General features: G+C 38.9%; 6 protein-coding genes across 14 annotated transcripts in view; 3 read left to right on the plus strand and 3 right to left on the minus strand.

The window, feature by feature from the left end:
• The window catches only part of LOC139767438 (uncharacterized), a 16482-nt gene extending 15886 nt beyond the window's left edge, over positions 1-596 (minus strand). Inside the window, exon 1 of the mRNA XM_071696819.1 lies at positions 371-596. Within this exon, the coding sequence (XP_071552920.1) occupies positions 371-381 (11 nt within the window). The 5' untranslated portion in view covers positions 382-596. The remainder of the gene's footprint in view (positions 1-370) is intronic.
• Positions 597-31865: 31269 nt separating this feature from the next.
• On the minus strand, positions 31866-58397 carry LOC139767477 (transcription factor E2F5-like). The gene is made up of 9 exons (XM_071696896.1): positions 58269-58397; positions 55058-55279; positions 52511-52669; positions 52108-52215; positions 42566-42730; positions 41349-41511; positions 39013-39129; positions 36891-36947; positions 31866-33557 (listed from the first exon to the last, which is right to left on the minus strand). The coding sequence occupies exons 1-9, from the start codon at positions 58374-58376 to the stop codon at positions 33424-33426; spliced, it is 1233 nt and encodes a 410-aa protein (XP_071552997.1). The 5' UTR covers positions 58377-58397; the 3' UTR covers positions 31866-33423.
• A 3598-nt stretch (positions 58398-61995) lies between these two features.
• On the plus strand, positions 61996-75062 carry LOC139767514 (mpv17-like protein). 4 transcript variants are annotated; one of them, XM_071696949.1, is made up of 4 exons: positions 62158-62277; positions 65397-65739; positions 69440-69571; positions 70065-75062. In XM_071696949.1, the coding sequence occupies exons 2-4, from the start codon at positions 65476-65478 to the stop codon at positions 70323-70325; spliced, it is 657 nt and encodes a 218-aa protein (XP_071553050.1). In that variant the 5' UTR covers positions 62158-62277; positions 65397-65475; the 3' UTR covers positions 70326-75062. The 4 variants fall into 4 exon arrangements, with proteins under 4 accessions (XP_071553052.1, XP_071553050.1, XP_071553049.1 ...); XM_071696948.1 differs by having other exon boundaries at positions 62174-62227; XM_071696950.1 differs by having other exon boundaries at positions 62189-62215.
• Positions 75063-78875: 3813 nt separating this feature from the next.
• On the plus strand, positions 78876-95180 carry LOC139767481 (ubiquitin-conjugating enzyme E2 J2). Of its 2 annotated transcripts, none has more exons than XM_071696902.1 (5): positions 78876-79011; positions 82549-82683; positions 83177-83411; positions 84114-84242; positions 86158-95180. In XM_071696902.1, exons 2-5 carry the CDS (start codon positions 82568-82570, stop codon positions 86386-86388), a joined length of 711 nt encoding a protein of 236 aa, XP_071553003.1. In that variant the 5' UTR covers positions 78876-79011; positions 82549-82567; the 3' UTR covers positions 86389-95180. The 2 variants fall into 2 exon arrangements, with proteins under 2 accessions (XP_071553003.1, XP_071553004.1); XM_071696903.1 differs by having other exon boundaries at positions 78931-79055; positions 86158-91340.
• Positions 95181-99786: 4606 nt separating this feature from the next.
• On the plus strand, positions 99787-152608 carry LOC139767484 (uncharacterized). The gene is given in 13 exon segments (XM_071696907.1): positions 99787-102492; positions 104375-104760; positions 109218-109400; positions 111357-111471; positions 112215-112486; positions 112949-113050; positions 117168-117323; positions 119547-119779; positions 124121-124306; positions 125488-126841; positions 126843-128272; positions 132789-132915; positions 133970-152608. Coding segments are annotated over 13 exon segments (4851 nt in total). The 5' UTR covers positions 99787-102446; the 3' UTR covers positions 134231-152608.
• A 15879-nt stretch (positions 152609-168487) lies between these two features.
• tna (Zinc finger MIZ domain-containing protein tonalli) overlaps positions 168488-217500 on the minus strand; it is a 337240-nt gene continuing 288227 nt past the window's right edge. For 2 of the 5 annotated variants that reach the window (XM_071696809.1, XM_071696806.1), the window contains 15 exons: positions 213664-213879; positions 210996-211070; positions 208897-209098; positions 197356-197571; positions 196886-197053; positions 188791-189422; positions 188277-188452; positions 187951-188086; positions 187586-187796; positions 187090-187424; positions 186615-186913; positions 184101-184480; positions 182463-182574; positions 178808-179043; positions 168488-170526 (listed from right to left, as the gene is read on the minus strand). In XM_071696809.1, the coding sequence (XP_071552910.1) occupies positions 170341-170526; positions 178808-179043; positions 182463-182574; positions 184101-184480; positions 186615-186913; positions 187090-187424; positions 187586-187796; positions 187951-188086; positions 188277-188452; positions 188791-189422; positions 196886-197053; positions 197356-197571; positions 208897-209098; positions 210996-211070; positions 213664-213737 (3438 nt within the window). In that variant the 5' untranslated portion in view covers positions 213738-213879 and the 3' untranslated portion in view covers positions 168488-170340. Of the gene's footprint in view, positions 170527-178807; positions 179044-182462; positions 182575-184100; positions 184481-186614; positions 186914-187089; positions 187425-187585; positions 187797-187950; positions 188087-188276; positions 188453-188790; positions 189423-196885; positions 197054-197355; positions 197572-199115; positions 199200-208896; positions 209099-210995; positions 211071-213663; positions 213880-217500 lie in introns of those variants that run through there. The other 3 variants (XM_071696807.1, XM_071696808.1, XM_071696810.1) reach the window with 3 other exon arrangements.

Below are 217500 nucleotides of genomic sequence, written 5' to 3' on the forward strand. Positions count from 1 at the left end.
TTTAAATTGCAGTGCGATATATATATATATATATATATATATATATATATATATATATATATATATATATATATATATATATATATATATTGGGAGAGGGGGCTGGAAATCCTCCCCTCTCATTTTAATTTTCCAAAAGGAACAGAGAAGGTGGCCAAGTGAGGATATTCCCTCTTAAGGCCCAGTCCTCTGTTCTTATCGCTACCTCGCTAACGCGGGAAAATGGCAAATAGTATGAGAAAAAAAAAAAAAAAAAAAAAAAATATATATATATATATATATATATATATATATATATATATATATATATATATATATATATATATATATATGGACGTATATACACTTAAAAGAAATGTTTTATACTCACAAGTACATCATTAATGTTTTAACTTAATCTTGGGGATCACGATGGATCTAGCACATAGTTCACTCTCAACACAAGGTATGTATATATATAAATCTTGGAGTCTGCGTGCGTTCAAGCACTCCCAAGAGGTGCGTGTGTGGTGATGGCGAGAACCGCCGCACGAAACAGACCGTGTTACCCGGGCCAAGTCTGGCCGGCGTCTGACTCCCGTGAGCGATGGACGCTCGCATGTGTTGCTCCGCCGAAGAAAGCCACTCCCCCTATTTCTCCCCCCGCTCCCCATTACCGGTCCGGTCCTCTTTCACAACCACCTCGCTGGCTGGGGGGGGGGAGGGGGAAGCTACGCCACCGCCGGGAGAAAGTGGTTTAAATTCAAACCCGTCCCGAAGGGACTATGTGAGCGGTGAAAGTCCCGGGCACTCGTTGGCCGCGCGGAGGGCCGCCATGAACCCATACGGCCGGGCATGTGAAAGTCGTCTGCACCAATGCCCCGAAATTATTATCGCCCGCATAGCACGGGACGGGAGGAGGCTATATCTGTTGGGTTGCGGGAGGAGATGAGAGCGAAGCTTTTGGGGCGGGGATCGAGGATGGTCGAGAGAAAGAGGCGGGCCACCGAGCATAGCGGAGAGGGAAAGTTTTTAAAGGTAAGAGATCGGAGGAGGTGGGGTCTGCTCCGGCCGGCCCAGCCAGCTTTACATAATGACGCGGGAATTCGCTCGGAACACGCCACGCCCAAGGCTTCCTCAAGGTTGTCCGTGACGCACGGAAATTGTCGCCAAGCCTTTCGCGTGAGGGGAAAGACACTCACTCACACGGGAAGGTCAGCGTGGGAAGTGCCATGTAATATTTCCACCCCCGGGGTGGCGCTCTGTGCCTCGGCTAGCCACAAAGTGGGTGGAGCTGACCCATCTTGGTCGCTGGCAAGAGTAACCGCTGGCAAAGCGTCTGCCGTTGGGCTCAACCGCAATAATTATTTTCCTTTAAGATATGGACCATAAGGGCTGGCAGCCATATATATATTTTTTTCTTTCGAAATTGAGCAGCACGATTTGCTATGATAAGGTTAGGTTTTTTAGCACTCTCTCTCTCTCTCTCTCTCTCTCTCTCTCTCTCTCTCTCTCTCTCTCTCTCTCTCTCGACCTAGGGCGGTCTGGACGGCTAGCGAAGTTCCTCTTTCACTTTCGCCGGAAATATTAATGTCAAAAAAGAATTATGTGTTTGTAAATGTCTTGTGAGTCATGAACCGTTGCCATCGATCGATTATCTATTTTCATCTTTTCCCGTACATATATTTGCATCCTTCATATATATATATATATATATATATATATATATATATATATATATATATATATATATATTCCGATGTGTCCACGGGGAAAATGAAACACGATAAGTTCCCAAGTGCACTTTCGTGTGATAATCACATCAGGGGAGACACAAGAAATATAACAGTCAGTTGATATACAACGAAGAGACGTAGGTAGGACGCCATTTGGTAAACATGTGATTGTCCAATGTTTTGGACAATCACATGTTTACCAAATGGCGTCCTAGCTTCGTCTCTTCGATGTATATCAACTGACTGTTATATTTCTCTCTTGTGTCTCCCCTGATGATGTGATTATTGCACGAAAGTGTACTTGGGAACTTTTCGTGTTTCATTTTCCCCGTGGACTCATAGGAATATCTTGATCACGCGCAAAATTGTGATCCTTTCCAATATATATATATATATATATATATATATATATATATATATATATATATATATATATATATATATATCACATAATGCCCTCCAATAGCAAGGATTCGAACCCCGGACCTTTTGCGTGGTAACTGGGGACGCTAACCGCTCAAAGGCTCAGTCATCCGTTTCTTACGCTATCTCGCTCACGCGGGAAATAGCGAATATATATATGAAAATAGAACATACATTCGCCATTTCCATGTGCTTCACGTCGCCCCCTGTATAGAACTCGCTCCAATTCGCGTAACGGTACAGGGGAACATAAGTGGTGTCGCAAACTATCGTTCTCACCTAACTCAAACTAACTCCTTAATTACATCAATTAAACTGGCTCATTTCAGGACGCATCAGTGTTGCCAATGTAACAAAATCCGCAAGTATAAAGCAGCAACTGATCCACCGTGACTCCCGTTTTCTCTCGTGTTTACACGATACACTTGGGTCTGATACACTGTCCGTCTTCAGTGTTTACACTCACCTGTTTACACTCACCACACACTTGGCCTGACCAACACACCTGTTTGGGCAAGCCAGAGCCATGGGACTAATATGGGTTACTTCCTAATTTTATCTAGTTTAAGTTAAGTTCGTCTCGGTAATCGTGTGGGTGGGTGAGACACAGAATATATAAGTGCTAGGTTGCGATAGGCTACGCTCGGCTAGGTTAGGTGGCTAATTTAAGGCGTTTGAAGCTAGGTTAGGTGGTTGATTTAAGGCTTTTCAAGCTAGGTTAGTTTCCTTCAAGGAGAGAGAGAGAGAGAGAGAGAGAGAGAGAGAGAGAGAGAGAGAGAGAGAGAGAGACTCAAAACATACGACGAATTTTGACCGTGACAATATATATATATATATATTCCTATGAGTCCATGGGGAAAATGAAACAGGATAAGTTCCCAAGTGCACTTTCGTGTATTAATCACATCATCAGGGAAGACACAAGAGAGAAAATGTCTGTTGATATACATCGAAGGGACGAAGCTAGGACGCCATTCGGTGAACATGCGATTTTCCAAGCATATATATATATATATATATATATATATATAAGTGCGGGAACCACCTAGCGGAGGGGCACACGTACTGTCAAAGGTCGTCTTGATGGACAGAACTAGTTTCTCAAAATATTACACAACTCTAGGCCTCTCTGTTGTCACAACCCGATCGCCCCAGGTGGTTCTAACCCAGCCTCCGGTGGAAAGTTATGATCAAAAGTCCCTGGTTGATATTCTGGATTAAGTTGTTGACCCCAGGGGAGAGTAAAACCAGTGCGGAACGAGTGTAAACATTAAATATTATCATTAGAAATGCCGATGTGGGTTGGTTAGTTACCTGGTAAACAAAGGAATTATAATTACGGCTTTTCCAAAGAAAATGGTGATTTTTCGTATGCGTACTTCTCTGTTCGTCGTCAAGAACTACGTAAATAAGGGTGTAGAGTGTGCGAAAAGTCCAGGAATTATGGAGAAAGAAAAAGAAATGTAGAAACACTAGGAATTTAGAAAACTTCAATCATATCCACATCACGTTTTCTCAGGCTTTCCACTCCTCGTTTTCTTCTCCCTGCCTCACCCTCGGAACAGGTGTACGTGTATGTGTATGTATGTCTGTATGTATGGTATAGGAGTCACTGGCCATTTGGTCGGAATCCACACAAAAAGCATTACTGTCTCCGACCTTACGGCTGCTCACGTAATATTTCCTCCTTTGTTTACTGTGCCCGTGATCTCACGCCGTGACGTCACCGTTATGGACGCCGCGACGTCACATCCGGGTAAGAAAATCGACGTTCCGCTAGTTAACTGGCGTCGTTTCCGCCTTCCACGGCAAAGTGGGGGCAGATACGGGGCCGAATGGGTAAAGGTCATGGCACTGGGTAGGTCAGGTCAAGACACTGGGTGAGGTCAGTAAGCGACCAGAAGCTCTGGGGTAGAGTCGACCCCAGGAGACGCCATATCAGGGATGCAAGCAGTACACAGTTCATGACATGCCTACCAGATTGGTAGACTTTCACAGTTACACTTGGTATGACATTGATCCACAACTCTCTCTCTCTCTCTCTCTCTCTCTCTCTCTCTCTCTCTCTCTCTCTCTCTCTCTCTCTCCTAATCCTTTTCTATAAATTCCTATCCGTTTTCTCGCGCTTTCTATTAATCGCTAGAGCGTTCAAAGACAACAATTGAATAAACAATACTTTCTAGCTAGTTTAGAAATGTTCGACATGATAAATATTTCATTAATAAAAGCAGTAAGTCCGTAAACCTAGTGGCTAATGGTAGCAGTAATAATAATAATGATAATAATAATAATAATAATAATAATAATAATAATAATAATAATAATAATAATAATAATGATGATAATAATAACAATAATAATAATAATAATAATAATAATGATAATAATATAAATTATAATAATAATAATAATTATAATAATAATATAAATTATAATAATAATAATGATAATAATTTCAAACTATTCGCCATTTCTCGCGTTAGCGAGGTAGCGTTAAGAACAGAGAACTGGGCCTTTGAGGGAATATCCTCACCTGGCCCCCTTCTCTGTTCCTTCTTTTGGAAAAATAAAAAAAAAATAATGAGAGGGGAGGATTTCCAGGCCCCCGCTCCCTCCCCTTTTAGTCGCCTTCTACGACACGCAGGGAATACGTGGGAAGTATTCTTTCTTCCCTATCCCCAGGGATAAATGATAATAATAATAATAATAATAATGATAATAATAACAATAACAACAGCAATGATAATAATGATAATAATAATAATAGTAACAATAATGATAATTATATTAATAATAATAATAATAATAATAATAATAATAATAATAATAATAATAATAATAATAATAATTATAATAATAATAATAATTAAAAATTTTTAGTGAAAACAAAATGCCCCCGCAACACAGGCAAAAAAAAAAAAAATTTGTGCCCGTTGCCCACTGGGTCTGTCTGATGTGATGTTGGCAAACCAGAAAATATATTTTGTGACGACCAGGAAACGATTCTGGATTCGAACCTGCAAATCACTGGATCGAGAGTCTGGTTTTGCGTGGAGCAAGTTGTTCCATAACACCAGATAAGTTCCTCTTGAAAATAATATAAAGTAGAAGTTAGGGACATGTCCGCTACGCTAGGTTAGATTAGGACACGTAAAATACAAGGTGACGATGTCTTCTTGCCGGCTAGGCTACGTCATCCCTGCGTCACACGAGGCTATGTTACGTCGTCTTCCCGTCACATCAAACAATCCATGACAAGCTTTGTAGATTACAAGATGATAATCCAATAATTCGTTAATCTCAGACATAAATCGCCTAAACAGTAATTATCAATTACAATTAATATACGTTGATTTATACCAAGCACATTCACCAATATAGGTTAATCTATTCAGTCAAATGTTAGATTAAACTTGTCACATATGATACAAAACCAGTTCCATCTGGGTTTTTTCTTCATGATATTTAAAAGTCGTGACCCACAAGAGCCATTTTACCAGGTTGCATAGGTCAGCGGCCGAGTTCTGAACAGGAACTGACACACAGACACACAGACAGACACACATACACACACACACATACACATATACACACACACACACACACACACACACACACACACACACACACACACACACACACACACACTTTGCGAATAGGAATTCATCTGAGTTGTAGAGTAAGAAAAATAATACATCGACCAATTTCTGCCTTTTCGTAGATTCTCTACGCCTGGCTGGCGTGCGTTCGTATATGCACGTATATCATAATCTAGTCGTAAATAAGTAAGTATATATCGTAATGAAATAGTGCACGTATATCATAATCTAGTCGTAACTAAGTAAGTATATATCGTAATGAAATAGTGCACGTATATCATAATCTAGTCGTAAATAAGTAAGTATATATCGTAATGAAATAGTGCACGTATATCATAATCTAGTCGTAAATAAGTAAGTATATATCCAAATGAAATAAGTGGTTTAGTTAGATGTTCCTAGTGCAAATGGCCATCACGGCGCAAGAAGCAAGGCAGACATGGCGGCCTCGCCTCTCGATACTTTTACTTTTCCTCCTCCCCCACGACTGACCGCTCTCATTTCTGGCTCACGGCTCCGCCACCAACCAAACCTTATATGTCCATCATTCCCTCCGCTCTAACAATCGTTCGATATTTCCTCTTCCTGTTACCGATGGAAAAGGATTAATCATGCCCACTGCATGACTCTTACTGAACCCTGGCCTACGGGCAGTGGGAGGGAAGGAGAGAAATTACATATGGCGGAAAATCAAATGAATGTTGGAAGTAAGCGAACTTAAGAAAAAAAGAAGAAAAAAAAGATGTTTGGCAATTTGGAGCTTGTATGCGCGTGGAGACAGTTTTACCTTGTCACAGTTACATCATAACTGCCCCCTCCCCCCGGGCGAACTTTAATTGCGTGGTTCCTGGGGATCTTAACAGCGCACGGGTCCTCTGTTGACTTGGCAAACAATGGCGGACGCTCGACTTGTTGACTTTTATAAGATGCTGTACACACACACACACACACACACACACACACACACGGTCGTTAACACTATATTGTACTTAACGAGTCTAGTGTCGTAAGATCGAATTATCATGATTAAAATGCTTGACTGAGTTTTAAAGAGGTTGTTAGCATTCTAGAACAGTCGTGTGGACCGTACTAAAATTGTTTACATTGTCCGTCAGTTATGTGTAAACAAAATCTAGGTTATCACGCTAGTTAGGCATGGGAGTTAAGTGGTAGTTTATCACAGATGTTATTATATCAGTCTTCTCAAGTGATGAAACGTAGTTTTATTTTGATTATAAATAGTTCACTAAAAACTTCAAACTGTTACTTGACCTAAGTCCAATTTAAGCTGTAAGTAAACAGCGACTTAACATGTCTTAAACAGGTGGTTGGGCAGTGAAATTGCCCAAGAGCAATTCAACTCCCAGTAAACTCTGCGGGAGAAAGTAAATTAACATTTAAAACAACATTCAGCACAACAGGGAGAAAAAACTACATATATTTGGACCAGAACACAAAAATGGCGAAGCTGGGATTGATCTATTGTTTACCCGAGAAGGTTGTATATATTAATTACAGTTTGACCTTTTCCCTGGCGTGTGAGTCAACAGGTGTGACCTGTAATCACAGCTGACTGGAATGTAAACACACACGGCTAGAATTATAGAAAAGAAATTGATCGTACTTTTTAAAAGCGAGAAATTCAGCCACATTGTTGTATGAAACATGATATGATTATCCTACAAACCATGGGAATATTATTATTATTATTATTATTATTATTATTATTATTATTATTATCATTATTATTATTATTATGATTATCATTATCATTATCATTATTAGTGGTATTCTTTTTCTTTCTTTCATACTATTCGCCATTTCCCGCATTTTTTTTTTTTTTTTCCCAAAAGAAGGAACAGAGAAGGGGGCCAGGTGAGGATATTCCCTCTAAGGCCCAGTCCTCTGTTCTTAACGCTACCATTGGTGGTATTATTATTATTATTATTAATATCATTATTACTGGTATTATTATTATTATCATTATTATCATTATTATTATTACTGGTATTATCATTATTATTGTTATTATCATTATCATTATCATTATTACTAGTATTATTATTGTCATTATTATTATTATTATTATTATTATTATTATTATTATTATTATTATCATTATTATTATTATCATTATTATTATTATTACTGGTATTATTATTATTATTATTATTATTATTATTATTATTATTATTATTATTATTATTATTACTATTCTTATCATTATTATTTTTCTTCTTCTTATTTCCAGTGTTACAGAAACTTCCCCTTTCTCCTGCCTGGTGGTGTGTGAGAGGGAGCGCAAACACTTGTCTTGATCCCATAATAAAAAAAGGGAGACACACTCACAATCCACGGGCACCCGGCGGTACTCAGCGAAAGGGAGAGATCAAGGGAGATCATACCTGGTCCTAGGGAGATTATCTCTACCGAGGCGATGCATAAGGTAAGTGAGATTATTAGTAATGATTCTGAGGGAGATCATGGTTTCTGAGGGAGATTATGATTATTGAGGGAGACTATGATCAATGAGGGAGATTATGATTATTGAGGGAGATTATGGTTTCTGAGGGAGATTAGGATTATTGAGGGAGACTATGATTATTGAGGGAGATTATGATTTCTGAGGGAGATAAGGATTATTGAGGGAGACTATGATTTCTGAGGGAGATTATCATTATTGAGGGAGATTATGATTATTGAGGGAGACTATGATTATTGAGGGAGATTATGATTTCTGAGGGAGATTATGATTATTGAGGGAGACTATGATTATTGAGGGAGATTATGATTTCTGAGGAAGATTATGATTATTGAGGGAGACTATGATTTCTGAGGGAGATTATGATTATTGAGGAAGACTATGATTTCTGAGGGAGATTATCATTATTGAGGGAGATTATGATTATTGAGGGAGACTATGATTATTGAGGGAGATTATGATTTCTGAGGGAGATTATCATTATTGAGGGAGATTGTAGTTAGTGAGGAAATGTTTAGTGAGGGAGATTATGTTTACCAAGACGATGCATAAGGTAAGTGAGATCATTCGTAATGATTTATGAGGGAGATTATGATTATTGAGGGAGATTATATCTACCGAGACGATGCATAAGGTAAGTGAGATTATTCGTAATGATTTATGAGGGAGATTAGGATTATTGAGGGAGATTATAGTTCGTGAGGCAATGTTTTGTGAGGGAGATTATGTGTAATGCTCTCTGAGGGAGATTATGACTAATGTTTACTGAGGGAGATAAATGTTCATTGAGATTATATTAATGGAGGCAATCCCCAGCTGTAATATGTATTAATGTGTATATATTATTCACGAATGTAGACAAGTTTTACATTTAATGTTTAGTACAAGACAATTAGGATGTAAATGTGTATCAAGACAATGTTTACTGAGGGAGACAATAGCAAATATGTTCAGTAAAATACAGTTTAGCCTTTTGTGTTTACGTAAAATAATGTTTACTGTATACGGGAAATTTCAGTGTTAAGATAATGCAACACAAAAATTGGACATTTCAGTGTTAAGATAATGCAACACAAAAAAAATGAAAATTTCAGTGTTAAGATAATGCAACACAGAAGTTGGAAATTTCAGTGTTAAGATAATGCAACACAAAAATTGGACATTTCAGTGTTAAGATAATGCAACACAAAAAAAATGAAAATTTCAGTGTTAAGATAATGCAACACAGAAGTTGGAAATTTCAGTGTTAAGATAATGCAACACAAAAATTGGAAATTTCAGTGTGAAGATAATGCAACACAAAAATTGGAAATTTCAGTGTTAAGATAATGCAACACAAAAATTGGAAATTTCAGTGTTAAGATAATGCGATACAAAAATTGGAAATTTCAGTGTTAAGATAATGCAACACAAAAATTGGAAATTTCAGTGTTAAGATAATGCGATACAAAAATTGGAAATTTCAGTGTTAAGATAATGCAACACAAAAATTGGAAATTTCAGTGTTAAGATAATGCAACACAAAAATTGGAAATTTCAGTGTTAAGATAATGCAACACAAAAATTCAACGCTATAATGCAAAATCTGGACAGTACACTACACAAATACCTACAACTCAAATCAGTTGTAATACAAAACTGTGTTTATAACATATCAATACGCAATTACGCAATTCAATATGTTCAACATACTATTAAGACAATAGTATATATTCCAACTATGAAATAGTATTGTGTGAAATACCTCAAAGGCAACACAAAACTGCACACCCTAGCATGCAACACCATTTGATTAAACACTAATAACATTGCACAAAGCATCATTGTGTATCCTATAAATGTACATAACACAACGCACATTTATACATCAGTGCACAATACAATGCTGTAATCGTTTGTATAAAAATATACAGTGTATTGTTACATAATACATTGTGCAACACACCCATCTTGCACGGGAAGATTGCGCAATACTACCCCCGGGGGGGGGGGGGGGTGGAATATTACACCAGCCCGCCAAACCTTAGCAACACTGGGATAAAAACTCACGCCAGCCCTTTAAACCTTGGCAACGCTGATACAGAAAGATCACGCCAGCCCCACAAACTTTGGCAACACTGAGATCGAGAGATCACTCCAAACCTTGGCAACACTGAGATAGGAAGATCACGCCAAACCTTGGCAACATTGAGATAGGAAGATCACGCCAAACCTTGGCAACACTGAGATCGGAAGATCACGCCAAACCTTGGCAACACTGAGATCGGAAGATCACGCCAAACCTTGGCAACAATGAGATAGGAAGATCACGCCAAACCTTGGCAACACTGAGATCGAGAGATCACGTCAAACCTTGGCAACACTGAGATCGAAAGATCACGCCAAACCTTGGCAACACTGAGATAGGAAGATCACACCAGCGCGCCAAACCTTGGCAACAATTAGATAGGAAGATCACGCCAAACCTTGGCAACACTGAAATCGAGAGATCACGCTAAACCTTGGCAACACTGAGATCGAGAGATCACGTCAAACCTTGGCAACACTGAGATAGGAAGATCACACCAGCGCGCCAAACCTTGGCAACGCTGAGATCGAAAGATCACGCCAAACCTTGGCAACACTGAGATCGGAAGATCACGCCAATCCTTGGCAACACTGAGATAGGAAGATCACACCAGCGCGCCAAACCTTGGCAACGCTGAGATGGAAAGATCACACCATCCCGCCAAAACGAAAAATATTATTGGAACATCGAGGACCCGGGGCCCGCGCGTGTTAGTCGCAATTTCCCCCCTGAATGACACAGTATTTTCAGCATGGCTTCCGGCAAATGGTATATAATGTAAGACATTTCTCTTTTTTTTTTCGTACATGGTGGAACCATTGTTATGTACGTGTTAGACTGTTCATTCATGGAATGTGATATGTCGCGGAGATAAGCATTTTTTTTTTTTCAAAGAATGCGTCGAATTCTCTCCAAATTTACGGTACTTCCCCCATTTCATCAGTCCTTCTCTCTCTCTCTCTCTCACGATGCTATTGTGTATCTTTTTTATATTGTGAGAGGCCGTTCTATATTTGATGGAGGGGAGGAGAGGAGGGGTTAAAATATTACATCCTTCTTCCCCCAGAGATCTTCTCCGGGGTGTGTGATCACGTCTGCTTTACTGGGGGGAGGGGGGGGGGGGGGTGGAACGGGACTTTCCCTCACGCCATGACCCCCGACACGCCCACCTTGATCCTCTTCACACTCATCCGTTTTCTCTTAACGTCAATATATATACACATATATATATATATATATATATATATATATATATATATATATATATATATACCAGATGGCGTCATAGCTTCGTCTCTTTGTTGTATATCAAGTGACTTATATTTCTCTCTTGTGTCTCCCCTGATGATGTGATTATTACACGAAAGTGCACTTGGCAACTTATCCTGTTTCATTTTCCCCCTTGTGGACTCATAGGAATATCTTGATCACGCGCAAAATTGTGATCCTTTCCAACACACACACACACACACACATATATATATATATATATATATATATATATATATATATATATATATATATATATATATATATATATATATATAATTGCACTTATCATCTTCTTAGTAATTCTTTTTTTGGTATTCTAACCAAGGTCGATCCTTCTAGTACACAAAAATATATAAGCCACAAAAGATGACAATCACAATTGTATCAAGGAATTACGTGCCTAAAGATCACCACTTCTCCTCTCTTTTAATATTATCAACTGACCAATGTTGGTGTAACTTATATTTTCTTGATATTTCCCAAAGTTTTTTTTTACTCCACGTCGCCATATTGGATGTTTCGGGTCCATTTATAGTACAGAAAAATCTGAAGAAAATATATTTACGTGAAGATGATTTAGACACGTAGGCATCACGATCGTAGAACTAAACCTTCAACAATTTACCATTTGTTATTTTATGCTCATAAAACGATACATTGTTGCATGTAACTGTAATAATTAAAAATCACACGTTAAATCCTGATTTCCTAAACTAATTATGATAAATTTAACCCACCGAACACCCTGACTTCAATTAATTCATGAAATTCAACTTGGAAAAGAAATCTATTGATGTGTTTTGAAGGAGGTGAAAAGAATGCTAGAACACGACAGCGGATCAGGCCTGAGGTAAAGAAGTAAACACAGACTACGAGACAAGGAAGACAAAAAAAAACAAAAAAAAATATGTCGCTGGAGCTCAACTTTCTCCCGCCAGCCTCAGTATAGCAGCACTAGGCACTGAACTAACCCTATCAAGCAAAACCTAAACATTTCTTTCTTCACTTTATATTTCTCCAAACTCAAAAGCTTTCATGCACTCTTTTGCAATACCCTTTGATTACGATCCTGCTGTTCTCTGCTATGGACTGTTTAAGATATAAATATTCACGAATTACGATTCCATCAATTTTTAGGATAAATTCATCTTGCCTTTCTATCGTCTTCATCAAAAGCCTTCAAAATCCCGGGTTATTGGGTATAATTTATTTACATAATATGGTGTGGAAACCTATTACATTAAAACGTAATGAATGACGTAGTGCGATGCGCCTGAGTTAGCGGGAACAGTTGACTGCGTCAAATCACGTTAATATAATGAAAGTGAAATCATTTGATTAACCGTAATAAGGGTCCCGGTAATAGAGCGACCGATGGAATGTAAGTGAAACTCAGGACCGTAAACAATGAGGAAGACAAGCTTGGGAGAAGCTCATCTGTAGGATGGCTTCCGAAATCCATCAAATAATCGTGAAATCCTAGCTGTCTCTAGCCATTTTCTTCCATCGGGTTGAGGTAGACAGGGAGGGGAAGGACTAGTGAAAGTAAGAGTAATTTCAGCGGAAGACAATTAGTGAAATCAAGAGTAATTTCGTGGGGGGAGGAGGAAGTTGGCTGTCAGAACCTAGCTCACACGGGAGCAGCAAGTAGCCAGGCCTCCCGTGCCTTATGCAGGCAAACACATCCTGGCGCACGGGCACACTCGCATCGCGAACATTACCAGCGAACGAAACGTTCCCGAGGAAAACATACGAGTGTATCAATCGCTTGCAACACTGTGTCCTCCAAAAGTACCCCTGGTGTCCACGGTACTCGCGGTCCAAAATCACCAGCGAACAAACTGTCAGGCGCAGTACCCTGCAGCGCATAGAGACAACTTTTTACTCCTCTCGTAACTATAAATGTCTGGCGGGTCCATTTGGTACACGGATGTGGTCAGGTGGGGAAGGGAACTACATATTTCAGTATTACTCACCGGAAAAGATGATTAAATATCAAGGTTCAGCAGGAGAGAGAGAGAGAGAATTACGGCTACAAATCCGTTATTTGATACAAAGAAAGCCAGATGTACGATGACCCTCATTTAAAAGGCTTCACTTTCGCTGTGTATTTTTCTTACTTTTTTTTTATTCAAAATTATTTGCCCATTTGCGTACTTTCCTGAAGCCACCACGTCTCTGTCTGTCTGTCCAGCCTTGCCCACACAACACCTGAGCATCATTAACTCTCTAAAACATGACAAAAACAAGAATATCATTAACCAGGATGTGCGATGCCCAACCACCTGCTTTCTCCCCGACCCCACCCCCCCCCCCAGCCAAGGCTATGACGCGGTACCCCTCCCTTTCCCTAGCAGTGGGCTGGGAGGAAGACAGAAAACGCTAGGGGAAAAAATATATAAGCAAAAGTCACAAAGGCAAAATTTCCCCTCCTTCATCACCCCAAACGCCACTTGAATGACAAGGGTTCAGGTGGGGTCTGCATGGGTTCGTATCCTGGGCCCCGGTAGTCAGCCCACACCCAAGCCAGGTGCTCACCCTTCCCTTGGGAGCGGGTCTTTAAACAGACACCTAACTTATGCTAGGATCTGTGTATGTATACCGCACAGTACAAGAGATGGGGCCCCCACCAGTGTACAACTCCCTCTCCGTACAGTACAAGAGATGGGGCCCACCAGTGTACAACTCCCTCTCCGTACAGTACAAGAGATGGGGCCCCACCAGTGTACAACTCCCTCCCCGTACAGTACAAGAGATGGGGCCCCCACCAGTGTACAACTCCCTCCCCGTACAGTACAAGAGATGGAGCCCCCACCAGTGTACAACTCCCTCCCTGTACAGTACAAGAGATGGGGCCCCCACCAGTGTACAACTCCCTCCCCGTACAGTACAAGAGATGGGGCCCCCACCAGTGTACAACTCCCTCCCCGTACAGTACAAGAGATGGAGCCCCCACCAGTGTACAACTCCCTCCACGTACAGTACAAGAGATGGGGCCCCCACCAGTGTACAACTCCCTCCACGTACAGTACAAGAGATGGAGCCCCCACCAGTGTACAACTCCCTCCCTGTACAGTACAAGAGATGGGGCCCCCACCAGTGTACAACTCCCTCCCTGTACAGTACAAGAGATGGGGCCCCCACCAGTGTACAACTCCCTCCCCGTACAGTACAAGAGATGGGGCCCCCACCAGTGTACAACTCCCTCCCCGTACAGTACAAGAGATGGGGCCCCCACCAGTGTACAACTCCCTCCCCGTACAGTACAAGAGATGGGGCCCCCACCAGTGTACAACTCCCTCCCCGTAATGTACAAATTGGTGATTCACAGAGATGGTACCCCCCACTCCCTCCCCAGACAGCACCAAAAGGCAATTACAAACATAATTACACACACAAAAAAAGAATGAGTAATGGCAATTAAATCATTACTCTCACAAAAAGAATGAGTAATGACAAACCAACAATTACGCTAACAAAAACAATTAAAAGTATATTTCTTCCACAAAACTTACGCACTCTTGGGAATCATAATTAAACCAAAAGTTAAACATAAAAAGAAATAAATGTACCATTAAATCACATTGAAAATAGCTAGGGTCATCATGAGGATAGATTTAGAAAAAAAAATTTCCCTCCCCCCATTCACCCCCCCCCCTTTCGTAGTAGTCATGGGGTAACGACCGCTGACCACTTTCTCCGCAACCCCCCCAACCCAACCCCACCCACTTCCCCCACTTCAACCTAACATACCGACCCCCCCCCCCCCCGAATCAATATACGTCAAATACCAATGTATGTCCTCCCCTCCCCCCATTCCTCGTCTACCTCAATACATATACATAACACTCACAGGTACATACATATACAGGGTGGCCCAAAAATGTACTACCTCGCTAACGCTGGAGACAGCGACAAAGTATAATATATATATATATATATATATATATATATATATATATATATATATATATCAGTACATTATTTGGGACACTCTATATACATGTAAAAACATACATACGTAACGCACATAAGAGCGATCACGTTAATTATATATATATATATATATATATATATATATATATATATATATATATATATATATATATATATATATATATATATATATATATATATATATGGGAGTGGATCTGGCAGCGGATGGAACCATGGAAGCGGAAGTGGATCATAGGGTGGGGGAGGGGGCGAAAATCCTGGGAGCCTTGAAGAATGTGTGGAAGTCGAGAACATTATCTCGGAAAGCAAAAATGGGTATGTTCGAAGGAATAGTGGTTCCAACAATGTTGTATGGTTGCGAGGCGTGGGCTATGGATAGAGTTGTGCGCAGGAGGATGGATGTGCTGGAAATGAGATGTTTGAGGACAATGTGTGGTGTGAGGTGGTTTGATCGAGTGAGTAACGTAAGGGTAAGAGAGATGTGTGGAAATAAAAAGAGCGTGGTTGAGAGAGCAGAAGAGGGTGATTTGAAGTGGTTTGGGCACATGGAGAGGATGAGTGAGGAAAGATTGACCAAGAGGATATATGTGTCGGAGGTGGAGGGAACAAGGAGAAGAGGGAGACCAAATTGGAGGTGGAAAGATGGAGTGAAAAAGATTTTGTGTGATCGGGGCCTGAACATGCAGGAGGGTGAAAGGAGGGCAAGGAATAGAGTGAATTGGAGCGATGTGGTATACAGGGGTTGACGTGCTGTCAGTGGATTGAATCAAGACATGTGAAGCGTCTGGGGTAAACCATGGAAAGCTGTGTAGGTATGTATATTTGCGTGTGTGGACGTATGTATATACATGTGTATGGGGGGGGGGGGTTGGGCCATCTCTTTCGTCTGTTTCCTTGCGCTACCTCGCAAACGGGGGAGACAGCGACAAAGTATAATTAAAAAATAAATAAAATATATATATATATATATATATATATATATATATATATATATATATATGTGTGTGTGTGTGTGTGTGTGTGTGTGTGTGTATTTTAAAAGTTACGAATCAACATATGTACAAAATCTCATCACATTCACGTCTATGTACTAAACACATACGCAAAACCATCACTACATATGAAGATATACATACTGCACATGTACATGTATACATAAGCCAGTCCAGCATTCTTGGGTTAGGGTTAGTAATGAGTCGCGAGAAAATCAACCTTAACCTCAGCGGCTTGCAGATCATTTTCTTTTTTTATTACAGAAAATGGGACTTGGACAAAAGAAATAATTGTATAAACAAAAAACAAAAACGCTCTTATTTCTATAAAAATGATTTTAATCAATCACATCTATTATTTTTTTTCATCTATGTTGAGGTTTGAAAGTTGTTTATATAGAAACTGATGAGAATCAAATCCCACGTCTAATTACGTCGGTGTCTTTTTCCTTTTCGAAAGTATAGCTTTGAAAGCAATTGAGAACAGAACGAGTAATCATCTTCACAAATTATCAATCCCGGGGGTAATAGCGACTTTAAAAAATTATCACGCGGGCATAAGAAACTTTGTAATAAACAACTTGTTTTGTCTATCTAATGATAAGCAAATTGGGTATGGTCAATGGGGCATAATTACGCGTGTTAAACTGTTACTTAATTACGGTAGTGTACCCAAATCCACGGGTGGCTTTCATCAAAATTTATTAAAAAAAATCTAAATTGTTTGACGTGTATCTTTTGCTTTGATCTGGTGAACATTAAGTGGTTAATTGGACTGTTCAGTTTCACTTCGTACAAACTCTTTAAAACTAGTGTAATTCAACAGTATTCTACGAACTACCTGGGTCATTCGGGCTGGCCCGTTAAAGCAATTTGGTAATCCCGAGTTAAACATTTTCATGACCACCTTCTTCTAATGTTTAATATACATATACTTGCCACTCACTACATATATACATTATGGTAATCAGAAACATAGGACAGTGTGAACCCCATACGTACTACAGTAATCGAAGAAACAAAGCAAATATTGAGATAGAAAGTGAAAGCTACACTTCACCAACCATGTAAAGCTGCCAGTTACGAGCTGTTAACTATACTGGCTAATGATACTCGTACAATCCCATTTTGGAGTTTGATGTCTTACCTCAACACTCAAGACCCACAAATGTAAACAAACCACATCTAAAACTCTCGTTGCATAATTCTATTCCTCAATAATTATTTCTCTCAATATCCAAATCTTATGTATACGATAGATATATAATTTCTCCTCGTTAATGCAACTAGCTGCTGCTTGTTCCCAAGAAGAGAGTACACATGTTCGTTCGCTACTGGCAAGATTCCCTCACTGAACTAGTACTTTGGGGGTCTACCCTTTCTCCCACACATAGATGGTATACTGGAAACGTCTCCGGTACATCCAGGTGACAATAATGACAAAATTGGTAAAAATGATAAAAAAAAAAACAATTCCTTACACATACTCTACTTTCCAATCGGGAACAAACGAACAATGGCCTCGTTTGCATATATCCACTCTATGTCATGAATAATACACTGAAACCAGACCTTACCTTCCACCTCCAAGTCCCCGAGTATTCCAAAGATTACCTTGGTTCAACTTACTAACAGAAACGTCGCCCACCATATACCACAGCGATCTAATTAATTCTATCCCGTGTACATTCCCAAAGGGTCCTGTGGGACAAAAATAAGGGTGCTGTTACTGTCTTTGAATATCTTAAATGAATATGATTATCTCTGTCTATCACTCTTCCTCCACTTATACAATGATCCTCGTTGTAAATCATTCTTTTCATTCTTTGCTTGTGAAGTATATATTTATATTTTCATTTATTATACTTTGTCGCTGTCTCCCACGTTAGCGAGGTAGCGCAAGGAAACAGAGGAAAGAATGGCCCAACCCACCCACATACACATGTATATACATATATGCAAGAATCTGTGTCAAATTGGAGTGAGCAAAGGGAAGGAGCAAAACTGAGGACAGAGAGGGATGGGGTGAAAGATGCTTTGAGGTATCGACATGTAGCTTGGCGTGAACATACAGGAATGTGAGTGAGAAGCGTGCCTGGATCAATGTTGTTTATGGGGGGTTACGTGCTGTCAGTGGAATGAGTTAGGGAATATGAAGTGGTACTATGAAACACAGACTTGACCCTGGTTATAGTGCATTATTAATTGACAACTTGACAGTGAATGTGACAAACTGGGTCAATTATTCATCTGTTTCTGGCACTACTTCATTATGGAAGGGAATTGTAAAAAAATGATAAAATATTATCAAGAACAATAACATAGTTACCAGTTGTAGCAACAGCTGCTGGTAGAAGATTGATCGGCAGTTCTAGGGGTTGCGGACTGTACAGAAGCTGTAATCTTCCAATGAACAGAGTACATTAGAATTTAACATACTGTAAAGGAATAAACACTTTATTTAAAATATACACTAGCCTATGCCCATCATCTAAACTGAAAAACATATTGAAGTGCTAATCACCAAGTCCCACATCAAACTTTATACTGTGAGGCCCATATGGTAGCTGGCATAGTTTGAGATAACTGGCCATGGTCTGCTGAAATGGTTTGGAAATTGTGAAGAAACCAAGCGAAGAAAGACTTCAAAGATCTCCAAGTCAGATGTGGAGAGACGAAAGGTAATAGAAGACCAAGAAAAAATGAAAAGTTGATGATGGCTTTTGGGGTGTCGAGATCTGAACATTCACATGAGTGAGAAGCATGCATAGGATAAAATGAACTGGACTCGTGTGGTATATACAGTGTGATGTGCTGTCAATCGGCAGAACCAGAGGATATGAAGTAGTTGAGGTAAAATGTGGAATAGTCTGTGGGGCTCGGCTGTGGATGGTACATTCTGGTTTCAGTACAATATACATGGCAGCTAGAGAGTGGATGTGTGCAAATGAAGCCACTGTTTCTCTTTTTCTGACGCTACCTTGACAAGGTAGAAGCATGTGCATAACTGAAATTTGATGACAACTCATCAGCCTCTTCCATTTTCAGTCCTTCATTGATTACAGTTTCTGAAAAAATAAATGGTTTACATAACGTTATTGATACAATACATTGTACCACAGGATATTAACATTATATATTATCCTACCTGTGTAGGTATATACCGTATATAACCGTGTCCTGTTACTGGACATCAGTACACACAAAATGCTGGTGACTATAGATCACATACTCATCCCAATTTAAAAGTCATTATTTCACAAGTCTATTTGCATTATAAATCCTGTAAGAAAATAACATATGAACTTCAATTATGTCAAATTCTGAAACTTCGAGATTCAAAGTAATGCTTTACTAGTAAGTTGACCACTTATATATTATGAGAGTTATCATATATGGCTACAAAAAATATTCAAGCACTTTACACTTTTATTTTTGTACAAAAGAAATTAAATGACAGGAACACATTATTTACAGTTAAGACAAGATACAGACTGGCTTCGAGTTAAGAGGTGGACTAGTTCTGTGCATGGGCTGGTAGTTTCCAATGCAAAGGACCTGAGGAAAAGTCTTATAACCACTGGGAACTACACTCATCATCCACAGCAACCAAATCAACCAACAACCATAAAAGTATCCACACAGTCACACCCGATCTTACTCCTTCTTGACTCTCATCACTGTAGACAAATTGGGGGAAAAAAGACTCGAGTGGCATGTAAATTTACAAAGATATTTACATCAGCAAAATTATGCATAAGTTGCCAATAACTGAGTGGACTTCAATACGTGAGTACATTTTATCATACATGTACATAATGGTTTATCAGGAGACTCCAGTTCTGCAAGATGTTACTGATTTAAAATCGTGCTACTTTCAGTCTTACTTACTCACTACAGTGAAGACTAGACTTTCCTGAATTTGAGAGTTTTAGCTACATTAAACAAGCTTTCAGTCCATTTTGAAATACAATGTACATCCTACCATTTCATTTTGAATACAATGTACATGGCAATTGATTATTAATGTACAGTAAGTTTATTCCATATGTTGAAAATACACCAAGTGGAACTGAACTCTAACTGAACTCAGAAAGTCTGATCATGTAACTGGGCCTCATCATAATGCCAATCAGTACAGTACAGTACACTCAGAAAGTGCAATCTCATGCAAAGACCCCTTAGATGGAATCAATATTCATTATATTTGCTGTCTGGGGGATAATTAGTGCTCAAGTATGATTGCTATTTAATCAGTGAATTTCTAACGACGCTATATAATGATATGACAGAGCTGCATCACCGGAGGAACAACACGCAATGGGAAATTGGGTGAAAAAAAAATAGCATATATATCTCGTTAACAAATCATAAGATCACTCATAAACAATAGCCAACTTCCACTTTTACCTATTTGCACAATATAGAAAGTTCTACACTTGTGTGTATAGTACAGGGAGAGAGTTATATACTCATGGGATCCCATCTCATAAACTTTCTGTACCATCAAGTGGCCTTTTGAATAGCTATAAGCTGCCAGTTTTCACTGCTTCCTTACTCAGTCTACTCTCATCATCCAACACTATTGCACAAAAACAGTATTTCTTTATGTCCTCAGTGACAGCTTTGCTGCCTTCAGCCACTCATTGTTTCTCAGATCTCTTACCTCAAGCATCATCTTGACTGCTCTTCTCAATCTGATCTTTGTGCTTCTTTCGATTCATTGACCAAACTTGAAAAGCATAACCAAATAGCTAAGCAAAGGTTTTCTGAACACATATATTTGAATTCTATTCTGTTTGCAGCTGACAGTATTAGTCTTTCAAAATTCTTACGATGTGCAGCTCTAGTGACAGATGAGGCATAATATCAACCTCTTCCTCTCTTTTGCAAATTCCTTTAGTTTATTTCCAACTTGGTAACAATCACCCCAAGACTATCTTACCTCAGATTCTTGTAGTTTATTTCCAACTTGGTAACAATCACCCCAAGACTATCTTACCTCAGATCCTTGTGGTTTATTTCCAACTTGGTAACAATCACCCCAAGACCATCTTACCTCAGATTCTTGTAGTTTATTTCCAACTTGGTAACAATCACCCCAAGACTATCTTACCTCAGATTCTTGTAGTTTATTTCCAACTTGGTAACAATCACCCCAAGACTATCTTACCTCAGATTCTTGTAGTTTATTTCCAACTTGGTAACAATCACCCCAAGACCATCTTACCTCAGATTCTTGTAGTTTATTTCCAACTTGGTAACAATCACCCCATGACTAACTTACATAGTATCCCATTCCTATCCTTATTACCTCGAGTGTACGTGTGTTTTTATACAACTGCATCTCCCGTCTCAGAGAGGTAGCATCAGATATACATGAACTATGACCTCATTCACTCTCTAGCTGTTATGTAGAATACACTGAAATCATCGTCAAATATTCACAGGCAAGCCCCACGGACTGTTCCATCGTCTATATTAACCACTTTATATGCCATGCTTCAGCTTAATAAGACAGTTTGTGCTCCTTAATACCTCACCCACCCAAATCATTCGATTTCATGAATGCCTCTCACTCTCCTACACCACAACTGCCCTGTACTTCCCATGCCCATATATACACACATTACTACAACCACCAAACCTTAAAACCTGTGGTCCCAGCTGGTGGATATAGATATAGCTGACTTCCTGAGCAGTGCAGGGGTCCCATAAAAGGGTTTTGGGATCGCAAATACTTAAAGTATAATACTGAGACATTCAAGAAATTCAATTCATCAGCAGTTTTCACTCTCTTCCATATTTGTTATGGATATCATCCATCAGTACAACACTACAAACACCATTTCACTACATCACAAGAGCCTTCATGCCCAAGGTCCAACTGTTTAACAAAAGACACAAAGCACTTGCTATCCAATTACCCTGTGCATGGACTCACACATGACATCAAAACATTTTTTGACCAAAGGTCCCAACCAGTGGATGTAGTTAGCTTTCTGAGAGCTACAGCAGCTTCATGATGACAGAAGGGACTCCTAGACAGGAAGTAAATTAGAATACAAATAAATAAATATAACTAAGCCTTGGCAGGGGTGTGTGATGTCTCCATGGTTGTTTAATTTGTTTATGGATGGGGTTGTTAGGGAGGTAAATGCAAGAGTCTTGGAAAGAGGGGCAAGTATGAAGTCTGTTGGGGATGAGAGAGCTTGGGAAGTGAGTCAGTTGTTGTTCGCTGATGATACAGCGCTGGTGGCGGATTCATGTGAGAAACTGCAGAAGCTGGTGACGGAGTTTGGTAAAGTGTGTGGAAGAAGAAAGTTAAGAGTAAATGTGAATAAGAGCAAGGTTATTAGGTACAGTAGGGTTGAGGGTCAAGTCAATTGGGAGGTGAGTTTGAATGGTGAAAAACTGGAGGAAGTGAAGTGTTTTAGATATCTGGGAGTGGATCTGTCAGCGGATGGAACCATGGAAGCGGAAGTGGATCATAGGGTGGGGGAGGGGGCGAAAATTTTGGGAGCCTTGAAAAATGTGTGGAAGTCGAGAACATTATCCCGGAAAGCAAAAATGGGTATGTTTGAAGGAATAGTAGTTTCAACAATGTTGTATGGTTGCGAGGCGTGGGCTATGGATAGAGTTGTGCGCAGGAGGATGGATGTGCTGGAAATGAGATGTTTGAGGACAATGTGTGGTGTGAGGTGGTTTGATCGAGTAAGTAACGTAAGGGTAAGAGAGATGTGTGGAAATAAAAAGAGCGTGGTTGAGAGAGCAGAAGAGGGTGTTTTAAAATGGTTTGGGCACATGGAGAGAATGAGTGAGGAAAGATTGACCAAGAGGATATATGTGTCGGAGGTGGAGGGAACGAGGAGAAGAGGGAGACCAAATTGGAGGTGGAAAGATGGAGTGAAAAAGATTTTGTGTGATCGGGGCCTGAACATGCAGGAGGGTGAAAGGAGGGCAAGGAATAGAGTGAATTGGAGCGATGTGGTATACAGGGGTTGACGTGCTGTCAGTGGATTGAATCAAGGCATGTGAAGCGTCCGGGGTAAACCATGGAAAGCTGTGTAGGTATGTATATTTGTGTGTGTGGACGTGTGTATGTACATGTGTATGGGGGGGGTTGGGCCATTTCTTTCGTCTGTTTCCTTGCGCTACCTCGCAAACGCGGGAGACAGCGACAAAGTATATAAAAAAAAAAAAAAAAAAAAACCTAAGCCTTGGATTCCCTTCAAAAGTGCAAAAACGTTTCACTCTTACTGCACTTTACAATTATCCTAGGGGTCTCTAAGATTGGACTTTCACCTTTTCATAAGCCTCAGAAATTCAACATTTGAGAGCTAAATATAAAAGGAGTCGGGATGTAATCATTTGGATTATCTCTTGGCTGGTGGCTGCTTATTTTACACCTGAAGCAGAAATAGTATGGAACAGCATGTGGGATAGGGATACACATAATGAGAATTCAACTCACTGTTAATACTGTATGATCCAGATCAACTCACTAAGTGTGGCTTCTGCAAAGCATTACATTTCAATAAATAACAGTACCAAGATTCTAAAATACACACAAAATGGAAATGTGACATAACGTTTCAAATTGTGAATATAAATATCATACTAAGGGGCTCACTAATCAAAACACTGCAGAAACTGGATTATTAACACCATTTAAAATATAAAAAGAAAAGTGGAACTAATATCTTTTGCAAAATCGATCCCCTGATATGAACCAAAACATTAGTTCCATTCTCTTTTTTTATAAGGAGGTCTGTTTACATAAACGTAGCAATGAGAATTAGCAGGACTTACTGTACATTACTATTAAATATAACACAGTGAGAACAACATAATAATACTTTGTACCTTCACTTTATAATAAAACCATGTTGCAGTATAATTGAAAACCTGAATTGCCGCAACATGCAACTTAAGATTTTTCTCCTGTGCAATACGAAAGTGTACTATATCATAACCGGCAGACAAATGCCTCAACATGGAACTTCACAACCATATTCAAGACAACAACTTTACTGTGAATAACTTAGCCTTTTCTATGAACCAATCTACTTAAAACAATCTAACATACATTCAGCAATATTTCCTTACAAATTAAATATACTCTTGGCAAAATTTCCTCAGACATACATACAATATTTCAAAATACATTTTGAAGTATATCAACAGGTGACACCTTTAACAAATTTAATTGTAATTGGAATAAATATACTTATTCTACACTCAGTTCACTTTCAAAACTAAAATTTCAATGGATACATCTATCTATATCATGTAAACCTTTCCCTGCATTCACTGGTGGCAATTGCAGGATTTTTCCTAAAATTTCTGGTGATTAACTCTCCAATACTTTGGGTTAAGTACAGAGTCCCCTACTTACAAACAGGCAGTGTTACAATATATCATTTGTAAGGCGTCTGTTCAGAACATGACCTCAAATTCTCATAAACACCATGTAATAAATAGTCATTAGGTTCCCTAGCCAGCCCACGAAAGTCTAATTATCCCATACTGAAGCTCATATACCAATACTGTGCATTTTAGTGAATCCTTTGCCATGGCTCTGAATACCTTCAAAGCATGTGAGAAGGTGGGGCACGAGTATCTGCATTCCATCCTTCATTCCTTTGGATTTCCTGACTTTCTTTGTTTCGTGGTGCTCAGCTTCCTCTCTAGCCTATCCACTGCAGGCAGAGTCATTAATGGAGCAACTTTCTCCTTTTACTTCATCAATTATGGTGGCCTTCAAAATTCTCTTCTCACCATATATGATTCTTCATCATCTAACTCTATTTACTCTTGTGCTCAAAATACTACTTTACACTCATTTATCCTCCTCTTCTCACTCTTAACAATCATTCTCTTTCTAGTACTGAAAGCGTCTCATCTCTTAAAGCGAACCAACATCTCATCCAGGCTACAAAAAGCCCCACTATCCAGCAATCTGCTTCAATGGTGTTCATAAAAATATACAATAATGAAGGCAAAAAAATCTTTCAAAATCTGCTTAAAGCAAAATTAGGTTATCGTTCTGATAAGCAGTCCTTGCCAATTATTCACTGGCAAGTTGCAGTACCACTGACATATACAGTAATCTGTAAGTTGTACATAAAGAAATAAATAATGTATATAAAACACCAAAAAGAATGTAAAAAAGTTTGAAAAATAGTATAGTTCATGGAAACAGCAAGTGATCATTCTAAGGAGTGACTTCACTAACAAGCAGTAGTGTCTCTATGGCAGCCAGTCTGACTCAAGTCACAGCGGACATACAAACCACATTCTTATCTTGCATAAACAGTCCAATGCAAACTATGAACAAAAAGTGCCAAACTGTGTTGTTTGCCTCTGAGAAGAGGAAGAGAAAGAGCACCAGATTGGACATATTTCTTAACATTCTCAGATGTTGCCACACTGGTCGACATGGTGATGCTATCAGCAGAGCTCTTGGTTTGCCCATTACATTGGTGAAAATAGTTATGAGCTCACAAAAAAGGTGAGGCAGTATGCCCACATGACACCTTTAAGTGCAAAGGTCATGGAACTGAAGGTGAAGTTAACGAGAACACGCAGTAATTGAAGAGCATATGAATCAAAGTTCAAAATCAACATAACATCCCTGTAAGTATAGTCATTTTTGAGCAGAAAGACAGGAATTTGTATGGTGCCTTATAGAACAGGCATGGTAAAAACTCTCGAACTGAAATTTAGGAGCAAGTGAAGGTTAGTCTCACCACTTCATAAGAGCTGCTGTGGCCTTCAATAACATTAAAGTGACTGGTGCAGACACAAAGGAATCTATAGTTTATCCTGCCTCAATAAAGCCACCTGAGGTCACCTGACTCTGCTTGGTAGATATGCTATAGCCCTTAAGAAAATAACCCTTGCTACTGTATCACCATGAGACACCCAAGAATGTGAGGAATTATTTAAAGCCATTTCTCTTTGTTGTGTGGTATTAGAACCTGAAGACAGGTAATCATGGGAATTTTCCTGGTAGGATTCCTACTTGTCTTGCTGTGAAGGATTATTGTGCTAAAAATAACCTGTCACACTTGAAACTGACCCTGATCACCAATTCATTAGCAACACGGATGAAGATAAGCCCACCATAAGGAAATTTTAAATGCCATCAACAACACTAGTGAGTCCTGGCATGAAGGGGCATCAATGATGATTAATGGTGTGAACAAAAAAAAACCTGGTATGCACATGTTAATTAGTAAAACGCACAGGACCAGACAATACACTAGAGCAAGCCACACAGGAATTACCCGAGTCCCAAGGAGAGGACTTAACAAATGACCTTATGAATCTGGAACAGTTACAAACAGAGGACAGGGCTAAGTGAAGATATACACAACAGCATTCAGTGAACAACAGTTGTCAGTCTTTTTTATCGATATCTGGACACCATTGAAAATGTATCATAAATACAGAGAATGAAGTTTTATCTCCAACAGGATGCTGACCCATGCATCAACCCTTGCAGGGGGTTGTACCATCAAATGAAGAGGTAGTGTTCAGCTAACTCTAGACAAGTTCCTTAAATGTCACCCATCCGATGAAAGGCCTAGCAAACCTGGTTCTTCCCCCCCAAACAGCCTCAATGTACCAGATCCGGTGCAACTTCATGTAAGTGCCCACTTACGGGAAAAAATATAATTCATCAAACCAAAAAATCTCATGAGTGATCATCAAAATCACAAGTTGTGGTGGCTAGATTGGTGAGGATTTTACAGTAATAAAAATCAATACTGCACATTTAATACCAAAGGTAGGTTCATTCAAATGTCCAGATGTTTGTAAGTCAAGATATTTGTAAGTAGGGGACTCTCTGTACAGCAAAGGGGAAAAGAATTATTACATGAGTGTGCATGCATGTGTAAAGGTAATAGGAAAGGACTCTTTTAAGCTCCAACTCCTTAGAGTGAGTCCATCGGGTATGTAAGGATGACTTCTAAGTGCTGTTAAGAGCTTTGAAATGGAAGCAGTACTTGTACTGGACTACATGGTAGCACAAGGGAATAGACATAGTAAATGGAGTCGTGCATCACAGTGTGTATTGTCACCATGGTTGTTTTAATGGAAGGGGCATTATGTATGATGAAAGTGAAAAGGGGTGACTGCAGTGCACAACTAAACCATGGTGAAACAGAAAGGGAAGTACCACATTTATTGTATGCAAAATATGCTATTCTATTAGTTGAATCTGAGGTGAGTAGATTGGCACTTCATTTTGATGTGTGGAAGAGGATGACATTAAAAATATATTTCACCAAGAGCAAGGTTCTTGTTTTAAAATGAGGCAAATGCTGTGTAAAAACAGCAAAAAGATTAAAAGTTGTTTCTAAAGTTTAGAATCTGGAGGTAATGATCAATAAGAATGGCAATGGGAAGCTAAATGTGAGAAATGAGTCATTAAAAGGTGTGGAACTGCAGGTCTAATGAGAGCTCATGTCAATGCAAGCCTAAAATGTGCAAAAAAAAAACTTCCATGATGGAGTGTTTGTTGTAGCTCTGATGTTTAGAAGCAAATGATTTTCTTTTCAGGAGAGATAGGTGAAAATTTACAACAATATGGGTAAACAATTTACATGGTATGGCTAAACTTGAGAATAGAGGTAAAGAAGGTGGGTTTGAGAAAGAAACAAGATTTGTAGATATCATTGTAAAGATCTGAGATCAAAATAAAAATCTTTTAACATGGTACAATCATGTAGTATATATGGCAAATGATAAATGGTGAAGATCATGTGTGGTAGTATGGTTGCAAGTATAAGGCAAGGTATACTACAAATGCTGAGAATGAACTCTTTAGAGTTATAGGTGTCCTGGTGATGATGCTTGGAGAATAATTTCAACATGCAATGGAGATACTTTGTGCATAAGGGTGTAGGTGTAAATGGAAATATTTGTCTTGCTTAGAGAATTAATGCGAAGTGAAAAATGAATGGGCATATACTGCCATGTATGTCTTTGTTCCTCTTAACACACTGGACAGGATATGATGATGCGTGAGTGAACAGAGAGGCTGCGTGCACTTGACCCTTTTCCCTTATACTGGAGTCAAAGATGTGAGTACATACGTAATGCATAAAAATGTGTTCAAAATATGGCATACAAAATATAGACAGATCCATGCTTAGAATGAGTCAACATGTCATGGCTGGCAAAATCAGCTTTTCAGTGTGTGGGATTCTGCAACACCTTATGAGTCTCAAAGGGGAACTCTCTCCAAGGTTGACCGAAGTCTTTAATAAAAAAAGATCAATATTTATCTTAAGTAATTTTCCCTTAAGTGTACTTTGACAATTACATGTAAATGAACATAACACATAACTAATTATCTTCCCGTATAACAATAAAATGTACCCACTTAAGATGGCATGCAAACAAGTGTTCGAAACCTCTTAAGACGGTACATAAACAATAAATTATGGACCCTTACAATGGTATACAAACAATTGCGTATGGACCCTTCTTAAGATTACACACAAACAATAGAGTATGGAACCTCCCCCCCCACCCCTTGTAACATGGCACACAAACAGATTATGGACCCTTTCAAGATGGCAATCAAACAACTGATTACAGGCCTCCTTAAAGAATGATGGACTCTTCAGCTGACTTATAAGTCCTGGAATGTATCATCTGTCTAAAGGAGAACTAATAGTCAAATTCCTTTTTCAAGTAGTGTGCTTCATACACACAGATTACAGTATAAACTAGCCTGAGATCCTAATATACCCCATCAACTCCAAATACGGTTCTACAGTGTGAACTAATAAACTTTACACAACATCAACTAAGGTGAACATTTATGAAAAAGAAACTTGAACAATGAAAAGAAGGAACCTAACGAAACTACACAAGGAATGATTTCTTCAACTCGAAGAGTCCTTATGGGAAACCACATTACCAACGGTCTGTTATGTTCCAAGCACAAAGGAATTAAGACTGGGAGAGATAAATATGAGGTGCATGTAGCGCATGCTAGTCAGTAACAACCAAGCAAGTCAATCTATGTTTACAGTTGTGCAGCTCCAGATTAATGATAGGCCCAGCTCTACTTAGCACACAACTTTAAAAGTTTCTGTATCAAATTGCTTCATAAACACTTTAAATAACTAAGCAAAGTTTTGGAAATATTCTATCAAATTAACTCTTTTTTCATCAAATACATTATCAGTCTTATTAGGAGCATTAGTAGGGCTGAGCTTTTACAATAACTCTGTAGCCAGGCTTTGTACTTGGGCCGACAACCTCATAACTGGTAACTTATATGAGGTGGCAAGTGTCCCGTTTAACCCCTTGAGCACAGCAGTCCAGTAGACCCTCGAGCAAACTAGTACAATGAGCGCATTACTACTCACAGGTATCATGGCCTGGCTTGTGACATGACTCAAGGGTCAGGTCAAAATTCATGCCATACCCTCCTGCTCTAGGATTGTACTGTCATGCTCAAAGGATCAATAAACTATGTTCTTATAAATAAGCCCATCCTAATGTTACCTAAACAGAGGTCTTTGGTCTGCAACGTTCTGAAAGGCTCCCAATCCAGGTTCAGTTAGTGAGCTCATTCTGGCATATACTCAAAACATCAGTATCATACACTGTGCAGTCTGATATATCAGTATCATACACTGTGCAATCTGATATGACAGGATACCTTCTAATACGGAACAATATGCTTTGGTAAATGCATTGCAAACAAGACACTGACACTATTAATGCCTATTAATTCTCTCAGTAACCCATAATTTTTCATCTGCCAGCCTTATAAAAACAGTTCTTAAATAAATATGGACAAGTTATTAAGCAAGCTGAAAAACTTGCATTCACTGCAATGTTTGTTCTATCAAAGACCACAGGATATAAATGTTACTAATCACAGTTACTGAGGCATAACAGTCAACACCGCAGTCTTTTTCCAAATCTGTAACAGCGGGTTTAACATTCACTTTTCAGAACTTCTCATTTGTAAGTTTTCCCCACAAGGGTACAAATCTGTGAAAACTTTTTATCCACACATACACCCACACATAGATACCAGTGTAAATATGTAATACACACACACATACACACACACTTATGTTTTAAAATTATCCTAGGATCCCTTTTTGAGAGGACCTTGGTGTTATTCCCAGAACCCTGTTTCCAGGGGAACCTGCAGCTATAAGTAACAGGGACAGGATGGACTCCTTTGAAGTGAGACTTCTCTGATGATACTGTCCTCTATTTCCTTAACTGACAATTAGATATCCACACCAAAGTGGACTCTTCTCTTGTGGTGTTACCTCAAGCAGGTCAAGTCCAGTAAAACCTATACAAAAAGATCGGACAAATTTTTGTGAACTGAAGTGTTACCCAGGACCTTTCTATAAGCTCATACAGCCCAAGGCTGCACTACCAGTAGCAGGGAAATATAGACTTCTTTTGGAGTCAAATCTTTGACAAGACTGTGCTCTCAATGCTACAGCCAAGCCAAAGGTGGCTTTTCACTTGCAGAGTAACCTTGAGCAGGCCAAGTCTGGTGACGCCTGCAAACACACAACACACACACTTTTTTTTCATACAAATTTGCTATTTCCTGCGTTAGCAAGGTAGCACTAAGAACAGAGGACTGAGCCTTGGAGGGAATATCCTCACTTGCCCCCCTTCTCTGTTCCTTTTTTTTTTTGGAAAATTAAAAACAATTCCTTTCAGTCACATCCGCAAGACCCCTTTAACATGGCTCCTGCAGCTTCAAGGGTGCACCAAAAAGAGTAACAGGGAAAAGATGGACTCATTTTGAGTGATAAATTCTTTGATGAAACTGTATTCACTTTCAAGTGATAATAACAGAGCCTTGAAAGAATGAATTTTCATTTGCAATATAACTAAAAGCAAGCAGTTACAACACTCTTTCAGGCATCTACATACAAACAATCCACCCAGCCTTCCCTTCTGTCTATGACAAAACTCACAATTGTAGAAATCTATAAGGTTTGTTACACACAACCTCCTTTCCCTAACACTGCTCTCTCTCACTTACAACTTACTCTTCTGTGGATATTCATCCACGTGCTTTCTAACCATTTATTTTCCAAACCCTTACACAATCAATTCATCAATGAGATCAGTATCCCAGTAGTTTAATGCTTGTTCCTGGTCTCCTTTATTACAAACAGGTATGGTGTTTACCCTTTTACGCTCCCTTAGCACTTTGCCTCTCCGACGACATCTTGTACAGCTTTTCAAGATCTCTCTGCTGTATATGCACAAATCTTCAGCACAGTGAAATTTCATCAGGACCATGACCCTTGTATTTTTTTTTCTATGCCTTTTCTACATATCTAGTATTTTCTTAAACCTCTTTCAACTCCATCTAACTAATGACAGTTATAGTGTCCCACAATGAAAACACTTTTAACTTAGTTATTCTAGTCCTTACATCAACCTTTACATTCTTCCCTCTGATCCCCTTAACCTGATTAGCTGCTCTTTTATCTGACTCATTAGCGGATATGGGAAATGGCAAATAGTCACAAAAGGCAAAAATTTATGGAATTGTTTTGGATTTTCTCCTGCCTTGTCCATTACAGTCTAAGAGTTTCTCTGTTTTTCCTTTCTTATCCTGTGTACATAGAGACATTACTGGTCTGCCAGCTTGTGCTTATGCCACAAGTGAAAATTCATCTTCAGCAAGGTTGTATCATTAAAGTGTAATATCAATAAAGGGTTTCTCACTCCAAAAGAGTCCAATCTTTTCCTGCTACTGACTGCAAGGCAGCTTAAAGATGCACAAGCTCCTGGAGATGGGATCCAGGTGTTATGCAGTGATAATAATAAAACATATATACATGATTTCAATACTTGTGGCGTTGACATTTCATGAAGATTTTATCAACTTCTATACTAACTTACACGCCAGTTCAATGAATAAGTTAAATTATGTAATGCAATTTATACAGTTGTGGATTTCCTTCAGAACATAATGGTACATTTACTATTATATTAATAATAATAAACAAAAAGAGAAAACAGCATCAAACAATCCTTGGTAATGACTAGGTGAGGGCATAAGACTTATGCAATATGTCAATAATCTTTCTATCTTTCAGTTATGAAAAGAATCCAACCATCACACTGTGCACTGGAGATAAATGACTTTACTAAACCACAATGATGTATAACAAATATCACAAGATATGGGCTATCACATATTCTGGCAGTCAAACCCAAATGCAGCAATGTTTCCATTAAAAGGAACTTACAAATACCTTCAAAAAATAGGAACATATGCATCAGATGTCTCCCTTTCATGAAGACCAACCAAATTCCAATCTGTTACTCAATGTTGAAATCAAGCCTTATTATGCATTGGGCTTATACCTTCTCTACTGGTTGGACCTTTACCCACTTTATGGATAGTACAAACCTAAAAACTTACGTTACATGGAATGCTCGAGTTTCATGGTCAACTCAAAGATAAACCTGTCTTGTGGGACAATCACAAGCTAATATTGCTTATAAACATATTTCAATGAATTCTGAATCTAAATTCAAACTACTTAAATTATTACTTTAAAGCATCTCAAGCTGAATTACCTTTTTTTTTCCTGTGCACACTTGCAAACTTCAGTAATATTCAAGCATAATCCGCGTCAATGTTTTGGTAAATACTTTTATACTCCATAGTCAATGACTATTCAGGAGCCCAGACTAGCTAATACGTCCTCACACAAGAGGGCTGCCATAGTGTCAAGGTTAGTCAACATATTTTCAATCCTCTAAATCAACCCAGTGACCATTACTTTCAATACTGTTCCTTTCTCCTACTTGAAAGACATTTTTGCCCTCATTGTGAATTCATTTAATTATCTGAAGTACCTAACTTTAAACTTCATAAAATTCACTGTAAGTCAGCACTAAGTGAACTTAGCATGGGAACATCAAAGAAGTCACAAACACCCTCTGTTTCATCCAAGTTGAACATGTAATCTCGCTCCGATGGTGGTGGACTTAGCCGTAGCAAAGGTGCAAACACTGGAAAAAATGTCCTGCATTAATCACAGTTAACTGCTGTACTATCTTCTTACGACAAAAATAAGCTGCATTGGTTTCTGGTTGTACCCATTCCCTTTCCTACACATTCCTGCCAAATACATACATTTGGCAACCAAAGCATAGCCATAAGAATTAAAAACATGATAGGAAGGGACAGACAGATGGCCAATATTATACAAGAATCACAATTATCCATGGGAAGAAAAGATGCTGTCACCTTTGATACACTTTTTCTTTCCCATCAACTGGATCATTAATCTAGCCTTTCAAAGGAATGATGAAGTTCAAACGAAACTTTTCTGGCAGACTCAGTTATGAAAAGAAGAGAGTCAAGCTGTCAATCCCAAAGCTGCCAGCACATCTGTGGGAATTGGCTACCTACTAGCTGTTGTGTGACTCATGTTGAAATGGGGGCACACAAGCAGCCAACTCTTAAAAGCTGATGCCAGACCGTAGAAGTTGGGAAAAACAAAAATACAGATTTCCACAGCTTATCAAAGGGAAATAAGTAGATGGTAAATCAATCAGTGCATAATTGGAAGAGAATAAATCGGCCAGATATAGTGCATGAGACAGTGATGTGGAAAACATTATTCACTTCGATACACTGAACATTAGTTGAGGATGTGTGAATAAATTTAGAGGCTGGATCCCATATACATATAGCATAGACATTAAATATAACTGAACAGAAAGAATATCAACTAAACAAAAATCTACCCTGAAGTGATGACTGTCTATGATCAGTTTGAAAAGTAGCTAAGTACAGAGAAGAACTTTCATTATACCAGTTGTGCATGTACTTACCTATCAAAGTAAGCAATGGCAAAAGTCAACTGTCTGAGATTTATATGGAAAGCTACTGAGCACAGAGAAGAATTTTCATTATGCCAGTAGTGCTTGTATCTACTGATGAAAGTAAGCACTAGTAAGAGTTAACTGTGTCATTTTTATGGAAAACTGCTAAGTACAGATAAGAACTTTCTTTATGCAGGTAGTGTAAGTATCTACTGATGAAAGTAAAAAAACGATAAATGGTAATTGTCTATGATCTGTATGGAAAGCTGTTAAGTACAGGGAAGAACTTTTATAATGGCAGTAGTGCATGTACCTACCTACGAGAGCATAGAAAAAATGGTAAAAGTCAGTAATGTTATAAATATGTATGGTGTCAGGTTTGTGTAATGCTACCATGAATGTTTAATGCTGAGAAAATAGCTGAAATAAATGTGATATGGCAACTATGGAATATATCAATAACAAAGAACAGCGGAGACTATTATCGTAACTGACATTAACAGATTATGTTATTCAGTCAGGTGAATCAGAGGTTTGTTAGTAATGGGTGTGGAATATCCTGAAAGGAAATGCAAATAAACACAAATTTCTTCTGCTTAAAACAGGTCAATCTCATTGTAATATTAGTCTGAACATGGATAAACTAGGAAATGTAAAAGACTAACTTTGTAGGAGTAATGATGATTCATGATGGTAACAGAAAAGCATAAAAAAAAAAGTGGTCACAGTAACAAAAGATGCTATCATACCTCTGGCAAAATGGGGAAAGTGCCTTCATAACCATTCCCATTACTGTGTACAGATAAGACACTTTATGAGGCAGAATTCTAAGTACACATACCTCAAATGAGAGCACAACAGAGGGATAACTATTACAGCAGTCAAAATTATGTTGTCTGTTCCCTATGCCCCTCTTAGTAAGGAAGGAAATGGCTATTAGGTATCAAAGGCTAATTAAGAGTATGGACATAAATAAAAGGTCTACAGTATGCAGTATGAAGGTTATCAAAAAGTGCAAGGAAAAGTCTATTAAAATGGTATAACCTCTGAAGAGTGAATACATGTGGGGCTGATGGTCGAACAAATGATGGAAAAAGGAATCCACATAAAGAAATAACAGAGAGCTAACTACCAAAGGCTAGAAGTTCTGAAGATTCAAAGTGAATAACTGATGGCAATGCACAGCAGGTGCATTTTGTGAACTGAGATGCACTATGAAACAGGTCTTATCTCATGGATCAATAGGCACCTAAAATATGAAAATCATGAAGCCTGGCATGCAGAAGACAGCTAACTCTGTCTCAATGGGTAGCGATATCTATTTTCATTTATTTATTTTGCTTTGTTGCTGTCTCCCGCATTAGCGAGGTAGTGCAAGGAAACAGATGAGAGAATGGCCCAACCAACCCTCATACACATGTATATACATACACGTCCACACACGCAAATATACATACCTATACATCTCAATATATACATATATATACACATACAGACATATACATATATACGCATGTACATAATTCATACCACCTGCCTTTATTTATTCCCATCACCACCTCGCCACACATGGAATAACAACCCCCTCCCCCCCTCATGTGTGCGAGGTAGCACTACGAAAAGACAACAAAGGCCACATTCATTCACATCCGTCTCTAGCTGTCATGTAATAATGCACCGGAACCATAGCTCCCTTTCCACATCCAGGCCCCACAGAACTTTCCATGGTTTACCCCAGACGCTTCACATGCCCTGGTTCAATCCACTGACAGCACGTCGACCCCGGTATACCACATCGTTCCAATTCACTCAATTCCTTGCAAGCATTTCACCCTCCTGCATGTTCAGGCCCCGATCACTCAAAATCTTTTTCACTCCATCTTTCTATGTGTATGTATATATATATATGTATATGTTGATATGTACATGTATGTATATGTGCGTGTATGGGTGTTTATGTATATATATATGTGTGGATGGGCCATTCTTTGTCTGTTTCCTGGTGCTACCTCACTAACACGGGAAACAGTGATCAAGTATAATAATAATAATGTGTATGTATATGTGTATATACTGATATGTATATCTATGTATATGTGCATGTATGGGAATGGATGAAGGCAGCAAGTATGAATATATACATGTGTATATATGTATGTGTCTGTGTATGTATATGTGCATGTATGGGCATTTATGTATATATATATATATATATATATATGCGTGTATATGAGTATTTGGGCCATTCTTCGTCTGTTTCCTTGCACTACCTCGCTGATGTGGGAAACCGTGGTTAAGTATAATAAAATATAATAAATAAATATATATGAGTGGATGGTGCCATTCTTTGTCTGTTTTCTGGTACTAGCTTGCTGATATGGGAAACAGTGATCAAGTATAATAAAAGAAAAAAAATAATGTATACATAACATGTGAGGGTGTACTCATCTGTCCTATCCCACCTCATTCACTATAGACGTGAAGCTGATAAATAAATGAGGAAAACATACTCACTTTCAGTTGATATTAGCTCTTCAACTAACCCTTCTCCTATTGTTGACAACATAGTATCTGAAAAGAAAAATATGCATCATTACTTTTCATAAGAAGTATGCAAAGTTTTTACTACATACTTAACATAATCTGGTATACATGGATGACAACATAGTATCTGAAAAAAAATTACGCATCATTACTTTTCAAATCTAACATGTGAAGTTTTTATTACCTACATACTAGGAGCGATGAAGAATGTATGGAAAGAATGTTATCTGGGAGAGCAAAAATGGGTATGTTTGAAGGATTAGTAGTTCCAACAATATCATATGGTTGCAAAGCATGGGATATACATAGGGTTGTACAGAGGAGGGTGGATGTCCTTGAAATAATATGTTTGAGGACAATATGTGGTGTGAGGTGATTTGATCGAGTAAGTAATGAAAGGGTGAGAGATGTGTGGTTATAAAAAGTGTGAGGTTGAGAGAGCAGAAGAGTGTGTGTTGAAATGGTGTGGACATATGGAGAGAATGAGGAAAGTTTGACAAAGAGGATATATGTGTCAGAGGTGGAAGGAACAAGGAGAAGTGAGAGACCAGATTAGAGGTGGAAAGATGGAGTGAAAAAGATTTTGAGCAATTGGGGCCTGAACATGCAAGAAAGTGAGAGGCATGTAAAGAATAGAGTGAATTGGAACAATGTGGTATACCGAGGTCGACGTGCTGTCATTGGATTGAACCAAGGCATGTGAAGCGTCAGGGGTAAACCATGGAAAGGTCTGTGTATGTGTATGTATATGTGTATATGTTGATATTAATATGTATATGTACATATATGTGGGGCCTGGATGTGGAAAGGGAGCTGTGGTTTCGATGCATTATACATGACAGCTAGAGACTGAGTGTGAACGAATGTGGCCTTTGTTGTCTTTTCCTAGTGCTACCTCGTGCACATGTGGGGGGGAGGGGGTTGTCATTTCATGTGTGGCGGGGTGGCGACAGGAATGAATAAGGGCAGACAGTATGAATTATGTACATGTGTATATATGTATATATCTGTGTATGTATATATATGTATACGTTGAGATGTATATGTGTGTGTGGACATGTATGTATAAGCATGTACATGTGGGTGGGTTGGGCCATTCTTTTGTCTATTTCCTTGCGCTACCTCGCTAACGCGGGAGACAGCGACAAAGTATAAACATATGTACATGTACATGCAAGTATGTATATATGTATGTGTGTGAGTGGCTGGGTCTTAGTCTGTTCCCTGATGTTACCTCGCTGATGCAGGAAACAGCAATCATATCTTTTTCTTTTAAACTATTCACCATTTCCCGCGTTAGCGAGGTAGCGTTAAGAACAGAGGACTGGGCCTTTTTTAAAATATCCTCACCTGGCCCCCTCAGTTCCTTCTTTTGGGAAAAAAAAAAATAATAATGAATATAATGAATAAAATATAAATACTAAAATATAAATACTGAACCCAATCTAGTATATATGGTTTTTACTACTACAGAAGCAACCCTTAACTGCTCCCATCATCAGCTGATAATCCTTATATGCCTTCTCCTATCATCACATAATTATCCTTAAAGGCCTGCTTCCATCACCACATGACAATCCTTATTGCCATAAAATTAAACTTTCCTGTCACAATTCAAATACCCAGCTGAACTATCATAAAGAAAGGTGCAGGGGAAAAATTCTATTCTCCTCAACACCCATACAATCACCTTTAAAAATGCATGGCCTATAGGTCATTAGCACATGGTAACCCCACAGAGAATACATAGAATGTTGGATGACCTTAGTAATTAAGAGGAATATTCATGAGATGAGTAGCGGACAAAGAAAGACTATCAATCTAACAGTTGATAGGATAAAAATCATAAAAAAATCAAGGTTCTAAGCATCTGGTGCTGAAAAAGATTTTAAATGACTAAGTTGCATCAAATCACCATCTATCAGTCAAACTAAGTGCAGTTCTGGGGATGAGCATGACCTTGTCATCAGGCATTATTCCTAATGAGTGAATCCATGTATGGAAAACTTCAAAACAAAAGTAAAAGTCTATATTTATTCCTATTTGTTAGTTCTTTGTTAATAAAAGATGCCAAATAACAGTAAAAACATACCTGAGTTACGTGAAAATGCTGGGGATGAGGCTGAACTTTCTTCCAGCTTTTCCTGCTTGATGTTACCGACAGGAGTTGGAAGTACTTCTTCGACATTTTCCTGTTTAACCACTACATCTATTTAAAAGAAAAAAGATAACTAAATCTATTATACGGAAACTCACATTCATACTGATTATTCCAACTTTCAATTGAATTAGAAGCCTCTCCCTAAGACTTAAAAAATACCTTTTACATCCAGGCTATTTCCTGTTATTTGCAATCCATCTGTGGCTCCTTCACATGCCAATAAACATACATGAATGCTCTACTTTCACATCATTTTCCCATTCATACTTACTCCTTCCACATTTACCTCCAATCTTGCTCTGCACCTAGTTTTACTCTTCCTTTTGGTTTCTGAGCCTCTTATGTGCCACCTTACCACCAAACTTTCATCTGGCAAATTATGCAGTCAAGTCAAAGCTAAAGGGTGCAATGAATAGGAAAATACTGCAGCTTTATACACCAGGGCCCTGAGTTGTGGCTCTTCAACTTGTGATGTTTTGGACTTATATACTTATATCTATGTCTATGGCTGCCACATGCACAGGCAACATTCTTGCAGCTGCCAAATGGATATTCAAGTAAGTCCTTCCGCCATGGTGCTTGTAGGGTAACTGACAGCAGTGAAATTTCTTAGGGTGGACTATTACTGCTAATATATAGTATTTATATATGGCTCATGGTTCCTCCAAAAGATTCAAAATTGGGTCAGAAACATTTACATGTATCTCATATGTGTGCAGGACTCTGGTCCCAAGCGTACCAGGGAAGCATTAGCAAGTACCTCAAACGTGTGTAGGATTCTGGTCCCAGTCATACCAGATACATGTGTAAGACTGATATGAGTTAAAAGTTACAAAAATAGAATGAAATGGTATTTAGGGTGTACTGGTCACATGGGAGAGAATGAGAGAGGAAAGATTGACATAGGGTGTACCGGTCACATGGGAGAGAATGAGAGAGGAAAGATTGACAAAGAGGATGTAAGTGTCAGAGATGGAGGTAACAAGAAGTGGGAGACTAAAATGGAGGTGGAAGGATGGAGTGAAACAAATTTTGAGCGATCAGGGCCTGAACATACAGGAGGGTGAAAGGCGTGCAAGGAATACAGTAAATTGAAACGATATGGTATACCGGGATCGATGTGCTGTCAATGGATTGAATCAGGGCATGTTAAGCGTCTGGGGTAAACCATGGAAATTTTGTGGGCCTGGATGTGGAAAAGGAGCTGTGGTTTCGGTGCATTAAACATGACAGCTAGAAACTGAGTGTGAACAAATGTGGCCTTTGTTGTCTTTTCCTAGCGCTACCTCGCATGCATGCGGGGGAAGGGGTGCCATGTCATGTGTGGCAGGGTGGCAGTGGGAATGGATGAAGGCAGCATGTATGAATATGTACACATATCTGTGTATGTTCATGTATGTATGCATAGAAATGTATAGGTATGTATATGTGCGTGTGTGGGCATTTATGTATGTACATGTGTATGTGGGTGGGTTGGGCCATTCTTTCGTCTGTTTCCTTGCGCTACCTTGCTAATGCAGGAGACAGCGACAAAGTTTAATAAATAACTGAGGATGACAATGCAGAGATGACGAAATCATCTTTTTTATGCTAAAATCTCCAATTCCAGATAAATGCTTCCACTGGGGCCAGGCCTTAAATGAAATATATGGGGTAAAGAGATAGACAATGACCATTCATACCTATTTAGGAAGCCACAAGTAATATCTTTAACTGATGCTAAATGTTTAAGTGGATGCACATGTACAATAATTATTCCAATCAACTCCTTACATGAAGCCCAAGTCCTTAGTCATCATAACTGCAATCTGATATTCTTACTTACTATGGCAACCCAGATCATCTCTGAACTGTTGCCGAGAGAACATCTATACTTTTATTAATTTTCAGCTTACTTTCAAGGGCACTGTTGTATATGATTCTATTTTGCTGTACCGTTAATTAAACATTTAACAACATTCACAGTTGTCTCCTGATTCAGAGCATCATTATATATACTACTGAATAAAGTTGGTTCACCTGGGTGGACAACTCTTGGTCAGGTCATCCATATGCTTGCGTTTGGTTATTATAAGTGAGCACTGGGTGAGTGTATGTGTATTCTTGTTTCAGTGCACTTTTGTCTTACAAGGAAAATCTTTCACCAATATAGTGTGAAGAAGCCTGTCACAGGACAACAAAATGAAAAATACGACTGGCACACAATGAACGAGTACATTATCTCTCTTATACCTTTGGTTACTCAACTTTCCAAATGCAATAACTACCTGATAGAGTCATCTGTGCAGCCGCTGCAGCAGCTGCTGCAGCTGCCTCCTGTCTCTTGCGTGCTCTTCTGGGGGCCAAGGCTTCAGTGACACTGCTAACTCCTGCTGAAGCCTTTCGGGGCACTCTGCGAGAAACTGTAGCTGCTTCTGCTACATCACCACCCTACAAAACACATTATTGTGAGTGTGACAAAACAGGAAATGCATCACTCCCATTACAGTCAATTAGAAAAGAAATGACACAGTTTGAATAAAACCATTTCTCAGTCTCTACTCATTCAACAGTTCTGTTATTTTCTTTGGTTACATACATAAAACAAAATCCAATAGATATAAAATTCAGCATAAGCTCAAACTTTATCTTACAAATATTTTAATCTCCAATTACTTCTACTTTTCCTAGTATGCCTCCCTGGAGTAATCTCACTCTTTCAATATTTCTTTCCTCGTTTATGGCCACTGTGCCACATGATGGTCTTCAACTAAAATTACCTCTATCTTACCTTCTTCCTATACTTTCATACATGTTCACTATTTCTAGCATAACCAAGGGTAGTGTCTATCTAACTATTCTACTTGCATCTCTAATGCCTGTTCCCCTAACTGAAATTCCCTCAAGTGGGTAGCGACAGCAATAGAATCTCCTTAACTAGTGAACTCCAGTGCCACTTCTTTAGCCTTCAGTGCCTCACTCTTAAGAGGTCACAGGCAGAGGACAACTCTAGCACATTCTGTTTAGAAGCTCCTATCTAATGTTTCCACCGACTACTATTACCCAATACCCTTATTTTTACTTCAAATCTACTTTTAGCATCCTCCTCCTACATACATATTCATAGCAGCCAAGCACTCTGTCTATCTCCTCATCTGATACAACTGATGATGATATGAATGTAGTATAAGCAAGATCAATCCCATCAAATTGCAGTAGAATTAAAGGTAATTCTTACAAATGCAAAATTAAATAGTCGTGCAGAATACACCCGTGTGTTTGGTATTTTTTCAAAACCAGTTAAAAAAAGAATTTTGACCTTTTTTCACCTATCATAATCACTTCTCTTTCCCAAGGCTCATTCACCTGTTTGTGACACTACCTCACTAAGTGGGAGACAATGAACATGTATGAACGAAAGAAAATTTTTCCTACTGATAACCTAGGACATAATATTCTAATACCATACAAACAATGGAGTCTATAAGAGGACAGCAGTACTTACTTCTGGGTGTGATGGGCTCCGTGCCACTGGTGTGTGAGCAGTGATGCCTTTCTGTGGTGTTGTACGAGGGCGTGACGTAGGTGGCTGGACAGGAGGGGAAGAAGCTACCCTCTTTACACCCCGTCCCTCCATTTCTTGTTTCATTACAGTAGGTGGTGGTGGAACCTACAATGGATAGAGATGCCATCTTTTCTTTAAGAGCATTTGGTTAACATAAAGCTTTATATGGCAACACCACAGTATGCATGCATCTCCAAAGGTTCAAAATGGAGTGATGGCTGCAGTATCTCCTTCAAATATATTGGTTCCAATTCTTCCCGTTAATTCTTATCAAACAAACTCTCACTAACCAGCAAAGTAGTTCCACAAGAATCTTTATACAACCTTAAACTCACTTAATCCTACATACACTTGCTCTGTGCTTCCATCTCCTTGTTGGTTTCCCTTTTCCACTTTCCCTTCACCTCATATATAAATATAAATATACACATAGAATTGAATACTACAGCATATTTAGAGTAAGTGAGCTTGGGAAGGAGACTTGTGTGAGGAAGTACCAGGAGAGACTGAGTACAGAATGGAAAAAGGTGAGAACAATGGAAGTAAGGGGAGTGGGGGAGGAATGGGATGTATTTAGGGAATCAGTGATGGATTGCGCAAAAGATGCTTGTGGCATGAGAAGAGTGGGAGGTGGGTTGATTAGAAAGGGTAGTGAGTGGTGGGATGAAGAAGTAAGATTATTAGTGAAAGAGAAGAGAGAGGCATTTGGACGATTTTTGCAGGGGAAAAAATGCAATTGAGTGGGAGATGTATAAAAGAAAGAGACAAGAGGTCAAGAGAAAGGTGCAAGAGGTGAAAATGAGGACAAATGAGAGTTGGGGTGAGAGAGTATCATTAAATTTTAGGGAGAATAAAAAGATGTTCTGGAAGGAGGTAAATAAAGTGCGTAAGACAAGGGAGCAAATGGGAACTTCAGTGAAGGGCGCAAATGGGGAGGTGATAACAAGTAGTGGTGATGTGAGAAGGAGATGGAGTGAGTATTTTGAAGGTTTGTTGAATGTGTTTGATGACAGAGTGGCAGATATAGGGTGTTTTGGTCGAGGTGGTGTGCAAAGTGAGAGGGTTAGGGAAAATGATTTGGTAAACAGAGAAGAGGTAGTAAAAGCTTTGCGGAAGATGAAAGCCGGCAAGGCAGCAGGTTTGGATGGTATTGCAGTGGAATTTATTAAAAAAGGGGGTGACTGTATTATTGACTGGTTGGTAAGGTTATTTAATGTATGTATGACTCATGGTGAGGTGCCTGAGGATTGGCGGAATGCATGCATAGTGTCATTGTACAAAGGCAAAGGGGATAAGAGTGAGTGCTCAAATTACAAAGGTATAAGTTTGTCGAGTATTCCTGGTAAATAATATGGGAGGGTATTGATTGAGAGGGTGAAGGCATGTACAGAGCATCAGATTGGGGAAGAGCAGTGTGGTTTCAGAAGTGGTAGAGGATGTGTGGATCAGGTGTTTGCTTTGAAGAATGTATGTGAGAAATACTTAGAAAAGCAAATGGATTTGTATGTAGCATTTATGGATCTGGAGAAGGCATATGATAGAGTTGATAGAGATGCTCTGTGGAAGGTATTAAGAATATATGGTGTGGGAGGAAAGTTGTTAGAAGCAGTAAAAAGTTTTTATCGAGGATGTAAGGCATGTGTACGTGTAGGAAGAGAGGAAAGTGATTGGTTCTTAGTGAATGTAGGTTTGCGGCAGGGGTGTGTGATGTCTCCATGGTTGTTTAATTTGTTTATGGATGGGGTTGTTAGGGAGGTGAATGCAAGAGTTTTGGAAAGAGGGGCAAGTATGAAGTCTGTTGGGGATGAGAGAGCTTGGGAAGTGAGTCAGTTGTTGTTCGCTGATGATACAGCGCTGGTGGCTGATTCATGTGAGAAACTGCAGAAACTGGTGACTGAGTTTGGTAAAGTGTGTGAAAGAAGAAAGTTAAGAGTAAATGTGAATAAGAGCAAGGTTATTAGGTACAGTAGGGTTGAGGGTCAAGTCAATTGGGAGGTAAGTTTGAATGGAGAAAAACTGGAGGAAGTAAAGTGTTTTAGATATCTGGGAGTGGATCTGGCAGCGGATGGAAACATGGAAGCGGAAGTGGATCATAGGGTGGGGGAGGGGGCGAAAATCCTGGGAGCCTTGAAGAATGTGTGGAAGTCTAGAACATTATCTTGGAAAGCAAAAATGGGTATGTTTGAAGGAATAGTGGTTCCAACAATGTTGTATGGTTGCGAGGCGTGGGCTATGGATAGAGTTGTGCGCAGGAGGATGGATGTGCTGGAAATGAGATGTTTGAGGACAATGTGTGGTGTGAGGTGGTTTGATCGAGTAAGTAACGTAAGGGTAAGAGAGATGTGTGGAAATAAAAAGAGCGTGGTTGAGAGAGCAGAAGAGGGTGTTTTGAAATGGTTTGGACACATGGAGAGAATGAGTGAGGAAAGATTGACCAAGAGGATATATGTGTCGGAGGTGGAGGGAATGAGGAGAAGTGGGAGACCAAATTGGAGGTGGAAAGATGGAGTGAGAAAGATTTTGTGTGATCGGGGCCTGAACATGCAGGAGGGTGAAAGGAGGGCAAGGAATAGAGTGAATTGGATCGATGTGGTATACCGGGGTTGACGTGCTGTCAGTGGATTGAATCAGGGCATGTGAAGCGTCTGGGGTAAACCATGGAAAGCTGTGTGGGTATGTATATTTGCATGTGTGGACGTATGTATATACATGTGTATGGGGGTGGGTTGGGCCATTTCTTTCGTCTGTTTCCTTGCGCTACCTCGCAAATGCAGGAGACAGCGGCAAAAAAAAAAAAATAGAGTTATTAATCTTCTTTCTTATATTCTCTGATTTTCTCTGTATTATTCTACCATTAGGTGGGTGCTCAAACACCAAATGTCTAAAGTTATCCATTTATTTCAACCAAGCTTTCACCTTCAAGGGAAAACACTAAAATCAAAACAATTAAGAAAAAATCTAAATACAAAATATGGAAACAGAAACAGAAAACTTACAGTTGAGGAAACACAGAAGAACAATATTAAACGAGGTAGGAATATAGAAAGTCCATCACTTAATATGTTAAGTTGGGCCAAGTGAGACAGCTACTGTCCGGATGTGGAGTTGAGGTCAGGTTGGGCTCATCTAATTCTCTCTGACCTTCATAACGCAGGACCAGGTTGATCAGCATCGCATTCCTGCTGTCCAGAAATGGTGGACTTGGTAGCTTGTGGCAGGTGAAAGACATCCCACCCGTCCCAAAGTGGCATTAGATATATATCTTACTGGCGGGCCATCAAAGAGCAGTATGGTGGTGGTCATGTTTGTCTGGATGTTGATGAGAGGTGCTTTCTCTCTAATGTGAATGGCTTCTAATATCTGTAGTCTCCTCCAATCACTGCAACTAGCAATTACTGGTGTAATTCACTAAAATCTCCCTCGTTAGTCTTGTTTCATGCTTTTGTTCATGATGTTGTTTGATTCCACCTTCTTGTAAGTGGAATGAAAGGTGGCGGCTCAGGGGGCAGGTTGTATATCCAATGTAGTTTATGTGGTGGGGCTGACAGTCCCCAACAAAGCATCAGTACACATACCACATCGTTATGATTCAAACTTCCAGAAATGACGTACCATATTGTTGTTCTTTACAAGTGAACATGTTTGAACACCCACATAATGGTAGAATAATACTGAGAAAATTAAAGAACATAAGAAAGAAGATTAATAACTTTAAATATGCCATCATATTCAATTCTATGTGCATTAGAGAAAACCTGCTCCCAGGTTGTTTGTGGATGGGTAGCTGTCATTTCATTGCATTACACATGACAGCTAGAGACTAAATGCGAGCAAATGTGACCTTTATTTGTCCGTTTTCTAGGGACTACCTCACTGACACAGGGGTGGCAATAATTGATTGTCATTTCCCATGTTAACAAGGTAGCGCCATTTTTCACCAACATCTTTCACTATCAATCCTTTCTGTCACATACTAAAAGTACATACACATGTTTTCCTATTACTCTTTTCCATCTCTGCCAAACACCCATACCATGTTGGAGACACCACTTTACACACAATCAGAAAAGTAAAGCAATGCTGAGTCTGATTAGTACTTGGATGGGTGACTGCTGGGAACACCAGATGGTGCTGGAATATGCAATGAGCTCAAAGAGCTATCCTTGCCTAATGATAAAAATCTCATCATAAGTATTCTATTCTCTCCAGCAGTTTCACTACATATTCACACTGTAGAAAACTATCAGTTCAAGTTGGACAAGACCAAAATGACCTCATCTAGCAAGTGACCTGAAATTTACAAGTTTCCAACTACCGTAGGACTGGATAACTAAAAAGTCTTGGTATAAACATTTTGAAAAGAGATAATTACTGGCGATCATCCAATTATGGAAGTTTTGTCAGTCATTCCTATATATATATATATCTTAGTTCAAGCAGCCCTGGCAGGTGCATGACAGCCATGGTTATTACTGTTTTTTTGTTGGCCAGTTTCTGTCCCACATGGGCCCTTGTATTCTGAAAGCCCATTCTCAAGACATGGCACCTTTGGTGTGCTAATGATAAAGATCATTTCTGAAGAACACTCAACTGCACCGATGAGTGGCAGATTTAAAAGTATCCTTAAACTTTCCATTTATGGAACATTCAATTTCTCTTGCAATCCACAAGACAAATTCCTTCCTTCCTTTCCTCTCTGACCTACAGCACCATACATAACTGACCATCATGCTCATCAATACTACCACATTCCTTCAAAACTCTCTACACATCCAGTTCTCAAAATTTCCTTATACTGTAACTTCATTAACTGAGCCCTAGTTATTTTTAACTCTGGCTAAGAACTGACATTAGCTCAATGAATGGGAAGATCTCCAACTCCAAGAAAAGACACGTTCCAATCCCACACCTGACCCAGTGCTTGAAAAAAATTTCTGGTTAACAATCTGTGAGTTTTCATGAAAGCTGTTACATTCAACTTAAATGGATTTCACCAGTAATGGAGACTTTTACTGTGGCCACCCCTGAAGGAGTTCCCAGAGGGAACAGGTATCAGAGATATAGACAGACAGACAGAAAAATAGATAGACAGACAGATAGAGAGGTAGGTAGAACTAGAAAATTCTAGCATCAAATGCACATAGGCTCATTCTATTTGTCCTTAGATCCCACCAATAATTTTCCATTGCACCTAACATCAATTTATGCTCGGATATAGAACACTGATCTGGGCTTCAGAGCAAAAACCCAAAACTTGCCCAAATAATGTCAACTTTACATTCTGCATACATATAATTTGGTCAGTGCAACTACTAAGGGCCCTCGCTTAGTGACAGGATTATCTTCCAAGGGACTGTTCCTCTTGCAATGTCATTATGTGAGTCACTGAATCTTATGTTACTGGGGGAGGTTACGTTCCTGACCAAAAATTTGCCCTTTATAAAACATTACCTAACTATTGTAAGGAGGGCTATACTGAGCTAGGAAGATGCTAAGTTACAAAAAAAGGAAAATATCAACAAAATCTTTGAAAGCCTTCCCAAAATTAATAGTGGGGAGGGAGGGCTATACTGTTCTGAAATACTGTCAGTGTACTGTACGGTGTAGGGTACATATATCAAAAATCAACTGACCCAAAAAGAACTTATCGAACTGAGAGTGGGGAGGACTTTGCCAATCTTGGAAGACTGTATGAAAACCTGACTTAACTTCCCTAGGAAACTTAAATTTACTGTGGACATGTATGTATATACATGTGTATGTGGGTGGGTTGGGCCATTCTTTCGTCTGTTTCCTTGCGCTACCTCACTAACGCAGGAGACAGCGACAAAGCAAAATAAATATAATATAGAAAGAAAGAAAAAAATAGGGGTACCCATTTCTGTAGCGCCCCTAAATCGGAACTTTCCCAAACCTAAAGATAGTGACATTTTTATTACTACTGTAAAAAAAAAAAAAGATGCCAAGAAATTAACCAACCCTGAGTGACTATCAGTGTTAAAATGATGGTGGAATCAGATGGAACTGCATTCATAAGCATATTTAGGTACTAATACACCAGTAAATACTAATATCACATGATGAATCAAATAAATTTGCCCTCTTAACCATAAATTTATGCAAGGCAACCTAAATGCAGTGGAAGATGAGAAAATTCCTTTGTTTACAAGCCATGGCACTTTCTCACCACTGGGATACAAATGAAATTGGTTTCCTCTACCTTCATTATGGAACACATGAGTAAGAAAAAATACTTACCCTCTTTAATTTTACCATCAAAAGAAAAGAATACTGGACGTTTCATACGGCATATCAAAACTATCAACCTGGTTCTTTCACTGGCTTTCAACACATTGTGCAGCAGCAGTATCTTAATAGTAAAATACCAGTAAATAAAGATGGTACATCAGATTTTTTTATCATGTATTCTATCACTGTACAGCTTAGTAATTTAAGATTTGTTTCACATAGCCACTGCCAAAATAAATCTAATTCTGTGTCCCGACAAAAGCACATTTAGCATTTCCAGTGTGAGTACAAGCAGTTGCAGGTCACTTGTAAGATAGAATGCGTTCATTTCAGTATGCAATGCTGTATTTTGTTGATACAGTATGCTCCGTCATAGTATACTATGTGTGTTAATGTTTCTAAGTAGTTTTCATTTATATGGAACAATAAAAATTGTTGGCTGTAAAGTTGGTGTTCCATATAAGGTGACTATCAGCTGAAGGAATGTGATTCCACATGATTTTTCCAGAGCTTCTAGGATGTAACATCATCATAAAATGCACTGTGATTAAAAAACCTTACAGTATCTTCAAAAGTTTCATTACGAATGGAAAAGAACATTCAAAATGTTAAATTTGGAAGGTGTTTTTTCTCAAATCTATTACTTTTGCAAAGCCTTACTGCCACAACAAGAATATGTACTTTAATTCTTGAACGTTGGCATTGCAAACTGTCGCTCTATGAGCTGTTGTTATGTATGAGTTGCCATTTCACAACATTTTTATTCTGCTTGTCAAAATGCAAAGTAAGCTGTTTGTTCCTTTTAATGGGAGTATAAGATACACATATGTATCACATTTTAAAGCGATGATTAAAACATCTCAAAGATTTACTTGACTTTAAAAAAATAAGTTCCATTCATATGAAATGAAACTGTCATAAACCTCAGAGGCTCAAACATTTTAGAAAGAGGCAATTGCAACTGAGTAACTATAAAAGCAGAAGGTTATTACATTTCTAATTTATACTTGAAGGGAAGGCTTTCAGTCCCATAACTTTAAACCCCCTAATGAATTCATAAGAGTAATGATAAGATAAGTATTGGAAGATGATCAGTATCAGTCCCATATTCAAACAATCCCTGATCAGCCTAAAGAAATAATGTTCTGGTAAATATATGTGGAGACTGAGGGCTATCGGTTGCAGTCCCATACCTTTACAGAGGAAGTCAGCGTGATGACACAGACAACCCGCCATAGTGATCTGGGGGAAAACAAAGCGGATACAATCACTACGTATGACACGACTTTTCAAAAGAAAAATATTTACATTCGTATTAAGATGGCTGATAGGCGATGCAATACAGATGTAACTTAGAAGTGAAGGCTGTTGGGTTAAAAAAAGCATTTGTATTTCCAGCTTATATATAATGGAAAATAACCCAGATGTGTGTGGGCCTGTATCATCAGGATAGGAAGATACAGTTAGAGTGCCTTCAATATTTGATAGTTTCAAGTTAATTTTCAACACTGGTCTTTGATACTCGAGTAATTTTAGGCAGCATATTTACCCTTCATTGCTATCCCTGTATATATACATTTTGTTGGGAAAGTGCAGTGAACGAATATGGCAAATACATTTTCAAATTTCTTGTCCCCCTCTGAAAAAGCTGATGCTTTCTAGTGGCATATATTGATACCATGTCTCAACTACAACTCTAATTGGCCAGCTGATAGATCCTGAAGCTTCTCAGTTCCCTACATATTATCATGGTAAGAAGAGGTCATATGCACACTCTAGGAAAATGCTGAGCACAAATGCATATGTTTTCAAATTTCCTCCACATTTGAATGAGCCCATGCTTTCTAGAGGCACATATGGAAACCACCTATCACCTGCAACTCTAAACAGCCTGTGGAACGATCATGAAGCCTCTCAGTTTGCTGTAGATAACCTCAACAGGAAAAATCACACACTCCCCAAGCCCCACCCTACAAATCTAGAGTAAACACATGAGATCTGTGGGGCTAGTATGGCAATAGGAGCCAAAAACATGGTCTGGACATACAAGACCATTTTGAACTTGACACTAAATGAAGACTCTGTCTTCAGGCAGACTGGAGTAAAACAAGAGCGCAGGATGACACTATGGTGGTGCAGCAAGATTAAATGACTAGCATTGCGCCAAGGTTCAAACGTTTATGACGTGCTGAGTTGATGTGGCCATAATCAGCTTACTTTTTTCCTCAGTATTTCAAATCTGCAAATTTCATTCATCCTAAAGACAATCGTTACCCTGATCAGCACTTAATGGGTTAATACACTTAAAAAATTGTCTTAATTCATTAAGAAAAGAAAAACATTAAGGTCAATTCCTAATAGGTCACATATCTTTCAAAAAACAAAACATTCACAGTCATATTCTTTATTTTCTAATGTAAACAGACACTGATGATAATGTCCAAGACTATCTATCAATCAATAACTGAATTAAACTTTGTGAATGCATAACAGCACCTTAATTTCTTAGTCACTTCCATTCTTTTGCTTAAGAGTCTTTTAGACATCTAAGCTGATGTGGTACATATCAACATATGTTTCAAAATCTAAAGGCAACTGTCAACACTGTTAAGTATATCACCCAATGTTACTATCAAAAGCAAATATGTTTTTCTATGAATATCATTAAAAGAAAACCAAAGTTATCTTTGGCATTTCTTTCAGAAAATTACCTAAACAGCTAATCTAACAGTGCTGTATCCATTTCATTAATGATGGTGATGGTGTTAAAGTGTTGTGTCAATGACAGCCAATGTAATTGTGATTTAACACACATGGCCATCATCTGCCGTAGTATGTTTGTATTATCACTTACTTGACTTACAGCAAATAATCAGTTATCATCCCTGGCTGTTTCTTTAGGAATCCAAATGAACACTTTCAATGGTATTCCTGGCTTTAATACCAACAATGCTATGTACACAGCAAATTTTAACAATCCATATTTACAGAAATTGCCTTTCTTACACTTTGCCATGTGCTTCCCCCATTCTAATAGGTCCACATGCCCAAAGTTATACAGTGAAGACTGAAGGTTGATAGTCTCAGTCCCATAACTTTAATTCATGCAACATGGTCAGAGCAGCAATGGTAGCACAAAGTAAAATGGTCAAAGGAGCAATGGTAGCATGAAGCAGCATTCAAATGTTTTGCAAATCTTATGCAATGCTGTTGACAGAATCCATCCTACTGACCTGCACCACAAGAGGTGGAGAGTGTTCTTGCTCTTGGTTGACTAGTAATACATATATTGGTCCACTCTCTGACTTGAGATGAATTTGGTATTTTTTATCACCATTTACCTGTGGACAATGGCATCAAAAATAAATTATCAAACTAATCTCATTATTCAAAAACTGCTCAGTAACAAAATTAGTAAGATTCAGACTTGGGTGTTCAAAGCTGAATTCTCATATTTGTTCATTTTTAAAAGAAGATACAAAGCAAAACAAATCCAACAAAAACAAAGCATCTAAGACGAAAATGTTTCCATACCATCCGAGGAATAGGAACTGAATTCTCATATTTGTTCATCTTTAAGAGGTACAAAACAAATCAAACAAAAACAGTACACTAAAGATAAAACTCTTAACATACCATCTGGGGAATAGGAACTTCCAATTGGGTTCCGGAAGGTGCCTGTATGGCTAGCAGTGTGTCTCCTTGGAAGCAGTTGCAGATATCCTCATGGTTCACATATGCCATCTTGTAGTTGCTCAGGTCTTCTGTGATGTTCTTAATACTTTGTTGTACATACTGTCAGGTAAAAAAAAAAATTATATCAGCATGAAAAATCAGTAAAAATTACTCAAAACTTATCAATAAATACCAAAGACATACAGGTTCTCTTTGTTATCAAATTCTGTAAACCATAAGTAATAAAAGATATTTACAAATTACCTGAAAGAAAATTGTGCTCAAAAATGAAGAAGAAACATATCTATGGTTGTTTTTCCTTCACTTCCTTCAAAACAAATGGGAAAATAGTATATATTACAAGAAATCTTGTGTTCTTTAGACAGTACAGACCAGCAACATTAGAAGCCATTTTTTTAAGTATCCATAACCATATTAAGAACCATACAAAGATGAAACAGATAAAAATGAGGTGGCGGTGCTGCTGTTAAAATCTTGGGTGGGATGATCAATTGTTGGCAAAACTTTTTTCTGGCCTTATAATTCATACACCATTACAAAAGTAAGGACAGCTCCTCAAGTCATTTTCTTTTTTTATGTCAGTTCACTGTTCTCCACCTTAGCAAGGTAACGGAAGTATCATGTGAACAATGGCCTCATTTACTCATATCCACGTTCTGGCTGTCATAAATAATATACCAAAACTGCATATGCCCTCTCCAAAAAAGCAGGGGTGCATAAGAAAAACCTTTTTCACCAAATTCTGATACAAAATATCCACTTTTTCAACAACTGAAAACCTGTAAAAATACTCAAAATATATGCTGTACACTTGTCTTGACCTGGAAAAATGAAAGCTGGTTTAACAAGTACCAATATAACAAATAAAAAACCATAACTACAAAATGTATCTTTCTCTGAACTCAATGAAGCACTCTCATAGTTGTAAATTATGCAACCAGCAAGCGTACCCGTAACAGCTCAGGTAAGAAATCCGAGCTCCATGTTGCCTTGCTAGTGGAAGCTCATGTGTGCCAAATATCCTGGAAGCCTTATCAGTGAACACTTCTTCTGAAGTGCTTTGGTGTTTCAGTGGACAGGGTGTTTGACATGCATTTGTAATAATTGATGCCAGATCTAGAAGTTGCAGGTTAGACTCCCACATCAAAGGTTATAAAAATATTATGGACTTCTCTTAGTCTATAGTTCTATGAATAAGGAAAGACAGCATAAATACATATCCTGTAGTTATATGGAACTAGCTTAATTTATAACTGTCTTTACTTAAGAAAACAACTCATAAAATATCAAGTATATCAATTGGCAAAAACCTTTCTGAATAGTTCAATACAATTAATGATACCCAATAATCATCCTGACCAAATCTCACCCAGATTCAGGGATGATCACAGAAATCATGCTATGTACACGTCAACCATGTATTTTTGGTACAGGTAAACAGCACTCTGCACAAAGTAAGATTTTTTTGTTACACTGAAATACACACTTTTCAAACGACTGCCTCATGTTCAACCAAGAACGTGCACCCAATCTATGATAAATAAATGATTAGCCAACTCCACAGCCTGGCTGCCAGGCTGAACCTCCCAAATACTGAAGCTCTACATATCCATTGGAGTTCCCGAGAAGCAGTCCCTTCTCCAGTCCTTTCCTACAAGACATCCCTTTGTAAAACAATTTCATTTACTGATGCTTCATTGTAGAGCTTCTCCAAGCTGGTAGTGTCCAATTTTGTAGAAGCTCCAATTGGCATAAATTACAATGTGAAAAAATAAAACACAAACTTGGTAACAGTTTCTACTCATTTATATTTCTGGTCACCTGCTGAGTTCTAAATTTTGAAGACCACTCTACAGAAATGATCACTGTGCTTCTGATTTGTTTCTTCATTTTCCATTTTGTACCACACCTTAAGGAAACTTCTCCATTTTGGTAAAGTCATTACTCATACCCTTGGGGAACTCCATCTACCCAACTGAAGTCCTAGGGACAGCAACTTTGACGGCATCTGGCTGTCCTATTTGCTATCACAACTATTTTGCTGGCAGCTGACATGCTAGATGGAAAAATATTCTGATAATGTCAATGCTTACCTATGGCAAAGTTATGTCACTACTTTAAACTTCTGAACTGATACCTAACCCCAGTAAATCTCAATGCCCCCTCCAGCAGATGCAACACTAACACAAGACAAATCTCTTCATTTACTAGACAAAAAGTATATTCACAGATTTTATGTGTGCTTGAATTTGGATTTGTTCTGTGTACTCTTAATAAATAATAAATGCATTCAAATACTTTCCAGAATAACAGAAGACCTCCCTTCTAATATTAATGCTATCTGAGGACCTACAATTTGCTATAGCTAAATAGATTTAATGCTTTATTCATACATTCTGAAACCATAAATACAATTTATGCACAGTACAACTGCACAAATACAGTAGTACAATTTAATCATCAAAGTTTAACAACCATTAAACCAACCTGTCTGTGTTGATCAAGCATCTTCTCGTGTTGGTCAAGCTCCGAGATCTCTTCCTTAAGCATAGTGGCACGGTCAGTGAACTCTTGGGTATTAGAGCCTGGCCCCCCTCCTTTCCATACAATGGAGTTTTTACTCTTCTTCTCAATCAGCCCAATCCCCTCAAGCACATTTGTAATGTCGTATATTCTTCTCTTCTGCCGCACAGCCAGCTGATCTGCAGCCTGTAAAGACCACAGTCATTCATATTTCATCTGGTAACAGATGCATATCAATTGTGAAAAGTAACTGATGAAGTCATAAAAATACTTTATTACTTCTTTTAACCCTGCCACTTTATTTACAAATTAAGATACAAACAATACCATAGAGAAATGTACCTAATGCTTTCAGCCAAAAATCTTAAATCAGTCAGACAAAAGTGGAGAGAACTCTCACACTCAGGGAAACTGTGGGGTCAAATATAACAAAAAAGAAATTGTGGCAGAAACCTAACCAAAGAAACCAAACCTAACTTTACCTTGAGTGACAACAAAGACACATGGCTACAGCACATGGATGGAAGCAAAAATATCATAACTAACATTTCAAAAAACATCTAATACATTAACTGACTCTGCCACCTTTGTGAGGCAGTTAACACTGCAACTAGCAAATAACATCCACATTTGCATGCATCATCTCTGGCTGTCACATATGGCACACCAAAACCAGAGACTATTACCAACACAAGAGAGCTCACATAAATCTGATTCAAATGGATGTTCGGCTGTGGAAACTTGTGCCCAGTAATCCAACATTCAGCTTACACATGCTCGTAATTTTTCATCCTATGATACCAAGTCACTCAACAGTGGGAAGGGCTATAAAGATCATGAAAAATAAGAGGCTGAATAATGTAAAAATAAGTCATACAGATAATGCCTTAAGATAAAAAGTACAAATGAAAACTTCACTCAACTTCCCATGTCACAACAAATGGCAAAGACATACTTAAAACACTGAACATATCTATAACTGCTCCAGTCTTCTTACAATAAAATCACTGAAAGTGCAACAATTCTCATAATTTTCATACTACTTTAACTTTCCCTATGCCAGGAACAGATGAACAAATGTATAATGCACCAAAACCAGTTTCATGCATGTCATGATGACATACCTAATGAAATACCACGGAAACCCAGAGTACGTGCTAGGTTTATGATTCTAATATAGATTACGGATACTGCAAATGCAAATCAAAGCTAAATAGTATATTTTCACCATTCACTAAGAGTGTACTTGCGTCAAACCCTTATTTCTTTTTTTTTTGGTAATACCCACTGCTGGCACACATACATAAATACGGAGGAATTCAAACACCCAACAGACCTTTGGGACCTTTAGAGGTAGTTTGTGATAGTGGATGATATCAGAAACTCACAGATTAATGTGATAAATGTTAGAAGGTATGCAGGTAATTCAAACCGAATAACGTGAAAATTGTCACTGTGACTATGGAGGGGCAATATGACGATAACAAGCCAGCATTTGCCAAAGCTCTACTAATATATACACACCTGTTCTCAGGTGAGACAGGTTATGGGTGGATTTTTTATAATACATATGTCCAGTTGAGCTGTACATCACCACAAGCTTAAGATATTAAGGAATTCTAATGTGACAGTGGTGTGGGGTGTGAAGATCAATGAAAGTCTAGATTTACTTAGTATAAGAACTATTCAAACACTTGTAAAACCAACAGAACCTATGAAAACCTCACCTTGTTCCCCCTAGTGGCAGGGATTCAACTGAACAGAGGGAGCTCTCAATACACAACAGCTTACGTAACAACATTTTCCATTTATGACGACTGAAAATTAGGTCATCTTGAATAACAACAGGTAATCCCTTATGGTTATGGAAGACTTGAAAAGGAAAAAATACCTCACATTCTTAAAATCAGGTCATCATCATCACTAACACCAGGTAACTCCTTATGGTTACGGAAGACTTGAAAAGGAAAAAAATACCTCATATTCTTAAAGGATATTCTTTTACATTATACACATATTTCATGTTATTCTTGTACTCACCAAGCATTTCATAATGTCAGGATATACCTCCATTCAATTCATAACCTTACCATGAGTTATTCTTTATAAATATTTGTTAATATCCCACCTGCAGACGATCAACTTACAAGCACAAACACGTCAGCCAACGCAAGATATCACACAAGTTAGACCATTTTGTGCATTATTTCCTACCTCTAAACTACTTACAATAATTTCATAGTCTCCAAAGGATGTTAAAAGTAATCATGGCCCAGGGGAGTACGTACATTTTGTTTACTTGAGCAGGTAAATTACTAGAAAGCAGCACGTATTTTAGTTGACAGCCATTAACAATAGTGGTACCAATACTATACAGCCATATAGAGTTCAATGACATGCGTTTAAACCAAACACATAAGTTATCTGTATGATGCACCGAAACAGGAACTCAACCTTGTGCTCTACATTTCCTTTAGCCGCTGAGCACAGCAACTTTCGGTTTACTGACTAAGTGTGAGTTGCATATAACTTACATAATCAACTACAGAGGTATATAAATATATTTCATTACGTGAAACAAGTTTTTTAATAACTTGTTTATAATTGTTAACTGATGCCGCCTGGGGTATAAAAAAAAATTATACTACATCAAGATACATATTTAAAAAGTTCCCAGTATTAATAGTACATATGTAACAGCATTTACATATAATACTACATAATAAATACTATTAAGCACGGTCATTGCGCAACCATAGCCCAAAACCCTCCTGCCACAGGTTAAGAATTTAAGGCATCACATATCTGGCAATGCCATAGCAGCAATTACATCATGACGTCCATTAATATCAAAAACCTTTCACTAGGAACCACGCCATGAGGGAACTACCCTCACTATCTCCCGAGTGCCGTGGGAATAGCCACCAACCACCTAATTGTACACAACGACACCTCCGGACTGGTTTCTATCCCTACGAGTCTCCCTCAGACGAGAACACGTGGGTCTAAGGCCAGAGTAAGGGTATTAATCCTAAGGGTCAGCAGCTGTGGCGTGCTACAAGGCTGGAAATATGTACCTTGTGGTCATCTGAGGCTGAGCGGCGGCCCATGTCACCCACCCCTCACCCCAGGCTCTTACACCTCACGATCCTCATCTACCTCTACCTCTACTCACAGATTTGATATCCAGGACTCCATCCTCGGCTTCCTGAAGAAGAGATACGAATTTGGACGTTAATAAACCTAGAGACTTTTCTTGTCTGCTCGGTGGGATGTCTGCCATGTCTGTATTTGTTTTTGTTCCAATAACGGTTCCGCTGGTGTACCCGAGGACGAATTTAATATATCATCAATATCCTTTAATTTCTACTATAAATGAAAATACAAAGAATAATTTATTATCTATATGATATATGTAAATTACCCCGCGTGCCGTTTTTATAGGAAAATTCTTAAAAAATTGGTATTTCTCAAGATGTTACTTCATCTTAAATACAGTAGGTTACAACCCGCGTGGATTCGAAATTTAAATCTTTAAATTATATACATATAATATAAGAAAATCCCATAGAATTTGATAATTGATACATTAATCTTTCACTTGATAAAAAAAGGAATAACTCATTAGTCGTACATTCTTAATAAACATCAATAAATCCATGGCGGTATAGGTGCTCTTTAAATGTCCCTAGAGCCAATGATAAATGTAGATGCAGATTGAGTCTTGCCAAATCCTCTCATATTGTCACCATAGATAATAAATACAATAATGAATAAGTCAAAGTTGATAGTAATATCAATATAGCAGCGATGTTGGTGAAAATTATACAACAACAAACTATGATGATAATGATAATAACAATAATAATCATAATTATAGTGATAATGGTATTGATAATAACAGCAACAACAATAAGAAGATAGTGAAATAGTTACTTGTGTAACTTCCACACATAGAAATACTTAGATATGTATATAAAAAAAAGTGTAATGATTTTCACAGGTCGTCCCGGGTCGAGCAAATAGGTTCGAATCCTGGTTGTGGCAGGCGGTCCACAGTCAACCCAGCTGTTCATCCACCCCCTAGGGGTTAGTTTATAAAATGAGTAACTGGTTCAGACTAGGATATCTATATGTGTGTGTGTGTGTGTGTGTGTGTGTGTGTGTGTGTGTGGACGTACCCAGTCTCGAAGTAGCAGGAACTCTGGAAATTTTCCTGGGATTAAATAAATACATAGAAAATTATTTAATTTACCATGAAAGTCTCTCCCTTGTCTATCTATGTACAAACAAACAAAATGATTTTGATGATTGTATACTCTAATAATACAAAGCTTTATCTGTATTTCCTAACTATTGTCCTCTGTGTAATATCTTTTCCCAATGCATGTTGATATGGAAGATTCAAATATGGAGAAAAGGGACAAGATGAAGATTACACGAGTCAAAGAGAACCGAAACCATTTAATACAAATGTTTACCATCTAGACGAAGGTTTTCATTATATAAACAAGAATTAGAAAGTATTTGATATAATGTATCAGTAATCATTAAGCTCTGCAGTTATCTTCTTGTGGAATATCTTAAAATTGTAAAAAGCATTTAATCCAAATCAATATATGATATTCCTTACCTCTATGAAAATTTTCTCTGTGTATCGATAAAACCTTTCATTTTACCCTGTTGATTATTGATACATAGAATATACAAATATATTGTGAAGATATTCGTTGTTTGTAGCCTAAGAGGAAATATGTGTGTAAAGATGGCATCCTACAAGGTTAGGTTACTATTCCCCATGCGTTTATGTTTACTGAAGATTTCATTATTCTAATTATGGGAATATTGCATATTGCATTCTAGGCCTAAACAGAGAGTAGGGTATGGATATTCTTCCAAAATTAGGTTATATAAGTCCTCAAAGTATATGTGTAAACTTCTATATGATGAAACGTTTAGTTAAACATAGACTTTTGCGTCTGTGAAACGTGTTGTCAATCTTCGCCATTAAGTCTTTATATGTGAATATTGGTTCTTATGTCCGTATACTTTTAGTCATGTAAAACAAAGCTTTATGAACGAGGCATATCTAACATCTGAAACGGGTGCGGTGTATCCGTAGACTTTTAAATGAAACACAATTCCATGAATTGTAGGTTAAATGTAACTTTGTAAAGACCTATTCATGAATTATGGGCATCTAGAGGTTTTGTTGTGATATATATATATATATATATATATATATATATATTTTTTTTTTTTTTTTTTTTTTTTATACTTTGTCGCTGTCTCCCGCGTTTGCGAGGTAGCGCAAGGAAACAGACGAAAGAAATGGCCCAACCCCCCCCCCATACACATGTACATACACACGTCCACACACGCAAATATACATACCTACACAGCTTTCCATGGTTTACCCCAGACGCTTCACATGCCTTGCTTCAATCCACTGACAGCACGTCAACCCCTGTATACCACATGACTCCAATTCACTCTATTTCTTGCCCTCCTTTCACCCTCCTGCATGTTCAGGCCCCGATCACACAAAATCTTTTTCACTCCATCTTTCCACCTCCAATTTGGTCTCCCTCTTCTCCTCGTTCCCTCCACCTCCGACACATATATCCTCTTGGTCAATCTCTCCTCACTCATTCTCTCCATGTGCCCAAACCATTTCAAAACACCCTCTTCTGCTCTCTCAACCACGCTCTTTTTATTTCCACACATCTCTCTTACCCTTACGTTACTTACTCGATCAAACCACCTCACACCACACATTGTCCTCAAACATCTCATTTCCAGCACATCCATCCTCCTGCGCACATCTCTATCCATAGCCCACGCCTCGCAACCATACAACATTGTTGGAACCACTATTCCCTCAAACATACCCATTTTTGCTTTCCGAGATAATGTTCTCGACTTCCACACATTTTTCAAGGCTCCCAAAATTTTCGCCCCCTCCCCCACCCTATGATCCACTTCCGCTTCCATGGTTCCATCCGCTGACAGATCCACTCCCAGATATCTAAAACACTTCACTTCCTCCAGTTTTTCTCCATTCAAACTCACCTCCCAATTGACTTGACCCTCACCCCTACTGTACCTAATAACCTTGCTCTTATTCACATTTACTCTCAACTTTCTTCTTCCACACACTTTACCAAACTCAGTCACCAGCTTCTGCAGTTTCTCACATGAATCAGCCACCAGCGCTGTATCATCAGCGAACAACAACTGACTCACTTCCCAAGCTCTCTCATCCCCAACAGACTTCATACTTGCCCCTCTTTCCAGGACTCTTGCATTTACCTCCCTTACAACCCCATCCATAAACAAATTAAACAACCATGGAGACATCACACACCCCTGCCGCAAACCTACATTCACTGAGAACCAATCACTTTCCTCTCTTCCTACACGTACACATGCCTTACATCCTCGATAAAAACTTTTCACTGCTTCTAACAACTTGCCTCCCACACCATATATTCTTAATACCTTCCACAGAGCATCTCTCTCTCTCTCTCTCTCTATATATATATATATATATATATATATATATATATATATATATATATGCAACCCTAGGAATCCTATTATGGAGTGCTGCAGCTTCGAGGTTGTACTCCAAACAACAGCAGAGTAAGTTGTGCTCCTTTGGGATGGATAGGACCTCATCGAGGCTGGATTCCCTTCACCCGCTGATTATAATACGATCCGAGGGAGTAAATGGAGTATTTCTGATGTTTTGTTGGGTTAAGCCAGCCTGGAGAAGTCGTGGAATGATTCAATATGCTGCTTCAAACATGTTTCACCCGAATGTTTCATTGTTTCTGTCAACGTTTCGCTCTTTCGCTCCTTGAACTATGAACCATATGAAATCAGCTGATCAATGGTTGGAGAACTCCGTTAACACGTACGTTTTACCACAAGTATATAGCACACCATGACAGATATTAATATCTCTAAGAAATATGGCGCAGGATGAGGCTACAGGGGTGAAAATACGGGCCATTTCTCTGGTTTCTCCAAAGGTATGAACATTTCATTCACTGCGCTTGCGTCATTGTGTCATTCGTGAGGTTCGGGCGTCGAGTTAATGGCGAAAATCCTTACCCCGTGCTGTTTTAGGTGGTTGTTCAGTGTTACGATGTCACAGACATGAACTGGTACCCCATCAGGTAGTGAGACATGTCATCGCGGACCTCTACTGTAACTGTGAATGATGTCACCATCGTAAGACATGTCTATGTCTCATTAGGAAGTGAAAGTGTCATCTGTCACGAACATCTACTGTACTATAGCAGTGAAAGATGTCACTGTCATGGACATATCTGTTGTACCACTAGGTAGAGAGAGATGTCATCGTGGACATGTACCACTGAAAGATGTCACTCTTATAGACATATGTTGTACCACTTAGTAGAGAGAGGTGTCATCATGAACATGTACCACTGAGAGATGTCACTGTTATGGACATATCTGTTGTACCACTAGGGAGAGAAAGATGTCATCATGGACATGTACCACAGAGAGATGTCACTGTCATGGACATGTCTGTTGTACCACTAGGGAGAGAGAGAGAGAGAGATAGAGAGAGAGAGAGAGATCATCATGGACATGTACCATTGAAAGATGTCACTGTCATGGACATATCTGTTTTACCACTAGGTAGTGAGAGGTGTCATAATGGACATGTACCACTGAGAGATGTCACTGTTATGGACATATCTGTTGTGCCACTAGGTAGTGAGAGATGTCTTCACGGAGATTTACCACTGAAAGATATAACTGTCATGGACATATCTGTTTCACCATCACGAACATAACTGTTGTATCACCAGGTAGTGAGAGATGTCACCATCACGTACATATCAGTTATACCACTAGGCAGGCATAGATATCACCATCGCAGATGTGTTTCATACTGTTTCACTAATAAGAGAAAAATCATAGTCTTGGGCATATTTATTGTACCACATGGTAGCACAGGATGTTATACACAGACACAAACATATTTTTTGTACCATTAAAGATGCAAGATGCCATAGGCGTGGATATACTCATTGTGCCCTAGTTAGTGAGATATGTTACACTCACAGATATTTTTGTTGTACCACTAGGCAGTGAGAGATCTCACAGTTATGTACATATTTGTTGTACGACTTGATAGTGAGAGAATTACTTTTTACCGTAGTGATATACTTGCACTGATTGCTAACCACAAAGTTAATGTCAGTAATATGTTTTGGGAATTTATATAATTTAAGCTTTTTACCTGAAGGATTCATTTGATCCGAGTTGAATGTTCTTAATCGAAGTTTTGAGTTAGGCCATAGATCATTGCAAAATTTTAGATTTCATAAGTTTCATATAATTTAAGTAAGAGCTTTCCCCTAGCTTCTTTTTAACAAAATTCATTTGATTATTCAAGAGCTCTTTTATGAGGCTCCTACAGCTTTAAGGTTGTGCTCCCGTTAGAAGCTAGGAAGTTATGGCTTACTTTGAAGTGAGAATCCCTGTTATGAAACTGTATACCCTGATATTTAATGATGATTATACAACTTCAGCCAGGGCAGCTTTTGCTTATGGTGTAACCACATGCAGGTGGTGTCCGCTGAGACCTCAGAAGTTTGATCACAAACTATGCTGTAGCGATCAAAAAGAAAATGAACTAAAACTACCATAAGATATGTATAAGGTGTAGTTGTTTTTATATATGAATGTAACAAACACTCTAAGCCAGGGGTTCATGAGCTAACTATCATGGCCCATGGATTGCTTAGCTTTAAAACAATGAGGGTGAATATTAGTTTTTACATTAGCATTGTATATAGAACAGAATCTTTCATCGTCAGCTCTAGGATGTATTTTGTTTGATAAAGGAAATGAGTTAATGTTTTTGTTAGTAAGGAGGATATGGAAAGTTAAATGTTTACCATAAACTTTTCTTTGTCAAATGCTTATTCAGAAGAGTTCCAAAGTAAAATCCATTATATCCCTTGCTTATTTACTTATCTGTATGCTTGAAAAATGTGTAAATTTTATGATTTTTCATTGATTTCTATGCAGTCATAAGGATGGTTTCTAATTTATATTTTTGCTGTGGTTTTCTTAGTGATCCAAAACTTTTTATGGGCCTTTGTAACTTCAGTTTTCACACAGTGACCATAAATAGGCTGTCAGATAAGTGACGAGATATCATGTACTGGAGTATTAACATAGTGGTACTATTTAGTTCTGAACCTATGAATTGAAAATTCACTCTTATGGTGGAGTTGGTGTGACAAGGAGTATATTTGTAGATATGCACAGGGCTTATCCCTGCTTGACCAGAAACTATAAAGCATATCATACTTGCCAAGGAGCTTCCTTTCCTGAGTAGACAGTTCATCAGGACATCAAAAATAATTTCCCCAAAGTTAGGATAACATATCACCCTCATGTCATTTGCTCATAAGACTTACTTGAATACTGTTGCACCTGGGGAGCATTCCAACCTTAAAGATATCCCTGTATCCATTGATATATGATATCATTGTACCTCTAATATTATACGTCTCATTTGTTGATATTTGTTCCAAATATATTATGGCTGCTCCTTAACATGACACAAATTACTGCATTTTGATGTATTAATCCATGATATCAATACCTCATGTAAAGGAAGGAAAGGATTATTATGACTACTGTAACAGTTGCGATAACCAGTCCTAAGCTACATGCTTTACGGATTATCTTGTATGGCTTTTAATGTCCCACCTCTTCCTAACTGTCAATCAGGATTGCCTTGCATCTTGTACAGCCTCAATGATCCTCTTGTAGTTGAAATGCTCTGGAACTACTACTAAGGGTTATACTGACTGACACACTGGATTTAATCCAAGTATTTCTTACTGATATGCATATTTATAGCTAGATAAGAAATAAGAGAGTCCAGTATAAATTTTGTAGAAAGGAATACATCCTTCTTTATCATCCACATTTAACTTCCATTGTTGCAAAGTTTCTCTTTTGATTTTCCCCCCTTAGATTTGAGCCTCTATGATTATCTTATATTTTGCAGTTTACTTTTGTATTTTCTAGGTTAAAGAAACTTTTGGAGATAGGTGGTACACCTTAATATTTTCAAGCTTAAAGAAGCTTAAGGACTTGTGTGGTACTAAACCTCGATATTTCCAGGTGAAAGAAGCATGTGCACCATGTACATGAATATCTAAAAGGGGAAAATGAACCTTAGAACTTATGCAAACTGAGCATGTTATTTTTGTTATCTGTTACTCATTGCTCTTCTTTTCAGTTACTTTAACATTGTAGTTTACTAACTGCTTCATGGAATTCAAAGCAAGTTATCTGAAAGAAACTCTTATAGATATCTAATGATGGCGATGCTATTAAAAGTAATCAGAAGAGTGGGAGAGCAGTACCCTATTGTGCGTGGAATGGCAACCTACTCTCTGCTGTGGCCCACATCTAACTTGGTGCAACAGTCCCTTGATAAAACTCGAGATAACTATGATCTGACAGAATCTGTACGATACTTCATTCTAGGGACTTTTGCAACAGCCCCAACAGTGTATGTCTGGGTAAAAATAGCCAGTAGAATTATTAAAGGGAATTCTCTGAAGCATGCAATTATGAAGGTAAGTTGTTTGATTGCAAATTATGTTTTAATACGGTATTTTCATTGGTGATTATATATCCAGTAAATTGAAGGAAAATTGATATTTCACTTAACAGGAACAGTGATTAATTTGGCCCAAAGTGATGTAGTCTTTTCTGAATTGTCTGTGAAACAGGTCTGTATAATAGGGTAGCTAGTAGAGTACAAATGAGATTTAATGAAGTGATTTGTGTTTTTGAAATCCTGAACCAAGAAAAGAATGTAGCCGTTCAGGATATAATAGACTGGTATTGGAATAGTTTAGATTACAAGACATAGATCCTGTATTATGCAGAATCACAATGGGCATGCAGAGGAAATGGATGAAGAAAGATGAACCAGATGAATGTATGTAAGGGAAATGAACATTATTTACACTGGGAGACTGGAGATGAGTTGGAGGGACTGAGTGAGCTAGTGTACTGTGAGAGAGAAGCAACTATAGAGAAGCATAAGACAGAGAACAGAGCAAAAAATTGTGTGCAACATGAAAACTAGTACAAGGAAGTATGAATTGGAAGACAGAATGAAAAAGTATGTGTGTGTGTGAGTGGGGAACAAGAACGCTATATGAGTGTGAAAATATGTAGGACATAGCATGGAAGTTTCTGCACAAAAGGGAGCAAATAATTATTAGTTTGAAGGTAGGAGGAATAGGTTGATGACTTATTTGGAAAGCATTATGCTCTAAATAGTGTGAAAGTAGAGAGGATGGAGATATTTTTATGAGGTATATTGTTAGTATTATTATTTATATTTTATTATATTTTATACTTTGTCGCTGTCTCCCGCGTTAGCAATGTAGCACAAGGCACCAGACGAAAGAATGTCCCAACCCACCCACATACACATGTATATACATACACGTCCACACATGCACATGTACATACCTATACACGTCCACACATGCACATGTACATACCTATACATCTCAACGTATACATATATATACACACACAGACATATACATATATACACATATGTACATAATTCATACTTATCTGCCCTTATTCATTCCCATTGCCACCCCGCCACACATGAAATGACAACCCCCTCCCCCTGCATGTGTGCAAGGTAGCGCTAGGAAAAGACAACAAAGGCCACATTCATTCACACTCAGTCTTTAGCTGTCATGTATAATGCACCGAAACCATAGCTCCTTTTCCACATCCAGGCCCCACAAAACTTTCCATTGTTTACCCCAGACACTTCACATGCCCTGGTTCAATCCATTGACAGCACGTCGACCTCAGTATACCACATCGTTCCAATTCACTCTATTCCTTGCACGCCTTTCACCCTCCTGAATGTTCAGGCCCCAATCACTCAGAATCTTTTTCACTCCATCTTTCCACCTCCAATTTGGTCTCCCACTTCTTGTTCCCTCCACCTCTGACACATATATCCTCTTTGTCAATCTTTCCTCACTCATTCTCTCCATCTGACCAAACCATTTCAAAACACTGTCTTCTGCTCTCTCAACCACACTCTTTTTATTACCACACATCTCTCTTACCCATTCATTACTTACTCGATCAAACCACCTTACACCCCATATTGTCCTCAAACATCTCATTTCCAGCGCAACTCTATCAGTAGCCCACACCTCACAACCATATAACATTGTTGGAACCACTATTCCTTCAAACATACCCATTTTTGCTTTGCAAGATAATGTTCTCGACTTCCACACATTTTTCAATGCTCCCAGTACTTTCGCCCCCTCCCCCACCCTGTGATTCACTTCTGCTTTCATGGTTCCATCCGCTGCCAAATCCACTCCCAGATATCTAAAACATTTCACTTCCTCCAGTTTTTCTCCATTCAAACTTACCTCCCAACTGACTTGTCCCTCAACCCTACTGTACCAAATAACCTTGCTCTTATTCACATTTACTCTCAACTTTCTTCTTTCACACACTTTACCAAACTCAGTCACCAGCTTTTGCAGTTTCTCACATGAATCAGCCACCAGCGCTGTATCATCAGCGAACAACAACTGACTCACTTCCCAAGCTCTCTCATCCACAACAGACTGCATACTTGCCCCTCTTTCTAAAACTCTCGCATTCACCTCCCTAACAACCCCATCCATAAACAAATTAAACAACCATGGAGACATTACGCACCCCTGCCGCAAACCAACATTCACTGAGAACCAATCACTTTCCTCTCTTCCAACTTGTACACATGCCTTACATCCTCGATAAAAACTTTTCACTGCTTCTAACAACTTGCCTTCCACACCATATATTCTGAATACTTTCCACAGAACATCTCTATCAACTCTATCATATGCCTTCTCCAGATCCATAAATGCTACATACAAATCCATTTGTTTTTCTAAGTATTTCTCACATACATTCTTCAAAGCAAACACCTGATCCACGCATCCTCTACCACTTCTGAAACCACACTGCTCTTCCCCAATCTGATGCTCTGTACATGCCTTCACCCTCTCAATCAATACCCTCTCATATAACTTCCCAGGAATACTCAACAAACTTATACCTCTGTAATTTGAGCTCTCACTTTTATCCCCTTTGCCTTTGTACAGTGGCACTATGCAAGCATTCCACCAATCCTCAGGCACCTCATCATGAATCATACATACATTAGATAACCTTACCAACCAGTCATCAGTACAGTCACTCCCTTTTCTAATAGATTCCACTGCAATACCATCCAAACCCACTGCCTTGCTGGCTTTCATCTTCTGCAAAGCTTTTACTACCTCTTCTCTGTTTACCAAATCATTCTCCCAACCCTCTCACTTTGCACACCACCCCTACCAAAACATCCTATATCTGCCACCCTATCATCAAACACATTCAACAAACCTTCAAAATACTCACTCCATCTACCTTCTCACATCACCACTACTTGTTATCACCTCCCCATTACCCCCCTTCACTGATGTTCCCATTTTCCCTTGTCTTACGCACTTTATTTACTTCCTTCCAAAACATCTTTTTATTCTCCCTAAAATTTTGATACTCTCTCACTCCAACTCTCATTTACCCTCTTTTTCACCTCTTGCACCCTTCTCTTGACCTCCTGCCTCTTTCTTTTATACATCTCCCAGTCATTTGCATTATTTCCCTGCAAAATTGAAACCCCAATCTGATCCTTCGAGGAGGATGAGCACTCCCGCATGACTCCTTCTTCTGTTTCCCTGTTTAGAAAGTTGAAATACAAGGAGGGGAGGGTTTCTAGCTCCCTGCTTCCATCCCCTTTAGTCGCCTTCTACGACATGTGAGGAATGCATGGGAAGTATTCTTTCTCCCCATCCCCAAGGATATTATTATTATTATTATTATTATTATTATTATTATTATTATTATTATTATTATTATCATCATCATCATTATTATGATGACATAATCTAGGACCCTTTTCCTAGTGATTCAGGAAATTCTGTAGCTTCAGGGCGGAGCTACACTCAACAGCAGGGACATGATGGACTCCTTAATAACATAAGAGATTTTAACTTTGCATGAATATTCAGTGATATTGTAACTTTCCAACTATATGAAATCAGAATAAATCATAAAGCTAGGCTGTGACTGTGTGATTTCATCTTGACATGTGAAATGTTCTAGGTAGGCATACTTTTTGATTATCAGATTTAAAGGCTTGGAATGAAGAGATGAATGACATCAAATATTTCTCTGTTTCAGGCTGGTCTTGAACAGATTTTGTTTGCCCCAGTCGGTCAGACTCAGTTCTACTTAGGCATCACTTTACTAGAAGGGCGACCATGGGCCGAGTGTGTTCAGGAATGGAAGCAAAAATTTATACCAACTTGGAAGGTGTGGTCCCATTCTATCACTTTTATCATGATTGAAGAGATTGTACACTCTGTGTTGATGTAAAGTTTAGCCTATACCAGTAGAAAATTTTTACCTTGTAATTCATCACGTTCCATCCACAGACAGATAAGGTTTTGGTCATTGTGTTTTCTAAAAGAATAGGGTATTTTGTTATGTTAAGACTGAGAGTCAAATACTGTTTTCTTTTGCCTTAGAAATGTCAGGTCATGAAAATAGAATATGTGTAAAGACTCCTCTATAAATAATTTTTCAAGTAAATTCCATGTTATTATATTTTACTCTCATTAGATAATGATTTTTAAAATTTTTGCTTGCTTTGGCAACTGTGACATTAAAAACTTTTGATGTTTGAGCTTTGGGTAGTTTTTCTGATAATTCATACAACTCAGCAGTGTTCATGCCTTATACAGCATTTTGGTTATATGTTTGTGTGTTTGTGGATATATATTTTTTTCTCTTTTTTGCTATTAAGGTTGGTGTCTGCTTCTGGCCGGTGGTACAAACTATCAACTTTGCTTATATACCAGAGAAGAATCGTGTGGTTGTTGTCTCCATAGCATCATTCCTATGGACCATCTTCCTCTCGTATATGCACCATATGGACAAAAATGCAATGCCAGCATTTTTGCAGAAGTATTCAGATGCTGATTATGTGAAAAAAATTCCTGTAGATGATTCCTTGCCTGTTGATTCTCATACAAAATGGGAGAGTAATTGCGAAGAAATTTTATGACAGTGGAAGTAATTCTTCCTGACTGTTGAAGATTTCATATACGTAAAATGAATTATTATTTTGCAGTAATGTTACCCATGCTTCATTTTTTCTAGGTATGTGACTGAAATATCCCCATCTTGTTTTTCTCTCATACTGTTTTTCTGATTATAGATAGTTTGGCTCATGCAGTAGTCATAAGAATTCTTTGTAAGTGAGTAATACACAGTAGTACCAGAGTATATAAGTGTGCAGGGAGGAAAGTAGCAGTATTAGGTTTTTTGCATTTCAAAGCATACATGAAGTTGATAACTGTTAGAAATTCATTTTACACTGTTTACAGCAGTTCCTCAAAAGAATTTTGTACAAAATATTCATTAATCATACTGTAGGTATACAGTTATCATCATGGTTACAGGCTTCTTTTTGATGTAAAAAGTTAGTTATTAAGTTTGATTGGATGATTGTCTGTTTTGTGTTTCCCACTTCAGCAATGAAACATTAAGGAACAGAAAACAGTGTTTGAAGAAGAATTCTCTTGCTCCTTTCTCATTTTCTACATGTGGAAAGAATTTGTCCAGGAGAGTCAGATTTCCAGTCCCTCCTCCCACCCCTCTTACTTGCCTTCTCCACCACACGGAATATATGGGGTAGCATTCTTTCTTCTTATTCCTTTCTCCCTTATCACTGCTATTTCTGCTTAGCTCTGTTATGTAGAGCTGGGTCTTGATATTACTGTTCCTGTTCTACCTTGCTAATGCAGGAAACGGCAATCAAGTTTAAAAGAAAAGAAAGAAAAAAAGATACTTATGTTGTTATTATTATTATTATCATTAGAATTTAATTATATATATATATGTTTATATACCAATTTCAATATTTAGAGATACTTTATGTATGTATATTGTTTATTTATCTGCTTATTACTTTATTATATCTTCATTTTCTTTATATATCAGAAAGTGATTTTACCCACATTCATAAAAAAAGTAAGGTGAAAGAAAAGTATGCAGGAAAATGTTAAGATAGCATCCTTCAACCTTGAGGGAACAAGTCTAAGACCTGTAAGAGATTATGCATTTTATTTTAGCTAAAGGAAAGAACTATAAGTAAAAGAAAACATTCCATATCTTATCTTCCAATGGAGTGTCACCATTGCTGACTGTAGTCAACCAGTCTGCTGCACTTTTTTATTCTTAAAAGCAAAATTGTTAGAATCAGGTTTTAAATAGGGTTGACAGCTCGTGTTATAACCCAGAAAGCCAATACACTTTAGCATCTATATTATGTCAGATTTTGCTGTAGGAACTAAGTGGTAATTGGGAGTGGAATTGATATTATTATACAAAGGGTAATTGTAGTCAGAGAAAAGGAAATCCACTTGCTCTAGTGTAAGAAGGTGGTCTTGAAGAGCAGTGCACTCACACTTGCACTTTTAATGCCAAATCATGATCTGTCTCATGATTCAGGCTAATTATTCTTGACATTGTCCAATAATTTTGAATAAGCTACTAAACTTTTGAGTGATATTAGGGTAAGCTACTTGGTTTTCAATAGTACCATGGCATATTTTCAAAGACATTGGAATTACTTTTGATATCTTAAGATCATCTTAGATATGGACTTCCCCTTTCATAATTACTTTTTTTTCCAAATACTTTAGTTGTATGTACAGTTTTTACTGCAGCAATAATGATTCCACAACCTGAAGGAAGTTAGTCATTTCTTTTAGATCTATCTTCACCATAAGTGTTTTACAGTGTAGTTCTCTAGGTACAAGCCTCATAAAAAGTAGTATTTTTGCCCACTTTACATTCCTCATGTATTTATCTAATTGTACAGTATGGGAAGAGAATTGAACATTTATAGTGCCACATCTCTTGAACTTTCTCTGCTTCAGGTAGCTTTATGAATATTTGTATCTTGCCATTCACCACCCTTACACTAAAGCATCACTTCCTTACATCCTCTCTAACAAGCAGTTTGCCTAGCTTCTTGTTTGCTAATTGATGCATGTATAGCAAGCTTGTGACAACTTTTTTCATTAAGAACTTAATTAGCCAAGTATGCATCTTACATCATGTGGTACTTTTGTTATGTACTCTTCAGATGTGATGAACGAAGAATGTTGTATCCTTAATACTTTTAATTGTTCATTGTTGCTGTTTGTAACTAGGGTAGGCCTGTTGATACTTGGAAAAAAAGATCTCATATTTTAGAAGTGCAATATAGCAATAAGAATTTTTATGTGTGGGTAATGTTTAGTGCAATTTTACTTCATTGCTCTGTGTAGTTTGATGTGTTCAGTTTAGATCAGAGTCCATGATGCTCAAGTGAAAAGGAGAATGCGTTAGGAATCTGGTTAAAAGGCTCATGTCCATCTTGATTTAAATGGATGGTAAGCATATGTTTTAAATGCCAGAAGCTGGTAGCTGGAGGTAAGGATTTACAGACTGGGGATTGTATGGTAGTTTGTTTCAGGCAGCATATTGCAAGGACCATTTTTAATGAGTATGCCAAAGATGCACGAGAATCTGAGAAAAAATATTTTTTAGGGAAATAGGGTTTTAAAGCACATATGATTGATTGAATGCAAATGTAGCACTAGTAACGCATGTTATGAATTAAGCCACTTTTCTCCTAATGTAATCTTGACAAAAAATTGATACTAACATTACTGACTATCTTGTTAGTCTTACCAATGGGAGAATATGGAGAATTATATTTTATTTAGAGCATTAGATATAAAGTATTTTTTTAGAAAGTCAGATCAAAGTTTTTAAAATTTCTGTGTATAGAATGAGACCAAGTGACAATCATTTACGTGGTGTGTGGGTCCACCATACTAAACAACTGTCATGTCTTTTAATGAAAAATTTTATTATCGTAAGCTTAATTCTGTATAGGGATCCAGAAACCAGTCATTGCTACTGCATGATTCTGATTCTAGCATGGCTCTAACATTGAGCGAAGTATTCTTTACCATGTTTGTAGGTTTTGCAGGATATTACTGGGTACGGTATGGTGAGGGTTATATTTGTGCATCATATGAAAAGCTTCTCAGTACAGTGTAATGAAGGATTGTATCCTCACTATGGCACACAGTATGTATATTCTGAAATTAAAAGTTTACATATTGCTTCATGATTATTTCTTTGTAATATCTTGATGAGGTACATTATCTATCTATATCTAATACCCATTCCCTTCAAGAACTCCCATAAGGGGTTGACCATGGCAAAAGAGTATCCATGATTAGTCATTAGCTGTAATTAACCAGATTGCACAGCATTTTCAAAATTGCAAAAGTCACCCTTGTTCTCTACTTTGACCATGTTATACATTATGGTATAAGTAGACAAGACAAGGTTGAGCTGAGAATCATTTGCCTGCCTCATAGATAATATGTTGGTGATGTGGCAGCTACTGTTGCATGACTTTTTAGCTGAATGAAAGTGTTTAGAAGACTCCTCGTGGCAGATGTATACTTATGCCACCTTTATGATGCTAGGTATCTTCAAGCTAAAATGGGAATAGTGGATTTGCTGTCACCCTTGTAGTGAAATCATTGATGTTACATACTTCAGTTTTGATAGATGTAATGCCTCTGAGAGAACTTTTGGACTAAATGGTCAGTGACTCAGAGCTTTTGTAAATATGACTGCATTAAAATTTTGTGAAGAATACACATTTTTAGCTAAAATGTTATGAAGAGTATGATACTTTTCCATTATGAAATGTGTTTGGTAGGATGTAACAGCAGCAAAAGTATTCTAATTGTGTAGAAATAGAATAGGATGAAATTTATTATAATATTTCTAGTGTTTGATGTTGTTTGTATTCTAGTCAGGGTTTTTAGTTCTGACTTGTATGACATCTTTGCATGTATAAGATTTGCAGTTTTATCAAGGGATATTTCCCCCCCCCAGTGATTGGAAGTAAGGCCCTTGGATATGCAAAAATAGAAAGTAGAATAAGTATTTTATGAATAGTCAAATAGAAATTACATGTGTCAACTTGATAAAAAAATGTATTTTACTAATCTCAAAGATTGTATATTAGACTTACGGTGTTTGCTAATTATGTTTTACTGATCCTGAATAATATATGTATAGTGTGTTTACCAATTTTATTTCCTTATTTTCTTTGTACATACTTAAAGAAATGAGGTTTACCTCATTCTGTTCGCCAGTCAGATTGCATCACCAGGAAGGTAGCTGTCAGTTATTCTAAGGTGCTGGCTGCAAGCATAGTTATTGCCTTTGTTTCAACCAACAGTGTGACAAATGCATTTAAAATCCATATATACCCCATGTACAAGGCCTTACCTTTTAACTGATAATTGTTTAGGATTTTACTTTTGAATGACAAGAGTGTTTCAATAACTGCTACTCGTTCAAATCCTATCAGCTAAAGCTGAGCATGTATATCTTTGACAATCACTGTCAGTCATTGATACCGCATGAGTTACTGTATCCAAAAATTACTAACAGTTTTTGATAGAACAGGAATTGCTGTATTTGATGATCATTAGCAGTCTTTAATACATTATTTTTGTTTTTTATGATCTGACAGTCTGTGATATGGAAGGAATTACTGTATTCAATCACAGCTCAGATGTTGCGAATAAATCTCAATTATTGTTTTATATGCAATTCAGTATTGACATATTGTAAATTGTGAATTTAACAGTACTTCAATATTTTGATTTTTTATAATCTTAACTGTAAACTTCCAAAATAAACATGATACAAAAAGGTAAGGTATATGAATTCTGACTACAAGCACAGGACACTCCAAAAGATGCCAGATTATGAAATATGGTGAAAGTTTATCACTGTTAGTGATTTTGATAGTTGTTTTCATGAATACATGTATCGATTAGATGCATTACTCCATAAGCAACATAATCCAGTACTTTCTTAACATAAAACCTGATTATTTGTGACTCGTTGACTATAATAAAAGAAACTTTGATGTATATGCTGCAAAAGACAGGGCTATCGCATAGCACACACAGGAAAATCTTGAGTTACAAAGACTGAGCTGTGTGAGCTAAGTATTGTCAAGTGTTATGTATGACAAGGAGAGATTGTGTTCGTGGACAGAATGCCAGCATGCTGGCTTGAGAATTCTTTAGTTCTAGAAATTGTTTTTCAAACATTAAATCTTGCCTAACTGCACATACACATGTAAAAACATTTAAGCACATGTCTCACACCCAATTAGTCGAGTATGATTATTATTGAGCAGGGAATAAGCTCAAGGATTCTGCTTGTGAGAAGGGCTTGAGAGTCACCATTATCCTTTACCTGTTGCCGGAGTTCCAGATTAGGATAAGAGTTAGGGAGACGAACTATATGCTGACAAATACCAGAATGGCTTTTAAGTACATGGATAAGGAAATATTGGGGTGAAGAGGGTGGTGAGAGTAAGTGAGCTTGGGAAGGAGACTTGTGTGAGGAAGTACCAGGAGAGACTGAGTACAGAATGGAAAAAGGTGAGAACAATGGAAGTAAGGGGAGTGGGGGAGGAATGGGATGTATTTAGGGAATCAGTGATGGATTGCGCAAAAGATGCTTGTGGCATGAGAAGAGTGGGAGGTGGGTTGATTAGAAAGGGTAGTAAGTGGTGGGATGAAGAAGTAAGATTATTAGTGAAAGAGAAGAGAGAGGCATTTGGACGATTTTTGCAGGGGAAAAAATGCAATTGAGTGGGAGATGTATAAAAGAAAGAGACAAGAGGTCAAGAGAAAGGTGCAAGAGGTGAAAATGAGGACAAATGAGAGTTGGGGTGAGAGAGTATCATTAAATTTTAGGGAGAATAAAAAGATGTTCTGGAAGGAGGTAAATAAAGTGCGTAAGACAAGGGAGCAAATGGGAACTTCAGTGAAGGGCGCAAATGGGGAGGTGATAACAAGTAGTGGTGATGTGAGAAGGAGATGGAGTGAGTATTTTGAAGGTTTGTTGAATGTGTTTGATGATAGAGTGGCAGATATAGGGTGTTTTGGTTGAGGTGGTGTGCAAAGTGAGAGGGTTAGGGAAAATGATTTGGTAAACAGAGAAGAGGTAGTAAAAGCTTTGCGGAAGATGAAAGCCGGCAAGGCAGCAGGTTTGGATGGTATTGCAGTGGAATTTATTAAAAAAGGGGGTGACTGTATTGTTGACTGGTTGGTAAGGTTATTTAATGTATGTATGACTCATGGTGAGGTGCCTGAGGATTGGTGGAATGCTTGCATAGTGCCATTGTACAAAGGCAAAGGAGATAAGAGTGAGTGCTCAAATTACAGAGGTATAAGTTTGTTGAGTATTCCTGGTAAATTATATGGGAGGGTATTGATTGAGAGGGTGAAGGCATGTACAGAGCATCAGATTGGGGAAGAACAGTGTGGTTTCAGAAGTGGTAGAGGATGTGTGGATCAGGTGTTTGCTTTGAAGAATGTATGTGAGAAATACTTAGAAAAGCATATGGATTTGTATGTAGCATTTATGGATCTGGAGAAGGCATATGATAGAGTTGATAGAGATGCTCTGTGGAAGGTATTAAGAATATATGGTGTGGGAGGCAAGTTGTTAGAAGCAGTGAAAAGTTTTTATCGAGGATGTAAGGCATGTGTACGTGTAGGAAGAGAGGAAAGTGATTGGTTCTCAGTGAATGTAGGTTTGCGGCAGGGGTGTGTGATGTCTCCATGGTTGTTTAATTTGTTTATGGATGGGGTTGTTAGGGAGGTGAATGCAAGAGTTTTGGAAAGAGGGGCAAGTATGAAGTCTGTTGGGGATGAGAGAGCTTGGGAAGTGAGTCAGTTGTTGTTCGCTGATGATACAGCGCTGGTGGCTGATTCATGTGAGAAACTGCAGAAGCTGGTGACTGAGTTTGGTAAAGTGTGTGAAAGAAGAAAGTTAATAGTAAATGTGAATAAGAGCAAGGTTATTAGGTACAGTAGGGTTGAGGGTCAAGTCAATTGGGAGGTGAGTTTGAATGGAGAAAAACTGGAGGAAGTAAAGTGTTTTAGATATCTGGGAGTGGATCTGGCAGCGGATGGAACCATGGAAGCGGAAGTGGATCATAGGGTGGGGGAGGGGGCGAAAATTCTGGGAGCCTTGAAGAATGTGTGGAAGTCGAGAACATTATCTCGGAAAGCAAAAATGGGTATGTTTGAAGGAATAGTGGTTCCAACAATGTTGTATGGTTGCGAGGCGTGGGCTATGGATAGAGTTGTGCGCAGGAGGATGGATGTGCTGGAAATGAGATGTTTGAGGACAATGTGTGGTGTGAGGTGGTTTGATCGAGTAAGTAACGTAAGGGTAAGAGAGATGTGTGGAAATAAAAAGAGCGTGGTTGAGAGAGCAGAAGAGGGTGTTTTGAAATGGTTTGGGCACATGGAGAGAATGAGTGAGGAAAGGTTGACCAAGAGGATATATGTGTCGGAGGTGGAGGGAACGAGGAGAAGAGGGAGACCAAATTGGAGGTGGAAAGATGGAGTGAAAAAGATTTTGTGTGATCGGGGCCTGAACATGCAGGAGGGTGAAAGGAGGGCAAGGAATAGAGTGAATTGGAGCGATGTGGTATACCGGGGTTGATGTGCTGTCAGTGGATTGAATCAGGGCATGTGAAGCGTCTGGGGTAAACCACGGAAAGCTGTGTAGGTATGTATATTTGCGTGTGTGGACGTATGTATATACATGTGTATGGGGGTGGGTTGGGCCATTTCTTTCATCTGTTTGCTTGCGCTACCTCGCAAACGCGGGAGACAGCGAAAAAAAAAAAATCAATATCATACATATGGCCAAAACTAGAATGTGCTTTTCATCTTTGGTCACCAAACCTAAAGAAACACAGCTGAGTTCCTAGAGAAGGAAAAAAAGATGGCACCAGAGTTATGATAACTAAGTTATCGTGAAAGGCTAGAAACCTTATGATTACCCATCTTAGAAGTGAGGGATGACCTGATATTTTTTTTAAAGAGTCTGACGATGTGCCTAGTGACCAGTTCCTCAAGAGATATAGTGTAAAGCAACCAGTACTTTTATGGTATAGAGTGGTGGATGAATGGAATAGGACATGGTTAATGCAAACAGCATACAAAAAGTTAAGTAGTTGTGGCAATACAGAATGTTCAAGATAAAGGAGTCCTATGAGTGTAAAACCCCTCCCCATAGGGTACAAATAGGTGATCAGAAGGGTTAAACTAAATGGTCTGTAATTTACTAGATATGTGGGGAAAAAAGTTGATTAGGTGTTAGAAATTAAACAAATCATCTTTCTCTAATGTGCTTGTATGCAAGCCATTAGTGATACGGTTTATATGGACGTGATGGTAGTGTAAGAATTTTGAATTTGGCGGGCATGAGGGGGGGTGGGGTGATTCTCCACCCCCCCCCCCCCCCGTGACACTGACTTACACCATAAACAATGGACACCTGAGGCTTGAGCTGCGCAATTCATTAAAAAAAAACCTCTTGAAACTTTATTTAACCTACCTTTTGGCCCAGATGAGATAAAACCTCTAATCGGTATTGATATAACGCTGAATAGTATATGAACAGACTGAACAATGGGGTTTAAAGAATGGGTTAAATATTGGGAGTAAAGAGCGAGTGGCGAGGCAGCAGCAGCAGCAGCTGACGTGAGACTCAGCTGATGTCCTAAATATTACACCACGTTCCTTAATTTCCTCATCAAGATGATACTTTAAGGGTAGTTTAAGGTACGTATCGGCACGGTACACTGCTCCAAAAGTGCTCTGAAGAGGTAAGGGGGCGAGAGAGTGAAGACACTTGAAGGGAATTTCCTCCTAATATGTGCTTGAAATACTTAATAATGGGCGGTGGTTTTTACCCCATAAGAAGGGAATTTGTACCTATTATCCTTACTGACTAACTATTATACCAGTTCATTCGTCCTGTTAAGTGGTGCAAGCACAGACGGGCTGGAGGTAAGTAGTAGTGTGCACGAGTTTGCATTGAGGCATTACTGTAGAAACTTATGAATGAAGTTGGAGAAAACGTCTATATTATTTATTTGTTTTGCTGAGGATGGGAGCTGCCTTGTGGGAAATTGGTCATTTGTGTTTGAATCTGCCTTATAACGTTCATTATCTGTACTAAAGTGTCTGAGGAAGAGCCTTCTATCTTATCTATTGAAGGATGAGTCATAGGGAAAACATGGGATTAATTACCGAAAAAGCTAATATAATTTTACAAATAAATGGAGCCTTCAAAAGCCTCATTTAGCTTCTGTAGCAGTTCAGATTTATCGTCACATTTGACATTTTCGTCACAATTTACCGGTCAAACTTGAGATTGAGGACCGTGAAAATGGCAAATAGGTCGTCAAATGTTAAACAACAGTGAGAGGATGTATGATCCTCAGAGACAGAGAGATTTGATGTTTGTATACTTCTGGTACTGTTTTGGTTGTTGCGTAAAGTATATATAGGTTCTCTTGATTTTTCGGAGATGTTGCATACCTTTACATTAATTAATCGTGTTACATAGCTTTACGTTAATTAACCCCATTCTTCCCCTGATATTCTTAACTCTAACCCCCATCATCTTTTATTTTGTTTCTTGAAATGTGTTCGAGAAATTCCTTCTCCAAGACTCAATTTATTCTCTGAATGCTCCGCAAGTATTTTAGAACAAAGATCATTAATATCCAGTGCTGATAATGATGCAAAGATAAACAAGACTTTTACCTAAAATGGGTTACTAATCAAATCATGTTCCAGTTGAATGACACAACAGAAATGATATGTTGTCGGAACAAATTCATACCAGTGGACCCTTTATGCTATGTATATGTGATTGAGGTTGGGAGTAAGAATCAGAGTATTCTATTTCATTCTGCAGTAATAAATGTGGTGGAGGGGAGAGATATGATGATCAAGGAAAATTTTGGGTAAAGGTTATGTTAAGTGAAAAACTCACAGAAGTCATCAGAACATAGAGTTACATTAATTTTGATGTTATTTGGAAATATGTGAATGTTTTGGTGTTGTTTACATTCAGTTTCTAAAAGGTTTGTGTGCTTATTCTCATTTGTATTCTTTACTATTCTTTCCTGCACGCATCCAATATGGTGGAAGGAAGATGACACTTATTTGTATATTTTTATGACAAGATTGAAAACCGAGATAAATCTTAGTTCCAAGGTTGTTTCCCTAGGTTCTCATGATTTCTTAATGTATTTCATTCACCCTACATTTTCTATGATCACCAAAGCCTTGCCCTTTGTCGCTGATATTCATAGGATGAAAAATAAAACTCCATATCACACTTTACATATCTAAATCTCTCCTAAGTATATAAGGAATCCATTGATAGGTATTTTCCCAAATGCATAAGCTATTTCTTTTGCGCCTCAAAACTAGGAAATTAGGAGTCATTTTTTGCTGTCACTAAAAATCTAGGAGTGTGATATGGGGCATTATATTGTACACTGCAGTGTTCATTGATAAAGCAATGGCGTTGAGGAAAAATATGGGAAACGAAACCATGAAAATTTCATCTAACCTCCTGGGGCAGGTGCAGTTTTCTTTATTTTTGGTATTATTTGAAAAATGTGTCAATATTATGGTTACTGACTTTATCTGCTCATTAGATGTTTTGTGCTTTGTCTCACAAAAATTTCATGAAACACCTGTTGATTACTTTTATACACATTGTATAAATTTACAAGACCATATGCTATGTGGCTGTAGATGAAAATTATATTAACTTGAATTAAGGTAGATTTTGGCTGCTAGGGAAGCTCAGGTGAGGTTTAATAGGTTTTGTTGATTTCCACAAGCGTTTCTCTTAGTTTTATGTGAATTAACCCCACTTTTCCTAGATCTTCCTAACCCTCATCTTTATTGCTTTTTTTACCATCATACCATAACAAAAAAGGATAAAGTATCAATTTGACCTTACATAAAAACTGATTTCTTAGAAATAATTAATGATTTAGGTTCATAGTATAGTCCATTTTGTGTACAGAAGACTCTGCAGAAGACTCATCTCTCTTATCTCTTTTTCATATTTTGTTACTTATCAGTGAGCAAGGTTTTGAAGTAGAGGATGTTGTGAGGTAAGATAAATGAAAAGGGTTTATGTTGAAGGTATATGAATATAGATAAATTCTAAAGAATACATGTAAAGTATGATTTTTTGTGTAGGTTATGGTTCAGTATGCAGTTCCATAGAATCAATTGATAAACAATTTTACTCAAGTATGTTATGGTTCTTTATCTCTGTGACTATAATGAGTGGATATTAAAACTGTACCATAGCTCCTAAATTGTTATATATTTTTTTCATACTTGTTTGAAGCTTTCTACATTAGTGAGGTAGCACTAGGAACAGATGACAGAAAGACTGCATTTGCTAACACCCATTCTCTAGCTGTTGCACTTGTTTTACAAAAACCATAGCTTCCTATCCACACCCAGGCCCACAGACCTTTCCATGATCTCCCCATGCTGCTTCACATACCCTAGTTCAGTCCACTGATTATATGTTGCCCCTGTATATTGAATCGTTCTAGTATACTACATTCCTTGCTCACCTTTCATCCTCCTGCATGTTCAGGCCCCAATCATTTATGATCAAGGCAAATGAATCTTGCCTTCATTTACATATGAAGATACAATATTTAGATCTCTTCCAGTAGTTTGCAAGTGCTTTTTATAATGTATTTTGTCTTTTATGTTTTCAGTTAATTGATATTACTATACTTTCTGGGATCTAGCTCCAAATCTGATATGAGGGTATTGTGGCTCATGTAGGTATGAATCATTAAATAGAACTGAAATGCATTTTGCAGTATTGAGTATTAATTTGTTTTGATGAGGAACATGGGCTGTTGATCTTGTACCTGTCAGAATTTAGTCTGCTTTTCCAGTTTGAACATGGCTCTCATTGGTGCTGTTTATGTGTGGAATTTTGATATCAGTAAATGTTGTGTAGACAGAAAAACTTTTCAACTTCCCATAGGATTACAGTTTGATACTGCTCATCAGTGTGTGTGTTCAAAGTGAAACTGATTTTGAATTAATGATAATTTACAGAACTTTGATTTTTAAATGTGAGACTATACAAAAAGATAAAGTAGACACATGAATAAGGAAGCACATTGTTATTTATAATGAAGTGGAAGGAAGCCATGCTTTTAAAAGGATTATATGTTTACAAAAGATTCTTGCACTTCTTGACTCCCCAGAAATATTATTATTAAATTGAAAGTTTTATTTCTTTTCTTGTAGAATTTGGAAACTGGAAGTTATGTCGAAGCATTCAGGCACAGCATCAGCACGCCTACGGGCTGACTATATGCGCCTTAAGCGTGACCCAGTGCCTTATGTGACGGCTGAACCGCTACCTTCCAATATTCTTGAATGGTAAGTAGACAGACTTATGGTATCAGAATACTACAGTATATACATCAAGAAAAATTTGATTTTTCTCCTGAAAATAGTATGGCAGTATGCCAGAATTTATTCCCTGGGATCAGGAAGAATGAGTACAAATGATTCCTCATCTGTGACCTGGGTACCAAACTGGGTCCTAGTGCATCTTGTTTATGTTTTGACATGTATATTTGAATTCTTTATTCATTTTCAACGTTAAATGCTGCGCACATAAAGGAAACTAACTCATTTAGTAATTGATTATTTATTTTTATTACAGCTGATGATAACTGTTCATTTCATATATCTTGTGTTCTGACAAGCTCTTACATGGTTGCTGACTACCTTCATATTCATTGTTTATGAACTCAGTCACACTTGTCTTTATTGCCTGATATGAATTATCATGATTCAGTTAGCTCTTACAATATTACATCCTAGTCAGCTTAACTAGTGGTTGATTTTATTAATTGAAATCTTTCAGGCATTACGTAGTTGAGGGACCAGAGCAGAGTCCTTATGAAGGTGGATATTATCATGGAAAGCTGGTTTTCCCCATGGAATATCCGTTCCGCCCTCCAAGCATATACATGATCACACCCTCTGGCCGCTTCAAGACCAACTCTCGTCTTTGCCTTTCCATCTCAGATTTTCATCCCGATACGTGGAACCCAGCTTGGTCGGTGGCAACTATACTTACGGGACTATTATCTTTCATGGTAAGAGCTTGCAAATTTCTCAAATACTTTTTCAGCCAGTTAATGGTTATGATACTTTTTCTTCTTTTTCTTAGGGGTAGACTTAATTGATGGGAATAAGCCAAAGTCTTTTGGTGATTGATTTGCTTACACAGACATTTCTTGTGATCTTTTGATAAAATACATTTAGTTACCAGATACTTGAATTATGGATGTTTTAGAGGAATGTCTTGACATTTTTCTTTTATGAATAGATAATAGGACTGCTTCATTTTAGGTTTAGTCTTCAGTTAATTAAAACTATCCTTGATGTTTTGAATCACCTAGAAAGCTAAAGTTCCATGTTAGTCGTTGAAATGTATTTTGTGCCTTTGCTTAAATCAAGGTGAAGAATTCATCCAGGGACTATCATGTTATTGTAGGTCAATTTTCATTGTGTTGTATGCCACCTAAAGTAATTCCTCTGTTTTCGGGCAATTCTAGCTTGATGTTATGATCATAAATGAAAAGCAGTCAGTTATGGTGATGGGGGTCTATTGTAATGTACTTGTTTAAGTATTTTGTTATATTATTAATCAGATTATGGAAAAAATCAAATGTTTATTCATTCTTAAGTTGTTCAGAATAGTCTAGGAATGAACCAGAGAAATAATATATTTTGGCTTGTTGTTGTTTAGGCTTCTCTTGGAATATCAGATGAAAACTAACATGTCACTTCCACAGTTAGAGAAATCTCCAACATTTGGCAGCATTGAAACAAGTGATTATGAAAAAAGACAGTTAGCTCAACAAAGTTTGAGCTTTAACCTCAGAGACAAGGTCTTCGCAGAATTATTTCCTGACACTGCAGAGGTAAGTTGGTCTTTCCCATCTGTTTAGTGCATTATTGTAGTTATATCTCACCCTAAAGGTATTATAATATCTCATATTTACTGTTTATTGCATTGAAATCCATATTTCTTGTTTATTATTTACTGCATTGTGATCAAGGTGATCCAAAGGTATCTTCTCCAACCGTTGTATGTATTAGTAGTGTCTTATTGAATATTCATTAGTGCATATAAATTAGTTTTTTTTTTTTTTTTTTTGCTTTGTCGCTGTCTCCCGCGTTTGTGAGGTAGCGCAAGGAAACAGACGAAAGAAATGGCCCAACCCACCCCCATACACATGTATATACATACGTCCACACACGCAAATATACATACCTACACAGCTTTCCATGGTTTACCCCAGACGCTTCACATGCCCAGATTCAATCCACTGACAGCACGTCAACTCCAGTATACCACATCGATCCAATTCACTCTATTCCTTGCCCTCCTTTCACCCTCCTGCATGTTCAGGCCCCAATCACACAAAATCTTTTTCACTCCATCTTTCCACCTCCAATTTGGTCTCCCACTTCTCCTCATTCCCTCCACCTCCGACACATATATCCTCTTGGTCAATCTTTCCTCACTCATTCTCTCCATGTGCCCAAACCATTTCAAAACACCCTCTTCTGCTCTCTCAACCACGCTCTTTTTATTTCCACACATCTCTCTTACCCTTACGTTACTTACTCGACCAAATGGAAATGGTGAAGAGCTTGTAGATTTATGTGCTGAAAAAGGACTGGTGATTGGGAATACCTGGTTTAAAAAGCGAGATATACATAAGTATACGTATGTAAGTAGGAGAGATGGCCAGAGAGCGTTATTGGATTACGTGTTAATTGACAGGCGTGCGAAAGAGAGACTTTTGGATGTTAATGTGCTGAGAGGTGCAACTGGAGGGATGTCTGATCATTATCTTGTGGAGGCTAAGGTGAAGATTTGTATAGGTTTTCAGAAAAGAAGAGTGAATGTTGGGGTGAAGAGGGTGGTGAGAGTAAGTGAGCTTGGGAAGGAGACTTGTGTGAGGAAGTACCAGGAGAGACTGAGTACAGAATGGAAAAAGGTGAGAACAATGGAAGTAAGGGGAGTGGGGGAGGAATGGGATGTATTTAGGGAATCAGTGATGGATTGCGCAAAAGATGATATAAATTAGTATGTAGATTAATAAATAGACTATTGATATGTAGAAGCTGTACAGTCATTAATGCAACTGTATCATATTGTTTAGATTTAAGTCAGCTGATATATTATTCAAGAATTCAATCTTACGTTGTTTGGGAATCCATATATTTTTACTCATAGCTCTACTGAGTGTAACTTTGAACAATTTAGGATTATAGTTTATTGTCCTTACATACTACTAGAAATTTAAGGTTGCAATTTATTGTCTGACAAAATAATTTAGGCATGTCCGGAAAACAGTATTTGGCATAAGAGATATTGTCCACCCCTTGTATGAAAGTGTTCACGTGTCGTTTGATTTTTATCAGCTACAGAAGTTTAGCTGTGATAAAAAGACTAATTTTGTAAACTCTAATGGAAGGATTGAAGGAGACATAAGCCTACTATCTCCCCACCATGAGAAGTCATGAAGTTCATGTGGCTTTATTTGTTTCCTGGATTTCTGTTGACAGCTGTCAGGCTTTAGGGAGTGAATTCAGTTGCTCTGGAAAGGTAATAACAAAATTAAATGTTGTTTATTCTTCAGGGCGAGAATTAACTGGCTAATGTAGGATATGTTATTTAGAGAGCTGGATGCTCTGTTGTAATTGTTGTTACCATACTTAGATTCAAAAGATGACTGTACAAAACAACTTTTCTTACTATTGGTTTCTTACATTAGCATATATTGACATGTTATCTCTTTCTTGTATGATTCATATTCCCTACAGGAGATCCAGAATAAACTGACTCAGCGTGAACAGGAGCTTGCAGAAAGAGCGAAAGCTACGGAGACAGGAAGTCAAAGTGACAGAGGTCCAACAAGCAATGGTAGTGCAAACCAGAACCTCGATGCTAGCCAGATGTCTGCTCTGACAAACCTCCTGGTTGTTGTTGGCTTTGCCTTATTTGCATGGACAGTGACGTATGTTGTGTCAACATTAAGCGAAGAAGAAGGATAGTGAGACTTATTTTCTGCAGTGTTTAACATTAGTGTTATAATGCAATTATTTTGGAAAATATAAAAGGAATCCTTGAGCAGACTGATATTCAATATCTTTTCGTGCTTGGATTGATTTAGGGGATTAGATATGCCTCTCACAATAAAAACCCATCTACATGCAAGAATTGTTTGAAACCCGTGTTGTGAGTTCAAGGAATTTGCCTTTACTTTAGTTACTTTTCTATCTTTAGTCTTTTTGTATCTTTACTGGGTTTAGATTAAAGCTATCATTTGTACTTGAATCCAGTTTATAATGATAGTGAGAAATAAGGTCACAGTGATTTACCTGTTCACATTATCAAAAACCACACAGGACATGAAGTAAAGTATGATTGAGCTATGAGACTATGTATTTGGCACACCCCATGGACATGGGAACAAGAGACAGAGAGGAGAAAAAGCCAAATTTATTTGACCTAATGATGATTGTGTTATCAGTAGAAAGCGACTGTTATCATATTTGATTTTTCTAACCTAGGACAATGGGCTAAGGACTCTGGGTTGATGGTATTTCCTTAAGGACCTGTTGGATTAGACTAAATGAATAATCTATTGTTAAGTCTTTCAAGGTTTTCATATTCAGTCCGTGTATGAATTTTTGTTTTATTCACTTCAAGGTTTTCTTACAAAGATTGTGTTATTCGATTTCAGGTGAAAAAAAGTTTGATTTAGATGCATATCACTCTTGTTTATAGTCCTGTGCTGTACCAAAACAAATAAGCTCATACATCTGGTAGTGAATTACATATCCCAGACAACTTCCCTGCTAATCACATCCTCCCATCTGTTTGTTCATTACATTCTTGTCCACACTTGGTTTTTTCTTCTTTGTTACATGTTTGCTATTCCACATGTGTGAGGTAATGTCCATAACAGATGAATGAGCCTTTGAGGAAAAAAATCCTCATTTGTGTCTTTCCTCTATTCCTTCTTTTGGAAATGAATACAGGAGATGAGGATTTCCAATCCCCTCCCCCTTCTTGCCCATCTTAGGCGTCTGTGACATTCGAGAGATAGATGAGTAGTACTCTTTCCCCCTTAAACTATATTTCATGATTATTTATTTATATGTAGTTTTTTCTACATTATTAATCTTATATTTTTTGTATAAACAATGAATTAATAGAATTTTGCTACATATGTCATTTTATGTATGATTATTATGTGTTTTTTGCAACTCATGATTTCATGTAGAATTGTTTATTTGCTATAAATTTACATGAGGAATATAATCAAGCTAAACTATTGAGGATTATTCTGGTAAAAAGCTGTAAACCTAGCTCTTTCACATTGTCTCAAAAAGTATACACATTTCTTATGCTAGCCATTTGTGGATAAGTGAGTGCTCTGAGAGGCTGGATCTTTATGGGTGGGCAGCATGAGTGATTTGGGACCACGAGAATTAAAATCTTTTACTAAAGCATTATATCATTCATTTTGATATTCATCTGGTATTCATAGATGGACAACCACAGAGGAAGAACTTCATTGTTTGGCGGTGAGATTGGTGATTTCTTAATGATGACAGCTGAATACTGTTATTAGAGGTAGTGTGATCAATATTGGTATTTTTTGTCTTATTCATCCCTGTTTAGTTTCCTGTTTCAGTAAGGTAGTTCTGGCATTGGCTGACTTGAGGCCTAGAGGAAAATTCTTCATTTGTCTTCTTCCTCTGTTTTTTCTTTTGAAAGGTGATAATACAAGAGGGGAGGATCCCAACCTCTTGCTCCTGCCTTTCGTATTTGCTTTTGTGGCACATAGGAAGTGCATAAGTAGCATTCTTTCTCCTCTGTCCTCATGGGTAATTATCAGTATTATGTGATTATTAAAACCAATGATATTTGATAGCATGAAGATTTTACTGTAGTAGAGTTCAGTCTGGATAATCCACTTTGACTGGGGGTTAGGTAATGCTAGATAACTGAAAACAATGGATTATCGCAGTTTTGCATGGAAATAATATAAAATTATAAAGAGATACACTTACTGTGCTGTAAAAGTTGCACCAGTCTCTTTTTCATTCCCCTTTCTCCAGCACTGTGGGCATATGATATTTCACCATTTTGTATTCTGATGTGAGTTTTACACACACGGCTTTACATTTGTATAATCAGCTTGATAATGAATATATTTTTCATTTTTTTCATACATATTTACCATTTCTTGCCTTAATGAGGTAGAGTTAAGAACAGAGGACTGAACCTTAGTGGGAATATTCTTACTTGGCCCCCCCTCTCTGTTCCTTCTTTTGTAAAATTGAAAATGAGAGGGGAGGATTTCCAGCTCCCCACTTCCTCCCCTTTTAGTTGCCTTCTATGACATGCAGGGAATATGTGAGAAGTATTCCTTCTCCCCTATCCCCAGCGATGATCAGTTTTGATATAAGGGTCGGGTTGGACCTGGAAGAAGTGGAATACATTAGGTACACAGAAGTGGATGTGACAGCAGATGGAACTATTTGGGTTGAAGTCAGTGGTAGAATGGAAGAGGGGGCAAAGGTCAGTATATATAAGACAAAGATTGACTGTTACCATTAAACAGCAAAGTTGTGGAATTCTCTTCTTTCTCGCTGTTTTTTCAGTGTTGCACGTACAGAAAGGGCTCATAATATCATTAAGTGCTCCATATTGCAGCATTATAGTGTGGCACACCTGTGAAGGACTTTTATAACATTTTTTTATCAGTGTTGTGCTTGAAAATTACAGTACAATGTTTCAAATAAGTATTTTCTGTATGGTATTGTGGAGTATTGTACAAAGTTTGAAGTTTGATTGCTAAATTAAAAAAATTGTTTTACATCTGGTAGGCTACCATGTTGGGTGCGTTTGCCACAGATATGTGGAACATTGATCATGCTGTACAAATTGAACTTACGTTTGCAAATTTCTCACTGTAATTGTGCAAAATATTTAATTATACACAGTTGCTAAAGCCTTGGAGTATAAGCAGTCTGGCTTTTGCACATTCTTACAAACCCCATTGGCTGAAAAGTTAGGTGAATACACTCATTTAAAGAACAAATATAGATGGGTGATTAGTAAAAATTTATAGTATCTTCTGAATCCAGATTCCACTTTGTTTTAGCTGGCACATCATATTGATATGGCAAAGCCAACTGTGTAATTTTGAGACTGATGAATTATGATACGGTAGTAACACTCGTCAGATTCTCCGTTTTCATTTGCATGGATAATCAAGATGATGCTGCATATTGTCTAATCTGGTTAAAGGGATCAAGATAAATACCATTAGCCCATTGTCCTTGCTTTGCCATTTGGTTCAGAAGAGTCTCTCATATTCAGTCTTTTGTTAGCCATCAATACTGTAACCTGTCTACTACTCCTTGTTAAAAAAGTATGAACTCTGATAACCAAAAAAATTTTGAATTTTTTTTCTGATTTCTGTATAGAAAGATGAGGTTAAGTCTCTGCAGATATAGGTGCAACTAGGAATGCCAACATTTATAAGTGAATTCATTATATCTCCCTCTACACTAACACACCATCTTGTTCACTACAGAGGGAGACACCACCAAAGGCATCTTCACCCTCAGTAAACACATTCTCACTTCACCTGCGACAAACACATCTTCACTACACCCTTGATAAACCCAATTTCACTTGAAAATGCATCTTCATGTCACCTTCAACAAATGCATCTTCACTTCAACCATGTCAAATGCATCTTTACCACACCCTCTACACCACTGGTCTTTGACCTGATTGCTATGTGTTGAAAAGAAAGGAAAAGATGTATTTGTTCTTTCTCCTTCAGAGGGATACAGATATAGAGACCTTAATACTCCTTCATAGCTTAGAAATTCTGTTACAATTTGATATTTTCTTGTGAATATTTAAATCAGAAAAACGTGAGGGTAGTATAATCTTTGCATCAGATGTTAAGATACTAACCTTTACTCTTCTCAAGACTTATTACTTTGAAAGTTGTATTTACCTTAGTAAAACAGTAATTAGATTTTTTTTATTGCATTTTCATTGTGATGTTTATGGTCTTTTGTTTGAAACAGTTCTGGAGAGAAGCTGATGAAATCAAGAAATTGGAATTTGGGTAATATATGGGAAGTATACTGCAAGGGACTGTGTTATTTGCAAAATCCCATTTCCCATAGCAGCCGCACTACCAGGGTTGTGTGGATATTTTTTGTTGTTGTTGTTGTTGTTGTTGCATGAGGTGGATATTTTATTACTTGAATGACTAAACTAACATCCTTTGTTCTGTTTCCTTCTTCGAGTGGGGTGGTAGCCCTCTGGTCAAGAAAGGCATTCTTTCACCACAAAGATTAGGGTTATTCAGAAAGGATTACTTTTACCGAGGGTCTTCAGCATGACAGCATAACTAGCCATACATGCACACATCAGCTAAATAACACCTGCAAAATCTGCCCAGTTGTAGGAATGAACTAACCTCTTTAGGATGGAGTATGCAGAGTGCTACCACCACCACTATGTGTTTCTTCTTTCTATCATGTGTGTATGGAATTTCCTGCATGAGTGAGGTAATGTTAAGAACAAGAGCAGATAACTGAGCTTTTGAGGTAAAAAAATCCTCGCTTGGCTCCTTCCTTTCTTCTTTCATTTTTAAAGTGATATTGCAGGACGGAAGGAATTCCAGCCCCTTGCACCCAACCTTTGGTTGACTTTTATGAGATATGTGGGCAGTGCTTTTTGTCCCCAGTTCCCAAAGCTAACCTGATTTCTTACAGACATCAAACTTTCAATTAGTCATTTTTACAGCACAATTATTTTCTCCAGAGTTCAGATTTTACAGAAATTAATGTATATAATCCAGAGACAGCAGCAGCTTCAAAAAAGTGGGGAGGCTCACTGGAGCTAAAACCAGTTGTCTGAAGGCATTGATGCAGCATACTGCCGTTCTATACAAGTAAGTTTACAATGGCCGGACCCCCTACTTTTCAAAATGGGGGATTTCAGCCCCCCCACTGCTGCCACTGTAATCTTATGATACTCAGTATCTTGGGTCAGGAGAATACTTGTGAATATCATCTGTGAAGCAGAGTCATATGGATTTAATAGGTATATGAAATGTTGAATTCTTTTTGTTGATAATTACTATTGGTTGAACTTTAGGGTTTACTATGATTTTTAAGAGTGATCTGTATCTCATCTGGTTGGGAAACAGATTTTATCATGATTTTCAAAAGGGAAATATTTGTAATCCATTTGGAAAACAAGTTTTACCATGATTTTCAAAAGGGAAATATATTTAATCTGGTTGAAAATAGGATTTACCATGAGATTTGAAATAATACTGATGTGATATAGATGGTAAACAGGATTTCACATGATTTTTGAAAGGGAATTATATATGATCTAGTTGAAAAGCATAATATATCATGACTTTTTAGTGGGAGCTAAATGTTCTCTGGTTGGAAAATGGACTACAGCTGAGAATTGATTGTATTTTTGTATTACATTCAGTGCATGTTATACTGGCCTATGTAAAGAAATTTAATTGTGCAAAACTAGACCCACATGAAGAATTTTATTTTTCTGGTGTTCTTGAGGATGTAGAATTTTACAGTAGAGTCTTTATTAGAACAAGTTGCCTGCTGCTCTAAAATTATGAATACCAGAGCTGTTTGTGTAAGTTTGCCTGGGACATGTAGAGGGCAAATAAATCACAGCCCATGTGTAATCACTTGCTAACTGATATCCAAATATACACTATTGATGAGTTTTTAAGGTACTGCATTAATTTCAGTCAATAAATGAGTTGAAGCAGATGCCATTTGCATTGCATATATCTTGAAAATAAGGAAAAAGATTATTATCAAAATGTGTATTGGTGAAAGCACAATATGTATATTCATGGTAAAATGTTTATTGGATGATTACGTTAGTATGCTATTGCGCCAAACCCCTGACTGTGTCATTTAAGTATTAGAACCTTTGGAAAAGTTATGTAAACTAGGTAGGGAACCCTTCCCCTGTTTTTTCTTTTGGAAAGTAATTCAAGAAGGGAGGACTTCCAGCCCCCTTTGGAATATATGTACAATGGCTTCACCTCTAAATCACCTAAGCTCTACAGTGAAGTTCCCCAAGGAGCAATTCATTATCCATCCCCCTTCATTCTCTTCCACATGACCTACCAGTACCTCCAGCATACTACAGCATGAAGGGTCATATGCAGATGACCTCACAACCATAGCACAAGACCCTGGCACCACAGTGTTGACTACAGACATGTAGCATTACAAATTGAACTGAAACAATCGCTAACCCTGAAAATGAGATCTGCATCTCCACAGAGATCATCAATCAGATTGATTCGAATCAGCTTACACCCTCCAATCACCTTGAATGGACAATCACTCCCACTGAACAAAACACCAAGCGTCCAAGGCTTCATGTATGACACACGTGACATTCACTCCCAACATCAAAATCATCAGTACAAAAGCTACACACAAACTAATTGCCCCCAGAACACTAACTAGTGCCAAAAATGGACAAGAAAAAAAACTTTAGCATTCTCTACAAACAACTCATCTGCTCCCTTCTAAACTATGCCTCACCTGCTTAGAGGTTTCAGCATGGATCTAAGTAAGTTTCCATATGTTTGGCATTTTGTTTTGAATCCAGGAATGGTTTGAAGATATTTGTGAGCAATTAAGATTGTAGTATGGCTGAAATGTTTTATGTGGAAGTTTGATGTGTTGTGAGGGCCAGTTTGAATATCACTGGGAGTAAAGGATGGAAGAGCAGTGTTTCAGAGTGGATTTTATGTAGGTTTTTCATGTATTGGTTATTGTATGGCTTTAGATTTGAATGATTAAAATCTGTTACAAAGTGTCTTTTTCTATTATGCTGCTGGATTACTGAACAAACCCTACTCAAGATGCCACTCAGTTCAGTGGGAATATCTCCATACTGACACATGTCTCACCTACATAAAACCTACCTTTTTGACTTCTAAACACTTCACTCAAACATATAGTCTTGATGAAGTACTGTATAACTTTGTTGTATTAACAGTTTGTATAATCTAGTCTCCCACAAAGTTTGTCATTCTTTGTCCATTTTTCCAACTCCCTTGTCATCCAAATCCTTTGTCAGATTTAAGAGTATCACACCAACTGCCTTTATTCTGTTTGCTTTTCTACGTTCGAGATCCCCTTTGTACTACAGAATAGTTATGGTTGCTACTCTTATATTAGACTGTTCAGTGCCTTGTGGCTTACAGTATTTTCCTGTCACTGCTCATTTCAGAGTTGTGATGAAACTTCTTGCCTGTCATTGTTCTTTTATCACGTCATTCCATTGTTTTTTGTATGTGGTACTCAAGTATTTGATTTTGACCATCATGCCCTCTTTTGATCTGTGTGTGTCACATTCCAAAACCTTATTATCAAGCACATCTATGGGCTTTGTTTATTCATGTTTATTTTCCATTTCGTATGGATCCCTACTAATTCTTTTACTGATTCTGTAACAAATATCAAGATTTGACAGTTGTTGCAGTGTCATCATTAGGAGTATCAGTTTTTTCTTTGAGCATTCTTTTATTGCACACATCTTCACAAAATGCTAGCCATTAAGATGCATGGAATTGTGTCATGAGAAATTTATATGCTGTGTTAAAGGTAATTGATTGATTACTAGAAATGCAATTATACATTTTTGGAAGATAATGGATTTTGTTCACCACTGAATATACTCTTGTCATCAAAACCTTGTGTAAGATGTGTTCTTGAAATATATTAGGGATAACTACAAACAGAAATAGGGAACACAGTTATGAGAATTTACATCCATGATAGATGCATTCTAAATTTCATATAAAACAGAGTATATGAATAGATTATATGCTTGTATTGCATACCATACTTTATGGTATATTTTACATATGATTTTGAAAGAATTTCCTGATGTTCCAAGAAAAGTGTGTTTTCTTACTTGAATGGTGTAAAATTTAATGCAAAGTAAAACAGAGTAATTGGGTATCTCAACATATTACTTAATTGGTAGATGAATCATTTTCTCTCTTTTGGTAGGTATAAGTCACAATAGGTAAAAGCAGGTGAAGACTATAAGTGAGAGGTATTAATCTTGCATCAGAGTACCAACCAGGTCTTACCCATAAGTAGGTGACATCTGGGAAACTCATGATCTGCCATTTTCACTTGTTTGAGCATAGCTGAATGGATGAGTACATTTCATAAAGAGATTAAAGAAGTTGTTTTTGAAATTAGGATTTATATCTGAAGATATTGTTTGAAGTTAATGTTTGTTAATAAATTACTAAGGTAGAGAGGATTTGTAGTGATTGAAGCATATACCTTTTCCCTTTTTATGTATGGTACTAAGTGTATCTGCACAACCATGTTTACGAAAGTTATATTTTTCTCCATAAAATACTTGTGAGACAAGTGCTGCACAGTGAATGATGTATATTTTTGTAAAAATTTATATATTAGTTTCTCCTCTTCTATGTAGGACCTACAGTCCATTAAATGGGTGAATACTGTATTATGTATTGATGTAAAGTGATGTGTACAAAGAAATGTAGTGTATAGGGACAGATATATGAAGACTAATAGCATTACATGCATAAATTTTTGAGCTTTAAATGCAGTTGCCAGGTTTTCAAATAGTTTAGTTTAAACTACTGAGACTCTATTGTAACTTTCTCTTCACAGAATGTTGATCATGAATGAAAGATATGTGCAAAGAGATGTAAGAACTTTTATAAATATATGATTAGAATCTGTGTTGCATTTTAGTTGAGCCATGTTACAGTTACAGGATGGGATGTGGACGAATTAGATATGGTATCCTGTCTTTCCTTAGTGTACTTCTTAATGAATATAATTAGGCCAGTTCTACTACATTCACCATTGCTACACCAAACTTGTCACCAATCCCTTTCGTACATGAGACTCTTGTGATCTGAGTTATATAATTTCGTAGATAGGTAAGAGTCTTCACTTAGACAGTAAGGGTTCTAGTTTAGATAGAGTCCTTGAAGACCTAGGAATGGAGGATTCTAGGTTTAGTAGAGTCCTCACTTGGGCATCAAGAACCTTCAGGTAGGTTAACTCCTCCCCAGGTCACCATAGATCAACAATTTGGTAGAGTCCATACTTGGTCACACAGCATCCTAGAACAAGTTGAGTTTTCATTTGGGTTCTGAGGATTAAAGACACTAAGCATAGGAAATCTGCCAATGCTTCTTCATGATCAAAAACAGTGATCCTTAATTCAGATGAATAGTAGGAATGTCTAGGTCATATACAGTACAACACCCTTCCTATCATGAAACTAAACAAATACAATGGATAAATAAAAAACTTTTCTAGACAAAAGCCCTCTAGTATGAAGATTTTAAAGTATGTATGTCATCAGTGTAAAATCAAAATTCAAGCAAAAAAGCACTTCATTTCTGGTAAATGAAGAGCCTCTCAATTACCATAACTAGAGAAAAAGTTTTCAAGAAATATACAGAAAATTGTCCTTGCTTCCTGTTTCATTAAAAACCTTCCCCCTTATCAACTAAATACAAAACCACCAAAATTATATAAGCAAAAGCCCTTTACAAACTGTAATTGAAACTTTCCATATACAAAATATGTATAGAAGCCTCTCTACCACGAGCTATTGGATACCTCCCATATACAAAATATGTACAGAAACCTCTTCAGTTCATAGTTTAATACAAAAACTTTATCTGACATTAAATGTGACCAAAAAGCTTACTAGGTGATATATAAACAATTACGTGATATATGAACAATTACTACCCTGTTACAAAATAGAAGTTTGTATACAAAAGTGAGATCCTTTCATAATTGCGAGTTAAAGTAGCCATTTTATAATAAAAAAAAGGCCTCCCAATTGCAAAATATGATCGAAAACCCATCTTAAGAAATGAGATGCAGAATTTGTTTTAACATTTAACTCGACATAGAGTGGCTTTAGGACTTGAAATAATAGATCCTGTTTTATTGGTTTTCATTTTTTCTTTTTTTTTTCTTTGTAAGCTTCACCCTGCAATCTAACCAAGACGAAATGTTCTCAGGGTTTGTAGATCATGCGTAGAATTATAGAAATGATGTCGTAGGCGATAGAAAATGGATAAAGACAGCTGCAGTTGGCGGGGTCGACCCCCACGTTGGGGAAAGAGCCAAAAGTCTGTGTGCGTGGGTGTCTTTGGGGTAGGGTCGGCCGCCCCCCTTTTCAACAAAGGCTTTTTATCAGGGGGGTTTGTTTTCCACCCCTCCTTATACCACCCCTTAGAGAATCTTGGAGTGGAGGTTTAAGGTGGGGGGGTTGGGGAATGATCCCCTCCACAGAAAATGAAGGATATGAGTAAATCTAATCGTATGTTTTCCATGGCGGATATTTTACAGACGCCTTTGTTCGTCGTCTGGTGTAACGCATTTAACTATGTAGAGTTGTTTCCCATCAGATTCTGACCTATAACTATACTTTGGAATTTCCCTGAGTAATTCCCCCTTAATTGAAAAGCATAATCTAGCCAATAAATTTAGAGATAATTCTTCCTCCGTCCGTGGAACCTAATATGGATGCTTTTGACATCTTCCAAACAATAATTACAGCCTTAATCATTTCACTATCAAGAACTATGCTGTACTGTAGGAGAAGCAAGGACTCTATGGAGCAACCATAATTTTTTTTTGACGAGGTGAAAAATGTGTTGAAAAGTATACCATCTGAGGCACCATTCCTTCGTAAATTTCATACACTAAATCCAGTCTTTTAACCATCATTTTCCCCCATAAGAAACAGTATTTGCAACTGTAATGTCTAAACTCATATGGAATCAACGAAGAGTGAAACATAAGCAACAAGAAATATTGTTTTGACATTTTTCTTTATTTCCGAAGCTATATGGCCAAGGGGAAGGGAAGTTTGTTATACAGAATAATACATTTAAAAAATCATGAACACAAATGTACAGTGTACTTAAAAGCTGGACTATTAGAGGTTTTGCCTGATTTTGGTCTATAGAAGAGAAATTAGATCGAATGAATTTATGTATTGCGTCATTTATAATGGCTGTCAAAGATGAGTTCGATGTGGCAGAATCTTATAAAAAACTATATTTCTTTAATGTGTATGCTGTTCTATTATCTTAATGACTATAAACTTTTGATTGGCCATTAAGTTAAAAATCTTTTAATGAATTAAACATAAAAAATTAAGGCTAAATTTTTTTTATTGGAATTAATTTCTTTGGCCGAATTCTCATTTGGGTATTTGACCTCCTCGAGGCATGGCCATTTGGACGGGAACATCAACTCGTTATTTCTCGTGAAATAATCGTGTATAATTCTTTAAGTGAGTGAGATGATTGTAAAACTATACCAGGCCCCACTGCATGAAGATAGCCGCATGCTTTTTCTGTTACTTATCGCAGGTAAGAATCTCTCCCAAGTTGAAAAATTGGAAAAAAAAATTTGGGTACGAGCTTCGAAGCTCAAAAAAGGTGATATCGCAGTTTTTAGTCATTTATTTACTTATAGAAATCCTAACACCTTAATAAATAACTTCAGTAAACTCTAAAGTAGGTTATCGACATAGTAGACACCATGTTTAACCCATAATAAGATATTTTTGTCCATATTTTTGATTTTCTTGACATTTTTTGGTACAGACAAAAATGGCGGACGTCGTCTTCCTTCTCGGCCGGGCTGGGATTGGTCGCCTTTCACGTGTACCATCGCTTCCCTGAAGTTCGACGGGGATGGTGCGCCGTAAAATGGTATTCCCAGTCGAGTAAGTCATTCAGTTGTAGTGGCAGATGTTGAATATGTAAGGTAATGGGAGGAAATCCATTAGGAAATAAGGGAAGTAATGGTAAGTGATGGAGTGAGTGTTGTATGTCATGTCGCTTGATGATGGCAATTTGCTTCCATGTATTTTCCAGAGGAACTACAACTATGATATTAGTTTATTAACTAGACTTTACATGCTATTTATTAAAGGGGAAATTTGCACTTAGACCCCCAAGCCTGTGCGTTCAAGTTCATATATATATATATATATATATATATATATATATATATATATATATATATATATATATTGAACTCTACTGGGAGAGGTGAGATAGTCCGGGGGACTCTGAGCCAATTTCAGTGGACCACCTTTCTGGTGTACTCTTACTTAAATGTAGTTCTTCTATACGTCTTGGGTTTGTGTAATTTCACATCGTTGCGTCTGCGGTGGTCACCCACGCCCCAAAGTAATGATCCCAGTGGCATGAAAGGTCATTAATGGGTAGGTGGGGCCAACAGGTGTAAGGCCGCGGGGGGGGGGGGGGAGGGTTGGGGGTTAAAGGAAAGGTCGTGTGGTAGGCGGGGTCGTGAAAGCGAGGTCACCATACCACAGTATAGTAGGGGGGGTCAGCGGCTCTTTTTTAAATTCCACACCTTTGAAAAGCCACCAACCCTCGGCACATAGCAGTTCACCAGGTTGTGGGCAAACTGGCTCTTTTTATAAGTGATTACATTACGGGATACGCTTAGGGCAATAACCTCGGGTGTTTTATGGCCCTTAGTATCTTTTATTTTTAGACAGACTAGAGTCGTAGACCTCACACTATTCCCACGATCGACACGGGGGAAGTTAACCATGCCAGTCACAACATAACGTACGTAATCTCCGTTTAAGAAAAAAGAAAAACAGAAGAGTATAGTGACATAACAGATGAAATCCATGGAACAGCCCTCCAGTGAATAATAGCTGTCTAGCCTCATCCCCTCCTCCCCCATTTTCCATCTTTCCCCACCAGTAATTCACCGCCATTTATGTAAGACCAGACCCCCTCTACCTCCCCCTCACCCCCCCAAGCCAAGCAAAATGTAATTGATGCATATAAACGAGGAGGTAGCAGGTGATGGGGGGAGGGGATGGGGGGGTATGGGGTTGTAAGAGCAGGAAGCTGTCGCCGGGTTCGCCCACTTATACAGGGGGACAGAATCGGGTCGTCGTGGAGGATCGGATAGGCCATGCTGTGCCATCGGGGCCTCCCTGGCCTGCCTGGTGTGCCATCGAACCCCTTTGTCTCTTTGTTTACAATTTGTGATAATAATCGGGCGACGGGCGGCGAGTTTGGCCAGAGAAATTTTAAAGTGAAAATGTCGGTGATGGAGGCGTATGTGGTGGGGTAGACGTCACGCCAGTGACACATGAGGGCAGCGGCGACATTGTGGGCTAGGGATGGGCGCTTTGATCGCCTGCAAGGGGAAGAAAGGCGTGTGAGAAGACCTTTTTTGGCGTCTCGGACTGTGACTGCCTTTGGACGATTTCCAGATTAATGAGGTAAGTCAAGGACGGATTTTCCTCAATGTGTCATATTACGCTGTTGGCTGACAGTTGGTCAGTGTCATCTGTAGATGGAAGTGTAGCTTGGTGGCATGCGTCATTTCGCCAGCATTTGGCATGTCTCTGTGCTAGAAGGCGGATAATTGTTATTTATTGGAGTTTTAGATGTGGTCAGTTTTCATATTTAGTTAAAATGGTCCTCCCTCCCCATTGCACGAATGATATGTAGACACACATTTGTATGGTGTTGTTGGTTGTTACTTCAGTATTTGTCATTCATGTTGGGTCAAACATTTGATTACTGGGGGCTAATATTCATAGGTGAGTGTGCAGTTGTATCAGAAACGTTAAAAAGTGAAGCTTTTGGACACAAAATGTTCAGAATTTATTGGGTAGTGGTAGGTTCTCGAGATTCTCACATTTACCTGTGAGGGTAACATGGTTTAGCTTTGGTTAGGAAGGACCTATGTACACAACTGATCTCTTTTCACCATTGGCGAGATGAGTGTTGTTACTGATTTGGACATACCAGGGAATTTTAGGGTAGGTTAAGTTTTTGATTTTTTTAGGTTTGTTTTAAATGTATTTGATGTCTTTTGAATAATTGTGATCTTCATTTTTATCGCAGAGCACTATTTGCATGATTTTGCTCTACCCAAAATACCTGTTCCCAGGTGGGCGTTCAAAACAATAATTTTACTGCAAGATGTTGCTTGAGTTTGATAAGTAGACATTCACCTCTGGAAATTGATAACGCGCATGGATGAAAATATTTAGCTTGTTGATAATTTATGGTTAATAACTTTCTTAAGAACTATTGATAAAGTAGCATTTCAGCCATTCAGCACGAATAGCTTTGGATATTCAGTGATTTTATTTTGCATAAGGAAAGTAGAGCTTCAAGAATAGAGTGGTGAAAGAGGATTTGCAGCGTTATATTTTAATCTTTGGTTATAAACTGGCCTATATAGGTGAAGTTTATGAAAAGCGAAAAAGTGCTGGGTTAGGTAATGTAAAAATATGCATAACTTGAATTCAACAAAAATTATGAAACCCTCATTTAACCTTCCCTACCAATTGATTTATTGTAATTATTATGTATAGAAAAACTGCTAATGTTTTTATTGCCATACTCGAGAGATTGCGGGGCTTGTTGTCCATGGAATGCAAACACTGCCTTGCAATGGTAGAAAATGGTGACCATAAGAATTTACATATAAGTAAGGTCAATATTGGCTGCTAGGTAAGGTTAGCTAAGATTTTCTTAGGTTCTGTAATTACTTATAAGCATTTTACATACTCTATGTTAATTAACTACACATTTTGCATACTGTATGTTGATTTAACGAACATATGGCATACCTTATGTTAATTTACCCCACACATTGCATACTTTTTGTTAATCCAAAATTTTGCATGCTTCATGTTAATTAAACCATTATATTGCATATTTTATGGTAATTGATCAACATATTTTATGTCGACCCCACATTTTGCATACTTTTTGTGAATTTACCTGACATATTGTATATGTAATGTCAGTTTACCCCACATATTGTTTATTTTATGTTGATTAACCCCACATTTTGCATACTTTATGTTAACCCCACATCATGTATACACTGTTAACTGATCATTTTTCCAAAATTCCATCCACTGTTCCTTTACTTGACATTGTAGAATAAAAATGGAAGGTTTTAAAGCTTGCTGCCTGCTCTTACTGTATTCTTAAGATGCTGAAGTACTATTCCGGAACAAAATTACTCAGTGCACAAAATCGCTTAATTTCCAAAGCTATGTAAGAGTTAGGAATTCTTGGCATTTTGAAAAATAGTTTTTACGAAACAATTTTGTCTGCCATAGCAGATAGAGGGGATGTGTACAAGTGAGGACGATGTTCGTGAGACATGACGTGTTTGGCCTCTCATTAGCTTTTGGTTGCAGTGCTCATATTACTAGTTTGTATTAAATCATCAAAGGCTCAAGTGGTACGTTGCTAAGGCAAGAGATGGTGAACAAGTATGAAAAAAAGAATATGTTGAATCCTTATATTTGCAGAATGGGGTTTAAGGTCACATAGTACTCTAATGATGATGCTCCCAAGTTTTTGTTGCTCTGAGAGTCATGTATTACTTAATTATTTTCCAAGGTGGTTCCATATTTATTTTAACTTTTTACATAGCATGTTTGATAGTGTTGTGCAGTTTACTAATTGTCATAAGTCAGTAATCCCTAAAATCTCTATTGGCAATCTTTATTTTTGTAGTCTTGTTATATAATTTGACGTAGGGGGGACAGCTTAGAGCTGAATGAAATATAGTTTGGAATGTGTTAAGATTTAATGAGCTGTTGTCAGAATGATTGGATAAACAGTATAACTCTTTTCTATCTTGTTGCCTTTTATTGCTCTATGTAACATAGTTCTCTGCTGTTGCACTAACCTGTAATAGCATTGTAAATGTCAGTGACTGTCTCTTGGCAGTAGATTACATAGTAACATTATAGGTTTGAAGCTGTGCCAGGACTTTGTCTGACAGTGTCCGTGGTATGGGTCCACATTCTGGCCAGGCTGAGCTGTCATTGTTGTTGTATGTGAGCCCCAGTTTCAAGTTGGAAGCTGTGGTGAGAGTGTATACTAGTGTCAGGGTGCTCTTTGTCGTAGACTTTTTGAACTTTTCAGTCACTTATGATTCCACTGAAGACAGTTACAGGAACTAAGCCAAAATGCACTGGTAATTATTTTTTTGCAATTTTGTATAGTTTGATTAGTTTATTAGTTCTTTCTGGTGTATTTTTAGAATCTTAATTAATGTAAGTGTATTGGAATTGATGGGATATTATTATGTATCAGAAAATGTGATTTTAAGAGTTTTGTTTATGATTTAGAATACTGAATCAAGTGAAGGTATTAGATATACTAAACTTGGTCATTTGTATTCTTACCAAGTCGTTGCATAATGAATTGAAACAGTTTATCAAGAAATGGCTATATAGATGGTATATTCTGTTTGAGCAGTATAACCCAAAGTATCTTGGCATTTGCAAATATGTTTTCATTATTTTTTTTTATTTTGCTTTGTCGCTGTCTCCCGCGTTAGCGAGGTAGCGCAAGGAAACAGACAAAAGAATGGCCCAACCCATCCACATACACATGTATATACATACATGTCCACACGCAAATATACATACCTATACATCTCAACGTATACATATATATACACACAGACCCATCCACATACACATGTATATACATGGATATACATACATGTCCACACGCAAATATACATACCTATACATCTCAACGTATACATATATATACACACAGACATATATATACACATGTATACACGTGTACATAATTCATACTGTCTGCCTTTATTCATTCCCATTGCCACCCTGCCACACATGACATAGCAACCCCCTCCCCCCTCATGTGCGCGAGGTAGCGCTAGGAAGACTACAAAGGCTCCATTCGTTCACACTCAGTCTCTAGCTGTCATGTAATAATGCACCAAAACCACAGCTCCCTTTCCACATCCAGGCCTCACAGAACTTTCCATGGTTTACCCCAGACGCTTCACATGCCCTGGTTCAATCCATTGACAGCACGTTGACCCCAGTATACCACATCGTTCCAATTCTCTCTACTCCATACACGCCTTTCACCCTCCTGCATGTTCAGGCCCTGATCACTCAAAATCATTTTCACTCCATCTTTCCACCTCCAATTTGGTCTCCCACTTCTCCTCGTTCCCTCCACCTCTGACACGCATATCCTCTTTGTCAATCTTTCCTCACTCATTCTCCAAACCATTTCAAAACACCCTCTTCTGGTCTCTCAACCACACTTTTTATTACCACACATCTCTCTTACCCTATTATTACTTACTTGATCAAACCACCTTACACCACATATTGTCCTCAAACATCTCATTTCCAGCACATCCGCCCTCCTCCACACAACTCTATCCATAGCCCACGCCTCGCAACCGTACAGCATTGTGGGAACCACTATTTTTTTCAAACATACCCATTTTTGCTCTCCGAGATAATGTTGCAAATATATATATCTTGATTAAGTGAAATTAGGAACATGTTCACATTTGTATGTATTAGTCTTTGATATATCTCTATGATTAAGTGAAAGTAGTGACATGTTAGGATTTTTAAATATTGGTCTTTTCTATATCTTAAGGGAAATTTTAATAACACCTGCTTGAGTATTGCAACAACGTCCGAAAATGAGGGAACGGCACAGCTGGCAGTGTTTGCCTTTAGCATTTGGGCTGGGCAGTATAAGACCCACCTCAAGGAGTACCTTACGCCAGAGCGGGTGACTGATATCCTCAAAGTTAAAACTAATGCTACGGTTGTTCTTGTATTTTTGAAGGAAGCGCTGTGTCATTTTGGTCTTTAATATCTCTAGAACCAGCATGAGTAGCATGCTTCAATCTGCTGGTATTATTTTTATTGCTTCCCTTGAATGAGATGATTTGAAGTGTAGGAACTTTCATCTTACTTATTTATCCAATATATTTGCTGATAATGAATATCTTGTAGTGTAAAGATTTACGGATTTTAGATTTCTTTTAACCGGTGTTATATTTTTTTCAGCCATAATGGACAAGATTGTGTTCAACATCATACTCATGCCAAGCCAGCCAGAAAATGTCAAAAGAACAATCCTGGTCAAATTAGTTCATTCACCTTACATAAAAAGCACCAAAACTCTAGAGAAGGTGGATGTAACAGCAATTTTTGATACCTGCTTGAGTATTGCAACAACGTCCGAAAATGAGGGAACGGCACAGCTGGCAGTGTTTGCCTTTAGCATTTGGGCTGGGCAGTATAAGACCCACCTCAAGGAGTACCTTACGCCAGAGCGGGTGACTGATATCCTCAAAGTTAAAACTAATGCTACGGTTGTTCTTGTATTTTTGAAGGAAGCGCTGTGTCATTTTGAGATGGATGATACTGATGTCATGTGCACCTTGGCTCCAGTAAGTATAATTAGAATGCATGATATAATGGAAGTAGCATTAGAGGTGTACTGTTTTAAGCTTTTAACTGAATTAAACGTTTAACTGAATTAAACGTTTGATGTGATGACTAATGTTAAGAATATATGGTGTGAGGAAAGTGTTAGATACAGTGAGTTTTCATTCAAGAGAGTAAGGGGATGGTGGGTCTTTGACCTGTGTGTTTAATGTTTCCATGGCTATTTATTCTGTTTGTGGATAGGATGGTAAACATAAATTAGGAGAGAGGGACAGGTCTGCAATTTGTTAGGTGGGGTGCCTTGTAGGTGAGTCTGCGCTAGGAATACGTACAAAAATGCCACATTCATTCACACTCGGTCTCTAGTCATGTATAATGCACTAAAACCACAGCTCCCTATCCACATCTAGGCCTCGAAGAAGTTTCCACGTTTACTGATGACGTGGCGCTGATGGCAGGCTCAGTTGAGAAGCTACAGAAGCTGGTTTCTTGTTGTTTAAGTGTGTGAAGGAAAAAATTTCTGCATGAATGTGACTTAAAGGTTATTAAAGTTAACGGTGGAGAGAAATGCTGTGTGGAGTTTGAGTTTGAAAGAAGAGAACTTTGAGGAAGTGGAGTGTTTTAGATACCTGGAAGTAAATGTGGTTGTTAATGGAACCATGGAAGCTGAAGTAAGGCTTACATAAGGGGGGGGGGCAAAGGTCTGATTGCAGTGAGGAATACATAGAAAGTGAGTTCACTCTCTACTTGTATTATATGGATGCAGATGACAAAGTACAGAAGAGGGTGAATGTATTGGAAATTAAGTGTTTGAGGAAATATGTGATATGATGGTTGACCTAATAAGAAATGATGGGGTAGGAAAGAGGTATAATAGAGTAATATGCATGAGAGAGCTGAAGAGGATATACTGAAAGGTTTGGACATGTAGAGAGAATGAGTGAGTGTAGGGAGAGTAAGAGGGCATACATATTAGAAGTTGCATGGACAAGGAAAAGGGGTAGAAAACAAAGAGGAGGTGGATTGGTGGAGTGAAAGATACTTCCGAGTGTTTAGGGCCCGAACATGCTGGAGAGTATGAGGCATGTTACATAACGATTTGGAGCAGTGTAGTGTACAGAGGGAGATGTACTGTCAGTGGGCTGAATTAGGGTGTATGAAGCAGTCAGTGGTTACCATGGAAAGATTTGTAATCCTGGGTATGGATATATTTCTCTGGATTTGGTGCATTATGCATGACTATGAGAGAGTGGTGTAAGTGAATGAGGCTTTTCTCTGTCTCTTTCTGGGACTACTTTGCTGACATGGAAAGTGGCAAGAATTTTTCCCAAAGAAGGAACAGAGAAGGGGGCCAGGTGAGGATATTCCCTCAAAGGCCCAGTCCTTTGTTCTTAACACTACCTCGCTGATGCAGGAAATGGCGAATAGTATGAAAGAAAAGAAAAAGTATGTAGTATATATTATGTAAATCCTTCGGGACCTCTTTCTGATAGGGTTGTGCTTCCTCACCAAAAATACTGGGGTTAGAAATCTCTTCTCTTCCCTTGATTTCTTAGATATCTTACAGAATGTGGTTCTTGCTAGTGGGACATCACCTTGGAGAGAGAAGTTGTTTCATTTCTTTAAACCCTCATTTTTTATGGGAAAATTATAAGGTTTGAATGCAGTGATCAACTTTTAAGAATTACATGATGCAGAAAAAGTCCAATTATTCAACTTCCAGGCATCCATTTGTTCCAAGTTTTTTGTCAGGATTTGATCAGATATATTATCTCTAAGATTATCTGTCAGAAGTCCAGTTATAAGACTTTTGGACCCAAAATAGTACTTTTACTTTATATATAGAAATATATATTGGAAATATATATATATATATATATATAATATATATATATAAATATATATTGGAAAGAGGGGCAAGTATGAAGTCTGTTGGGGATGAGAGAGCTTGGGAAGTGAGTCAGTTGTTGTTCGCTGATGATACAGCGCTGGTGGCTGATTCATGTGAGAAACTGCAGAAGCTGGTGACTGAATTTGGAAAAGTGTGTGGAAGAAGAAAGTTAAGAGTAAATGTGAATAAGAGCAAGGTTATTAGGTACAGTAGGGTTGAGGGTCAAGTCAATTGGGAGGTGAGTTTGAATGGAGAAAAACTGGAGGAAGTGAAGTGTTTTAGATATCTGGGAGTGGATCTGGCAGCGGATGGAACCATGGAAGCGGAAGTGGATCATAGGGTGGGGGAGGGGGCGAAAATCTGGGAGCCTTGAAGAATGTGTGGAAGTCGAGAACATTATCTCGGAAAGCAAAAATGGGTATGTTTGAAGGGAATAGTGGTCCAACAATGTTGTATGGTTGCGAGGCGTGGGCTATGGATAGAGTTGTGCGCAGGAGGATGGATGTGCTGGAAATGAGATGTTTGAGGACAATGTGTGGTGTGAGGTGGTTTGATCGAGTAAGTAACGTAAGGGTAAGAGAGATGTGTGGAAATAAAAAGAGCGTGGTTGAGAGAGCAGAAGAGGGTGTTTTCAAGTGGTTTGGGCACATGGAGAGGAAGAGTGAGGAGAGATTGACCAAGAGGATATATGTGTCGGAGGTGGAGGGAACAAGGAGAAGAGGGAGACCAAATTGGAGGTAGAAAGATGGAGTGAAAAAGATTTTGTGTGATCGGGGCCTGAACATGCAGGAGGGTGAAAGGAGGGCAAGGAATAGAGTGAATTGGAGCGATGTGGTATACAGGGGTTGACGTGCTGTCAGTGGATTGAAGCAGGGCATGTGAAGCGTCTGGGGTAAACCATGGAAGGCTGTGTGGGTGTGTATATTTGCGTGTGTGGACGTATGTATATACATGTGTATGGGGGGGGGTTGGGCCATTTCTTTCGTCTGTTTCCTTGCGCTACCTCGCAAACGCGGGAGACAGCGACAAAGTATAATAATAAAAAAAAAAAAAACTTTATATATATATATATATATATATATATATATATATATATATATATATATTTTTTTTTTTTTTTTTCTTCCAAAAGAAGGAACAGAGAAGAGGGCCAGGTGAGGATATTCCCTCAAAGACCCAGTCCTCTGTTCTTAACGCTACCTCGCTATCGCGGTAAATGGCGAATAGTATGAAAGAAAGAAAAGAAATATATATATATATTTTTCTTTTCTTTCTTTTAAACTATTTGCCATTTCCCGCGTTGGCGAGGTAGCGTTAAGAACAGAGGACTGGGCCTTTTTTGGAATATCATCACCTGGCCCCCTCTGTTCCTTCTTTTGGAAAATTAAAAAAAAAAAGAGAGGGGAGGATTTCCAGCCCCCCCGCTCCCTCCCCTTTTAGTCGCCTTCTACGACACGCAGGGAATACGTGGGAAGTATTCTTAATCCCCTATCCCCAGGGATAATATATATATATATATATATATATATATATATATATATATATATATATATATATATATATATATATATATTTTTTTTTTTTTGCCGCTGTCTCCAGCGTTTGCAAGGTAGCACAAGGAAACAGACGAAAGAAATGGCCCAACCCACCCCCATACACATGTATATACATACGTCCACGCACGCAAATATACGTACCTACACAGCTTTCCATGGTTTACCCCAGACGCTTCACATGCCCTGATTCAATCCACTGACAGCACGTCGACCCCGGTATACCACATCGATCCAATTCACTCTATTCCTTGCCCCCCTTCACCCTCCTGCATGTTCAGGCCCCGATCACACAAAATCTTTTTCACTCCATCTTTCCACCTCCAATTTGGTCTCCCACTTCTCCTCGTTCCCTCCACCTCCGACACATATATCCTCTTGGTCAATGTTTCCTCACTCATTCTCATTTTTTTTAAGAGTTAGCCATTAGCCGTGCTGCTCGTCAAGAATCTGTACTAGTCACTTTTGTTTGCTTTGTTAGAGTCCTTCTCTTCAGGTTTTTGTGGCTACTTTCACCAGTATTGGTTATTATTGGAGGGAGTAAATCATCCCTTAACACTGTAAACTAAAAGTGGTGCACATGCAATGACATTTGTTTGGAAGCAGTACAGAGCAGTGGAATTGTTTATGTATTCTGCAGAATTTTTCACTTTATAATAGATTATACCATGAGTTTGACAGCTTTAGTGGAGGTTTCATTCACCCATACCTTTGTTGTAAGTCCTTCAGAGGAACTCTTGCATTTTTTTTTTTTTTTTTTTTTGTTAGTATAGTTACAGTACGTTACAACATGATTAATTGTTTAAATGAATTTTTAAGTTTGTATCGTCAAAAATGTAAAGGTATCCCACATTTTCAAATTTCATACTTGTCATAAGTCTTAGTGTCGTAGGATAATTGGACTTTCGCTGTATATGAATTGCATACTTTAAAGCTTGGAAATAGATATTTAGAAATGCACAGTTTTGTTTTTTGACATGATGTAAACAATATTATATATGTAAATTTTCTCCAGATATTGGAAGGAATTCTCCAAAACAAGCTACGGGAATGTGGTGGCAGTTCTGCTTTTGTTGCTAAGCTTGCTGAACTCTATGCAGTGTGTCCTGCACTCCTGCCACAACCACATACTCGCCTCACCTTCACTGTCACACTAATGAACTGTGTAGCATCATTTCCTACACCAACCAAACCAGAGGTTTGTGGTACCGCAGTCTCTTTTTCTAAGAATTAAGAAAAGTACTAAGGTCACAGAATAGTGTTTCTTTAGTTAGTTACGAGTTGTGTTCAGGTTATTACCTTAGGACTGTTTTTACATTTGTAAATTACTGAGTGATATGTTTTTGATTAGTCCTCATCAGGTATGAATTCATTTCTCTAGCTGTAAACAATATTGTATACTTTGGTAATTTGTATATGGAACGAATCTTACAAGACAGAGTGCCTCTATTTATGTGATTGTGATGCAAAAACAAGAGTTAGGGTATCATCTTTTGACATTAAAATTATCTATGGCTTTAGGTTTTATCAATGCTTTCTGGAACTGAATTACAAAACAAAGCAAATCATGATAAAAGGGCTATCATTTCTTGAACTGCATCCTTGATTTCTGACGACAACCCTTGTGGTGTGTTAGTCTACGTAAACACTTTACCCGAAGTATTTTGACAGCTGGTTTTAGACAATTATAGGTTACAAACTTTAATGAATGATCAAAAAACTGTCTCGGTAGACAAAGGACCAAACGCTTCTTAATCAATAAACTAAATCAAATTACTGTATTTTTACTTCGTACATGTTTCTTATATTAATCAACTTGACATTGATGCAGAACCACACTAAATGGCAATTTACGCCACCAGCACACCACACATCACAAAAGCACACAAAGTTATCATAAGTAGGTTTAATCTTAAGCACAATTACACACATTATATTTCAATCAAATCAGAATCTAAATTCTTCAGTAACTGTCTTAGGAATTACACTGTTCAGATGTGAATCTAAAACAAAAAGCTGGAAAAAAATTTGCCTCTGCCACCATATTCTGCATGTACAAAAGCAAAAGAACACATGGAACAATACCTTAAATTACCACAAAAGGGGACATCAGGACTAGGGGAGGAACCGAGCAGTTAGTCAGGCAACTGGGCACGGACTGTGCTCAGACCATCAAGGGGACCAACAACTGAGTCAACACAGGGTAGTGACTAAAACCAGGGGACCTAGAACAACAATTAGGTCAATGGTTCAGGTTACTGACAGTTACTGACAGCCCCCTTGATGGTGTGAGCACAGTCCGTGCCCAGTTGCCTGACTGACTGCTCGGTTCCTCCCCTAGTCCTGATGTCCCCTTTTGTGGTAATTTAAGGTGATGTTCCATGTGTCATTTTGCTTTTGTACTTGCAGAATATGGTGGCAAAGGCAGATTTTTCCCCCAGCTTTTTGTTTTAGATTTACGTCTGAACAGTGTAATCCCTAAGACAGTTACTGAAGAATTTAGATTCTGATTTGATTGGAATATGATGTGTGTAATTGTGCTTGAGATTAAACCTACTTATGATAACTTTGTGTGCTTTTATGATGTTTGGTTTGCTGGTGGTATAAATTGCCATTTGTAGTGTGGTTCTGCGTCACTGTCATGTTGATTAATATAAGAAACATGTACAAAGAAAGTAAAAATATAGTAATTTGATTTAGTTTATTGACTGAGAAGTGTTTGATCCTTTGTCTACCGAGACAGTTTTTGATCATTAATTAAAGTTTGTAACTGATAATTGTCTAAAACCAGCTGTCAAAATACTTCGGGTAAAGTGTTATTGTAGACTAACACACCACAAGGGTTGTTGTCAGTAATCAGGGATGCAGTTCAAGAAATGATAGCCCTTTTATCATGATTAGCTTTGTTTTGAAATTCAGTTCTAGAAAACATTGATAATTTTGATGTCAAAAGATGATACGCTAACATTTTTTTGCATCATGATCACATAAATAGAGGCACTTTGTCTTGTCAGATTCGTTCTATATACAAATTACCAATGTATACAATATTGTTTACAGTTAGAGAAATGATTTCATGTTTCAGCATTTGAGAATTTGTAAATGCTATTAGATAAAAGGAACGTGTAATATTAAACCTCTTTAACCATGACAGGTGTTAGGCCACATGAAGAGTGTCGGGGGGCTTGTCAACACTCTTTGGAATGGCCTGAGGTTGGAGGACATCTTGTACTCCCTTAATGCCATGTATGCCATAATTTCAAACACTGGTAAGTGATTTGAACCCTTTCAGTGCCTGAATGAAGTTAAGTGAAAATCCCTTTAAGGTTATTGACTGGGCCTTTAATTACCTTTAGATGGTACAAACTCAGTTCAAGTATTTTTTTTTTATTACCTTTTGATGATACAAAGTCAGTCCAATTATTTTTTCTGTAGCTTTCCTTTTACTGCAGATTGTACACATATGGAGCCCTGCTTTCAAAAAATTGCCATGCAAGGCATTGGAACATAAGTCATGATTTTGTTCTTCCACCCTGGGTGATGCTGTAAAATAGATCAGTTATTTCCCCCTTTCCTGTGTTATCTTCAAAATGTTAGAGAGGGCAGTATGGAAGTGCGAGAAGTTCCAGATATCATGAATTTATAGAATATCTTCAGTATGATTGCTCAAGCAAAGTAGATATACTTTAGAATTATGTGCTAACTCGAACACTGATGTACATTTGATCACAGCCTTAAAGATCCTAAAACTGTTGTGATGTGATCTGTGAACAGTTTGAAAAATTAAAGACTGAGCAACCATAGGCCATAGATAGCTAGAGAGCAACCATAGGCCATAGCTAGATACTTAGCAAGAAACCTGATAGAGAAGATGCGACCTCTCTGAAGGTGACTTTTCTCTCTTGGCGTAACCACATACAGGCAAAGTCTGTTAATGCTTGTGCATGTTATATGTAGATAGACAGGTAAGAGGATATTTTCTATGATCTCTTTTTCATTTCTTAATTCGCAGATGGAGGGTCAGAAGTCTGCCCTGCCATGGCACATTTGCTTTCACTTGTTCCAACTGTGGTGGTGGAGGGCCTCGCTCCACGCATTGTGTCAGATCCCACAACAACTGATGCTGCTTTGAGTGCAACTCTGACACGCCTCACTGCGTGGTTAGTTACATGGCCCACAGCCCATCCAACATTATGCTTGTGGGTACGCACACTAGTTAGCTTGTTGTATCAAAGTGGACGTACTGCTGTGCCGGCAAAAGTCACACTTGATAGAGTTCCCAAGGTAAGGAATTTCATGTATTAAGGTTACCTTGCAGTAATTGGAGGAAAATAATGAATTGGTTGTTTCTGTATAACCTGTATCTTGCAAAATTAAAAGCTTATATTTAATGTTTGATAATTAGCTCTATGTATTTATTTTGACTACAGAGATCAGTAGGAAAATTTAATATCTAAGAACTATTTTTAATGATTGTTGGAAAGTTATTTTTTGTAGAGTACTTAAAGTTATGTTGGGTTTTAATGGAGTGAAAATGCATTTCCATCAGTGCTCAGACTTTACCTTAGTGGGATGGGCTGCTGTATTTTATGTTGCCAATTAGAATTGCATTTGGAATTTTAAATAATGAAAATTAATTCTTTAGAAAAATGCTATTGATATTACAGCCTTTACTTTCATAATCAGAAGCAATACAAATTAATGTTTTCTACAAACTTGCTTTATAAGTAGAATCTTTTATTTCAGTTGATGAGTGCTCTGCACATTCCTGTTGTTCGCACTGGAGTTGTGTCTGTGACATCCACACTTCTGTTGTCATTTCAGCATTCTCCAATAGCTTTTCTTAAGGTGAGGATTTTAGTGCTTTCATGGTTTAAGCTAATTTGATTTGCAGAAAATTATTGTTTTTGCCTATGTAGGACATCTTTGTATTTGCGTCTTGGTAGTAGATATGTGTCCAGTATTACTTTGGACAATTTGAAAATAGTCTTCCCTGTAAAGTTTCTCAAAAACAAGCTTTCAGGTATAGATCATACCATTCTTATTCTTTATTGTACAGGTATAGATCATACCATTCTTATTCTTTATTGTATATTTTCTTTTATACCTAATTACTTTTCTAGCCTCTGCAGGTTAGTGTCATGAAAAAACAAACAACAACCTTATTCTTAAGACCCGCTCTTAAGCTGTCTTTGGCAGCCACGCCTTTCAGACTATTCCATTTCCATGTTTTACCTTGACTGCTCTGTATGCTTTGATTTAGCCAATTGACAGTATCTCCCAGTGCCGTCGTGTAGCCCATTAACAGTGTCTCCTTCCCATGTACCACATTTATCCAGTCATATCAATCCCATCCATACCTTATGCTCTCCTGATACTCCAGAGCCTTCTTCACTTGATCCTTTTGTGATCGTTGTTATCTTGGTCTCTCTTTCCCTCTTGCTCCCTCTGTGTCTGATCCTCTTAGTCAGTCTTTCTTTGCTCTTTCACTTCTTATATCTGAACTATTTCAGTACATCCTGGTCAGCTGCTTAGTCAGACTGCCCATACTCTCACACCTCTTTCTTTCACCATCATTCCTTAGATGATCAACCTTCCTTACACCATGTATTGTCCTTCAAAATTCCATTTCGAACATTCTTTCTTTCTTTTCTTTCATACTATTCGCCATTTCCCGCATTAGCGAGGTAGCGTTAAGAACAGAGGACTGGGCCTTTAGGGGAATATCAAACATGGCTGTTCTTTTTCTTTCTTTTGCATTTTAGGCCCAGGACTCCAGTCCATACAATACTATCAGATCTACAGTATCTAGACATTTCCATGTCTGCCCTAAAATGTTATGATTTCTTGTTTTACACATGCCTTAGTACACAGAGGATCTTAACCTCTAATGCATTGAGGACCTTAGCTCCTCATCACCCTTCATGTCCTCCCCATTCAAACTTACACCGACCCCATCTGCAAACCAACTGTCCAGGGCATCTTTCCTATGCTATGTGATCTCTAACATTAGTTTCTATGATTGAGCCTTCACCAAGGGTGGTGTTTGTGCCTTTTGTAGGACAAAGATTCTCATTCTGTGCCTCATGTATCTTGAGTCTCCTAACTTTGATGCTTCCTGCTGAAGATTTTCTATCCCTTATAATGTTGCTTTTGTGTTTATATTCTTCCCATTTTTTTTCAGTTTTTTACACCTCTTAAGGTATTTGACTTCCTGTCATGAAGTATTGCTTTTTCACATTCAAACAATGAAAAATTCTCAGCCTCTTTTTTTTTTTTTTTTTTAAAGAGTATGACCTCCAGAGATGGTCAATCCTGCTGATATATTCCTTACATTTTAGGCAGCTACAGTCTTTTAGGTTTATAAGGATTGTAGATAGTGAACTTTGAATAACTATTAACTTAATAATTTGACCTTGGGCCTCCGTGGTGTAGCATTAAGCATTCCTGACCATGACACATTCATGGGAAGCTAAGGGTTGAGCACATAGTTCGAATCCTAGTTGCTGCAGTCAGTCCACAGCCAACCCAGCTATTCATCCACCCCTCAGATTGGTCAATAAAATGGAGAAAAACTGGAGGAAGTGAAATGTTTTAGATATCTGGGAGTGGATTTGGCAGCGGATGGAAGCGAAAGTGAATCATAGGGAGGGGGCGAAAATTCTGGGAGCATTGAAGAATGTGTGGAAGTCGAGAACATTATCTCGGAAAGCAAAAATGGGTATGTTTGAAGGAATAGTGGTTCCAACAAAGTTGTATGGTTGCGAGGCGTGGGCTATGGATAGAGTTGTGCGCAGGAGGGTGGATGTGCTGGAAATGAGATGTTTGAGGACAGTATATGGTGGGAGGTGGTTTGATTGAGTAAGTAATGTAAGGGTAAGAGAGATGTGTGGTAATAAAAAGAGTGTGGTTGAGAGAGCAGAAGAGGGTGTTTTGAAATGGTTTGGTCACATGGAGAGAATAAGTGAGGAGAGATTGACCAAGAGGATATATGTGTCAGAGGTGGAGGGAACAAGGAGAAGTGGGAGACCAAATTGGAGGTGGAAAGATGGAGTGAAAAAGATTTTGAGTGATCGGGGCCTGAACATGCAGGAGGGTGAAAGGTGTGCAAGGATTAGAGTGAATTAGAACGATGTGGTATACCGGGGTCGACATGCTGTCAATGGATTGAACCAGGGCATGTGAAGCATCTGGGGTAAACCATGGAACTTTCTGTGGGGCCTGGATGCGGAAAGGGAGCTGTGGTTTCGGTGCATTATTACATGACGGCTAGAGAATGAGTGTGAACGAGTGTGGCCTTTGTTGTCTTTCCTAGCACTACCTCGCACACATGAGGGGGGAGGGGGTTGTTATTCCATGTGTGGTGAGGTGGCGATGGGAATGAATAAAGGCAGACAGTGTGAATTATGTACATGTGTATATATGTATATGTCTGTGTGTGGATATATATGTATACATTGAGATGTATAGGTATGTATATTTGCGTGTGTGAACGTGTATGTATATACATGTGTATGTGGGTGGGTTGGGCCATTCTTTCGTCTGTTTCCTTGCACTACCTCGCTAATGCGGGAGACAGCGACAAAGCAGAATAAAAAGAGTTGATAGAGATGCTCTGTGGAAGGTATTAAGAATATATGGTGTGGGAGGCAAGTTGTTAGAAGCAGTGAAAAGTTTTTATCGAGGATGTAAGGCATGTGTACGTGTAGGAAGAGAGGAAAGTGATTGGTTCTCAGTGAATGTAGGTTTGCGGCAGGGGTGTGTGATGTCTCCATGGTTGTTTAATTTGTTTATGGATGGGGTTGTTAGGGAGGTAAATGCAAGAGTCCTGGAAAGAGGGGCAAGTATGAAGTCTGTTGGGGATGAGAGAGCTTGGGAAGTGAGTCAGTTGTTGTTCGCTGATGATACAGCGCTGGTGGCTGATTCATGTGAGAAACTGCAGAAGCTGGTGACTGAGTTTGGTAAAGTGTGTGGAAGAAGAAAGTTAAGAGTAAATGTGAATAAGAGCAAGGTTATTAGGTACAGTAGGGTTGAGGGTCAAGTCAATTGGGAGGTGAGTTTGAATGGAGAAAAACTGGAGGAAGTGAAGTGTTTTAGATATCTGGGAGTGGATCTGTCAGCGGATGGAACCATGGAAGCGGAAGTGGATCATAGGGTGGGGGAGGGGGCGAAAATTTTGGGAGCCTTGAAAAATGTGTGGAAGTCGAGAACATTATCTCGGAAAGCAAAAATGGGTATGTTTGAAGGAATAGTGGTTCCAACAATGTTGTATGGTTGCGAGGCGTGGGCTATGGATAGAGTTGTGCGCAGGAGGATGGATGTGCTGGAAATGAGATGTTTGAGGACAATGTGTGGTGTGAGGTGGTTTGATCGAGTAAGTAACGTAAGGGTAAGAGAGATGTGTGGAAATAAAAAGAGCGTGGTTGAGAGAGCAGAAGAGGGTGTTTTGAAATGGTTTGGGCACATGGAGAGAATGAGTGAGGAAAGATTGACCAAGAGGATATATGTGTCGGAGGTGGAGGGAACGAGGAGAAGAGGGAGACCAAATTGGAGGTGGAAAGATGGAGTGAAAAAGATTTTGTGTGATCGGGGCCTGAACATGCAGGAGGGTGAAAGGAGGGCAAGGAATAGAGTGAATTGGAGAGATGTGGTATACAGGGGTTGACGTGTTGTCAGTGGATTGAATCAGGGCATGTGAAGCGTCTGGGGTAAACCATGGAAAGCTGTGTAGGTATGTATATTTGCGTGTGTGGACGTGTGTATATACATGTGTATGGGGGGGGGGTTGGGCCATTTCTTTCGTCTGTTTCCTTGCGCTACCTCGCAAACGCGGGAGACAGCGACAAAGTATAAAAAAAAAAAAAAAAAAAAAATATGGTGTTGTGTGTTGCATGAAAAAGTAGGAAGCTTTGTTATGCATATTGTGGGGCTTATAATAAAATTCTAAGAGATCTTTCTTGATCAGACCATTCCAGCACTTGTTGAAGTCTTTGATCGACTTGAGAAGGAGGGATCATCAGCATTAGCAACATTAAATCGTCTGTCAACCCTGTGCCATGCACTTATGGTTCTACATCCTGGCCACCCGGATGGATACCAAGTACTCATGGTTGTTATTATGGTGAGTCTATATCATCTAACTAAATCCTACACTGTTGCCTCTTAACGAGATGAAATATGCTTCCTGATGTCCTAACATGTAGTTACTGTGCCCTTACAGTTAGTTTCTTTGTGCCTAATTTTCTTTTACACGTTTTTTTTCTTATTTCTCCAGCTCAGATCTGGTTGTGTTTTGTCTAGAAATTCTTCATTAAACTGCAGTAAAAGGTAACTGGGATTTTGTCTGATGTTGTGCCTCAGTCTTCAGAGGCACTTTATTTGCCACTCGTACACTTTTCAGAAGTTTGCATTCTACTGACATTTCATTCCACCAGATTCACAAAAACACTTCTGTTCATTCCTTTTCCAGCATCTTCCCCTATGGTTTCACATATTCCTTGCCTTAAACATACGTGATAGCTGAAAGTAGGGGGAGGGGGTAGAATACTGCTCATGTATTCCCTGTGCATCTTTATTAAAATGCAACTAAAGGAGGTGGGAGTTGGGGGCTGGAAACATTGCCCTTGTATTTTAATTTCCAAAAGTTGGAATGGAAGGAGCCAATCACAGAGTGTTTCTCCTCCTTAAGGGTTTAGGCTGGGTTGTCTGAATGTTTGTGGATGTAACCAAGATGAGAAGAAGGGAAAATTAGGTAGGATATTTGTGGAGAGGAACTGAGATCTTCTGGCTCTGAGTGCAACAAGGCTAAAGGGTAAGAATGGTGTAGAAATGTCATAGGAGTAAAGTAAGAGTGAGAGCTGAGGAATGGATATCACAGTTGCTCAAGGAGTTGTGGTAATGTGAAAGAGTGTCATGAAGTGAGTCTTGTACTAATATGGGTAGAAAGGAAAGATGAGTGTAAGAAATGGGTGAACATAAGCGCTTATGCACCTGGAATTGAGTGGAGTAAGTAAGAGAGGCAGTTGTTTTGAGAAGAGATCAGCAAATGTGTCAGCAGTTTAGATGCAAAGGATCAAGTATTAGCAATGGTTGGGTAATGTGAATGAAAATGGTGAATAACTTATGGAGTTGTGTGCCACATACCTGGTTTGAGAAAGGACACTCAATAAATTTGCATGGGTGAGTAACGGTGATGGAAAGTGGGAATTACTGTTTTATGTACCCCTTTTCCTGCCGTCAATGGCCATACATCTTTCTTTCACTAGCAACTTAACTTCCATACCCCAAAAATTCAAACCACTTTTTTGCATTTGCATGGAGGATGTCATTTCAGATGAATTGTGTAGTTTAAGGGTTAGGGACCATGTGGAAGGAGAGATTAGTGTCTGTTTGGGCAAAAATGGGTATGTTTGAAGACAGGAATCCAGGCTGTTTTGTGTGGATCTGAGACTGTTTTGTATGGATCTGAGACTTATCCAATGAATGCTAAAGAAAGGAAAAGGTTGGACATGTTGGAAATTAAATGCTTGAGGACGGATGTGTGATGTGGGTTGTGTTATTTTTATTAGAAATGACATTGGTAGAGAGAGGTTTGGTGCAAGAGCATTCTTATTTAGAGAGCTGACCAGGGTGCTGAATAGTTTTAGACATAATGGAGAGGTTAAGTGAAGAGAGACCAGTGTGCACATATCAGAAGTGGAGGGAGCAAGGGGAAGAACAAGAGGGAGATGGATGGATGGAGTGAAAGAGACTGTGGGTTATCAGGTCCTGGACATTCAAGAGGTTAGAAGCATATATGGAATAGAATGAGTTGGATTACTTTTGGGCATGTGGAAAGAATGTTAGACGGGGAGTTTGTGAGGAGAGTGTATGACAGTACAGTGATAGGGCTTGGTGTGAGAGGAAGACCACCTGTGACATGTGGAAGTACAGTGAAAGAGTACGAGAGGGAGAGAAGTGGCGGAAGAATGTGAGGATTTGTGCATGTGAGGGAGGTATGTATGGACAGGGTTAAGTGGAGACTCCTTTTCTGTGTCCATTATCTTGATGGGAGTGCCTAGAGGGAATGGGCACCAGAGATATAGATAGATAGGATTAATGTGATATGCAGGGGGTGACATGCTGTTGATGGACCGAAGCAGGGCATATGAAGTAGTCAAGTTAGACCATGGAATAATGTGTTGAGCTTAACCGTGGAAACTAGACCCTGGTTTCAGTATGTTCTGCACGACAGCTCGAGTTTTGCTCTGTTTTATGTTCATAAACATTAATTTTTGTTAGGTCTTGAGCATGAAGGCTGGATGATGTGATTAATATTTCAGCTGGTCTTGACTTTTAATTTCAGAAATACCAGACTCCGTCCGAAGAAGAGATACAGAATTTGATACAGGAACACCGATGGGGTGCTGTGGAAGGAGGAGCTCGAGGGAGAGTCTCAGATCAGCTACGAGTGGGTGATGCTACTGAAACTCCAATAGTGTATCAGCAGAGATCAGCAGGCCAAAAAGTTGGCCTTCGTAACCTTGGGAATACTTGTTACATGAATTCTGTCATACAAGCTCTTTTCATGACTGACAAGTTAGTAGCTTTCCTGTACTCTCCATACCTATATTTTCTTGTAAATACTATTTTAGATCAGAAGAAAAATGGTCATATTGAGCCCTTGTGTGTTGCAGATTTGAATTTGAAAGCAGTGACTTGAGTTGCCGGTAGGCTGAAGTATAGATTTGGATTTACAATGTCTTTCTACTTGTGTATGTAGATTTTTATTTCAAGAAATGACAGTGTGAACATAAAGATAGCTAGTAGAAATAGGAAGTAGCATGTCGGAATTGGAAGTTTAGGATGTTGACATATTTAGATGATTTTGACGTGGAAAAGAAATTTATGTTTGTAGGGATGGTGTTCCATGTGTGGCGAGGTGGCGATGGGAATGAATAAAGGCAGACAGTGTGAATTGTGTGCATGGGTATATATGTATGTGGCTGTGTGTGTATATATATGTGTACATTGAGATGTATAGGTATGTATATTTGCGTGTGTGGACGTGTATGTATATACATTGTGTATGGGGGTGGGTTGGGCCATTTCTTTCGTCTGTTTCCTTGCGCTACCTCGCAAACGCGGGAGACAGTGGAATGTGTGCATAGTGCCATTGTACAAAGGCAAAGGGGATAAGAGTGAGTGCTCAAATTTCAGAGGTATAAGTTTGAGTATTCCTGGTAATTTATATGGGAGGGTATTGATTGAGAGGGTGAAGGCATGTACAGAGCATCAGATTGGGGAAGAGCAGTGTGGTTTCAGAAGTGGTAGAGGATGTGTGGATCAGGTGTTTGCTTTGAAGAATGTATGTGAGAAATACTTAGAAAAGCAAATGGATTTGTATGTAGCATTTATGGATCTGGAGAAGGCATATGATAGAGTTGATAGAGATGCTCTGTGGAAGGTATTAAGAATATATGGTGTGGGAGGCAAGTTGTTAGAAGCAGTGAAAAGTTTTTATCGAGGATGTAAGGCATGTGTACGTGTAGGAAGAGAGGAAAGTGATTGGTTCTCAGTGAATGTAGGTCTGCGGCAGGGGTGTGTGATGTCTCCATGGTTGTTTAATTTGTTTATGGATGGGGTTGTTAGGGAGGTGAATGCAAGAATTTTGGAAAGAGGGGCAAGTATGAAGTCTGTGGTGGATGAGAGAGCTTGGGAAGTGAGTCAGTTGTTGTTCGCTGATGATACAGCGCTGGTGGCTGATTCATGTGAGAAACTGCAGAAGCTGGTGACTGAGTTTGGTAAAGTGTGTGAAAGAAGAAAGTTGAGTAAATGTGAATATGAGCAAGGTTATTAGGTACAGTAGGGTTGAGGGTCAAGTCAATTGGGAGGTAAGTTTGAATGGAGCAAAACTGGAGGAAGTAAAGTGTTTTAGATATCTGGGAGTGGATCTGGCAGCGGATGGAACCATGGAAGCGGAAGTGGATCATAGGGTGGGGGAGGGGGCGAAAATCCTGGGAGCCTTGAAGAATGTGTGGAAGTCGAGAACATTATCTCGGAAAGCAAAAATGGGTATGTTTGAAGGAATAGTGGTTCCAACAATGTTGTATGATTGCGAGGCGTGGGCTATGGATAGAGTTGTGTGCAGGAGGGTGGATGTGCTGGAAATGAGATGTTTGAGGACAATGTGTGGTGTGAGGTGGTTTGATCGAGTAAGTAACGTAAGGGTAAGAGAGATGTGTGGAAATAAAAAGAGGGTGGTTGAGAGAGCAGAAGAGGGTGTTTTGAAATGGTTTGGGCACATGGAGAGAATGAGTGAGGAAAGATTGACCAAGAGGATATATGTGTCGGAGGTGGAGGGAACGAGGAGGAGTGGGAGACCAAATTGGAGGTGGAAAGATGGAGTGAAAAAGATTTTGAGTGATCGGGGCCTGAACATGCAGGAGGGTGAAAGGAGGGCAAGGAACAGAGTGAATTGGATCGATGTGGTATACCGGGGTTGACGTGCTGTCAGTGGATTGAATCAGGGCATGTGAAGCGTCTGGGGTAAACCATGGAAAGCTGTGTAGGTATCTATATTTGCGTGTGTGGAGTGTGTATATACATGTGTATGGGGGTGGGTTGGGCCATTTCTTTCGTCTGTTTCCTTGCGCTACCTCGCAAACGTGGGAGACAGCGACAAAGCAAAAAAGAAAAAAAAAATAAGAAAGAAATGAAAAATGAAAGCAAAGGAAAGCATTAGGGTTGATTTGGAAAAAGGTGGTGATTTTTTACATTATGCCCTAAAGAAAAGATTTAGAAGTCAGTTATCAGAGTGGCAGATCTAGTCAAAATGGTAGAATTGAGATAGGGATTTCTTGAAAGTTACATGTTGCAGGTTAAAAAGATGTGCTTGCTTTGCTGAAGGTATGTTGTAATCAAATTTGATATACATAGAACTCTTTCTTTTCATAAGTGTTGCCTTCCCGAGGAAACCCTGTTGGTTGCAAAATCGTAAATTTGGTTGGTAATGTAGTTAGGGATGGGGTTGCAGAATGACCCCATGCATTTTTTTGAATATTGGTTGAATTAGTGGTTTGAAGCTGCTTTGCTTTCCTTTTTAGTTAGTTAGCTTGGAGATCTCCTCTCAACTTAGGCTTCTTGTCATGTTCTTTGTCGCTCCAGATAGGCTGCTACAGCTCTGCAGGAGCTGATAGTTGTTCCTGTGAGAACTCCAGCAGTTTCATATTTTCTCTCAAGATCCTAGAAACCCACCCCCACCTACATCCTAGCCCAACATATGGTCCTAGAGACATCAGTGGAAAACTATGGAGGTCTTTCTCCATCTGTGGCTAAAGGCTTCAGGTGTTGATTATGGATGGCTGATCCTCTTCCGAGGTGTCCTTGAAAATGAGGGAATTGTGAAATTGTAAGTGCCAAAAGTCATGATCACTCGTAGAGGCATTGTCAATTGCTTGGAGGAAATTTCTGAAGTTGCTTCTGCTCAGGCATGAATTGAAACTTATAATTACCCCACGGTTCCATGCCTGCTGCATTGCCATGGTGGGGGGTTGCAGGAACATGACTGCCACAAATGGACATGCAAACTCATGGAAGGCTGTATAACATAGTGGATTAATAAGAAGGGGCCATGTTCATTGTAGTAAGGTTATGCTTGACTTGATGAAAAAAGGGAACTGTGGAAACAATCCTCAAGGAATATGGAGGTGACTTCAACTTATTTTTCATCTCCAGAAGACTGGCAGATGTTTTTGTATTCACTTCAAAGTATGGGGGTTCTCGATGATTATTTTTTGTTCACTTACCAGTTTTGTATTTTACACGTGTACATTATCATTAACATTCATAGAAAGATTTTATGCATATCACAGAGTCACATATTAAGATTGCAGAAGTCACACAGTTTTCCTAGAAAAGTAATTTTATACCAGTATAACTGAAAAAGATGGCAGGTGATATTAGATGGGCTTCTGCATTGGTGTATGGTTTCACAGGCATCTGATTTTTTTTATATGTTATTCTGTTAAGTTTGTTTGGTTGTTGATCAGCTTATAGGGCTCTTCAAAGTGGTCTGTAATTCACAACCATTTAGGGTGTATATTGTTGTTGGTATATTTTGATATCCAAAAGATGATTGTGAACAATTGAAGCCATGAATAGCAAACTCAAGGATGGCATGGGTTCTGTAGATGCAACTGAAAGATGAGTGTCTGATTGTAGTGACAGGTGAAATGCCACTGGATATAGAAGTCTTAGGAGTTGGGGCTAGGTGTATAATGGTAGTTAAAGGCAGGCCTCTGGGAGAAAAGCATGACAGAATGAGGAAATGCCTAGTAAGATTAATGCGTTGAGCATTAATGATGTAGGCCAGTGGAGAGAGCGAATGAGGGAAGAATGGCTAAGGGATCATGGTGTGTATCAATGAAATGAATGGGAACTAAATGAGGGAAAAAGTGAATATTATAGTTCAATGAAAGAATTGAAGGGAGTACATTTGTAATGGTCTCAATATGAGCATTCATGGAAGTCTGCCATGATTTGCACATGGAGTGGGTTCTGAATAGAGATGAGAGACAATAGACTGTGGATTGAGAAATGCTTATTGTAAATGAACTGAAAAATGTTCATACTGATCAACTGCTTGCTTAGGTCTGTTGGCAGGATTAGGGAAATAAACAGATTGGTAGCTAATTTTTTTCCTTAAGAAAGGCACCAGTGCTCACTTCAAGGTCATGCATGACGTGAAAAATGAAATAAGTGATAGTAGGTCTGCCTATGAAAGGAAGACATATTGGAGGAGTCAGAAAAGCCTAAGAATGGGATGATTTCTGTAGTTAAAGAAGGTGAGAAGCATGCATGGAGTTAGATAGGGAAAGCATATACTTTATATGATTGAAAATTTCTTTTTTTATGTTATTTAAAAGATATCTCCAACAGCTTTCGTCATGGGATCCTGCATGCTGTACCTCGCAGCAACCAGCAGCTTTTGGTAGAATTGCAGCATTTATTCAGCATGCTGTGCTTTACACACCGTACGTACGTGGCTCCTCTCGTGTTTCACAATAAATCCCGGCCAACTTGGTTTAGTCCAGGCATGCAGCAAGACTGCTCAGAATATCTCAGGTTTGTTAAATAAAGTTTTTGAGTTGTGTTTAGTGCTTATTGAATTTGTGTAAGGCAAGTAATACGAATATGATTAGATGGGTGATACAAAATGATTTTGTGCTGTAAAGATAGGTAGATGGGTGTTTGAAATGAAATGCCTGAGTAGATGTGGCTTGAGGGGGATTAATCTTATGAAGAATGACATCATCAGAGAAAGGTGTGGTAATGAGTTTGGTGTGACTAAAAGTCATCAGTGGTTTTCTGAAGTGTTTTAGGCATAAGATGGTAAATTAAGAGAGACTAACAAGGAAGATCTGTGTATTTAAAGTAGAGAGAGAGCAAGAGGGATTACTTATCTGTGTGAACGTGTGAAGAGAGATTGCCAAAAGACAGGGCTAGCATGTAGCACTCATGTACATTCTGCATGATAAATAATGCTGTTTCTCTCCGTTGCCATGAAATTTCCGTATTAATCTGTGTTTATTGCGAACTGACTTCATCCCTTGATCAAGTGTTTTTTAGATGGTTCTTTAATTGTCCCATGTATGCTTCTTAATTCTTTTGGTAGAATATTGTTAAGTCTTTCTATCTATCTTGCAGGGCTCTTGTATATTTTCACCTGATATTTTTAGATGTTTTGTCCTTGAGTGAAACTAAGCTAAAGGGTAGGAGAATAGATAGTTTTGGAATGTCCTGGGATAAAAATGTAGGGTTAGTGTGAGGTTCGTAGCAAAGGAGGGGATGGCACTGCTGCTGAAAGAGTTGTGGGATGGATGAAAGAGTGTAAAGATATGAACCTTGGCCTGAAGATTCCCTTTTTTCTTTGTTTCATTACAATGTGCCTTTGTTGATGGTAAAGATTCTAGTTATGGTCCTGGAAAACTTCTATCTCTTTGATTGTAAGTATCTGTGTGGCCCTTGCTCGAACTACTTGCTTGCTGTCTGCTAGTGACACTTTTAAAGAGAATTGATTAATCACTATTTATGTGTAATGTATAATGTATATTCATTAGTAAGTGCTTTGTTGACTGATGAGCTCTCTTATAACTTGTTAATGTCATTATTAGATGTTTGGTCATTGATTAGCTCTTTGTTATAACTTGGTAATTTCATTATAGGGTGTTTGTTATAACTTGGTAATTTCATTAGTAAGTGATATAATAGCTTTTTGTGATAACTGGGAATTAAATTATTTTCAGGCACTTGATGATAACCCTTCATGAAGAGGAGCGTGCAGGACAGACACTTCCTGAGTACCGAGAAAGGGTCATCATTGAGAGTGAAACAGCCAGCTTGGCTTCAGACCTTCAGCCCCTGCCATATGACTCAGCAACAGAGGATTTTGTGGATACAGATCAGACAGTTAAAGCTGAGGCTTGTGGAGATACTCAAGGCATTCTCCTTAGTCATGGGAGCTTGCCAAGAAAAGAATCCAGTTACGGAAATAATTATGTGTTCTGTGGGTCAGATAGGCATGTAGATCCGTTAGAAGGTACTCAGAATTCTGACAAGAAAAAGTTTGATGTTGCTATGCATGTCAGAGATTTTAAAGAGTATTTAGAAGGAGAGCCAATGGAAGGTGTTAATCAGATAGAAACAAGAACTCATGGTTCAGAGTCTAATAGAAAAGAAATGTTACAAGAATCTTCTGATGTAGACATGACAGAGGAATCTAATGAGGGGATGAAGTGTGTTAGAGGAACAAGTGATCGAGTTGTGGAAAATGTATCTGATGACAAGAATACAGGTGTTGGAGCACCTCGGGACAGTGAGGGTGGATCAGATGTGGTAGAAATGGAACTTCTTCCCGAAAATGTTCCCAAAATGATTAACTGTAAGCGAAAGCATAATATGACACCTGAGGGAGTTCATAGACAGACCTTAAAATCTCCCAAGGGAGATATGACATCCGACATTGATAATAGTTCAGATAGTGGAATCAGTGGCGACCTGGCTGAAGATGTTGAACTGCACATAAGTAGCCCTAACCCAAGCAGCCCATGTCAGAAGGAGGTGTTTACAAGCAACAGGGGTTTAACAATTGAAGAAGTAGTGACAGAAAATTCAAATAATGAGGACTCGGAAAATGAGTATTTTGTTAGTTTAGTTCACAAAGTCTTTGGTGGAAAGTTAGCAACTTGTATCAAGTGCCTACAGTGTAAAACTGAGTCCATACACAAAGATGTCTTTACAGATATTCATTTAGCGTTCCAAGACACTGACCGTTATAATGCTGCCAGTGCTATTAGAAGAAATCCAGATCGAATGTGTAGGCGAAAGCATCAACAGAACCCAGCTGATCTAAGTATTGAAGACATGATCACCAGTTACCTTACTTCTGAGAGGTTAACAGGAGAAAATCAATATGAATGTGAGAGGTGTGGTGGAAAACAAGATGCTGAGAGGTCCATTCAGATCCTAGAACCCCCAGAACATCTTATTCTAACCCAACTCAGATTTTACTATGACACTGCCAGAAGTCAGCGGCAGAAAGTGTTTACTAACGTAGAGTTTGGAGAAGAACTTTTGCTTCCTATTAAGTACTCAACACAGGGGATTTTTGGGTGACGATGTTACTAATAGGTGTGAAGGATCTGCTGGTGGTGTAACTGAGGTGTCTGCTGTTGCTGATGAAAACAGAAGGCCCACTGGAGAACCTGCGGAAACCACAAGTGGACTTAATTCTTTAGCTAGTAGTACATCCAGTAGACACATTTCACAGCCTAGTGTTAGTGTTTCAGGTGGAACTAATGTTGGAGCTAGTTGTAGCACCTACAGTGATCGTAATTCACAGTGTCATTGTGATGCAATTAGTGGAATGTACTCACATGGAAATAGTTCTACATATAATGGAAATGGTGAGGAGGCCTCTTGTAGTTCATATACTGGAAGTATTTCACAGCCTACGGGGAGTAGCGTACAAGTCACTTGTAGCAGTTCAGAGGCAAGCTGTAGCAACACCTCTCAGGCAAAATGCAGTGGTAGTAATTCACAGCCAGCCAGCAGTAGTGTTCAGGTGACCAGCAGCAGTTCCCAGGCAAGCAGTAGCAGTCCACGTGCTACTAGCAACAACTTGCAAGCTTCGAGTAGCACCTCCCAGGCAAGTTGCAGCATTTTACATGCTACCAGCAACAATTTGCAAGCTACGAGTAGCACCTCTCAGGCAAGTCGCAGCATTTTACATGCTACCAGCAACAGTTTGCAAACTTCAAGTAGCACCTCTCAGGCAAGCTGCAGCATTTTACATGCTACCAGCACCACTTCACAGGCAAGTTGTAGCACCTCAGAGGAACATTGCAGCAGTTCACAGGCAAGCAGCAGCAGTTATCGTAGCACCGAAGGAAGTTCAAAGGCTGGCAGAAAGAGTTCTGACAGTACCAGCAGTGGTGCAGAGGCTACCTTCAGTTCCAGCAGTGGTACTGAGGCTATCTCCAGTAGTTTACAAGCTGCCAGCAGCAGCTCCTGTGACTGTAGTAGTTCACAAAGAGGAAGTGTATCTGGGTCTAAAGACAGTTCGCATAATGGACGCAGTGTATCTAATATAAGCAGTTCATACAGTGCTTCACAGCCAAGCTGTAGTTACTCCACAGACTTTAATTCAGAAGCTAGTTGTAGCTATAGCAGTAGTGATAGTTCGCAGACTGACTTTGTAAACACAGTAGTAGATGACTCTCATTTGTTTAGTGGAAACAGTTTACCGTGTGACGACCAGTGGTCCAATCAGCAGAGTCCTCAACCAAGTTGCAGCTATACACCCACAACAAATCTACCAAAAGAAGATTCTGTAGAATATCCAATCAGCTCAGGATCATCAGATTGCATGACCTCTAAAGATGAATGCGAGGAAGAGCAAGAGGTGACATATGCACGCTACGCACTTTATGGGGTGGTGGTACATTCAGGCTTTTCATCTGAAGGAGGACACTACTACTGCTATGCTCGTAATTCCTCCATTGCATCCTTGCCAGAATCAGCTAGAGAAAGGTGCGTCCTTTTTGATCTGTTTAGATTAGGTTTTATTGTACTATAACATAAAAGAATAATTTTGTATGTGTCATTGCCATGCCTGCTATATAAGACATGATTAGAACAGAATTTTTGGTTTGCACTATCATTTAAGGCTTGTAGTTACTGGTACTTTGATCACTCACATTGTTAACTTTCTCCTCACGGTCTTACTTTTCATTTTTTGTTTATTACTTAACATTCTCCTTATGGTTTTACTTTTCATTTTTTGTTTATTACATGCCAGATTGATATATGAAAAACTTAGGGCCAAATGTTTTTGTGTCAGATCTGTATCTAGTATATGAACCATTAATAAAGTTATATGTATATGACTGATAATCCTTCATAAGTTTTGGATTTTGCACCATTTCATTATTACATTTTCGGCCATTTGCCCTTACTTTGGATTTCTTGCACATTCATGAGAAACATACAAACCAATTGTAGCATATTTAAGATATGTTTACAGTGCCACCTCAGCTTGCTAGTGCCAAGGCTTCGTATAAGCTTACGTGCTCATGCATGTTACATTCTATTCTCCCTGGTGGCAGGGAAGAAAGAATACTAACCATAGGTCTCCTGCATGTTGTACATGTTGACAGAGGGGTAGGAGTGGGGAGACTGGAATTCCTCTTTTCCTGTATGATTACTTTCTAGAAATGAGAACAGAATGAGGAAGGTGAGGGTATTTCATTGAAGGTTCAGTTCCTGATGCTAGCTTGTTGGGATAGAAAAGGCAAGCATGATTAAAGTTATATTCTGTGCTAGAGAAAGTTAGTACATTCTTTATTGTTAGTGCTGAACAAAACAAGAGTAAATATTATTAATGAAGATACATAGAGAGACAATAGAAGTAGAATATCTGAGAGGTATTTGTTTTGAGAAGTACGTAAATGTATGTTATTGAAAATGCTATTTTGGTGAATAATGATAGCGCAGGCCATATTCTTGTTTGTCCTGGTTGCAAAGCTTAGCTTTTACTCAAAAGGGTAGTGATTGCTTGATTAGTTTACTGGCGATGTACCTCTATATTGAGGTAAATTTTAAAAGATAGAATGCTCATTTCAGTGTGTGGGGAAATTAAGTTATTATTAATGTATCTTAGAATGCACGAAGTGCTGTGGTAGTGAGTGTCTCATCAGTCCACCATGGATTATTTTCATTCCATCTGCTACAGTCCTTTTTTCAGTTTCCTGTTCCCATATGACATTGGGTGTTTGAGACATGGTAACAGTTGTTGTAGGTACAGAGCAGGCTATTGTATGGCACCGGCTGTTCTAGGCACAGAACTGGCTATTCTGGGCACAAAATCGGTTGTCTTGTTTTGATGTATTATTTCCTCAGGTAAAGGATGAAGATTTCAATGTGTACATTGGAATGTGTCCACTGTTCTTAATGGTACCTCATTAATGCGAGAAATGGCCAATATGTATGAAAAAGAAATTTTTTTTTTTTTTTTTTTTTGTCGCTGTCTCCCACGTTTGCGAGGTAGCGCAAGGAAACAGACGAAAGAAATGGCCCAACCCACCCCCATACACATGTACATACATACGTCCACACACGCAAATATACATACCTACACAGCTTTCCATGGTTTACCCCAGACGCTTCACATGCCCCGATTCAATCCACTGGCAGCACGTCAACCCTGGTATACCACATCGCTCCAATTCACTCTATTCCTTGCCCTCCTTTCACCCTCCTGCATGTTCAGGCCCCGATCACACAAAATCTTTTTCACTCCATCTTTCCACCTCCAATTTGGTCTCCCTCTTCTCCTCGTTCCCTCCACCTCCGACACATATATCCTCTTGGTCAATCTTTCCTCGCTCATTCTCTCCATGTGCCCAAACCATTTCAAAACACCCTCTTCTGCTCTCTCAACCACGCTCTTTTTATTTCCACACCTCTCTTACCCTTACGTTACTTACTCGATCAAACCACCTCACACCACACATTGTCCTCAAACATCTCATTTCCAGCACATCCATCCTCCTGCGCACAACTCTATCCATAGCCCACACCTTGCAACCATACAACATTGTTGGAACCACTATTCCTTCAAACATACCCATTTTTGCTTTCTGAGATAATGTTCTCGACTTCCACACATTCTTCAAGGCTCCCAGAATTTTCGCCCCCTTCCCCACCCTATGATCCACTTCCGCTTCCATGGTTCCATCCGCTGCCAGATCCACTCCCAGATATCTAAAACACTTCACTTCTCCAGTTTTTCTCCATTCAAACTCACCTCCCAATTGACTTGACCCTCAACCCTACTGTACCTAATAACCTTGCTCTTATTCACATTTACTCTTAACTTTCTTCTTTCACACACTTTACCAAACTGTCACCAGCTTCTGCAGTTTCTCACATGAATCAGCCACCAGCGCTGTATCATCAGCGAACAACAACTGACTCACTTCCCAAGCTCTCTCATCCCCAACAGACTTCATACTTGCCCCTCTTTCCAAAACTCTTGCATTCACCTCCCTAACAACCCCGTCCATTAACAAATGAAAAAGAAATATGTTTAGATAATTATTAGCAAATATAACATTGTTTGATAGATCCCCATCCATTCTTGATTCCAGAAATGTCTGGCGTTCGGGTTGGAGGAGAGAAACTGCAAGTTCAGACATTTTATTTAATTTATTAATGGCTCTGTAGACATAAATGAGCTAACTTAATTCAGGGCATTTTGTGTGTTCAAAGACTAATTTTGTATGATTCTTCAGATCCGCTTAGTCCTGCAAGGACTTTCTAGACTTATTAAAGGCCTTCTCAGGAAAGGAGTGATGCTATTCCTTAAGCCAGGCCTCAATGTTCAGTAATGGATATGTCTTATGCCTAACAAATCACTGAGTACCAAAAGAGCTTCAACATGGGTGGTAAAATCTAGTGTAACAGGTCATGCAGTCTTGAAATTGGTTTACTGAAATAGTGTTAGAGGTCATTGCTTTTGCAAATCACGTGCAACAGCTGCAGCTCATGATTTAGAAAATTTTCGCAGTGGTGATAGTGTTCAGTTGTTTGAGAAAGAATATAAAACTTTTCTTTGTCTTTTCACACTGGGTGGGATTTATGCATTATGGTGTTGTGAATTATGGGGTTCCAGTGGAAAATGTACTGGATGGATTTCATACAGATTTTGGTATTTGATACAGATTTTTGTATTAGCACAAGATTCATTGAGCTGATTGAATTTTCACTTGCGCTGTTTTTAGTTATTATATTAGTCACCTTTTTTTGAAACTTCATACAACCCCTGGACTCCTTTTACGAGGTTCTTGCACCTCTGAGACTGTGCTGCATGCAGAAGCACGAAAGTTGTATAGTTTTTTAGCCAGCATGCCCTTGATGAGACAACTTTCCACCCATTGATGATAATACATCCTTGCTGAAGGTGACTTTTCACCCACAGTGTAAACTTTCCATGTCGAGTTAGGTGACATTGAATATCCTTTATGATAATTAGGCATTTGTAATGCAAGACTCAAGATACTGAATAGAAAACAGATTGAGAACTGTACCTGAAAGGATACTGTATGTTTTTCATCAATTAAGAGGTAGCATTGGGAGTTGCTATTTCATTATCATTGGACAGAAAGAAGTACAGCCTCATAATGACTTGACTCCTGAGGAGTGCAGCTTTAAAGTTGCAGGAGCCTTATAAGAGGGGTCCTCAGATTGTATGAGGATTTGATGTATTGCAGAATCTCCCAACCCCCTTCCCTCATCTGTCCTGAAGTAAGCAAATGGAAATCATGTTAGTACATATCATCTGCATATCAGAGCTGTTGTTCCAGAAGCTTCGGAAGACTTGGTAGATCGTATCTGGAGCTAAGATTTGAGAGATGGTGTGGAACCTACAGTTAAGAGACATTACACTAATTGTTAAGTAATTATGGATCATGCTATACCACAAAAGAGCATTTATGGTACTTAAAACTCTAGAAAAGATGTATTGGTCTATTGGTGCTTTCAGTCCTTTGATACAGCCCTTCAGATAGAAAGTAGTCTTTCATGTAATCATGTCCTGTATTTTGAATAGCATGTAGGAGTATGCTGCTGAGGAGGGAATGACCTTGTAACTGCAAATTAATTTATGCTCCAAATCCTTTGTTTCACACTATATTTCATTTATTTGTAATTACCAAGGGATCTCTTTCTAAGGGAGTCTAGGTGTTACCCAGGGCCTCTTTCTAGAGGCCCTTGCAGCCCAAGGCTGCACTGTTTCCTGTAGCCGGGAAATGTCTCCTCAGTAGTGATATATTCTTTAATGAGACAGTACTCCTAATGATACAGCCTCACCAAAGGTGACTTTTCACTCATGGTGTAACCTAATGCAAGAGTACGGCAATGTCTAATTACCATATAGTGTGGAAACTTAACAGTCTGCTGAAATTTGCTTTCTGCCATGTAACAAAGTGGCTGAAGCAAAGTGTCATAGGTAAATGTTTCATAACTAACTGGGTTTTTTGTGTATCAGGTATGGAGCACTTGGTGGATGGTACAACTTCAATGATGAAAGAGTGACCAATACCACATTTTCAGCCATCACCAACCTCACTCGAACTTTTAGCCGAGATACTGCATATCAGCTATTTTACAAAAAGGTAAATTTTTTTTTGTGTGTGTGTGATAATAAATTATGGGCACCTGACACTCTCACAGGTGAATAATTGATTTTGGTGACTGATATTAATGCTCTTGCTATTTTATTTCAAGAAACCATCAGCAGATGGTCCTAAGTTGCTCCCTGCTGTAATTATTTTCGGGATAGCTTTCAAAAAAACATCATCCAAGTGAAGGTCAGGTACTATTGAGTGTTGTCTTGTGAAGGCCTTCAAACAAGATTTTGTTTTTTAGTGGCTCGCTACCATTAGAACATGCAAGCTCATCTTGAGTACAAGTAATGCATGTTTCATTAATCTTTTGCTTTTATGGCATATATTATGTGCAATTAAAGAAAACTAATTTAGAGACAATGAAGTGTAGTTAAACCATGTCAGTGCTCCCCTCTTCATTGAACATTGAGAGGGTACCAAGCGTGTGCTCATTTATATGTATTTGAAACCACTAGTGAGAGGTGAGGCTTCTGACCAGAGGGTCTGGTCTGGTGCACAGACCCAGTGTGTAATGAATCTGTAGCAGTAGCATTACCACCAGTTAGGGCTACAGACAAGATGTTTTATCAAAGGTAAACCATCTTCGTGGTATCTGAGTTTAAAATTTGCACAACAGGTTAGGGGTTAGTCAGGGAATTTGTTTTTAAGCTTCCCGATGTTGTAGTTGGTAAGATTTCTTCAATTGATTGTTTTTCCTGGTTTAGCATGGTAGCTTCAAGAACAAAGAAACAATGACCACTTTTTTTTATGTTAAAGGCTCCAAAAGTCTTCATCAAAGCTGGGCCATAATTGAAATAGAGAGAATTATGAAGCAGTAAAAGAAAAGACAAAGGAAGGCATTTACAAATTTTTGAGGATGTGAAAGACCTGTCTCATGAAATGTGCTAGGTTATAGGTATTGGGAAAGACAGAGAAGGTATGGAGTTCCAAAGCTTGTGGTTGGGAGGAGGGAATACATAGATTACCCTTTAATTTATTTGGGAAACATTATAGGATCTGGATGATTTCATAGGTACTGTATTTTTTTCTTTATATCTTACAGCTAAGTGATCGTCTAACCCCAGATGTTCCTCTTGTGGAAGACTTCAAATCTATCCGTCTAGATCTGCGAGAAGCTGTTGAGGATGACAACCTCCTTTACCACAGTGAACAGGAGTATGAAGCTCAGCTTAGGAGGCATCAAGTGTCTGGTGGGTCCCATTTCTCCCACGACTCAGATCACGATGATACACCTCCACCTGGAGGTTGTGGGGTGGGGCCAGGGGCAGGTGGGTTCAATACTCCCTCCAGGGTTGTGTTTTGAGCATAATCATATTGGGGAAATATATAAAAATTTTGATAATCATTTGACTGTATTCACTTGAGTGTAATTATCAGTGGAGGGCTGAGGTGGAATGTCAAGGAATATTAACTATACGGCACTTATATTGAGTCCCATTTGTTTTAGAATAGGGCTTGTCTAAAGGAGAGGTAGCCCCAGCATCTGGGAGCTTAGGATGATATATTGTATTAACCCTTCATATTGCACTGAAAATGTAAAAGTCTGTAGGAATGTAAATTGGCATGAAGTAGAATCATTCTATTTTAAGCAGAGGTAGAGGAAAGACGAGGCACTCATCATTAATGCCCCTCTCTTTCAATCATAGTTGTAATGAATGAATCATTGTAGCCATGTTTCTATATGCTGTGTGCCTCTCATTGTATTATGAACTTCAGTTTTTCCATTAGTTTATCATACTCCTCATTAAGGTAGTATTGCCCTACCCTGTTTTTGGGATTATTATAAAGAAAAAACTTTGTTCAATAGGAAAGAGGTTTCTGAGTTACACTGAAGTACTTAATATTTATTTGGAATCCAGGATGTATTAGAATGGTTTAGAGAGACATGCTGCAACATATTAGTAAGTAAAATGAACTTGAAAAAAAGAATCATGAACAGCATGTTAAATTAACTCACAGTTGTTGATTTTATGAACTGTTGTAAAGATTTTTTTTTACAAGTGCTAATAAACAGGAAGGGCATCTCATATCTGCAAAGAGAAAGTTACTGTCCCTTCCACATTTGTAACTGCTGTATTTGCACTTAATATCTTCTGATATTTCAAAACATTATTGGATGTTCCTAGCATAGCAGATATTGTTTTGTGTTTTGTACAGTACTTGATATGGTTTCTCTCAGCTGGTGATGACTTATGTATAATATGGTCTTTATGTAATCCTTATCATAGTGTTCACTGAAACTTTTAATTAGATTTTCACAGGACTTTATGTTAATTGTTAAAGGGCCTCCCTTTGGCCATAAACCTTTCATTGTCAGGTTTCCTCTACAGATTACTCCTGGACTTTTTTTTTTATATATATATATTCTTTCATTTGTAATGTGCTATAAGCATACAAAATTGTAATTTTACAATTGTTTAGGTTAGAAGTAGATGGTTTTGGAAGGTCTAGTCAACCAAAAGGGTTTAGAATTACTTCACTTACATTTATAATGCTCAAGAATGTTATCAAAGTTTTACATTTATGAGTTAACCTTGGAATACAGTGCTTGCTAAGTACTGCTTTGGTACTGAGATTATTTTGCCTTGAAAACTACTTGTGAAAAATTAAGATAAATGGTCAATTGGTGTGATGAGTACTAGCTGTGATTTCATTATAGCTGGCAGTTATTTATGGTTTATCACTCTGGCACACAAGTGAAGGTGACAAAGTATATGATATTATGGGTGTAGTAGCAAGTTGAAGAACATGTCAAAGTTTTGTTTAGAAAGAACAGTCATAGTAGGTACTCTTGCCCAAGTTTGTTGTAGTGCTGATATTTATGTCTTTACTTATATCTTTCATAGTAGTGTATATAACTCAGGTGTATTCATGAATGTATATGCACACAAGTGAATTATTATCTGTGAAATGATCTCTCAGTATCTTACTGCTGTATATTTGATGGTTGACTTACTGTTCCTAACTCTTGAGTTCGCAAAATTTCCTCATAATGTTTCTGCACCTGACAAGCAAGCTGTGGATAACAGGCAAGCTGTGGATATGGTATCTTTCTACAGACATGTCATTTTTTTAGTTTGAACTACACCAAATGAAAAACCAGCAAGCAACAGTTTTGTGATTGCCAGTTTTCCCTCATGACTGAATGCAGGCTTTTTTTTGTGTACAGTGTAAATGAAGTAATCGTGCACATTTGGGTACAGGTTGTTAACCAGTAACAAACCAAAACATATTTTTAATGTTTCAGAAGCTACCACTAGATAGCATAATTTCTGTATTAGGACATCCTGCCGAGGGAGGAATCCCATTTTACCTGTCCACCATTGTTGGAGGATCAGCAGAATGATTATTGCAGAAATCTCTGTATTGGATTTAGATCAGCTTTGGGATAACTTGACATGGCAATTTGTTTGGTGTTATTCTCTATAAAAACAATAAAATCAAATGTTGCCTCATACAGTCATACATAAAATTGTGGAGTATTGTGAGGCTTTCAGGCTCAGATAGAGAGAAAGCCACTCTCTTTGTCTTTGTGAAGGTTTGGGAGGGGATGGCAATATCAAATGAGGCATGGTTTGGCTGATGTCACCTCCAGAGCCGACTATTGGCGTGCATAAGTATATCTTTTGTAACTTCATGTATCAGATAATTCAAAGAGAAAAAATGGAAAGATACTCAAAAACCTGATTTTAATGAATTCTAGTGATTGCTAGGAATCCTAGAGTCTTACAAAGTCATATTTTTTGGTTTTCTGGTCTCTTGTTCACATTCTTTTATTATTTTTGCTATAAAGTTTAGAGCGGAGAACAGTTCACTTGTTCTGGGTTGATTATCACTCTAGTGCCAGAGGTTCTGAAGTACAGATAGATATGCTCTGTTCTATGTATTAGTGTTCTGATGATATTGTTTGCTAAGAAGTAGCTCTGATCAACTAGCTAGGCAGTCGATGCTCATGGTTATGATATGATAATACACACCCACTTTTGTACAATGATATTTAAAGCTTCTTTAAATCGAAATTCAACTGTTCATGGAAAGGGCCAAGGTGTGCATTTTGTTTCTGGCAAGAAGACTAGCAGAAATAGGTAAAATTTGATTGAGGCACTGATGCCGTTAACATAAAGAGTTAATATTTTCTGAGGTCTTAACTTGCCTGCTACATTGCTAAGAACAATTTAAAAGAATAGATATAAAAGTAAACAAAATACTAAGAAAGTGCCACACCCTTATTTTGAGATAACTTGTTCCTGAGGTGAAGTTTTTGAGAACATGGAGGGAACATTGAATGTCTGGAGTGAAGATCAAAATCATTGTAAAGTCTCAGTAAATGTGAAGGTTATTTTGCAGAAAGCTAAAAGTTTACATGAAGATTTGAGGAATAAATAAGGTGAGAGTTCAGAAGCTGATGTTTGTGGCTAGTCATAACTGGTTTGAACATATTAAGAAACATAGTGGTTTGTCTAATATGAAAGTGACTGGTGAAGTTGAAAGTGCAAAAAGGGAAGCAGCTGTTGAGCACCATAATGAAGTCTGTCATGGAAGAAGATGGCTACACACCACATTGTTTAATTTTGAAAAGGCAAGGATTTACTGGAAGTGCATCCCAACAAGAACATCAATTTCCAGGGAGGAGATAACTGTGCCTGGTTCAAAGCAACCTAAAATCACCTTACTGTTCTCCATTGTGGGAGCACTGTAGGAGACTTGAAGGTAAGACCATTGCTGATGTATCACTCTTGAGACACCTGGGCCTAGTAAGGGTTATTCAAAACAAACCTTCCCCAGTTCTTTAATGCTTGAACAAGAAGGCTTTGGTAACAATGAGCATGTGTCATGAATAGTTTATTTCGTATTAATGCTCTGTTGTGATGGTTTATTATGCAAAGAACGACATGCCTTACAAAGCATTGCTTATTCTTGAACGTCCTAAACCATTCTGTAAGGTTAGATGGCTTGTCAACACATTGTTAATTTTGCTGTCACACAACATGACTTTGTTTCTGCAGTCAATAGGTCAGTGAGTAGATCCATATTTAAGGTTTATGCTGCAGCCAATAGGTCAATGAGTAAAGCCATATTTGAAGTTTATTATTTGTGTTGCACTTTCTCTCCTCTTCAGGGGAAAAGATTATGACAATGCCTGCCTTTTAACACTTTTGGGATGGCCACAGCATTTTGAAAGCCTTACACAACATTGGTGAGCTGTTATAGGAAATTTTGTCTACAAAAAAGAATGGTTTGCGGAGAAAAATCAGAATATGTCTGTGATGTCCAAGGATTTGAAGAGGCAGTTCCATGCTTTCAACATAACATTGCTTGGTTAGCAGAACAAATTATATTGGACGATATAGAAAAGGAGGACAGCGTGCAGCTGCCTGAGTCCCATGAAGAGGACATTTGTTAATGCTTGTACAACAAGTGTGAGTAGATAAAGATGATGCAAGAGTAGACAGATCCCTTAATATATTAACGCAAAGAAAGTATCACTTAATTATTTGGATGCGGTCTTGGCAATTTTCAGTGAAAACGTTAATGAACAGAGAAATAAGCTTTATAATCAGGAAATTGATAAACAATGCCAGTTACAGGAATATAGGCCAGCAGAAAAAGAGGAAAGGTGTTCAGTTTTTCTGGACAATATCATCCATTGTCCATCATTAGATGAAGAATTGCATTCCTGGCCTGTTGCCTGCATAACTACACCAAGCCCTCCTACAGGCTCTCTCAAATTCCTGTTGTTACGTGTTATCCGTAGCTTTCTGCAACGTGGGTTTTATTATAAGAAATGAAATTTCAGTGTTATAGGATTATCCTTGCAATTGCAAGGTTAAATGTGTTCTATTAAACACTATCTTGGTAGCATCAGGAACAGATGAACAATAGTTCTATAATGGTATGATTTGGTTTTCCATACGTATTTGCCATTTCCTGCATTAACAAGGTAGCATTAAGAACAGAGGGCTGAGCCTGAGAGGGAAAAATCCTCATGTGGCCCTCTTCTCTGTTCCTTGTTTTGGAAAAGTAAAAACTGGAGGGGAGGATTTGCAGCCCCCCCCGGGGGCTCCCTTCCCTATTAATCGCCTTTTACAACACGCAGGGAATACATGGGAAGTCTTCTTTCTTCCCTATCCCCAGGAATAATGATATGAATGAATATGATAGTACTGATGACTATGAAAATAGTGATAATCTGTTCTTTGGCTGTTACAAGACTTTGCTTAACTATGGTTATGAGTGAAAAGTTAACTTGGCAAGATTGTATCATCATTTGTTGATGAAAGGGAGTATAGTTTTGTTAAGGAAGTTTTCACTTTAAAGGAGTCTTATCATTTGCCTGCAACTGGGAGTAGTGCAGCCTTGAAGCTGCAGGAGCTCCTTCAGTGAAAGGGGTCATGGGTTTATGTCATAATTTATGATAATTTCATTTGAGTGTGCTAGTGGTTCTTCAGGTACTTATTTTAAATTCTACTTATGTTGGATATATTTTATATTTTTTCTCATACCAGTGGCTCCATGCTTTTTCTTGAGTTTAGTGAGGTGTTTTGAGTTTACAGTCATTTTTTCTTGTACTTCTCTCAATGGGGTTCTTTTTAGTGAGTGAGGAATTTTTAAGGTATGGGGCTTGTTTCTTATTAAGAGACTGTTGTTCTGTTCCAGTTGGAACCTTTGATATTCTTTCCACTAGAACATATATGGTGAATTTTTGGAGTTCTTTTGTGGTCAACTATTCTAGGTGTTTTGTTTGTTTGCCATTTCGCACAGCACAAAGGCCAAATACAAATTGAATGTCCTCAGGTCACTTACCATCACCACTTTGGACAAGAAATCCTTTGCAAACAATTCATTCATTTAAACTATGCCTCGCATCCTTGGTCATCTACCCACAAAAAAGGTAATGTAAGAAGCAACAAACTAAAAAAGAACAGTTTTTAGAACAATCACTGGTTGTGTAGTAGCTACAAACAGTCAGCACCTGAACAACAAACATGCTTCCAGTATATTCCCACCTCAACATGTTCACCCCCTCTGCATTTTTTTTTTTTTGTCAGCACCTGATCTTTCCTGCCGAAATAATAATGTATACAATTGCTCGCCCCCAAACTGAAAGAGACAGCCCTCATCTCTCACTATAGCAACCTATGCATGTAAACCCCCTTTTCCCAGCTGGAACAACACTTACAGAACACATTCACACATATGACTAAGTGAGCACACAACCACCCCAAACTCATCATTATACTCGTATCTGAAATTACTTTACTCATACCTTTACAAGTTACTCTGTCTCATTTATATTCAGAACACTCTTCATCTCAGCAGCATAACAAGCAGTGATTTAACATATCAAGATCCCTCATTCCAAGATGCAGCCTCTTATTGGAGACACTAAACTCAAAAACTCCTCAGTTGTCCTGTACTTACCCTAAAAGGACAAACTCATGGCATCACCTCATTCCTTAAACTTTGGTTCTGTTGGGTGTGCTTCCAGAGCACTGCATTAGCCTCATAGAAGGAGATCTTGAAGCAGGAAGGCAAGGCATGATTGCTCTTGTAACATAGATAAGTTATTTTCTTCCCAGTGTATATGTTTACCATTGAAATGAGACTTGCCAGAAGTAAACCCATGGTGGTGCATGATGTGTTTGGTGGGTAACCCTGCTTCTCTGTTCATCAGTGAAGTTGTCATCAGAGCTCACTTTATTTTAGGTGGGATTGGGGAAATTGGAGTCACTTTGTTGCTTTTTGGGCCTTTGGTGTGTGTGTGTTACAAATTGATAAGTGATAGGTATGTGACAACTTTTCAACTTATAGCTTATTTCTGCCATTGCATTGAAAAGTCTCTCATGTCAAAACCAGTTTTCTCTGTATACTTTTCCCCATGATGGTATATACCATATTGGATAACCAGATAAAGATTACTGGGAAAGGAATGGATGGGCTGTATGTGCAAATAGTATTTTTTGCTTCTGTGAAAATTTTGCATTATTTCTAATACCTCTATAAACATTCATAGGGCCTTGGATATATTGAGATATGTAAAATAGTTTTATTAGCATAAGTAAAAAGGATGGTGATTCTACCATTCCCATATTTTATAGTTGTATATAATGGATTCTGTTCTCTCTGGGTTCCCACTCTCATATTCACCTGACATTATTTAGAGGTGCAGCATGTGGTTTCCTTTGACATAGGTTGTGAACATATTATGCCAAGTGGGAGAAATTGCGTTCATTTTTAAGCCCTTTTTGTGTGATAAGTCAAATGTACCAGCTCTGCATTAGTTATGACCTCAGTTTATAGAAATAATGTCCTTCAAGTTTCAGTTATGTATTTTAGAGCACTTTTATATTTGTGCTTAATTGAATCTTTGTGCAAGATATTCTCAGGAGTAAGAATATATATATGTATGTATAATTTTTTTTAGGTAATTTTAGTGTTAAAAGAAGCAGTTGCATAACTCTCCATTCTGCTGTGTCATATTTTGGTAAAGAGAATAGTTTAAAGAGAGCAGTTTCATGTTGCAAGGTTCTCTCCAGTATGGTTCTTCTTGCAGAATTGCTTGCTCGTTTTAAGATGAATGATTGACACCTTTAAAATCATGCTAATGCAAGCAGAAGGCCAACATATTTGCATTTGGTTTTATGTTGTGCAGCATTTTATGGTAGGGTTTGCCTAAACTCCATGTGTTTGAACTGCTTACACTGGCTTTGTATGTATGGTTTTAATTAATGGTAAAATTTTGATAATGTTGAAGGTCATATGTCATGGAGTTTCTTATCCTTCATGACAGATGTAAACATAGCAGGAGTCTTAGTCTTTTCCCTGTTCCACTAATTTTGCACTCATAGCAGCTGACATATTCAAGTTTAGGTAGTATCATTACCTCACAGTACCACTCAAGACAGTACTGTTACTGAGATATGAGCATAATTAGTTTGATGAAATGGAGACACAGAAAATCAACATGTCAGTACTGAACACTTCTGAAATGAAGTTAAGAAGGATGTAGCTGAATGAAAGATTAAATGACCAGCAGTTATTTATTCTGAATAGTTTTTTTTATTTTTATTTTTTGTTGAGATATATGCTACTTTGTACACTGAATTCATATAGGATCATTTGGTTTTAAGAGTTATCAATTTCTGTAGTGCAGTCTATATCAGTTTCTGCAGCAGTCTATTACTTACTGAGTAAGAGCTCCTGCAGATATTGAGCACATCTCATTTTTCCATATTTCTGCTTGTGTTCATCCTTGCTCTGTCCCTTCACTTCATCCTTGGTCCTCATAACACCTTTTGTTACTTGTGTGATTGTGACTGAAACATATGAACTTACATCTTTCAGCGTGGTTTCTCATTTGCCCTTACCAGTCAGCTTCCTGTTTTGCATTACGTTTCCATCTTTGTAATTAACCAACTGGTTGTACCCTTTTTTTGTGCTGAGACAGCAAGGGCAACTGAAATGTCCTAATTAGGGCCATCTCATTAATGTTACTGTCTGTCTCTTTTTTCTCTCTCTCTCCATACATGTTCACCATTTTCTGCATGAATGAGGTAGCAACAAGAACAGATGACAGCCATAGAGGGAAAATTCCTTACTTGGCTTTTTGCTCAGTTCCTTCATTGAGAAAGTAGTACAGAAGGGGAGGATTTCCAGCCACCAGTTCCCATCCCTCTTAGTAACTTTCTACAACATGCAGGGAATACATGTGCAGTATTGTTTCTCCTCTGTTCCCAGGGAGGAAATGAAATGTTTTAGATATCTGGGAGTGGACTTTGCAGCATATGGAACCATGGAAGCGGAAGTGATTCACAGGGTGGAGGAGGGGGGTGAAGGTTCTGGGAGTGATGAACTGTGTGAAAGGAGGGAAAGTTATCTCGTAGAGCAAAAATGGTTATGTTTGAAGGAATAGTAGTTCCAGCAATGTTATATGGTTGCGATGCATGGGCTATAGATAGGGTTGTACGGAGGAGGGTGGATGTGTTGGAAATGAAATGTTTGTGGACAGTATTTGGTGTGAGGTGGTTTGAATGAGTAAGTAATGAAAGGGTAAGAGAGATGTGTGGTAATGAAGAGTTTGGTTGAGAAAGCAGAAGAGGGTATATTGAAATGGTTTGGTCAAATGGAGAGGATGAGTGACAAAGAGGATATAAGTGTTAGAGGTGGAGGGAACAAGGAGAAGCAGGAGACCAAATTGGAGGTGGAAGGATTATTAACTGTGGGGATAGGGGGGAAAGAATACTTCCCATACGTATTTCCTGTGTGTCGTTGAAGGCGACTAAAAGGGGAGGGAGCTGGAAATCCTCCCCTCTCGTTTTTTACTTTTCCAAAGAAAGGAACAGAGAAGGGAGCCAAGTGAGGATATTCCCTCTTAAGGATCGGTCCTCTGTTCTTATATATTATGTATTATTATTCTTTATATTCATTCATCCAGGGACCCATTTTGTCAGTCAATCTCTTGTGGAGGATGAACAGCTGGTTTAACTGTGGATTGATTTCCAAAACCAGGATTTGAACGTATGTGCTCAACCCTGGATGGTGTGTGAATATATCATGGTCGGCAATGCTAACCACTACACCAGTCTGTCTTGTATTCCATCTGTCTGTCTACCTCTCTCTTTCCATATATCCATTTGTCTTTTTATATATATCTGCATGCTCATGTGGGATCTTCTGTAAACATCCAAGTTAAGAACCCATCTTTTAACCTTCAGGTGTTGTGGACTTGGTATTAGCTCTCAAAATGTTGCCTTTGCATCTTGATAGGCTGATGTTTAGATGAAGTGTTTGTCATGTAAGAATGAATGAAAAGATTGATATTCAGCAGGCATGTCATAGTTTATATTTTTTGATCCTTTTGTCTCTCTTGGGAGACTTTTAACACTGTACAGTACTGTACACATGACCTTTTATTACGGCTGAGTCAGTCATTGCCTTCATATGTTTATGTTGCTTATCATTATCTCAGTGGCTCAGCCTTATGATTGTATGTGAGGTTCTTTTGTGGTGAGTGGTCATTTAACCACAAGGAACCTCCACACTGGGGCTTGCAGAGCTGTGGTTCTTTGGTGGAAGGGATGGCCAGGTTTGTGTATGGAGGTCTGCTTCTGATCTTTCATCCCTCTCATAAGAATTTTTGTCTTGTTCCCTTGCATTACAGGAAAAGATAATGTATGGAGGATAGTTCGGGTTATTAGATTTTTCTTTCTTCTATCATGCATGTTCATTATTTTCTACACGAGCAAAAAAAAATCCTCACTTGTTCCTCTGTTCCTTCCTTGGAAAGTAGTTCAGGAGAGGAGGATTCCCATTCCATTCAGTCCTTCCCCCCCAGGTTGCCTTTTGTGACAAGTAAGAGGGATGTAGGCAGTATCCTTTCTTATCTCCAGGTATAAGATTATTAGATGTACAGTTTTTATTGCCTTTTTGTAAGGCTGATTGTGATGCTGAGATATGTAATTGTTATTGTTCCATGATCACATGATGTACTTGTTGAATTTCTTCTTTCCATTTTTTTAATATATAGACAATTTCATCTAGGGCACCATCTGATTGTTGTTTATAAGTTTTTAGGTAGTTACTTGCTTATTTTATATGTAAGGTGGCAAGGGATTTTCCAAGCTTTACTGACCTATTTGTAATTCACCAGAGTTGATCATAATTTGTTTGCTGTGTAACAGCTACTTTTGTTTTTTGAAAATGTACAGGATCTCCATGATTGATACTACAGAAGATTATTGTTCAGTTTTATTTTTCAGAAAAACTTTCTTCCTGCGTACATATATTTCTCCAGCACACTTTGTAACCATTTTGTATGACTATTGTATGCAGTGAATGAACACGGTTGGGGTTCTTTTCACCTTTGGGTAATAGTCCATTATACCGTGATGAGTAGAATATGATTACCATTTACTTTGGAACACAATTTGAAACGAAGTCATCTTATACCACTTTATTCTTTATTTGAAGTGTATGAGTAGTTTTTTCTTTTGTGGAAACTTTTAGATTCAGAGATATTCACTTCACTGTAGCATAGGATTTTTAGTTCTGTGCGATTGTCAGAAAAGAAATGTAGACAAAGGGATGCATTTTCTGACAATTTAGAAGGACTGCACTGAATATTATAACAAATTTGAATATTAGATATTATAACTGAAATAACAGTATAGCAGTTGAATGAATAATCGTGAAAATGATGGAACTGTAATGATAGTAGACAAATAAGCCAATTGTAGCTTTGGCAGAAAGATTATTGGTTTGTTAATCAGAATTCATTGGTTTCTTTAGGTGATTGCAGAATGGCGATTAGATGAATAATACCGTAAGAACTTGCAATTTAAGCAGTTATATTGATATTGGGTTTATCGTATTGTAAAGTCTTTCATTTCAGATTTTAGGAAATGTTTTCCTTTTTTATACCAAATTTTCCTCCCATAGCAAGGTAGCGTCAGGAACAAACAGTGGCTTCACAAGCTCACATAAAAATGTCAACTTGTAGGATCATCTTTGTTGATGATGTATCAGCTACTCTTGATAGGTCTTGAAATACAGTGTTGTAAATTGTACATATGGCAGTATTTGTAAGTGGTTATGACTTGATGTGAACAGTGAAATGTGTCAAATTGTTATATGATAGATGCAATGCTGATTGGAATTTGTATACCATACAAGTGACATTTATACATGAAATGATACATGTTTATGAAATGGCTTTGCCTTATGGCCCGAATGAGATTTTAAGTAGATATAACTGTGATGTCAGTTTGACTCAGGTACTGCTTGTACACTTTTGCCATCAGATTGATACTTTCCACATCCATTGTGCACAAACTCATTGAATTAGCTCTGTTTTTCAGTTCATGGTAGCTTGTTAGATGAAATTGTGTAAGGTTGTCCTGTTTTCGTAGATAATCATATCCTATCCATTTTATCATATGGCTATAATGAGATGATTGATTTGCTAAATATGTCTATGAAAGTTTTTGTGGCTCTTTACAACTAATTAGATCTGGAGGTCTTTACAGTATGCAAAAACTTCTGTTCAACCAGAAGGCAGTGTATGTATAGGATGCAAGTGCAACCATTTGATGGACTGACATGGTGTAGTAAGAGATTAATAATCCTCTGTGTTCTTGAGTTATGGTTCCGGAAATGGGAGTGAAATGGGAAATGTTAACATGAAAGATGACTGGTTTATAAGTGAGATGTTATGGAAAGAATTTTGAGATTACTAACTGTTTTGTTTGGAGGATGTCTTCATGAGATGTCTTGCAGTATTGTAGCATTAATGTTATTGATTATTATTATTTTTATTATTCATTTTATTTTATACTTTGACGCTGTCTCCTGCGTTAGTTAGTGAGGTATCGCAAGGAAACAGACGAAAGAATGGCCAAACCCACCCATATACACATGTATATACATAAACGCCCACACACGCGCATATACATACCTATACACAGTGAATGTAGGTTTGCGGCAGGGGTGTGTGATGTCTCCATGGTTGTTTAATTTGTTTATGGATGGGGTTGTTAGGGAGGTGAATGCAAGAGTTTTGGAAAGAGGGGCAAGTATGAAGTCTGTTGGGGATGAGAGAGCTTGGGAAGTGAGTCAGTTGTTGTTCGCTGATGAAACAGCGCTGGTGGCTGATTCATGTGAGAAACTGCAGAAGCTGGTGACTGAGTTTGGTAAAGTGTGTGAAAGAAGAAAGTTAAGAGTAAATGTGAATAAGAGCAAGGTTATTAGGTACAGTAGGGTTTAGGGTCAAGTCAATTGGGAGGTGAGTTTGAATGGAGAAAAACTGGAGGAAGTGAAGTGTTTTAGATATCTGGGAGTGGATCTGGCAGCGGATGGAACCATGGAAGCGGAAGTGGATCATAGGGTGGGGGAGGGGGCGAAAATTCTGGGAGCCTTGAAGAATGTGTGGAGGTCGAGAACATTATCTCGGAAAGCAAAAATGGGTATGTTTGAAGGAATAGTGGTTCCAACAATGTTGTATGGTTGTGAGGCGTGGGCTATGGATAGAGTTGTGCGCAGGAGGATGGATGTGCTGGAAATGAGATGTTTGAGGACAATGTGTGGTGTGAGGTGGTTTGATCGAGTAAGTAACGTAAGGGTAAGAGAGATGTGTGGAAATAAAAAGAGCGTGGTTGAGAGAGCAGAAGAGGGTGTTTTGAAATGGTTTGGGCACATGGAGAGAATGAGTGAGGAAAGATTGACCAAGAGGATATATGTGTCGGAGGTGGAGGGAACGAGGAGAAGAGGGAGACCAAATTGGAGGTGGAAAGATGGAGTGAAAAAGATTATGTGTGATCGGGGCCTGAACATGCAGGAGGGTGAAAGGAGGGCAAGGAATAGAGTGAATTGGAGCGATGTGGTATACAGGGGTTGACGTGCTGTCAGTGGATTGAATCAAGGCATGTGAAGCGTCTGGGGTAAACCATGGAAAGCTGTGTAGGTATGTATATTTGCGTGTGTGGACGTGTGTATGTACATGTGTATGGGGGGGGTTGGGCCATTTCTTTCGTCTGTTTCCTTGCGCTACCTCGCAAACGCGGGAGACAGCGACAAAGTATAAAAAAAAAAAAAAAAAAAAAAACAATTCATACTGTCTGCCCTTATTTATTCATCATTATTATTATTAGGAAAATTATGGAGTCCTTTAGAGCAAGAAAGTCCTTAATGAGAATGTATTCCTTTCTGTACCCTGAGGGTGCTGAAGGTGACCATGCTAACAATGTAACCATGTACAAGCCGAATCCAATAATACCTGCCAATTTATGGAAACAGTGCTTAAATCTTCAGAATTATGAAACAGTAAATGTAGAAAGACATGAGTAGACAATAATCAAATGAAAATAAAATGAAATCAAGAATGGAATGATTTCAAGTGTTAAAATCATGAATTTAATAACTTAGGTATTTTTTAACAAAGAATCAAGACTTTTGAATATATTTGTGCTTCATAGGCATTTCCTTTTGGCTCCAAAAATTATTTGGGAATGAGAGTTCATCTCTTCTACTAGGTATGTTAATTTTGCGTGATTGGCAGTCATTGTTTTCTTTTCATAGGAACTATTTGAATAAGTCAGTGACCATAACAGCTCATACTCTGAGTCTGTCCCTCTCATTTACTGTTACTTTCAAATGCTCAAGTTTTTTTTAGGAGTCGTAAGTCATCATTCCATTACCTTTCTTGCTTTTTATGTGTCCATACCATCTTTGGATAATTGTTATTGTCTTCGTGTTTATTTAGTTTTTTTTTATCTTGCTTCCTTCTTATTTCTCTATATTCATTTTCAGCTCAAATAGTGCATTAGTTATTCATGTCTTCTGCTGCCCTGAGTGGCATCTCTTTACCTAAAAAACTTAGTTTCATAGTTTCATATCCATACATTCTTCATTTAAGAATTTGTTTATTCATTGACACTCTTTAAGACTGCTTCAGTTTAATAATTTTCAGATATACTATAATCATTCTCAAGATATACAGATACTTACAAAACTTTTGGATGAATTTTATTTTAACTGATGCATTTGGAAATGCCCTTAACTTTCAAACACAAGAGCTTTCCTTTACATGCATTTACTCTTATCATGCTTACCTCATTTGTTTGTTCATGTTTATACATGCACAGTGGGTTGTTAGTGTACTCACCAGGCATGTGGTAACACTGTGAAAGGCACCTTTGAGAGTGCTCTATTATTGTCAGTGGATGGAAAGGATTAGTCTCATTGAGAATCTTTTTGATCCAAAAGGGCCCACCTCACCCTGTTCCCATATGATAGTCTCGAAGCTGCAAATACCTTGGAAAAGGGATTGTAGGATTCAATAATAATGATAGTATTAGGAAGAGTGATGATGATATTTTACACATTGATGTGAGAATATTCTGTCGTTAAGGAGTTGGTGTGTATTTCAGGGAGTAACAACATATAATGTATTTTAACTATGTATGCAAATAAGTGTAGGAACAATAATATTTTTATGGCATACAACTTGCATGTTATTGTTGCAGGTTCATGATTAGTATATGGTCATACACACATAGATGCTTGCTGTTTACCAGGTGAGCGAGTCAGCGTCAAGAACAGATGACAGAGCCTTAGAGGGAAAATCCCACCCATGTATCCTTGCTCTGTTCCTTCTTTTGAAAGTAATTCAGGAAGGGAGGATTTCCAGCCACCTGCTCCCATCTCATTTAATTGCCTTCAACGGCATAGGGATACATGGGCAGTATTTGTTCTTTCCAATTCCCAGGGATATGGGAATATATGTTCTATTGATTAAAAATGTTTATTATTTTTTATGTGAAGAAAGCCAAGATAAACTTTTCGGGCAAAATCCATCTTCAGAATTTTTTAATGCAGCAGGAGAAAGTAGCACAGAGGGTCAGGTAGAGGAAACATCTGTACAGTGCTAAAAATTTTACTAAGTAGGGAAACAAATCATATACTTCCTCAGCCAAACTTGCCAGTTGTGATTTTTCATTCTCTTAGAATGATTATCAGCATATTAAGCATAAGTTATAGAAATTATCTTCATATTAATGATGACTTTTAGAAATGATTGTCTTCATATTAACTGTAACATTTAGAAATTAAGGTTGAAAATGCTGTCAGTCTAAATGCAACACATGAAAAGAAAAATGTATTCCCTCGACCATCATCAGATGGTGGCACATGTGCATGAGTTAGCCAGCACCAGTCTCTGGTAACTGTCACATCTTTATAGAAATTTTCCCTTAGCTTTGGTGTATTAAATGGATTAGGTGAAACCCATCTGGATCACACTGACTCTTGTATTCGTAATGTTAAGAATTTCATATTGATTTGTAATGCTGAATATTTTTGTTTAAATGGTGATACTCGTGTGCCATAAGCACATTAGTATCTTCAGTTTACCAGCCACTTTTATCAACATGATTTGAAATGTTAAAGCAACATGTTTCTACAGCACCAATTGAATTTTTACTGCCATGTTGAAAATACGATTTTTTTTTTTTTTTATTTTTTTTAATACATTGTACATAGAGGTGCAAATTTTGTCAGGCACTGTAGAAAGCATCTTACACTTTGGATTAGCAATTGTTTAAATTTGTTTGTCTTGTTCTCGCTTCATGCAAAATTGATTAACACTTTTTGTGCATAATTCTGTCGCTTCACTCATGTGTAGCAGAATTTTCATTGTAAAACGTACATTTATTTATTCTTTTATTGACAAGTTATAGGATTCTTAAAATGAGCAGTATTGCATGAGATGATTATTTTAGTTTATTAGAATACCCATAATCATTAAGATGGACTTGAGAATGTTAGAAAAACTCAAGTTGGCTTCTAGCCAAGTGAGGACAAGGTGTAGTAGTATATCATAGATAGGAACTAGATAAGTTTAAGTACAGTTAGGTATCTTGTGAAGAGAGATGCTGCAATTTGATTTGAGATAATGTTGACGTGTGTGAGTTGACAAGTGGTATTACATAACAAAGCTTAGGATTCTGTGGCATTTTGAGTTATGATATCCAGATATGTTATTTTGAATCTCATATTTTTAGAACATTTAGTCCTATTTACAGTAAATCACTTTTAGGTTTTTGTTTATTTTGATGAAATTAGTAATTTTATGGCATGGGTTTGCTCTTTTGTGTAAATTTGTTCCTCTGTCCCTCATTCCAGTGTGTATTCTCTCATCTTTTTCACTTACTGTGCTATTTCGCATATATGAAGGGCTATGGCTCATGTAGGATTTTCCTTGAGCACTTATCCTGTATGTGTTGGATTATCTCCTAATGCGATGTGTTCATGTAGCACCCAACGTTTCCCCTTGACCATTTTTGTATCAGACGTTTTGTGATGTGATTTTATTTCTTGCAGTTAATGAGAGATCACATGGGTTAATGGCTGGGATTGATTTAAATTATTATTTTTATGAATAAACTTAGGACCCCTTTATGGGGTTCCTGCAGCTTTGAGGCTGCTCTACGATTAGAAGCGGGGAAATGATGGACTCCTTTGGAGCAAGAGGTTCCTTAGTGAGAGTGTACTCCCTTTCGTCAACTGACAATGGTACAAGAGTGTACTCCCTTTCGTCAACTGACAATGGTACAACCTCGCCGAAGGTAACCTCTCTCATGTAGTGTAACTTCAAGCATTTGGAGTCTGGTAAGTTGGATTCTGAAACACACCAGCAGTTAGCTGCAGACTTACAGGTTGGTGAAATTCAAAATTTTTGAATGAGTGGAGAGTGATTTGTAAATAGCTTTTTCCATACTGACTCTTGTTTTTAAGATTATTCACAGAATTATTTATTCTAAACTTATAATGAAAAACCATAGGATAATGAACTTCATGATTATATGTCTTATGTATCATGTAAAACAGTGGAGATTTCTTTTGATACCAGTGATTTTAGTATTGTGAAGTAGTTGCAATCTAATTTTTCCAGTAGATTTTACATATAGCATATTCCTTTGTCCGAATTAAGATTTTGAATGGAACTGAATATAATTATTATATACTGATCTGTAAAACTTGTATATGTATTTTTTTTTTTTCAAACTATTTGCCATTTCCCGCGTTAGCGAGGTAGCGTTAAGAACAGAGGACTGGACCTTTGAGGGAATATCCTCACCTGGCCCCCTTCTCTGTTCCTTCTTTTGGAAAATTAAAAAAAAATGAGAGGGGAGGATTTCCAGCCCCCTGCTCCCTTCCCTTTTAGTCGCCTTCTACGACACGCAGGGAATACGTGGGAAGTATTCTTTCACCCCTATCCCCAGGGATAATATGTATATATATATATATATATATATATATATATGTATTATTGACTGGTTGGTAAGGTTATTTAATGTATGTATGACTCATGGTGAGGTGCCTGAAGATTGGCGGAATGCGTGCATAGTGCCATTGTACAAAGGCAAAAGGGGATAAGAGTGAGTGCTCAAATTAGAGGTATAAGTTTGTTGAGTATTCCTGGTAAATTATATGGGAGGGTATTGATTGAGAGGGTGAACGCATGTACAGAGCATCAGATTGGGGAAGAGCAGTGTGGTTTCAGAAGTGGTAGAGGATGTGTGGATCAGGTGTTTGCTTTGAAGAATGTATGTGAGAAATACTTAGAAAAGCAAATGGATTTGTATGTAGCATTTATGGATCTGGAGAAGGCATATGATAGAGTTGATAGAGATGCTCTGTGGAAGGTATTAAGAATATATGGTGTGGGAGGCAAGTTGTTAGAAGCAGTGAAAAGTTTTTATCGAGGATGTAAGGCATGTGTACATGTAGGAAGAGAGGAAAGTGATTGGTTCTCAGTGAATGTAGGTTTGCTGCAGGGGTGTGTGATGTCTCCATGGTTGTTTAATTTGTTTATGGATGGGGTTAGGGAGGTAAATGCAAGAGTTTTGGAAAGAGGGGCAAGTATGAAGTCTGTTGGGGATGAGAGAGCTTGGGAAGTGAGTCAGTTGTTGTTTGCTGATGATACAGCGCTGGTGGCTGATTCATGTGAGAAACTGCAGAAGCTGGTGACTGAGTTTGGTAAAGTGTGTGAAAGAGGAAAGCTGAGAGTAAATGTAAATAAGGGTAAGGTTATTAGGTACAGTAGTGTTGAGGGACAAGTTAATTGGGAGGTAAATTTGAATGGAAAAAACTGGAGGAAGTGAAGTGTTAGATATCTGGGAGTGGATTTGGCAGAAGATGGAACCATGGAAGTGGAAGTGAATCATAGGATGGGGGAGGGTGCAAAAGTTCTGGGAGTGTTGAGAAATGTGTGGAAGACGAGAACATTGTCTCGGAAAACAAAAATGGGTATGTTTGAAGGAATAGTAGTTCCAGCTATGTTATATGGTTGCGAGGCATGGGCTATAGATAGGGTCGTGCAAAGGAGGGCGGATGTGTTGGAAATGAGATGTTTGAGGACAATATGTGGTGTGAGGTGGTTTGATCGAGTAGGTAATGAATGGGTAAGAGAGATGTGTGGTAATAAAAAGAGTGTGGTTGAGAGAGCAGAAAAGGATGTATTGAAATGGTTTGGTCACATGGAGAGAATGAGTGAGGAAAGATTGACCAAGAGGATATATGTGTCGGAGGTGGAGGGAACTAGGAGAAGTGGGAGACTAAATTGGAGGTGGAAAGATGGAGTGAAAAAGATTTTGAGTGATCGGGGCCTGAACATGCAGGAGGGTGAAAGGCGGGCAAGAAATAGAGTGAATTGGATCGATGTGGTATACAGGGGTTGACGTGCTGTCAGTGGATTGAATCAGGGCATGTGAAGCGTCTGGGGTAAACCATGGAAAGTTGTGTGGGGCCTGGATGTGGAAAGGGAGCTGTGGTTTCGGGCATTATTGCGTGACAGTGGGAGACTGAGTGTGAACGAATGGGGCCTTTGTTGTCTTTTCCTAGTGCTACCTCGCACACATGAGGGGGAAGGGGGATGGTATTCCATGTGTGGCGAGGTGGTGATGGGAATGAATAGGGGCAGTGTGAATTGTATGCATGGGTATATATGTATGTGTCTGTGTGTGTATATATATGTGTACATTGAGATGTATAGGTATGTATATTTGCGTGTGTGGGCGTGTGAGTGTGTACATTGTGTATGGGGGTGGGTTGTGCCATTTCTTTCATCTGTTTCCTTGCGCTACCTCGCAAACGCGGGAGACAGTGACAAAGCAAAATAAATAATAAATAAAATAAATATATATATATATATATATATATATATATATATATATTCCTATAAGTCCACGGGGAAAATGAAACACGATAAGTTCCCAAGTGCACGTTCGTGTAATAAACACATCATCAGGGGAGACACGAGAAATACAACTGTCAGTTGATATACAACGAAGAGATGTAGCTAGGACGCCATTTGGTAAACATGCAATTGTCCAAGATGTCTTGGACAAATGCATGTTTACCAAATGGCGTCTTAGCTACGTCTCTTTATTGTATATCAACTGACTTATATTTCTCTCGTGTCTAGGGGCCCTTGATGATGTGATTATTACACGAAAGTGCACTTGGGAACTTATCATATTTAATTTTTCCCGTGGACTCGTAGGAATATCTTGATCATGCGCAAAATTGTGATCTTTTCAAATATATATATAGAGTTGGGGTGAGAGAGTATCATTAAATTTTAGTGAGAATAAAAAGATGTTCTGGAAGGAGGTAAATAAAGTGCGTAAGACAAGGGAGCAAATGGGAACTTCAGTGAAGGGCGCAAATGGGGAGGTGATAACAAGTAGTGGTGATGTGAGAAGGAGATGGAGTGAGTATTTTGAAGGTTTGCTGAATGTGTTTGATGATAGAGTGGCAGATATAGGGTGTTTTGGTCGAGGTGGTGTGCAAAGTGAGAGGGTTAGGGAAAATGATTTGGTAAACAGAGAAGAGGTAGTGAAAGCTTTGCGGAAGATGAAAGCCGGCAAGGCAGCAGGTTTGGATGGTATTGCAGTGGAATTTATTAAAAAAAGGGGGTGACTGTATTGTTGACTGGTTGGTAAGGTTATTTAATGTATGTATGACTCATGGTGAGGTGCCTGAGGATTGGCGGAATGCGTGCATAGTGCCATTGTACAAAGGCAAAGGGGATAAGAGTGAGTGCTCAAATTACAGAGGTATAAGTTTGTTGAGTATTCCTGGTAAATTATATGGGAGGGTATTGATTGAGAGGGTGAAGGCATGTACAGAGCATCAGATTGGGGAAGAGCAGTGTGGTTTCAGAAGTGGTAGAGGATGTGTGGATCAGGTGTTTGCTTTGAAGAATGTATGTGAGAAATACTTAGAAAAGCAAATGGATTTGTATGTAGCATTTATGGATCTGGAGAAGGCATATGATAGAGTTGATAGAGATGCTCTGTGGAAGGTATTAAGAATATATGGTGTGGGAGGAAAGTTGTTAGAAGCAGTGAAAAGTTTTTATCGAGGATGTAAGGCATGTGTACGTGTAGGAAGAGAGGGAAGTGATTGGTTCTCAGTGAATGTAGGTTTGCGGCAGGGGTGTGTGATGTCTCCATGGTTGTTTAATTTGTTTATGGATGGGGTGGTTAGGGAGGTGAATGCAAGAGTTTTGGAAAGAGGGGCAAGTATGAAGTCTGTTGGGGATGAGAGAGCTTGGGAAGTGAGTCAGTTGTTGTTCGCTGATGATACAGCGCTGGTGGCTGATTCATGTGAGAAACTGCAGAAGCTGGTGACTGAGTTTGGTAAAGTGTGTGGAAGAAGAAAGTTAAGAGTAAATGTGAATAAGAGCAAGGTTATTAGGTACAGTAGGGTTGAGGGTCAAGTCAATTGGGAGGTGAGTTTGAATGGAGAAAAACTGGAGGAAGTGAAGTGTTTTAGATATCTGGGAGTGGATCTGGCAGCGGATGGAACCATGGAAGCGGAAGTGGATCATAGGGTGGGGGAGGGGGCGAAAATTCTGGGGGCCTTGAAGAATGTGTGGAAGTCGAGAACATTATCTCGGAAAACAAAAATGGGTATATTTGAAGGAATAGTGGTTCCAACGATGTTGCATGGTTGCGAGGCGTGGGCTACGGATAGAGTTGTGCGCAGGAGGATGGATGTGCTGGAAATGAGATGTTTGAGGACAATGTGTGGTGTGAGGTGGTTTGATCGAGTAAGTAACGTAAGGGTAAGAGAGATGTGTGGAAATAAAAAGAGGGTGGTTGAGAGAGCAGAAGAGGGTGTTTTGAAATGGTTTGGCCACATGGAGAGAATGAGTGAGGAAAGATTGACCAAGAGGATATATGTGTCGGAGGTGGAGGGAACGAGGAGAAGAGGGAGACCAAATTGGAGGTGGAAAGATGGAGTGAAAAAGATTTTGTGTGATCGGGGCCTGAACATGCAGGAGGGTGAAAGGAGGGCAAGGAATAGAGTGAATTGGAGCGATGTGGTATACCGGGGTTGACGTGCTGTCAGTGGATTGAATCAAGGCATGTGAAGCGTCTGGGGTAAACCATGGAAAGCTGTGTAGGTATGTATATTTGCGTGTGTGAACGTATGTATATACATGTGTATGGGGGGGGTTGGGCCATTTCTTTCGTCTGTTTCCTTGCGCTACCTCGCAAACGCGGGAGACAGTGACAAAGTATAAAAAAAAAAAAATATATATATATATATATATATATATATATATATATATATATATATATATATATATACCTTCCTTCTTTTGGAAAATTAAAAAAAGAAAAAAAGAAATGAGAGGGGAGGATTTCCAGCCCCCTCAAAGGTCCAGTCCTCTGTTCTTAATGCTACCTCGCTAATGCGGGAAATGGCAAATAGTATGAAAGAAAAGAAAGAATATATGTGCATGTGTGTGTGTGTATATATATATATATATATATATATATATATATATATATATATATATATATATATATGTTTTGCTTTACTTTGAAAAATGTATGCAAAAAATAGAAAAACAGATGGATTTGGATGTAGCATTTATGGATCTGGAGAAAGCATATGATAAAGTGGATAGAGATGCTTTGTGGAAGGTATTAAGAGTATATGGTGTGGGAAGTAAGTTGCTAGAAGTAGTGAAAAGTTTCTATCAAGGATGTAAGGTATGTGTACTAGTAGGAAGAGAGGAAAGTGATTGGTTCTTAGTGAATGTCGGTTTGTGGCAGGGGTGCATGATGTCGATGGGGTTGTTAGGGAGGTGAATGCAAGAATTTTGGAGAGAGGGGCAAGTATGCAGTCTGTTGTGGATGAGAAGGCTTGGGAAGTGAGTCAGTTGTTGTGGATGAGAAGGCTTGGGAAGTGAGTCAGTTGTTGTTCGATGATACAGCACTGGTGGTCGATTCGTGTGAGAAACTACAAAAGTTGGTGACTGAGTTTGGTAAAGTGTGTGAAAGAAGAAAGTTGAGAGTAAATGTGAATAAGAGCAAAGTTATAAGGTTCTGTAGGGTTGAGGGACAAGTTAATTGGGAGGTAAGTTTGAATGGAGAAAGACTGGAGGAAGTGAAGTGTTTTAGATGTCTGGGTGTGGATTTAGCAGCAGATGGAACCATGGAAGTGGAAGTGAGTGACCGGGTGGGGGTGGGGACGAAGGTTCTGGGAGCGTTGAAGAATGTGTGGAAGGCGAGAACATTATCTTACAGAGCAAAAATGGGCATGTATGGAGGAATAGTGGTTCCAACAATGTTATATGGTTGCGAGGCATGGGCTATAGATAGGTTTGTGCAGAGGAGGGTGGATGTGTTGGAAGTGAAATGTTTGAGGACAATTTGTGGTGTGAGGTGGTTTGATAAACTAAGTAATGAAAAGGTAAGAGAGACTTGTGGCAGTAAAAAGAGTGTGGTTGAGAGAACAGATAAGGGTGTATTGAAATGTTTTGGTCATATGGAGAGAATGAGTGGGGAAAGATTAACAAAGAGGATATATGTGACAGAGGTGGAGGGTACGAGGAGAAATAGAAGACCAAATTGAAAGTGGAAGGATGGAGTGAAAAATATTTTGAGCAATATATATATCATACTTTGTTGCTGTCTCCCATGTTAGCGAGATAGCACAAGGAAACAGATGAAAGAATGGCCCAACTCACCCACATACACGTCCACACACATATACATATCTATACATTTCAACGTATACATACATATACATACAGAGACATATACCTATATACACATGTACATAATTCATACTTGCTGCCTTTATTCGTTCCCGTTGCCACCCGCCACACATGAAATGACACCCCTCCCCCCGCACGCGCGAGGTAGTGCTAGGAAAAGACAACAAAGGCCACATTTGTCCACACTCAGTCTGTAGCTGTCATGTATAATGTGCCAAAACCACAGCTCCCTTTCCACATCTAGGCCCCACAAAACTTTCCAAGGTTTACACTAGACGCTTCACATGCCCTGGTTCAATCCATTGACAGCATGTCAACCCTGGTTTACCACATCATTCCAATTCACTCTATTCCTTGCACGCCTTTAACCCTCCTGCATGTTCAGGCTGCGATCGCTCGAAATTTTTTCATACTATTTGCCATTTCTCGCTCCAGCGAGGTAGCGTTAAGAATAGAGGACTGAGCCTTTGAGGGAAATCCTCACTTGGTCCCCTTCTCTGTCCCTTCTTTTTGAAAATTAAAAACGAGAGGGAAGGATTTCAAGCCCCCCCCCCCACTCCCTCCCCTTTTGGTTGTCTACATGACACACAGGGAATATGTGGGAAGTATTCTTTCTCCCCAATATGTATACATGTATATGTATATGATGTGGGAGACAGCGACAAAGTATAATAAATATAAATAGATGAATGAAGATTTTGAGCGATCTGGGTCAGGACATACAGGAAGGCGAGAGGTGTGCAAGGAATAGAATGAACTAGAACAATGTGGTATACCGGGGTGGACGTGCTGTCAATGGACTGAACCAGGGCATGTGAAGTGTCTAGGGTATCCATGGAAAGGTCTTTAGGGCCTGGATGTGGATAGGGAGCTGTGGTCTCGGTGCATTACACATGACAGCTAGAGACTGTGTGTGAACGAATGTGGCCTTTGTTGTCTTTCCCTAGAAGTGTTGTGCATGCGTGGGGGGAGGGGGGTGCCATTTCATGTGTGGCAAGGTGGCAATGGGAATGAATAAAGGCAGACAGTGTGAATTGTGTGCATGGGTATATATGTATGTGTCTGTGTGTGTATATATATGTGTACATTGAGATGTATAGGTAGGTATATTTGGGTGTGTGGACGTGTATGTATATACATGTGTATGGGGGTGGGTTGGGCCATTTCTTTCGTCTGTTTCCTTGCGCTACCTCACAAACGCAAAAGACAGCGACAAAGCAAATTAAATGAATATAAATATATATATATATTATTTTTTATATATATATATATATATATATATATATATATATATATATGAATATTAATAATGTGTGTGTGTGTCTTAGAAATTATAACAATTGATTGCGTGATCAAGTAAATTCCTTCTAATCAACGGGCAAATGAAACACAATTTGTTCCCAAGTGCACTTTTGTGTATTGAAAAGCATTGGGAGATACAAGAATGAAATGCAAGTCAGATAATATACAAGGAAGAGACATAGCTAGGACACCAATTGGTAAATAAATGACTATCCGAATGGTGGTCGGGTGTGTTCAAGTCTGGCAACATGCACATCATAAAATCACATTTTTACATGCATGTTGCCAGACTTGAGTGCACCCAACCTCCATTCGTGTAGTCACTTGTTTACCAAATGGTGTCCTAGCTATGTCTCTTCCTTGTATATGAACATATTTCCTTCTTGTATCTCACCTGATGCTGTGATCAATACACAAAAGTTCGTGTTTAATTCCTTCCATGGATTAGAAGGAATATATATATATATATATATATATATATATATATATATATATATATATATATATATATAGATAGATAGATAGATAGATATAAGATTGCTAATAATGATTTCTGGGAAGTAGTAAATTTTGTTTGAGGGAACTGTGAAGAGGAATTATGATAAGTATTTCAATATGCTTTATAATGCAAATTATACACAGTAATATATATATATATATATATATATATATATATATATATATATATATAAAATTGCATGTTATGCTGGAAGTCCAGCAACACTTGTATGGATACAAAAGAATGATGTGGTACATATGTTTGTACAGAGTGGTGTAGCTTTTTAAAATGTTGTAGCCTTATGCAGTGGTTTATCCTTGTTACCAGCTGAGGGTGTGGGTGGACTTCTTGCCGGGTTTAACCAACGTGGAATATTGAAAACTCAATGATTTGTGGAATGACAAGTTTAAGAAATTCTCGTTTTTGTATTCCATAGTTAAGGAATTCTTGCTTTTGTGAACCGAGTGTTCGAATCGCTTAACAGACTTTAGTGAGGCGTCAGAAGCTACTTACAAAATAGAGTTGTCTTCTTTTGTGCACTGTGCTGAGGTGGTAGGTGAAGTCTGTGATATGTATCCTTATGTAATGAAGGGTTTCTGTTTAAATAAACTTGCTATCAACTGAACATGGTAATTTCTTTACAGAACCAGATGAAACCAGATTTAGATTCTTTTTTTCTTCAGTCCAGTAACTAAATTCAAGATCCAGGCTGTGTATGCAAAATATTTAAACCTGTACACCACATTTACATCAAATCAGGAATCATCCCTTTACAAGGTACCCAGAAATACATCTTTTGTCAGCATTTATACTGTTGATTGATTAATATGACATTCTGTATCAAGGCAAAGGTATTTGTGTTACAGATTGAATTTCTCCTTGTAGCAGTTAACTATTCCAATCACATCTTCATGGCCCAACACGTCCCTGTGTGTAGAAAATTTTAGTGAATAGTTCTGATATTTAGACACTAAATAGTGTGTTTAATTTAGAAGTAGAAAACATACTGATCATTAGGATAAGATTTTACTGACATCCACAAGGAACTATTAGAGTTGCTTTTGCCAATGCCTTCATTCCTGTTGCATTTTTCTGTTGTACCCCTTCTATTTTATTTTGCTCTTAATACACAATTAGGACAGTGTAAGTATTATTGTGCATGAATTATTTCATTTGATTTTTTATTATAAAAGTATTGATGATAAGCATAACCTTACAGTGACCAGATATTTTTGAGAAATATGTCTTACATTGTTACATTCCTTTTTCATTGCTTGTTTTAGTGCATAGAGAAACAGTGAACAGTGGATTTTTTATGGAATTATAGTAATGACTTCTCTTCAGCATTCAGGTCTACCAGTTCATTGTTAAAAATTTCTGAAGGTAACCTTCCGCTGAATCTCAGCATTAGAACATTCATTATTGGAACAGTTGTGTGAGTTGGAAGGAGGTGGTAGTCCATGTCTTCTGCTCTGCCACACATTTCACTTTGCACTAGTGTTCAGTTGATTGGCCATGGTTTTCAGTATTCTCAGTTTCTTTTTCACTGCTGTCTGTTTTTATTCGTCAGGAAGATTACTAATTTGCTATGAATCAGTATGCATTGATTCCCAGTGATGAAGCGGTATCTTGTTCTGGAGGTGCAGTGTTGTACTTTTCATTAATCCATAATCCAATGAACACTGATTAGCAGAGAGACACTGAATATGTATAGTGTATCCTGCTGAACTTGGACTATGTGGTGTGCTTGGGTGTCGAGACTGTGGACGCATTCTGAGCTTTGAGAAACCTACATTTTCCTAAACTCATACTTAGACTATTTCCTCCCACATGCTGATTAATTGGTCTGGGTTTGGGATGTATTCTGAGTTTAAGAAGAAAATTGTACTCTGTTGATTGCAATGTTGAAACAAAATGGATATAACCCAGACATAACTAGATACTGGCAGCTTTTCAATATGTTTGGGTTAAGAAGAATCTGGCATTTGTTTTCTGGTTATGAAAGGATACTGTAGGGACTTACCATATGATAGGACTGCGTGGTGTATAACCAAGTGAGTTATGTCGCCTTTTGATGCAGTTGCTGAGGGTATGGGTGAGCAGCAGGGAGTTTAAAAAGATATTTGAATATATGTGTGGCATGTTCACAGCATGTGGATGAATAGCTGAAGGTGTTTACCACAAATCTCTCTAATGCATAGATAAACCTGCTGTAGTATAGTCACTAGAGAAACTGATTCGTCTGAATCCATCCAATAATGAAAACATTTTATTTTGATAAAATATGAGTAATACAGCTTAATTATACATACAAAGGCAAAGGGGATAAAGGTGAGTGTTCAAATTACAGAGGTAAAAGTTTGTTGAGTATTCCTGGGAAATTATATGGGAGGGTATTGATTGAGAGGGTAAAGGCATGTACAGAGTGTCAGATTGGGGAAGAGCAGTGTGGTTTTAGAAGTGGTAGAGGATGTGTGGATCAGGTGTTTGCTTTGAAAAATGTATGTGAGAAATACTTAGAAAAAGATGGATTTGTATGTAGCATTTATGGATCTGGAGAAGGTATATGATAGGGTTGATAGAGATGCTTTGTATTGAGAGTAAAAAGTGTGGGAGGTAAGTTGCTGGAAGTAGTGAAAAGTTTTTACCAAGGATGTAAGGTATTTGTACGAGTAGGAAGAGAGGAAAGTGATAGGTTCCCAGTGAATGTTGGTTTGTGGCAGGGGTGCGTGGTCTCCATGGTTGTTTAATTTGTTTATGGATGGGGTTGTTAGGGAGGTGAATGCAAGAGTTTTGGAGAGAGGGGCAGGTATGCAGTCTGTTGTGGATGAGAGGGCTTGGGAAGTGAGTTGGTTGATCACTGATGATACAGCGCTAGTGGTTGATTCGGGTGAGAAACTGCAGAAGTAGGTGACTGAGTTTGGTAAAGTGTGTGAAAGAAGAAAGCTGAGAGTAAATGTGAATAAGAGCCAAGGTTATTAGGTTCATTAGGGTTGAGGGACAAGTTAATTGGGAGGTAAGTTTGAACGGAGAAAAACTGGAGGAAGTGCAAGATGTTTTAGACATCTGGGAGTGGATTTAGCAGCGGATGGAACCACGGAAGCGGAAGTGGGTCACAGGGTGGGGGAGGGGGCGAAGGTTCTTGGAGTGTTGTAGAACGTGTGGAAGGCGAGAACTTTATCTTGGAGAGCAAAAATGGGTATGTTTGAAGAAATAGTGATTCCAACAGTGTTATATGGTTGTGAGGCATGGGCAGTAAATAGGTTTTTGCAGAGGAGAGTGGATGTGTTGGAAATGGAATGTTTGAGGACACTATGTGGTATGAGGTGGTTTGCTCAAGTAAGTAATGAAAGGTATTGGGAGGGTTAATTACTGCTACGTAGTGAGCCAGCACTTCAGCGGTTGTCAAGTTGCACTCCTCTGACCCAGGTAGCTGTCTCTTCTTTCAGCCTCACCCATATGTGGACTTATGGCATCCTGTCCACAAAACACGCAATTTCTCCCGTCTCACATAACACTTGACAATACATAACTCACACAGTTCATTCTTCGTAAGTCTAGATTTTCCTTTGGTGAACACTTGGTGCTAGTCCTGCTTTTTGGCAAAATGTTAGGAGCAATAGGTAGAAGTAGTAGGTAGGAACATTTAGGCAGGAACTTTGGGTAGAAGTCATAAGTAGGAGCATTAGGTATAAATGTTCAGTAGGAGCATTTGGAAGGAGCCTTTGCAAACACTGCTATATTTGCTCTCTGCCAGTGGCCTGTTAAAGATGAGGCACAGAAAGGCTAAGTGGAACTGGCATTCTCTAGTCATGGAAACTGTATTGACGTGGCTACTTGGAGGGAACAGGCATCAAGATATATATAGGTAGACAGATAGATTGTTTTAGCAATGGATAGGTAGACAGATAGATTGTTTTAGCAATGTTTCTGTACTTACAGTGGTTTTGCAATCAAGACAGAGCAGTTGGTGTGAATGGTGTTACCATTCATCTTGTTTACATAGACTTAAAATGTCATTAATTTTTTCACCCTTTTTATTAGTTTGACCTTGTTTAAATATTTGACACACCTCATTAATGTTATAAGGCCTGAACAAACATTACATTTAGCATGGTAGTGATTTTTAAAATTCCTTTCTTACCATTGGAAATGAAAATCTCCCAGGTTGAATTTGCTACTTTCTCCAGCCTGTTAGATATTTGAGTGATGTTGTTTGGTTAATAGTGTTTCCAAGAGATTCCTATACTGGTTCTGTTGTCATTTGCAGAGATGATATCAAGCATATCGGTGGGGATAGCTTATCGGGATGGGGGCTATGAATTCTTCATAGTTAAACTTTGGAATTATATTGCTCAGAAAGAAAAGACTTGACGTTGTAACTTGCCAGGCATTCTTTTTGTGCAAATTAAAAGTTGTCACTGCATGTATTAATTGTTAAAAAACTTTTTTTTTTGCAGAATGTAGAAATAATAGCTTTTTTTTTTTTTTCAAAGTTTCCGGAATCATATCCTATTGGTTGTGCAGCCATGTAAAAGGTAGGATGGTCCAGCTCCGAACTCGAGTTGTTCTTGCTGTTCTTATGGGCATTTAGTCTTGCTTGTTGCTTTTATGTTGGTGTTTGACTTAAAGGGAGTGAATATTGTCTGTAATGTTCTGAATGGTTTCTATGTTGTTGAGTGGAAGCAATTGCCCATTCAGTGATGTTTTTTCATGTCCAAAGGGAGAAATAATTTTTCACTTTATTTTTTGGTAATTTAGAGACCAATATGGTGGAATGTTTTTTCTTTGGTAATGAATCTTTACTTATATCAAACATTATTGCACTAGCTCATTTGACTACAATTTAGGGAGTTTGGATGACGTTCAGTGTGTTATTCTGGTATATTTTGGCCAATTATGGCATATTTTTGGGTGTTGTCACACCTCATCTCATGTTGCTGTTTTCTCATATTTTCAAAATGTGCTGATGATTATTAATTCATGCATTTGTTGAGAACTTTCTGAAGTGAATAGTGTTGAATGCTTTGTAACAATGTATCAAGAGGATTGCTAATGTGGTCAGATGGTAAAACCTCCATCTGTTTCAACTATTTTCTCATATTTTTCTGGATATATGGATAATAGAATGTACAAGGAGATGGTATGATAGTAAGATAAAAGGAGCTGTTGTGAGAGGAAGACTACCAGTGACAACCAAGTAGAGTGGAAGAGTATTAAAGAGGGAGAGTTGGTGGAAGATTGCATGCAATGTTGTATGCGAGGGAGGCAAGTAAGGACAGGGATGGGGGTAAGTGGGGACCCTTTTGCCATGGCCATCCCTTTAATGGGAATTCCTGAAAGAGATATAGATAGATAGGTGAATAATTACTAAGTCATGTATTGAGCAAGGCAAAAACCTACTGAAGAGAATGTTGCAGAATGAATATATCCTTAATGCAATTTACTGTATCATTCATAGATTATAAGGCGAATGTTTTGAATGTAAGGTGATTGCGAGCATTTGTGATACACAGCAATTTCAACTGAACCTTCAATTTTTTTCCATTATTTTTTTCTATATACATAAATGATTATTGTGGCGAGGTGCCTGAAGATTGGCGGAATGATTGTCTAGTGGCGTATAAAGGCAAAGGGGGTAGAGGTGAATGTACAAACTACAGAGTTATGATAAGTTGTATGGAAGGGTATTGATTTGGAGGGTTAAGGCATGTACAGAGCATAAGATTGGAGAGAACCAGTGTAGTTTCAGAATTGGTAGAGGATGTGTAGTTAAGGTATCTACTGTAAAGAATGTATTTTGAGAAATACTTGAAGAAAAGATGGATTTATACCTGGCATTTATGAATCTGGAGAAGGCATATCATAGCGTTGACAAAGATTCTTTTTTGAAATTTTTTAAGAATATATGTATGGAAGGAAAGCTTGTAGAAGCAGTGATAAGTTTTTTATCAAGGATGTAAGGCTTGTGTACGGGTAGGAAGAGAGGAGAGTGAATATTTCCAACTGAAGGTTGGTCTGTGGCAGGGTTGTGTTATGTCACCATGATTGTTCAATTTGTTTATGGCTAGCACAGTTAGGAAGGTAAACGCAAGTCTTGGAGAGAGGGCAGGTATGCAGTCTGTGAGGGATGAGAGGGCATGGGAAGTGAGAAACTACTGAAGTTGGTGACAGAGTTTGGAAATGTGTGTGAAAGGGAAAGTTAAGGGTGAATGTAAATAAAAGCAAAGTTATTAGGCTCAGCAGAGTTGTGGGTCAAGTTATTCAGGGCAAGTCTGAATGAGAAAAAATGTAAGAAGGGAAGTGTTTTAGATATCTGGGAGTGCACATGGCAGCGAATGATACTATGGAAGCAAAAGTGAGTCACAGGGTGTGAGAGGGGGCAAAATTCTGGGAACATTGAAGAATGTTGAGAGAACATTATCTGGGAGAGCAATACTGGATATGTTTGAAGAAATACCAGTCCCAATGATGTAATATGGATGAGGCATGGTTTATAGATAAGGCTGTGTGGAGGAGGGTGGATGTGTTGGAAATCAATTGTTTGAGAATATGTTCCTGTTACCTCGCTAACACAAGACATGGCAATAAAGTATGAAAAAGAGAAATAAATAAATGACTTAATATATGTTTAAGATTTCTTTGTGATGTTTTTCAGCAAGATGCCAGGATTGGATGGTATTGCAGTTGAATTTCTGAAGACAAGGTGACTGTGTAGTTGATTGGTCAGTTAGGATTTTTCAGTTTTGTATTGATCATGGTGAAGTGCCTCAGGATTTGCAGAATGCATCTATAGTGCCATTGTATAAAGGTAAGGGGAATAATGGTTACTGTTCAAGCTACAGAGGTATAAGTTTGTTGAGTGTACCTGTAAGTTGTATGAGAGGCAATTGATTGAGAGGGTGAAGGCATGTACAGAGCATCAGATTGGGGAAGAGCTGTGTGGTTCCAGAAGTGGTAGAGGATGTGTGGATCAGGTGTTTGCTTTGAAGAATGTGAGAAATACTTAGAAAAACAGATGGATTTGCATGTGGCATTAATGGATCTGGAGAAAGTATAGGAAAGGGTTGGTAGAAATGCCGTGTAGAAGGTTTGAAGAATATACTGAGTGGGAGGAAAGCCGCTAGAAGCAGTGAGTTTTCATCAAGGGTGTAGGGTGCGTATGAGTAGAAAGAGAGGAGAGTGAATGGTTCTAAAGGAAGGTTGGTCTGTGATAGGGGTGTATGATATCCATGGTTGTCGGGCATTTTTATGGATGGGGTTCTGAGGGAGGTAAATGCAGTTTTGAAGAGAGGGGCGAGTCTGCAGTCTGTAGGGAGATGAGAGGGCCTAGGAAGCGAGTCAGTTGTTTGCTTACAACACAGTACTGGTGGCAGATTTGAGTGAGAAACTGCTGAAGTTGGTAACTGAATTCGGGAGTGTGAAAAGAGAAAGTTGAGAGTTTATTGGAATAAAAGCAAGGTTATTAGGTTAAGCAGGGTAGAGAGAGGTTAGTTGGGGTGTGAGTTTGAATGGAGAACATTTGGAGGAAGTGGAAATGGCAGTGAATGGAACCATGGAAGAGAAAGTTTAGTATTAAGATGGGAGAGGGAGTGAAGAATGTGTGGAAAGAAAGGTCACTATCTGGGAAGGAAAAAATGGGTAAGTTTGGAGGTATATTAGTCTCAATGTTGGGCAACAATGCATGGGTTATAGATGAGGATGTGCAGACAAGGATGGAAGTGTTGGAATTGAAATGTTTGATGAAATTGAGGTGTGATGTGGTTTGATTGAATAGATAATAAAAGGGTAAGAGAGAGTTGTAGTAATGAAACGAGTGTGGTTGAGAGATCCGAAGAGGGTGTGCTGAAATGATGTGGACACATGGAGAGAATGAGTGTGGAGAGATTGACAGAGAGGATATATGTGTCAGAAGTGGAAGGAACAAGTAGGGGAAGACCGAATTGGAGCTCAAAGGATGGTGCGAAAAAGATTTTGAGTGATTACTGCCTGAACTTTCAGATGGGTTGAAGGTGTGCACAGGGTAAAGTGAATTGGAACAATGTGTTATACAGGGGTCACCACGCTTTCAGTGGACTGAACCAGATAGGGAGCACAGGCCAGGGGAAACCATGGAAAGGTCTGTGGGGCCTGGTTGTAGATAGGGGGCTGTGGTTTTGGGTCATTGCATATGACAGCTAGACAATGGATGTGAATGAATGCAGCCTTTCTTCATGTGTTCCTGACATTATCTCACTAGTGCAGGATGCGGCATTCAAGTATGAAAAAAATTGGTGGTTAAGGAGGCTTTTAGGGCAGTGTTAGGTGTAATTTAAGGGGTCTTCTGTATTTATGTTGAAAACTCTTGAAATGAAATTCTTGCAACTGAGACTTGATTTCTCAGCCCCTGTTGCGTGAAACATCACAAAAGTAGTGTATGTATATTCCATACCCGAGAGTCCTGTCCTTATGGGGCTCCTGCAGTACTCAAGAAGCTAACCATTTTCACTGGGTTGGACTGTAGGTCGTAAGTGTTGCAGTGTTATGTGTACGTCTGTGTGGAGCAACTGAGCATTAAGTTTTTGGCATGTTAGTTGTGGTGGTCGTATCATGGACATCAAAGGTTTTGGGATGTGTTCAGTTGGAGTTTGTAATATTATGAGTTGTAGCTCCAAGCACATATATGAGAATTTGACTTGTGGTTGTCTGGGGAGTGTGGTTTTGAATGGATGCTCATCAGGTGGGGCAGTGTTTACGACTGAGTTGGGAGGGCAGTTGTGTAGTGCTCGTCTGGTCATTTCATTGTGTAAGTGTTATGACAGTACTGTATTTATTGGGGATGTTGAGGTTATATGAGTAGAATTGGTTGAAATATGAGGCAGGGTTGTGGTTTGGGTGATTGAACATTGGGAGGAGATAAGTGAATGTGTCAGAAAATTTGATGCAGGAGAACTAAGTGTTAGTGGTGAGTGATTTGAATACAAGAGTGGGCATTGTGTCTATTTAGAATATAACTGAATGTTCAAGTTTGTGAAAGTATTCGTCTCAAAATATAAAATTTATATTCATTGTATTAATGACAGTATAAGACATTCTCAGTAATTTTGTAAATATATACAATCATGTTAGCAATGTAAACGTTGCAATCATCTGCCATCAGGTTGACATTCTTCCTATCATTAGGAATGATCCAGAATTAAACAAGCTTTCTGAGTTAGAAACTATCTTTTAAGTTCTCTGGTACAGTTTACATGAGAAGTGATGGCTTACACAAACTCTTTGACAGTCACTAACACTTTTAAAAATTCATTGTATGAATTTCTCTAAATAACTTTAAAAATGACAGTCTTGAGATCACAATGTTAAACCACTTTTCTTTGTACACAGTACATAAAAACACTTTCAGTGATTCTGTATAGGTGCATAAATCTATCTTCATAAAAATTAAACATTTCGTTTAAGCTTCAGTACACTTGACGGTCAACAGAGTATGCATGAAGCCAGGTGACTCTGGTTTCAGAAGAAAATGAGATGGTTTGTGAGTAACAAAAAAAAATATTCTTAATCATAGATAGGAACACAGTTTGAATGAGGATTTAAGAAGCACTCAAGTGTCAGAGATGTACAAAAAACTGACTGATACAAAAGGTAACACATGAGAAATCCTCTGAAACCAAAGCCAGGACAATAGCCAGGTTGAGGTTTTGACCCCACATCCCTCGACAAACCTACCCCAGTGTGTGGGCTTGCTCAGGTGGTGGGAAGGAGTCAATAATTGCAGTGGTGTACTGTATGTGATGGTGTATCCTACAGGTCATGTGGGTGAAGACGGAGCTAGGGATTAAAGCTTAGACAATGCGCAGGACTCTAAGGGCGAGACCAGGTGAGATAAATAAAAGGACATTTTCTGTACACAGCTATTTACACAAATCAGGCTGACAGGCACATGGGAGTACCCTATAAATAAATGCAATAATTCGTCTAGACAATAAACCACCCATAAACCTGTGCAGCCAGAAATATCACACTGCATTCACAACAACACTCAGAGAAATTTCTTGGGACTCAGTCGCAGTTGCACAAACGCACACCCATTTTCTGAATAATGTCAGTTTAATGAACAGCTCGCAGTAATGCTGGGACATCCATTCAGATTGATTCAGACTGATTCAGCCTCTCATTTCGGTCTTTCGAGAGTGATATTTACATGCGATTGGGGACCTACAGAGATACATGCTTCTCTTCATGTCATTGTTATGGTCTAAAACTCAAAACAACCAACATGGACTAAAATTGCAAGTTCCTAATTAAGACAATATTATGCACATTGTCATTTTGATGTCATGATTGATTTTGAAACAGCACTACTGTGGACATCATTGCATAGCCACAATAATTATTCTACGAAACTTGTCAACCTAACTACTCACTGGGATAACCTTTGTGGTGTCCATTGGAGCTAAACATGAAAAGGACTGTTTTGCTACTTTGGAATATACCCTCTCCTTTGACATACCCCATTGTGAGGATATATTCTGTGTGGCAAATATGAGGGAACCATGCTTAACAAATGGTCATTACAGTGATTTCCACCACCACCACCACACTGGTCATTTCTAAATATCAGAATATGCATCACTATGGTCTGACTACAAAAATCATGTTGCAATAACATTCTTCCCTACATATCATAGTGTGCATTCTTGTTGCATGTTTTTTTGTTTTGTTTTTTGTCCAGATGTGCGTTGTCAAACTGTGCTTACACACCACATTAAACATGTATCTATCAGTGGTCTCGCCATTTACTTTTTTCTACCCATAATTTTCTCTTGAATGAAGACTGTGAAGTACAAGTCCACTGAGATGTCTGCATATGCACAATAGTTTCTCTCAAATCTACTATGAGTATCACAGTTCTTCACATTTTCTATTTGTTAATATTTAAATTCACATTTCAGTGTATGACTGCAGTCTAACACCATGATCACAAACACAGATAATCAAATATCCGAGCACCTGAAGTCTTTCCACAACTCTGCCGTGGCCAACTCAAATCCTCCTACTCAAACAGTGCCAGTATATCATCCGTATCGGGAGCAGACGAGAGGCCGGCACCAGCTGGAGTGTTGCCAGCTCCTTGGCCCTGTGACGATGCTCCAGAAGATGGTGGAGTATTATAGTCTGGTTGTTCTAGGTAGGATAACAACTCTAGAGGATCCATGGGGTCTACACCACTGTTAAACACCTGTTAGATGAAAAAGTCAGTATTAGTCACATTTGAGAAAATTGTAGGATGCTGTAGTTGGTGGTCAGCCAACGACCAGAGGTATATTTCCTTTGCTGCCTGACTGGGTTCGACTTAGAAGATTAGTGACGATTGCATGGTGAGCCAACACCAAAGTGGTTGTCAAGTTGCACTCCTCTGACCCAGGTAGTTGTCTTTTCTCTCTGGCTCACCCACATGTGGACCTATCACACATAACACTTGACATCACCCGACTCGCACAGCTCATTCTTTGTAATTCTAGATTTTCCTGTGGTGAGCACTATGTGCTAGCCCTGCTTTTTGGCAAAATGGTAGGATCACCTGATAGAAGTAGTAAGCAGGAACACACTTAGGCTGGAGTATTAGGTAAAAGTAAGAGGAACATCAGGCATGAGCTTTAGGTAGAATTTGCCACTCAGAACATTAATAGGAGCATTGAGGAGAAATGGTCAGCAGGAACATTAGGTGCAAGTAATAGGTAGGAACACTGGGCATGAGCATTAAGTAGTAGTAGGTAGGAACACAGGGCAGGAGCATTAAGTAGTAGTAGGTAGGAACACTGGGTAGGAACATTAAGTAGTAGTAGGTAGGAACACTGGGCAGGAACAGTACGTAGTAGTAGGTAGGAACACTGGGCGGGAGCATTAAGTAGTAGTAGGTAGGAACACTGGGCAGGAGCATTAAGTAGTAGTAGGTAGGAACACTGGGCAGGAGCATTAAGTAGTAGTAGGTAGGAACACTGGGCAGGAGCATTAAGTAGCAGTAGGTAGGAACACTAAGTAGTAGGTAGGAACACTGGGCAGGAACATTAAGTAGTAGTAGGTAGGAACACTGGGCAGGAGCATTAAGTAGTAGTAGGTAGGAACACTGGGCTGGAACATTAAGTAGTAGTAGGTAGGAACACTGGGCAGGAGCATTTAGTAGTAGTAGGCAGGAACATTGGGCAGGAATATTAAGTAGTAGTAGGTAAGAACACTGGGCAGGAACATTAAGCAGTAGTAGGTAGGAACACGGTAGGAGCATTAAGTAGTAGTAGGTAGGAACACTGGACAGGAGCATTAAGTAGTAGTATGTAGGAACACTGGACTGGAACATTAAGTAGTAGTAGGTAGGAACACTGGGCAGGAACATGAAGTAGTAGTAGGTAGGAACACTGGGCATGAGCATTTAGTAGTAGTAGGTAGGAACACTGGGTAGGAACATTAAGTAGTAGTAGGTAGGAACACTGGGCAGGAACATTAAGTAGTAGTAGGTAGGAACATTGGGCAGGAATATTTAGTAGTAGGTAGGAACACTGGGCGGGAATATTAAGTAGTAGTAGGTAGGAACACTGGGCAGGAACATTAAGTAGTAGTAGGTAGGAACACTGGGCGGGAACATTAAGTAGTAGTAGGTAGGAACACTGGGCAGGAACATTAAGTAGTAGTAGGTAGGAACACAGGGCAGGAACATTAAGTAGTAGTAGGTAGGAACACTGGGCAGGAACATTAAGTAGTAGTAGGTAGGAACATTGGGCAGGAATATTTAGTAGTAGGTAGGAACACTGGGCAGGAACATTTAGTAGTAGTAGGTAGGAACACTGGGCGGGAACATTAAGTAGTAGTAGGTAGGAACACTGGGCAGGAACATTAAGTAGTAGTAGGTAGGAACACTGGGCGGGAGCATTAAGTAGTAGTAGGTAGGAACACTGGGCAGGAACATTAAGTAGTAGTAGGTAGGAACACTGGGCAGGAGCATTAAGTAGTAGTAGGTAGGAACATTGGGCAGGAACAGTAAGTAGTAGTAGGTAGGAACACAGGGCAGGAGCATTAAGTAGTAGTAGGTAGGAACACTGGGCAGGAACATTAAGTAGTAGTAGGCAGGAACACTGGGTGGGAACATTAAGTAGTAGTAGGTAGGAACACTGGGTAGGAGCATTAAGTAGTAGTAGGTAGGAACACTGGGCAGGAACAGTACGTAGTAGTAGGTAGGAACACTGGGCGGGAGCATTAAGTAGTAGTAGTAGGTAGGAACACTGGGCAGGAACATTTAGTAGTAGTAGGTAGGAACACTGGACAGGAACATTAAGTAGTAGTAGGTAGGAACACTGGGCAGGAACATTAAGCAGTAGTAGGTAGGAACACGGTAGGAGCATTAAGTAGTAGTAGGTAGGAACACTGGACAGGAGCATTAAGTAGTAGTAGGTAGGAACACGGTAGGAGCATTAAGTAGTAGTAGGTAGGAACACTGGACAGGAGCATTAAGTAGTAGTAGGTAGGAACACTGGGCAGGAACATTAAGTAGTAGTAGGTAGGCACACTGGGCAGGAACATTAAGTAGTAGTAGGTAGGAACACTGGGCGGGAGCATTAAGTAGTAGTAGGTAGGAACACTGGACAGGAACATTAAGTAGTAGTAGGTAGGAACACTGGGCAGGAACATTAAGTAGTAGGTAGGAACACTGGGCAGGAGCATTAAGTAGTAGTAGGTAGGAACACTGGACAGGAACATTAAGTAGTAGTAGGTAGGAACACTGGACAGGAACATTAAGTAGTAGGTAGGAACACTGGGCAGGAGCATTAAGTAGTAGTAGGTAGGAACACTGGACAGGAACATTAGGTAGTAGGTAGGAACACTGGGCAGGAACATTAAGTAGTAGTAGGTAGGCACACTGGGCAGGAACATTAAGTAGTAGTAAGTAGGAACACTGGGCAGGAACATTAAGTAGTAGTAGGTAGGAACACTGGGCAGGAACATTAAGTAGTAGTAGGTAGGAACACTGGGCAGGAACATTAAGTAGTAGTAGGTAGGAACACTGGGCAGGAACATTAAGTAGTAGTAGGTAGGAACACTGGGCAGGAACATTAAGTAGTAGTAGGTAGGAACACTGGGCAGGAACATTAAGTAGTAGTAGTAGATAGGAACACTGGGCAGGAGCATTAAGTAGTAGTAGTAGGTAGGAACACTGGGCAGGAGCATTAAGTAGTAGTAGTAGGTAGGAACATTGGGCAGGAACATTAAGTAGTAGTAGGTAGGAAGACTGGGCAGGAACATTAAGTAGTAGTAGGTAGGAACACTGGGCAGGAACAGTAAGTAGTAGTAGGTAGGAACATTAAGTAGTAGTAGGTAGGAACACTGGGCAGGAACATTAAGTAGTAGTAGGTAGGAACACTGGGTGGGAACATTAAGTAGTAGTAGGTAGGACCACTGGGCAGGAACATTAAGTAGTAGTAGGTAGGAACACTGGGCGGGAGCATTAAGTAGTAGTAGTAGGTAGGAACACTGGGCAGGAACAGTAAGTAGTAGTAGGTAGGAACATTAAGTAGTAGTAGGTAGGAACACTGGGCAGGAACATTAAGTAGTAGTAGGTAGGAACACTGGGTGGGAACATTAAGTAGTAGTAGGTAGGAACACTGGGTGGGAACATTAAGTAGTAGTAGGTAGGAACACTGGGCGGGAACATTAAGTAGTAGTAGGTAGGAACACTGGGTGAAAACGTACCTGCCATAGGGGTAAGTACATCATAGAAAATGGGAAATTTACATGAATAAAAGAAAACGTACCAACCATAGGGGTGACTATATTATCCTAATCATAGAAAATGGGAAATTTACATGAATCAAAGAAAACGTACCAACCATAGGGGTAACTATATTATTCTCATCATAGAAAATGGGAAATTTACGAATCAAAGAAAACGTACCAACCATAGGGGTAACTATATTATTCTCATCATAGAAAATGGGAAATTTCCATGAATCAAAGAAAACGTACCCACTATAGGGGTGACTATATTATTCTCATCATAGAAAATGGGAAATTTCCATGAATCAAAGAAAACGTACCCACTATAGGGGTGACTATATTATTCTCATCATAGAAAATGGGAAATTTCCATGAATCAAAGAAAACGTACCAGCCATAGGGGTGACTATAATATTCTCATCATAGAAAATGGGAAATTTCCATGAATCAAAGAAAACGTACCCACTATAGGGGTGACTATATTATTCTCATCATAGAAAATGGGAAATTTCCATGAATCAAAGAAAACGTACCCACTATAGGGGTGACTATATTATTCTTATCATAGAAAATGGGAAATTTCCATGAATCAAAGAAAATGTACCAACCATAGGGGTGACTATAATATTCTCATCATAGAAAATGGGAAATTTCCATGAATCAAAGAAAACGTACCGACCATAGGGGTGACTATATTATTCTCATCATAGAAAATGGGAAATTTACATGAATCAAAGAAAACGTACCTGTCATAGGGGTAACTATATTATTTTCATCATAGAAAATGGGAAATTTACAAGAATCAAAGAAAACGTGCCTGCCATAGGGGTAACCATGATATTTTCATCATAGAAAATGGGAAATTTACATGAACCAAAGAAAGCATATGGGGGTAAACCATGGAAAGTTGTGTGGGGCCTGGATGTGGAATGAGAGCCGTGGTTTCGGTGCATTATTACATGACGGTTAGAGACTGAGTGTGAACGAATGGGGCCTTTGTTGTCTTTTCCTAGCGCTACCTCGTGCACATGAGGGGGGAGGGGGTTGTTATTACATGTGTGGCGAGGAGGCGATGGGAATAAATAAAGGCAGATAGTATGAATTATGTACATGTGTATATATGTTGAAATGTATAGATATGTATATGTTAAGCGCTTAAGTGGGTACATACATGTGTACGTGGGTGGGTTGGGCCATTCTTTTGTCTGTTTCCTTGTGCTACCTCACTAATGCAGGAGACAGCGACTAAGTATATTTCATTCATTTTATTTATTTTGCTTTGTCGCTGTCTCCCATGTTAGCGGGGTAGCGCAAAGCAAAATAAATAAATAAATAAAATATTAAGTCGCTGTCTCCTGCATTAGTGAGGTAGCGCAAGGAAACAGACAAAAGAATGGCCCAACCCACCCACGTACACATGTATGTACCCACTTAAGCACATATACATATCTATACATTTCAACATATATACACATGTACATAATTCATACTATCTGCCTTTATTTATTCCCATCGCCTCCTCGCCACACATGTAATAACAACCCCCTCCCCCCTCATGTGCACGAGGTAGCGCTAGGAAAAGACAACAAAGGCCCCATTCGTTCACACTCAGTCTCTAACAGTCATGTAATAATGCACCGAAACCACGGCTCTCATTCCACATCCAGGCCCCACACAACTTTCCATGGTTTACCCCAGACGCTTCATATGCCCTGGTTCAATCCAATGACAGCACGTCCACCCCGGTATACCACATCGTTCCAATTCACTCTATTCCTTGCATGCCTTTCACCCTCTTGCATGTTCAGGCCCCGATCACTCAAAATCTTTTTCACTCCATCTTTCCACCTCCAATTTGGTCTCCCACCTCCACCTCCGACACATATATCCTCTTGGTCAATCTTTCCTCACTCATTCCCTCCATGTGCCCAAACCATTTCAAAACACCCTCTTCTGCTCTCTCACCAACGCTCTTTTTATTTCCACACATCTCTCTTACCCTTACGTTACTTACTCGATCAAACCACCTCACACCACATATTAAAATAGTCCTCAAACATCTCATTTCCAGCACATCCATCCTCCTGCGCACAACTCTATCCATAGCCCACGCCTCGCAACCATACAACATTGTTGGAACCACTATTCCTTCAAACATAGCCATTTTTGCTTTCCGAGATAATGTTCTCGATTTCCACACATTCTTCAAGGCTCCCACGATTTATGCCCCCTCCCCCACCCTATGATCCACTTCCGCTTCCATGGTTCCATCCGCTGCCAGATCCACTCCCAGATATCTAAAACACTTTACTTCCTCCAGTTTTGCTCCATTCAAACTCACCTCCCAATTGACTTGACCCTCAACCCTACTGTACCTGATAACCTTGCTCTTATTCACATTTACTCGTAACTTTCTTCTTTCACACACTTTACCAAACTCGGTCACCAGCTTCTGCAGTTTCTCACATGAATCAGCCACCAGCGCTGTATCATCAGCGAACAACAACTGACTCCCTTCCCAAGCTCTCTCATCCCCAACAGACTTCATACTTGCCCCTCTTTCCAAAACTCTTGCATTTACCTCCCTAACAACCCCATCCATAAACAAATTAAACAACCATGGAGACATCACACACCCCTGCCGCAAACCTACATTCACTGAGAACCAATCACTTTCCTCTCTTCCTACACGTACACATGCCTTACATCCTCGATAAAAACTTTTCACTGCTTCTAACAACTTTCCTCCCACACCATATATTCTTAATACCTTCCACAGAGCATCTCTATCAACTCTATCATATGCCTTCTCCAGATCCATAAATGCTACATACAAATCCATTTGCTTTTCTAAGTATTTCTCACATACATTCTTCAAAGCAAACACCTGATCCACACATCCTCTACCACTTCTGAAACCACACTGCTCTTCCCCAATCTGATGCTCTGTACATGCCTTCACCCTCTCAATCAATACCCTCCCATATAATTTACCAGGAATACTCAACAAACTTATACCTCTGTAATTTGAGCACTCACTCTTATCCCCTTTGCCTTTGTACAATGGCACTATGCAAGCATAATATATAATATACATAATATAATATATTAAATGTCATATGGCAGTAAGAGGGAACAGGAAGAGCAGGCCAATAGAAAACATTTGTTTTGGAAAAAAAAAAAAAGATACTCTTCACTGTCCACACCTATCCAAACACTTTGTTTATATAAGTCTTACAAATACATATGTGTATGGTTATTAAATACATTAAATATTACGTTATCACAACATAATTATAGAATCCAATGAAAATAGACATGCATGATCTTTAAAATATACAATACACAGTGAACTGGTTTCCCTAAGGAAACCAAACATACAAGATATATTTCAATTTGTTCTCAATTCAATTTTGAGTGCTGACAAGTTGCCTGGCTACAAATGCTTTTGACGAGATACTCATTTGCATGACACAGGAATAAATGATACATGCAGTGCACAATGTATATCAGTGGTTAAAGAAGACGAAGTTGGTGTACACGAATAAAATGATAGCACACGAGGATCTCAGGAAAAAGATGGATGATAATCTAGGAGAAGACATACTATTTTTGGATGTGGGTAAATAGACACAAGAGAGATAGGAAAAAGTACCAGATAAGGGTACGAGACTACTTGTGACAAAGAATAAAGGTTTTAAGAGACAGGGAGAATACTATATAGAGCTGGTTGGCTTAATGGTACGGCAATCTATCCATATCTCTGGTGCCCTTACTTACTCAAGTGGCTCGTCACAGCAACAAGTTTCCATAACTGTTAAACTTCTGTGCCACTTCCTAGCCAATATTGCCTCACCCTTAACAGGCCACTGGCATGTGGCAACTGTAATGCAATATTTTTTGAGGCTCCTACCTAATGTTCGTATAAATTACCTCATCAAATGTGTCTACCTAATATTCCTGCCTAATATTAAAATCAACTACTTCTACCTAAAGCTCATGTCTAACATTCCTACCTACTACTCCTGTCTATTGCGACAACCACTTGGCCAAAAGGCAAGGGTAGTGTAAAGCAATAACCACAGGAAAATCTAGGATTGCGAAATGATTTTTGCGAGTTAAGTGTTATGTGCAACAAGGAGAGATTGTACATTTGCCACACGTCATGGGCGAGGCAGAGAGAAAAGAAAGCTACCTAGGTCAAAGGAGTGCAACTTGACAACCACTATAGTGCTGGCTGACTACACAGCAGTCGTCAAACCTCCCAGTGCACAACTGGGTAGTACCAGCAATATACCTCCCAAGTTGGAGACAGCCTACCAACTACTACCCATCAAGCAGGACAATTACCAGTAAAGATGCAACGTCCACTCGTTGTTACTTGTTTAATCTATATTAGCCTTTTCAAACAAGTAGTTAGGAACATCAGGCAGAAAAAGTAGGTTGGAACATTAGGTCGGAGCCTCTGGAAACATTGCACTATTGTTGCTCTTTGCCAGTAACCTATTAAGACCACTAGTAATTAACTGATGCAGCATTGGATTTCATCCATTGTGGAAATTCGATTGCCGTGGCCACCCCACTAAAGGAGTTCCTGGAGGGAATGGGCATGAAAGATATAGATAGCGGCCTTCTTTGTACATGCATTGTTTTAAAAGCTGAAAATAAATGGATGTGCAAAATTCTACATATTTTGACTTAGATGTCCTTCGTAACTTCTAATGCAATGAATTAAAACACTAAAAAATAACACTTACACTGACATCTAACCCGTCTTGGCCTGACCCATCGCCATCCAAGGGATCAAAGTTGAGTGTCGGTAGGTCACTCATTTCGTTACAGGTGTTGTGTGTGTCAGCGTTGCTGCTGATGCTGGTACTGCTATTATTATTACTATTATTACCATTATTACTATTACTACTATTATTGTTGCTGGAGTTGCTACTGTTACTATTGGTGTTGCTGGTACTGTTGCATGTGTTGGTGCATGTACCTGTAATGTAGAGGGTCCGTCTTTATTTCCCATCAAGAATAAATCTTGAGAAGGTAATAATGTGATTATTACATCAACTATCATAGAAGTAATTTTTGAGAAGGAGTAATAGTTTAATAATTACATCAACTATCATGAAGTAATTTTTAAAGAAGAAACATATTCAAGATACATTTAGTACCTTAATTTCTTTTTGCCCTTAGGAAGGTGGCATCAGGAATGAAAGAAAAGTGGCCTCATAACAGCACGTATCAACTCTTTTGCGAATAAGTGTAATGCAGTGAAACCATAGCCTACCATCCACAACCAAACCAAAAAGACTTATCTTGACCACTTCATAAGCCCTGGTTCAGCCTAATATCGACATGTCACCCCCATATACCAAACTGATCCAATTTATTCTATACACCTCTCCCCTCCTGAATGTTCAGACTCTGATACCCCATGGCTTCTTTCATTCCATCCTTCGTCCCTGGTCTCTCCTTCCACTTCTGACATGGACACCATACTAGTTAGCCTGTCTCGACTCATCCTCTACATATATCAAAACTATTTTGGCACACCCCAGTTAACACAGCCTACTATTATTATATTTCTCTCGTCTCACACAACGTACTGTCCTTAGACCTTTCATTTCCAAGATGTTCATTCTCTGGCTTTCTTGTGTTCAAGGCCTATGATTCACATCCATACAACACTGCTGAGATGAGCAAACTCATCTTTGCCCTAGCAAACACTGAGTTCTCTCCAAATGCACTTTTCAATGCATCCAGGACTTCCCACATATGACCCTTCAGCCTTCATGGTTTCATTCACTGCCACGTCCATCCCTAGGTATCTAAAACACTCAGCTTTCTGCAAAACCTCCCCATTAAAACTTATACTTTACCCATTCTGTCTCACTCCCCCCACAGCACCTCATTACCTTACTTTAGTTCACAGTTACTCTTAACACTCTTCATTCACACACTTGACTAAACTCAACAACTTCTGGAGTTTCTCTTTTCAGTTTGCGATTAGCAATTGACTCACTTCCCAGGCCCCAGCGTACTGAAGACCTGCCTCTCTCTCCAAGACCTCAGCATCTACCTCTCCCTTACCACCCAAGCCATAATGAGACTACTCAGCTATGGAATCATCACGTATCCTCAACGGAGACCTGACCCACGTTCACTGAGAACCACTTGCCTTCCACCATTCCTACTCTCACACTTGCCTTACTCATCTGCTAAATACTGGACATTTTGTAGCTTTCCATCTACCCAATAAAATCACAGCAATTTCAACAAGGCCTTTATGTCAACCCTACCATGCACTTTATACATGTTAATAAATGATACATACAGACTTATCTCTTTCTCTAGGTATATCTCATGCAAATTCTTCAACATAACCACCTGCTTCAGACATCCCCTACCTCTCCTGAAGGCACACTACTCCTCCCCAGGTAGATATTTTGAGCATGCAAACACTCAATTCTTAATCATCACTTGATCAACTAGTATTAAAAAGGCAATATGCAGTCAAGTGGGACGAACCTAAACATATAAAGTGGTCATGGGAAACCATACAACAGTCTGTGGGGCTTGGCTGTGGACAGCAGGCTCTAAGTTTTACTGCATTATACAAAATAACAAGACAATGGGTATGTTATGAAGCTGTTATTCATTTGTTCCTGATACTACTATACTAGGGTAGGGAAAGGGAAAAAAAAAGGATTAGAATACGACACAAAACTCACTTTAAATTCTTTGAGGAAAAGACCAGTGACTTACCTCAAACCTGTTGTCCACAAGCATGAAGTTCCCTAACATTTAAAACATTATGCAAGAGTTTGAAAAACGTCTACAAGAAATTAATATCCTAAAAATGCTCAAGAATTTAACAAAGTTCCCACCATTTCAAATTCTTAATAAGTAACAAATAACCCATTTCTAATTACCCACAGTTGTCCAACTTATCCACAAAATCCCACTGCCAACATTTATTAAAAGTTCCCGACAGTTTCTAAATACCCATGAAGATGCACATTCTTTGGTGACAAATACTTAACAATTAGCTGTGGTGGCACTCCTTCAAGTATTCTTTTTTTTTTTTTTTTTTTTTTTTTTTTGCTTTGTCGCTGTCTCCCGCGTTTGCGAGGTAGCGCAAGGAAACAGACGAAAGAAATGGCCCAACCCACCCCCATACACATGTATATACATACGTCCACACACGCAAATATACATACCTACACAGCTTTCCATGGTTTACCCCAGACGCTTCACATGCCCTGATTCAATCCACTGACAGCACGTCAACCCCGGTATACCACATCGATCCAATTCACTCTATTCCTTGCCCTCCTTTCACCCTCCTGCATGTTCAGGCCCCGATCACACAAAATCTTTTTCACTCCATCTTTCCACCTCTAATTTGGTCTCCCACTTCTCCTCGTTCCCTCCACCTCCGACACACATATCCTCTTGGTCAATCTTTCCTCACTCATTCTCTCCATGTGCCCAAACCATTTCAAAACACCCTCTTCTGCTCTCTCAACCACGCTCTTTTTATTTCCACACATCTCTCTTACCCTTACGTTACTCACTCGATCAAACCATCTCACACCACATATTGTCCTCAAACATCTCATTTCCAGCACATCCATCCTCCTGCACACAACTCTATCCATAGCCCACGCCTCGCAACCATACAACATTGTTGGAACCACTATTCCTTCAAACATACCCATTTTTGCTTTCCGAGATAATGTTCTCGACTTCCACACATTCTTCAAGGCTCCCAGCATTTTCGCCCCCTCCCCCACCCTATGATCCACTTCCGCTTCCATGGTTCCATCCGCTGCCAGATCCACTCCCAGATATCTAAAACACTTTACTTCCTCCAGTTTTTCTCCATTCAAACTTACCTCCCAATTGACTTGACCCTCAACCCTACTGTACCTAATAACCTTGCTCTTATTCACATTTACTTCAAGTATTCATGAAGGCAATAACGAATTTTGCTGGGACTAAATATTAATGTCTTTCAGCAAACCTATGAGAGCGTTACACAAGTGTGCTACTCTTACAGCTTAACTCTTTCCAGCCAGGTTGGGATGACTAACAGTGAAAAATGAATCATTAAGTTTGGAAAGATTAACATAATGAAATGTGAATAATCAATAATGTAATACAATACAAAATGGCATTACTGGATTCCACATGCATGGGATACACCATGAGTGACGAGTGACAATCACCTTCAGGATGGTCATATTATCATTAATGGACACAAGGGAGCACATCTTGTACAGAAACTTCTCCCCTCAAAAAGAGTCCGTCATTTCCCTGATTCTAGTAAAACCCTGAAGTTGCATGATCCCATCAAACAGGTCCTGGATCTATATAGTAGTAATAATAATAATATAATATGCTTACCAGCAGATGGAACACTAGGAGGACCGCCCACTCCCCCAGGAGTGTGAGGAGTGTGTGGGGTGTGCGGAGTGTGTGGTGTGTGAGGCATACCAGGTCCACTGCTCACACTTGGCTGTGAAAAAAAATATATATATAGAAAAATTGCTTAAAAAACAGAGAAACTGTCCGCAAGAGAATTTTTCATTTAACAGTGCCACTTCCCATGTAAACGAGGCAGCTCCAAGAACAAAGGAATGGCCTCATTCATTCACATCCACTCTCTAGTCGTTGTGAATAATGATTTAAATGATGTGAAAGCTTTTACGTAAACACAAACTTCAATGCACATCTTAACCACTGTCTGCACCCAAACTTAAATACAACAATTTTGGCACAAACTAATTTCAGTGTGACATCCAGAGGTGTGAAATGAATTGTGGTTAAAACTGTATATACACAGGACTACAAAAGCATATATATATACATATGTGTAAACAACGACCAAGTTTTTGTGTGCTTCCAGTATTACTTACAGTGCATAGAAATTTGTCTGCAAGACATGCATTTCCGAGCCTAAATTCAAACCTGAACTCAAACTGAGAATTAAAAATTATTCATTGGATCTAAAGCAAACACCGAAACCTTGATAATAAACCTCTCGTGTGACAGATATATGCATGTTCATGTGTCAACATCTAACTACATTGTAATGAACAAAAGCATGAACATATGAATGCACATACACCTTGTGAACATGCTAACCTCAATACTAAATGCCCTTTCATATACTGCAAGCAGCATGAATATTAAATGAACATAGTTGGTGTATATATGTATATGGCTGTGTATGTGTATGTATTTGTCAATATGTATGTGTATGAATGAGTATGTATATGTGTGTTTATGGACTGAACCAGGGCATGTGAAGTGTCTGGGGTAAACCATGGAAAGTTCTGTGGGGCCTGGATGTGGAAAGGGAGCTGTGGTTTCGGTGCATTATTACATGACGGCTAGAAACCGAGTGTGAACAAATGTGGCCTTTGTTGTCTTTCCCTAGCACTACCTCGCACGCAGGGAGTGTGTGTCTGTGTGTGTGCACCATTTTCATGTGTGGCGGGGTGGCGACAGGAATGGACAAAGTCAGCAAGTATGAACATGTATATATGTATATGTCTGTGTAAGTTGGAATGTAAAGGTATGTATATGTGCATGTATGGGCGTTTATGTATATACATGTGTATGTGGGTGGGTTGGGCCATTCTTTCGTCCGTTTCCTTGCGCTACCTCGCTAACACGGTAGACAGCGACTAAATACAATAAGTAATAAATATATGAGTGGATAGGTCTTTCTTCGTCTGTTTCCTGGCTTTACGTCACTGGCATGGGAAGCAGCAGTTAAGTATTATAAATAAATAATAAATAGTTGAATAGCCTTTTTATTTCATGAAGGCTTCTAATATTTGACTATTATGTTATTCTACTTTTCAAAAGCTAATTTGTTCATTTATAGGCTAGCATTTTAATCAAATCTGGCTGTATTATTTTTCCACAAACAGTTCAAGTAGTATTGTACGAGTCAATCATTTACATTTCTGTGGGACACAATAATAATAATACCGTCACATAAATCTATAAAATCCTCTGAATAAATAAACATACCTGTGTTGTCGTTGATGCAGGTGTGGTGGATGTGGTTGTGGCAGTTGTGGTGGTGCACAGAGGCTGCGAGGAGGATGCTGAGGTGGTGGTGGAGGTGGAGGATGCTGCCGGGGCAGTGAGGGTGGAGTTGGAGGTAGTGGAGGCAGTGGATGGTGGTGGTGGTCCCATCTGGGGCACCATCTGGTCCTTGACAGATTTTTCCATAGCCCCCAGAGGATCCATTTTGCTGACAGACTCACTAAGCTGCGACAGAGGTCCTCCACCTCTTGAAAAGTCTGGTGAACTCAAGTCAAACTGAGATGTAGATCTGGACATGCCAGAACCACTACTGCCGTTACTACCCATATTCATCATGTTCATCATAGATCCATTGTTGATGCCTATGGAAAAAAATGTGTTAGTTCCTGTGTAATACATCATGAGGACTTAAGAAATATAAGGGTATGGAAACATTAACCGAAATATATGTATTTCTCGTATTAAAGATTTGTAATGCTAAGCCTGAGGCTTTACAACATCAAATCTCTACAAAATGAATGTCTTTTGGACATTTTCCCATGATATGCACTGTGCTCCTTGTATATCTTCCATTTTAACAATCTTGGCGCATTTCTGTAACTTGTTTTATTCAAACACCTATTTACCTAGCTCTGAAGTCTGTTCCCTCTGAGAACTCCATCAATGGGGTTGCCATGGCAAATGAGACTTCATAACAGGTTAACCCCAGTTCCATTTCTTAAGCTTCATTGCCTCACCCTTTACAGGCCACTGGTAGCGGGCAACTCTAGCATAGTAGTATCATTCTCTCGTTCTGTTCTTCCATCAAAGCATTAGCCTTCCATTATCTACTAATCATCTCGCAAAAATACACTAATACTATTATCCTTACCACATTGCCTCAGCAATCTATCTTTTACTTTATGAACTATAAAAGACTCCTGTTAGTTTTGTGTAGTTTGGCTTTATAATAAACATGGAGAGTGTAACCCTTTGAAGAGAATTTACAGAAAGAACTGAAAAGTTTATGGGACTTGCAACTTCTCTTTCCCACAGTAAAAATGACAAGTTCTTGGAACTTTCAAACTCTGCCTCCTAAACCAAATTTAACATTTACTAATATCATCCCTTTCTTCTTTATGCTACTGTACACATTCTAGTAAATAATATTGTTTTAATGACAAAATTTGCAGTTATATTTTAATTACCAATTTATACTGTGCAAGAAGGGAGTCTTACACTTGTGGGACCCCATTTCTTGAACGCTCTCAATTATCATAGCTCTTGAATTTATGTATGCTTTTTGAATTAATCATGTCCACAGTCAATCTGTTTTGTTCACCCACCACTCATACCATGAAATTATTTATTTACATCCTCATTTATGTCCGTTGCTTGCTCTTTCCATGCGTCCACACCTAAACCGACTGATGGTTTTACTGGTGAAGACACAGCTATGCTATTTCTTGCCAAATCTGATCTTTGTAGCAATTATCTAGCCTGCTGTCTTTTTCCACAAACCTTACTATATTCTCAGCAAGATCCATCCCTTGGGAAAATTAGCAACATACAGTTCATTTGTAAAGTCTGTAGCTCTTTCTTGGAACCAGATAGGTCACACACTGCTTCCTGCTTACCTTGCTAATGCCACAGAGTTTTTTTTAGGCTTCAAAATTGCAGATAAGACACAAAACGTTCACAGTCCTGCCCATCATGGTCTTAGTGTGGTGAACAATTCTACCCTTATGTGGAACGTTTACCTAATTTTTGGGTGTCTCGGGTACCAAACTATAAAGTATGCATCAAGACATGAACTAACAAAATATTGGTATAAATCATCTGCTAATTTGGCAGATTATAAATTACATATACCATGATCTATGAAAATTCTTCTCTTAACACTGTTCTATTACTCAATTTCCTTAAACCTCACTCAGTTGCTCTCACATATCCATATACGCTTGGTGTAAAAATCACCTCAACCGTTTGTACTGACATGAATATCAATGCTGCCTGCACTACTCCTTTCAACCAGTCTCACCTTTCCATTAATTTAGCACAGATATGCTCCTGGCCTTTCAAAATTCATACTTTTGACATCCGTCCTTCTAATGTATCAGTGATGCTGGAAACACTACCAACATATATAAACTTGCAAAATTTATTTGATCTCTGTCCACCCAACCATATTCCTGTTAAAATCCCTACCTTTATTTACATTAAAGAAACTAAAAGAAATAAAAATTGTAAAAATATGCTCCGAATTTTAAGAGCTGTTATGATCCCTGTTTGGTTCCATTTTTTTAAAACACCTAACTGCATCTTCTACCTCCCTAAGGTAAAGTCAGGAATAAACGAACAGCTATGCTCACATCCATCTACAACCGTTATTCTGACTGCTTTATCTACTCACTGGTAGCACACTGGCCTCATATACCACAAAGAAACAATTGCAGTGACATTTTTCAAGAAGCATCACATCCACTTAAGCTTAAAACTTTGATAACAATGACTCACTGTTCATATCTGGTGGAACGTAAGGACTCATAGACTGCCCCATATCGATGTTGCTCATGGTAGGTAGCGTCATGCTGCTGGGAGACATGGCCTTGTTCCACCGTTTCATGCATGTGTCTGATTCCTCATCTTTAACCCCAGGAGTGCCTGGCATTCCTGACGAGTTTGATGCTTTCCAAGATGCGGACGAGTCCATGGTCACCTCATCAACAGGTGGGTTAGCTGGAGAGTTGGCTAGGGTAGTGATAATACCCCAGATGTATTGGTCAACTTCTAATCCTTCCAAGTATGCTGTTTTGCTAGAAAAAAGATTAGATCTTATTAAACTTTTGTCTTTTTATGTCTGCACAGACAATTAACGGAATATTTAGAGTGCATATTCTGTATTTGCAGAGTACTGATTTTACATGCTACTAGGAAGCACAATAACAAATCCGATATCAGTCTCAATTTTGAGATTAACAACAACACTTACTTGCACACAGGACATCGCCATGACCCTCTTTCACAATTCATCTGAAGATATGATTCAAGATCAAAACATTGTATATGCTTGCAATCATGGCCTCTTGCAGGCAACGTTATTCGCTTGAATGTGATAGGACATTTGAGGGATATCTTGATAGCGGTCTGTTCCACGCCATCACCTTCCGAACTGTTTATAGAACCATTTGAAGCAGCAACAGAGTTAAAGTTTCGCTTGATTTTGGTAACACAGTGTTCAGCAGGTAACATTCTCTTGCGTAACAACCCTTGCAAAACAGACCTGACGCTTGGTCTATGTACCAACTGAAGCACAAACAGATGAGACTGAAAAGAGATAATCACTCTTACTAATCACTATTGCTACACGAATCATGTCCCTCAACAAACGACACTATGTAAAAATAAGGTCCATCACATCTTTTATATATCATTTAAGAATTTCTTATACATGCATGAAAAAAAGATACAAGACTAATGTAACTTACACAACAACACGCAGTAACAGTAATTTGAATGGTGTTTCTTCCTGGCTGACAAACAGCTTTAATGTATAGTGGTTTGTGAGACGTTTTCTGTTCACCACGGTCAATGCTTAAAGGTGTGGCATTGACAGATACCTGAACACTGGCAGGCCAGTTGGTATTCATTTGTCGATCTTCATGATGGAAACATTTTAATTGCAGCTCTAAATCTGATCTGAAGTGGGAAGAAATTACCAGAGGAAATATATTAGAACATATTTCTAACAGAATCATACTATATTTCCGCATTTGTGTTTAATTTTAAAAAGAAAGTACTCTGTATTCAGTCACGTAAAAAAATAAAGTGCTGTGCAATGGAACTGGCATACCTGAACATAAGGGTTTGATATACGGTGGGTTTGAGGTGGAAGACATGATTGGAAACAGCCAGGTTATGCTCCAATCTGAAAGGCTGCAAAACTATTCCGTCTCGAACAGGGAAGGTCAGACGAAGCTCGTCATCTTCTGTCAAAACAAAACAAAACATGACAATCTGAAAATACTGCTAGAATGAGTATTCTTGAAATGACAAAGAATTTTCTAAAATGTGAATTACTGAAATCAGACCAAAGAATGAATAAGTTTTCCTGCTTTAGTTTTAATAATGATAACAGTGTTCACTTATTATAAGAAAATCAAATCAAATCTTACTTACTTTGAAGCATCAGAGGTTTCATTTCTGATAAGTCAGGTTTGACGTCCCCTTGATTAGCATATGGTGGGCTCATATATGGTGTCAAGGGGGGAGTTGGGTTACCTGGGATAGGGGAGTGCTGGTAACTACCACCCACATTACCAACGTTTGCAGAACCAGGCGCTGCACTCATGTTCCTGTCAAGATTCGGGAACAGTTTAGTTCATTCTACAATAACAAAACCATTTCCAATGTAGGATATTGGATTCATGATGTTGATAGATAGATAGGCTAAAGTATTTCTTTCCTGAAAATCAAAGAAGGATAAGAAGCACTAAAAACACACATCTTCTATCCATCTACATCATGTTGCCTTCTCCTGCTCTGAAAGCATTGACACGTAACATATTTTCTTTAAATCTCATAGTGTCATATCCATCATAATATGAATATTTGATCACTTAGTTTTTAATTTCTATGAAGTAAGTCAACATTGAATCATGATTACAAGATAAACTCGAAACAAATGTCTTACCTTGACATAGTATTCATGCCCGAGTTCATGTTATTCATCGCTGAATTCATATTACTCATGCCAGAGTTCATGTTACTTACAGCACTGCTGTTCAACTGACTGGTCATAGTCATAGCACTACTCATTCCACTCGTCATACCACTACTCATTACACTACTCATCCCACTGTTCATGTTACTCATTCCTGTACTGTTCATGGAATTCATCGCAGCACTATTTATATTGCTCATACCAGTGTTCATGTTGGTCAGTCCAGAACTCATGGCGGAGTTCATACCACTGCTTCCACCTGGAGCCATGCTGGTTGAGCTCATCGTGGGCATTGTCATTGACATTTGTGTCATACTGTTCATACCACTACCCATGCTGCCACTCATATTGTTCATGCCGCTCATACTGCTTATTCCATTCATATTCATGCCATTTATGGGTCCCATGGGACCCATCTCGTTGTACTGTAAGTTGTTGTACTGCTGATTATAAAACTGGCCCTGGCTGAAAGGTGGGCCACCAGGTCCGCAAGGCCCACCCGGTCGCATATTCGGCCTCATACCCTGGCCTGGTGGAAACTGAGAAGGCAAGGGTTGTTGTACTGGATATCCGGTGCCGCCGCGAATTCCTGCTAGACCCATCTGTGGAGACCATAAAAGCTTCAGTATTGCTATGTGACAACCAGACAAAAGGCAATTCTTTTTTTCATACATAGTCACCATTTCCCGCATTAGCGAGGTAACGTTCAGAACAGAGGACTGAGCCTTAGAGGGAATATCCTCACTTGGCCTCCTCCTCTGTTCCTTCTTTTGGAAAAAGTAAAACGAGAGGGGGAAGATTTCCAGCCCCCGCTTCCTCCCCTTTTAGTTGCCTTCTATGACACACAGGGAATACGTGGGAAGTAATCTTTCTCCCCTAGCCCTTAGAAAACAAAACGCAAATAATCATATTTCAAGAAAAAAGTGGATTATCATGATCATATGTGGAAATAGTAAAGAGAAATTTGCATAAACACTCAATTTTTAATACAGGGAACATTACTATACAACAGACATATCAGAAAAGCAACTACAATAGATAATGAAGACTAAGGTCAAAATACTCTTGGAAACAAACTACTTTGTGCATCTTATGTATGGGTAGAGTGGATTGGTTAGGGAAACGTGGAAGGACAGGGTAAAATACTTCTGGAAAGGTAGTTATAAGAATGACCACCTGGGTAACATTAAACTAGTATATATGAATTATCCCTAGGGATGGGGTGAAAGAATACTTCCAACATATTCCCTGCATGTCTAGAAGGCAACTAAAAGGGGTGGGAGTGGGTGGGGCCTGGAAATCCTACCCAGTTTTCGCACAATCTTCCAAAAGACTAATCAGATAAATACATTACACACATCCTTTAATGACCCTCAGTCAATATTTCAACCCTAGATTCATATCTCAGAATAATAGTCATTTCTTTAATAGTCAGTTTTTCAAGCAAATCTGTCTCGGAAAAATACCAAAAATTGCATGTAATAGTCCAAAACCATATTTCTTTGAAAACTGAAATGTTACACAATGGAAAACATCTTATAACTTTCTCCCAAGCCAACATACTCAATAAGAGCCAAGCATATAATCACAGACTCTTGTGAAAGAATAATCATATAAATACTTCGTTATACGTCTTAATGACCCCCTAAATGATATTTCAACACCAGATTCTTATTCAGCTTGATAAATAGTTCTTATACAGAGATTTTTGAGCAAATATGTGTCCCTCAAAAAATACTTTAAGTTGTAGGTGGTAAGAGTAAATTCTCCCCAACAACCCTTTTCTTTGAAATCTGAAATGTTATACAATATAATGAAACACTTATCTACATCGCATAATCAAGGAAAATATCTTGTAACACTTTCCCAAGCCGACAGAAACTTGATAAATGCCAGGCAAATAATCACAATGTTATCATGGAGTAATCATATAAATACCTAATCATGGGGCTTGACCCCCAAAACAATATTTGAATACAAGATTCATATTTGGCACAATGAACTGTCCTTATACTAAGATTTTCAAGCAAATCTGTCCTCTCTCTGAAAAATATTGCCAAAAACCTTTTCCTATGAAAACTAAAATGTAATGCAATGAAACGCTTCAACACTTTGTATATTCATGGAAAATATAAGATACCCAATAAATGCCAGGCAAATCATCATAAAATCTTCTGAAAGAGTGATCATATAAATACAAAGTTACAGGCCTTTATGCCCACGAAACAATATTTCAACCCAAGATTCATATACAGCACAACTAGTCCTTATACTGAGATTTTCAAGCAAATCTGTGTCTGAGAAAAACACCAAAAAACTGCAGGTAACAGAACATGGTATTTGCACCATCCACCCAAAAAAGAACAAACAAAAAACCTATCTTTGAAAACTAAAACGTAATGTAACAAAATGCTTCTAAACTTCGTATAATCATGGAAAATACCTCATAACGCTTTCCCAAGCTGACAAGTATCCAATAAATGCAAGACAAAATAAAAAAAAAAAATTGCGAGTAATCATATACATACATAATCATAGGCTTTAATGCCCTATAAACAATATTCTAACCCGAGATTCATATTCAGGACAGTAAATAGTCCTTATACTAAGACTTTTAAGGAAATCTGTGTCTTTCAGAATTTTTTTTTGCCCCAAAAACCTTTTTATTTGAAAAAATATGTAATGTAATGAAATGCTTCTACACTTCATAAAATCCTGGAAAATATCTCATAACTCTCTCCTAGGCCGACAGATACCCAATAAATGCTCCGAAAAAGTAATCATATAAATACTTGCTTACAGGGTATAATGACCAATAAAACAATACCTCAGTCCTAGTTTTGTATTCAGCATGATGAATAGTCTTTATACTGAATTTCCAAGCAAATCTGAATTCTTTAGAAAAATATTAAAAATTGCAGGTAACGGTTTTGGGTAACTGTTACCCATGAAACTTTTTTCTTTGAAAATGAAATGTAATACAGTGAAGCGCTTCTATACTTCAGGCAATCATGGAAAATATAACGCTTTCCCAAGCCAACAGATACCCACTAAATGCCTAGCGAATAATGAAAGAATCTTATGAAACAGTAATCAAATAAATACTCAAATACAGGGCGTAATGGTCCCCAACAAAATATTTCAACCCCCGATTCATATTCAGCATGATAAAAGTCCTTCTACTGAGATTTGCATGCAAGTCTGTGTCCCTCAAAAAAATAACTAAAACTGCAGGTATTAGTTCATGGCACTTTTTAGCCAAAATACCTTTTCCTTTGAAAACATATGTAAATAATGAAACGCTTCTACTTTTATAATGACTGAAAATATTTCATAACACTTTCTTAAGATACCCCATAAATGCCAGCATATAGTTGTAAAATCCTATGAAAGAGTAATCACATAAATATTCATTTACAGGCCTTAACAACCACAAAACAATATTTCAACGCGATTCAAATTCAGCATATCATCCATGTACTGAGGTTTTCAAACAAATGTCCGTCCCACAGAAAAGTATCAAAAATTGTAAGTAATAGTATCATTTTCATCCCAAAATCTTTTCCTTTGAAAACTAAAATGTAATAAAATGAAATGATTCTGTACCTCAAATAATCATGGGAAACACCCCCTAGTGCTCTCCCAAGCCAACAGGTACCCAATAAATGTGGGGCGAATTGATCACAGAATCTTCTGAGATTAATTATTTAAATATTCAATCAGTCTTCAATGAACCCCTAAAGAATACTGTAACCCGATTTTAATGGAGCATGATAAATATTCCTTATGCAAACAAACCTGTCCCTCAGAAAAGTACCAAAAGTTGCAGGTTAATTTGTAGCCCAAACTTTTCTCTTGGAAATCTGAAATATAACATGAAATGCTTATATACTTGAAGTAATCACGAAAAATATCTCATAACATCTTCCCAAGCTGACGTATACTCGATAAATACAAAGCGAATAATCACAGAATCTTCTAAAAGACTCCAATCCAACTGGTTATTAAGAATGGGTACATAAAAAAGTGATTGGTTCTCAGTGAATGTAGGTTTGCGGCAGGGGTGTGTGATGTCTCCATGGTTGTTTAATTTGTTTATGGATGGGGTTGTTAGGGAGGATAAATGCAAGAGTCTTGGAAAGAGGGGCAAGTATGAAGTCTGTTGGGGATGAGAGAGCTTGGGAAGTGAGTCAGTTGTTGTTCGCTGATGATACAGCGCTGGTGGCGGATTCATGTGAGAAACTGCAGAAGCTGGTGACGGAGTTTGGTAAAGTGTGTGGAAGAAGAAAGTTAAGAGTAAATGTGAATAAGAGCAAGGTTATTAGGTACAGTAGGGTTGAGGGTCAAGTCAATTGGGAGGTGAGTTTGAATGGAGAAAAACTGGAGGAAGTGAAGTGTTTTAGATATCTGGGAGTGGATCTGTCAGCGGATGGAACCATGGAAGCGGAAGTGGATCATAGGGTGGGGGAGGGGGCAAAAATTTTGGGAGCCTTGAAAAATGTGTGGAAGTCGAGAACATTATCCCGGAAAGCAAAAATGGGTATGTTTGAAGGAATAGTGGTTCCAACAATGTTGTATGGTTGCGAGGCGTGGGCTATGGATAGAGTTGTGCGCAGGAGGATGGATGTGCTGGAAATGAGATGTTTGAGGACAATGTGTGGTGTGAGGTGGTTTGATCGAGTAAGTAACGTAAGGGTAAGAGAGATGTGTGGAAATAAAAAGAGCGTGGTTGAGAGAGCAGAAGAGGGTGTTTTGAAGTGGTTTGGGCACATGGAGAGAATGAGTGAGGAAAGATTGACCAAGAGGATATATGTGTCGGAGGTGGAGGGAACGAGGAGAAGAGGGAGACCAAATTGGAGGTGGAAAGATGGAGTGAAAAGGATTTTGTGTGATCGGGGCCTGAACATGCAGGAGGGTGAAAGGAGGGCAAGGAATAGAGTGAATTGGAGCGATGTGGTATACAGGGGTTGACGTGCTGTCAGTGGATTGAATCAAGGCATGTGAAGCGTCCGGGGTAAACCATGGAAAGCTGTGTAGGTATGTATATTTGCGTGTGTGGACGTATGTATGTACATGTGTATGGGGGGGGGTTGGGCCATTTCTTTCGTCTGTTTCCTTGCGCTACCTCGCAAACGCGGGAGACAGCGACGAGGTATAAAAAAAAAAAAAAATAAAAAAAAAAAAAAAATAAAAAAAAAAAAAATATGGGAATAAATGGACTGAAAGGTGAATGGGCTAAAGGGTTAGTGTATCACTAAACTGAAAATATGAAATGGTAAATGTGGGACTACATGAATGGATGAATACAGGCCATGAATAATTGAATCTGTGAAAAGATGAAGGGGCAACAAGAAAGACAGTACGGGTTTTCCCAGACAGTTATGAAACAGCTTATTTAGACACTTCTGTAATACACGCTGTGTGTTTTACATAGTTATCAAACAAGTAGTTCACATTTGGTTTATATTCTACTAAAAACCTATTTTAGCACTCTGCAGTTTCAGTTCCATTCTGATAAACTGGGCTATAAAATACCTATCTACTGTTTTCTAAAACATTATTTTCTTAAGTAACAAAATGGAAAAAATTAGGGGCAAATGTATAATAAAATAGGCTAAGATCTGATCAGAAATATCCTTATGATGTATATCTCGGAAAGTTTACACATAATTTGCTTCTATTACAGGGATTCTAAGGTATTCTGTAATCCAACATTTGTATAATATTTCCATAATTAATGAAAAGAATACGCAACAGGGAGATAAAACAGTGAAACAGACAAAGAATGGCCCATCCACTCAAATACACACAAACACCCATACACAGACATATACATATCAACATACATAATGTATTTATACTTGCTTGCCTTCATCCATTCCTGGCACTACCCAACCCCCACAGGATACAGCATTGCTACCCCCTGCTTCAGCAAGGTAGAACAAAAAAAGAAAAAAGACCACATTCATTTATACTGTATCTAGCTGTCATGTGTACTGGATCGAAACCACAGCTCCCTACAGACCTTTCCATGGTTTACCCAAGATGTTTCACTTGCCCTGGTTTAGTCCACTGACAGCAAATCAATAATAACGGTAATAATAAAAATGATCAATTACCAATATCATTCCAGTTTATTTTTCTTTATTTCTAATCATCCCAGGACTTCACTCTAAGAAAAAACAGTCCTGATATTATCTATGGCATCTTTCCTTAGGCTCCTGTAGGCCAAGGCTGCACTACTACTAGTAGCATGGAAATATGGACGCCTTTGGAATATTTTTTGACAAGTCTGTACTCCCAATGATACAGTCTTGCAAAAGGTGACGTGTCACCTGCAATGCAACCTCATGCACACGGAGGCCAGTCACTCCTCATCAAAGTATCATACACATCATCATTTCCACTGCGATACAGTGGAGTGACAGCATAATAGGACATCAGAGTCACACCTTCAGAGCGTGTAACAGCTGCGGCTTGCTGTGACCGTTGTTATAACTCATCCTAATCCACAAAAGTATAAAAATTCACTGAGGAATTGATTTACATCACACTGAACATGGATTTAATTGAGTATGGCTAAGACAGTCACAAGGATGGTTTTAGATGCAATAAATAACCAAATATTTACTGATGAGAATCTTTTAAGAGACATTCATTATGTCTCACAACAGGATGGAGGAACTCGCAGGCCCATCAAGAGGGAAGTGGAAGAATCCAGTGAAGGAGGTTTTAGGGTATCAAGGCCTGAACATTTAGGAGGGCGAGAGCCATTCACAGGATAACATTAATTAGATCACTGTGGTATATGGAGGACTGATGGTTTATCAATGGGATGAACCAGGGGATATGAGGCCATAAAGATAAACCAGGGAATTGGCTGTGGTTGGTGGGTTCCGATTTTAGTACATTATACACAACAATCTGAGAGTTGATGTGCAAAAAATGAGGTTATTGTTTATCTATCAAGGCAACCTCATCATGGTGGTACAAGCAACTGCGTATGAAAAAATAAAAAAAAACTTAATTAAACCAAGCCAAAAGAAACCGAGGTATGGTTACTACAGATTTTCACACCTAAGTTTTATCATACACAGAAAAAATATAATTCATCAACCACAGTCAGTCAGAGACCTGTTCTTCAGAAGTGCAGGAAAAAATCTAGCCAATATTACCAAAAAATTCCATTTTGCCTTTTTTTTACGAGATAAATTCTCCAAATTTTCCAAAAGAAGGAACAGAGAAGGGGGCCTGGTGAGGATATTCCCTCAGAGGCCCAGTCCTCTGTTCTTAACACTACCTTGCTAATGCGGGAAATGGCCAATAGTTTGAAAGAAAGAAAAGAAGGAAAGTACCAGCATGTTTTCTCATCTGGGAGTGGAAAACATGGAGAATGCAAAAGATAAAATGTTGTGTGAAGAAAGTGCTCAAGTTTAGTAAAAGGTTATTATATTCTGACCCAATGTATGCAGAATGACATTACATTAAACAGAGATGAATGGGAGGGAACTTCAGTGGAGAAGGGGGAGGGTAAGTGTTTGAAGAAAATAACCACAAAGATGAGAAAGAGGAATAGGAAGGAGGAGGAGGAGTAAAAAGGTTAAAGGAGAAGTACATGAAAAGGAGGCAGAAAGTAGGTGGAGATGACAGTGTCAATGTTCTCGTTAGTTGTACACAGACAGAGGGTCGAGGCCACAGCTTCTGTGCATCTATCTATATCATTATCAACTTACCTATTGATTTCTTTGACTCCTTTCAGAATATTATTCTAAAGTTGTTTCCAAAAGCTTCACAATAAAATGAATGGTAACACAAAAACATAAAAAAAGGATGAAAATCGAAGAAATATATCTATGGCTTAACTAATCCACAACATTTCCCGTGCTGCACTGCAGGCAATCTGGCTTTTTCGTCTTCTGGCACTCTGAAGCAACTGGGGTGACATTTCTCACCAAAATATTGTTTGAGGGGAATGATATAGCTCTTGGGGTGACAAGTTAAGAGAAATGGCCAGAACCACGACAAGATACAATCTCAGGGCAAAAGAATGGCACAACAGTCTCACCTGCGGATTCATCTGCGCCATTTGGCCCATGGGGGACTGGGTGAACTGGCCCTGGGCTGCTGCACGCTTCTGCGCCATGAACATGGCTGGGTTGGGGTATGGTCCAGTGCGCCCCCCTCCCGGCCCACTGCCAGGACCCATCCCACGCTGGTACATCATCTGCTGCTGCTGTGGATAAGGACCTCCAGGGGTAAGAAGGAAAGCGTACAAAAGGGAAAATGGCAGAACTTAGGTACATGTCTCTGCATAAACACACCAAAAGATTTCGCTAAACTACATACTGACCACAGAGATTCCTGACAACCACCCAACTACAGGTCTGCCACTGATATAATCAATGGAATCATGCTACAAAAATTTATATTTAACCAGAATATATAAAAAAAGTTTCTGAAGACAAAAAATACGCTATATTCAAATGGCAAAATAAATGACTGAAAAAGCCTCCACGATTTTCAACGGTTCCTTACCTGCATGTTCATACACTTGCCCATACCAGGTCCCATGCTCTGCATGTTGTTCATGGGCACGTTGTTCATCATGTTACCTCCCATGTTATTGATCATGTTGTTCATCATGTTATTCATCCCATTCATGGGATTGTTCATGCTCATGTTGGGAGTGGATGGGCGCTGCATGGAGAATCCTGGTCCTGGGCCAGAGAAGCCCGCGTTGATGTTGGCCATCTGTTGGGAACAAACCCATCTGTTTTAGAAATTATAATCATCACCACCACCATCATATTATCACTAAACAAATCTAAGTCCCTTTAACCAGGAGCTCGTACAGATTCACGGTTGCATTACAATCGGCAGCCAGGAGAGGAAGTTTATTATCATTCGGCTGATCTTTTAAACCTTAGAATCAAGACCTGCATTTCAATCCCCATGGAAGGTCATGGGTGTTTATGACGCTAAATGCTTTATGTAAAGAGCATTTAGCACCTGCTTTTCCCAAGGGGATTAATGGAAATATCATAAGTAACACAGCTTGTGTGCAAAGACTTTATAACTCCGAGAGCGAGCAGTCCCGACGCTGATGTTTCATACCAAAAAATCAAATTCGAAATTGAAAGAGTTGCTTCTATGACAATTTACATTTCTTACTCTAGTATTGTCCTGTCCAACATGGCGTACTGAACACAGCTCTAAATATAGACCATACTAATAAAAATTGACAGTAATTTGTGCATTCTTAATTAAGCTATATTACAGACAGACTATCATTTATCACGCAGCAAACAAGCTCAGATTAAAGCTCTCGTGTTGCAAACCATTTACGTTAACATTGATCTATGAAATCATCGTATTTCCAACTTCTAAATAATCTATACAGTTCATTTACAGCGTCTTGCATCCATTTTGTCTTTTATTGTGTGCCTGTCTCTAAAGAAATTTGCTGCAAAGAAATTTCATCTATATTACAAGACTATTGTAATTTTCAGGTCTTTTAACGCCACAATTTTACAGGAAATCATAAACCTCCAAACTACATAGGGATCTTACACTGTACAGCGAAGTGTTTTACCTAGAGGAAAAAAACAACAATAAATGAAGACAATGGAAAAGAAAAGTCAGCAAAATAGAAAATTATCAAGGTCTTATTATATATATATATAATGGCATGGAAAACTGTCGGCAAAATAGAAAATAATAAAAAGTCTTCATACATATTCACTGGCAAGTAAACCTGTCGGCAAAATAGAACGTAATCTTCATATGATATATTCAATGGCATGGAAACCTGTCGGCAAAATAGGACATAAATCTTCCTTAATCCTACATTTCATTTTTATTACTAATCTGGTCCAGAGAACCGCATTATCTTAACTACCATTACAAGATGATAAATGATAACATACAATAAAGAATAAATGATAAAATACAAGATGACCAAATACGTCGGCCATTTGTAAAAAGACATTTGATGTCATCGAAATCTCCTCCTAATACATTAAACTTCATACATTCCTCCATAATTACAATAATACAATAACCTTCATACATTCCTCCATAATTATTGTATAATTACAATAATACAACCTAAATCCTCTGGTAATTATCCCGTAATAACTGTATTAACTCGATAATCATTCCTTCTGACCACCATTAAAACTTCAAAAATGGCCTCCATCACCTTATCTAAGACCACATAAACCTATGGCAAGTTAGAAGGACATCTCTACCATCATTTAGAACAATCAAGGTCACTCATGTAGTCGTTAACTAACCAATAAACAGGTAATTAAGGGCAGCGTTGAGGTGGATGACGTCATCTTGGCAGGATCCATGCGCTCGTGGGCATCGCATTTCTTATCCGCAAAAACGAAAACTTTTTAAAAAAAAAAAATTTCTCCATAAAAATCGTTTTTTTTACTACTGATTTCTTCTATAATTGTAATAATGAATCTTGAATAATTTTACTCTTTATTTATAATTATTTCCCGTCGTTTAGACTTTTTTTAAATGGGTTTTTGGCTCAAACTACCGACTGGTTCCTCGTTCCAACATTATTTCTGGAAAATCCCAAGAAAAACCCATTTTTTCTCTCTATTTATAAAGTATTCGTTACTAATTCGTCTGGATTCTATCTTTAAAAAATATGGCGGATGATAATTTGATAATACATGATCGCTGTGTACATCTGTAGGAGGAATCCGGTAACACCTTACTACATGTTGTTATGTACTTTGCATGTCCGTCTGTTCTCTACTTCCTCTAACCCCATTAATTTTCATGCTATTATCTACAACTCTTCATAGATGGCAATAATAACCAAGAACTACGGGGCTCGTCATCAGTAAATAGTTACAAGAAAATCATAACCAGTCGCCATTTAATAAGCCAGTTCGACTCATAACTACATTTACGCCACATACGCAATAAATAACTTATACATTTATTCCATTATAGTACAACATTGAGGGGAGATTGTCCCTTTATTACTCCACATAGCAAAATAAAGATATTATCTATATAGTGCGACAATTAGAGATAATTCTATGCTAATTAGCCTCTATAACCCCCAAACCAACATGGCCACACATCTTTATATTTCCCCCACCATTTCTTTATGTCTTCACCTCCTCATCTTTAATCCCGCGAAATAAACTGAACATTTAGGACTTTTATATTTAAACGCCTCGCCTCTTGAAAGGCGTTTTTAAAATGGTTTTGGCAGATATTTGACCATGAGTGTGTGAGGGACATAGTGGGAGGGAAGCCATATTGAGCATATTGGCGACCTACTGGCCTATATAATGACAATATAAATAACTAAATAAACATAAACATCTATGTAGAATATGGCTATTTATTTCGGTGACCTCTGACCCCCTCCATAAGAATAGGTCATTCATGATTAAGTTAAATATATTACATACATACCATCACTCACTATCATATTCGTTGTACTCATATAATTTCACTATCACTCACCATCTTGTTCATTATCAGCCACCGCTGTGTTCACTCTCACTTCTCGTATTCACTATATCGTCCCGTCACCAAGTTCACCATCACTTTGACCATCACTACGTCACCATCATGTTCACTATCCAGACACCACATCATGTTCACTGTAATTCAATGTCCAGTCACCATTATATTCACCATCACACATATTCTCTCACCATCACAATCACTATGTGTGTGTGTGTGTATGTGTGTGTGTGTGTGTGTGTGTGTGTGTGTGTGTGTATGTATGTGTGTGTGTGTGTGTGTGTGTGTGTATGCGTATGTGTGTGTATATACGTGTGTACATGTAAACATATATCATTCGTCAACACCACAATACACATCTTCAGTTCCTGGCAGACACCGTAAGGTAATTACTTAATGTAATTGTGAGGTGGCCAAAGTAATCAAGCCATCTTCCGTGTGTGGAATTACATTATTGCATCACATTATAATGTCATTTCTCAAAAGAACAGAATCGAACCGAGTCTCCGGTCGCAGCCCACCCCACTTCACTACATGGGGGGGGGGAGGGGTCGTCTCCTCCCCCGGAATGTCTGGGGGGGTCGTCTCCTCCCCCGGAATGTCTGGGGGGGTCTCCACCTCCTCCTCCCCCAGACATTTTATTGACTCACTTGGCCATATATATACCCCAGTCTGGCTCATGAGGGGGGGCGGGGGGGAGCAAACCACTCTCTCTCTCTCTCTCTCTCTCTCTCTCTCTCTCTCTCTCTCTCTCTCCCCAGACTTTCCTGGGGGAGTGGGGAGGGAGCTATCTTTCCCCTAATCTCATTGTACACACACACACACACACACACACATACAACACACACCCCCCCCCCCCACACCCCCCCCCCACACACACACACACACTAACACCCCAAATGTAATCAATTGCCAATACGGTCGTTTTCCCGCCACTTCATCCACCAATTAATGTAATTTCACCTCTAAGTAATCGGTCATGAAACTCGAGATAGATAGATAGATGGATAGACAGATAGATAAATAGACATAGATAGATAGATAGATAGAGAGAGAGAGAGAGAGAGAGAGAGAGAGAGAGAGAGAGAGAGAGAGAGAGAGAGAGAGAGAGAGAGAGAGAGAGAGAGAGAGAGAGAGTTATGTAAGAGATGGGGAGAAAGAAGAATTATCTCCCCCCTCCCCCTCCCCCTTTATCTCCCATTCTGGTTAAATCTGAGTGGGTCTGTGATGAGCGCGCGCGCGCCTGCACGGAGTATCTTAAGAGAAGAAATTGGTTCAATAAAAGGCCTCTCTTATTTCACCCCAGGTGGGGGGAGGGGAGGAACGGGGAGGGGGAGAAGAGGAGGCAGCCGGCGTGGTGTGGGGAGGGGAGGGGAGGAGCCAGGCAAGCTATTCTCCCCTTTAACACCCCGGGCAGTAAGGCCAATTGTCGAGAGTTCTCCCCAAAACCAGAGCGCGTGTCTTCAAGGAACATGTAACATTTTGGGGAGAGGAGGAGACGGGGAGGAAAGGGGGGAGATTAAAATTGGGAATGGTCTGTCCTCCTGGGGAGAAAAGGGGAGGGTGGGGGTGGAATTCCACCTTTAATCTCCCCAGTAGGAGGGGCTATACCGCACGGGTGGGGAGATAAAGATATAGGGACTTTTTGCCTCCCCACTCCACCCTCCCCTGTGATATTCATGCCTCTAACCTCCCCGGATTAGGTGGGGAGTTAGAGCGAGAATGCTAGTTAGTTAAACACCTCTTCCCTCCCCTCCCTTCTATAGTGACACAGGAAGATATAAACAATAAAGAAAAATATAAATGCAATTTCGTTTTTAGAAAAAAGGGCGTTTAAAAAATGTCATAAAAATCGTTTATATACATTCCTGCAATTCATTCTCTTATAAAAATAATCAGTATTTCTATATATGATAATACATTCATACAGGATTTATTCTAAATGTAGACTATATACCATGACGTATATATATATATATATATATATATATATATATATATATATATATATATATATATATATATATATATTCCAAGATGATAATATAACTTAAATATAACTTAATGTAACTTAAATGTAACTTACATACGAAATATAACCTAAATGTAATTGACAGTATGGTGATAGACACGTAATGAATTTAACTATCTATCTCTCTTAATTGTTAATGACATATTCTCATCATCATTGTATAATGACTGTACTTTGTATACAAAAAAAATAAGTATATACCACATCAAAATGTGTGTGAGAGAGAGAGAGAGAGAGAGAGAGAGAGAGAGAGAGAGTTGGGAACCATCTTGGGAATTTCCCCTCCCCGCTCCCACGACCCGTTTTTCCTCCCCTCTTCCTAACTCCCCTCTCGACCAGCCGGGTTCCATGAAGTGGTCGGCACAACTCACTTCCCAGAAATGACCGACATTTTAAGGTGTTTTCGTCTTGATTTAACAAGTGCTTTTTTTTGATCGAATCTTCTGGATTTATTTCTTTTAAACGCTTGTATCTGATGATGTTTTATAATACAATTACATTATACACTCAACGTAGATGTGCCTTGTGATAATAATAATAATAATAATAATAATAATAATAATAATAATAATAATAACAATAATAATAATAATGATAGTAAACTTGACACTACGTTTTCTTTAACTCGTTTAAAATTACAGAAAATGGGAAATTAAACACAGACGTCAAAAGGGTAACTTTAAAGTCTAGGAAAGTGATAAAATCCTTGATATAAATTCCCTCCATAACTCAATAAATGAAATTTTGTTATGATTAGAAAAGTAGAAATTGATTTAAGTAAAATTCTGAACATGGGCGAGTTATAACAATATGTTAGAGAGATGATTCTAAGATGTTCTCCCTGTACAGTCACCATCCCTCATTACACAATACAGCCTCCCTCGCTGTGTACAGTCACCACCCCCCCCCGTCATTACAGAATACAGCCTCCCTCACTGTGTACAGTCACCACCCCCCCCCGTCATTACAGAATACAGCCTCCCTCACTGTGTACAGTCACCACCCCCCCCCCGTCATTACAGAATACAGCCTCCCTCACTGTGTACAGTCACCACCCCCCCCCGTCATTACAGAATACAGCCTCCCTCACTGTGTACAGTCACCACCCCCCCCCGTCATTACAGAATACAGCCTCCCTCACTGTGTACAGTCACCACCCCCCCCCGTCATTACAGAATACAGCCTCCCTCACTGTGTACAGTCACCACCCCCCCCCGTCATTACACAATACAGCCTCCCTCACTGTGTACAGTCACCACCCCCCCCGTCATTACAGAATACAGCCTCCCTCACTGTGTACAGTCACCACCCCCCCCGTCATTACAGAATACAGCCTCCCTCACTGTGTACAGTCACCACCCCCCCCCGTCATTACAGAATACAGCCTCCCTCACTGTGTACAGTCACCACCCCCCCCCGTCATTACAGAATACAGCCTCCCTCACTGTGTACAGTCACCACCCCCCCCCCGTCATTACAGAATACAGCCTCCCTCACTGTGTACAGTCACCACCCCCCCCCCGTCATTACAGAATACAGCCTCCCTCACTGTGTACAGTCACCACCCCCCCCCGTCATTACAGAATACAGCCTCCTCACTGTGTACAGTCACCACCCCCCCCGTCATTACAGAATACAGCCTCCCTCACTGTGTACAGTCACCACCCCCCCCCGTCATTACAGAATACAGCCTCCCTCACTGTGTACAGTCACCACCCCCCCCCGTCATTACAGAATACAGCCTCCCTCACTGTGTACAGTCACCACCCCCCCCCGTCATTACAGAATACAGCCTCCCTCACTGTGTACAGTCACCACCCCCCCCGTCATTACAGAATACAGCCTCCTCACTGTGTACAGTCACCACCCCCCCCCGTCATTACAGAATACAGCCTCCCTCACTGTGTCACCACCCCCCCCCCCCCGTCATTACAGAATACAGCCTCCCTCACTGTGTACAGTCACCACCCCCCCCCCGTCATTACAGAATACAGCCTCCCTCACTGTGTACAGTCACCACCCCCCCCCCCGTCATTACAGAATACAGCCTCCCTCACTGTGTACAGTCACCACCACCCCCCCGTCATTACAGAATACAGCCTCCCTCACTGTGTACAGTCCACCCCCCCCCCCCGTCATTACAGAATACAGCCTCCCTCACTGTGTACAGTCACCACCCCCCCCCCGTCATTACAGAATACAGCCTCCCTCATGTGTACAGGTCACCACCCCCCCCCCCGTCATTACAGAATACAGCTCCCTCACTGTGTACAGTCACACCCCCCCCCGTCATTACAGAATACAGCCTCCTCACTGTGTACAGTCACCACCCCCCCCCCCCGTCATTACAGAATACAGCCTCCCCTCACTGTGTACAGTCACCACCCCCCCCCCCCGTCATTACAGAATACAGCCTCCCTCACTGTGTACAGTCACCACCCCCCCCCCGTCATTACAGAATACAGCCTCCCTCGCTGTAATCCTGAAGCGTACAGGGGGGGGGGGAATACATGAAGCTCCTCCCAGTTTCAGTGTGGGTCCGTCAGTTATTGATTTTAGACACAGACACACAAGCACACACACACACACACACACACTCTCTGGGGGGGTGGGCGAACTTATTAACCCCCCCCCAGAGATAGTGGTGGGTTGGCCCACTAACACCAGTGGGTTACGAACCCACCACCCACTATCGTCTAAGCTCCACACCCTCCCCCCCCACCACCCACCCACTACGTACGGTAGACCCACGTACGTTAATTGTGGGGGGAGGGGTGAGGGGGAGGGGGGAGGGGGGGAGGGATGGGGGAGGAGGGGGGGATTAACGAAGGTCTAATTACGGCAACGGACAGAGAGGGCGCCTCGATGACAGGACTCTCCCCCCCCTCCCCTTCTCCCTCCCCACAATGCCACGCACGCTGCCAGACGCACGATAATAATAATAATAAACACCCCCCCCCCCCCTCCGATGCTCCACATGTTTGTTTACCAGGTTGTGGACCATCCACCTATGTCCACCATAACCCCCCACCCCCCCTTCACCTCCTCCCTCCCCCCCTTTTGACCAAAATTCCCCCCCCCTCCTCCTCCGCGATTTTTTCTTCATATATACCCCAGTATGGTACTACGCTACGTACTAACACTACGTTTTCTCTGGGGGTTACGAGAGAGAGAGAGAGAGAGAGAGAGAGAGAGAGAGAGAGAGAGAGAGAGAGAGAGAGAGAGAGAGAATGAATGAGTGTGAGAGAGATGAATGAGTGTGGTGTGTGTGTGTGTGTGTGTGTGAGAGAGAGAGAGAGAGAGAGAGAGAGAGAGAGAGAGAGAGAGAGAGAGAGAGAGAGAGAGAGAGAGAGAGCCAGCACCACACATCTGTCTTGTCTGACCCTATTCCTATGGTACACTGTAACTCTAATCAAGCCGTTAACAACCCAACCATCTGATCACCCTCACCCCCCCCAGGAGATAATCGACCCCCCCTAATCAATAATCATATGTACCCCCCATCTCTCCCCCCCCACCACAAGACCCTGTTAGCACATGTTAATTGTTAAATTTTACTAACAAGATCCGCTCGTCTACAACCTTAACAGTAATTAACAAGTTAATCAGTTGTAGTTTATCTATCGTCCTCTTCCTCGAGGATCTATCTTCATTACGTCCCTTTATAATCATTTATATTCTACGTGAAGTCAAGGAACAGTACAATAAATACATGTACTAAATAAATAATAATTACGTTTACTTTATGATAATATTTATAAATAAGTTTAAATATGTGGCGTGGTGGCGACGAGAATGGATGAAGGCAGCAAGTATAAATATGTACATGTCAGTATATGTATATGTATGTATACGTTGACATGTGTAGGTATGTATATGTGTGTGTGTGGACGTGTATGTATATACATGTGTATGTGGGCGGGTTGGGCCATTCTCTCGTCTGTTTCCTTGCGCTACCTCGCTGACGCGGGAGACGGCGACTAAGTATAATAAACTAAATCTATTAATCATCTCATCTCATTCTAACGATCGTTTGGCTACGTCGTTAACCAGCGCGAGGGTCCAGTTAAACAATAAATTATTTAATCAATGGCGCCGTATCTTTATTGAGCGCTTCATTCTTTATCATAATTAAATTTATCTTAGATCACGCATCTCGAACACCCCCTCCCCCCACCTCACCCCCCCTCCCCCCACCTCACCCCCCTCCCCCCCACCTCACCCCCCCCTCCCCCTTAACTGGCATACATTTCAACTCCATATTAGCCTTAACCACCCCCAACCCCCCCCCCCTTACATAAACATGTAAACAATACACCATCATGTACGTGTATGTGTACGTACGTAAACACGCACACAAGAGGGAAAACAAACAAACAACAAACACACACCCCCCCCCACATTAAATCACGAACGAAGTCAATTCAAAACACGAACGGACAGTTGGTCGTTACGATGGGGTTGTTAAGTCGACGCCAGGGTCAGAGTTCGAACGAGTGCTGTGTGTGGGGGGGGAGGGGGAGGGAGGGAGGACACAATACAGTGCTATACCATCACCCCCTCCATCCCTCCCCCCCTCTCTCTCAACCCCCCCACCACCAGTGTGGTGAGGTGGCTTGACACCTCCCCCTCCCCCCCCGATTTCTCTGGGGGTGTGTGGGGGTGTGTGGGGGGTGTGTGGGGGGTGTGGAGGGGGGTGTGTGGGGTGTGGAGGGGTGTGGAGGGGTGTGTGGGGGGTGTGTGGGGGGGTGTGTGGGGGTGTAGAGGGGTGTGTGGAGGGGTGTGGAGGGGTGTGTGGGGTGTGGAGGGGGGTGTGGGGGTGTGTGGGGGTGTGTGGGGGGTGTGGAGGGGTGTGTGGGGGTGTGTGGGGGTGTGTGGGGGGTGTGGAGGGGTGTGTGGGGGTGTGTGGAGGGGTGTGGAGGGGGGTGTGGGGGGTGTGTGGGGTGTGTGGGGGTGTGTGGGGGGTGTGGAGGGGTGTGTGGGGGGTGTGGAGGGGGGTGTGGGGGGTGTGGGGGGGTTTGTCCTAATTATGATAAATGATATGATCAGGTGTGGGCCAGGTGGGGGGAAGGAGGGGAGGAGAGGAGAGAGAGTGAGAGAGAGAGAGAGAGAGAGAGAGAGAGAGAGAGAGAGAGAGAGAGAGAGAGAGTTCTCTTAAGTCCATGTTCTCATGTAAATCCACTGGCCAGACCACCTTTATCGACGTGAGATTAATTCCACTGAAATGTCATTTCATTTTTTCCCCTCCCCTTCGACGGGAGGGGGGAGGGGAGGGGAGGGAGGGGCCAAGTGGGGGGGGTCTGGATCACATGAATAACCATAACTCATTTATCAACACATTTATCATTTACGATTATCAAGTGTATAACTGGTTTATCTCCCCACCCCCCGCCCCGGGGGGGGGGGAGAAGAGAGGGGGGGTAGGGGAGGGGAGGGGGGAGCAAAGCGTGTATAAACGCTCGTGAATAATCGTGTTCTACACTGTGAATAAAAGATGATAAATCATTTACTTGAAATAAACGGGGAAGTCGACACACGATCCAAGATGGCGCGTGTGTCTTCTGCTAATATTTTTCCTGTGTCCTCCTCTCCCCACCTCCCCCATCTCCTCCCCTCCCCACCTCCTCCCCTCCCCTCCCATCCCCTCCCCACCTCCCCTCCCCCGCGTCCGTCGGCGCGACTGGAGTCTTCCCCCCCCCACCTCAACCCCCCTCCCCACCCCCCCTCCGTTGTCGTCGGGAGGGGAGGGGGGAAAGTGGATCACATTCTCCCCTTGTTCCGCCTTCCCCCCTCCCCTCCCCTTCCCCCCCGGGCCAAGTGGGTGAATTTCTCCCCAAACTCTTCCTATCCCGTTTTCTAAGTGTAGGGGGGGAGGGGGAGGGTGAAGAGGGGGAGGGGAAGGAGGGGGAAGGGAGGTGCTTTACCCCCCTCCCCTCTCCCTCCCCCTCCCCCTCACCACAAACTACTTAGTTTCCCAAGATTTCCGCGTCGCCCCCCCCCCACCCCCCACTTCCCCCTTCCCCTGGGACAGGAGGGCGGAGGGAGGGAGGGGGGAGGGAGGGGAGATGTGGGCCAAAATGTGAGTGTCGGTGGGTCCCGAGGGGGGGGTGTGGTGGTTGAGGGGAAGGGGGGAGGGGAGAGGGGAGGGGAGCGGCGTGGAGATGCGGATGGCGGCCGGGCTGGGGGTGAGGGGAGGGGAGGGGAAGGGGAGGGGACGGGGAGGGGAGGGGAGCATCGCAGGTCATCGCTCCGATTTCATACTTGGCTATAGATTGCGGGGAGGAGGGGAGGGGAGGGGAAGAGAGGGGAAGAGAAGGGGGGAGGAATATTAGATAAAGAAATATGGGATGAGGGAACTTTACACACACACACACATCTATCTATCTATCTATCTATCTATATATATATATATATATATATATATATAAACTATGAGTAAACACCCCACCCTCTACCCTACCCCGCCCACTCACCCACCCATCGCCCCGCCCCGCCCACTCACCCACCCATCGCCCCGCCCACCCGCCCCGCCCACTCACCTGCCCGTTGTACTGTGCTTGCATCTCTGGTCTCTCGGGCCGCAGGGCGACCGCAGTTGCGGTGGCGGTGGCGGTGGCTGCGGCGACCATGGCTGCGGTGTTGAGGGCGTCGCCCGCGCCGCCCACGTTGCTGGCCAGGTTGGCTGGGCCGCCCATGGGCGTCGTGTTGGACATGGCTGGCCCAGGACTGCTGCCATACCCTCTGTGCTCAACGAAAACAATGTCATTAAATAACTTAAATAAGGAATTTATATAATATACATAATATATATATATATATATATATATATATATATATATATATATATATATACATATATACATTCGCCGAGCGCGTCCTTTGCTGAAAAAATAATATTCATACACATTTACCAGTGTGTGTGAGTGTGTGATAGGTAGATACAGATAGATAGATAGATAAATAGATAGATATATAGACAGAGAGAGAGAGAGAGAGAGAGAGAGAGAGAGAGAGAGAGAGAGAGAGAGAGAGAGAGAGAGAGAGAGAGTCATCACCCTGAGCAGGTGTGTATGTGTGTGTGTGTCTGTGTGTATGTGTGTGTGTGTGTCTGTGTGTATGTGTGTGTGTGTGTGTGTCTGTATATCGGTAAATATAGGGCCAGGCTGAAACCCCCCCCCTCCCCCCAACTTGACCAAAGGTCACACCAAGAGAAAGATGAAGAAAAGAAAACAAGCAAAGAGATGTGTCTCTTTTTGGTTTGTGATATTTAGAAAACGAGAAAACAGGTGATTACACATCAATTGCCCTAAACAATTGTTGCCTTCTCTTCGTGCCTCTACGCTAGGTTGAGCTAAGCTAGGCTAAGCTAGACTAGGCTTAGCTAGGCTAGGCTAGGCTTAGCTTGGCTAGGCTAGGCTAGGCTAGGACCATACCTAACCTAACCTGACTCAGAAGAAAAATGTGTCAAAATTTTAGTCAAAAAAGAAGAATTTTTTTTTTCTACCATTTTAAGTGGTGGACTCACCACCCAGCACTGTAAACACAAACAAACAAAAGCATCAATGACGGACAAACAAACAAACAAACAAAACAAATTAACATGACAGAAAAGCAATGTTCAAATTTTTGGTCACATGGTTTAAGGAAAACCTAACCTTTAACTCGCTCACTCGGAAAACGAATTTAATCAACAAAAATCAATCAACCATCAATATTTATCTACATTATTTCCTCACCTCACCTCCTGGCCCCCACACAACCCCCCCCAAAAAAAAAATTAAAAATCTTAAATTCCTAAATAAAAATCCTACATAAAAATCAATGTAAAAACCCATAAAACCAGACAGGAAATTTCTGGCGACATGCAAACTGGACGAAATGGATCCAAAAACCTTCACCAACACACCCACAACCACACGAAAACACCGGAATGGTTTTTTGTTTGTTGTCATATTTTGGTTTTGACAAATAAAAACAAAACACACACACACACACACACACACACACACACACACACACAAATCTGTCTTCCTAAGCCAGGTGTACAAAGAAAATTATTTTTTTTTACCTATTTATGTTCATATACCTCAAAACAAGCAGTTAAGTGGTCATGTAACTCAAAATTGGCACTTAATTGGTCATGTAACTCAAAATTGGCAGTTAATTGGTCATGTAACTCAAAATTGGCAGTTAATTGGTCATGTAACTCAAAATTGGCAGTTAATTGGCCATGTAACTCAAAATTGGCAGTTAATTGGTCATGTAACTCAAAATTGGCAATTAATTGGTCATGTAACTCAAAATTGGCAGTTAATTGGCCATACAACTCAAAATTGGCAGTTAATTGGTCATGTAACTCAAAACTGGCAGTTAATTGGTCATGTAACTCAAAATTGGCAGTTAATTGGTCATGTAACTACAAATTAGCAGTTAATTGGTCATGAAACTCAAAATTGGCCGTTAATTGGTCATGTAACTCAAAACTGGCATTTAATTGGTCATGTAACTCAAACTTGGCTTTTAATTGGTCATATAACTCAAACTAGGCAATTAATTGGTCATACAACTCAAAATTGACAGTTAATTGGTCATGTAACTCAAAACTGGCAGTTAATTGGAGAACACAAACGAGCCCTACCCATTTCCTCTGAAGTCCTCTAGCGATTTTTGATCGCCATTACACAGGCTTGGGTCTGTGTCCGCCGCCCACCATCTTGCACGAAAATAGAAAACAATAAACAAAAAATTAGAGGCAATTTGAAATAAAATTGGAACACGCATCAAGAAATGAAGAGCAAGTCTTCAAAAAAAAAAAAAAAATGAAATCAAATACATGTGCAAACAAATGAATATGATAAAAAAAAGAGTCAAACGTATTTGTTTCGGTCTTGGATATTAGGCAACCACTTGGCGTATATAGAAAATGGGATACTTGCATAAAAACATAAGAAAATGGTTGCGAATGAAAAAATATAAATATGGATTCGATTTCTTCGTAAAGTCAAACGAAAATGGAATCTGGAATAATATATAAACAAGTGTCTTGCATGCATATATATATATATATATATATATATATATATATATATATATATATATATATATATATATATATATATATATTGTAAGCTTTACTGAGCGCACGATATATTACTTCTGTCAGTGACCAACGGGGTAAAATTACGCACAAACTTTTTAAGAAAAACAAGCAATACAACAAATCAAATAATATATGAAAACAAAACTGGAGTAGAAAAATTGGGGTGTTTACCAAATATGATTAGAAAATGGGGAAAAATGGGGGATATTTACCATTAGGGATAGAAAACGGGAGGAGTCACCAAACAGGGATAGAAAACCGGGATATTCACCAAATAGATAGAAAACCGGAATATTCAGCAGATAGAAAACCGGAATATTCACCAAACAGGAATAGAAACCTCGAATATCTAGCAAAACCATCGAACACAACCCATTATCAGTGGTGGGGCAACAACCACAAAACCTAAATATAACATCAAAACAACACAAATAGAAAATGCGACGAATGAATCATAGAAAACGGAAGCGCTGTAATAGGAGGGGAAGGCCAAGTGATAAATGGTGTCTTAACAATTATCCAAACACATATAAACTCACTCATGTACCAGGATATATATATATATATATATATATATATATATATATATATATATATATATATATATATATATATATATATATATACACTTTATTACGTAGAAATCAGAAATGCCAGCACCATTAATAATTTCCTTAAATATAAATTACTATATTTCTTACTAACAATTTCTTAAGACATGAATTTCTATATTTGTCTATTATATGATAATCAATTCTTATCTTATATATCTTTAAATGGTTTGTTAACCAATTTGTACCACTATACACATCCAATTTGCCTTAGGATAAATTAAATTCACACGCTCGTAAACACACATTCTACAATTAATATACATTTTGGCAATTCAGGTCAAAATTAGAAACCACATTTATATGTCCACATCTCATTGCAATAAATGGTATTATACTAATCTATATCAATTATATAAATCTATATAATCAAGTAATTCGTCCTGTCTTCTTCCGAAAACGGGACGAGGCTGTCCACCTCTTCGCTCACAGAAAACGTAATAACACAGACGTATTAATGACATGATTCACTCACAGAAAACGTATTCATGGCCTGATTCACTCACAGAAAACGTACTAATGCCCTGATTCACTCACAGAAAACGTATTCATGCCCTGATTCACTCACAGAAAACGTATTCATGCCCTGATTCACTCAGAAAACGTATTCATGCCCTGATTCACTCACAGAAAACGTATTCATGCCCTGATTCACTCACAGAAAACGTATTCATGCCCTGATTCACTCACAGAAAACGTACAGTAACACATCCTTCGTTACATTCATCCACATTCCAATTCGTTCATATAACTCGTTCACTGTAAATTAGGGGAATTCGTTATACGTTCACATCCTCTCACACAACAATACCAACACATAGCGAAAACAGACAACCAATCAAATACCAGGTCAAAAAAAGAAAAAATAGTTACCCTAGCAAAGAAAACGAAAACCGTAGAGGTTAGTAACCTCCAGGGAAAATGGGAAATATAGTGGTTGCTTGACAGAAGAAAGCGTCTAGCGCAATAACTCGAAGAAAATGGAAAGAGGAAAGGCAATACAAAAGAAAATGATCTAAAAACTCTCTCACAAGAATTTGTATCAACAGAAGGAATATAAAACTAGCCATGCCATAAGAGCGGAAGTCAATCCTACAGGAGAATCCACAGAAAACGAGGGATAGGATCCCCGCTATACTCAGAGAAAAGAAAAATGGGAAGAAGAAAAATCCACCACCACTACGAAGAAAAAAATTACTTTCCCATAAAAAACGTAAAAAAATATCCTCAAAGCTCTGAAATTCCTACAAGTTCAATGGAAAGAGAATATTAAATGCCCCACTTTAGAAGATCAAAATAAAAGAAAACGAGGATTTAAATTAGAAAACGAGACTTAAAAAAACGAAAAAGATTTAAAGAATAAAAGAAAACGAGGATTTAAATTAGAAGACGAGAAAAATAAAACGAAAAACATTAAAAATTAAAAGAAAACAAGGAATTAAATTAGAAAACGAGACTAAAAAGAAAACGATTTAAAATAAATAAGAGAAAACAAGGATTTAAATTAGAAAACGAGAAAAAAAACGAAAAAAAAACAAAAATTTCTAAGAGAGAAAACGTGGATGAGTGAGGTATAGGTTTGAGGGGTGACTTACCCATTGGGCTTGGCTGGGTAGTTGACCATGTTGGAGAATGGTTTGCTATGAGGATTGAAAGGTTGAGCCGGCATGTTTGAACTGCCACCAATATTACCGTTGGAATTTGGGGTGGTGGGCGTTGGGGTGCTCTGCGTTGTTGAACTGTTCACACCCCACACTGTGGTGACGACTGAAACAGCTCCTCCTCCGCCGGAACTACCTCCCACCCACTCGCTGCCGACAAGAAGGGCATGTAAGTAACTAGGGTTGGGTGGGGGAAGGGGAGTTACACACACACACACAAACATATATATATATATATATATATATATATATATATATATATATATATATATATATATATATATATATAGAACTGGATAAGAAATGGTGTTAATTTTGTAAATTTGTATAACTCTAGATTCCAATAGTTACCTAGAGTTCCATCTAGACAAATATTATATAAAATCGTAAAGCTACTTATATAGTATTCTATATTCTGCCTTCCTATATGTCTGGAAACTTATAACTTTTTTTTTTTAACATTATTTAAAAAGTTCCAAATTTTGAAAACACAGAAGATAGGGCAGTTCAACCGTGAGCTGACGACATTGTTATGGCTAGTGGACTGGTTCGAACCCCTGGCTGTGAATGTCAAGGATAGACGTCGTGGACGAAAATGGGATGACGTGTGCTGAAAATTACCATCCCCTAGTCTGTGCTACTATCCACTTCATCCTATATAAACTACCTACTTTGATCTGAGCTTACCTATCCCCATCTACCCTATTCAGTCATCCCCTGCTCTTCTATCCTATCGTAACAATACTATCCTTTGCACTACACACTGTCTATCCAATCTATCCTAACCTAACCTAACCAACCCAAGCTATCCTCTATCCAACCATTACACCCTGTCTATCCTGTCTAACCTAACCAACCCAAGCTATCCTCTATCCAACTCTGCTTATCCTCCAATCTACTCTTACTATCTGTATCATCCCAGCTATCCTTATGTTACTATTTATCTAAATCATCGACCAATCCCTATTTCTATCCTATATCCACTTGACTATATATCCACGAGTCACCAGTCCATATACCCCCCACCCAGTCTATCCATCTTCTATCCTGGTTGTATATCGATCTATCCTATCTAAGCTATCCACCTCCCCCCACCCCCCCATACTATCCCCTATCCTCTGGACTGAAGACATCAATTAATTTACGACAACACACACACACACACATATATATATATATATATATATATATATATATATATATATATATATATATATATATATATATATGTCCATCTGTCGGGTTAATGACCTTAAATATGTGTTTATTCATGTAATAATTCTAAGTTCATTTAATAACACAATAACCACATTATCAGTAGTATTCTCTAACTCAGTTTTGGAGAGGATGCGCGCCTGCGCACAACACCAATGTATACCGTGACTGTTCATTGTACGAACATTCAGAATATACGTAAAAGTAGTTTGTTATGAAATATAAATTTAGGACACTGTGTCGGCCATGATGCAGTTCGCACACGCGACATGTCTCCGGCTTCGTCTTGAAATTTATTATATTACACACAGTGTTTCCTTCTGCGGTAACATACGCTCTAATAGAATTAATGAAACCAAATCCGAAAAACCTTAAAAAATTACGAGGGAAATTATCAAAATGTCCGTAATTTATATTATGAGTTTTAATGCGACATGTGTCAACGGACGATCGGGATGACGTGGAGATGACGTCATGGAATAATCCGGCAGATCAATGTAAACAAACCTTAGGTTATCAGCTGATATCCTGGCTCTGTAACATGTCTCTCCCAGTGTTATCTATATTACTGGAATATTCCCTCATGTATACTTACACAAATGTCTATGTATACTTGAATGAATATTCTAATATACTCTATGTATACGTAGACAAATATCTTAAAACTAATACTTCACATGACTGATTGTGTTGTAATATTCTTCATTATATGATGGTTTGAGAATCATTTTGTAAGTTACAAATGTCGCTGTTGTATTGTTTACGTACTGAGTACGACTGTATGTACGACCCTTGAGCACGACGGTACATATATATATATATATATATATATATATATATATATATATATATATATATATATATATATATATATATATATATATATATATGACCCTTAAGCATGACAGGTACTTAACTCATCATATATTAGTGAACAGCTGTATCCTTGAAACATACATATTACTGTCGACCTAAAATGAACGCTTCAGACTCTAATAAATTTGTATGTTGGTTGGTTTGGTTATATAAACTTTAGTCTAATCAATTACAAGTCATTACATCCATCATCCCTATCAGGTTTGAACCATCAACTGAAAAGTATGAAACATCTTCGTCAGGTGTGCAACATAGTACTAAGGCCAAATCCACTCTCTGCATATATGGGACATTGGAAATATTACTATTATTTCTAATAGTATTATCATTACTTGTAAAAGCAGTAATAGTAGTAGCAGTAGTAGTAGTAGTAGTAGTAGTAGTAGTAGTATCTGTAGTAGTTGTAAGTGTGTGTGTGTGCGAGTAGGAAGAGACGAGGGTGGATGGTTAAAGCCGAAGGAGTGTTTGGGTCAAGAATGCGTGATGTCACCATGGCTGTTTAATTTGTTTACGGACGAGTTCGTGACTGAGGGAAATGTTTGTAATAAGCAAAAAAAATGAAGTACCTGAGGACCAATAATATGTGGCATGAGGCGAGTTTTCTCGTGAAAGAAATAAAAATGTAAAAGTCACATGTGGTAGTATGTGGGGTATGTGGTAATATGTGGAGTATGAGTTAAAGGGTGGACTATGATTATCTACATATGTGGAGACAGTAAAGGGGAAATGGGAGTCCAAGAAGGAGATGGAAGGATGGAGTGAAAGAGGCTCTGAGGTAACGGGGCCTGAACATTCTGGAGGATGTGAGGCGTGCGCGGGATAGAATGAAATGACCAGATATCGTATATGGGGGACGACGTGCTGTCAATGGCCTAAAAGCAAGGCATATGAAGAAGAAGAGATAAACAAAGGGCACGTCTGTGGGCGCCTGGACGTGGATGGTGTGGGCTGGTTTCTGTACATTGTACACACCAACTAGAAGAATGGACAAGTGGAAATGAGGCCATTGTACCCGTATTCCTGACGCTGCCTCGTTTAGGTGGGGCAAACAATAGGGCATAAATAATTATAATCACAATTATTATAATCATAATTATCATTATCATTATTTACGATGGTTATACTGCCAATTGGAACAGGTTTCACTGTACACTTATGACATAATAATTAAGCCAGGATAACCGACCCTTAAGCCCTTGTAACTACCCTTAACGATGGTTACACCAATTATTCCTGTAATTAATAATCAGGTTAGCAATCCAAGATCTTTAAAAATAATAACGTTAATTTCTACGCGATTTAATTCATAATTCTACATATATAGATATCTTAATTATCCACGAAATACATTCATGATGTTATATCATCCTTTTCTTGCACTAAAATAGATAATACAGTAGTGTATAATCCCCTACAGTACTGTATTTTGTCATTTTGGAGCATACGGGGGACGGGCTGTGACGTCAGAGCCTGCCGTGGGCCGTGGGCGCCCCCCATTGGTGGACTCGAGTCACGTGATTCGTAGGGAGATAAACACAGCGGCGGCCATTTCTCTCCAGCAACTTTCACTCGTATACTCAAACGCGCAGACTGTATCGCGTCGCCACGGACACATCCTTCCGTAAAACGAACCCGAACGACGTTATTTCAAACGCCCGGCTACCCGGCCTTTGACCTATG

The sequence above is a fragment of the Panulirus ornatus genome, chromosome 61, assembly GCF_036320965.1.
Source record: "Panulirus ornatus isolate Po-2019 chromosome 61, ASM3632096v1, whole genome shotgun sequence".
NCBI lineage: Eukaryota > Metazoa > Arthropoda > Malacostraca > Decapoda > Palinuridae > Panulirus > Panulirus ornatus.

Coding starts and splice junctions, on each gene's coding strand:
- LOC139767477 (XM_071696896.1), bottom strand. CDS start 58,376: ATGGCAGACATCCCACCGAGCAGACAAGAAAAGTCTCTAGGTTTATTA. Junction 55,280..58,268: donor GAGTCCTGGATATCAAATCT/GTGAGTAGAGGT, acceptor TGGTCTTTACAG/GCTGCAGATCAGCTGGCTGT. Junction 39,130..41,348: donor TGCACAGATGACTCTATCAG/GTAGTTATTGCA, acceptor TCTTTTAAATAG/ATGTAGTGGTTAAACAGGAA.
- LOC139767514 (XM_071696949.1), top strand. CDS start 65,476: ATGATGGCGATGCTATTAAAAGTAATCAGAAGAGTGGGAGAGCAGTAC. Junction 65,740..69,439: donor TGAAGCATGCAATTATGAAG/GTAAGTTGTTTG, acceptor TCTCTGTTTCAG/GCTGGTCTTGAACAGATTTT. Junction 69,572..70,064: donor AATTTATACCAACTTGGAAG/GTGTGGTCCCAT, acceptor TTTGCTATTAAG/GTTGGTGTCTGCTTCTGGCC.
- LOC139767481 (XM_071696902.1), top strand. CDS start 82,568: ATGTCGAAGCATTCAGGCACAGCATCAGCACGCCTACGGGCTGACTAT. Junction 82,684..83,176: donor CCTTCCAATATTCTTGAATG/GTAAGTAGACAG, acceptor GAAATCTTTCAG/GCATTACGTAGTTGAGGGAC. Junction 84,243..86,157: donor TATTTCCTGACACTGCAGAG/GTAAGTTGGTCT, acceptor TATTCCCTACAG/GAGATCCAGAATAAACTGAC.